This window comes from Dromaius novaehollandiae, chromosome 1 (assembly GCF_036370855.1).
Source record: "Dromaius novaehollandiae isolate bDroNov1 chromosome 1, bDroNov1.hap1, whole genome shotgun sequence".
Classification (NCBI taxonomy): domain Eukaryota; kingdom Metazoa; phylum Chordata; class Aves; order Casuariiformes; family Dromaiidae; genus Dromaius; species Dromaius novaehollandiae.
In genome coordinates this window covers 74693677-74982034 of record NC_088098.1, presented here as the reverse complement: position 1 = coordinate 74982034, position 288358 = coordinate 74693677, and the positions used below count along the sequence as shown (strand labels likewise).

Here is a 288358-nt window from a genome sequence, read left to right as displayed (position 1 = left end):
CTAAGGCAAATACTAAAACATGACATGAGCCTATTCTCTAAGTTCCAAAGCACTTTTGACAAACAATGAAAACAAACACCAAGGAAGCAGTTGAAACACCAAAAATGGTGGTGTTGGGGCATTAAGGTAAGCAATGAAGACAAAGTTACTGATAGTAGTATTTCCACACAGGCAAAAAGATAAGCAAGCAGACACAAAGTGCTAAGTTCATCAGATGATAGATATAAAACCAGAAAGAAGCTTGGGCAGCTTCTGCTCTACCCGAATTTGTACCAGAAGTCTTTGAGAGCTTGGGGAGTTCTGACTGCCTTTTAGTCAGCAAGCTAAAGTCTAGGACTGAGAATCTGGCAGAGGATAACTAGATTCTGGTAGAAGATAAAGAAGTGAACAAATCGTATTTTCTGATTACTGAAAGAAGCTTGGAACTCAGCTGCTAAGAAACCTTTCCCACATTATCATTATTCATTGCATGTTTACTCATTGTTCATCTTATTTTCTATTTTTCCTCTTTCCTTTAAAAAAAAAAAAAAAAAAAAAAATCGGAATTTACCTGGGCTCTATTAAAATCTTTAATAGCTGCACAAACAGCACGTCTTGTTTCTTCATCTGCTCTTTGTAGTTCCATAGCCTTTTGGTCAAGTTCAATCCTATTCTTGTCATAAAGATCATCTAAATCAGATTAAAATGAAATACAGTTAATATTCATGGACATGATGTGCTGTATGTACATGCCACTATTAAAAAAAAAAAAATTACTAACTGAGAAGCTACAAATACTGAACTGAATTACATAACTATTCCCACATCTTAGATTTTGGAATTCCAGATGACTCAAGAAATCAGTTTATTATGTAACCCATCTTGTTTTAACACTTGGACAAAAGACAAAAATGTATGTTAAGCATTGTAAAAAAATACTTTTTCATGATAGAAACTTAAAAAAAAGATTCATCAGAATTACTTTGTCTGCTCTAGAATACTGGAAATTGGACAACTTGGCCTGATGACATAAACCCTCTAACATGCAAAATATAGATGTTTTTTCAAGATGTCCTGACTCTTCATTTGAGCTGTATAACAAGAGTGAAGTGCAGGTAATAATACAGTCATCACATGTTATTAAATACAGGTATCTTAACTGAGATATTGACTATATTCAAGGTTATAATGTAAAAACTGCTGCAGTATTTCTAAAAGCTGCAATACTGAATATACTAAAATATTGCTATGCAGAATCTGATGCATTAGACTACACCATAGCTTTGTCAGATACACCAGAATTTCAAAACAGCAGATAAAAAATAAATCCTTGTGTCTTCTTTTGTTACCTGAAAATTTTTTATCAGCTAATGTATTCTTCCAGTCCCTCTGTTGCTGAAGAGACCATTCCCTTAATTGCTCCTTTTGAAATATCATCCTCTGAGCATAGTTTAAATCTTCACCCATAAACTTCTGCAAGCCAGATACAGTACATCGAGGATCACTGTCTGAAAGTCGAGCAGGAGTGTCCTTCTTTAGGGCTTGGGGATCAGACAAGTCAAATTCACGTCTCGTTTCTGGCTTCTGAAAATTCTTCCGAAATTCACCAATAGCCATATTTATATTTCTGATATCATTTTTTTGTCGTTCTTCTAACATACACATGATCTTGTCGTTTTGCTTCATCTCACTGGCTAGAGAAAAATTTATGGACAGAGTGAAACTACAGATCTCAGAAGTGCCCCTGTATCATGTAAGATGAAAAAAAAATAAATCAAGTTTTAAGAGAAGTAAATAGAATATAAATCTTCAAACTTGTAGACCTTAGGAAAATATTTGATCTATAAGAACAAATCTGATATACACTCTAATGTTAGTTATATTCAACTATAATTTTTTTTTGAAATCAATTATCTTGCTACAATACACTGAAATGTGCACGTGTGAAACAGAGACTGTGAATACAAATTTCTAGAATTATGAGGTTTCATTAAAAAAACTTGCTGAAATACATGAACACTACATACTGTATGTCTTTGCATCTACTCTTGACCTAAAATCGTGACTGAAATGCATGAAGTTGTCTATTAAGAAATAAAAATATAGGGCTCTCAAATGGAAGGGATATAGATAATTGTTTCATAGTTTCAATCATTTTTTTCCTTTCTAAAAATAAAAATTAGTTAACAGAGGTTTTGGAAGAGCTTAATATCTCTTCCCCATTTAATCAAAATGTTGTAATTGATTTAGTAAAGAAAGTATATAATCTAGCCATTTAAATATAACTTACAAGAAATTTTATTTTCTTTGCCAGATTACACATTGCTTCTGGCAGTTTCCTAAGAGTCAGATTCTGGCAGGTATTCTGCCAGTGTATCTGCCAGGAAAATGACAAGCAGCAGCAGGAGCTTGACATGGAAGCTGGCAGCTACATTCAAGCCGTCTTGAAACCCACAGAGAGCTTAGTCTGTGGGCCCCTTATAAATGATCCCACAGAAGAGTGTTCCAACCACAGGGGGCCTCACGGGGTTTCAAGGCCAGGGGACGTGGCTGAAATATTTGTATGGGTATGTGCTCTGACTCAGCAACAGCTCCTACTCACAGCCATGCTGTACATGACTCATGCTTCTAGCAAAAACAATCTATAGAGAAGACGTCACTGAGGAACAGCCAGCCAGAACACAGCCTAATTCAGCAAGAAAGCAATTAAACAATTTTGTCAGTATTCTAAAAAGAACAGTATTATTATTTTTTTTTAAATCCATATCTTCAGGTCTCTAAAAGAATGCTATTTATCAGCATTTATTAAGAGACAACACTGTGAAAACTCTGGCCTTTCTGTTAGGAAACATCTATCACTTTAATCATGGCAATATAAACCCAGTGATGCGAGCCTGTACCTCAGACAGGTCAGAAGAAAACAGATACCGCATCAATACAAATATATTAACATAAGTAGGACTAAATATAATAGGATTCAGCTTGTATGTCCCAATTTAGAGAAAAGCCTACAATTGTGCTATTATATATATGGCAAGATTCAAGGAGATAAACTCCATTTGGAAATAAATATGGTAGTTTGAAAGACATTGCGGGGGGGGAGAGAAAGAAACATGGTAAAAGTGTTTATATATAAACTGTAAATAGAAATTTAACATTGTTTTCAAAAATACCAAGTTTTTCATTTTTTGCTTTTTCAGTTGCTTCTTGAATTTTCCTTTCCTTGATCTGGGTATCCAAAGCATCTTTATCAACCTATTAAAACAAAAAAAAGAAGCTCTGTAAGAGATGCTATGTTCGAAGTATTAAAAACAGGCATTGCCAAACTACATTGATTTATAGTTTTGTGAGACAGATGTAAAGCCACTACCAACACAGTACATACGTATCACTGTTGAATGTAAATAACATACAAGATAAAATCCAAAAAACCCAGTATTTTTGTTTGCTCACCTCATTTTAATTATGAGTGGTATATTTCTGGGCCAAATCAGAACAAGATACATTTACATGATATATATAGAGCTACAGTACATATATTTTCAGTTACATTACACAGAATACATTTTCCCCATTATATCTGGCATTTCTGCTTAGTTTCTTGTTTTTCTGCTTCCATTTATCAAGCAGTTGAGGTTTTAGACCATCAAGATCACAGTAAGTTATAATAGTGCAAATTTGAAAAAAAAGTTGGTTCACTAAATGTGTATTGAAAAAATAGGGCAGTATAGAAAGAAATTTTCCAGCCTTATCTCTGAAAGACACAGAGCGCTTGATTCAGTTGCCAAAACACAGTGTTGGGTGCCATTTAAGGTGCATGCAGATATCTGCAACAAGCTGGCAGATATAGTACAGCATATTCACATCCTTGGAGAGGGGCAGTTCAGCAAGGCAGAATACCCTAAGGCATATCAAACGATATTATACCCCTACATGCATGCAGAAGACTTGAACCCTGTGTTTGTCAACAGAAGGAAGCAAACATAGATGCAGAAATCAGGACTTTATTTCTATTTTTTTTTTTACTGGCCAAGTCACTTAATGTCTTCAAAAAAATTTACGAAAAAGGATAATTCTTCAACAGCTTGATAAAATATTTTGATAGTCCTTGGCTAAAAATGGTTATTCCCTATTCAGATCAAGTTCTAATGCTGTAATGGACTACTGACTATACCAATCAGGTCAAGAGGTAAATCTGTAAACTGCAGGCAAGGGTAAAACCATGAAGAATCCTATAGTATACCACTGTACTGCATAAAGTCCAAAACCAATGCTATAGTGGATATTAAATATTAACTCATTTAGAGGTCCCATTCAAGAAACTAAGCTCTCAACAGAATTATGGGAAATGGTATTAAGAGAATTTTTTTTTTTTTTTTAAACATCTCCATTAGTAGATTCTGGGACTAATATAGGCAAGTAAATACACTGACTAATGTATACAAATTCAGAGTTAGATTATCAGCTCTCTCCTATTCTCATCCATCCCAGCTTTCAGTAGATGGGAATGCATCCATAAAAGGACCATTCATAGCCACACAAAGCTATACCATAGCTCGACCATACCTTGCCTAAGAATAGGTGAGACATTAGTGATTTTAAGACTGAATGAGAGATGCTAACGGCATTAAAATGATGAATTCCTTACTATGAACATTTAAAGCAGCTGACTGATTACTAATCTACTTGTCTTTATGTATAATAATTCATATATAAATGGAGAGTCATTTTTCATTTTCATTTGGACTAGCCATCTGAACTCTTCTGGGAAATCACTGATTTTTGTGAGAATAAATTCTTACGTCTGTAAATGAAGAGAGCTAAATCTTGGATTATTTTTCCATTTCTCAGATGAGGAAACACATACAGTAGTCAATGTAAACAGTCAAGAAAAGAATAAAGCCTCTCAGTTCCCAATCGGCTTTCCAGGCAGTATACTACTTCCATGTTTTTATATTATTCAGTCTCCACTGCAGAATCTGTGGTGCTTTTCTAACACATGATTTTTGAGCTGTGGCAGTGACAAGCACTCAGCTAAACTGGAAACAGAAAACTAAAACCAAAAGCAACCTCTCTCCCCCAACAAAAGCAGAAGAGAAGGCAGACTCTAAAAGCACATCTGAAATACAGATATACTATATCTTTGTATTGATTTGTTGACTCCCTGTTCTTTGGGCTTCACTTAATTTCAAAGCACGAGATAGCCCCTTCTGTCAGCAGTCACTGCTCAGTGGAAGAATACAGTATATTTAATGATTTTAATCAAAATATTTATAAAATTCCTCCAATGGACTCTCCTTCTTTTTAGATGTTTGTCTCATGTAAATGGATCCATCAAAACCTGACTGATAAGCTACTTCTACAAAAGTATTTGGGAATGATTTTCAGATGGTGTAAATCACTATTGCTCGATAAAGTACAGAGTTTATATTTTACACTTAATTTTTAAGCCTCTAGGAAAGGTACCTTACAGACAAACTGTGCTTCCTGATGATAAAGCTGAACTGCCTTACTCTACCCATCCCACACCCATTAAAAGAGGTTATTACCTCCTTCCATTTAAGTGTACTGTTAGCTATCACGTGTCAGGATGCTATATCAGGTAGATAACCTGTCCAGTTCGTTAAGCAGGAACTGATACTTTGCTATGCAACTAAGATGACTGTTGCCTAAGTCACAGGAATAAATCCAAGGCTCTGTTGCACATGAGGTTAAAGATATCCTTCCACTGGCATACTGAGATATGTTGCAATACCTACTACCAGATGGATCAAACTGACATCTGTTGCAAACCTACCAGTCCAATGAAGTCAACAGATTAGACTTATCTTCACAAATTCTAAATTTAGTCCTACTTGTAACTGTTCATGCATACAGTAACACTAATTAATACCACGTTTATACATGATGTGTACATCAGCATAGAGCACTCAAAACACTTTACAACCAAAACTTTACAACTTTACTTCATGTCACAGCCCTCCTCATTCTTAACTTGGGCCTTAAGACATCTTATAGGAAAATTAATTGAACTGTTCTAAATCCTTACACAGACTTTCACATCCAGAATTGAAATAGCTGTACTGCAACTTAGTTTCCCAACGTTCAGGTTACAAAGGTGTAGATGACTGAGGACAGTAACCACTGAACTGAAGTTATCAGCGCCACAGATCTTTGCAGACTGGATGGCATTCACATTCTGACATCTACTCTGGGCAAAATCAGACACATCAGTTCTATATTCTTAAAAGTGGCCTGATTGAGTCTGTCATGTTTTGCCTGATACAAAATAGGGAGCAGTTGCAGGACCCCTTCCAGGAACAGGTCTCTCACAGCAGTGATCCTTCCTACCTTCTAGTGAGAATCAAACAGCTGAAAGATGTTTCAGCACAAGAGAGTGATAAAAATCATTTATTGTTTTACTCTTCATTGTGTTTGCTGACTCTGCAGGCTTCTGGCTTACCGCAAAGTAAAACATACTGCACGAAGTTAACTCCTACACATATGCTGAAACACAGGGCTTGATGTTTTTCTCCTTTTAAGGAGAAATCAAATCTTACCCTTGAGCCCCACAGCAGTGAGCCTGACCAAATCCCCCTTACGCACACACACAAAGCCGCACATCCGTGATAACCACCAAAAAAACCCTCCTGATGATGCCTAGAGAATATCAACACACTTTCACCAGCGACCTTTTAAAAGTGCACCACTCCTCTCAAAACCGCGCTGGGGGGTTTCTTCGCGTCTCCCCCTCCAGCCTGGCACTATGCCTGCCAGCAGGCACTGAGGCGGCGCCAAGGGGCCGCCTGCTGACCGCGGCCCGTCGCAGGGCCCATTCTCCCCTAGAAGCCGGGCCCGGCCGCCCCCCCGGTCCCCGGCCGCTGCTCCGGGCGGCCCCCGATTTGAACTGGTCTCCTCGGGGCACGTCGGAGCAGGGCGGCGGCGGCACCACCGCCGCTGCCGCCTCCTCGCTCCGCCGCGGCCCAGAGAGGGGCTCCGACGGCGCCCTCACCCCAATGGTCCGGGCGCGGACGTTGAAAATGCGGCTCTGCCGCTGCAGCTCCCGCTGCCGCCGCCGTTCCAGGGCGGCCGCCTCCTGCAGGTCTCGCTGCAGCCCCAGCTTGCGCATGGCGCCGAGAGGAGCCGTGAGCGCAACAGCCGGAGCACAGCGCAAGCACTAACGGTCACCCAAGCGCACCACAACACACGGGTCGCTATGGGAACGGCAGCCCCGCCCCCTTCCTCCGCGCGCGCGCGCTTCCGCTGGCCAATCGCGTGAGGCCGCGTGGCTGTCGGCACGAGGCGGGCGGCTGTTGACGGCGCGCTGTTGGCGGGGTCTTGCGTCGCCTCCAGAGAGGAGAGTGGCGGGGTCGGTGTATGACTGTGCTCGGCCCAGTTTCGCACACGCCCTCTGCGAGGTTTTTCTGTTCCTTCTGCTCTGCAAGGCAAATCAGTAAAAGATACTCGTTGAGTGTTTAAATCTCGTGCAGAGTGGGAAGTTCAAAGGCTAACGGTCTCAGCTGCCCCTCCCCCACCGCTGCAGGGATGGGTTACCTGAAACTGCTGGAGATGAAGGATTTCAAATCATGGCGGGGGCTGCAGGTTATCGGCCCCTTCATGAGGTTCAACTGCATCATTGGGCCCAACGGATCAGGTAGCAGGCTGAGGAGATGGATGGGAGGGATCAGGGAGCAGCTGTGGGTGCTGGGATTGAAGCCCTGCCACTCTCTGTCTCAGTTGTGGGGTCTGCCAGGTCTTTTCTGTGAAAGCCACTGGCCTGACAAAGAGGAAGCAGTAGCTGCTCTGGTGCAGCCACCCAGGTTCAGACCCGCTAAGGCTGTGCTGAATGGGCTAAGGATGGAGACAGCTTGTCTGTTGAGTAAAGTTGCAGAGCTTGACTGAAGGAGACTAAAGACTCTCATGGGCCTGGTTAAAATCAGTTCATAGGCATCTGAGGGGGTGGCAGCACAAGCCAAGTTTTGGATGCTTCTGATCTGTCATTGCTTCTTTAACTGAAGGTATTGATTTTCTAACAGAGAAGGCTGAAGTGGTGTGGCTGCAGAAATTTTCCCCTTTATTTTCCTGCCCCTGTAGAATGAGCAATCTGAAAACAGCCCACCACTTTCTGACCACCTCAATTTGTAGCTCAGCTTGTTAAGGTTTCATAAAGATGGTTTCACTTTAATATGCTTGGTTGTAAACTGTAGCAATGGAAAGCTGCTTCTTGAGTGAATGTGTAGTCTTTGCCTTAAAAGTAAATGCCTGTGGAGGGGAGATGAAGCAGCCTGGGAATGGTAGCTACTTTGGATATTGTAGTTTAGGTCACAAGAGCCTTTACTTGTAGATGTGACTCAGCATTGACGTGCTCTGGGTGCTGAAACTTTTATTAAAAGTTGATTCACTTCTGATGAAGGTTTCATTCAGCAAATGTGATTTTTCTTTTTAGTTGCCGGAGAACAATGGGTTAGGAGTTGGGGCCTGTCCCAACAAAGAGCTTTAAGGATGAGTTTAGCATTTGGGCTTAGTTACCCAATCTGTTAATGATTTAGATCCTGTTATTTCTTCACTTTTCTAATCTAATGAGATGCATGAATGGAAATAGCTAGCTACTGTCAGGTAGCATTATGATCATTTTGTGTACCATCCTTTTCCATCCCCACTGCTCGATATTGGAAAGTCTCAGAATTATGGATATTTTCCCCAGGTACTTCTCCAGTTAAATCTGAATAAATTATATAGATGTGTCAGAAAAAAAATTGTGTGAATATTGTGTAATCTCTGAATTAAGATTTTTTTTCCCCCAGTAGTCTTCCCTTTCTGATACTTTGGAGAATGAGACAAAATATTGCAAAAGTTGCAAGGCTGAACACACAATAATTAAGCTGTTATCAGAAATGTTGAAGATTAAAAGAGGAAAAAGAATAAAGGGTTCAATAGAGAAAACTTTTATATAACAGCATTATTAGAAAACTTTATGGTGTATGGATCTGGGAAAGTACTTGTGTTCTTCAGAACACAAGAGTTCTTGTGGAAAAGTTCTAAGGATGTGATGTTTATGCAACAAACCTCACTGACTTTATACAAAGGAAACTACCAACTGAGGATTATGATGATGTCAGTTCAGTTTATGTAATAACCTCTAGAGATGCCTATGTGAAATCTGATCTACCATGCTGAATTTAATAACAAATCAGTTTTGTGATAATTTTTGTTGTAGACAAGCTAGTTAACTGCTTTACATTATATTTTAGAAATATATTTCTTTATGGTGTGAAATATTTTTTCCTGAATGGAATATGTAATGTATAAATGGAATATTAAAGACTCTCCCAGTTACATCTATGTTCTTTTAATTGTTAATCAAATTCCTTGTTTCCTTTCTGCCATGACAAAACAACTTTTTTTTAGGCAAATCTAACATAATGGATGCTGTTAGTTTTGTGATGTGTGAAAAGATATCTAACTTGCGAGTTAAAAATGTTCGAGAACTTATTCATGGAGCACATGTTGGAAAACCAGTTTCTTCTACAGCAAGTGTAAAAATAGTGTATTGTGAAGAAAATGGTGAAGAAAAAACATTTTCAAGAGTAATCCGTGGTAGGTAGTAGATTCTGTCGCACATGTTCTCTGTGGTCTGATGTAGAAAAAATGGAGACCAAGAATATTTAACTTTCAGTTTCAAATGCATAATATTTGTTGGTATTAGATGGGTTAAGCCTGTGAGTCTTGAAATACTTTTTATAGTATTATGTATTAAGTGTTATGGTAGCCAAGTGTTATAATTCAAAAATAAAGCATACTACAGGCAAAATTAAAAGTTAACCAAATGATTAATATGTGTTTTTACTCTATAGATTTTTACTGTTGAAGTTTGTGGATAGTATAGGCTCTGGAGACTGGAGCATTCCATTCTGAAACTTTGTTGCAGGCACAGGCACTTAAGCAGCTGTTGATATCTTTTGGAAATTCACAACTAGAATTTTAATACAGAAAGATGAAACTACTGAAATGATCAAGGAAATAATTACTTTTGTTGTTGTTGTTTTGAGGGAGTTGCTTTGTCGGGAGCAGAACTAGTGACTTCTTTCCCATGGATTTTGTGTTATAGCTATGCATTACCTGCATGCCCTCTAACACTTTCCCATATACTGCAGGGTCAGACCTGTGTCCTTTCATGTCCTTGTATAGACCAGAGGTATCATATGATGTGCATTGTTCTGAATTATGTGTAAGCGGCCTGACTAGCCAGCATGCCAAACTGAAAAGATAATTGTGAAGTTTATACTGAAAGCTTGTGTAGTAGGAATACTAATTGGCGTCTCTACTACCAACTGCATATTTTCACAGAAGTTGCAGAACTTATTTTTAGATTTCTTGTCAAATTTAATGGAAGCTGATCAGTTGGGTTCAAAAGTCACTGGGGAAGGAAAGAATGGATGGACCAGTGGTGCAATCTCATGAGTTAAGAAGTATATTTAAAATTCATTTATATAGTCTTTTGAAAAACGTTTGGTTTTTTTTTAAGTAATGTTGATCAGCTACTTAGTTCTTTTTTTTTTTTTCATTTTATAGTAACTACTTTTTTTCTTCTTTAGGTAGTTGTACGGAATTTATTTTTAATGATAAATCTGTCAGCCGATCTGTTTACATATCTGAGCTTGAAAAAATAGGCATACTTGTCAAAGCCAGGAACTGTCTTATTTTTCAGGTGAGCATTTAAGGTACTTGGTAAAGAACATTAAAAACTTCTGAGATTATTTCATAGAAATGCACAGTTATCTACTTGACTGACAAGGGAATACCCTTAGCTAGTTTCAAGCTAACAGGTGGAGTTTTATCCTGACCTTGGCTAAGAACTACAGACTGTGAGATGGAAATTGAAAGGTTTTGTTTGCGAGTGCACTGGTAAGAAAGAAGCTAATCAGAAGAAATTAAGCGGTTTCTCTTCTTCGGTTTATAAGATGATGTGGTTCTTTATTTTTAAATGTTTTGTGTATTAATTTCTCTGGGTGTTAAAAGTGGAAAAAGAGGGTAGTTTCATCTCAAAACACCCTTATTAGTCAAAATGCATAAAGATTTATCAAAAAAAATGTTAAAGAGCAGAGTTAGCAATTGAAATTCCTGTTAGGCTATTACTTCAGAAGTATTTAACGATACAGGTCATAAATGTCAATTGATTACAATGAAGATATTTCACAGTATCACCTTCTTTATATTTACAGAGCAATGAGCTTAAAATTCCCAAGGAAAAACTACTTTATCCCTTTTATAGTAACCCTATTTATGGATTCTTGTTGGGATAATAGTTTTTATGATGAGGGCATTGGCCACTAGAAAAACAGAGTAGGATCACAACACTTATTTCCTGCAGTCTATTGAAAATGGTAATTCCTTCAGGCCAGTCAGGGTATGAACAGGTAATGCATGGACAAAAATTGTACTCCCATTAACTGCTGTGTTGCAGAATCTTCTAGTCTGTTGATTTCAGCAGATTCACTCTTGACATACTGATTTTTGTTAGTTTTATTTCCATTGAAAACTAGTTTTATTTCCTTTAAAGTGTCTAATAAGATTTAATTTTGTCATTCTGATACTGCTTGCTGATCTGTTTAGATAGATTTCTGAGTTTGAAGATGTCTTCTATAGTCAGTATCTGAAATTTTAAAATTACTTAAAATTAATTTAAAGTGATATCAGATCATTAATTAGATGCAGTGGATAGCTGGTATTCCTTTAGTTACTGGAATTTTTCCTTGGGTTTGAACCTATTAACCTTCAATTCTGTTAACTATAAAAATAATAGGAAATAACTCTGTGTTGTATGCACTTGAGAAGAAGTTCATAATTTTACAATATGACAATCTACAGTTTTGCATTTTGACAACTTTGTTTTAGGGAACAGTAGAGTCAATTGCAATGAAGAAACCGAAGGAAAGAACTCAACTTTTTGAACGAATCAGTAATTCATGGGAACATGCTGAAGAATATGAAAGAAAAAAGAAAAAAATGCAGCAAGCAGAAGAAGATGCACAATTTAATTATAACAAGAAAAAAAATGTTGCAGCAGAACGCAAACAAGCAAAGATAGAGAAAGAGGAGGTAATTCCAGAGTTATTGCTTTCTTTGTATATTGGGATCTTGGATTTTGCATCTCTTACGAATTTTTAGATAAGGGGTTTCTAACAAATATCTTCTGCTTTCTTCATCTAATATTTTTCTATGTGGTATAATATATAACTTTTTAGAAGGATAGAGGAATACATATAACAAAAATTAAATAAATGACAGCATAGATTTCCAATATAGTTAATGTAAGGGTTGACTTGAGTTTTATGATTAGTGCACGTTACTGGAATTATAGATGCTAGTACATCAAGTTACGTCACTTTGAACTTGAAATTAGATTGCTAGTCATTAAAATCCCCTTTTTTTTAAACTACAAATAAAATTTTAATGTTGGTAGGCAGAGCATTACCAGATGCTTGTCAAGGAACTGAATGAAAACAGGATACAGCTGCAGCTTTTCCAGCTTTATCACAATGAAAAAAAAATGAACGTTCTGAAAAAAAGTTTGGATGAAAAGAATAGGGAGGCACGTCTCAAGAAAGACTCCCTATCTAGAGCTGAAGATGCATTCAGAGCCAAGAAAAAAGTGCTTGGCATACTAAACAGAGACCAACAACACATAGAAAGAGAAATGAAGTAAGTTTTCCAATAAGGTTCTCTGATAGCTGAGTTAAAACATAGTATGCATTGGGAATTAATTGCTAAGGGTGAATTTCTCGGTGAAGCAAGTGGATGAAATCCCAACACTATGGAAGTAAACTTTTAACTATTGACTTGAGTAATATCTAGACATTGATTTTTCTTTTTCAGAGGTTTCAGTAATTTCATTCTATAAGTACTTTTTAAACTAATAAGATTTCACAGTGTTTTCCTTCTTTCTATTTTTAGTTCTAATTTAAAAAATAAATCACCTGTGGGTATGTAGCCTTGCAGAAATGTGCTGAATTGACAGCTGTTTCTTTCTTTCTTTCTTTTGAGTGGTGGTATTTTTTTTTTTTTAAGGACTCTAGAAGCATCTCTGATTCAGCAGAGGCCCCTCTATATAAAAGCGAAGGAAAACACTTCCTACCAAATTAAGAAAGTAGAAATGTCTAAAAAATCTTTAAGGGACAAGGAAAAGTACTGTGATAAGGAAAAGCAAAACATAAAAGAACTGGAGATAGAATTGTCCGATATTGAAAAGGCATGGAGAGCATTTGAGAAGAAAACTGAAGAGATGTTGCTGAGAGCAGCAGATATTGAGCTGGAAGAAAGTCAGGTGAATCTGGAGGCTAAAAAACAAAGTACTGTTTATTAGTGAAGTCTGTGGAATCCCCACTGATTACTAGTCAAATAATGGTTCCTTTGTCATCCGTAATATCTAGTGTTCTCTTTACAGGTTTTTTGTTTTGTTTTGTTTTGTTTTTTACAAAAGCAAATTTGTAACTCTTATTTAGAGACTGTTTGTTTAATGGGATGAAGAGAATGGCGATGCAGCCTTTGAGGATGCGGGTTGTCCCCTTTCTAGGAGAGGAAGAAAAGTCCTAATCTCCCAGAAGTTCAAAATGTGAAACAGTTCTAGGAAATAAATTTAAGTCACATAGAGATTTGGAAATTTACTATTGTGAGATTGGAAATGGTAAGCCATCTCTTTTAGGATGAGAAGTGCATCTTTTTTCTAAGCAATATGAGAAGATGTTTTATTTAGAGGAAGCAATGAATTTCTAGTATAAAAGAAGTTAAGAAGAATTTCATGGAAACTTGAAAAGGGGCATACACAAAAATTGTGCATGCCACGATGTAGGGGCCTTTGGTCCTGTATGGACTGGTGTCACAGCTACAGGTAAACATTCATGGTTAGGTTGTTCTTTCTTCTCTTTTTTGTTTTTCATTGGTGTTCAGGTGGTACGATACAGGAAGTAGGATAGCAAAAATCCAGTAGGGTGTTGGGGGGTTTTTGGAGGATTCATTTTTGAGAAGTGGCTTGTGGGCTAAGGTAAAGAAAGAAGTAAGTCTTTCACACTTTTTAAAAAAAAAAAAAGAAGAAAAAAAAGGGGTCAACAAAGATTCAGACAAGACTTCATTTTGTACATAACATTTCTTGTGGGTCAGAATTAAAACTGAGATGGCTCAGTGATATTCTTGATCATTTTACAATAAGTTCATAAGTGAAAAAACTGTCTTTGCAACTGTTTGCCCAGAAACCGTTTTATAACCAAGTGCAAACTTCTTTTCTCCATTGTTTCCTTTAAAATACTTTCTGATCAATTAATGTAAAACCTGCAGGGCAGCTCTACTTCCTATTGCTCATTTAGTATGATATGAGACTCTTAATACTGTACATTTTGGAGGCATTTGTAAAATTAGCATAAACTTGTAGGATTGTTTAAAATGCTGTTTTATATGTTCGCATTAAAATTTTCTTTGATAATGCAGGGATGCTGTACTAAAATAAGAACGCTGTAATTATAAATACCCAAACTTGCACTGTCTTGGAGTTATGCGGCAACTAAGTGTTAACCTTAATGTTTACTGTAAAATATTGTAAATTGTAAAACTTCCTAAAAAAATAAGAGTCATTAGAAGCATGAAACAAGACTGCGGACAGTAAGTGTTAAGAATAAGTTTTTGAATGAAGTCCTTCTTTAATAAGATGTAATGGCAAATAGATTTAGTAACTAGATAGGTCTTGTGGGCGGCTGGGTGGTTTTCATAATCTCGATTTTTATAAGGAAGGTAATTACTAGTTGAAGACATAACAGCAGGAGTCTTCCTGTTTTCAGTGGAGTGTGTTGTACAGTTTTTTTCATACAATTTTGTCCAGTTGGAGCGCTACAAAGAGCTAAAGGAATTAGCAAGAAAGAAAGTAGCTACGCTGACTCAGCAGTTAGATAAACTTCGTTGGGAGCAAAAAGCAGATCAAGAAAAGATGACACTTCATCAGAGGAAGAAAAAAGAAATTGAGGTATTTGTATCAAGTTATGTTTTAAGGAGAAGAATACTGTTTTTTCCTATCCTTCCTCTGGTACAAATATAAATATAAATGTTTCGATGTAAACAAAACACAGGAGTTGCATTGCAAGTGTTTGTGCAATTTTCATATAGCAACAGGTTTAGCAAAAGGACTTCTAAATTTGTTCAGAAAATGGTTGTGTGTGCCCACATTAAGGATTTGTTTATGAAAGCTTGGCATCTAGTATTTTGCAGTTACTTGGAATATTTGCTTCTAATCAGTTCTGTTTCCATAACTGTAGTTTTTCTGTCTGAAGTTTCCTACCCCTGTGGCATATCTATATGCCTCGCAGCCCCCTCTAAGGTTCATTTTGGTCATAGCTGCCTTTTTGCTGAGATATTTTTTAGGCTAACTGTGTGTGTGAGTGTGTTGTAGCTTGAATAACTTCTTGGTGTCTTGTCTACTATTGCATGTCAGAGTGAGTATATTTTGTTTGTTCTGAATACACATCATGGCTATCATTTTTTTTTCTGGTTCCTTTTATCATTTTAGATCCAAACTTGTTATGTAACAATAAAATACCTACTTTTTTCACTGTGACTGGGTCACCAAGCCTGATGCTCTCTCTTAGAAAAAGTGTTTCCCAGTTCATTGTTCAGCTTTGTGTGATGCTTCTGACAGAAGCAGAAAGGACAAAAAGCAGAAAAGCCCAACTGAAGATTTTACTAGTCTTTTTCTAGAAACCTTGATATATTGGAAGTTCACGTATTTTCCAAACTATGCTAATCTTCCATTGTTACCACCTACTAAGAAGTTATGGGGAGATAATATGTGTTTCATTACCATTTAGATATGGAGTCAAGGTTCGGAGGAAACTGTATTCAGAAAGTTTAAAAATCATCAGATGAAATATTATCAGTTCTAGAGGTGCTAGCATCTCATTCTAAATACAGAGCTGCTTTCATGGAAAAATCTATTTTTTACTTGATAGCTATGAAGATGCAAAGTGATCCTTGTCATCGTATTTAGTTTAGTACTTGTGTATACATCTGCTATTGATATGGTACTACTTTTTCTTTTTGGAGGACCAGTTACCAGAAGAATGTATTTAGTATCTAGAAATTAAATATGTTATGTTTCTCTTCCATTATTTGTGCTTCTGAAACTCTGCAAATCCTGTGTTAGCGTTGAAAAGGAAATAAGGTTTGTGAGAGTCTGTAAAATGCACATGTTGTCTGACCCCATTATTCATATTTAACTGTTGAGGGAGAAGAGAGATCTAGTGATTGCTTCTCTCAATTCAGCATTTGTGTGGCCACATCGAGCATACTCTGTCCAGTTTTGAGCTCCCCAGTATAAGAAATGCACTGACATACTGGAGTGAAACCACCACTCTGGTTGGGGCTGGAGCACATTACTGATGAGGAGAGGCTGGATCTGCCCAGCCTGGAGAAGTAAAGGGGAAGAGGAAACCTTGTTGCTGTTTGCAGCTGCCTAATGGGAGGGTAGGAAGAAGATAGATCCAGACCCTTTCTCGAGGTGCACAGTGACAGGATGGGAGACAACAGATGCAATTCAGGATCCAGGAAATTCTGAGCAGATAATAGAAAAGCTTTTTACCTTAAGGGTAGTCAGAACACTGAAACAGGCACACAAGGAAGTTGGTGACTTTCCATCCCTGAAGCTGTTCAGAACTCGACAGGACAAGGCCGCTAACAATCTGATCTAGTTGGCCCTCTTTTGCATGGGCTGGTGGAATAGATGAGCTTTAGAGGTCCCATACAACCTATAGTATTCTGTAATTCAGTAACAGTTTAGAGCTGTAAGTATATGAAATTCCAATTAAAGTAAAAGGGAACTTAGTTAGAAGCACATTCATTCTACATATTTTTATGTTTTATCTAACAATCCTCTTACCTGCTTTAAATATAGGTATCAAAGCATCATTATTATGCATTGCTAGAAAAAGTTACAGGTCTTCAAAAGAAAAAAGTGGGCAGAAAGAGAACAGTAGATTTAAAATTTCCTTTATATAACAAATATTTTGAAATGTAGTAGGTCACAAGGATTTCAAAAGTTAAATTAAAGCTTAATAAAATGTCTAAGTAACAATATAATTTTTCCTTGTTGTAGTTTTATTTGGTTTGGATAATTGAAAATACTTGTTTCATTGCTGGCTTGTGTTTCCTAGCGCAATGCTTTTGTGTCAGTTTGTGAACTGTGTCAGCTTTTTCATGTGTCCCTCTACTTAGCAAAATCCTTCAAATAATCTTACAAAGAAAAACACCTTGTTTTAATACGCATAATTGACTAACACTGTTTGAAGATATTTCAGTTGATGATGTCATGATTCTTTATGCTGTAGAGTCTTTTTCTGAACTGTTGCTGAATATGAAAAATGTAGTGTCATTGGTAAGGCAGAATTACTTTATTATTCATGGTGCAGTTTGTTGTCCACAAATGGAAAAGAGATGCTATTGTTTCAGCATGAGATAGCTATGAAGAAGAAAAGATGTATCTCGGTACCCATTATGAATTAGGAGTTCTTAATACAGCTATCAAATTACCGTTTAAATCTGTTGGTTTTTAATGCATTCTATTTGTGATTGTATAGGAAAGTATAAAACAGACTATGGAACAGATAGAAGAGCATAAGAAACGAGCAGAGAAGTTGGAAGAGTATACCGAAACATGCATGTATGTTTAAAAAGTTAAAAGCTATTTGGAATCCTAGTGTATCATATATTTTTAAATTAATGCAGCTGATTTATGATTCTTTTGCTTTGATTTTAACATTTCAGCTACTTTAGCTGTCAAAATAAAGTGTAAAATGAAGATATACGATGACTCATCCATATGTTGTTTGAAACAGTTTTATAATTGCTTCTCATTTCTTGTAGTGTGCAAATATAAGGATTATGTCACTGCAAACTATGTTTGGGCTATTAACGTGCAAATTCTGAGTCAGAGAACACAGTAGTTGTGCTGCTCTAGAAGCCAGTTAATATCTATATTGTGTATTAGAAGCATAGCTCAATTCTTGTGCCTTGTCTCTTGTCCTCTGCCTGGCTTTCACGTGTTGTGAAGTAGGCTGCATGAGCGCTTGTTGAGCAACCTGATCTAACTTTGACATTAGCCATTTTTTGAGCAGGAGGTTGGAGAAGGTGATTTCCAGACATCTCTTCCAACTTGTGTTTTTCTTTCCATCCGTAATATGTGCTTTGGCTTAGCACTGCTGTCTGTATACAAAACAAAGCTGTGCCCTGGACAGGGACCAGGAGGCCAATTTTGACTGCTGTGATGCAAAATGATTTTAGTTGTTTGTAGTAGAGCATGGGAGAGCCTTAGTGACTTGGATAAGTGTGTAAAGTAAGGCATAATTTTGCATGAGGATTATCAATCCTTCTTAACTTTATGACAGCAGACCTTTTGTTGGTGAAGGATAAAGTAGTCCTGTTCAGTGTTACATGCAGCCCTAAGCTGTTACTTGAACTCAGTTTCGAAACCTTAAAAGCAGCATAGAATACAACTCAATAAGTAACTTGCTATAGACACAAAAGCTTTAATGATTTTTTCGTAATCTGTGACCATTGCATTACTTTAATCTTGTAAAACAAAAGGTTGTATATATAAAATATTTGCTTTCCTATTTTTGCTTTGGTTTGAAGTGAATTGTTAGCAGAGAAAAAACAGCAAGAGGAAACTCTAACTAAGGAAACTGAAAATTCAACAATACGAATGGCTGAAGTGAATGAAGAATTGAACAAAATAGTTGGTGAACTCCAGAATGCCAAAATTGATTACCATGAAGGAAGGCGTCAGCAAATGAAAGCAGAGATCCTGGAAAGTCTCAAAAGACTGTATCCGGATTCTGTGGTAATTGAATAGCCTCACTTATATGCCTTATTTTAAAATTAAAATTTGAGAGTTCTGCTTTTGATATAGTAAACAGGTAGAGTAAATTGAACTGTCTTGAATGTATTTTAAACTTTAGGCCTGCTTTAGTGATCGGGAAAAGGAAAATGAGATGTTGCTTGTGTATTACAGGCATCTCCTCTGAAGTGTAAACAAAAATTAATGTTAAATTTCAAAAGCTAAATTCTTTCATCTTTGCTGTTGATATTTGCTTTGTTGATATTCTTTGTAATTGTAAGGGGGATCAGAAAATTTGATTGCAGAGAACTTAGTTTTTGTAAACATATTGATAAATCATACATAGACTCATTATACTTTCGTATGTGCATGTTGCTGATGAAGGTTTGATGAGTTCCATTTTTATTTTGTGCAAAAGATTTCAGAATGGTCAGTCAGAATTCATAGGGAATCCCTTCTCCCCAGTAAGAAATTGGTCTCAAGTAAAATGTAACAATTGTAAAGCATGATTTTTCATTAGGCTCAGTCTGACTTACTGTGAGATTTCATTCCTGCTTCAGTGGCCTTCCTTATGTGTGTTATGGAGGAGGGCAGGCCGAATGCTGCTCATGGAGTTTGGCCTCTGAGACTGAGAAAGCATCTTGCCTTTCCTTCAATGTGAGTTCATTTACAGAACTCATACTGCAGATTTGCAAGGAGAAAGATTGTGTGTCAGTGTCTTCAATTGCAAGGAAAATCATTTCGTATAGAGTCATCATGTGAGGAATAATGCAAATTTCTGGAAAATACCTTAAAAATATTGACAGCCACATAGTTACCATTCTCCTCCTCCCAAGAGGAAAGTTGACAGATGTTAGGTGTCTTTAGGTATCCTAAGTGGGATTTCTGTGTTTGTTTTCTAGCTGTTGGGCATTGGACATGTGAATAATATGGAATATCTTAAGAGTTGTGTGATAATACTGGATTAATTTATTTAATGCCTATTGTGTATTCTGACATTTTTTTTCCCGGAGAGCATAAGAAGAATAGTGGAATGTGCTATCATTATTTTTCAGTTTCCAGAAATAGATGCAGTACTGCTTGCCTCACAAAAATAACTTTGATCTGTTCTGCGCTTTTGTGGAGTTTGATATTTTTGGGTTTGTTTTCTTCTTTCTGTTGTCAAAACATGTTCTCGACTTGTATATTTTGAACAAATGAATGAGAAGGTTAGCTGTAAGACCATTTCTTCCTGAAAGAATTTCTTGCAAAGGATGATTTCACTTAAATGCTTGAGATACTTTTATGTTACCAAATAGTCTTTGTGTTGCACTTACCACATTTTATTTAGGTTTACTCTTCAGTAATTTCATTAATTTTGCTGTGTATTGATTCTGAATTGTCAGCGGACGTCAAGATATTCACCAAGATTCATGTACTGATTGGTTTATGAGAGGCATGTTTGTACCTTTTTATAGACACTTTAAGATATTTATTCCAATGTTAGAAACCACTCCAAACAAGAACTTCTTAATAAATCTAATCAACGGAATAGTTGATCTCTGACTGTGTCTCAGTATATGTGATCCTTTATGACACGCATACTCACTTAAGGTGTACAAGCTGGGAAACTTATTTTGAAAAAATGTTTAGAAGGTGATATATCTCTGCTTCCTAGTGCTGCCATAAGAACATAAGAAATAAAATTTGTTCGATTATCCTTTGCTGCTTTTTCTCTTTTTGGCAGAATCTTGTCAGAAACTAGCAAGTGTCTGATCCTGTTGTTTTCTTGAGAGATTCTGAAATTTGTGTTTTTCAACTTTTGCCTCAGAATTTTTATATCTGTGTTCACAGGATATTCGCAAAATCAAAAAGATGATTGGTATACATCTTTTTGCTCAGTCTGTGTATCATATCGCTCTTTGACAAGAATTGAACTGTGTTGGTGATACCTTGCTGGCCCTGGGGAGAGACGTTTTTCAGCGTGTTCTGTGTCCTTTTCTTTGAAGAACTGTGTGTGCAGGAGTACTAATTGATGCCATGGCTTTTGTCACGTAAAACATAGATAAGTTAAAATAGATTATTTAAACTATCGAGGTCTTAACATTATCTGCTTCAGTTAACCTTTGTTCCTGCAATAGTTTTCCCAGCGTCAGTATGTGAGGCAACAGAGCTGCTCCTTACGCTCTGGTTGCTAATCCTGAAATAAAATTGAAATTGAACACAGCCCAAGTTAAAGGAAAATATCAGGGGGTGGAAGTGATATGAATCATTTCGTCTTCTGGTAGTCCACTGAGTCCTTAGTCAGAACTCGAGCAGGACAAGGAAGTTGTGGTGGCAGTCTTTTGGATTTCCTATGCAAAAAATGGCTTAGTGCATCTACATGCTTAGTTCTTATATCCATTTTAAAGTTTCTGTTCTGTTGAAAGATTCTTGTAACAGATTCTTAACTATCAGTGAATGTTAGTACTGGAAAAGCCATGCAGTGATGTGAGTCCTGCATTGTGAGTGACATGCTTGTCTTTTCATGGATTTGCCTGATTAACAAAGTAAATTTGCAGCTGATTACAGTTTTTGCAGCTTAATTTTCAAAACTTCATTCTGACATTGTTAGTTTTAATTGGTAAGATAACTCTTAATGCAGATTCATCTGGGCTGCCGATACTTGTATACACCTGAAATTAATTAGGGAATCTCACATAACTCAAACGTACAGTAAGTCTGCAGGCTTGTTCACAAGTAAGTTGGAACGATTTAACTGAATTTTTTTCCAAAGAAAAATGCTTGCTTAAAATCACTTCAATTTTCTTAAATTGCTACAAATCACTACTTAAATAGTGAAGCTTATTATTAAACTGAACTGAGATGCCGGCAATTTACTGTTTGGAGCAATTTAATTAAATCTGTTTGAAATTTTTTCAGTTTTTAAACTTGAGTGCTATTTTTGTATGTGTGTTTGAAGTAGTAAGCAGTTACCAATGCAGTAATTAACTTTCAGGTTTTTTTGCAAAACAGGTTTTGTCTATGACTGGTGTTAATATATGGCAAAATAGTCTTGATTATTTGTACTATGCTACCCAGGGAAAAGCAGTTTTGACTCTTTTTATGTTACTGTTATGAGTAGATACCTCTTTTTGGGTGTGAAATTGGATTTAGCAGCAATGCCTTTCTTGATGCTGTTTTCCAGTTAACTGTTTCTTTTTACTTAAGACCTTACCTTTGTTCAAAGACTTTATTTTACTGTGTGGTAGATACTTTCTTTCTCATCAGAAAAGATACTCAGCCAATATTACTATTGTCACTCTGTTGTACCTCTAAAAGTGCATGCCAGAGATTGTGGGTAAGATATTTTTACAAAGCATGCAGCTAATTTTAGGGAAAATTTGCATCTCTTCAGATTTTGAAAGTGTACTTTGCTATTTGGACTGATCACTGCTTCAGTTTCTATTTTTCTGACCTACAGCCATTGTAAGAGAGTGCAGCCGATAGATGTGCAACACATTTTACTCCTGCTACTTCAGTATCTTGTTATTATTTGATATCTAAAATAAGATTTTAATTTTTTTTGTATTTTTGTTTTCAGTTTGGAAGACTGCTTGACCTGTGCCATCCTATTCATAAAAAGTATCAGCTTGCTGTTACCAAAGTGTTCGGCAAATACATGACTGCTATTGTTGTTGCCACTGAAGAAACAGCAAGAGATTGCATTCGGTTCCTAAAACAAGAAAGAGCTGAACCTGAAACTTTCCTTGCTTTGGATTACCTTGATGTAAGTACATTTTTCTTTCTCCTGTCATCAGCAAGTTAATACAGTTGTAAATCTTGATACTGGCTAATTTAAGCTTAACTAAAATAGAAGTGAAGTCTTAAGGCGCAACTAGCATGATTTGAGAGCCATTGTATAGCTCAAAAGACTTCATACTGTTGTTAAAACTCAAACCCTTCTTCTGCCTCTATATTTAGGTGATAGAATTACTTTGTGCCTCTTTATTTGGAAACAGTAGAATAAGTTATACATATTTCAGGACTGCAGTGTACACAGAATATGGAAGACAGATCTGTTTCTAGCTTTGTAGCAGTTGAGAGAGCCATTCTGTAGATTCATACATCCTGCTGCCCAAGCTACTCAGAATTGGACATGCTTTGTTGTTGTGACATTGTATTTTACTCAGATGATTTAATTTCTGAAAGAGCTAGAACACAAAGATCAGTTTTATCTTAAGAGAACATGTGTGATCACTAAAGTTTATGGCCAGAATTTTAGACACCACATTCAGCCTGTTGAAAACAGTATTACAGATTACTGTGCAGTACTACTTAGATAACTGGTATGTTATCAGAGTAGAAAGACTGTGTTCTAAGGAATTTGGAATAATTCGATCACATTAGAGAGTAGATAGGTTGTGCTAGAATATTACAGGACAGATTCACGATTTTTTGGTGCTACTTAACCATGTGCTGTTCCAATGTGAAGGAGACCTGTGCACCTTGGGTTACTTGTACGTACTTGTATACATAATAAGAGAATACTGTGCCTCTGCATAGCCCCTTGGAGATTGGAACACCATTTGCCTCCTATGCTACATTACTGAGTTACTGGAGTATTGGAGTAATACTAGAGCATTACTGGAGTCTCATGGTCCCAGCCAATTCTAAACACTGCACATTTGTTTTACAGGTTAAACCAATCAATGAAAAGTTGAGAGAGATAAAAGGAGCAAAAATGATGGTAGATGTTGTACAAACTCCATTTCCTCCACTGAAGAAAGTGATTCAGTTTGTGAGTGGGAATGGTCTGGTCTGTGAAACAGTTAAAGAAGCAAGACAAATAGCATTTGATGGACCAGTGAGGTTGAAAGTAAGAAGCTGGATTTTGTTGCATATGCTTTGCAGTTTTCCAATTATATATTTGATGTTATTTAAATAATCCTTCCATAAGCACTCTACCAAATATGGCAGATAAACACAGAATGGTGCTGTGCTGTCCAGTCTGCTCCCACATAAATAAATCCCTGGATATTTTACATGCTTTGTGTTTTGCTGTTTATGGTACATTTAAATGATTTCCTGGGAAAAGAAGGTAAATTAGAAAAGATTGTTAGAATTACAGTGTCCAGACATGTTCCCTGACATGGCCCTCTACTGATGATAGGAAGGAGGAGGAAAGAGGAATAATCCTGTTTTTAAAACTGCCTCATTTAAAAATGCAAACATTATCTCGCTAGCTTTTCTGTGAAGAAATGCTTCCAAAAATTCTTCAAATATCTGAAAGAATCTGGGGAGTTGTAGATGTACTCTGCTTTGAGGACTCTCTCTCTTTCTGCAGTTCTTTCTGCTTAGGCTTATCTCTGTTACTGTCATAGCCCATAATGTCCTTTCATGCACTTATTGCACCTTTTAAAATCCTGATTAAAACAGCTGTAAGTTGAAAGTGTTTAAGTTGAAAGTACATTTTGCTTGGAATCCAGTTAACTTACAAAAATAAACACATTCTTTACTAAAATTTACACTTTCTGTTTACAAACGAGCTGTTCGCTTTTCCAACTTTTCTTCACTCCATTATCACCTTGCTTGATTTACTCTACCCAACCAGCCATAACCTTCTAAATTCCTAATATATACTCAAATGTCTCATAATAATTTTCTAAATACAAGGAAATAATAGAATTTCATTTTCTATTCTGATCTGTTATAATAATGCTAAAACGTGATTTGCACCAAGAAATGAAGGACTTTGTGGCTTGCTTAGTGTATCTCATGTTTGCAAGTTTGGAAAGGGAAAATATATGGAGTCCAACTAAAATGTGGATGTTGTTTGTTTAACTAGCGTATCTTGGTGCCCTAGTTCTGGGATATTATGGATATCCAATTTCTCCTGCTTTGTGTTGTTTAAGACTTCTTGTTTGTTTGTTTCAGACAGTGGCCCTTGATGGAACTTTATTTTTAAAGTCTGGAGTGATTTCTGGAGGATCAAGTGATTTAAGATTTAAAGCTAGATGTTGGGATGATAAAGAAATTAATAAAATGAAAGAAAGAAGGGATAGCTTGATTCATGAATTAAAGGTAGGTCTGTTAAAAGCACTTGACTGATAAAGGCAGAAAGGAATGAAAATTGCATATAGGAAGAAGGTGAGGAAATATTCTGTTTTGGTTAAATTCTTTCATTTTTTCTATTTAATTCAGCTGTGGGGAAGATCAGGATGATTTTCAAAACTTCTAGAAGAAGCAGGGAGGACATAGTCGCTATTTATCTTCTTTTAGTTAATGGTAAAACACTGTGGGTCTCTGTCCTTATCTGGTGGGTTGCTTTGGATATCAGAGAGGCAGAGAAGGCAGCCAGCAATGTTAATATGAATTGCATTAAACGAAAAGAGATCTGGTTCTGAATATCTGAAGGCTTTTAGCAAGAAAGTTGATGCATTCTGTCAACATGAAAATATCTGCACAGACAAAAACCTGTTAGCGTAAAATGATTTGCCATACCTCTAGTTATTTGTGGGGAGCAGTAGAGTAGGAGTTTGCGAGTGTATGCTTTCTTGATTGATAAATCTGTTTAAAACTGCTGTTGAATATGACCAGTGCCATCAGCACTTACTCTGATTGTGGCTTCTGTCAGTGAGGCTAACCTTATATAGTGTATGAATATAAAAAATGAGTAATTTCCAAATAAGGCAACTTCCGTTTAAAATACTTTCTGTCTTTTCCCATTTTAATATTTTCTAGGACTTAATGAAGATAAAACGTAAGGTGACTGATTTGAAGCAGCTGCAAGCTCAATGCCAGGGAATTCAGACACGACTTAAATATTCACAGAGTGAATTAGAGCTTATTAGAAAGAAACACCTTCCTAATTTCTACAAGGTATAATATTAAGCCTGTATAATTTTCATGCTTAATCATTGTATTTGTTGACCTAAGCTATAATTACAAGTGAAGTAATTATGACTTCCTTATGTGTTTTTTAAATTCAGTTTAGGTTTTACATACAGTGGTTATGACTGAAGAATTAATAAAATATAAAACAAGATAATAAAATAATTTAAAGTAATGAGGCTTTTTGTATTTTATTATTTAAATTAGCTTGGATTTCCAGTAAGCCTGGTCTAGCATTTATTAACCTTCAAAAGTCTGTAAGTCAAAATATACTTTAAATGATATTTATAATGCAGTTTGCCTTTCCACTCATTAAAATTGTAACCATTGCTTGCAAATCAGCAATAAATATGGATAAGTGGCATTTGAAAAGAAAATAATAAACATTTTAAATCAGAAAATACAGATAATCTGGACCAGGACTGTCTAGTAATGCCTGGAAAGGTCCATCTTGTTCAGAAAAATTACCTTCTTTTTCTTTTTTTTCTATCTAGGAAAAATCTAAACTGGAAAGTGAACTGATAAATGTTGAATCGCAGCATGATATGCTGAAAGAAAGAGTATTACAAAGAAAAGAAAAAATAGAAGAATTTCAGAAAAGAATTAATGAGGTAGTGCTTTCTCTCATAATCATGACAGCTTATGTTGTTACACATCTTATAGCAACATATTTCTGTTTTTAGCAGCTCTTGAGAGCTTGGACAACTTTGTAAGCTACTTTGTAGACAAGAGTCATAAAATTACCCCAGCAATCTTCCCACATTCTGTACCTTTCTTACCATTGGGGTAATGGTGAACAAAAATACACTCACATATATACTAAAAATACACTCACATGTATACTAACATCCAAATGTAAAAGTTTGCAAATCAAATTCCTTAAAATCAAAATGTTGTGACTTTTGTGTGCCAAGCATAACCCAGCTACCAAATTCATTTTCTTTTTAAATTTTTAATTTTAGATGAAGTTTGCCTAATATATATACTATAGTTTCATTTGAAATCGGAGAAAATTTTTGAGTTTGGGAAAGAGGGATTGTTTGCCTCTCCCCCTTCTGCTAATAAAGATGATTGCTAGTATTGAACAAGGATAAACCATGGAAGTTCACAGCTTTAGAAATCCTAGTGCAAACTAGCTGTGGCAATGGATCAAATACCAGAAGAACATTCTCCAGCTCTTTCGTGGCATGAGGGTAAAATTTCAAAGTCTCAGCTTATTCTTTCTTGGTCCCTAGTGTCTAAGTTTTCTGTAAGAAACTGTAGTCTGCTCTTTTTTGGAAAGAGAGTTACACTGCATGACTAGACCTTCTCCTTTTTTGTCATGATGTCTTCCTGGCTCAGGTGAGTCTGCGACAGCATGTACATACATGAAGCCCAGTATTAAGCTCTATATATACCCACAAGATTTGCAAATCTCTCAGTAGCTGATGCAGCCTCCAGGCAGACACTGTCTGTGTGGTTAACTGTCCTTCTGAAAATCATTCTCTTTGCAGTCATGGCAGGACCCATTCAATGTCTACACTGAGATACTCCCATCAGTGACACCCCCAACCCCCCATCCAACCAGTTGTGACAGATCCACCACTTCTGGAACCCACAGACCAAATAGGTTAGGCATGCTCACGTACAGAGCTCTGCATCAGTTTTCTAGAGCTGAGAACAATGCACAACAATTTTGAAGTGCTTTTGTTCTGAACTGCACAGGTGTCATGTCTAGGTGATGACATGTTTGCTGCTGTATACAGTAGAAAAGTAGATAAAGAGCAGCAGTGTAAAGACTCAAAACTTTCTCTTTTGGGGACAAAACTAGTTCCTGTCAGTAATTTTATTTTCTGTGCCCTCTGATTACCGTGGGTGAATGGTTCAGCAAAGTGAGATAGCTCAACCATAAATAGGTGATCACCTCTAGGATATCACTCATCCTTCAGGCCTGGGAACATCTTTCTTTTTCTTTTTTTCTTTTGGCCATCAACAGGGAATGATGACAGTTTGTCATGTTGCCCGTGAGCTGCCTGATGATTGTCAGCAAATTTGTTATTTCAGTATTTCAGAAAACAAAACAAAAAACAAAAACCTGTTGAATGCCTCTATTCTTGTGGATTCCGATTCATGTAAGACTGAATGAGAGCCTTGATGTATGTTGTGGTATGGCTGATTCATCTTTGTTTCATCATTTTGCATCTTTGCTCACTCTGGAGGGGTAGCAAAGGCAGAGCTTTGGGGCCTTGTGCTATCCCAACCTGCCTAAATTCATTACCTGTTGCAGGAACTAGACAACTTTTGTCGTTAGAGGCTGCTCCTTTCCTGTTTTTTATCATCTGCAGGAAAAGTTCTGTAAGATGTTATGTGATCCAATGGGGTTCTTGGACTGTTTTTCTGTAGACTGTTCCGCCAAGTCATGCCTCAGTTCCCTGCTATTCTCTACTCTTCAGGTGGTCACCAGAACAATTCATACAGATAGCTGATAAATCCACAGTAATGGTTATCACAAAGCGACTGAAGGAACTTCAGTGAAGTGGATAGTATTAAAGCCTAATCTGGTAGCAGAAGGGTGTTCAGATAACATCAGTGGCCTCTACAAGAAATAAATCTCATTCTCAACTTCTGCTTGGAAGCCACCTTTATCCCTGCTCTTGCCAAATATTAGCAAACCTGGTACAGACCTTGGAAGGGTGGTGCTGCAGTTTATCTGGAAAATTCGGAGGTCTGCACCTAGATGCTTGGGTAACTAGATTCTTAGAGAAAGACGGATTTCTTACTACTACCTGGAAAGTACAGTACACAAATACGAAATTTAGTTCCTGGCCTCTTTTCTCATAAGTCTTTCTGGAGTTTTAATCTATCACTGGAGTTCTGTATGTGAAGCGAAATCAAAACTTCTGCATGTTCTCTGTCTTACCTACTTGTGGTACAAGCATGAAGAAGTGCAAATGTTTGTCTTCTGCAAATACTGCAGAAGTCAGTGTTTGGGCCATAAGGATTCCAGTTACAGTTAACCTCCCTTTTGCTTGTACTGCAAAAAAAGTTGTGGAAGCTAGTCATCAATTTCCTAAGTATAGTATAACTCTACTTGATATGCTATTTGATATCTGGTTAATCAAGCCTGCATTAAAAAAAATTATAAACAGCACTGATTTTGGGCCCTGTAAAGTTCTCTAAAATTTTGTTCAGTGTGTTGGGTTTTCTTTTAAATGTTGTAGGCTATTGCTGTTTCTTCGTTCAGTCTTTCCATGTACACCATAGGTATTATTTATCTAGTTAATTTTGTTAGAATTTTAGGACTTAAGTTTTTTGCTGAAACTTTTGTTAGTATATACTATATAATTAGGAAATGGAAGATTCTGTGCTGTTTTTGTTTTGATTTGGTGCTGTTATAAATGGGATGTAGCAATTGTTATTTGTGGGTCATGTGAAATGATTAAAATGAGGAACTGAGCTACACTTAAAAACCTGGCATTGGGTGGGTTGATCTTGTATGCCATCCAGCCTTCTTTCCCCATGTGAATGGGAGCCACAGATAAAACCAGGGAAGCCAGTTACACTGTAATGGCTGTAATTGTCTTTGGAATGACCAGGTGCTGTCAAGAAGGGTCTAGATGGGAGTCACCTTCTTTTGCAGATCATATGCCTGAAATCTGGTATTTGTACTGAAGGTGTAATTTGAAAATGTCACGTCCTGATCTTTCCTTGGGAGTTGAATCACAGAATCACAGAACGGTTGAGGTTGGAAGATCCTTTGAGAGATCGTCTAGTCCAACCTCCCCTGCTCAAGCAGGGTTACCTAGAGCACTTTTCTCAGAATTGTGTCCAGACGGCTTTTGAATATCTCCAAGGAAGGAGACTCCACAGCCTCTCTAGGCAACCTGTTCCAGTGCTCAGTCACCCTCACAGTAAAATTTTTCCTCATGATTAGATGTAACTTTTTGTATTTCAGTTCGTGCCCATTGTCTCTTGAAGTTTGTTGTTTCTCTGAAATAACTTGAACTTCTAGCTTGTAGCATGAAATGATTATCTAAATGTTTGATTCTGTGAGTTGCTAAACAGTATAAACATTTTTGTTTGTCTTTTCTTTACTGCAAGGCTGAAGATGCTGTTTTCCAGGAATTCTGTGAAGAGATTGGTATAGAAAATATTCGTGTGTATGACCAAGAACGTGTGAGGCAACAAGAGGAGATTGATAGGAAAAGGTGGTATTTGTAATTTAAAAGTAAAAAAGTGGTGTGGATTGTATTTGATTGGGCACACTGGTAAATGAATAACTTTTTCACAGGAAACACCACAAAAACCTAAATGACTATAAAAGGTCATGTTAGCGTTGCAAGAATTAGGTTAACAGCTAGCAGTTGCAGTACTGTTGTTTGGATTTACATACAGTCATCACATGTCCACGGTGGCATTTTGCAACAAACTTGATAGGGTAAAATGTGTTATTTTGGTAGTACTACTGTAGAGAAATGAAACAGCAAAGAGCAGTTGTCTAAAATCCACACTGAGGAATGGCTCTATCGCAAATTGAGGATGACATGAATGAGGATGACTCATGGGCATGAGTCTTAAAGGAGAAGTGAATTTAAGATACAGTGAGTTAGCATAGGAAGATACTGTTAAAGAAAGTGGAATCTTAGTTTTCTCACAGGTAACCTCCAACTGGTATTCTACTTAGAGACAGATCTCACAGGACCACAAATTTATATCTTGAAGAACAAGAACCTTAAGATGAACTGTCTCATGTAGCACAGGAGTTCCCAGGCAGATGATAGGTCATGGATTTCCTGGCATTCTTTACAGAAAATACAGTTTTTCTACATGACCAGTTTGATTGCTATCACTGAACTCCATTTTCTTTTCAGAAGTCCCTTCAGCTACAAAGTGACTCCTTCACTGTGTTTCGGAAATTTGGGCAAATGTATATGTTGGCTAGGGCTGCAACCAAGTGGTAGTTCAATGCATTCAGTTTAAGTTTAAGCACCTGTTGGCAGAAGTGGTTTGATCATTTATTTCTGTTGGCAAGAACTGAAGTATGGTGAGGTGGAAAAATTGGTGATAAAACAATGAGAGGAGTAGCATTTTGCACATGTAGATGCTATGTTGCACATGTGGCCTGGGACTGTCCTCGTTGGCCTTAACTTGCCAACACTAGTCCTGTAAGCCTGTGCCGCGGTGTCTTCTTGCCTAGGTCTAAAGAGCTTGGAGCTGGTGCCGTGCCAGCCATTTTGTGTGGACAGCAGCTCGGATGCAGAACTCACTAATGGTAAATCATCCAGGAGAGCCAAGCTGAGAGGCAGAAAGCAACAGTTGTGAGGAAACCTTTCTGTAAACAGCCCCTGAGTTTTACTTCATTCCATTCTCACAGAATGTGAAGTAGCTTCTGTCATTGTACTGCTATAAACAAATACAGCTCTCAGCTGAGAGATAGTGAGCAAAGCTGAATGTGGCTTAAAAAGCTCTGGTCTCTTGCTTGTTAGTTGCCACCTCCCAGCTGAGATTCCTCACAGTTTTCCAATAAACATGTATGGCAGCTGATTTCGGAGGCTTACTGAGGCAGAGTAGGGATCCCAGGCATGTAATAAATACACAGCATTAGTATAGTCTTTTACTAGCTCCTATCTGCATCACTTACAAATACGTTCCATATACCGAGAAACTTGAAACTTCTGTTTTACTTTTCTTACTGGATATGACCATGTTATCTGTTTATGTGGTATTTGTTGAATTGATTATCACTGTATTTTTTTCTAATTTCCAGTATATCCGCAAGATGCTGTATAGTGGAATCAATGATCCAAATGTATACAAATTCTTGTATTCAAGTAGAAGATATTTTTGTTTATATAAATATCTCTATATTTATATACACTAAATAGTAAAAGCGAAAATGTTTATTTTAATAACTGCTAGTACTAGTCTGTAAGTGTTGGTTTGAAATACTGTACTTTGACTAGACTGGAATTTGAAAACCAGAAGACACGACTAAGCATTCAGCTTGAATATAGTCAAGGTCATCTACAAAAATTAACAGACGCAGTCAACACGTTGAGGAAGACCATCCATAAAGATGAAGCTCAGATTGACAGGCTGCAGAAGGTAACCAGAATACACAGACACACACATAGACACGTATATATATATATATGTACGTATATATATACATTCTTCTAGTCCTAAATGACTTTGTTAAAAAATTCAGTTGCATATTGTTGTTTTAACTTTGAAATAACCTCTGCTGTCATATTAAATCTTTTTTAAATGAAAAACTGTACAGAAATCAGGAAATTTGAGATTACTGTACATACAATATTATGTTGCTTTCAGTTGATATGAAAAGGCAGCATATGACTACAGATAAAACTAATAGCACGTGGCTAAGATTTTTTAGAAGGCTTTATGAGTAATAGTAAACAACTCTGGTGCTTTTCATCTTTAAGGTGCTTCACAAATATTAATAGGCTTAAAATAATTGACTATGAACAGTGATGTAGATTTTTAATTGAAGTGATACGTATGCATTTCTCCTTCATAGCATGTTCTTTCTTAAATTACTTCCACAAGATCATGTTGACTGTATGTAATAAAAATACATATTGATAATTAATTTCCATTATATTAATGTTGCTTGTTAAATAAATTGTGCTCGGGATGCACTGGAAAGCAAAGGAGAAAAGATGTATAACAGTGCTTTGGGAAAAAAAAAAAACAGAAGTGAAACGTAAAACTGCTCCAAAGCAGAGCGGAAAAAAATGCATGCATCACTTGAACTCTGCTATTGTATGTTAAAAGCATTTAAACAAACAAATATGTATTTAATATATAAGAAGATATGTTTCTCTGATACTGAGGGAAAAAAATGGCCCTGATTTACTGATGCACAGAAACGTGTGTCTGACTTGATGCACGTGCGTAAAGTTCTACTGAAATAAGACTTCGGTCAAGATCAGAAATTTTGCCCTGGAGAAGGAGTATTTGATTCTAATTCTGGAGATGCTTTATTCTGTTGCTGCAACAACAGTAAGTCCTGATTAGTTTGTAATAATATTTGTCTCTATGCGCTATGTCTTCATGCACATATTAGATTTACTGTATTCTAACAACTAATTTCTAGCAATTTAGCCAGGGTGTGGAATATATATATGTATGTATGTACATACGTACATGTATATATATGTGTATATAAATATATAAAACATAAATTGTTTATATATGTATAAGGGAAGACTTTTCTAGAGTACCTCTGCAGTTTATTTGTTCTTTGCAGATTACCTGTGGATTTATTTCCAAGGAACAATACTTTTTAAAGGATTTTACTTTTTAAAGGTGTTCCTAAATATGTTGTAGAAGTACAGCAGATGGGATCCTTCTTGCAATGCTAAGGGAATAACTGAGGAAAAAGGAGTCGTCTACAGATTGTAATAGTCCTGGTATCTCTGCCTTTAGAATTTAGATGGTACAGTCTCAAATCTGGAGCTGGCTATGCTTTTTATACAAAACATCTGGAACTTCCTATGTGTGTTTTAGATTTTGTGCTGTAACATTTCAATGTACTGTAAGAGGTTAAAACTTTAACTCTCTTTTCTGTTTAATAGAGGTTTCATATTAAGCTATTTGGTAAAAGATTAAAAATGTAAATATTTCTATGCAGGATGAGGAGAAGCTTCAAAAAAGGGTGAATGAAATTGTGGAGGAGCAGCAGCATCTGAAGGATAGATTAAATGCTCATAAATCTGAGGTTATAAAAACCCAAAATGAAGTTGAAGAGTTCAGAAAGACGTTGTTAACTCTTAATAGGTAATTACTAATTGTATGCATGGGAAAAATGATCAGTGTGATAATTTTTAGATTTTTAGTGATCACATGCTTGAATTTCTCTTCTGCTTTCCTGTGAAAGGTTTATTAGAGACATAGTAACAGAATTACTATATGCATTAGTTTAAAGGCATTTCTAATTCATTATGTGGTTCTCAAAAGTAAAAAGAACCAGATTATTTCATGAAAGCATCCCATAATAAGGTAGGTTACTCTGTATATATCTAGTGTTAGTATGCATTGTAGTTTCTGATAAATATCTGTTGATTCCTGATAAGTACATATTAACTTATCTTTTTTTTTTTTTGCCATATTAATGTGACCTAAAGTATACATTAGGTTTGCTGATAGTTTCATATTTTCATTTGAGCTATATAGCTTAGTTCAATTCATAAGAATTCTTTTTTTCTGACTTCAGTGTTCTCATTTTCTCCAGGCCTTTCAGGTGTATCTTAAAGCACTTTATGTTAATTTTAGGTCACTATTTTGTCATAAACTCTGCCTTTAAATCAGCTGCTGTGGGGATAGTTCATACTTCAGTTTTCTTATGCTTGTTTATTATTGGTGTGTTCCTGTGTTGCCTTAAGTTCTTTAAAACTTAACTGTCTTTAAAAAAAAAATGGTATATTGGCACAGTATGGCTAAGCAGATTTATAGAATTTTATATAAACTCATGAATTGGATACTTTATAACTCATTTTATAGTTAATTTATAGTGCATAATTTTAACAACATGAGAGACTGTTTTGTCTCTGCTTTATGCAGCCACTTGATGCTATCAAAGAAATTTGTTGAAAAGAATAAAGTGTATTTCAAGTAATGGGAAAAGATAATTGATGACAATTTAAACAAATCTCCATGCATAGAGGCAGACCTGAACAGAATAGAGCTGTTAGTTGTTGTATATAGGAGGGTTGGATATTTGAACATGCTATAGTATGAGCTTGCAATATATTGAAATTATGTCCATGCTGCTAGCGCTTACCTTGTGGTAAAGTTAAGAGCTTTGAACAGAGCAGCAGACTATATTTTGTATGCTAGAATAGTACATGGTTTCTATCTGTCTCTGAGTATTTTGGGGAATGAAGAGGATGGAAGAATTTAAGTACCAGTTTCCTTCATTTTTGATAGGAGTACAGAGGGAAAAGCCTTCCTTGTGCTTTGGTAAATGTTTTTTATACTGTATGGCTATGGATGCTGCTGGTAGTGATGCTGCTGCTATTTTAATAGTTTTCTGCCTTTTGCGTAGGGAAGCTGGCAAATTACAAAAGGAAGCTACAGCAATAGAAACATCTCTGGAAGAGAAAAGATTAAGAAGACATAATTTGCTCCTTGAATGCAAGGTGCAGGACTTGAAAATAAATCTTCTCTTTGGATCACTGGATGACATCAGCGAAGCAGAGGTACTTAAAATGTTTATAGAAGAGAGAGATCATGAAGGAGCAATTTTTCAGTCTTGGATTTAAAGATTTTTTTTTCCGTTTGAGGGCTGATTGTCATAGAATAGTGTTAATGTCACTGTTTTGGTGTAATTAGGCCTTATCCATTCAATCAAAGCATTTTTGTTTATTCTAGTAGACAAAAACATTTGCAAGTGTTTCTGTCTACACTTGAAATATATTCCCGCAAAATAAATAAATCTCTGGAAATCTCAAGGAAATTGGTACAGAGTGTGCCAGATATACGTATGTAAGAAGATGCTCAGCGATCAAGTCAGAACTGTAAATAAGCCATGTGTATGGGTTCAAAGGAGATTTGGTTAATTATCCATTCATAACATAAATGCTGTCTGAAAACATCTTTCTCCCTTTATTAGATGTAGAAATAGATACTCACAGAAATCAGAGAGAGGCTAGAATAGAAATATTCCTGCTAGCAGAGGAGCAGTTTTCTTAGTTCTCCCTGTTTTTCCAGCATGTGAAAGCAGTGAAGAGAGATACTTTCTCCACTGTTATGAAACTGAAGAGGTGTTGCTTTTGAAGGGCCTGTAATGGGGCTGCAAATTTGGAAGGAATCTTGTTGAACCCGTTCTTTAGGAAAATTACCTTTGTTGGAGCATGGGTGTAAAAGGGTGGGTCAGAAGGAAAAACGAAGGCAGTGAGGTAGGCAGTCTTTGAAGGGAAAGATGTACTGATAATCATCAGAGTATGTTGTTACCTCAGCTATATCATAGTTTATGAATAAGGGAGAAAGGAAACCAAGGAGGGGGCAGTAGCATTAAAAATTTCATTCCTAATTAATATCACTGAGAAGACAGTAAGATATGGTTCTGAGAAAAAAACTTGGTAGGAAAGGGGCTGATAAAGACATGCAGCAGATGTTTCATTCAAGAGTGAGTAGTTGTTTGGAATCCAAGCTTACAATGGCCAGAAGATACTGTGCTTATGAAAATGACTGAAGCCAGTCATTTCTTCTGAGGCCAGCTGAGTGGAAGAAATGCCCTGATTTACACACGTAAGAGCCTTTCCTTGAAAGGGAAATGAATTGTCAGGAGAAAGGGAGTTCTTTCGTTCAGGAGAGAATGGTGTATTTACAATGTTCATTGTTCTAAACATATTACAAATAAATTACTGATAGTTTCATCTTAACTTCAAACTAAAATTGTCAGATGCTTTAATCTTCATGTAAAAGGTGCATTTTCTATTAAACTCACAGGGTGTTAATTAACTAGGAACTCCATTTTGGTTTGGGGGGCTGGGGGGAATCAATGGAAAAAGTACCATTTCCTGCTGTCCTGTTACCACTATCTTCTTTTCTTACATCCTCTTAATGTATCGTTTTAAGAGTTAGAAGTTCACTGTTTCGTATTTCTGAACTGGAATGTCCTTTGTATCTATAGCTAAGAACTGAAATAGAAGACACTCAGACCACATCAAGTATCTATGAAAGAGAAGAGGCAATTCAGATAGACTACAGCAGCCTACCAGAAGACCTGAAGGTAATCTTTTTTTTAATTAATCTAATCTATTGTATTTAATAGGTAACTAATTTTAAATTAAGACAGACTGAAATGTTTTATTTTGTTTTATTTATTGAAATTATTTCCTTATTTTTCACCCTAGCCTTTAAACAGAACTTATTTAAACTAGTAATTCTAAGAGTGTGTGTGTGTGTTTTGTGTTTGCCATCATACATAGCGCTAATATAGCACATGGGATTTTTTGATAGGTCCCATATAAGTAAATTTAATTAAAAAATTTACCTCAGCTATAGAAATATAATGGAGAAATAGTAAATACAATTTGATTTTTTTCCTCCTCTTTTACCTTCTGCCTTTAAGTTTCAACAAACAGTACAGGTTATGACACACAATTCTGGAAATTAGTGATTGGTTGCCAAAGGGTTTGTACCACTTCATTTTCAGAGAATGGCACTTGAAATACTGTCCTCTGTAATGGTCCAGCAGGTCATGTTTTCTCAGAAGTTTTCATCTCTCTTTTCTTTTTAGTCATTGTAGGCAAAATAGCTAAATGATGAAGGTTAGGTACAGAGCAAGGTAGAAATCTGTCGTCATTGGAACTTGGCTTGAAGAACTTTTCAAGAACCTATCCTGAAAAGTTTTCTCCACAAATCGAGTAATGCAGGCAGCTCCTTCTAGGGTGTATTTTAACCCAGACTTCTAGGCTGAAGGGAACTCAGTTTTTAAAGGTTTTGTGGAACAGTGCTTAAGACCTAGTACAGTAAATTGATTCTGAGAACTAAGAACCCTAGGTGGAGTTTCTTGTTTTGTTGTCTTTCCAAATAAAGCTAATTGAGGAGAGGGGTACATCTCTCAGAAGCCATGACCATTTGTTGTATATGTTGAAATGTCTTGGCCCAAAAGCAAATTGTATGACTTCAGTATTTTCCTTTAGGAGCTAGAGACCGATAAAGAGATTGAGATTCATCTAAACCAGCTTCAGCAGGAAATAAAAGCTAAAGAAAATACTTTAATGAAGACAGCTGCCCCAAACCTAAGAGCAGTAGAGAAACTGCAGATTGTTCGGGACAAGTTCCAAGAATCAATAGATGGTAACACTGAATCTTTCTTACTAATCTTTTTTGTGACTGTCAGAGTTCTCACCCTAATTAAAAAATCTTCTTTCTGGGGCTGGCACTGCTATTTTTCCTTCTTTCATGTATTAAGGTATTTTTTGTGCCTAAGTCCTTATCCTCAGTCATCTTTTAATAATATGTAAACAAGTTTATTAATAAATACTTTACTCTGCAATATTTTCTTGAAGTACAATTTCAGCTATAACATATTTATCTTTCGCAAAGATGCTTTCTTGATCAAATGACATGGTAAAGGATTTTTACTTATTTTCTGAAAACTACTGCTGACTTTAATTATAAAAATGTTTATTTTTTCTTAATTGAAGAAACATGTACATGTTGTCAATAACTCGGACATAAGCATTACTGCAGAATTACTGGGTGTCCTCAAAGAGCATTTTAGATGTTAACATACTACCAAAAAGGAGTTCTGAAGCTATAGCCATGGATAAATGCTGGTGCTGTTTAAAGACACCCAGATTACAGAAACAACTGGAAGGACCATTATTTTTTCATTGCACCAGATGGATGTGGCATTGAGGAGATTGAATACATGCTAACTTCATGCTTTTGGGGCCCCCCAGTTGAAATCTGGAAGGAAACTCATTGGTATGCTGATTGTATGTGCATTAGAGCCTTTTCCTGTAATAAATATATTCCTTGATACTTGTTATGGTACACAATACATATGTGTTCTGTGTATTTGCTTAGGGGCTTATTATGGAGTAATTTCAGTAATTTCTTTCATAGCTTTTGAGACCAGCAGAAAGGAGGCCAGAATATGCAAGCAAGAATTTGAACAGGTGAAAAAAAGGAGATACGAACTTTTTAGCCAGTGTTTTGAGCATGCCTCCATAGCTATTGATCAGATCTACAAGAAACTTTGCAGAAACAGTAGTGCTCAGGTGTGTCATATTCTCAGGTACTTGGCTTAAAAAGCCTACTCCAAGCTTTATTATCTAGGATAAGAAAAACTTAGTAGTACTTTTAGTTTCCAAAGACAGTTTCAATCCTGAGGAAGAAATTTATACAAGTAATAGAGACTTAGGAATTTTAGAAGTCAGATGATGAATAGATAATATGCCAGACCATGTTTGACATGAGACAGAGTAATGCCATCTGAACTATTAACCAAATGGGAAACCTGATAGTTTGGGTTAGTTTTACTTTTCATATTTAGCAGACTTGCAAATTATCATTACAGAAGTGTGAAATATATTTCAGTACTTCATTTAAAAACAACAGTGGTTTAAAGATCTAGTGATAGCAATAGCAAGTAATAAAAAACAATCAGTATGAATAAATCTAAAAATCATAATGAAATTATTATTTCAGTATTTCAGTGCTATTTTATGTGAGGTTTTAGAGGTTCTTATAACTCTGTTAAGTAAATAAAAACAATGACTTAATATTTCAGTAACTTTATTGTGTCACAATGGTATTAATCTCTATTAATGCCTAAAATAAAAAGAGAACTCCCAAACACTTTGGTCACATCAAATTCAGTAGCTAATTAAATGTTTAAATAGTTCAGGCTTGAACTCTCATCCTTTTAATCTTTAAATTTTATGTTTTACCTCAGAGTCAGATATTCAATGAACACCTTAAGTATCTTTAAATGTACATTTTTGGCTTCTAGGTTGGACTGCATAATAAAACATTTCTGTCTTCAAAATTACTGGGAACATACCTCCTCCCCTAGACTAAACATTAGGCAGATCTTGACTTTGCATCACTCTAGAAGCTGATCAGTATTTTCCAGATGCATTTCAGAAAACGAGTAGTTTGGTACTTTCTTTCTGAGATCTGTGATACAATGCCTTGACTTGAGCTATAGTGGTAAACTGGCCGAGAGATTAGCCTGCAATTAGCTAAGAGGATAAAACTAATAGGTACTGACATAGTAACTGAAGCAGTCTGACTGCACTGGAAGCTAATTGAATGCTCTGTGTGTGGTGGGAGTGTTTGTGCTTTGGTCAGCTAAGGAAGGGGTTAGCTTGGGCTAGGTTGTGACTTGAACAGATACTCTTTAAATGACTAACATTTTTAACATGAAAATAGGGAAGTTCTCATAGCTTGAGTTAGTTTCATTTCCAGAGATTCTTAACGCAGAGGACTGTGCACTGAATACCTTGCTCAGTTAAATTTATTTCATCAGCACATTGTGTTTTAGAAGTACTTTAAAAAAATTACTGCCCAAAAATGTTGGACAGACACAGATGCACTGGTGAAGTCTGCACCAGTTCTTTTCCATTATTCCTCTATAGGAAAGAGAAATGTGGTTCCTTTCATATCTTGAAGAGCAAGGAATGTATGTACCCTAGTAATCTGGAACATAATTTTTCTAAGTGATCTGCTACAGTGTCCATACATCTGAAAACTTCCTCTTAGATAGGTATATGCAGTGACACAGAACTGGGAGTTGTGCCACATACTTGATATGTTTACAGTTTGAAGAACATTGCAATAGTAATGAAAGGCATGCTTAGCAGAGAAAAAGAGGAGAATATGCATCCCTCTAACAAAACAATGTTGCAAGCACTACATTTTGCCTCCAGAACTAGTTACCACAGAGGCTTCTTTAAATTTTTTTCTTTCACTGTATCTATGACATGACAGGACCCATATGAAATAGACAGTAAACTATAGAAATTTTTCTTTTATCTGTAGCAACTTGTGCAGAGGGGAGGAGATTGTATTAGACTGTTCTGTTTAATAGGAAAAATAAACCATGTACCGCCTAGTTTATCCATACTACTTTAACAGATTGCTAAATACCCATTCCTCAAAAATAATACTTCCAATGTGGGGGCATGGGAATCACTATACAAAGTATACAGAAAGCCTACGTATGTTAAAATCATCTCCAGCTAGTATGAAATGCAGTAGCAACTTAAAGCTAGATTCTGTAAAATTAACCTTCCACAAAAAAAGATAAATTTTTAAATGTATTTACTTAGAAAAGTGAAAACTACTTTTTAAATCTAGGGTTTAAAATATTAAAAGTAATTACATAAAAGGTGATAAAATCAGGTTTATTTGTTAATTAAAAGTATGTTAATAACAGATATGTGAAGCTATTTCTAAAACGATTTTTTGCTAATTAGCCTCCTGGGTCATATTTCATTAGCAAGGACAGATTTACTGGGAATTTTTATAGTGCTACTCTTCAGTATGGATGAACAAGTGTTTCCTACAAATGAAGCTAATTTACCAGTTTCAACACTACCTCCTAACTTAAATCTAAAAACATCCATCTTAATGATTTTAGAAATATCACTATTAATAATGAAATGTATGCATTTCCAGGCATTCCTTAGTCCTGAAAATCCTGAGGAGCCTTATCTGGAAGGCATTGACTTTAACTGTGTGGCTCCTGGAAAACGCTTTATGCCAATGGATAGTTTATCAGGAGGTGAAAAATCTGTGGCAGCTCTGGCTCTTGTATTTGCTATACACAGGTAAAAGATACTATGGGTTAAAAGAGATGTTACAGTATCTAAATGTATTGCTGCATAAGTGGCAGAAAGACAAACAGTGTTGTATTTACAAACATGTTGAAAATATGCTAATACGGTATCCAAACACTGACTAAAAATCCTTTATTCTTTCCCTGTCATTACTACTTTTCTTCTTAACAGATAAAGTGAATCTCAAAGTATTTAGAATGTTTATTAACATTAACATTTTTGCATCTACATGCAAAATAATGCATTTTCTTTTACAGTTTTCGTCCAGCACCTTTTTTTATTTTAGATGAGATAGATGCTGCCCTGGATAACACAAACATTGATAAAGTAAGTTTATCGCTTTTACTTTATTGTTAATCTGCAACAATGTAATGGTATCTTTTTGCAGAAGGATGGTTACTTTTCACTACACATTGCTGGGATAAAGAGAAAAGAGACTGATTACACTCTTTAACCTATTTCAAAATATACTAGATTTGTGACAGTAACTATTTTGAGGTATTTGACCAAGGCTAGGTTTAAATTCTTAATTCTAACTGTGTATTTTAATCAGTCCCCAAATTGCAAAGTTGAGAAAATGTCAGGAGTGTGAAAGTACGCAACATGAATGTACATGTTGCAATCTGACATGAGGGTCCATCTGTGAATTTCTGATTCTGTTTGTTTGGTGGGTTTTTTGTTTGTTTGTTTTTGTTTTTTAGCACCCTAAGTTCCTGTACCTCTAAGAAGTAGAAAAGAACGTGTCTGGATGTTGAAAATCAAGTCATTCTATCACTGGAATTATTTGATTTGGCCTACTAAATAATTTTATCTCAATGAACACCAGCTAAGGGCTATCATTCATTCCCATTTTTGTTGCATTAATTCTTGCCTGATGAAAAGAACTCTTTCCCCCCTCCCCCAATTTCTTTTTCCGTCTTTGGTAGTAACTGTTCACTATAATGATAAAATTATGATAGAATGGAATACAAACAATAAAGATTGGCAACTGTTGATATGAGTCTCTTAGAAGAGTTTCCAAAGGAGGTCATATTTAGGAGAGGAATCAAAAAGATCTCCACGTGCTATCTGGATTCTTTTCTGTGGAAACATTCCTCTCTCTTCATAAAGTAAGACCAAGCTATGCTTCCAGCAAACTTAATAGTAAGGTGAGTCTTGGTAGATCTTAACTCATTAAAGCAGTTTTATGAACAACAAACGATGTTTTTTTCTAACAGTTCACTGTGTGAAACACCAAGCTTTGCTGGAGGGTACTTCTACGGTAGAGAGCTGAGGAAGATGCATTGTGCCTACCAGATAGAATTCCTTCTCAGAGATTGCTGACCCCCAGTAGCTTTGTGAGAAGTTGCGGGCTCTGCTGCCACATATGACTTAAGAGATGTCCACTTTACACCTGGGAATATACTAAGCAGCATTCCTCTTCAGAATGCTATAAACCAAAAGGCTCAAATTTTTTATGCAACTTCATTTCTTAATTAAAACCTATCATAATTCTGATCAATTTACTTCAGGTACAAATCACATTCATACCACACGAAGTGTTTTCAAAAGATACTTATAGCAGCTCTTCCATCATTCAGTTTCTAGGCTTGTAACTTTCAATTTGTAATATTTTTACAGTTTGAAAGTATCATTTTATTTGAAGCATCAGCAACAACAATGCATGTTTGTAAGTTGTATATTCAAGAGAATACAGAACATTAATGTAGAGAGTATAAATGTTTTAAGTGCTGGTCTAATGTGTACTTACAAAAATCCAGAAATACTCTCTTATGCCAAAGAGTTATCAAACTCCAATTATATTACTCAGCAGGGTTAACCCTGAAATTGCCTTAGTAGTCTACATTGAACTTTTAGTTCAGTTCTTGCCACCAATCCAATCTGGCATTCCTGTTGAGCTTATCGCTATGAAGTTGAATTGGGCTTCTGCCTGTTTTTGTAACCTTCTGCTGAAGATGCCTGTATTTATTACAGATTAAGCATAACAGGTGCATAGCCACTGCCCAAAATTTCCTATTTGATTTAGTGCCCCTTTCACAGTTCTCTTCCTATCTTCTGCTCCCATAATAAAACATATACAATACTACATATATGTTATATAGCTCTCTGTATTATAGATCATATGTATTTTACAGTAATAAAATATAATAAAATACTTCCAGTGTGGGGTTGGGGCAGGGGAGGGGACTTAATTGCTAAAAAGGCTGCCTTTTTCATATGAGCAGCAAGGAGCATGAAGCTTGTGATATGGCCTGTTACTTCTAATATAGCTAGAGAATCAGCTTACACGACTTGGGGACAAATCAGTGATAGCCTAAGAAAATCTTTAATTAGCTTGAACACTTATCTAGGTCTTCTTGGAAGGACAATCAGACTATTCTTTAAGCATGTATGACAAATGTCTTAAATTTTAGCATGAGCAAAATCAAAATGGCAATGCTCTGCAAGAAGAATTAACTTAATGTTTCCCTGCACTTTCACATCTTTTTCCTTATCTGTAAGATGACCTATTATTGGAAAGTATCAAAATCTTCAGACAGAGGAATTAAATACTGCAACTGAGGAAAATGATATACTCGGTATAATTTACCATTTGGAAATATATGTTGCTAGTACTTACTGGTATCCAGAGAATTTGCTTAGAACTAAATAGTATTCTTCTTTCCATTTTTTCTGTTTAAGAATTCACTAAAGCAGTTTCCAACAATTTAATTACACCTTCAAATTAACAACTTAAATGAAAGTTAATTTTGTAACTGGTTAATTCCAGTTACCTTCCATCATATGTACCAGATAAAACTGTACAGACAAAACTCTTAACTTAAAAAATACAGTTCTTTCTTTATTCAGCATTTAATTTCCATTGTGGGATGTTGTCTTATTTAGCTTCCACTTATTAGCTTAATTTCTATGCCTTTCACTTTGCAGCTCAATGAAAAAAATACTGCTCTCTGCTTGCAGCAAAACGTGTATTTCAAATCTTAGCATACAACCAGTAACAGCCATTTCACTTTTTTTTTCCTTCTTACTCAAGAATTTTCACCTACCCTGCAAATTATATTAAGTAAAATATTTTTCATTGGCACTGATATTTTTCTGTAACCTTATTCACTGGAGTGAATGATTGTTTTCATACACATTTTTAAAAAGGGGCAAATCTGAGGGGTTGTGTTAAGAACATGTGAAGTAGCTGTCTTAGACTGTTTCATTCCTCATTTTATCCTGCTCATTTCATAATAGAATTACTGAATTCTGCTGTTAACGTAATTCAGTTCCTTCTGTATCATTCCCTAATTATAGTAATTATGGTGTGGTTTAAGTCTGCCAGAACTAACTTACTGAAATATTTGGTTTCTCTCCAAAGGTATCAAGTTTCATTAGAGACCAGGCACATGAACAGATTCAAATGATAGTTATTTCTTTAAAGGAAGAGTTTTATTCCAAAGCGGATGCATTGATTGGAGTGTGTCCAGAGGTAACAATTAATTACTACTCAGAATTTTGTTAGATAATACAAACTGTTTTTTGTTAAAAGTATTGATTTGCACCTTAAGAATTACTACAGTTAATCATTATGTACATAACTGCTGTTGGTTTTGAACCACTTTATTTGCTTTCTGAAGTAATCATAGATAATGACTTGGCTAGCAGATCACTTTGGCTGACTCAAGCTTATTATTGTATTTCGTGGTGAGTTATGAAATGCTTATTTCAAGTAACAGAAATGTTCTAAATTGTGTGATCCTTCTTCTCAGCATGATGACTATATGTTCAGTCGAGTGCTGACTTTGGATCTTACTGAATATCCAGACATGGATGACCATGAAAGAAGAGAGTACACACACAGTTCTGGATTGGAACAAAACATGGATGATTTCAGGGCCACATGAAAATAACAAGAACTGTTTTATAGTTGACTTTGTGACAAGTCTGAGTTTGAATGCGGTGTTAAAGGTTGACAGAGAAATGTCTCTCTTTCAAACAAAGCAGTTTTGTAAAATTTGAAAGAATCAACTAGTGTTCATTGATACAGTTTTGTTACAAATGAGAGCGTGCCAAAGCTTTTTATTGAAGCACATATATTCTGATAAGCAAAGCCTTCTCTTCAACTGTTTATTTGCCTTAAGATAAAGGACAACAGGTTCACATAAAACAGATTTTTTTTTTTTGGGGAAGAAAAAATTCTTTAGCTATAGTTGCAGTGTTGCCAACACCTTTCAAAATTTCTCTTAGGTGGCACCTGCATAAATTTGCCTTCAGATAAGGTATTTCCTGTTCTGCAAAACAAGGTACTGCAATCTAGCTGTTGTCCTCCATGGCTTTGTGATGCCTAGTGAGATTTTAGTAGTCCACTGTAACCTTAGGAAAATACTAATTAATTTTACCAAAGCTCATGCTACATCTCCATAGGAGTGATATAACCTGGAAGAATTCCACCTTTAAGGTATTCTATCCCACACAAAATTGGGAAGAGCAAAACAAGTGGGAGTCACATGCCATACAGGTGGCAACCTCAAAGAAAAGTATCTTATATCAGTCTGTAGTTAAGATTGTTATACCACAGCTGTCCTAGTACAGTGACATTTTTTGATAGCTGTGCTCCCTCTAAGAAGCAAAGATAATGAGGTTGGCTAAGTGATTCTAGCTCTCTCAAACATCATTCTTAATCTGGCCTGTGTTTCACTTTGGTATATGTTAAAGAGGGTTTTTTTTTTTGGGGGGGGGGGGGGGGGGGAGTTGCTTATTTTGTTTGTTTAAAGAATTACATTATATGTTCACATACTAGCTTCCTTTAGGCCACCAGACTTCTGTGCTTATACCTTGTAATGTGTTCCTTGTACTGTGCTTGTTGTGCACAACTGAATAACATTGGACATCATCTGGTGCTACTGCGTAAGTAAGGACATATGTGAACAATAGATGAAGTATTCCTATAGGAACATGTTAACAACATAAATGTCTCCACTTACTTAACAATAGATGAATGTTTGTTAAATACTAATGTTGCTGCCACACTTCCTTAAATAAAATTATTTACTCTGAATGTGCATCATGACTTAGTATCAGTCCCTGACCTCAGAATCCACTGGCAGAGGTGAAAATTTGTGTATTAGTGTGAAGGATGAATAGAAGGGCAGCCTCTCCTGCTTTCCACAGAGATCTTGATTCATGCTAGCCTGTGTATTGTGAGTATAGTTCTTCTTTTGTTTTGTTTTTAAGCCATTTACTAAGAATACCCCCTTGAAATATAGAAATACTGTAAAGAACAGTCTGTAAAGAAAAGTATTAACTGCATGTTTTATGTGGTATACAAGAATGGCCCACTTTTGGATTTAAATATTTTATTAAAATAGCATATATTATCAGAGACACCCTACCAACTTCATTTCACAGCTTGAGCAAAATATGATAGTGGTCAAAAGGACTGTGTGTTCAGTAGGTATCTTACTCCCATTTAAAAATAATAATGAATTAAAATACAAAAAGAAATTTACAGTAGAACCAGTAAACGTCACTTATATACCTCTAGTTATATGGTTAATTCTTTCACCTTATTCAGGTAATAATTTGAACAGAGCCTTAAAACAAGTTACTTTTAACATGAATCAAATGGAACAGCCAAGTTTCAGATTCTGTCCCTTTTGATTCTATTTTAATCCCTGAGGTAGCTGCAAGGCAATGCTGTTCGTAAGATGGCTGAAATGTATGTAGATGATAGCAGTTCCTTGATTGTAGAGTGGGCGGGGACACTGAAGAATTTCTGTAGACTCCTTCTTAATGCATGTTATGAATTAAAACAAATTGATTACTCATCTGCTTTTCAGAGTGCAAATACATGGCACTTCAGTTAGGAAAGGCTGTTGTACAAGTTCCAGTTCAGCAGTGTTTACAAAACTGAAGAACCTCCAGTGCTTGGTATAAGCTGATCATAAGGACCAAAGGGCAGGGATGAGATTTCCTAATGGAAATCTGATTCCAAGCACAAGATAAAGTGCTATGTGACTTTAGGAATGGGCTCAAATAATTGCAATAATCAGGGTTATAAAAAAGAACAATGTAATAGCAAAATCCATCAGGCGAATGGAGCTGCAGTTTATGTCAGCTTACATTTTCTAAGTGGATACATCAGCATTGAAAACAGCAGCTTAACTTAGCACTTTTTAAAATACCCAGTTTATGCTGACTAGAGAAGCAGATTTTACAGGCTAGAATCTTGCAGATAATGCTGTACTCAATGCTAAGAGACTTAATCTTTAACAGGGACCTATGGCATAAATACAGTTTCTCAAAGGGAGAATATGAGTATGCCAATATTCAGTCTCATTTTGCTTTTGCTTTTTAACTTCATAAAACACAGCCTAGCCTTCAAGACCTGACACTGAGCTCCTTAGAAGCTTTATCATACACTAAAGCCCAAGTACAGACTGTTGATCCTGAAAGACAACTGGAGTATTTTCTTCGGAGATAGAGGAGTCAGTGCACATGCACCGTTTAGATTGCTTAGCTAGGCAAAGTATCTTCAGAACTTTGCCTACTTCAGAACAGGGACAAAGATTTCCCACACTACAAAGAAATCTAACCATCTCTGTAGTAATCAGTCTGGAAAGAAACCTTCACTTCATCTTTAAGCATTTCGTTTTGCATACATGCATGCATGCATACTAGAGAACAAGCAGAAATTCCTTCTGTGACATGGGAGTGAAGAGTTCACATACCTGCTGCAACTCTGACAGAAAGGTCATCTGACAGCTCTAGCTCCTCCGCTGCATGCAAAACCTCATTTAATCAGTGTGACCTCAGAAGGCATACCAACCAGATCAAGTCCACTGCAGATGGAATTAGAGAAACCTGACTTGGGCAGCCTCCAGGATCTTCAGGTATGAACATGCCAGTATCAGAACACGAAGGGCCCTGGACATGCTCTCCTGCAGACACTATGGTGAAAGTTGGTAAGATTTCAGAGGATATCAGGTGTTGGTGTTAACAACTGGAGCGGTAAGTCTGTCGGGGTAGTGCTGAGATAACTCAGTACAATAACTCAATGCTAGGTGAAGTAACTACCTTGGAGAAATGCTTAACAGGGTGCCTAACTTTAACTGTTTAAATAATTCCATTGAAGTCAAAGTTACACACTAGAAATCATCTACAGGTACATAATGAGACACTAACCAATTTTAATTCTGCTGCATTAAAGCTATTCCATACCTCTTCTCCGGGATTTTGTCAGCATGTTCTACAGTTCAAACACTAGGATATTTCCATACAAATATACAGCAAATAGGTCAGTAAGTCCCAATGCACATACTGTATGTCTTTGTTGGTATTCTTCCATTACATCCTTTTCTCCCCATGTGATCTCATGTTTAAAAACAAACTGACAGATGAAAATGAATACTCTTGCTACAAGCATAAATACAAGCATGTTATTGTGATAAGGTTTCTATAAACATAGAAAAGCAATTCCTAACAGCTTACAGTTCTAGATCTGAATCTTGCAAACAGCTTGTGCTGACAGACCCCTGAAGATTTCAACTTCCAGTGGCCTAAATGCAGTGCAGCAGAGGTTCAGCTGATGAACTAAGAAAAAATTCTATCATTTTAAAGGCTACTAACAGATAACTTCAGGTATGCCAACAGTCATTTTTAAGCAGATTCAAGCATCTGTGTTGTGACTTCAGAGCACCTGACCCAAACTAAAACCTTGATACAAGCTCAGTACTATTTTAACAGTCTCAAGACTTCCAATGGGCTTGAAGCACAGCCAGGTAAAACTTGCATCTGCTTCTAAATGACCCAGCACATACAGCTTTAGTGGTATGGAACTGCCTGGAAAACAACTAGTATGCCTCTCAAACTTGACATACATTCCCCATTTACATCCCTAGAAAAGAAAATGCTAAGATACGCAATTTTTAATCCACTTAAAAACATGGAAATAGCTCAAAACTTTCCATGCTCATGTAAAACATCTGCTTTCAAAAAGTTTTTGTTTTTTCATTAAATAGTGGATATACCATTATCTGATTGCTTGATTCTCTTAGGAGGATCAATGCCATTTTCTCTTAACTTCCTTTTAGCACAGTCCACACATGAAGTTCCTGTGGAGAGAGAGGGAAAAAGTTGTATGTAGCAACATTAAAGTATTTCTTTCACATGTGCTTTGTGTACTTTTTATTACAAGCATCCAGTACTAAAATAAACATGATACTGATGCACTGAGGTTCTTCTATTTGGATTCTGAATTATTACACTAACCCCTACTGGAAGTCTGTACCCTCAGTTCAGTGACCTCAAACTCTTTCTAACACTGAGCTCTAGGACTAATATATAAAACAGGAAATAGTTAGTTATACAGCTGCCTTTTGAAGAAAACTAGAAGGAAATTATTTTTATTTTTGTGTGATGCTGCCTGTCAAGTTCAAAAGTGAGATGTTTCTTTAAAAAGTCTGGGTCAGACTTATTCAGAGGAACAGAATTCCTGCTATGAGCTACTATTGATATAGAAACAATAAACATAGACAGTAAAAAATAATGGAAAGGAAATGCCTTTAAAATCAGCATGTCCATCACCTAAAAAAATCTAGATTTGGGGGCAGGGGAGTATTATGTAAATCTGTGCTAAGGAATCTTTTCTTTTCTTTTTTTTTGTTTTTGTTTTTACTTATTCCAAAATACAAGTAAAATAGGTGCTAAGCCTACTTTTAAGGAATGCGTTATTGGATAAGGTAGTAAAGGAGTTTTAAGTGGAATTGTACCAAGTTGTGCATAAGTTTTTGATTTCTTGTTCATCACTGATACCCAACTGTACTTTACTGAAAAAGGGGTTACAAACTCATCTGAAACAGAGGAGCTTAAAATCTAACTGGAAGTACAAAAGTGTTTTCTGAATTTACACCTGCCTGTAAGTCTCAGCCCTTTCATATTTTTTCATTTTTTTTTAAAGTATCTCCTGCAATAATGAAAGAAGGTTGTTTTACACAATTTTTCTCCATAATAATCTTGATATTAGCTGTAGCAACAGCACAAACATCTTAGCAGTACATTTTTTGAAGCGTTTCTTCCAAGTCAAATTTTGCTACTTCAGCAAGTATCACAAAGACAACTGAGCAATGCTTTACAAAAAATTCATCCTTGGTACTATGTGCTTAAGTTTGGCATTCATTGTTCTACACTTTCTTAAGGAAAAACATTCAGAATAGCCACATATGTTTGGAAATTTAAGATAATATAAGTGTTCATGAATTCTTAGTTTTGATTAACCCGATCAACATAAATCATTTTTCATACACATTTGCTGGAGCTTTTCCATTATGTCATTTATTATTCTACTGACAGGTGAAAGTCCCCAGTTATCTGTTAATATGTAGAAAGAAATGAGAAAGTAAATAAAGAATCTGATAAGCATATTTTCACAGCCAAATCAGGGCTCTGCATAATAATCATTTAATTACTCTGTAAATAAAAAACTATATCCCTGCTAGAGATTATGAAGCTGTTCTAAGAAAATAAGAATGTGGTTTACCCAACAGTGTTGTGCTCTCTACTCGATCAGCATCTAGAGAGGGTGAGACAGGAACAGCAGTGTTAGCATCCAAAAGTTGGATTATACGTTTTGTTAACTCCCAGATTGGCAAGGTTGCATTTCTTTCAAATAACCCTTCTGACAAACTTCTTCATGTTTGTTTCTTTAAAGAGAGTTTTTTCTAATATTAAGCCTAGTAAAGTGAACTACTCTGTGCAAGAAAGCAAGCAAACTAATGCAAAGCGCTATCCAGAAATTCAGTGTTCAGCTTACTTTCAAGAACAGCCAGGCAATATACTCTGGTACTGTATTTAACAGAAAAGGCAGAGTGGCATTGCAGACTAACACCATTTACAGGAATCTGGAAACAGGTAAAATTTTCTGATATTGAGAAGGATTGAGACAAATGAAGTTTAAATTCATAATGCTACCTTATACCTCATTAGTTTGTAAATAAGCTCTAGCTTGAAAAAAAGAATTACTGAAGAAGTGTTTTTACAGACAGTAGGAAATCACCAAAAGTTTGACAGTAGGAAAAAAAAAACCAAGGATTAAAAAACATTCTTCACAGGAAAGTCCAGAGACACTTGCTTTTACAAAACAATAATGAAACACGAAAAAGTGAAACCAGCAGCTGGGTAACCTAAAGAGCCACTGTCCAGTTTTGTTGGGCTCTTGACTTTCGAATGAGATCAAAATTTTGAATTCAGAGTAAGGTCCCTATTTTTGCAAGTATTATGCCAGCGAGTAATCTCACTGAATGAAAGAGGGTGACTCTGTGACTCTGTACTTTGGCAGCACTACAGCACAATCTTGCAGTCATTTCCAGTAATAATACTCCTTTTTATTTTGTATTTAGAGGTTAATTAAATACATCTTCCATGCTGTTTTGAGATCAGTGGCTGTTCTTCAGTAAAATGGATACTCCAGTAGGTTCTTGACAGTGTTTCAATAAACAGTAGTATATCAAAGGCAAAACTAGTAGGCTGAGGTTGACTGTATCAATGTCTGGTATTGCACCCCAACTTATTTTTAGGTGTCTGTGCAGCAGACAAACTTTCTCCAACCTAAACACTGCATTAATTTTTCTAGCCTTCATGAATGAAAAACTCTTAATCTGGTCTAAATGTAGTTTTAATCCACTTACAGAAATCATTACATAATTTGGGCAGTCACCTGCAATCTTCTTTTGTGGGAGGGCAAGGAGAAGGTTCCACTTATGCACCACTTTGGAAGAATTTTAGTCAAAACAATTCCACTGACTTTGTAGATCAAAAAGTGCTGTGAAGTAATATTCTTCCTAAGGTAATTTTCTCTTTATTTTCCTCAACTCTCTGGACAGCCCACAGTAGAACTGTCCTTGCTGGGAGAGCATTAAAGAAATCTCCCTCCCTTTTTTCAACACAGTTGTCATTTTTCCCTATTTTTTGTATAAAAACTCTATTGTTACTCCTAAGAGGTTTTATGAGTTGAGAGACCTCAGGATGCAAGAAGACAAATTGAGTGAAGAAATCTGGTTGGTACAATTTAGTTCCCTCTCAGGGCAGAACTGTTACATACAGCATAGATACTGAGTTACTTCCCATTCTAGTATGAACTGCCCTGTACAGAATGGCATTCACTCTCACAAATGAAAGATTACTTCACAGTCTCTTCTATTTTATCCACTCAGTTTTTAACTCCGTTAGTCTGTGTAAAGCTGAATGCCACTGGGTGTACTATTTACATCCTTCAAGATTTTCAGATTTCATTCTCCCACTCTATGCTTAATCATATTATAAATATTTTGGTTCACTCAGATGATCCCATGAGTTAATTCTTTTGGTTCTTCCAGCCTCTTACTGACATCTCACATTTCACATAATGTGATACTGGATACTGAATGGATTAGTCCAGACAAAAAAAAATATACGTAAATAAAAGTAAACATAAATAAAAGTAACCAAATACTATCAATAAAAAGACAAATTCAGAATTAAAGGTTAAATTTACAAGAATTCAAAACTTTAAAGAAAGATATCCAGTTGAAGTTTTGTCATATGTTCCAACTCTGCATGCCATTCATAAGCAGAGATCTTGCATAGGCCTACCACTAGCTACATATAGGGTGAACACCTCAGGCCAACTGCTGATTATTCAAATACAGAATCCTGCTACATACATAATCAAAGTTTTCTAATTAAAGAGAATACATTACCTGGACTTCTCTGCTTGCAGATTTGAGCAGTCAGATCTTGTACATACTCTGGAAATTGTTTAAAGCTGTCCCCATAAGACACTACTTTTATTCCATGCAGAAGCATATCTGCCTGGAGCTTAAAAAAGAGGTCTTCATTTTCTTTAAGCACCAACATATAATGTTCTAAATCCACCTTATTCTTTACAGTATAAAGAAAAAGAGCTTGAAATATCTGATCACGCAGAGTCTCTCCACAGCCCAAAAACAAAAAAGACTTGGTTCTATACAGATTTTGAAGAACCTCCTGTTAAGAAATTTAAACACACAAGAGAATAACATAAACTATTTGCTTCAGTAAACAAAAGGCAAAAATGGTAACTTTTGAAATATGTCTGGCTTTTTTAAAAACAAGAACAGAGCAACCATCAATATTAAACTGAATTAAGGATTTGTTAGAATCAGGACAAACTGATGTGCCTTGAGTAATGATTCCACAAAAACGCGTATACTGAAAAATCAAAGTCACAGTCCAAAATTATATAAATACGTAAATTTTCCCAGTAAGGGCATTTTACATGGAAACAGTAATAATGATGGAATAGTACGCTCCTGTTAGGTTGATCTGTAAATAAGGAAAATTAATATTCTTGACCAAATGTTTGACTTTTCAAAATACCTAAGACATGACATTAAGTCCAGGATCCAGAGTTCGTAACAACTTAAGCCTTTGAAAAAATGCATCCAAGCAACCAGGTGGTGAAAAATCCTTGTACTAGCATCAGTTAACTAACACAGTGAACTGCTGACAGAATTTGGATACACATTTGTAATCCACACAGAACTTGAAATGCAATGTTGTGGCCAATATTCTTGAGATAAATACAAAGAACTTCAGAACTATAAGATACAACTGGGGATTTTGATTGTGATTTAGCAAGAAGCAGTTTACAAGGGGGCACACTGCCCCAGCAACATAGATGGCTTCCTGAATAATACTACCATTTTATCTGGGTCCCAATTATTTAATCTGCATGATCTGACAAGACCCTAGCCTGAAGTAATACATATGCAGTGACTAAAAGAAAACAGTTTGGCAAAGCACAGTAAAAATTTTCAAGGTAACACTAACCATTACTTCAGGATCTTGAGTAACATCTTTGTATCCTGAAGGATCTAGGACCATTCCACAGGGATCCGTATACAAGCCATGAATATGCAGAACTCCATATTTTATATGGCCTCTCGCCCACTGAAGAACCTAAGGAAAATCATGCATATTGCATTATACTATACTATTGAGATATTGCAAAAACATATAGCTGCCCTAACATACAAAACCACCTAAAGCAAAAGTGACTTCTCTTAAACTTTTCTGCAGCAAGAGATTATTATAATTACTACTTGCATAACTTATTTTAAATTATTATAATAAAGAAGTGATTGTAGATACTGAAGATCTTTTGGGATTTTTGGTCTAAACAGGTTTTCAAGCAAGAAGCAAGTTCTAGCAAAGCTGACAGAAAAGGTACAAACAGGCAAATTAATTACCTGCTAGGTGAAATCATATTTGTGATTGTAACAGTTACTTCATTTAAGTGGATGAAATTGTTTTTCTTTTTCCAGGGAGGCAAGGGGGAGTGGAGTGGTTAATAAATGTGTTACTGAAATCTTTATTCTGAATTATCTGATACAGTTTATCAAACAGACACTGAGATACCATCTACTTGGTGTTAGTTTATAGACATGCTTTACAAATTAAGAAGTGTTGACAGTTTTCTTTAAACAGAGAAAAATTTTCCAATGAAGTATAAGAACTGCCTTCTCTTATGAGAAGTGTGAACATTTTTACTGCTCTCATCATACCTTATCCTTATCTTTCAAGTCTAAAGATTCCATAGGTTTACCCTGTTGCTGACCAAATATTTCAAGTAAATTATCATAGTTTGTAGTCAGGACCATTGTGCCTCTCTCCATTAGTCTTAGGATTGACTGCAGAACAATAGGATTCTGAATATGTTGTTCTAAATTATCAAACACCTCCATTAAGCAGTCCTGGAAGAAGCTGGGCTTGGTATCACCAGTACGCTGAAAAAAGAAAACAGATGAACACTTCATAAGGATCATGTGCACCGTTATAGTTGGCTTCAATGGAAAACCCACAGCATTTGCCTATTTAATGCCAAAGCTTTGCTTTTAAAGGGAAACTGTGTAACAGTTTTTGAGAGCTCATATAGTATATAAAACACAAAAGTCTGAATACATAGAAACGTCAGCAATAATTTCAAATTATTCACGTGTTCTTGCTTACAATTTATATAGCTCAAAATAATAGTCTAGTTTTCTGAAAAAAAGCTTGTAGAACAAGTACAATCAAGCAAATCTCTGCAGTATTTTGCTACACTAAAATCTCCCCACCCTATCACTTCTATACAAACATTAGGGTGCACTTTCCTAAAAGCACAGGCTGCATTTACCCAGCATATCTGCTGAAACAGACAGGAACACATAACAATTCTGTAAAATGTACAAGCTTCCTATTCATCCAATTGTTTTACACATACAAGAAATCTGTTTACAAGCCCAATATGGTTACTGGCATAACTGCATGGAAACATCACTTTTCTCAATATGCTTCTTTTGTTTTTAAAGTAGTTAGCATGCTAACATTATCATTCCCTAGTTTCAGAGACTGGAATATTACTACTAGAGATTTTTTTTCTTCTTTTGCTCTCTGATGGATAAAAAAGTGTCTTCGTCTTTTTATCTGCTGCAAAACTTAACTATACACATGCAGACTCCTCCCAAAAGGAACCAGTTATTATACTTTTTTCTGTACAAAAAACTCTTACCATGTATTTTGAAATGCTGAACACATCCTACAACTTAGCAGTATGTACATCACTATAATTATTTCAACTAGAAGACCTGGCAAAACTGTTAATACAATCTGAACATCTCTGGAACCTAAAAATCACTGGTTCAGAAACTGAGCATGTATGGACTTCAGTGAAGTATGAGTTGCAGCAGCGATAAGCTTATGGGATCTAAGGCTATCAGTAGGGTCATGGTCTACCACTATTTTCAGGATATCTCTAGTTTGAGCCAGCAGAGCTATAAATTCCTCTTTCAGTTCAGGGCAACATTGCTGAGAATCTTTTAACAGTCTAAGACTCTTACTTGCATTAATTATGACAGAAGTGTGATCTTTTCCAACAGTTTTCAGCCAGACCAGAAATCATATATTGAGTAAATAATAATCATCACTTTTACAGCAGGAATAGAGACAGTACTTCTACTTTGGCAATATACTAAAAGGTAAAATGTATCTTTTACCTATATTTATATAGGCATATATACCCTTTATCTGTATTTTACCCTGAAGTTGCAAAACCTTACCTACAAAGGTCATCTCAATCACCCTACATTTTATTCCTGACAAAATTCAGTTGAGTCCTGATGTCACTTGTAAACAGTGCCAGATCAGATTGCTAGAGTAAGTAAAGTAAAACTTGCTGTTTTAAATGTTTAATAAAATAACAGTTCTTTTTAAAGATAATGTACCTTATAAATTAACATCCTGATTTCTCTACCTTCTAAAGGGCCATTCTGTCCTACAATAATAACCATCCCACTGATGAAAGCATTGACTGTAAGTCACCATTTAAAAATCAATTAAAAACAAGTACTTTTCTGCCTCTCCAAAATGTACAGTGATTAGATCACCCTCCCAGCAAAAATTCCAGCTTTAGAAAGCTGATGAGAATTTTAGTTGATAACACTAAAAACATGCAATAATTTTAGAAGTTGATATAAGTTACAAATATACTCACTGGTGACATTTTCCTGATGAGATCATGCGCAACTACAAGCAGGTCTCTATCTTTGATCACTTTTTTACGAAATTCAGCAACATCTCCTGGATGAAGCACCTCCAGCTGTTCAGCTGCTTCAATGACAGCCTCGATGCAGCTCCTCCAGGAGCACAGCGCTGGGATTCCTGGTGCTACTGCAGCACTTACTCCAGTTCCAATTACCAGAAGAAGGTCTCGAGGCTGCCTTCTTACTAGACTTTTTAAGAATTTTCTTAAAAACAAAACAAAAATCTTTATTTTCTACAGTGCTTCTATCTTGTCTGAAGATCTCATGCCTGACGCAAGAAGTCTGTATGAACTATTAATGCTTGTTCAAAACTAAAGAGCCAAAGGAATTGGGTCCTCCATTTCTATACAGAAGAATTATGGCATTAGCAGCAGTTCACAACATTCCCCAAACTGGAAAAAAAAAAAAAAACAGTGCACTTTTAACTTGTCTAAAATGGCCAACAGATTTACGTGCAAACAACTAATTTAACTAGCTATAAGATGGCAACAACTTTAAATCATTAATACCCCTAAGGAGAACCAAATTGACAATCACTAATTATCAGTCCACTCAGCTATCCAACAACCATTTCAATTGAACTTTTTTAAAAAAAGCAGTATATTCTTGTAATAAGGACTGCCCAATGATTTAGTAAATATGCATGTGCTAGAAATTAAGAACTATTTCAAAGGGAAAATCTGCAATATTTCAAAGAAGCAAACTTTTGTTTATTTAGAAAAAAACCCCATCTTTTATTCCCATTTATTCTTGCTATAGGATAGGAAGTGAAAAATACATTCAAACCATATATACAAATAACTGTACATAAACAAGGTATTACTATACAGAACCTTAGAATTCACTTGACTTTAAAAATTACTTATTGTTAACGCCTGTTAATCCAGCAATATGGATGTTTTAAATCTCTTATTTCACAGTATCTTGAAACTATTTAGCAAAAGTTGAAATGTTTAACTTGAAATGGCTTCAGACACAGCAATTAAGAAACATGTAGATAAGTTTGCTAATATCTACAAAAAAATTGTTGCAGATAATCCCCCAAGTCTTCCTGTTACACTCAGCACAAGTTGTTTCCTCTAGGCAAGCATGTTATTTATTCCTCACAAACAGTTCAACTGAGTATGAAGCACATGGTCACTGGAGAAACTCGTTTCAGAGGACCCTTTCAAGTTTTCAAGCATGATGCCATTCTCATATCCAATGTTCAATAATGTATTTCAATTATCTTTTCAAACTTCCATCAACAGTTTTATAAAATAACCTTCACAACACTTAGTTACCTGGATTTTTGTTCACTTCTAATTGTTGATCTTTCTGATGAATCCATCTCTGAGCCCTAAGCAAAATAAAGATGGTCAATAATTCTTAATGCATCTACCTTAAAAAAGGCCAAAATTAAAAACAGATGTATTTATTGCCATCAGCATTTTCAATTTATTCTTACAGAATATTTTAAAAACAAGAATTTCTATCTCATACCTCAAGCAACATACTAACAGAAATGAAGCAGATAAATTATGAGTGTAAACAAGCACAGCTCCATTTAGTTCAGCCAACTGCCATTTTGAAGCTAGTGGAGATATGGCTATTCACACAGCTGAAAAACATCTGTGTCTAAATTCAAAACAAAGTTTACCATACTCACAGAAACATTAATTCATTTTAGTTAAATGAATTTGTTTCCTGAAAATTGTTTACAGCAGGTAACTCTTCCATTATCAGAAAACCATTACATCCCTTAAAGGTCAATGATGAAATATTCATGTCTTCATATCAAAAATTCCTACTGAACATTTCTACTCCTATTAAGACCACTGAACCCACATAGCTGTATAATTGGTTTGTTCAACCAAGTTTGAGGAAACCAGACTTCTGCAGCCATGAGGCCACGAGAGCCCCCTGCCAGCTAGCTAGTTATTTCACCGGCCCATATAAATATAAAAGATGATTTGTCAGAAAGTATTTTAAATAAAACCTTATTTATCATCTCTATTGTCACTTGAAATGACACCTAGTCCGGTTGAGATGTGTCCTAGAATTGTCAGGCATTTTTTCTAAGTTTATATTTTTTTGAAATATTACTTCCATCACATTTATACATTATTATGGTTTGCAAACAGCTAGCCCTGTAAATTTCCAAAATTGAAACAAAAGAATGCCATGAATTCATTCATCTTTCCCACAATTTCAGCAGATTCTGACATATGAAGCAGAAAGCTGCACTTTTTAGACAGTACCCACTAAAGAAAGAACAAAAAGTGATTACGAACTGAAAAATCATAGAGATCTTACAAATTTTTGTAGAAGAGTACTACGGGACCCCGCTGTACCAGTAAGTTTGCATGACTATAGCTGGCTTGAAAGAGAATAATATCTGTTCTTCCCCCAAAATACACTGACATATAAAATGCTATGTTTAACATTTCATTAAAGAAAAAAATTTCCCCCTACAAAAGCAATTCTACACATGATTCTAAACCAAACCAACTTTGTGATATCAGACACTTTTAGAACAGTTCCTATACATACAGATTTTAGAGCATTTTGTGTTCTGAAGGACAACTCTGTTTAGCCTAAACAACTACTCTGTTTTTGCTACAATAAATTATATTAAAAAATCCAAATGCTCTTAACATTATAGACATGATGTGAACAGAAAAAAAACCCCTCTACTTCTTTCCAAAAGATAAGCAGGTATCATTTAGTGTTTATGTAGAAGAAGACTATTACAACTATAAAGCTAATTAACAACTCCCATTTCTATAGTACAGCTAGTTTACACATGTGCTAAAAACATTAAGACAAAAGGCTAAGATTCTCTCTGCAAAACCCTGTAAGTTATCATCATCTTATCATCAGCATTACAATTGTGTCTGTTACTTCATCAGGTCCATCAAACCACAGAAACATTTGCCTGGGGCTTCACATTGAAAAAATGATATATTAAATATATAAAAACAGAAAGATGGTACCTAAATAATCAGAATCGGATCTCATTCATTTCACAATTTAACAGAAAGTATGCAGGTAATCCTAGATTTTCATCTCACCATCCTGAAATCCATACAGTACAGATCTTTTATTGGCTTTATTTTGTCTCTGTTCTGTTTCTATGCTGCATTAGTGAGCTGCTATAAAACTCCTCCTTCTTGCAAGAAGCTCCTTCACCGGGATAAGATCCAAAATACCATCTTGCTATAACAACCTCAAAGCGTAAGAAGCCTTCTTTTAGGTCTTGTCTCCCTCCAACAACTTTCTCAAGCCATTTTAAATTTAAAACATTCAAAGTACTGCATCTTGGCAAGAGAATTTGGCTACCATATCAATAAGAAATCCCCAAGTTTCATTACGTTAATTCTTGGTTTTGTTTCTTTATAAGGATGTATTTTCTGTTTGGCTTTGAAGTATATCTTAGTTTGCAGTTGTGGAGATTGCAGACTGCAGACCCTAATCCTCCAAACAAGCATTCTGCCAGACCCTGTGGCTCATACAGCTTCTTACCAGCTCTCACGTTCACACGTTGAAATCTAATTTGGAAGCAGCAGTTGACAAAAAAAACATATGTTAGAGGGACGTTTGAGAAAATGCACAAAGATCTGATCTGCAAATGCACCCAAAACGTCTTTTCAAGTGTAAAAAAACTGGGGGTTTTGTAATGTTTATTTTGTTCATGCTCCCTTACTTCTTTGACCATATCCTATAAAAATACTATCATCCAAAGAATGTTAGCATATTCAAAATTCAGAACAATAACTTATTAAGAGCAAAACATTCAAAAATCTAGAGAACAAGATTTCTTTACATATGGGAAAACTGAGAGTTCACAATGCAAAAGTAACACGTGAAGTGTAACTTGTTTACTCTGAAAAATACTGTATTACATCATAACCTCATCCTGTGATATATTTGGGAAACAATCCTCAAGAAAGCCAGCCACTTCAGTAATGGCTTAATACATCAGTAACTTGCTAAAATTAATAAAGTAAGCATCTCACCACAGGATGCTGTCAGTACCAACATTTTAGACCTTATTATCTCTATAATGCTTGAAGTGACTTTCCGGGAAGCCAAAGCTGAGTGAGTAAGTGGCAGCAATTACCACCATATTGTATTAGCTAAATGGATGCAAATGGCAAACTTAAGATTTCTCCATGCATATGATGGCTCTGGATATTAACTGTAAATAGTCTTGCACATTATCTAATCAGATGTAATAAATGCTTCTTTCAGTGAGCATACCCTACCAAGGCAGAGGACCCAGGCATTAGGACTCAGCAGTGGTTTCCTTAAAAAATATACTGGCCTAATATATTTTAATAAAAGGTTGGCACATTTACTTTTAAACAACCTTCCCTCATGGCAGTCAGATCAGATCCCACTCAAGTCCAGATACGCCTGAAAGCACTGAATTGGAACTTGGTCTGTGTTCCAAACACTGGGAGGTTTTATCAGAACACCCTCTCATTTCGTCCTTTCTTCCTGTTCAGGAAGATAACTTTTATTTAAGCATCTATTCATGAAATAAACATTCTTTTCACAGCTTGAAACTTCGGGTCAAAAGTTTGATTGGCTTGTGCCAAGAGGTTTTTCAAGGAGTTTAATATATGAAATAAGACTCAACATTTTCAAAAGAAATGAAATCTCTTGAAAAATAGTTTTTTTCTTCCCCGATGCTAATTTTCTGTGGAATGAAAACAAGAGCATCAGGCTGGGCAGGACACAGATTTCTACTAAGTGACATTTCCTTTTTCTGTCCACTAAGTGGATCTGCGGTTATTTAGCGCAACAAGCAGGCACGGCATTAACCTTTACGGGAACACCAACCTCCACTTCTGCGGCATTCCTCTTCACTCAGCCATGAGCAAAACGGAGCCGCTCTCCCGGGCAAAGCTACCTCCGGCCAGCTCCGGCAGCACCGAGACCTCGCTCCCAACGGCACAGGGCGCTCGGGGAGGCCCTGCGGCTGTCTGCTCTGCTCGGGACGCGCGCAGTTAGCGGTAACGCGGCAACGACGGCCGGATCTGCGGTCTGAAAGCACAAGTCATGAAGGAGAAGGCTGGGACTAACGACACCTGGAGCGGCAGTTGAGCGTAGCGGCTCCCCCCCTCCCCCCGGGGACGAGCCCCGAGGCAGCACAGGGGACCCCCCGTGCTGTCCCCCCCACGCAGACCACCACCACCCCAGTGCCCGGCGCCCCGACCTGGCGGGGCCGGGCCGGTATCCAGCGCCGTCACCGCCCGGCATCGGCCTCGCTCCGCCGGGGCGGGGCCAGGGCCACGCGGCTCCCCCCAAGCGACCGTTGCTGGCGGTGCGTCCCCTGCCCAAAGCCTTCCCGCGCCGGCTGGGAAACAGCCGCCATGAGACCAAGGTTCCGCCGGAGGACAGTCCCGCCCCCCCGCCGCCCGCTCTCCCGCGGCGGCGCGCAGCGTGAGGGAGCCCGGCAGCGGCGTGCCGGAGGCCGCGGGCGAGCCCCGGCCCCGGCGGTGAGGGGCGGCCTCCACCCGCCGCGGGCCGCAGCCGCAGGGACGGGTGGGGGCGCCCGGCCTGGCAGGCAGGCAGGCAGGCAGGCAGGCAGGCCGGGAGGGAGGGAGGGAGGGTACGCAGCCAACTTTGAAAACGTTTCCCTTCCCAGACGGTTCCCCCCACGAAAACGACTTTTTCCTTCGCAAAAGCTTTATTCCATGTTTCTTTGGGTCCCTCCCCTCACCCAGTTTGTGTGTAAACGCTTCCAGGCGCTAGTTTCCGCCATGGAAAACATTATTTTCCTCAAGGCAGACCTGGACTAACAGCTGCCCTCCTTGAGTGTGCGCCCTGGGGTGGCAAAAGGGCGGGAAACCCCAAAAGGGGGTTGCGAGGGCAGGTGGGCACAGCCTGAGCAAAGCCTGCTGCCGACAGCGACTTCATATGTCCCTACCGCCCTTTCTTTCAAAGACAAAGCAACGAGCAGTGACTTCGGCAGTGCTGCGCAGTACGTTATTAGCACTGTTAAACCCCCGGACAGCTACAGCAGGACCAAGTCCTCCAGCAAGAAGCAGCCCTGCGCTCAGGGCAAGCACCAAACCAGCCTCCCCACCCTTTGGTAAAGAGTTCACACACTAGTGTTGCCACAGAGGCTTCGACAAGGTCCTCAGTGGCCAGTGTGAAAGCGTATGGCAAAGTTCACCAGATAGTATTATTTACCCTGAAGTAAATTAAAATTTACTTGAAATACATGCAGGTAAATATGTAGTATTACAGGAAGAAAGAGAAGTTACACACTTCTAAAGGAAGCAGAAGACCTAGAAATTACAGAAAGCTCAATTCTTAATTTTCAAGATAAAACTTAGTATGATTCTACAAATCATTTGATTAGATTTCTGAAAGTCGCTTGAGAGGCTAAAGAAGAAGTTATCGTGCTGCTGTGTAATCATTCCTGTAAAATCTGGAGATAAACCACTGTTTTACAGAAGTACAAGGTTCTTTCCTGTGAATGAGTTGGACCAGTATTGCAATTCGTTCGAGGGAAGAAACTTTTCTTGACTACTTGTCAGCCTTTTTTCTGCTCCTCATTACTATATTGTACCTTGGGTACTGCCAGAGCAAGAGAACAGATTTTCAGTTAAACAAGAATACTAACCATTTTGGTCAAACTGGTCCAATGACTGAAAGGCAACTGAGTTTAGCAGATCTGTATTCTGTGCAAGCTGGGTGATATAGGCAAGAAGTTAAACATACCTATGCCTTGATTTATAAAATGGAGATGAGTAATTGCACACCTCTAAAAATACTTGAAATTCTCTATAGGCAAAAGTATAAACTAGCAATCAATAAGATTGTATGAAAAAGAAGATCAATTAATCATCAGTTAAGGAAGAAAAGAACTGGTACAACTGAAGATTAATGGGGTTAATATGAAAAGTATTAGGGTGATGAGAAAGGAAAAGAGCAATAAAACTAACAGCAAAAAGACATTGTAGAATTACCTTCAATTAATCCATTCAAGGATAGGCTGATTGTCTGTGTTAACTTAGGCATAATTAAATAATACTGTGAAGTGTTAACATCAGGTAGCATATGTCATATGCAGCGATAGCAAAAACAACTTGGTGTGATTCAACTGGTCAGTTAGTAGGTTGCTTTATTTAAAGTCACATTTGAAAGGCAAGAGCCAAAGTTCTCTTCAGGTTCTTTTTTAGTTTTATGTTTCTTAAAGCTACCGCCTGAAAACTCAAAGTTCCTTCACCATGGCTTATTCTGGCACAATTAACAATATGTAGCTCAGTTCCACTGTATTTTCTAACAGCAGTGCCCAGCTTTATTTGCAGCTCTGTGGATTTAATTAGATCACCTCATGGAAAGACCCAGCTGTGCATGAAAATGAGGTAGTCAGATGTGTAATGACTGCAAATTGTGCCTAGAGGTAGTAACCAGTGCAGAACTGTGCCCACAAATACCAGTAGCTAAACCGTACTGAAAATATGTCATTTTCCATTTTAACTGGAGTTTTCAAAATTACTCATGGTATCAGTTTACAGACTCTTGAAGGCTGGAAGTACTTACTGGCACTTCCCAGTTATAGGACTTAAAAGATCTTGCTTTTTCCTATAGTCAGTCACTCTTCTAGTGTTTTGAGGTACAACCAGAATTCAGAGGTCTTTTTATGCATATATGATACTATTTGAATATTCTCCTTTGTTTGCAACAAATCAATGTAATCAATGTCAGAGTTGCATTGACATTCTGGGATAGTTTTAGAAAGATTTTGTTAGGGATGGCCAGTTTTACTGATGAAACATAAAACCACTGTTTTTATTCCATATCCTGAGATACTTTGGGAAAGAATAGTTGTTTAGCCCACTTTACTAACTTTTGATTTGCATAAGGACATTGTGTCCTGGTGAACTGTACATGTAATATTTCCTAGACATCACTTCTCACTTTTGTTATCTTTTAAATGACTGCATTGCTGTGTCCCTAGAAAGACCCTTCAATCAACTGGAGTATGATATTCATAGTGCTAAGGAAGACTGAGGATAGAATCAGAGAAAACAGGAAGGGAGATGAAAAAAAGTAACTAAGTCTCACCTGAGAACTGAAGTTTGGTTTAGAGAGGTTCTGCGGTGCTTTTAGTTAGCTGTTTTGCCTTTCACCATCCACTACTGTCAGTCAGTCAGGAAGGTATTTTAACATGCTGATATTACAGGATTCAGTAAACCAGGTCAAGGGTCTGTGTTTCATCGTATAGAACCAGGTGATACTCTGCTCTGAAACCCCGCTAATTATGTGTGAGATCCAGCAACCCCCTGCTTGAAATGTCATTTGACACTGCACTGTAATAAAGTTGGAATGTATTACTAAATAACTTGCTGAATATCTTAGAATATTTTGTCAGCTGTAGATAAGAGTCACTTGACTTGCTAAATATTTGCCTGAGCTTGAGACTCAAGGTCAGAGCCATCCTGTAGATTTACAATACCTACTATTCTTCTTTGTTTCCCATTAATTTAAAAAGTAATATGAGAGAAAGTATTTGTGAAGAAAGGCCTTTGAAAGCTTTTCCATATTTCAGTCTGTATCAATTCATATGATAAATGTTATTACCTCTGCCCATAAATCTTGCCCCTTTATATCCTTAGACTACCATTACTCTATTATTTAAAAACAATAATAGTAATAACAGCAATAATAAATTACATAAGCTCTGGGTTCCCATGTAAAAGGGTTAGAAAAGTCACTAAAGACAATCAAATATGTCCCAAAAGTAGCCATATAAAATATTATCTACAGGAGTCTTTTAGTTTACCAAATCTAGAGCAAGAGCCTGTATTATTTTTCATTATATTTCCTTAGTATTTATGCAACTTCATATATTGCAGAAACAACTACAACAGTGTTGCAAGAAAATTGGTATAAGATGCAGCTGCAAAGGTCACAATGAGAAGAAAAGGAAATGTGTTGAAATGTGTAATCTTTGAAATACAAAAAAGGTTTCTTTCAAGAAGGAACAAAGGTGATTACTGTTGCTACAACTCAGGAACTCAGTGAGAAGTAGGACATGTATTTTAAATTAAATAACTGCAGAAGTTTACCACTTGATTCAACCTAGGATTTTTCTCTCATTTTATAGTAAATTCATATGTTTATCTAAGTGTACTAAACAAGATCTCAATTTGATTGCTTGTGTTGGGATTTCTTGCTGACTTTGGAAATATTGCCCAAAGTGATGTAATCAGGATAAGCAATGCAGCTGGTTATTTTTGGCTAGAGGAAGCCATGGGTCTGATTATTCAGCTGTATTTTTGTGCACTGAGATGTAATGTTGATTTACTTTTGTCATCTTGCTGTTTAATAAGTAATAACAAAGTGAGTCCTAGTTTACATTATGACAGAACGTGTTGGTTTGAAAGAACACGAGTAAAAATCTTAATGAAAATTTACTGAGCTTGTTGAAAAGGATCTTTAAGACACCAACTAACTTGCATTTTAAGTTCTTTCATAACAGGAAGCCAGTTTGCCCTTGTTGCTTGAGATAAAATTCCTTCTACATGCACAATGGAGCTGTTGGTTATTCCCCGATAGCTGATTTCTTTTTCTGCCTTGGAGCTAACTGGATCTTAATAGTGTGTCATCTTTGTAAACAGAACAGTTTATAAAATGTTTTGAATAACTAAGATACTGTCAGAAATTCAAAGTATGTTTTCAAAAGCCAGTGTCAGTTCACTTACAGTTCAACCATAATTGAATATAGAGATGAATTTTCAAAAACAGCCTTTGAATTTGTACTTCCAGGACTGTATGCATATAAGCATAATGCATAATGACATGATTTGTAAAATAATTCAGTGTGTAACTGCCAGTGCGCATTAGCGTTTATTTCTAAAGTTGCCTAGCGATAAGCACATCTTCAGTGGCAGATACGTCTCTCTACAGTCAAGTTCTACTTAAAGCGTAACTATATGCAAGTTCTGTGTTACCTTGCAGCTGCCTTTCTCAAACTGTCTGAATCACAGTCAGTAGACTTCAGTGTGCACAGTTTGCTGCTGCTGTCCTATACTTTCCATGAGATGGGGAGAGATGATAGGCTACAGCTTCTTGGGAAAGTTTTTGGAGGCCTGTTTCCAGTAGCTATACAAGCTGTAACATTAATTAGCTTTAAAAACAGATACATCTTTTCACTGAATACAGGACAAAATGCCAGAATATAATTGCATAACTATGCTCCCTTTTAGCTTCAAAAACAACTTACTCTCTTCGATTTACCTTGGTTTTTTTCCCCCAATAATCAGTTAATAAAGAGAATCTATTTTGAGTAGCATTAACATCACTAAGAGTGTAATCATTTCAGTATAGTCATATGTGGAAATATTTATATATAAAAGTGTAAACTGTGGGGGAAATTAGAGTCAAATATGACTTTAGCTGTGTTAGCTGCAGTCTGATTGACCTTGAATTTATTTGGAACTGTTTATAACAGAGGCTGTATATATGAGCTTGCCTTGAAAAATTAAGGCGTGCAACTGACTGGAATGCCCTTTGATTAAATAGAAGGTCTTTTGCACCTTTCTGACAAAAAACAAAGGAGCTCTATCACAAGGCCCTTATCTGTTCTGAATAGCATCAACCTGTGAAACAGGGTGAAAGGAAGAAAAACTATTTCTAAGGAAAGGCAGAGGCAGAAAGGTAAGGGAAAAAATTAAGGCGAACAGAGAAGCCTGAAAGCACTAGAAGAGAGAGAAGAGAAAAAAGGTAATAGGAAATAAAAAATGAGTGAGACTGGAAAGAATGGATTTAAATCAAGCTTGTTACTATGAACAGTGATCAGAGAGAAAGGTAGACAGGAAGTTGCAGATACTCAGATTTTGCTCAAATAATAAGCTGCTGCTTGGTGCAAAAGAGAATTAGCCCTAGGTCAGAGAAATGAACCACAGGAATATTATTTTAAGAACTTGCTGGCCAAACTGGCATAAAGGTCTTTCTTGTCCGTCAGATATCTGGTGTTGAAAATGTTTGTGAAAATATTTGCAGAAATCAGGTGTATATAAAATGGGAAGGAGGTAGAGGTGTTACTTTGGTCTGTTAGAACATAACAGAGAAAGTATTAAGGAATGAGTTTTTCTTTTCCTTAGCTTGGGTTTTGTAATTCCATGGCTGCTTATTACCTAGGCATATATTTAACAATCTTAACATAATCAATAGATCAGCAAGCAGAGAGCAGCAGGAAGGAGCCCTGACGATGGGAACCCTGTGACCCTGCTCACTGGTAGCCAGACTGGCTGTACTGATCAAATGGGGAATTTTCTGAATAATAATAGTGCTGGTTGCCCAGATTTCATATATATTCTAGTAAATAAACCTTTGCTTTGAGATGCTTGGTAATGTGGTTTCTCTTGAAACTTAAATAGTTGTGCCTACTTATCGCTGAGGTTATCAATATCCATAATTCCTGTGGAGTCAGGACTGAGTCTACAGGGGGAAAAAACACCAATGGAGCACTTTAGTCCAGGCATGCAAGCCAAATGCCACATCTTGTACTATGCCTGAAGAAAAATGAGATGTGACACTACTTTTATGTTACACTTACTTGGATTACCATCATTAACAGACGAGAACCATGCTGTGTGTCATATCTGACTGTTACTTGGATGTAAGATATTTCAGTTACAAATCTCATTCAAGCCCATGTTGTAACAAAGTGCTTTGCTATAATGTATGATATCATTCAAATAAAGATTACAGATCCAGGCCTAGGTTTTAGAGATATCTGGACACTTATCTCCCATTCTTGCATTTGCAAGTCTGGGCCTTCATGCAGAAACTGATAGATACTGTATCACACAAACAAGATATTCAGGCAGGATTACCCTAGCAATGTCTTCAGGCCTCAGTTTTAACCTGACAATATTGGTTAATAAATCCTTGAAAAGCTATAATGTGAAGGTCCTGCATTCTACAGAAGAAAATTGTTTTTAAGCTAGTTTTAACATCTTATTTGAGTACTACAGTACAAAATTTCTGCCTAGGCTCAGGCTATTCTTTCAATAACTGGCTCTAAGTCTCTTTAACTAAATGAGGCATAAAAAGCTCCCTAATCTACATTTTTGCCAGCAAAAATGATGGTATGATCAACTCAGTCTTCTAATAAGAATCAATACAAGTAGGATTAGGTTTATTGTATTAATGTAATCTTGATTATAAAAAATGCTAGCTGGTTTGTAGGTATTTCTTTTACAGAGCCAGCTTTCTAATAAATGGCTACCTTCTCCTGCTACATGCCTTACAGTGGCTGTTAGCAGTATAGATGAAAAAATAATAAAATTATAGCAAAAACAGTTTACCCATACAATGTGTCCCAGACTGAAAAGGCTTCCTAATGAGAAAATCCAGGTAGTTTCACCTAGTTGTTATTCCTCGTTTTCATTTGTTTGTTTGTTTGTTTTTCAGAAAGATAAGAGAGTTAAAAGGTTAGGGTGACAGGAATTTCACAAGATTTAAATCTTGTTCAGGCTCGTTGTTCATTTTCACTCTGTATCTCCTCACCTAGTAGATAGAACAAATAACTTGCACTGCACGCCCTGAGATACCAGAGCAAGAGGAAATCCTGTGCAATGGCATTGTATTACTCCTACATAAAAGGCTAAGATTTGACTTGGTGTCTTGATGTGAATCATCACTGTGATAAAAAGCTTTTTATGAGTTTCAGTACACAAACCCATTGCTCTTTATATTTCACCGTTTAACTTCTTAGCAAACTAAAAGGCCAGTCTTTTGATTTTTCTACAACAAAAGATCTGTAGAAACAAAAAGAAAATCTTCACGGTCACTACACTAGACAGCATAAGATATACATACCACAAATATTTGTCTGGTTAACATTTATAAAGAATATTTCCCAAGACAAGCATCCCAGCTGTATTTCCTGGAAAGGCATATCTGATGAGTATGCTGTACTAGTGCAAAGCTGTTAACAATCACAGAAAGATCAAATTTGGTAAGCAGCTGTCCTGTTGTGAGTTGTGTTCTTGTCACACTGCACAAGCTATAGAAATTGGTATTTGGGCAGAGGACTGCAAAGGAGCAGTTAGTATACACAGGATTTGGTGCCCATAATTAAGTAGATAAGATCCTTTCTTTTGCCTGTGCTGAGTTAAATTCCAGGAAGGCAACAAAAAACTGTGCTATTCTTCTCATGAAATTTAGCTGACAAATTATGTGAGTGTTAATGCTTGGGGTTTGATCAAGTCACCAGCTGAATAGTTAACTTCTGTTTAACTTTCTCTAGTAGTTTTAATTAGATACTTTGTCTGTGTGCTTAAACTGTTTCATGGTTTTATTCAGGAATATAGTGAATAGATTTTGAAAGGGTCCCTTGGGTTTACAAGTCCAGTTCCATATTTTAGTTGTGTTATTAAACAGCAGTTATATTCCATACTACAGGAAGCTGAGTTTCACTGGTGGGGATAGCAATTACCTAAAATTTGGAATGAAATGCTTTGGAATGAAAGCATTATATAAATATACTAATGATTATTATAAACAGGTTAATTTCTTTTAAGTGACTGAAAGTAAGCGAAATAAGAGATTTAACTAGAAACTGAACAAAATTGCAGAATAATTTGGAGAAACCTACTGCAAGGTTTCTATGTTAATATATGCAAATTAAAATAACTCCCATGCAAAGCTGCTAAAAGAACATTACAGTAAGTTTCAAGCTCAAACACTCGGAAGTCAGGAAATGCAAAAGTAAATGTTGCCTATACATCCCTGATTTGCTTCACTGTGGGTTCACATTGTTATGCTACATTATAGGAATGCATACTTCCTTCCCCCACCTCATCTCTACAGTTTTTAGTATATAGGATGGATGGTGCTTCCTATACTTTTTTTCCTCTTGCTTGTCAAATGTCCACCTTTTGTGCTTAGAGCGCAGAATACTGCACATTCTCTGAGCGGTCTCTGAAGATGAGTCTACTTATTTCTTTGCAATGAAATGTTCTCTTCAGTACAATGCCTTGTAATTTATTTCTAAACATCCTGTGAGTTGAAGAGGAGGTATTATCCGTATTTGACTGATGAGGGAAAAAAACTCGATACGTGTCAAGATTGAAGTAAAACAGTATTTACTAATTTGGGTGCCTAGTTTGTGATGTCTAGAATCTGTTTTCTCCTAGTATTTTGTATTTAACAGTACCTAAATATTCAAAGCACAGTTCTCACTGTTCAGTGGTAGCTGGGAGTGTTAAACATTTCTGTAAATCAGATCTGGATCCTCAGACTTTGTACCCAGATAATGAAGTACTATTATCACACTAAAAGATTTTGTCAAAGGGGTTTGTCCAGATTATGGTGGGAACTCAGTTACAGTGGAAAAGGCTGAATCTATATTATGATTAGGGCTGGACTGCCTTAAATTTGAGATTGTCATTTTCTTTTAATCCTTTGTTTGATGCAAAGCAGCAGTGTTATCTAGCATACAGGCCTGATTCATCCACACAGACAAGAAGCCTGTGGAAAAAATAACCTCTAGTTGTGTGATTCAAGACTGTACCATAACACCTATACATAGATGATGGAATTAATATTGCAGAAGTATCTATGATACCGATTTCCACTCTTTCAACTAGCTTGACTTTGCAGCCATACTTTTAACACTGTTAGGAACCTAAGTTTAGTGAAAGACAGAGGGGCAAAATCACATTGTGTGACTTTACACAGACAGCCTGTCAGTAGGACTGGAGACTTTAGAAGTAATTCACAGACCTTTGTCACTTGAGTGAACAAAGCAACTGATAATGGGAGGAAAGTTAACATGCTCTAAACACATAGATACTTGAGATGGGTGGGAGTCTTCTGCTGTGAGTTTTGCAGAGACCAGGGGACAGCAGAGAAACGAGGAGATCCAGGAGTCCTGGGCTCCCGCTCAGGTTTGTGGGGAAGCGTGTTATATTGTGTACTGCCTATCTCATCTGTGTGACAACTCCGTGTTTCTATTCCTGCCCATCTGTTCGAGCTCCATTCTCTATCCCAAGTTGATCCTTTGTCCCCAGTTCCTTCATCCTTCATTCTTCTTATTCCAGTCTCAAGTTCTTTACCTAGCCGACCCTGCTGTTTCATTTTGAGAAATTCCAAGTCATTGTTTCTGTCTCTTTTCCTCCCATTCAGGGTATTTTCTTTGCCAAGTCATTTTTAGTTTCCTCTTTCCTAATCCCTCGGCAAGTAATCCGCTCTCTTCCTTCCTTTGCACAGTGAGTACTAGTCCTAATTTTTCCATTTTTGGGCTCCCTGTGACAAACAAATTCCTTTTCCTTGAGCATCTCAGCTCCCTGTCAGATCTGTCTTTCCTTCCCCAGGCTCATTTCCCACCAGGGACATCCATTTCCCTCAGCCACAGTGCCTCTCCTTCTATTTTATATACCAGCAACTAGATCTAGCTATTTCCCCTTCTTTTTTGTCTGCCTTCCTGCCAGTTCATGTTGCTCCCCATCTTAGCAACCCTGCACAACACAAATCTAGTCTGCTTGCTCAGTAAATCCCACTCACAATCACTCTCTGCCCTCATCCCTTCAGCATACACTACAATCCCAGGTTTACCAGACTATTTGCCCATATCTCTTCCTTCCTCTCCCATTATGCCTTTTTCGCTCAAGACATTTAAGCCAAGTGACTGCAGAGGGAGGAACCATTTAGCTCCTGAGGGAGACAAGATCACTGCTTACAAACCCCATCCAGTGTAAGCTCAGTGCTTGAGCAACCATGACAGGGAAAAGCAGTCTCCAGGTCATAATCCGGAGTGGAGGCACACTCGGCGACCCTGGGCAAGCAGCTCGCTCACAGCACGTTCAGCACAGCAAATAGGTGTAGCTGACCAGCAAAGGTGGTAGCTGACCTTTCACAGATGGTAAACATCTTCCTCACTGCCTGTGCTGTAGCTGAGGAGACCAAAGCCCTGCTGCCTCAGCTAGCAGTTCATGTAGCCCCTTTTGGAAACATCTCATGAGCCTCATTCGCCCACCCAACATGCACTTGAAGCTTCTCCAGCAGGGACACCTCCAGCCGTAACAAACCATCTCAATCCCATGCATAGCACAGAGAGACACTGCGGATGAAAGCAGCTACCATCTCTGCCTCCCTTGGGTCACAGGCTTTGTGTAGGCAACAAGTTGCCATGACTGCATGACGCAAAATACTCGGGAAAGCTTTTTAGATTCGTAGAATGAAAACATGAAAAATAAGTCCTTAGATACTTTGCAATAAATTCCATCTCAACCAGCAGAACTGATGAAATCTGATCTCCTATGGATTAGCATCTTTCCAGTGATTAGCTATAGCTGGTTTAAAGCCGGATTCATGTTGCTCTGCCAGTCCCCTGTTTCCAAAGGGAAGAAAAAAGTTTCTGCCTGCCTTCTCAATAGCAGGGTGCTTACCTGGGGAGAGGGGGTCTCCCTGCCCAGCTGCTGGCATTGCCAGTAATTAAGTGGGAACATAATTATTTTTGAGCTCTCTGCACTTCGCTCAAATTTGGCTGTAAGTGCCCAGGAAGTTCAAGAGCCATTGGGGGAGATGGCATGATTGCATTCGCCTTGTTTCCTCAGCTGACCCAGCTGAAAAATGAAGGCTAGACCAAGCTAAAAATAAAGGTGCACCTGAGCTCCCAGCCCAGATATTACCATAGACCATTCATCCTGGGGGGGGGATTGGTTGTTTTTCACAGCGTTTTAATTTGCAGTGCAGGGCCTGGAGAAGGCTGGTGCCACTGGCTGCCGTCCAGAGGCAGCGGCCAGGTGCGCGAGGCTGGGCAGGGGGGCACCACCGAGGGGTAGGCATGGAGCTGGGCCCCGTGGGACCCCCACATACTGTGCCTGCCCAAGCTGCCTCGCGGCTGCCAGGAACTGCATCCTGGGGGCTGGGGCAACTCCACGCTTCTCTCCCATTTACGTTCAGGAAATATCATCACTCGTTTCTCCCGTGATGGTGCATGGACAGGAGGAAAGAAAGGAGTTCGGCCCCCTCTGCAAGCTAGAGAGTAATAAGTAGTTTGGGGTGCTTTTTCTCAGTAGAGATAACTGCATTTTGTGGGATTAGTCCTCTCTTTATTCCTGTATTGGTCTGCTGGGGAACCGGTGCCCACCTCCGTGCTGTTGCCTGGGCAGTGGTGACCCAGAGGAGCCATTTTCTGCTGCATGCTGCAGCCTCACTGCCTTGCCACTGTGGCTCCCTCCTCCCCAGAAACATGGGGTCCCTGCGGCCTCGCTGACCTCCTCTGGGACCCCCGGGGTCTATTTCACCCCCACTTCTCCAAGAGGTATCTATATGTTTGGTCTGATTTTATCCCAAACAGCAGAAGAAGACGCTTCCCATCCTGCCCCTGCCATGAGCAGCCATTTTGCTAAGCAGTGTCTGCTCTATGCCCGTGTTGGAGAGCAGGCGTTGGGGAGGTGAGAGCGAGGGCGAGGGGTGGGAGCAGGGATTGCTAGCATGGGAGGACTTGGTTAGCCTGCCCCACACAGGAATTTAAATGTATTTTATTTTGTTATGGAGTGCTTTTATGAGGAGAAGGTGAGGCCTCACAGGCAGTTTCCACACTGCCCATGTGCTACATCTTTTCCCTTCCCCCTCTTTCATGTGAAATTTCAGCCTCCTGACAGAAAATGACTGAGTGCTAGAGGTATTTGAATATTTTTTTTTTTCCAGGGGCAAAACAAACTATTTTCCTTAGCCCTCTCTTAGAAAGTGCTGAATTGTTGAAGCCTCTTTTCTGGGATGTTTTTATCCTATTGCAAAGTGTCAGCCAGTGTGGTTAGATTCTGTCAAAAACATAAAGCAGGTAAAAAATGGGTTCTTTAATGGAAAGTGATGGAAAAACTGAACTATGTGTGTTGTTATTGGTGCTATTATAAAAAGATAGCCCACAGAATAGAGTATGATAGAAATTCCAGAAATCTGTGAAGAATGTTCTGCCAGAAAGAAACCGTGCGATAGATGTTTTACCTGATGTATATTTTCAGATGAACTAATATACAATATGTACTGAAAATACACATCTTTCTGTTCTACATGAGGAAGCTCAGGACAGGTAATGTATAAAGCTGTTGCAGGATATAGCTTACCAAATTGAACTAGATTACTGCTAGCAAGTAGATTTAAGTTTTAAAACTCCCAGAGTTTTATCTTGTTCAGCTAAATGTATTTTAAAACTTTTTATTTAAAATGATGCTGTCTGTCTCTTGCTCAACAGTTCGAAAGTGGTTTAGAAATTCTCCCAGAATCCACTGCTTCCAGGAATGAATCCAGGACATGTGGGATGCATGCCCAGGCAGCATTCTGAGCGTAGATAAGCCATTGGAAATAATGACTTGAATATTCCGCTTAGAGAATGGTACATAACTCTGGGAGCATGCCAGGCACATGCAATGCCCCAGATTTCCAAAAAATATTGGAGGAATTAAAAAGGAACGTATGGGCTTCAGGAAGCAAGTGTATAATACAAATGTTTACCTTCAAGCAAATATTTCTTCATCCTGAGGTGAATCCTCAGGTATCCTGAATGTGTTTTTCTCATGCACTAATTCAGTAGTAATAACCTGAGGTATAAAAGTACGGTAGTTTGCCAAAATCACATTCATCTCCAGGTATGCAATCTGAAGGTTTTCAGTTATGGGGAACAGTTTTTCTGGTACCCCATGAAGGAGCATTAGACTATCCTACATGCCAGGCCAGGTTTGCCTTCTGTTTGTAGAACATATAGCACAATGAGGTTTTGTACAAGACAGGATCTCCTAGAAGTTGCACAGTGCAAATAAGAGCAAAAGTATGTGCACAAGTAGTTCAGCTCTCAGTGCCCTGTGTGTCTTAATAGTTCCATGGACTCATAACTGCATAATCGGGCAGAAAAAAACTCTCTTCAGTGAAGAACTCTATGCAAAGTGCTTTGTAAATTTAAGCACTGTTTGGCAGAATGCCCTGCAGCTGAGGCTTGTCAGATGGTCTTAAGAGAAGAGTAACATGCCATGTGTTGTGACAACAATCGTTTGGATACCCTTTGCTTTACAGTTTGTGTGTGACAACTCTACTGTATTATTAGCTTATGTACTCTGTACCATATTTAGTTTTAGCTGCATAATTGTGCACTCATAAACAGAAGTTTATTTCTGTATTACAAAAAAAAAAAAAAAAAGGTACTTGGTTCCTGATGTATATAAATGAGCATGTAAAAAAGGCAAATAGAATAATTTAGTTTGCAAGGGACCTCTGGAGGTCATCTAGTCCATACCCCCTTCAAAGCAAGACCAACTATGTGGGGTTGCTCGCGGGCTTGTCCCAGCGAAGTTTTGAATATTTCCAAGGATGGAGAGTCCACAACTTCTCTGGGCACCTGTGCCAGTGTTTGACCCACCTCACAGAGAAAAAGCTTTTCCTTATATTGAGTCAGAATTTCCTCTGTTCCAACTTGTGTCTGTTGCTTCATGTCCTATCACTATGCACCTCCAAGAAGAGTCTGACTCTGCCTTTGCAATACTCTCCCATTAGGTAGCTGAAGACAGCGACAGGATTTCCACTCAGCCTTCTTGTCTCGAGGTTGAAAAGACCTCAGTTCTCTGAATACACCTTGTACGTCACGTGCTGCAGCCCCTGACCATCTTGGTGGGCCTCTGTTGGACTTGCTTCTGTACTTTCCCATAGTGGGGAGTCCAAAACCTGACATAGGACTCCAGATGTGTTCCCACAGATGCCAAACATAGGGGGAGAAATGCTTCATTTGACCTGCTGGCTGCATCCTACTAACACAGCCCAGGATGTGGTTGGCCGCCCTTGTCACAAAGGCATCCTACTGACTCTTGTTCAATATGTTGTCCACGGGCAGTCCTTTTTCTGCCAAATTGCATTCTAGTCAGTTGGTGTCAGGCTGTGGGGTAGCATGGGATTATTCCATCTCAGGCACAAGACTTGGCATTTGTCTTTCCTGAACTTTATGAGGTTCCTGTCAGCTATTTTTTCCAGTCTATTGAGGTCCTGCTGAATAGCAGCCCTGCCCTCCCAGAACATCAATAGCATATCCCAGTTTGGTATTGTCCACAAACTTGCTGAAAGTGCATTGCATCCTATCATCCAGGTTATTAATAAATATTTAGGGTGTGATGCTCTCTCATGCAATTTATTAGCAGTTTATTCTGCTAATGCTCCCGAAATAAGCCCTGGATTGAGATACTGAGCAATATGAAGGATAGCTGCTCCTCTCTCACCTTGTATAGTGGATAAACTTTCTAATCATTAACAAAGATAAAATTTCCCATGACTTTTCACAACCAGAAAAGAAAGTTTGGAGGAAAAGAAGGGTGAAATCTTAATTATATGGGAGCTAATGGGCATTTTTGCCACTACTTATACACATAAGATTTTATACCTTTAAACATATCAGGTGGCTCTTATTAAAAATACCTGTGTGAAATTCAAATAATTATCTGTCTTGTAGTAGGGTTTTCTGTGTACTGCACAGATTCTTCTATGCAATTTAGTCCTGTTGAATTTAACCTTGAAAGGATCTACTTAGATATCTGCAGATTTCCTTATTGAGAACCTTCTACACTTCTCTGGAGAAATTACTATCCCGGATTCGAGCCTAATTAACAGTGCACATATGAACTTGATGTATGATTTATTTTAAAATGCTTTGAGTAAGTAATTAGCATCTTAAAATGCTAAAGGAGCAAGCTAACAAGACTGCAGGTATAAAGTTCCAGAGCACTACTCAAAAGTATCAAAGTTTGTTGAAGCCTAAGAATTGCTACAGTGCCTTCTTTCTCTCACCTTTTCTGGATCTAAAATCAGTTCACCTGCTTGAAATAAAATATATGAGCTTCTGTTATCCTGTAGGGCGCATAGAAACTTACACTAGCATGCTGTTAGGATATGTCTACGTGAAAAAGTGTAGTCAGATTTTTCTGTGCAAACATACTCTAAGCTGGTCTGCTACCAGCCAGATCCAGTTCTGAAGCTGTGAATTAGCTGGGAATTAGCTGGGAAATAGGACATATTATTACAGGTTCAGAAATGTGCTCACTAATGTGACCGAATTCCTGTGCAACCAGCTTCCAGTGCAGGAGATCTGTACATATGCATGGGAATGTATTTTCGACCTACAATGATGAGATAACAGTATATGTTCACTTTGAGCATGTGGCGTATCACACAAGGTTGGAGGGTGTGGGAAGGAATGACATAGGACTATACCAGAATGACATTGACTATACTAGAAAGTTAGATTGCTTTAATCCTCCCAGCAAGTCATAGACTACAATTTAGATTATTTTAATCCTTCTATAAAATTACAGAATATAACTTTCCTCACATTAGGGCTCAGAAAACTGTTAAAGGTGCTTATAAAGTTATAATTAACTGCATGCGAGGGAAAAGTTAAGCTCTATCAGTAAAATACATGACTTTTTCCTTCGAGTGATGGTCCTGTTCAGTCACACTCTGGGTCTCTTGACTATTCAAAAGATTGTTCTCGGAAATTCTAATGGCACCAAATAAGGGGTATGAGTGTTCCTTATTTCCCCTTGATATCAAATTCACCTTCACCACCTCAGTCATCCTTACCCATTGTCTTGCGAAAGGTCTTTCTTTTAGGTCTCAGTAATGTTATCACGTATACATTCCTTATCTATAATAATTGTGTTGGTTTACCTTAGGTTATTTTTGTTTTGCTGTACCCTATGTTTATTTACCTTCTGTGGGAAAGCCTCCTTTCATCATTTTTACAGTTTTCTCAGCTAGACACATGTTCTAGTTGTGATCATTTCTAAGTGCCTAAGAACAGCTCTTGCCTTTTGTGGTGGACAGTAGAGCTCCAGTGCAGGTTATAAGCAGAGGGAGAAACACAAAGATGGCTCCTGCCCTGCTGTATTCAGCACTAGTACTGTAAAGTCTCTGCTTCGTAGCAGCAGTCCAGCCCCCATGGTAGGTGTCCAGGCTTCCAGTGCACAAAGTGGGGCTTATAGCAGGCAATATGCTGGCTCCACCTGTCAGCATGGGCACCATGGTCCTTACGTGGCTCCGTCTGCCCAAATCACAGTTCCAGCATCTCCCAAACTTCAGTGCTGGATGATCTTGGAATTAGAAAATGCAGGTTCCGCCCCACAGACTCTACACTTATACTCCTGAGTGGACTGTTATAATTAGCTGCATGCAAGGGAGAAGTTAAGTTTGTAACAGTAAAATTCGAATTTACTGAATCAGTAAAATGTGACATGCAACTAAGTCTTTGCTGTCCATAAGTACCGCTGTTGTTCTGATTCTAGATCAGCGCTACAGATGTCAGCTGTACCTTTATCTTTGGATGGGACTCCTTGCCTCCTGCTACCAAGGATATAAATTATCTAGGTGCTTCAGGGTTAACCTGAAGTTGGTTTTTACTGGATAGGAGACAGTATCAAGAATTGTCAAAGGTGGCTGAAACTGACCCATTACTTGAGTTTAGACTGACTGATTAGGATTGTTCAGGTGATCCCTATACTGTGTTTTAAGAATGTTTCTAAGATTTGTAAGATAGCTAACTTCAGCTTTACCCATGCCTTTGCCAAGGTTTATGCTTTAGCAGATGCTACCAGCCAGGATACAGTGCTTGTCAAGGCCTCCTTTCAGTCACTGTTATCCTAAATACTCTCAGACTCTCTTACACATAACAAGTACACTTCGTAGGTAGTAAGTAACTGAAGTCAGCCACGGTGTGACTGCACAGTTATGTCCAAACGAAGGCTTGTGCTTGTAAATATGCTTTCATAGGATTTAAAAAGTCATTGCCCAGTCTAATGTAGGTGGACAAGTGTAACCTTCAAGTATTGAGCAGGTCTAAGCCTCAGAATACGACAGGTGTATTTGAAAAGCATCTAGAAAGTACTAAAAATGTTTTGTAAAATGTTTTATGATGTAGTCCTGGCTTCTTTAACAATTCACCCTTACAAGGAAGTAATTTGTATCTCAATTTTTTTAAGAATAATCTTCCTTTCAACTGAGATTCAGGGTTGTTGCAGTTTGAATCAGGACATATTTGTGGTTATCATTAGTTTATTTACATCACTCATTTTTATTTGACACTCGAAGTAGTGGTCAGAATAGAGGGAAAAAAACCCTGAACTCTATTATGTGACAGAGGTAGGAAAGAATTCACATTTGCTGAGAATCCGAACATAATAATTTATCAAGGCCACAACATATAGATTATTTTGCATGTTTTTCAGCTAAAAATGTGAATCTCTTTAGTGAAAATGTCATAGTAGTGAAATTTTAAATTATTATATCAATAGATACAAGGTACCATTGCTAACAGATCATTGTTCATATCATATTTTCATGTGTATAGCCTGTGGGTTTTTTTCATTTCAGCGACAACGCAAGTTAAATTTATATTGTATTTATTGCATTTAAATCAGTCATCACATTCCATGGAATGAAGCAGAGCTCTTTCTCTGCTGGCATAGGCTAGAAAAGCATCCTTTTTCCTCAGTAGGAGGTATCTGAGAACTGTAGCTATATTTCTGTTATCATCATTCATTTTTATTATTCATTGTGGGTTGTCATGCACTTTGCTTTGATATACCATTGTCATTTTATGAAAGTAATCACCAATGACTACCTTTAGTTTATTCTTAGGTATTGAAGAAGTTCATCTGCTTAATGATAAAAAAGAGAAGGAGATTAATTATAAGTCCACTGCATGCATATGGAATGTTTTCTGTATGAATTCAGTGAGATTTCATCCAGTCCAAAGAAACAAAGTCTGTTTGTGCTTAAACATGTGAATTTCTATTGAATTCAATGGAGCTTTCATGGGCTGGATTCAGAGTAGAACTCAGTTGTGAGTGATCAACTGAGATTGGGAGTGATTTCTATAGTTTTCTGCTTTATTATAAGCAATACTGTCACGGCCCGAAAGGAGTCGTTTAGGACAACCTCCCTCCCCTTGGGACAAACGACCAAGTTCATGATGCTCTTGGGCTGAATTAAGGTGAAATGACACCAGCCAACCAGTTTTATGATTTATTAACACAAAAGACAAGGCATGTGGTTAGGAACAATAACTCAATGGCGATTACAACTAGATAAATAAGTCCCGTGCCACACGTTTTGAACAGATCTTATCAACATGCATCAAAAGAGAGGGGGGAGAGAGAGAGAGAGAGAGAGAAAGAGATATCACCACCCATGGATCCAGCGGCGTCCTGTTGGTCCTCTTCACCCTGGGTGTCATGGCAGTGGGGGGGTCCCCTTTTTATACAGTCCAAGTCCCAAAGTCTCCGCCCAATTTCAAGAAACTTCATGCATATGCATGGTGGGTGTGATGAGGGGTGGTCTAGTTTGGCGCAGGCTCGGTGTGTCCCGGGTGGTCACAGGGAGACCATTTCGGGGGTCGCAGCAGACGAGACCTTCCCTTTGGTAGCACCCTGCACATGACAAAACCATAATGGAAAAACAGCATCTCAGTCCTGTTTCCGCCTGGAAACAGATGGCTTCCTCGTGGTTATGGTTTCCTGCAAAATCTGCAACGTGCGCAGCAAGGCTCGCATCTTATCTACCAAGAAATGTTTAAGGCAAAAGTTCACTCATCTGTCCGCCACAAATACATTACTTGAAAGTTACTGCATGGTTTTGTAGGGGGTAGCCATGTTACTATAGCTCACTAAATATAGCTTACTAGCCAGTCAAGCATCAGCTTCTTCACATTTTTCAACATTGTTCTCTTTTGCAAAGATGCTCTAGAATGTGTCCTTTTTGAGATCATAGCAGAAGCTTTTTAGACACAAGTGCAACTGTTACAAGTTCAAAATAAATTCTGACCACTGAGATCCGATCTGTAAGCAGCAAAAACTGTCAGCTCTCTGATAATTAAGATTTTCTTCTCATAGAAGCTGAAAAGTGGAAGAGTGGATGGGATAATGGATGTCCCAGTATCACGTCAATGTTGAGCAGGATGTGGCTGGGCCTTACAATTTAGACATAGAGGCTATTGCCCATGAACAAAGGTGGCCAGAACAGAGAAGGCTGACTCCCAAAAGGCATCTGCATTTCATCTCAGCTGCAGCAGCAGCTGTGGTGTGGGTTGTAAGGTATTCATTTAGCTTGTGCTGGCTTGGGTGGGCAGGAATCTACACTGAATATCAACGCAGCCATAACCACCAGCTATGACCTTACTAATAAACAGGATCAGGTTATGGACCTGAGCTCTGACATGTGGTTATCGCTGCTGTTTAATCATTCAGCTGGTTCCTGGCAGAGTTGTGGCTCTGAAACTGGCACTCTCCGAATCAGTCTCCAGACCCAGCCTGGGGGACAGCGGCACCACGTGTCATTCCCAGCAGCAGTATGGTCAGGGCCTTTCTGCTCTGAGAGTAAAGCATTCAGTCATGTGGATGTGAGCCCTGCTGTGCCACTTGCCCTCAAGGCCAGAGAAAGGGCCATGATCTGTTTTATTTACTAGTATACATGTACCCAGGTAGCCAGGGATCTGAATCTCCCAGACCTTCCCTTTCTGTTAGTTCTTATGCCTGTGTAAAATAAGCAATTAACTGCAAAGTAAATGCCACTATTTGGATTTAGTATGTGTTTAAACAGTTATGCATGAGTTATGCAAAGTGAAGCGTAATAGGGTAATAGAAAATTTCCAGTGTTACTATTTAGAGAAAGGTTTCAGTTCTGTGTGTCTGTTTAGTGCAGCAAATCTAGTACAAGGTGAGAGCAAATGAAGAGAATCGATGAGTGCAGCTGAAAGATTTCATTATCATCTTAAAGGCTCACCAGTCTGTGTGAGCTCTTATCCCAGTTTCTTCATCTAAAATAAAGAAATTAGTCTTGTGAAGGATGAAAAAAGGTATATCAAACAGTTACTTTAGTAGAGTCCTATGAAATAGCATACAGTATTTATTTTATTCATTAGCTCTGGTTGATGTCTGTTAATATAATATAATGTCACTCCAATCCAAACAATAATAAACATTGTTTTAGTAAAGCAAGACTGAAAGAGATAGGACTATGATCTCTGTCATTATTTGAGGAATCCACATCAAAGCCCTCCTCAGTATTCAATTTGCTCTTGTTTAGAGGAAGGAGTTTTGGAAATAAAATTTGGGTTAGATTCATCAGTATTTCTTATCGTGTTAGGAAACATTTATTTTGACTTTCAAATTTACCCTGAATCAGTACCTGTGCTTCTGAGTTTATCCTAGATAAATTCACTCACTTCGTGTCTCGATTATCCATTTAAATGCAGCTCTTCTGACACTTTACCATCAAGTAATTTTAAGAATCTGGTTTAAAGTCATTTATCATAAGAAAGACTCATATGGACTATGTTTGGAATTAAGCTGTGAACCTCTCATCGAGTTTCTTTTTGTGTTAGCTTGAAGTTGGAAACTGTTATTCATAACATTGGGCAATAAGGGAGCTTTACAAAGACAGTGCATTGAATCCTAGATAGCATTTTGATTTACTTGAGATGGTGCAACATGAAAAACAAGTCATATACTAATCACACATTAACACATGAGTATTGAGTGTTCAGATGCCTATTTGTGATTGTAGAGCAAGAAAATGTCTCCTTTATTTAAGAAAGAACTGGGTCTGTTTCCATCAGTTCTGCTGTAATTTCCAAAAGTTACTGCCTGTGCACTAGCAAAATTCCTGTAGTTCTCCAGAGCATCTCCTACTCTACAAAAGAATTGAATACAATCAGGAAAATATTTTTTAGCTTAGGCAAATAGATATAGCTCACCACCCAGAACTGGAACTGGGCAGAAACATTCTTCCCATCCCATACAAAGTTAGGAGATGTTAGAGGAAAAAAAGCCATCATAAACTTATATATGAATTAAGATCTAAAGGAAAAACATTTTTAATCACTGAAACCTTTTTTTTTTTTTTTTTTTTTTTTTTTTGGTAATATTTAAGGTCTTGTTTCAGTTTCAATTATATACATGCTTGATGCATCCATCCTGGGTGTTTTCTTGCTAGCAAGGTAGTCACCGCAGCTCTCCTAACTGTAGAGGCTGGCTTGGTGTGTGGTATGATCAGAAAAACAGGTTTAGTTTATTGTCCTGCTCCAAGCACATTGCTCTCTGGGAACTGCACCCACATAGTACCAGTTACAGTATTTGCATACCTTACTGAACCTTTTCGTGTTTCTTGACTGTCCCTTTCTCCACCCCAGTGCCCTCCTAATAAACAACCAGCCTCTAATTATTTTTTCCCTAGTGGTCCCACTTTTTATAACTTTGTAGAGAACCAGTACTAAATGCGGTTTTGTCTTGACACTGCCGCCGCACCGCCATTTCCTGTCATTGAACATCCTGCCTCAAAAAAAAACCCCATCTTCTCCACAGTTTAGAGATAAACAACCTCACGCGCCTGCGCAGGGACCAAAGGCGCAAAAAAGAGCAGAAGGCGGCTTCTAGGGGGACAGCAGCACGTCTGGCACAAACCGCACGTGCACATTTGCGATCTGCGCGTGAGCGGGAGACCCCTATAAAAGAAGCACGCACTCTCTGACGGGGGCGGGCGGGCGGCCTTGACGAAGCTTGCGACAATTGCTAATCTCGAACGGAGTCAGCGGAACATCATCGGACTCGGAGTGGTGGTAGCTAGTTTCTTCTCTTCTTTTCCAACTTTCTCTATCTTTTCCCCTTACCCCTCTTTCCCCTCTCCCCTTCGCCTCCCCTTTGCCTTTCCCCACCTTTTCTCCCCACTTCATGGAAAATAAAGTTAAAAGATTGTACGTTATTTGACCGGTTTTAGCGTCTTAATCTCGTCCTTGGGATCGTAACGAAACCCTCCCAATATTGGATCGGGACAAACTTCTGTCCCCAAATTTGTTACTTCTGATATTGTTTTCTAGGAAATCTTGGCCTTATATGATATTACTGAAATGGCTACATGGGCATTGTTGGCCTTGCAAGATTCTTCTCGCCAAAAGGTCCCCAACACTGCCTTCCCAATTGCCATGAAGTTCGGCTGTTTATCATATAACTCCCTCTTTAACCACATATGAAATGTAGCCATTCCTCACAGCATTATTTGTAATTTTTGTCAGTTTCTCACATTGTTACCTGTCATGTTCAGGCTCTCATGTCCTGTTCAGTGAGCTTAACCTCAGGCCAACCCAATTAACACTCTAGTCATCTGCTTGCAGCTCCAACAGACTTTAAGACATATAGTCACTGTTCCTATGATAGCATCCATCTGTACCTTTCTTAGAAAAGACTGCAGAGTGCTAACTTAGTTTAACTATGCAATTTAATAATAAAAAGAAAGAACCAACACACACAGACAGGTATATCTGTTCTCGGGATACAGGATGACTATTGATCAATGTGTTAGAAAGGACTGAATTAAAAAACAGGAGGACCACTTCCGTTGCACTAATAAATGATTAGCATTGCCTTTGGCATGATCCCACAGTCTTCCTCTACACAGTGATGATTTTGGCAATAAAACACCTTAGAATAGTACACTGAAGACAGATATGTTAAAGGTGACTTTATCTGAAGACATTTATGGGTGTGTTCTTAGTTAAAATTTGCCTTGGAATACCACTGGTAACAAGTGGAAGCCATTCATGTCTGAAATGGTCAAAATAGTTTTCGTTCACTTCCTGGTAGACTGGAGGCTATGTGAAAGAAAGCTGTCTAATTATAACTAGCTCTTTTAAATCCTTCAAAGGAGCAAGGTGTGATGGACATAGACATAGAACTAACCTGTTCTAACTAACCTGAACTAACTAGAAGTCATAGATGAAGAAGACACTTTCATTGCCTGGACATTCAGTGAAGATCAGAAACAGTTCAGATTTGTAAGGATGGCAATCCTTTCCCACCTTTATGATTGATAATGCTCCAGTAAGTTGAAAAACACCTACAGATCTAAATATAAAAGGGAAAAGATGACATACTTGGTGCAGCAATTGAATTAAGAAGTGATTTCTGTAATTCCTGGGTTACAGCTTTTGGATGGGAGGAAACTTGAACTGAGTTTGTAGAATCTGTAAGGAACAAGTATAACATTCTACTAGAAGTGCTACATCCATTTTCTGTTTTCCAAATACTGTGTACCATTTATAAAAGTAGGGATTGGGAATCTTATCCCAGAAGGAGTCAGGCTTATTGCAAGAAGACTAATATGATGAGGTCCTTATGAATTAGATATGAGAAAACAATATATTACCCTCTGATCAGAGTAGTATCCCTCCAGTTTTCTTCAACTCATGTGGAGGATCATTATAAATCAGGGATCAGTGGATCAGCCAAAGATGGGGAAAAATCCATCTAATATTCACAACATTTTTTCTAGATGTCATAGACCAAAGATTCTAAGGCGAATTTCTATGTTAGCCTTACATCCAGCCTTGGGGTTATAGCAGTGATGCAGATAATGTTAAATGCATCAACTTTGTTCAGAGAAAATGAGCTATCCTCTGGAATCTTTGAATGCTGCTGTATGGTAGAAGGCTTGAGGAAGAATAGGTATCAGATAACTTCAGACTTTTTAGGCACTGCAAGAAATAATATAGATTTCTACAATAGATTTATAAGGGAGCAATCCAGAAAATAGAAATCAGACATTCCAGTCCTCCCATTTATCAACATTACTAAACTTGGCTAGGACTAGAGACGTGCAGACAAAGAATTATATGAAAATATAAAATTAGCTGATGTGATGTTTATCAAACATGAAAATTATCCAAGTGTTACCTTGCATTCTTCTATGGGTTTGTTGTCTTATCTCACATCAGGTTGTAAATTCTTCGGAACAAAGACTGTCTTTTTGTAGCATATTAGCACAGCATATTGCTGTTCCCCAATTGGGCATACTGTGATGCATCACATCAGCTAATTTAAGCTTGGTGGTCCATTGTAAAATGTTTTGTAGACTTCACTGCGTAGGTCTTTCGTGCCTGAGAAACTGCTGTCCAGTGCATTATAATGGTACTAACAAGGAACATCTACCACATGGCTCACCAGTGCTGGCAGCACTCCAATCTGTAATACCCTTTGAAGTGCCCGGGGAAGAAAAGTTGACATTTTTTGCTGTTTTCTAAAGCAAAGCCTTCCGCTCAGTGCCTCTGAGTGTACAAACACAGTGAGCCAGCAACTGCTCTGATTCAGTTCCAGATGGTCAGAGTTTATTACGAGCATTCCCCTTTACCAACTAGGTTGCCTTCCTCCCAAAATCAGAGCAATTTTTTAATTGCCATACGTCACAGCAGAAAAGCATGTGTAAACGTAACAGCTGGAATACCTGTGATATTAGCAAACTGTGTTCTTACATTTTAACTTCATGACATGAGACCATGGCTTAAAATTGACCTTATGACATCAGACCATAGGACATTTACAATAATTGTGATTTCAAATTGTTGTTGATAGTGTCATCCTTTTTCTGTCATTAAATCCTATTTGGCTTCTTTAGAGGCGCTTGCTACAAACTTCCATTCAAAACAGGGAATCGAAATAGGGTCAGTTTAATCTTTTAGGGGCCTATCCCTGAATTTACATAATAAAGGAAGGGAGACAACTCTGCCTAGCATTCTGCATACACCAAACTATTATATCTTAATCCATACAATTTCAAATGCTCTTTTTCCTTTGACTCCCCTAATTTGAAGGTTGAATCACCTTGTTCACTTTTTTTCTAAGCTCAAATAAAACTGAAATGATCACTATTTGGTTCTGTCATTTTGCAGAGTTAGACATGTAGCCTCTGCAGGCAACTATGGAAAAGCTCAGAGCATTTCCTCAAGGAAAACCATCAATACTAGCATTGAAAGCTGTCATATTGACTTTGTCAGGGTCAGACCTTGCAATAGATCTGGAAGAAGTGTGGTTTACCAAGCATAGCCAAAGAAAGTTTAAATGCCATTAAAAACCATTTAAAAGTTGGTCATTCTGCTGAGATTTTTGCCAAGAAAAGTGAAAGATGGTACTGATTAAAGTAGATGAATTGCAGTTTATGTACACTTGTTCATATGGGAATGGCTTGAACTCACAAATTTGTCTCCCAAAAAAGCAGCTAGCACATTATAACAACTTTCGGTCACAGCGTCAGCTATAATGAAATAATTGCCAGCCTATTACTATTTTTAACAGCCAGATAATATCCAGCATGCTTTTCTCTTCATGAGGGCTAAATGTTAAGCTTTACCAGGCAGATGTTATAAGAAATTACAAGGTGCAAGAAGGGAGGGAAGAGAAAAGAAAGTTGCTTATTTAAGGCCAAGACTTCATATCTACAGTTTATTAAGATTTAGGTTTGTGTTGGTACCTTGTTATTACAATTTCTCTGTGGTTGCTAGGTGTCTGTCACTTGATGTCTCATCAGATTCTGACCTCGCAAAGAGACAATAAGCACCTAACCATAATTCAATAGAAAAACTAGTGCCAGCAGTTCAGTAGCAGACTGTTATAATGCAATAGCATTCTTAGATTTTCTTCCCCACAAAGTAGGCCCACAATGGTAAGTAGAATAAAAATACACCAGGGTCTCTCTGAAACAACAGGCAATATATACAGTTATAGTTAGAATTCCAAAATGATTTCCAAAATTTGAAAAACAATAAAAATACTTAAAATAAATTCACAACAGAAGTTTAATAATAAGGCCGTATACATTGTTGAGACCAGTGTCATCTTAGTCTTATTTCTAAGTTTTAGAAAGTAGGTCAGGCCAAAATGGGAGTTCACCAGTGAGTGATGGACCTTAACATTGTGCACACATTACTGCACCAGCTGGTGTAAGGACATAGGTGTGGAGAAAGCAGTAGAAGCAGGAAAACAAATGCAAAGAGCAGTTTGAGCCATGAAGGCAATGCAGTGACCAAATAGGTTGGCAGAGCTATAGCTAGCATGCTTCCTTCTGTTGTGTGATTCCTATATTGACCTCCCACTTAAAAAAAAGTGAACGTAATTTGTTTCCAGATTTGAGACTTTTCTGAAAAAGTGCCCTACACAAAATTTTTTCAAAGAGATGATTATGTTTCATTGATAAGACCATAAAGAACTAAGAGTTCCTGTGTGCTCAGTCTGTTTGAAAAATCAGGCCACTGACTTTTGAATGCATGTTTTCCAGAGGAAGCTTTCCTCCTACAGGCAAACTACTGCGTTGTTTGATTGTTTTTTCTTTCCCTGAACAAGTCTGTAAACTCCTTTTGGCAGGAAATGTGAGGGCATTTTGTTCATTAGTAAAGCATACAGCACTTTACTGATGCTCAGTACCACTGGGCATTGATCAGCCTCCTCTTTTGCAATTTGGTCCTGATTTTGGGATAGGTTTCTTGAGCACAGACAAGGAGGCATGTCACAAATACAGGTTAAAAAAAAACTGCCTCAACTCCTTCACAGCATGGCTTTCATATAGTCTGTCCCAAAACAGCACCTGTTACAATCAAGCAAGCTGTTTCATCCTTTATCTAAGAAGGAATAAAGAAGGGGAAAAAAAGGAAAAAAAGTCTCTAATATTCCTGATAACTGTCAGTTAAAAATATGCAAAATTTATTACTGAATAAAAAATAAGTAGGTCTGAAGACAATGACCTCTTCCCTGACCCTGCCCATATATTAATTCTGATTAGTTATACATTTGCCTGGTGGGAGTAAAGCAGAACAGACTTCTTGTTTGAAGATGTAGAGGGCATTGCCTTCATGGGCACATCAAGTTTAAGGAATGCAACATACTATCTCTCTGCTTATTCATGTCTTTAGCCACCTTTGGTTCATTTATCTCCCATTAATTTTTTTTTTATTTGGTATCCTTCCAGGATTACCTGTGCTGTAGTTTAATAAAAGGCTTATAGATGTATCATAATGGTCCTTATAGCTGGCACACAGGAATGTCTTAATCAACCCAAGACTCACATGATTCACTACTACAGCCACGTTTGAGCAGCTAACAGCCCCAGGACAAACCAGTCATTGCCTGTCACAGGTGTGCTCGAAACCACATAAATCTCATCTAGCTCTTACCTTTTCCCACTTTCCTCCCACACCCAAATTCAGCCAGTTCCATAGACAAGCTGGATCACATAGCTGCTAGTGGATAACTTGAAGTTTTCTCTTTTCTTCTTTTTTTCAGTGCAGTCAGTCCACCAACTGAACTGCTAATGCAGCATTCCAGCCAGCACCTGAACCAAGAACATGTTGGAGCGAGTGACGCAAAGGGAGTTTAATGCGCTTGTCTTGGTCCTGGAGGCTGGCATTTGAATCTCAACTGAGAGCACAATAACCTCATCCTAGCACTAATTTTTCCTAAGTACAGTTTGCAGGATTCAGTACTTTCTGCCTGTCAGTATTTCTCCATAGCAAAATGCCAGGACGCAAAAAAAAGAGACATTGAAGATCAGAAAAGGTGTACATAACTATACTCTGGGAAACTTAGCTCCATAAGGGTTGTATTCATCTGTGTGCAGACTGGAAGACATCGAAGCCTTTGTAGAGCTTCTCATGAAATAAGAACTCAAGTTCAACTTGTATATGACCACTGTGTAATATATGGATAAAACCTGAGCACAGTCCAGAAGTGTTCATGTAAGCAGAACTTCAGTGGTGCTTTCTGGACTGTTTTTTCCATCACAGAGTAACATTTGCAATCAACATTTTCAATCCATTTTGCAGGGCCACTGAGGAGATGAAAACTGTCATTCGGTGCCCAAAAGGATGGCTGGGAATAGATGTACTACACCTAGAAACATCTAGTGTATATCACGGTTCAGTTTTGTCTTGTTTCTGTTGATGCTTTTAATGCAAATATGTAAGGGTCAAGAACTATCTTTGTTTTGTCCATACACATTCCTTCCTTCAGTCTGGCAGACTGGCTGTGAAAGGCACATCTGCACAAAAATATAGACAAGTTTGGGCAAGAACTCTTGAAAAAGCTTGATGTAGTCTTTTTGCACCCCTATTCCTTCAAAAAGTAAACAAAAATGTTGGAGGAGATTGTTTAAGTCTGTGTATTAAAGAAAGTTATCTTTCATATCTTATATTTCTTCTAGGTGACCAGGGTAAGAGTCAGGACATACCTTTTATACGCTCTGAACAGGAATTTCTATACCTTTTCTTTAGTAAGGAGTCAGAAGCAGAGTAGAAAGAAATGAGTATTTAAATCAATAGAAATATCATACAGAGAGGCAAAAGTAGCTGTGACCCTGTGCTGGGATTTATCAGGACTGTTGCTTTGTCTGGGCACAATCCTGAAATACAGTTGCAACATAACATATGGGTACTGACACGCAAGATTTTGCAAGAAGTACTGATATCTTATAGCTAGAGCTGCTTGAAGCTGTTTTCCCTGTCCAAAGAGAGGGATGCATGGAAAAACAGATTTAAAACTGTTGTTTTCAACAAAATATTTCAACAGGAAATATTAAAAAGGTCATTTTCAGTATATTAGCATTTTTCTTCCTTTCCGTTTTCTTTGATGAGGAAGAAATGTCCCAAGATCCGAAGTTGAGGAAAGGCACAAATTTTTTGCCACACTGTTTGAACACCAACAAGTTTTGTAAAAACGAACAAAGCTTATATGCATTGCAATGTAGGAGAGACTGAGACAGAGTTAATTCTACTTAATTCAGTGAAAAAAACCCTAAAAACAATCCATTTTGAAATTTTCTGTAAAGAAATAAAGGTGAAGATCTTGCAAATGCAACATAAGAGAAAATGCAAGAACAAAGGCAAACCGTTCAAAAGCAGGACCATTAGCAGGATTAAACTGACTAAAAGCCAGTCTGTTGGATAGGAGACTAGCTGCTTGGTGTGAATGTCTGTAAACAGATGCTGGCAGAATGGAGCGGGGCGGGGGGGATTATTCTAGCACTCTATTTTAAATGATAACTAAGTCCTGAGATACAGTCTCTCAAGCCACCCCTCCAAACAGGAAAAAAAAACCTTATTCCAATAATAGAATGAATTGATACGGTATCCAATATAATGTATTTACTGTCTGCAGTTGAAAGGAAACTCATTTGTCTTTATTAATTACTAAGCCAACTGTTAGATGGCCTGTTTTTCCAGTTGGTCTGGAGCAAGGAGTAACAGCCCTCTATTACACTGAAGTACTATTTTGGTTTTATAAAGGAGGCAAGAAGTACAAGGATCTCTTGTACTATAATGTTAGCACTGTTACACCTACAGTTCCTACTCACTGTTGCTAGAAATTGCTTCCACATTTTTTTCCAGTACATGAAATAGGAAAGCAAGGCACTTCAGAGTGATGTTTCGAGCAGCCTGTATACCAAGCAGGGAAGTGCACCAACAGCAAAAAAACAAAGGAAAAGTACCATTTCAGGCACATCAACATCCATTTCTAGTCAGAATGCACAGCACAGCTCTCCGTTAAAGTGCTTCCCCCTCTCCCCCCCACCGACACCCTACACACACTCTTCACATAGCAGAAACCAAGAAGGTGAACAGGCAAGCTTTAACGTGCTGCAGTTTAGTTAGCCATGGCAGTTCCTGTGCAGATCCCTTAGGCCTAAACCCTGAAGTTTAAAACCCACAAGTTTCACAGTCATCAAGCTATAGTGTCAGGTATAGGTACTCCATCCTGCCAATGTTTGACTTAAAGTTTTTTAGTTTTAGTAATCCTGAAGAGAGTAAGTCTCACTCCCTAAAATAAGTATCAGTGCAAGATCACCCAGGCCTGCCAGTGACAGTAAATGACCTGTACAGAGAGTCCTAACTCATTCTTAATCTGAAACAGTTTGACTAATTTAATGACAGTCTAGGAGAACAACAGTAGTAATCAGTGACAGCTTGTGCTTATCACAAGTAAGTATTTGTTACAATAGGATAATTGCTTTTACACACTCAAGAGGTAGGGCTTTGAAATTCAGTCTTCCTCATAAGATTTTTGGGCAGACAAATCAGTGTAGGTGAAAGGCTACATCAATGGAAAAAAACACAGTACATAACTCATATGTTGGGCAAAGATTTATTTCTAATCATCAACTGAGATCCTGAAATGAAGGAAGAAAATTAGCTCAAAAAGACCCCACAGCCCAGATACCAAGACATGAAGAGTGCTGGTTTGCAGCTGCTTAGCACAGTGATCAGGAATGTGGCCAAGCCTGACAGCAGTGAATATACTCATGTTTTTCCCCACTAAAGCACTATCTCCCCCTTATTATACAGGGCTCTGAAAGAGCATGCCTTCTTTGAGGCACTTTTGTTAGCTATCATCTCCACAAAGCTATTTGAGGGTATATTTAAGTGTTTCAGATCAGAATTGCTGTGCTACAGAGCAATTGGAACTTGTTTTGTTTCTTTTAGGAGAAGGGAGGGAAAAAAAAGGAGTTTTATGATGCAAATAGTCAGTAAAATCCTGATGCAGCTGCAACTCCCTGTTGCCCACCTTTTAGTCCCTGGCTTTCTCAAAGAACGTCTTTCTAAAGCAGCCTGCTTTTCTTTAACTCCTTGTCAGTTACTAAGAGAAAGGTTGAGGCACAAATGGCTATGAGGAATGGTCATGAGGAACTGATCAGAGGTCTGCACCAAAGCCTAAGCCAGATGACAGTATGTATTAGACAACCTCTGATCACACCAGTGAAATTTAAAAGGTCTCATGAAGCTTCTTTCTTTAGTCCGGGCATTTCATATGTGCCATACAAGGCAATTAACAAAATGAAGTTTCATTAGGCTATCGTGTACTGCAAAACTTCAAAAAAGTGTTCCATATGTTATCTGTGCCTTTTGGTTCCAGTTGCCCATACTGTAGTTTGTTTTGAACCAGCGTTGAGTAGACAAGATGATCCTTTGGGTCTAGCACATGTAGCGATTCAGTTCCGTTTCCAACCTTGACTTGAACCAGGCTGTTTGTTCACTCAGAGCTCACCTGTGGTCTTAGTTCACTTTGTTGAATAGTCTGAGACACGTGCCTTGTCTCTGCAGAAGAATCTTCTAATCCCCTAGTTGAGCAGTGAAAGGTTTTATTTAGTTCCAGTAGAGACTGAGTGGAGCCTATTTTCACAATGTTCTGCAAAGACTGATTGCTACTTGAATCAGAGAATCTTAGTATCAGAGAATATCATAGATTTTTAAATAATCATTTGCTGTGCAGTTTTTACTTTCCACACCTTTAATCCAGCACCCTGGCAGAGCTGAGTAAACACAGAGCACTTGCATTGTTTTCAAGCAAAAGAATTTGGTTTCTGCAGCCCTGATACCCACTATTTCTGAAATTTAGTTGATTCCCACCAGAAGTTCATCTTCGGAATCAGTGAGGCCTCATTGATCTTCTGGGTCAGCAGGCATAGAAGACTAGAGACAGTGTGTAAACTAGTTCAGTTACACAGCACCAGCAAGACCTCACTTACTTGTTTAAACAAGTAACTTATTTCTCCAGGGGAGGTAGCAAATCCATTGTACTCAAGCAGTCATTAATTAGTACAGTATGTGATCTCTGTGAATGTCTGCACTACTTAAGACAGTTTCCAGTCTCTTGAGCTAGATGGATAGCTGTAATATATATGGAAGAATACATAGACTTTAAGCGTGTTCAACTCCATTGGTTTTTGAAATAGTACTTACTGAAATCTGACAGCTAGTAGGTTTAAGATTGTGCAATAATTACAAGATGCATTGATCTTGGCCTTGGTAAGGAAGATCATGACACAAAAATCTCTATTATCAAGTTCAAAATTAGGACATCTGGTCTGTTATCTCATACAACATTAGCAACAGTGGCTTGAGATGGCTGGTGACAACAGGGTTAGGGGACCCTCTGTTACTAGAAGTTGAAAGATGTAGTAGTACTTACCTGACAGTAGAGGACACAGAAGCAAGAAAGCCAGAAAGCAGAAGGAACACAAAAACACTCAGGATTGATGTAATGACAATCATGCCTCCACTCCTTCGACCAGGCCCGGTATCAATTTTCATGGGAAGTTTAACTAGAAAAGCATGAAAAGAATGTTCCTATTGTCTATTTTTGACCAGTACACCCTCACCCTCCCAAAAGCGGGAATGCTAGTGATTTAGGAGAGACAAAATGATTCTGTGTCTACCTGAAGTCTTAGGTGAGCTACAGGAAACAGGTTTAATGCTCATTGTCAGCTGTTAGAGGGGATAAGATTGTCTCAGCAGGATAGCCAGTATGACTAGTACCTGTATTACACAGAAGTTTCAGAAGAGCCAGATACCATGGCATGAATCAAGTCTCAAGTAAAATGCACAAACCTCATCTTTACTAAAAGAATTATTTTGTTTTGAAGGTCACAGAAGAAGCAGAACATTATTCCACATTTAAGTCTGCTATTCCCATACTGAAAGGCTGACAAAATTGTTTAAATTGTGGGAAAGGACTAGGCGTTGCTCCCTAGGAGAGTAATAGGTATTCTAAAGCAAGTGCAGCTTCTCAGAGTACCTGAATAAAGCCACAGACTTACCTCGTCTGGTTTTGATTGGATCAGACCAGAGAGTTTGGTCTTTCATGATGCAGTCAGTGTTATCTACCAACATGTATTTAAATCTGTGAGGGGAAAAAAATTAAATAATTATTTCAAATTTGAGCTTCCTTACTAGGATTTTGTAAGCTACTGCATTAGCTAGTTGGTCTTCAGTTTTTGTTGAAGAATTAGAGATAGTCAAAGATAACTGGCTATTTCCAAAGACCTTATAAAGAACATAATATAATTAATCGTAGAAAAAGCTTTCTGTGCTATGTCGTGTACAGTTTGCACTTCATTCTTGAGCCTGGGCAGACGACAGCTTTCCAAAAATATTTTTTCCCAGCTTGCTATTCCCTGTTGTGAAGAGCTTCATTATTTAGGACAGCAAGTGCTTTTAATTTCTATACGGAAGTCAAAGATTTTGTCCAGCAATAAAGATCTTTGGCACTTTCTCTGCTAGAGGAAAGCATTGAAGAGACAGACCAACATCAGATTTGGCAAAGAAAGTAAGTTTCCATTCTCTAATAGGCTGACTTTTCAGAAATGTCCTGAAGAGACAGAGAAGCCAAGACAGCTTCTGCAAAATTAAGCTGATAGTATTCTGTTTCAGAAGCATACTAGGTCTCCCCAACAGACATAGCTCTGTGACTGCCATTTTTACTGGGGCTTTTAAATGGAGAATACCAGCATAACAAGTGTTTCAGGTAACAGCGGGCAGCGTCCCCAGCTTCCCCAGACAACAGGGCTCAGACAAATTGGCAAGCCACCTGGCCCTCAATGTAAAGCCTCCAGCCACATTAGGGGCTTCCTGGAGCTGGGGACCACAGAGGACTTTGGGCCCCCAGAATCCCACCAAAATAAAGCAAGCAGTGCCAGAGCTGTGTCTGCATTTTGTCAGAATCACTTAACCCAAAATACATGATGAATAATGTCAGCATCATTTCCTAAGCAAACTTTTTCCTTCATCAGTTTCTGATCAGATGCTATCACTGGATCACCAGCTGCAACAGAAATATAGATTCAGCAGTTCACACATGAATTTTCCTAGTGATCTGTGGATTTAACCTGATAGAGCTTACCATTGCAAGATAAGCCCTATGGACCAAAAGCCAAGCTAGACCAAAGCCAAGCCACTTTCATTATTACTTTTGTGATGGAACACTTCAGTTCTGGACTGGTGATTTGAATCATACTGTTGCAGGGGAACATCACAGACTAAGTTTTACTTCCTACTGCATTTTAAGAGGAGTAATCACCTTGGGAGAAATAAGAATTGTACCTGTATGTTGTATCTGGAGTGAGAGGTGGGTTACAGACATCTAGGAAGTTTGGATCATACAAACAAGTCTCATCATTCCCAACTCTGAAGAGGTATTGTTTCAGGACATCAGAAACTTTGTTAATGTCTCCTACATCAGCAAGGTTTGGGGGCGATGCGCAGTTGGGTACATTGAACAAGGCAGCCTTGTAAGGTCCAAGCCGTCCCCCACTTGTTTGCTGGAACGTGCTGTCAAGTGGTTTGCTTCTATTGTCAGTCACTAGTGAGCTTATTGCAATTGCTGTGGGAGAGACACTTTTAAACAAGGCTGTTAGAACTAATTCATTCCTTTCCATTCACCCAGTACTTACTTGGTGACTTCTCTTCTACCCCAAAAGCATCCAAGTGAGAAATGAAAAATCTGCTACCAGTTTGGCTGCGTAGGAATCCCACTGTCCTTCTCCATTTGCTGATGAAGCCTCATACTTATCCCTTAAACTGTGAAGGCTCCACAGCATATCTCAAAGCAATACTTTTCAGTAGCCACCCTCCTAAAATTCCTGTTTTCCAAGAAGAATCTGATAGAGTGGGGAGGGGGGTGGCAAAAGGTAAATGAGCTCGTAAAGGCACAAGGCAGAAAGAAATGAACACAGCTTTTACCTTTCTACATAGGGTGGTTAAAAATATACATATATAGAAAGCTTGAAGAAGCCAGCTCCTTTCCTCAAATTCAGAATGCCTTCCTAAGGAAACAGCAGCACTTCTGTACTTCAGAATAGGGTTAAGGAATCTGCTGCTCACAGAGCAGTTGGCTCAGAGGGAGATATTGATCCGACGTCAGAAGAAGCAGATAAACTTTAATTTTGGCTGCTTATCTGACAGCACAAAATATTGAGCCAGCTCTGCTAAGGCTGCCACACTTCTAGAAAGGCCACAGAAATGATTTTTCACCCATTTACAGTCCCTTGCCAGAAGGCCAGCATGAAAGCTTAGGCTGTTTACATAACTGACCACACACAGACATCTGCCTCGCTCTCTGTGGCTGAGGAGGGAGTGAACGTGGACAGGGAAGACCTGTCAGATTCTTTGCAGTGAAGTGGCCCTCCCAGTCAGGTGTTCTTGTATGTGGCCCAGCCACACACAGTGTGCTTCCCCCGTAACATACATGACTCCAGTAAGCCTCCAGCATGTTCTGCCATTTCAGGTGAGACGCTATAGCCAAGGCAGAGTTCCTACAGGACCACAACCGTACTATCTCCTGGAGCAGAAATCCTACGATCTCTGCCGATACAAGAGCCATACCTCCCAGCACAGCAGGGTAGGCAATCCACCATGCAGAGGCTTCATGGACAGATACAGTATCTACATTTCTGAATGTAGGTCAGAAAAGTAGCCATGCCAGCACTTCCAGACAGTGTGCCACAGAACAAAGTCTGAAAGTCTTCACCGCCTCAAGCAAACTGTGGATCTGTGCCCAGCCCTAGAGCATAGGGTGTGGAAGCTCAGTTCCAACTCTCAAAGCTTTCTTGCTGCAAAGCCAAGGCACAAGTCCCAAGAAATGCTCTCAAGTTCTGCGGCTGTAGTTTAATTTATTTTGAGAGTCCCCTCCAGCTGTTCAGTGCTGTTAACAGTGAAGGAACACCAGTTTTTCCAAAGCTGCGGTATGTAAAGAACTACCTCAGTTTGGAAGCATTTTTTTGTGCTCCCAGAGCAGAGTTCATGCAATTGCCTGGTCATGAGAAGTTTTAGTTACAGTCCAATGCAAACTGAAAACTGTTTTGCAAGAGAAAGGTTTCTTGCACAGGTTAGAAACCCAATTTCAGAATCAGCGCTCAAGTTAGTTGAGCCCTTCCACTCAAAAGGAGCCAATAATAAGAAAGCGAATACTAGCTAAGACCTATTTTAATCATAGCCTTGTAACCCCAAATTATACTCTTTCTCACCTAAGTCTATTCCCTCTCACAGTCTCCAGTAATTCTAGCTATGGGAGAGTCAGCCTGGCTGTGGTGAGCAAGCGTTAGTGTCTAAGCAAGGTTTTTTGTTTTTTTGGTTTTTTTTTTTTTTAAAAACCTGAGCAGATTGAATCTGACAGTGGCACTAACAAGAATAGACATAAAGGTTATACTGCTCTTTCATACATTCATTAGACCCTCAGCTTGATACTACGCTGAGGCATTTTCCTTCCAGCAGAGCTGAACACAATGTGTTAAGAAAATTAGGTTTCCCGTCTCCCTGCTCCAAGAGGCATTCAAGGGGGAGCCAATATGCTGCTTTCCAGACCAGAGACAAATCCAAACAAAATTCCTTCCAGTTTGCCAAATAACAAGTTTGCATCTGCTTGTTTTAAAAGTAGCAGCATAGATTTCTCCACATACAACCCTTTAGAAGAGATTTATCCATCAGTGTAAGAAGCTTTTGTCACAGAAAATGGGGTGGTTGATGTGGTTTCCAACACAGAACATCAAACAACAAAGTTGCATATTTGCAGTTACAACTAGTATCAGGTCAGTATAGCCTTTTAAGTAGTTGTAATGCACTTGCTGTAGCCTGCTTCAGATGTTCAAAGGTGCACACGCCACTTGCAGGAAGTGTCTCAAAAAGCAGTACATTCACATTTGTTTGTGTTAGCTGTATCTAACAGCATATCTGGTTACGGTCTCTACCACTACGATCAAGAAGCGTCTTCCTTCCACCTTTTCCAAAAGGGCAACAACCCAGTGGTGGAAGTTTTAGACACTTTCTGTGCTATTAACTTACTGTTGTTGGCCAACTCTCCCTCCTCCTCCTGCTGTGAATTCCCTTCTCTATGCCTCTCAGAAAAGGAGGCTGCATATCATAACTTTTTCCCTAAACGGTGGTATGTCATTTATATCTGTCAGGTTAAGGAGTAGCTCTAGCTGGCATTCAAAACAGTCTGCCAGAACAGCAGGTGGTCACTGCCAACAATATTTCATGGCCCAGCAGTTATGAAATTCATTTTATGAACGAAGCCATGGGCCAGGCATCTTTGACCTCAAGTCTACCATGACTTTTCTTCGCCTACAAAGAGTTCTGTCCTTGCAAGTGTTGGCTATCCTTGAAGTCTGCACACTTAACTATGAAGCAGATAGCAGTAGTTACCCAGCTTCTCTTACCAGCTTTACCTAGGGGTATTCAGACTTCTATGCAAGGCATTCATATTCAGATAAAGATAAGGTATCAGACTGTGGACCACTTGGCTTCATTAGCAAGATTTTGCTAGGCTGTTTATAGCTGATGGTGTTCTTCCACATCTACAGGGTGTCAGCTAACACAGCACTCATGCTTGTACTTGTTAGTCAGCCCCACTGAAATACTACCCTTATTTTATAATAAGAGTTTAGAGAAAGCTGAGACCAGAGGCTCAGCTTGTATGCAGTTTGCAGCTATGTATTTGCTCCTCTCCCCCATTCAGACACAGTCCCATCAAATTTTGAAGAATTACATTAGAGGCCACATAGTGTAGTTATGCACCAGAGAAGAAGTAATGCTGGATACTTACCCAATTCCATCATTGCATACAAGTAGACAGTGTAAGACTTATTTGGATGTAGTGAGCTGTCAAACATACAGAAAGGTTTCTCTAGAGCAATTGTAGTAAGGGTGGGATTGTTTGTAGCAAGCTGAGCGGCTGCAGTCTGAGGTTTCAGGCTCTGATCTGGAAGAGAAAGTTACCAAAAGAGTACATGAAAGTCTTTCACCTCTCCCTCTGCAAGCTCTGACTCAAAAGGGAGGGTAGGCATTGCTAGCAAACAACATTAAAGCATAAGAGTGGGATATGAAATACGACTGCCCATGAAGCAGCATACTTGTCCTGTGAAAGTTTGAGAGTTGGTGGGGTTGTTGTAATGCAAAACGGGGAACTCAAGAATTTGGAGATGGAGCTAAGAGACATTGCTGTTCCTCAGGAAGGTAACATGCACATTAGTCACCTCACCAGAGGTGGGCAATGGCAAAGCCTCATTAGATGAGAGGCTTGAACCTCTGTCATTACAGTCTCGCATACACGACCACCCCCTAAACTGCCCAACAGCAGCACCAGAAGCAGTGCAATTATTTTTCAAATCCTTAAGCTACAAGAAGTCTTAATAAGGTTTTCAAGACATACAGAGCAGGAATAACAGATCTAGCAGAGCCTTACAGAAAGGAAAGCTGCCTGGGAGAGGTACTGGAGAGAGAAAGCAGTACTGGAAGAGGGTTTTCTGTCAGACATTTCTCCCCTCCCTCACCCTCGCCTCATCCCCAGTCTCCTGGGAAAGTTTAACTAACAAAAGAGAAAGAGATTAAGTAATTCCTCCTGCTTCCTGACCTAGATGCAGCAGAGACACTTTAACAGGCTTCCAACAAGATTCAGTACACATTTGCAGCCCTAAATGCCTTTCTCAGCACAGGTCCTAGAACAGAGCTGACACCCAAAAAGAAACAAAAGAAACAGAAAGAGAAGTGCAAGGAGAAGAATAACAAAAAAGGAGGAGAAAACAACCTCAGACAGATACCACTTACCTGCATATAGCTGCCCTAGAGAGCAAAAGGCTAATACAATCCAATTGCCCCTCATGCTTGAGCCCAACCAAAACCTATCACAGGGAAGGAAAAAGAAAAAAAAAAAAAAACAGGGGTGAGAGGCAGTCCCTGCTAAAGAGCTCCCACACGCACTCCTGCCCTGAAGTCAAGCACACCTGCACCTTTCCACAAGCTCCCTGTGGTTAGGAGCTACCCACCCCCTCAGCACCTCCCTATATGCTTATCCTCCCTCCTGCTCAGGTGGCACCAACCCCCAAGCTTTATCAGCTCCCTGGTGGTAGAGGAGGGTGTTGGAGCTTTCATTTCCACTCAATATTAGACACCAGTCTAGCTCTCAGCAGTGCTATGGGTGTAAAAAGGATTTTTCTTCCAGGTGTAGCTTCTTCTGTCTAAAAACACTTTTGAAATCTCACGTGTAGGGAAAATTTGGGACTGAATATCTGAATCCTGCAACCAACCTACATCAGGGAAGGACCTGATTCTGATCTGCTTCAGAGCTCTAAATTTGGGCAGCCTTAAATCAGAGGTCACACTGCCTTCTGAGGTGTGTTTCTTGGGTTACACCTTGTTAAATATAAACCTTCTGATTCTGCTTCTGGTTATGCTGGTGTGAAAAGGCAACTACATGGATGGCAAACCACTGGGAGAGCTGAATCACACCTGTTGCAGTGAATTGTTCATCTGAGAATACTCTTGATATGTATTGCTGTTACAAATGGTTTATTACATATGATCTCAGATTACAGAACTACTAATCACCTGCTTAGGCTGAGGGGGGGAAAAAAAGGTGTCAGAAAGATCTGATGGGGCAAACTTTATGCCACTGCTGCATCTCCAGATTTAGACTAATATCACTACAGTTACATTACCAAATACATCTCCATTGTGGATATGCCATGGGCCCCTGAAATCTGTCTGAAATATGTAATCAAATGATTATAATGTAATTTCCTCCCCATATGTATCTCATTTTGTTTCAACTTCCGTGTGTTTGGTTTGACTTTTTTCTCACACTACTTTCATGGGAGAATAACTCTATTGAATGCAGGAGTTATCCCAGATTTGCACTGGTATAGAATAAGGATGAGTTTTATTATCCCTTCTCACTCTACAATGCACTATAAGCTTGTGCTGGAATAAATACTTGTGTGTATCAGGTTAAGGCAGAAAAGAACTCACCCCTCTGTCATTTATTCCTATAAATCTGATTTTTAACAATTGCGGTAGGGGGGTTATTTGTACAAACTTGGTACTGATTCACTCAAGAATTTTTTTTCCTTTAAAGCAATACAAATGATACACAAAATCTGGAAGGTTCTCAGTAACAGCACAGCTTAAGAACAGCAGGATCCCTCTCCCCATGAGCCAAGTCATTACTTTCTCCATACAGCGATTCCTGTAAAATCAGATCCTGAATTCTTTAGACAGGTAACCCTTCCAGAGCAATCAACAAGAGGGTTTTTTTTCCCCTTTAAACATAGAATAGACACATTATTTGCCTAATTTTTGAAAAAAGACACTAGGGCATCTTGGATATCAGAGAAAAAGAAATATTCTATTTCATGGCATGCAAGCCATTTGCTTGTGTTAGAGAATACTCTTCCAAGTTTGGCAAAGCATCACATACATAGCAACAGAAAAGAATACCCATTTTAAAAATCAACAAATTAAAACCCAGACTCATCATATAAATTGCAACTTAAAGATAGCAATTCTTTGTTTTAGATTCATAACCATCAAGTAATACATTCAGTAGTTATTACTCAGGCAAAACTCTGCATGACCTTGGAGTTTTGCCTGGATGAACACGGTGGTAAACTGCTCCTTGGGCTGCAGTCATGCAAACTGTTACTCATGTGATCAGTTTTACTACTGTGAGAAGCATGTCAACAGAGTTGCTCATCACAGAAAGGTTAATCACATTTTTAGGTAGTTACAGGACAGCAATTTCAGCCATTATTTTTCATGAGGCTATTTATTTTTAGCCAGCATGATTTAGTTGACTGCAAGGCCATCTTGTGCTCTAGTAGAATTCACCAGCCACAAATGAGGGAGAAAATGTTGCCTGCGCCGTGAGATTTTAAAATTGTTGGGTTTGTTCCATGTTCAAAAGAATCTCTAACAAAGGTAGGAAAATAACATGACAATAGGCGCTCTCAGCTCCATCTGTGCTGACAGATGTGTCCTAAATTAGGACCAGATTCCATTCTTGCTTACACTAGTGTAAATCTATATTAACCCCACTGAAGTCAGGAGAGCTAGTCTGGATTTAAAGGATGTTACTATGAACAAACTTAACCTCCAGTCAGCATAGTCATAGCATTCCCAAAAGCAAGCGCAGAAGAAATTAATGTAAAGTCCTAGGAGAACCCATGTGTCCGTTTAAGCAATAATGCCAATTTTCTTGCTCTGTGTTACACCAGGGGCAATTCTGGAGTAATTCATAGAAGCCTCCAGCGTCAGTTTGGACTGATGGCTCTGTGAGAGCAAAATTTGCCTGTAGCCCTGGCATGCCACTGTGTGGTGAATAGGACCTCGAGTCCCAGAAGGCCGTGAAGAATATGGGGTCCTCTAGGATCCGAAGTCCAAACCGTTATATGCTCAGCTGTGGGTAGCGTGGAGATAATCCTCTGTGCTTTGCTGTGCTCCATCTCTCCAGTCAGCTGCGCTTGTTAAAACTGATAAGCAACTTGCAAGCACAGCTCCATGTAGAGAACATTATGGTTTTCACTAAAGAGATTAAGGAACATAGATAATGGTGGTGATATGTATCAGCCAAGACATACTCTAATTCAAAGGGTGAAAAAGACTAATAAAACATAGAATCCATTTTAAAATACTTTGGTGATGCTCTTTAGTTTTCTACATAGCTATTAATAGCTCGCAATTTCCTGCAGACATCCTGGTGGATGTAGACCTTGAGGAAGGAGCTGAAAGAGGAGAGGAATAGTGGCTTTGGGAATCCATTTTTAAAAAGCATTCCATGAATATGGGTGATCTGGAAGAGATCTGCAGAGATGGTTACAAAAAAGGTTGATAAAGCTGGAGATCAAGGCATGGGGTAGCGGTACAGAGCTGACACTGATATAAAATGGAGAGGGACAGAGATGCAGCACTGTGAAAAATCTTGAAAGCGAGAAGTTGGAATGTGAAACAATAGAAAAGTTTTTTCCCCTCTGCCCAATCGCTGTGCTCCAGGCATGATCTGGCAGGCTCATGCCACCTCTGCTGCTTGGTCTTCAGCATCTGGTCTGCAGCAGTTACTCACAAGGAGAGCAGCTGTAGTAATGCTGTTACTATAAGGGTATTTGTCCATTTGAGAGTCACACTGAAACCAAAAAAATCAATGCGAAGAGGTTACTGGTCAGATACTACAGACTTCAGAAGTGATTGTTGTGAGGGCTAGTATTAGTTACAAATTATTACAAACAGTGGAAGATCCAAGCTAGTCTGGCAAGGGAAACTTCTGTCTAATGTTAAATAAAGTTCAGTCACTGCTGCACTGTATTCATATCATACATATCATATATATCATATCATATCATACATATTCATAAGGCTATAGATAAAAGGGAAAAATTTCCCTTTTACCCAGGGAGAAAATTTCCCACTGAAGCAGGAGGTGAAATACCCTTTTATAATGTTTCCTTCTCAAAATCTTTGCAGATTACTTTAAGAGAGTAGGAGATTCACATCTTACAAGCTCTGTTGCACCGAAGGCAACATGGATGCCTGGAACCTCTGAGTCATTCTGGAATTTCTTGCAAGTGTCTTTGGCTTCCTAGAAAAGCATTTCTGTCCTTTGTTGCCTCCTTAGGGGGCATTCACTTCTGATCTGAAAAGCTGCCTATTAACACAGCCTCAGGATTCATTTTTTGGGGCTCTCTTCCTTTTTTCCTAATCATTTTCTGGAGCTGTCTTCCTTTTTTTCCTATTAAAATCCCTTAGCCTGTACAGATTATGAATCTCGGAAAGAGCTCTGCAAACCACTTTGTTAAAAAGGGACTGATGTGATGGAGATAAGCCCGATCCTACATTCTTTCAGCACAAGAACAGACTTATGTGCTGAGCGGGGGTCCCATCTGTGCACAGATCTGAGCAGCATGACTCACTGAGCCATTGATATCCTTAATTTAGAAATCTTTCATGTGTCCATAAAGAAATATGAAGGCTCAGTTATTAAGATGGGATCTTGGAATTTATTTTATCATCTGGTGACAATTAAGTTTGTGCAAACCTGAAAGCGCAAGCAACAGCAACATCAGGAAGGGAGAGGGAGCTTTATACATAAGAAATCAGAGTTGCACCATTCTCTAATATAAACTGGCGCAGCTCCATTGAAGTAAATTTCTTACAAACAGAGGAACTGGTCCTGCTTGCGTTCCACTCAGAAGTCACGTCCGAGATCTTAGCATTGCAGTAAACCCCAAACAATCTCACAATACTGAAACAGCTGTGGCTTGGAGTAGCCAAAGGTTAAAATGAAAGGTCCTTTTGTTATGCTGAAGTTACTGTTTTCTTTGCTGAGGAAATGTCTTACAATCTACAATTATCTGCTTGAACTTTCCTTTCATACTGCTAAGAACCACCAAGAAATACTTTTATTTATGAGTGTCCTGGGCTTACGTGACTGTATAGATGTCCCTAATAAAGCAGAAGCACCTTTACGTGACTGTATAGATGTCCCTAATAAAGCAGAAGCACCTTTTTTTTTTTGCTGCACTCTTCTCAGACTGCCCCTTGTGACAGATTATTTGTACCAGGCAGGTCAAAAGATCAGTCCTCCATTTCTTCACTTACAAAATGACAATAATAGTTTCCTACTTCAGTGAATCCATTATTGATTGAGGAGCTTGTTCTAAACATCAGTTGCAACTAGGAGTCACACTGGTGTAAAAGATGGGAAGAAAGAAGTCATCTTTGGTAATCCAAAGTGCTTTGATAATTGCATATTATATCTATGACCAAAGTAATATGGGTTTTGATGAAGACCTAAGCAAAGGTGATGAGGGATGGAGTTCATCTTCCTGACCTATGAACTGGCTGCATTCCCTAGGCTGCAGTTTCTTTTGCTGGCTTCATGCAAGAATGGATCCTAACTTGCTCCCCAAAGTAACTTTGCTGTGTTGGCATGACATGGGTCAATGCAACGACCCTCTCCGTGGCTGATGTGAGAAAGCGGGTCTCTCAGTAGCAGAAGGAATGTAATCCCCTCCCCCTTGCTCTTCATACAAATATTCAGGTGCATTGTGGAGCCTTTTACATTTAATTTTACCAGGTAAATAAAATCAGTTTAGCTTTCTGGTTTTACAAGCAAGACTGAATTTTAATGGTATAACTTTATTAATATCTGAAGTTCACTTGAGGGGAATCTCTCTATAAAGGCTAAAGAGTAGGCTCTTTACTCCTGAAGGTTTTTTATTATTAGGGCTAGGGACCTTTCTAAGGCTAAAGTCCTAAGCTATCACTTCATGGAGCCAGTTTAATACTTCTGAGACCCAGCTGAAATTTGGTGCAATGCCTGTGGCTTTATACGAATGTGAAGTACACCGCAACCAGGCTTTTGTACTGATCAGCATGCCAAATTCAACTGCAATCAGACCAGTATAAAAGTTCTTTAACAAAATGGCCCATAATATGGTAATTAAAATGAAAAACGCTTTTCTTAGGACTTCCTTTACCCACTAAACTGTAATCCCACTTGCTTATTCATTGATTGAAGAAGGAAAAAACAGAAGAAAACCTGTTACTGACTACAGTCTTTAGCTTGCAGCTTAGATAGTCAGCTAAATTCTGATAAAATACTGTTTGAAAGTGCTGTTCGAATTTGCTGTTGAACAAACAGGAAAAAAACCCGAAAACCGAACCACTCCCTAGAGAATAATCTGGATCAGACATTGCTTACTTGGGATGCTCATTTTTCAGACTGTATGACAGAAATTCCCCATCCATTGGCCTTCCAACAGCTGTAACAGGGTTTTGTCAAAGAGTTCTGATACATAGGTCCTTGCTCTTCATAGCCATGGTGCCAGTGTGGACTGCGCAGAAAGATGGAGTAATCTACAATGTTAGGTACTGAATGCCCATCTGCTGCTAGTCAAAATTTATATTCTATACGGCGCCCATATTCCTGGTTACTTATGCTCTTGTTGTTTGAGAATGTTGCCCTCTGCCAGATTGATATATAGATTCCTGCTGATGAAGTTTAAACTGCTCAATTTCATCTCAGTATTTTTTCCTCTCCGGTATTCAATATGCTTCTGGTTTGTTCAGCTTTTAATATGAATGAGAGCCATGAGAACATGTCAGGCTGGAATGCTGCCAGCCCCGCACGGAGTTTTATCTTATTTAGTCAACAAGCAGCATCAAAATGTTGCTTTTTTAAAACAGTTAATTCTCATGGCATGGCAACAATATACAGCATCTTCTCACAGACATCCTCTTTTTGAGAATTGCCCAATATGTATTTTGATACACAAATACAGCTGGAACATGAATAGGAAAAAAAAAAGACTTTGAAGGAAAAGGATCCTGGTATTATGTAGACTACTGTGATTCATAATTGCACTAGGGAAGGGAGAGAAACACTTGACCTACTTGTGTTTGTATGATTTGCAGTTTAACACTGCATTTGTGGTTTCACCTTATAGTAGTAGGCCGAGATTCAGTGCATTTCTACAGCTCCTTTGAGATTATGTGCATGGGGCATATACATGGGAATAAATAGCTTTGGTCAGAGATTCAAGGCTGAAGGAAAGCCAGGCTGATGCTATAGAAGGCATCTGCAAAAATATATTTATCGTTTCTGCAACACTAAAGAGTGAAACAATCATTCAAGAAACAATGTAAAAAAGGGAAAGCAGTGTTCCTCTCCACTCATATACTTCTGCTATTCTGAGCTATCAGGTGAAGTTAATGGCAAGTCTCAGTTAATAATTGATCACAGGCAGGATTCAGTGTAAACAGCTGCGGTGGAAGTGATGTGATAGATAAAATATTGGAATTTCAGTTATGCTGGTGTAAGTTCCTTTACAGTCAATAGATTTAACCCTAGACCCCTGTAAATTAGGATAAAAATGAATGAGTAGTTCTATTTTATCTTAAGAAGTTTATATAAAGAAAGTAAGTATGGCTGTGACCAATGTCTAAATGGGGAAACTGAGACATGGTAAAGTGCACTGACTGACCTGGGGTACTGCAATAGGAAAGAATGCCCAAATCTCAGGTTTCATGGCTCCCAGGCCAGCATCAAATAGACTGGGCTGATTCCATTGTAAATTTATTTCAGAGAGCTTTTTGATAAGGTGTTTTTACTTCACTTGATAGGCAGAAACTTGTTTTTCATATATAAAGCTATTTAAAACTTCTTTCTCCTCTTAATGCACTGTTTAAATGGGACTCAGTAAGAGGCATCTTGTTGGTACCTCCTGCTTTCTAAACAGTTTTGGTTCCCATCCCATACCTTATCCTTGTCTCTAGCCTGCCCGCCACTGCAATCCATTTGTCTCAGCTCTCAGTTGTTAATTACTCCCTCAAGGAAGAGTTGCTTTGTAATTAAATCAGGAATGAGGATCCAAAATATGACACCTAGTTAGTGACCCCCTCCAGAATTGAGCTACTTCTATTTTTCAGCTGGCCACCTATAAAATAGGTATAAAAATCTTCTCTCTCAGCTCTTGTGTATTCAAATTACAGATGTTTGGGGGAAAGACTATCTTTTATATGTAGATGTAATAGTACTAGCCTTTAAAAGAAGAATTAGACTTCAGTGTAACAATTCACTGGTCAAGTTTGCACAGTGTACAGCGCTCAAACTCACTTTCAATTTCCAAGCCTTTGTGCATGGAACCTCTGAAAAGAAAGTCCTCACTATACAGCTTGTCATCTCTTTCCTTTTCTTTAGTGCCAAATAAAAGCTAGCTCTAAGCTATAGAGACTCATAAAATCATCAGTGCCTGGGCAGAGAGGCAATCTATTTTTATATTCTGCTCTATATATTTCTTAATGTCTGAACAAGCAAGCTAATTTGCCACAGGACTGTTCATCTGAATTTACACGAGAAGCAAATTTTAGTAGGACCAGGGTATTGGGAGCCAGGTGTTTCTCCAGGGCAGAAGTGCTAACTAGTGCACAGCACCTTGACTCAAACTGCCTGAATCAACCAGTGTTACCAGAAAACAATTTTCCGCACACCCCCCAGATTATGCGTGTGCTCTATATCAAAATGGTATCAGAGGCTGCCATGGCCTGTCCCCACAGAGGTGCCCAATGCCTGGGTATGGAGCTGCCCCCGACTCTGTCAAATGTATATAAGCTTTCCACTCCTCTTTTAGTCTGCCTGTAATTCTTGTTCTACTAGATAGACCAGACGGGTTCACTGTTAGCTTTCTCATTTTTCATTCTTACAGTATTTTCTCTTACCTTTGTTAAATATTCAAGAGAAAAGCACAGCTCCAGGCCATCTCCATTTGGTGGAATTATTCAATTTCAGCAGAGGTAATTCTAAAAGTTCAGCATCCCAGATCATTTTAAGCATTAAGGAACAGTGTGCTATTCTAACCTCAAATACTTTTTAAAGTGGGAGTGAAATAAACCCGATTCCTTCATTCACAGTGCCTAGTATGACGAATGTGGCACTGGTGACTGCATAAGGATAATCGCAGGTGGTCAGTAAGTTGCTGCGATTTACCAAGTTCCAGCTTGTCAGCTGAGGCATGTGAACTGAATGTATGTCATCTCCTAGATCTCTGCGGTTGGGGAGTAAAATGAGTTAAACCTGAACCCACATAACCTGACATGTTTCATTGCATATCAGCAACAGAGTAAAAGCACATTACACTGCCAGTTAATGCAACTCATTTGATGAATAGTAGCACATTAAAATGAGGAAACTTGGTCTTTTGCGACTATCTGTACATGTGGATTACACATCAATCACAATGGTAACTTCAAGAGGGAAAAAAACCTATTTCAATTTCTAGTTCTACTTTAAAAAAGGATTATGTTTAGCTTAGCACTCAACTAGCCTGACAACTTCATGCCCCTTCCAGCTTCCTCTTCCTGCAACTATGTCCCGATAATCCCACATTTCAGTCAGACCCTCAGAATATGTATGTGACTTCTCTTTCTAAGATTTGCAAGGGGCTGTTCACTGCTGGGAAATTTTCTTCCAACTCCACAGCATACCTTCTGCAGGGGAAGGAGGTAGAGCAGAAAGAAGTGGCCAAAGACTTCTTCCACCAGTTAAGCATCATAGAACAACCCCATTATCCGCCTTGGAAGGCTTTATGCCCCCACTGTTGCCAGAGATGCACAAGATTTAGCAGGCTTAAGGAGCAATTCCTTAAATTTCAGAAATGAGACAGAAAGAAAGAATAAGCAAGCAAAAATATAGAGCATAATATGTAGAAATGATTTTTTTAGGTGAATGAGTCCTTTAAACAAAAACGGAAACAGAGCTGGCAAATTCAAACTTAAGAGCTGTGACACTACATCCTACCAATAGTTCTGCTATTCCATTATCCTGTCTGCTAGTGATGACTCAGGCATCTACAAAAACGACAAAGAAAAGCTCCAAACCTCTACTCAGAAGAGCTCCATCAGGCAAAGCTTGATTTATGCCCTGAAGCACATCTCACATGGTGGTTATTCATCTGCCTTTTAAAGGGTTACATTTCATCTCCTGTTATTTATGCATTTCTGTTCCACTTTCCATTATTCTCAACTCTTCTACTAACAAAGAATCCCACATCCCAAGCAAGGTTGATATCAGAGATCTTTATTACATCAGGTTTTCTGTGAGTGGACCTATAGCCTGAATAGACCTGGACTATCCTCCTTAGAGTCAGCTCTCCTTAATTCTGTGGATATATGGGACACAACAGATTTTTTTAAATAAGAACTATCCAGCAGCTCAGGCATTTTCAGCTGTATTGCAGACATACAGTCCTGCTTGGTCAAGACAATTTTTCTACTAAAGCTGGCTAGTGATACTCACATTGACATGCAGGAATTTGGACAACTTTTGTATTACAGGCCTAATGTTATCATGCATAGCTTTCTATGTTAAATACTAAAGTACCTTGCTAATCAGAGGAGCAAAAATACATTTTAAATTATATCATCTATCTAGTTTTATAACAGGTCATTGCAACCATTCCAGGTGTATTAACACATAGCAGCATATATGTATCATCAGCAATGACAGCATATATCCAACATCAACATTAATAGCACTTGCAAAGTTAAATCTAATAGAGCTACACAGATTTGTATCAAGCGCTCTATCTGTAGTCTCCTCCAAACAATGTTCCCTCTTAATTGACAGCAGTCTCTTAGATGTCCTGCAAACAATGAGAGGGGAAGAGGCAGGGAAGGGGAAGGCAGAGCCGTATTTCCTCCGAAGAGAAAGGTTTGATGAAAGATGTTATGCAGCACATGAGGGAGACAGACTTCTCAGCCTGTATAATGAACTTCCACAGAAAATAGCAACTGTCAGAAAATGAACCACCTTCCATCCAAGAACGCAGCATATGTAGCACTATACATATAAAAAGAAATGCAAACAAAGCCTTACTGAAATAAAGTGTTACTCTGCATTCACACTTTCTCACTGTTCCCTTGGGAAAACAGTGAGAAAGTGACTGAACCACACACGCCAGATGTTCACTGCATTCTTTGATGCTGCCAATAACTCTTTAATAAGGCCTGTTGAATAGGATAGGATAAAGCAGAACTCGCAAAAGAGATCTGGGGAGAGAAAGTGCTGGTGAAAGAAAGTTTTTGAAAGCAGAGATGGGGCCAAAAAGAGGTCCATCATGTCAAAAACAGAAAAAAGACAAAGTTCTCCACAATCAATGGCAAGGGAAGGCCAGCATATGCCAAGTCAAACCATTTTTCTCCACCTGTCAGTTGTATTTGTCGAAGTACCTTACACATCCCAAACATAAAGTCTTGTTCCTGAGGCAAGAAGTAGAAAGCAAAGGAGCAGCAAGAACTTCTCAAATGCATGTCTGTGACTGACACCGAGGCTGCCTCCATATCCCTTCCCACTGTCAGGGAGCAGAGTGAGTAGCACTAAAGTGGTGCTGAGTCTTCAGCCAGGCTGTGGAAACGTGACACATCTCATGCAGTGATGAATAAAACCAGTGTTGCCTGAAGAAGTGTTTCAAACTTGTAAACAAGGCAGTCAAGTGACAGTAAAAGAGAAATGGCTTTTGCAAAAAAGAATGGAGGAAGTTGCAAAGGTAATAAAGTAGTAAAAATCCAAACAGAAGCATACTGAGTTGTAGAGAATTTTCCATCTCAAAGTAAAGCAGGTTGCAAGTATATTCATAAATAGGACAAAAGTTTGGAATTATATCACATTTTAGCTTAAAATCATAATAGAATAGAAAAATATCTTTTACATTATTGGAAATTTAATTATCTATGTAGTATTCCCAAATGCTACATATAATAATATAAAATAAATGCTACATATAATAATATAAAATAAATCCCATCCTGTTTCTGGGTCTCAGCTATCTCCCTAATTTACTGGGCTCTCCAGAGACATTTCCTGCCCCCTCCATCTGCCACGTATTTCAGAAATGACTTCTAGGTGCTCCAAAACCATGCTCTCTGCTGTTCACCCCTGCTCCTGCCCACTGTCTCCCAGGACTTACTGGCCAGCTGGCAGTGCGCTGGCCTGGGACTTCCCTAGCAGAGGCTGGGGCTCAAGTGTATCCAAAGGGTACCGGCAGAAATGTCCTGGAGACAGAGCAACCACAATGCCAGTGGCCCCTTCCAAGTCTTCGGCTTTGAGATTGGCTTTACCTAACTTTAAGTACACAGTCATTTGTGAAAGGGTTAATCAAAAAAATGGTTACTGATGAAGATCCAGGGAGGATGAAGTTGGTTAGAAGAGCTCTGATCTCAGCCATAAGTTAAAATGGCGACAAAGTGTAAGAACATTGATAAGTAGGATAAAGAACAGTATTTCTACTGGCTTCAAATGAAGATCAAATGAATAACAACAGAGAATTCAAACTATACTGTCAATGGTTGAGAAATGATACTACACAATTTTTTAATAGAAAAATTAAATTTACTAATGATGAATAAGTGCTTTGTGTGTGCTATTATTAATATAGATCCAGAAATTTTTTTTTAACTTAATCTTACCACAAGCTAAATTACAATTAACTTCAGTTGGACATTTATTTAAGCAAAAGCTAAGGAAGAATCAAGGGCTCTGTTGCATTATTCATCCTTTAAAAAGAGCTTCCCCTTACTCTGCAGATAAAGATATGTAGAGACATTAAGACATGTTAATAAAACATATTGAAAAATATTACTAAATACTAAAGCACTGTAATAACTAATATTATTATTCCAATGTCTAAATGTCATGGAATAATGAATACTATACTAATCATTTAATTAGATTAGAGGATCACTATAAAATGTCAAGACAAAGTTACTGTCAGTATTTCTCTAATGAGTTGCACAATATTATCTGTAAGTAGAATTGAATTGTTTTTCTAAAGCCTACTTACGATATTGTTTCCTTCTTCTCCACCCCTACCTTCTTATAACTGTCTTTGGGAATGCTGGATTAGATGCCTGTGTTTAAGAAGAAATGCAAGATCTCTGAAATAGGGTGTTAGTTCATAGCTCTGAAGTTCATCACCTTTTGAAATGAATCCACAGAGTTCCACAGCTCACCAGAATCTCCTTTGAAGTCTAATTTGTACGTATAGCCTAATGATTGTCTAAAGAGCCTTGCTTTTTACATGTGTGACTTTGTACGAGTGCTATTCACTGACATCCGTACACAGACATACTGTTCTCTGCTTCAGTGATATAAGCAGCAGTCTCAAAGCCAGGATTTGGGAAGAATGTGCTTGACATTAGTTAGCTGATAACCTAAGAAAATCATTTAAAGGTAGTTTCTACTTCCAGGCTGACCAGCATAAGGGTGAATCAACATTGTCAGGAGTATAAATGCAGATAAATATTTGTGAAGCTCAGATCAGAATTTCACCTTTTGTGGATGTGTCACCTTTTTGTAAATCAGAATTTCACCTGTTGTTTCTCTCAGCTGTTACCAAATGCCCATTGCTTGATACTCTTCTGTCTTATAGGTTTCTGGGGATACCATACTAATGGAGTGTTCCATGCTGGAATTCACTTTATACTGTAACTGCAGAACAGGATTATATCTCCCAGGAAAATCCCATATTTTCATTTTGAAAACATTTTCCTTTGATTGAAGCAATGAGCACCTGATTGAAAGTCCACTGAAATGCAAAAATGTATCTTTAAAAAAAAAAAAAAGATCAGAGAAGATCTTTAGAGATCATAGTCTATAAAGATGCATTTGAAAGAATTACACATGCACTGTAACTATAAAACATACTGTAATTCATCTTACCAGCATTATGAAACCACTTATCTAAAGGAAAAAAAAGTCTGAGAAAGCATAAGTATATTTGTTTTTATAGAGCATATTAGCTACACTGATGCCTCTTAAAGGAGTTTCTCATCCAAAGTTAGCGCTCCCATTAACATTTAATATTCTCTTTTCCTCCTTTGTACCAAAGTATCAGATGATGGACAAAGATAGCCTGAGCACTGAAGATGCAGGGCTTAGTTATAACAGTCTTACCTTTATACAGCACGTTCTCATCCAGATGAAACTGGGCCATAGCCAAATTGCTTTATAAGCAAGTTCAGAGCTCATAAAAGTGGTTAAGGTTACAACGACTTGAATTATTCCTGCTTCTATCAGCCTTAATTTAGAACATATATGTGTGTAATCAGGTATGTACATGCTTATTTGCTTTTACACTTCAACCTGACCTGCAAGAATAGGGTCCTACCAGCTCTCTATATGGCTCCATTCAGTCATATGGCTGTTATACTGAGATCTAAAGTCACTGAAACCTGGACTTCTAAATCTACATTAGACTATTTTAGTTAAATATAACAATTACATTTGTAATGCAGGTTAAATGGGTAAAAAAAAAGTCTCATTTCACATACAAGGCTTAGTTATTCAAACTAGAGATTTTTTTTAATCTTTACTAGAATTCTAAGCTGGACAATAGGAGTTACAGCATTTGGGCAAGCCTTGAATTTTAGGTTGAAAAGGCTTCCTGGAATGAAATACAGTGTTTGTGATAGACTTATGGCACAGAGTACAAATACCCTCCGAATAACATGAAAAAAGAGTAAAGCACAGTGAGTAAAAGAAACTGGATGCACTTCTCTTCATTGCGTACATCTTACGTTGCTGCAATTAATATTTATCTTTGTATTGTATTGCAGCTGGACATAGAAATCCCATGAGAGACACTGTCTTCACTGTGAAAGACTCTAAACAAATACCAGATAATAGCCTCCATCCCGAAAAACCTGCAGTATGAATAGGTAAGTGAGGAAGGATAGAGATATGCACAGAGAGTGGATGTTTCTAACTGGAAGAACACCTTTTAGATTACCATTGTCCCACTGGAGACATTACCTGAAAAGCCTTGAATGTCAAAGATTTGTTTTCCAAATGATCCTTTGGTTTTAAAGTTTGTTTTATACACTGATTTCTGAACAGTTTGATCCACACTTCTTCCTCCACTGATGCACACCCTACCACGGGGAAAAATCTGTGCAGCCAGTATACCTCTCCCTTCATGCAGTCCAACTCCATTACACCCTACAGGAAGATAAAGTCTTTTTTCCCTTTCCCCGGGACTGCCTTCACTTCAGCTCAAGCTTAAGAGTACTCAGAACAGAATGGTTTTCCACCATGCATGGAGAGAAACAGCCAGGGCTCATTGTCATCTTTGTGCCATGGCAGAAGAGTTATTTTTTTGATCCAACCCCAGATCTCAGACCTGACCTCATTAACTTCTCCCTTCCCGAGGACCCATGTCTTCCATTCTTCTGAATAAATCCTGCAACTAGCAGTGATCTAGTTTGGATGGCCATACTTGCAGCTGCTGCTATTGCTAAGATGCTTTGGACTAAAATCTGTTTTCGCTCTCCTCCTCCCCTTTCTGCTCTTGCAGAAGTCACTGAAGATATTTTAAAACAAATAAACAACTGAGATGAATTATGGAGCAGAGATTCTAAAAACAAGAGTTTCTAAAAAGCCATTTTCCACTGGCAGTGTCCTTTAGTCTGCAGATGCATGCTTAAAGCAATACATGGTGACCATGCGGTCACAGCTAATGAAAGGCCTGTTTGTTAAAGTTGCACTTGTTGGCACAAAGGATTGCAAACTCTTTGGGGAACGCTGAGAAGCTTGTAAACATAACGCATTTAAAGGATGTGGAGCAAAAACTTGAAAGGGGAATTGTTTTCAGATAATGAATGACTAGGTAAGAACTAGGAAAAGGAGCATTAAAAAAGTTAGATTATAAGAACGAGGGCTGTTTCAGCATTGCCTGATCATTTCCACTGAACTTAAGTGACTTCTATTTCTGTCTTGATTAAACATGAACCATGATATAGTACTACATTGTTAATTGATATTTTACTGTATTAACTATTATTGTACTTGTGCAACATTTTATGATATAATTTATGCCCACTGAAGTCAGTGTGTAAATGCTGCCATGGCTAATGGATCAGAACTATGATGTGGAAAATAATTCAAGATATTCTACAGAAAAAAAAAAATCATTATGCTCATTCATGGTTGAAGGGGAGTGGGAGACCTCTCACTAGGTCAGTGAGAGAGCTTGGAGTGAAACCAGTAAAATGTTTACTGAAATTACAAGCACTTTGTGGATAGGATGCCCATAACATTAATAGCACTAGTAATTCTAGAAAGGGAGGACTAAAAATGTATCTAGTGAAGATAAAGAAGAAACATAGATAAAGAGCACTGTTACTACCCAAGAATGAACCTGTTTCTCTGACTTAGATTTAATCTAGCTTCAGCCGATCTGTACTCTGTTCACTTTTAAATTACAATGCCATTACTGAGTCCCTCATAAAAGAAGATGACATTTTACAGTGGGGTTAGGCAATGACTGCCTAAATAAATATTGTGTTCAGATCTACATGTGATAAAAACATTTTAGTGCAGTTTTCAGTATCACTCAGCATTTGGGCCCAGTTGTTAATGCACCCAGCTACACAGTACATGTAATGTGGTCTGGAAATCCCAGAGTCATGATGGATTTGTATCTCAGCTGTCTGAAGTTGAGAAGTGCTATTCCCATTTTACAGCTGCAGATGCAAAGCACAGAGTAAATTGACAGATTTGTGGAAGAACTGAAGAGATAGAAAGGGAATGACGCAGGAACTGCATCTCTTTTCCATCCTTTATCAGAGGTTGACAGCTTAGTGTGGGTTACGTGCCAGAGCCTATTTTTCTGCCTTAAATGACTGGTTCAGCACACTGCTAGAAGCCCAGAGAGCTTGGAGATGCTCCCAAGCTGTTCGGCTGAGAGATGACAGCCTGGCCTGCCACTGTAGGATGCAACAACTTGAGATGAGCTGGGAACTCAGAGGGAGCCCAGAGGAGCTCAGAGCCACTAAATCTCACTGATACCGCTTTCACAATATTGCGGTTACCTGTTCCTAGGCCTGCAGTGGCCCTGCTGTGACATCCAAAATTCAGCCATGTGCCAAGTTCGGCATTGAAGCAAAGCGTTTTCAAAGCCTTTACTAGAAAGGTGGTACCATTTTCCACTTTGAATCCATATAACGATGGTGGGTGGAGAGAAGGCTGCAAGGTCCATGCAAGACCTGATACTTGGAGGAGACCAGCAGCAGCAGCAGACTTCAAGTGGACAACAGCCCTGGCCTCTTCTGGCTCACAAGCAGCAGGCAGCAGGCTGGAGGAGCTGTACAGGCTGTGCAGCTATGTGGGCTGTGAGTAGTTACACTCAGCTGCCTTTTCCATTCTTGTTTGCTTTCTCATTAAGAGATTTCACACTGTCACTAACTCCACTCTGTCAGGACACTGTTAGAGCCAGCTGCCCCCTCAGGGCTGGTATCAGCAGAGGCTTCCTGTGACAGCAGGGCAGGGCCTCACCAGCCAGGGCCTGTCCTACCACCCCACAAGGAAGCAGGGCAGCCTCAGATCACCATGCAAGTTCGTGGCGATGAGGCAGGCCCAAGATCAAGCTAGGAAGTCAATCTACAGGTCAGGATCAGGTCCAGTGACAGCAACCAGGGTCAGACACAGTCTGGTGATCAGGAGGCAGGTCCAAAGTCAAACAAAAGGGGCCTAGGGCCAGGTGCCAGGGTGGGGGGGGGGGGGTAGCAGAGCTGAAGATCAGCCTCCACAGCATGGCTCAGGCAGGAGCTGAGAGCCTGGGGCTGGGCTTAAATGGAGCTCCATGGGCAGGGTGTGGGGGGGAGGCTCCAGGTGAGGCTTGTCAGGTCCATTAAGGCCTGTTGGTGCAATCAGGGCCTTGACATGTCAGTGGAGTTGCCTCCATTCACAAGGACAGTGAAAGAGCATTAAGTCTGAAAGATGTGATGCTGGTACCATTTCTTTTTATAAATGGCTTCCTTTAGAGGTTTGCATAGCAGAAGACAAAAACTGTACATTTTAGCTGAAAGAGAAATACACATTTTAATCACCTGCTACTTGTTTGCTGACTTAAAGCTGCCATTACCCTAGGAGAATAAGGGAAGAGAAAGCCTGTGTCTTCCTTGGAAATCCATATTCAGTAAAGTGGGAACATTTCAACACATGTAATTAATTTACGCTCCAAGAAAATGAATAATTTTTTTCCTCCCAACTCCTAAGATGCTTGATTGGAAAGCAATTGCTCTGCTTTCAGGAGGCAAAGAGGGTTACATATCCAAGGCTTACGTCAAAGCTGGTAGCCCCAATGCCACATCAAAGCTACACAAAGGTGGTTGTGAGTGAAACCAGACAAGTGTGGTGATAGTCAGTCAGCATGAGAACTGGCCAACTGAGACAATATTTATACATCTGCAGGGAGTATATTTTATTTAGTGTTTAGAAGATTGTCATTTGATTTACCAGAACTTGAGTTTGTTTGGTGGGGATGAAGGGGGGCTGTGAATGTCCAACCAGATGTTCTGGCTGAAGACTCCCATGCTGGTTTCTTACTCCCCGTTGCCACCTAGTGAATTCAGAAGCGATTTCGTGCCTGCTTTGGGTTTGTTTTTTCTTTTTCCCGTTCGAGCTTTTTGCTTGTCAGTTTGTTTTCTGAGATAAAAATAAAATAAAAGGAAAGCCTGAAAAGTATAACCATTGTAGGGAAGGAATTAGAAGTGGAAAGAGGCTTTTCTGGCAGAGATTTTCAGGTCTGATATTCTGCTATCTGCCCAAACACCCACAAACCCAGGGAAACTCTTATACCTTCCCAGGCTGAGAGATTTTTTTTATGTTCCTCCAAGTGCACATTGTGTGCCTTGTACCTCGCCATTACAGTAGGATGTGCTGTTGCTTCCTGTCCTCCCACTGCCACAACAGGCTTCTTCCTCTTCAGCCCCTGCCCTTAGCTATTCCGGCGTCTTTGTCCTTCCTCTCGGCTTCTGTTCTCTCTGCGCTTGCAAATCTTGGTCTTCATGGTACCTTCTCCCTTACTGTGAGCAAGATACCCTTCTCCATGTTCTGTATGGGAAGTAAATATCCTCTTCAGTAGCCCTGATATGTTTTGGCAGTAGGAATGAAACTCCCTTCTGATCAGTCCTAATTCTGACCCCTGTCATGGCCCCCAAATCGTCAGAATGGAGGTATGATACAAGGAGAGCTTCCGGCTAAGGTACTAGATTGAGCCTTGGGGACTCCAGTGCGGTTCCTGAATCTCTTCCAGCCTTTTTGTGTGACTTTGGCAAGTCACTTAATTGTCCTGTGCCTCTATTGCCCTATCCTGGGAATGTTCCTTGTCTTTATGATTTGTGCTATGAGTCTGCCTTTATCATAAAAAATGTGGCAACATGAAATGGGCAACACGGAACTTGTCAGCAGATACAGTATCGCAGTATCTGATATATAACATTTACCTCTCTGCACTAAAGCAAAGCCTGGTTGAATTCTCCATGCCTTCGTTGCCATCTGGCTCTCTTTTCCTAGTTTGTTCCGTTATTTTCCTTATGCTTTGAAGTTCTCAAGGACAATATGGAGTATAGGGTAAGTAAAACACCCTGCACTTCTGGTCCTTAGCAAAATAAGAGCTTATTGACTCATTATAGTCTGACAACACTTAGGTTGCAAATAGCAACCTTATTGATTTGCATTGGTACCTAAGAGATTGTTTGGGAAACATTGCACTTTACATGTTAGTAATTTGATCAACGAAAGAAAGCTCTCAACCAGATAATGCCTCAAATAAACGTGCCTTGTTCAATTTAATAATAAATGAAGCAATAAATTACAGGACTGAAACACTTGCAAATCTCAGAAGCAAAAATAATCACCCCTTGCAAACTGCAAACATTGATTTAATTGTACCTTTGGAGGGGAAAGGCTTGACTGCAGAGGTGCTTCATTTATAAATTGCAGAATATCTGCTGACTACAAAAGCTGGTGGAATTAAAAGATCATTTTCCTCAAAGAAAGCACACATTTATTTTAGGAGAATAATCCTTCTGGAGTGGTATCTCAGACTAAGAGAATATAGTAGCTGAAGTCAGAAGATTAATAGGTGTTTTCATACTTTGTAGTTCCAAGGCATTTTACAGCTAAAGATTTCAAAACACAGTACTTACATATGGATGTGTCACTGCTATATATGAAAAGATCCTGGCACACATTCAACTTGCAAAAAAAAGGCTCTAAGGTAATGACTTCTGTATATTTGAGGTGCACCAAGGACATCTGGTATATATGCACGTTCCAGTTATCTGTAGGCAGTATTTGTCAAGAAGTGTATAATAGGTCACTAATTTCACTTGCCCATAAGTTTTTTTTCCCCCAGTGCCAGCTAACTACTGTTGGCAGGAGCATAAAAGTAGCAGAAAACTGTCCTTTATGTCAGAGAATGGACACTGCTGATAAAATTGCAAGTAAGCTAAGACTGGCAGAATGGTGTATGATGATAGTGCTAAGGCAACACACAAACTGACCTTGGCAGTCTAGTAAAATGCACAGCCAAATACAGCCCTGAAGAAGGAATGTAAACCTTGCCTATGGATAGGGGATCACCAAGATGAGATCAGTGACTCCGAGAAGGCTCGAAAAAACACAGTGAAGAAGCAACTGACCCAGAGTGAGAGGGCTGCTGTCGGGGTGCTGAGATAGGTAGAAATCCTTTCTGAGTGCAAACTGGGAGCGAAACTTTTAGTGAGTGCAAACTTTTTTCTTAAAAAATAAAACAATGTAAGGAGCCCTGGAAGTAACATGATGGTCTGGAGAAAATTTCATAAATCTCTTCTGAAAAAGGTTTCAGTTTGTCAAAAAAAAGAAACATCAAGAAGAACTTGGTAACTGCATGTGAGTGCCTCTGTGGGAAGAACAGACTAGGTACTTTTAATCTGTTGCTTTCATCTAAGAGAAAGGCAGGAAGAAGTGCGGAAGCAAAATGAAGCCTGACAAACACAAATGAAAAACCGGTTGTGACTTTTTCAGCATAATCCTGAACTAATTGAACAAACTATGACAAATGATGCAGTAATGAATTACTGATGGATTCAAATCTTTATTGGATAACTGTAAGATACAAAACTGAAGTCACTTCGGTAGTGGGTCAGTAGTACAAATAATCACGTCCTGTAACACACAGGAGTGAGACTGAATCATGTAATGCTTCCTTCTGGCCTCAGACTTCATGAATCTGAGTTTAAAGTGCACATTTTTAACATGAATAATTTTCAGCTTCCCTGAGAACATTAGCATTACACCCCTGTCATCCCTTTTCCAGACATTTTACTGTGCTGCAAAAGAGTTACAACACTAGAATTTATAGTGGTATAGATGTTATTCTTCCAAATTTAAACTTTCATATTCAGAATGTATTTCCTCATAATATAGGATATGATTCTATTCTCACTTAGTGGATTTATCTCACTTTATTTCACATGCATTATTATAACTGAGTTACTTTTGAATTAGCCAGTAGTTTAATTGCAGTCATTTTTTCCCATTAATTAAGAATTTTTGGAGGTTTGGATATTTCCTAACAAAATAAATTACTATTTAACTCTTCAAGAGATTCTGTCTTTCATTGTAGGGGAGTTCTAGTTAAGGTTGTAATGTATTTTTTTATGGGAAGAAAGGGAATATTCTGCATCTTGAACATATTACATAAAAATTGGCTTAAATTAGATGGAAAGAGAACAGAAGAGTAGAAGTCTCAAATGAGAGTGAGGAGAGCAATAGTAAGTATGCAGAAACATAGCTTTTACTACCCTGTCGTGATTCTTACATGCAGTATTCAACCTGATTGCCAGCCTCCGAGAAAAATCTTTTTGCCCCTTATTCTACCCCTCTTTACAAAGCAGAGGAACTTGTCTATGTTGTATAAAAGGAAATTCTTAGCTGAGGGGACGTCAGAAGAAGAGTACTGCCTTGTACCGGCAATTTTCTTTCGCCTGTGGAGATTCCTCGGTTTTGGTGAAGTAGCCGCTAACCGAAATGAAATGGCAATAGCTCCCTCTAGTGAATTCAGCTCCCACACGCATGCAGGTGTGCAGTCCCTGGGGCTCTCCCGGTTTTTTTTGGTTTTTTTTTTTTTTTTGCTGGAACATCCCCAAACCTGTTTTTCAAATTCAGTGCTCTCACATACTCATTGTAAAACAAAACATGCAAATATAAATCCCTAAGACTTCTGGAAAGCATGAAATTACATCTGTATCCAACTATGTGACCCTGTAGTCCGTTTTCTGCACTGGCTTGGCTTTGGGCCCGTCAACAACCAAACCATTCCCCAACTGCCATCAGGCTTCCCTGCTTTACGCTGATAAGAACTGGCTTGAGAAGGAGTCTGCAGGTGCCCCTGTTAAGGTCATATTTTGTCCTCCTTCACAAGCAATAGAGAGTGAGGCCCAAGGGAGCTGTTTCCCTGTTTCCTTCTCTGAAAAGGGACTAACAAGGATGCTAAGAGGTATGAAGGAAGAGATTTTTAAGAAAGGCTGTCATATTCTGTCATGCCTAACCATCAGCATCTTAAATGCTCCCCTGCCATTCAGACTGTGCATTTTAAGCTCACAACCTGTTCCCTTCTCTCATGCCAGCTAACATTGCCTCTCTTGTTTCTCTCTTTCCAGCCACTGATCCTCACCTCTCTCCTTTCACTCCTTTTCTGCAAATGACAGGTACAACAGCAACAAAACAGAACTAGTGTTTCTGTTTGTCCGTCAAGATAAAATAAACTCGAGAAAGGAAGCACCAGTTATCCTGAACACTGAGATATGAACCGTGTCTCCATGGTTATTAGTATTTGTGGTGCATATACCTCTTGGGGAATCTTCTAATGTTGCTATAAATACAGCAATGTTTCATTGCCACCTAGTTATTTTATTGCTTTTCCCTTCTTCGCTATTAAACCGATTTGATATTTTGCACTGATATTAATTAATCAAGGTTGCATCCTGCAAGGTGCTGAATAACACACTTCAGGTAAAGCAGTCATGGAGAGCTAATTTCCCCTGTCTCTGAGAACAGAATGAGGCAGTAGCTAAAGTGGAAATAATATTCCCCAAACTTAACTCCTGTGATCTCTTAAACTCACAGCGTAATTCTAAGCTTCCTCCCAGAGAGAGGTATAAATGTCTCTACTGCTGACAAGCACTGCTCAACAAACAATTTTATGGCCATCTTTCATAACCAATGTGCAGTTCAGGATGTGAATGTGGCTATAGGCATACAGCAAGATTCACGTGTTCTTCTTGTGTGGCATTGGATTGATTTAAGCAGATTGAAACTTAAAGTTTCCTGGGCTGCCATATTCACTGCGGGGTGGAGAAGACATCTGAGAGAGGTGGAAGAGAATCTGACAGCTGAGACTCCAGAAAGTGTTGGGCTAAATTATGTAGCTAATGTTAAACTAGGACTAAATTAAATGCACCATGATGTTGGTCTTATTCTTAGTGCATGTGTGCAGTAGCATCTCTTACCTTGAATTAAGTAGTAAGCTAACATATATTAAAGCTGGTGAGGAAGGAAGGAAGCTTTGATTTTGATTTTGAATTAAGAAGGCATTATCTGGTGAAATTATTTTGGATAGGACAGATTAGAGATGATAGCATTTGGGAAAAAAACTCTACTTGTTCATCTAGGTTCAGATTCAAACTCATTTTGAGGAGCTTTGGATCAAAGTCAGTTCATTCTCTGATAAATTTAGCTCAGTTCTTCTTTGGTGGAAATCAAAATCAATGTAAAAATTCTCCAGGCAATTTGCATTCACAGTTTGCATATGAGTCAGGGTGCCTTCTATGTATTCAGAAGCACCAATCTGAGAAATACCCTTCATTACATTTTAGAAAAACTGTGTACCACATGCTTATTTCTGTCAGTCTTCTCTGGTAAGCATACCTAAATAGTCCTTAGAGGGATTACAAAGTCAGCTGTCTGCTCTCTCCCCTGACTGCGAGGTGCTACTCCCCTTTTATTCAGAATATCCTGGTTTACTCCATACATCTTTAACTCTTTGTTATACTTGGTATATATACCATGTTTCCAGTCTCTAGATTTTTGTAGCTTTCTTAAACTACTTGCTGCAGAAGAAAATACTGCTATCCATTGAAACTGCCATAGACTCCTGAAAGGCTGCAGGTCTCTGCCGCCTTTGCAAGATCATTCTCTGTATATCCATGTCCCTAGGGCAGAGAGCAAAATGGAAATTTCTCAGAAATTGTGAAAGAAACAGGCATGTGTGCCTGTTTCTTGGGACTCCTGTCCCACTTAGCTGATTATCACTTGGCTCTTAGCAACTATTCCCATTCATTGCTACTGCAAGAATAACATGAATTCACATACTGGAGATATTCCACCACTTACTGTGCTCCCTTCTGAGTGTGTCAGTACCTCAGTTGATGCCAGAAGTGCTCGTGGGCAGAAGCTAATCATGAAGATATATAAAAATGTCAGAACAGAGTCTTATCTGTCAGGAAGACTTGGGATTCCATGGAGTTGTTCCAAGGCCTGCAGAAATCAGAAAAAATATTCCACTGACTTTAGTCTAGAAGAAGACTGTATCTCACGTGCTAGTATTATATTCTCTGGTATTAGAAATACATTCCAAGGTCCTCAGATAGTAAGATATATATATTTCTTTTTTCCTGACGTACAACAGCACTCAGGTCATGATCTAGAACATTAGTTAGCTAGGTGCTATACAATCACAAAATTAAAAACCTAGCCTTTCAACAAAAAACTTATCATTTTTTTCTTATTGATTCTTTAGACTTCACTGCCATGTAGACTCTCTTGATTATCAATTTAGTATTACACTACCAAATATATAGATGAGAGCCTCCCACCTATCCTTAACTCAAGCAGCGAATTTCTGAAAAGTGAGTTTATGGAAATCAAGAGCAACACTGAGTTTTACACCAAATGATAGCATGCCTAACAACAGGAGGGCCCTCATGCCATTGAGGGACATCAGTTCAGTAGTCACTCAGGCTGAATGCTTTCTCTGCAACTTCCCATACTACTCCATCCGGCCTCCAGCAGTATATTGAACCATTTCTGCAAACAGTCTAACTTCTGCCATTAAGAAGTCTTTTAATAACAAAACAGAGAAGCAACTAACTGAGGTGAATACACTGGGGTCCAGATTTCCCAAAGGACAAGTTAAATTTATTACTGCTAGTCAAACTCTGTTGGTTTGGGAAATGTAATTAGACCATCCATTTCTGTGTGCCACAGGAAGAAACAGAATAGTCAAAAATAATTTCATGAGCACTAAATAATGCCAAGGCAGGTTTTACATAGTGATGCTGTATAGTATTGGTTGTGTTCTCTTGTCTTCCCATGCATGGAAAGCATGCAAGGTCTTTTTGTGCTCATCTGTTCTTGAGAAACTCTTTTTTATTACTGTGTTTGCACAGGCTAAGAGTAAGTTTTAACATGCAGTCTGAATTGAGATCTTGGAGAGAAAGTGGGAAGAGAGAGTGACCCAGTGAAATATGAAAAAGAAAAAATTCCCAATAGACACAAAGGACGTCAATTGAACAGTCCGACACTGGATTCAGGTCTGCAGGTCTTCTAGCAGTATTCTCTGCTCTGCACTGCACTGTCTGTCTCTTTAAAACGATACTTTTTATGCTTAATAGAAAAAGCCAATGTAATTAAATTAATAAGTAGGAAATGGCTTTTGCTAAGGGATGTGCCCTAGGGAACTGCTCTGATAGACACAGAAGCTTCATCTGCCGTGTACGTAGCAGTAAATGAAAAATGTCAGTGACTGTTTCTGTTGTACCTGGCACTTTCTAGTTTAAAGAGAATTTACAAAGATGTATTGGAGAACTACTAGATAATGTAGAATGAAAGGTACTTTATCTATATTTGATAGCATTGTTCAATACCATAGGGATATCACTCATGGATTTGAAGCCTCAGAATGAATAAGTAAATGAAACTATCAGTGGAAACATAATAGCTAGCGCTTTTCATATTTCAAAAAAAATAACATTTATACCTCTTAAACAGCTTTCACAGCCTCTAGAGCAGTAGGCATGCTGTGGCACATGCGTGATTTCAGATGAGTGAAGAGTAGTTGTTGAGGAATAGAACAATAAGCTAACACATGGCACCTCTAATCATTGCTCAAAGCTTAACTGGGATGTATACCAGTAAGCATGAAATATTTCGCAATGGTAATGGCACATTCAAAAGATTCAGTGCATTTCTATAAAACACCAATTGGCTCAAAAAGTAAACACAGATGCTAACCGCAGGAAGCTGTCAGAGATATTACTGAGAGAGTGATACACATTTTCTTAATGTACAAATCATCTGTAGTAAGAAGCTAAGGGATGTTTTGAAGAGACAGATTTCTATTATTTTAGCTACAAAGAGACTCTTTTGCCTGTCTGCAAACATCATGCTTTTTTTCCCTCTGGCAGCTATAAACTGAACAATGAAACATCAGCAACTGAATTGAGAGATGAAAGACACAAACCAATTACTAACCACTTGATTTAGAGATAAAGTCTTCTGATGAACAAATTATTTTGTAAATTTTCTCAATGGCACTTTTCACACTTTCTTCCAACCGGTCTGGGAAAGCCAGGATGGCAGACTAAGGAGACTGAGAGGACAATCCCTAGTGTGTGTGCTGTCTGTCCGAGGTGCTCCAAGTGCCTCACAGACAAATACGAAGAAGGCAAAATGTTCCTAGTTTGTGTTCAGAACAAGGATATTGCCTGTGTTCAACAGGTAACTAATACCAAAGAAGTTCCCATTAATGCAATGCTGGGTGAGGTTCTGCGGAGAGCCAGGCAGATTAGCTCAGGCACTGTGTCAAGCTAATGCTACAAATCAGGTGCCAGACTGGAGCTGTCTTATGTTCTGGATGATTAGGAGAGCACGTTAAAAAAACACACAGCTGTATGTATTCATAGCCACAGTGAGTTGGCTGCAAAAACTGAAGTAGAAACCACATGCCTAGATTCTTAGTGCCCTGCTCCTACAACCAAAATGAAAATAAAAAGGAGTGGCTTTTGGTATTGGATGTAAGAGAGTTAGAGGTCTTCATATGTGTTAATGATAGTACAGTACATTTACGGGTGCATCACTAGATTTGCAACACAAAAATGATTGACTCGAAAGAGAGGAGCCAAAACAGAAATTGAATGGTATGTGTTGACCAACTCTTGATAAGCTTCACTGGATGAATCTTCTGAATCAGCTTAGTTCTGCTCATCCTCAGGCTGTCATGATCCCATGGCTGAGAACATGCTTGAAGTGATTACTATTCTGGCTTTTAAATTTAAAGATGGCTTATTGAATCAGCTTAAGTATTAACCAATTTTAGCCCATTTTATCTAATTGGAATCTCAGTAATGGAACATCCCAGCCCTTTCACAACTTGTTATAGAGACGTGTATTTCTGGCACAGCTGCATGACTGAACTGTTGCTCAAAACAGCCTTTATGCTATTTCTGTCAGCTTCTCCTAAAACGTATTTCACATCATCTTTTTATTATAAAGAATTTATTTCTCTTCTCTTCATATTTAAACAATAATTAGGTAATTTGGGTTCTGAGATGAGAATTCAGAGAGGTTTTTTGTTTGCCTTGTTCTCATGCCTGATTTGGAATGTGTTATTACTTCTGTGTATCTGCCATGCCAAACTGTTCTCGTCCACTAATCCCTTGCATTGCAGAGAGGCAAATCTGCCAGGAAGGCTGCCTGCCTTCTTCACTTACTTCATATACCAGTGTCAACTGTAACAGCTAAGTTCAGTCTGTAAGGAGGTTACACCCAATCCTGCTACTACTACACACCTTTTCCTAACTTGTGTTTTCCAGGACAGACTCCTATTTCAGACTTTGCCCTTAGCTATTTGCCAACAAATTCTTCTGAAAAGGCCCGAGGGAGGACACCCATGAGCAGGTTGCTCTTTGGGGATATTCTCATGTCGAGCAGTTAAAAAACTGAAAAGCTGCTTAGTGCTTTATGCAGCATATAAAGGTTCACTCTGGAAGTCAAAGAGTTTCCGTTTCAACGGCTTTCGTAAACTGCTGTCTCTTAAAAGTTTTGCGGTGTAATGAAACTCCAGACTAAAAGCTTCTGCTATGTTTCTGCATTTTGTGTGTGAGATCAGCCTCTTTAATCCCAGGAAAAGGAGGGACAGCCTAAGCCTCATTGCCTCCTTTCTGCTTTCTTAAACAACATGATTGTCAAGGTGAAGGAAGAGCTCTTCTAAGGAGCAAGACTGCTGTGTTTTCCCCCTTAGCTGCCTTGCCCTTGTGTTCTGTGCTCTGAACAACGTAGGAGCAGGCTCACGTGAGAGCAGGCAGCAGATGAGCCAGTGGGTAGGAGGTGGGAGTCGTAACGAGAGTCAATTGCCTACACAAAGGCTGCTGAAAATTTCCTGTCAAAATTGTTTTTGATGGAAAAGTATTTGTTTGGTGTATTTTTTTTAAGATTAGTTACACTTTTGTTGACAACTGTCTGTTTTCAGCTGAAAACTTTTTGGTGTGTGTTTGCAGGGTCCATTTTCTCCAAAAGACTTCCTAAGTTATTTTTCTGAGCAGTTCTAGTTTTCATATTTGATGTAGAGTTTGAGCTTGCTGTATGGGTTAAATGTATAAATTTTCTAGAAAGAAAATGTGGAAAAGTTTGCATCATGTTGGAAGTTAGAAACTGTAGAATACATGACTGACTCTGAGAAGGGAGAGTGGGACAAGGCTGGGGGTTGGCTAACCCACACAAATATGTTTAATACTGCCAGTGTATCTCAACTGATCGGAGTCTGACTTGTCAAGCCTAACAAGTGTTTTTCATGTTTGCTGGAATTGTCGCTGTTAATTAAAAAAAAATGAAAAAGATAAGAATTTAGATTTTGCCACTTTGAAAAGATGGGATAAAGTGCTAGAAAAGGGCTATAACCTTCCCATTTCTTTCTAGGAGAGGAGTCCTGCTGCTCAAGCCACAATATCCCTTTTCTGGGGAATGCACTGTCATGCTGAAAATGCTTATTGGCTTCTATGCTAGCAGGACTTTTACCTCGGATAGCCATACAAACTGGATGATTTAAGATAAGGGACCAGAAATGCACTGGCTGTCAAGGTCATAAGCTCAATCATAAGCTAACAGACTATCCCTGTAGAAACAAAATAAGATGCAGGAAGACAGTAAGATGCCCATTCTAGCAATGGAACCAAAGAATGAGATACCAAGATGCTTAGACCAGAAGAAATCAGAACGGTACCTTTGCTGTGACAATACTGAGGAAACCTTAATAACTACAGCTGTTTTCTAGTCAAGCAGACCTGGAGTTTGATAAGTGAAGGTACATAAAGCTGTGTGAAAGAACAGCTGCAAGCGGAAGCAAACATCTATATCTCAGAAATGCCTGTAGAAAAAGAAGCAGCAAAAAAAAACCCTGTATAAACAAACAGAGTAGTAAAAAGCAGCACTAGGAGAAACAGGAGAAAATATGTGAATTAATATCATTGCAGATGCTGAAACAGCTTCTGAAAAACTGTGAAAGCAGTTAGTTGATGAAAGCAGAGTTCTGTCTGGCAAGTTTATATCAACTGGAAGATGTGTCACAAATAAACAGGGAAAATCTTAGAAAAAGAAAAAAACTCAAGCCTATGGACAAATCACACTTAAGATGTAGAACATTGGCAAACATCACAGAAAACCACTGATTCTGAGAAGAAATTGAACATCCAGAGCCAAATAATGAATCATGTCACATCATAAACAAAGCTGTGAAAGAAGCTATATAAAATGTAAAACCAGTACAGTTTCAGGTAAAGATAAAAAATTAATGGAGAAATCAGACATGAAAAGCTAGAGATGACAAGATTATCTGTAAAATCACCAAACTTAAAAAAAGGAAAGAAAATATGAAAATAGCATTTTATTCAATATGCCAAAAATGACCTAAGTGTCTGCAACAACTATGCAGGCTCCAGGGTCTCGTCAGTCTTCTGCAGGCAAAGACAGTACTGCCTTAAACAGAATTAAAGAACGGAAGCAAAACTAAAGAAAGAGCAAGACAGATTTCTTTCCAGAACACCATGTGCCCACCAGGTTTTTACCCTAAGAATAGTCATTGAAGAGATAATTGAATAGCAAAAGCCTCTCACAGACTTCACATATTTTAAGAAAGCTTTTGACAGCCTTCAATATCAAAGTAATTCTGGAAAATCCAGAAACGTTATGGTATCCAATGAAAATAATAGTCATCAAAATTTTATGTCAAGGCTTACCTTTATATATTAAGTAAACATAACTCCAGACTTTGATGTCAAATGAAGATGTCTTCTCTTGTTTCCTCTTTATGGAATTGTTGCCTTCACTATGAGAATGAGTAACTTTGAGAAAGATTTTAACATTTATTTAATACAGTGTCAGATAGCTGAACAGCCAGCAGTAAACTTGAAGATTTAGACTTTGCCAATGATACTATGACAGCCCAAACAACATCATTATGAGAGTTTGTCCAACATCACAAAAAGATAGCCTTAATAACTAGCAATGGAAAAAGCTTTGTGAGAACTCACCAACTCTCAGGGCAAATTTTGTGAAAGACGTCACCAATGGTGATAAAGATGATATCCAGAAGAGATTTAAGTGTAAATAGGCAAGAGAACAGCAGCTCTCCCCAGTTTAAAAACTTATAAATTGTTCAGGCCCACAGGCTTATCAAAAATAGTGTTTATTTAGAGCTCTGTCTGCTCAACAAGATCTATTAATCCTTTGGCAGCACCTATGATGTCTACATGCCCAGTGCATAATGCCCGATTTGCAGAGATTCGAAGCAGCACATGTGTGCATTTCTTATTCCTTACAGTGAGATAATATATTTACAGGCTTGAGAAGCAGTCCTCCTGAAGAGAGCACTGACTTCCTAAGTAACCTGAGCTAAATGAAGCTGAAAAAAGCAAGAGACCTGGGAGGTAAGATACTCTTGCATCTGAGTATTTTAGAAATGTCTCTTCATTTAGCAAGCAAACAGTTAATTTCTTTGTTTCATAATGTATTATACACACATTGCCATAGCTAGGTCTACAATATACTTTAAAAACAAAATGTCAAAAAATGTTCTTTATTTAAGCAGCTGTTTCCTTAGTATTTACATGAACATATGAACAGAGCTCTGCAAAATGCAGGGCTAATGAGTTTCAGAGCATTTCTCTGTATACTGCTAGCAGGCTCTGATCCTGCTGGTACTTATGCATAGGTTTAACTTAGTGACAACACTATACAGCACTTGTGTATATCAGACTATTCATTGATCTGAAATAAGAAAAGAAAGAAAGAAAGAAAAGATTTATCCTAAGGGTTGTTGGAATCCTTTTCTAGAGGAGGTTCACCAATAAACAGACTGACTATGACCAATTATGGAAATGAAAACAGTGCGGCATAAATACTGTAAAAGTGCAGGACTGCTTACAGCCTGGCGTCGTCTTGCCCGAAGTGCTAAATACATGGAGTTTAATGTGGGTTTATGACCCACACTCTTTTCAAACTTGTTATCGATTGTTAGCCCAGCCATGGCTTATGTTTAAAACAGTCGCACTGTGCTTTGCCCAGGAGGAGCCGACCTGAGGGGCACTCAATACATGGTGAAGGAAAGGCATGGGACTAAAGCAGAGGCTTGATAAATGTTTGTTATGTGTTATTTCGCTGTGAAGCAAGGATGGCTATTATTGCCCATCAAACTTAAAGCTGAGTAGGATGTGTCATCTTCCTCACTTGCTCAGGGCAGAATAATGCTGAGAAAAGCAATGCAGGTATGGTTGTACTACATAAGGGACACGCCCGGCAGGTACAAAAGAGGTACTAGGGAGAGCATCTGTGCAAGCGGAGCGGTCCAGGGGAAACTCCAAGGCAGACATTTCAAAGTTCCCTATCAAACAGGTATTTTCCAGGCATTGCACAGGCTGACTACAGCTCTTTAAAATCTGGCTCACATTTATGTACATAATAAACGTACAAGTTTGTGTAAGAGGAATAGATTATGGGAATTGTTTTGTATTTCAGAACACTGTTTTCAGGATTGCATTTGTGTACAGGTAGTACAGCTTCACTTGACATCAAACCTCCCTGGTTCTTTGATATGGCAAACTGTGGGTAGTGAGTGAGTCTGGAATAACAACAGCTTTGGACGCCATGCTTAACTGCAAGCCTAGGGTACTCACTGCACTCCTCACTGCCTCTGAATTTCACAAAAGAGTAAGCTGGCCTTAAATGTGAAGTGATAATGAACTAATGTTTTTCCTAAGTCAGTGTCACTATATGATCAGTGTGGATTTCCCTTGTTTTGCAATGGTACAAATAAGCAAAAGATATGATCTCGTCTTTCAAGGAATGGTTGCCCCATAATTTCTCCCTAGAAAGCAAACTCAGAATGGCCTCCTATGAGTCTGCTGGCTGCCCAGGGTGCAGTGAGAACGCCTGCAGAAGACCTGGCCAGGAGTTGCCGACTGGCAGAGTACGTGGTAGCAGGTCCAGTGTGTGAAACTACACGCTGACCAAATTCCCATCAGGGCCAGGCATGCACACTCTGTTTTGTCAACAACGTCTAGCTGCTTCCCAGGCAGTAGCTACTCAAGGTTAGCACAGCTGAGATAAGGAAACAGCTCTAGCAGATTTCAGGGGCCCTTATGAACAACGGGTTGAGTCCTGCCTGTGAGTCCCACCTGGGTGTCCAGCCAGTGCATCTGACCCGTGCCTCCAGCAGCCTCCCATCAGCGACCCCTCCGCACGGTTCCCGGGGCTCCCTGGGCAGTTTGTAGTGTAAGTCCTTTATTAAATCTATCCTGCGTAACCCCTTATGAGCCTTGAGTCTCTCTCTCCGCCGGTATCCGACCCTGTCTTGCTCACCTTGCGGTCACACAGGGTGAGCTCAGCCAGCCTGTGAACAGGGTGTCAGTGCTGGGGGACTCACAGGATTAATCACTGCTGGAGAGGAGGCTCGAAATGTGAAAGTGGTACATTAAAACTTTCCCCAATGTTATGGAGGGGTGCTAGACTTATTGCTATACTAAATGTACTCTTATCAATCAAATTTCTCAGGACAGTCCTCCTTTGTGAACTCAAAACCAAGCTTAGCAAATATTATTTTTGTAATGAATTATTTTTGATCACCTTTTATCAGAAGTAGTTGATTAAGAGCTAATTCTGAAGCTGTGTGGGGTATATGGATTTCCAATTTGTTTAAGTGACAGCTCATGACTACTTATAACAAGGCTTCTCATGGATCTGAGGAATTCTTCCTCTTTAAAACTCAGGTGTATTTTATGCTGCCTTTCATGCTGTCTGTTCAATTGGCAATAGAATAGACTCATTACATACTCATATTTTTACAGTGTGACTCACAGTTACTAAAAAATCATTATTCAGGTAATGTAACATAATGTATTCTAGAGATTCTGCAATTAGAGAAATCTGCTATGACTAAAATGTCACTTGAAGAGCTCTGTGTTAGTCTCTCTCATTTCAGTTCATTGATCCTTGGGCTGTGTACTTCCAGCAGTCCCATCTGGGAATTCTAACTCACGTGGTAAGAATGAGTTTCAGAAATCCATCATTGATGTCATTCTTCTTGGTGATAAAGGAGAAAGAGCTGAAAAAAGAGGGGGGGAAAAAAAACCCTTTTTTTCCTTTTGTTCACGGTAAATAGATATTGCTGATAATAAGGCAGATAAAGCTGATTCAAATCCAGCTAACATAACACCAACACAGTACTGAGATAAACTCAAACTGTGGACTGCATTAAATAATCTGGGATATTTCTGAAGCTGTTGGCTGTCTTTCTCCTAGTTGCAAGGGATAACTTCTCCCCTTCTAGCCCTTGGCACTATCTGCCTCACATTGGTATTTCCGCTTTGGGGAAGATACACCCCAGTACCTAGAACGCCCAGATGGTTTGTCTGCAGCACCGCTCCGTTTGGGTATGGTACCGCCAGAGAAACAGCAAGTATCCCCAATTTGTCAGAATCACTGGAGCTCATCCTCAGTGGCAAAGAATCTCAAAATGAAAATGGCAAGGTTTATTCAAACTAGACAAAGAGTTGAATTTGCATTTAAAAATTGAAAAGAAAAGCATAAAAGCAAGAAATGCATACTTTGAGTATGCCTCATCTTAGTCCTGTGCCTGGGGTCATCTGAGGTATCTCGTAGCTGCAGTCACCAGGGCTTGATTCACAGCTCAGCCTCGAGGATGCTGCCTAGGCTTACATTCCTCTCTCCCATCTGTACTCCAGGTTTTGTGATTGCTCTTGAATGTCAATGATACTTCAAAGTCCATCACAGAAATCCCCTGTTTTCAGAGGACCTCCCGGAGGAGCAGCTGTAGGTTAGCTGCTTGGCACTTATGCGATTGCAAATAGAATGCGCTTAAGCTTACCCGAGAGCGGCTGCCTTTGAAGGGCAAAGGGATTGTTCAGGAAACTGATTCTCCTCCGTATCTTTACCTTTTCTTTCAGGCAGCCTTTTGAGTAATAGTTATAGACTTACTCTAATACATTTTGCAGATCACGTCATACAAGTATTTTTTCAGCACATAGCAGTCATCACCTGGTTTACTAACACTTTAGGGGGACTACTTCTGCACAGTAACATGCGGTACTAGTTTTAAGGGGCATCATGTCTCAAGGTGTATGCATCCAGATTTGTAGCAGTCCATAAATGGAAAGTGCTCTGAAGAGAGAATTTGGCTTTAGTACATAATAAAAAGAGAAGATCTGTTTGCAAATGAAGTCCCAGTTCTTTACAGATCCAAGCATCTCTTGAGGAAGCGCCATTCAGAAAGTGATATTTAAATAATATGTCATTCTAATTTGGACAGTTTACTGCAAATTCAACTTCTGAATAGTCATTTCCTTTGGTTTTTTACTTATTTTTGTCCTTTTTCAGACTTGAACCAATTTTCTGCTTGGAAGTATATTACTTAGTAAACTTTTCCCCAGCTACCCCCAAAGCAAACTTCCTAGAATGTATGTGGGTGAAGAATCGATACACTTTCAGCTTGGATTTTGCTGTTTGTAGTAAAAGTCACATAAAAATCCAAATTTCCAGGCTTCAAACCCCAAAGTAGGGTCAAAGGATGGGTTTATTCTCCATGAACATACTACTTTGTCATGATTGGAAATATTTAGCTGTATTTTAATAAAGCATCTGTTCTCTCCTGGTGATAGTACTGTGGGCAGAAAGGGCTCAGTAGCATCCCTTTACTCAGAATCTGAAAGGATCTATTTTTTTAGTGTTAGCAATGTCCCCGTTAGGCTGTATCACAGAAGAAGAATCCTGCCTGCTTACTGTCAGCAGTCATTAAAGACTTTTCACAGAACTGTAATTGCTGGAGTTCTGGCCAACTTTCAGCTGAGATCATTCCATATTTTACTCATATTAATTAACCCTTTCTTTTCAGTTGCCTAAACCTTATGCCTCCCTTTAACTGTATTGTTATGGTAAGTTATTACATAGCTGTTTTGTTGCACCCTGAAAGCAGATGTACTTTACCGGTAAAACAAGTACTGGCAATATAGCTTTCATCTTCCTCTAAGAGGTGTTTGAGACTTCATTAATGTTAGAAAAGGTTTTCTGAAATGTCTTGATGAAAGGCATTATACAAATGCAAAGTATTTTTATTTGTAATTGTTATTATTTGAGTCCCTTTCCATTGCTCTGTGTATTTCACTAGTATGTTGAATTTGATCATTTACAGAGCACTTGGCAAGCTTCTGTACTGTGTTTGTGACAGAACTGAGGAATTCGTAAGGAGAAAATTAAAGGAAAACAGGCTTTGTGTAAGAACAACCCACAGCTTCTCCTCTCCCTTCCCCTCCAAACAAAATCTATGGGCATCATAAAATCAGCTCTGCTACCGCTCACAGTATTAAATTATTTCTTTCAAAATCACTCTTCTCTACAGTGCTTCCGTGCGAGCTGTCTCTTCTGTCACAGTAGCGGATTAACTCCTGGCTTAGAAGTGCTGCACATGGCAGTGAGATCTGAGCCTGGGCTTGAAGGCAGTAGAAAATGAATTCTGATATACAGCAGTCTCTCTGTGCGTGGTGCTGGCTGAGGGAAATTGAGATGACTAAACTGTATTGATTAGAATTAGTCTGGAGGCTTCATGTTTCTCAGAAAAAAAAAGGAGGGGGGAATAGAAAAGCATTTTGAGATGTTAGAATCCTTCTTTCCTGTTAATACACTCATTGTGTTCAGGGCAATTTTTGGCCCATTTTAAAAGAACTAAGTGAAGTTATTATGGAGTTTCTTGAAGGAGCAGTGCAATAGAAGAACACTGGGCTGGACTACAATCGGAGGTGTGTGCTATCAGCTGTAGCCTGGAACAAAGTAGTGATAAAGTACAGAGATGTGAATAGTTAGCTGGGAAATGCAATGAGTACAGTGCCATTGACAACTTCTGCATTAAAGTCCACCTCCTCTTGTGGCTTGTCTTCATGGGAAGCTATTGTGGAATACACAAGGGTCTGCACATAGGATGCAATGCGTACTTTGCACACATTTTTCTTCACAATACACTTATATGGAAATACAGAGTATCTTTCATCTGTGAAGCTACCAGTACTCTTACAGTCCATCTGAGGAATATGTGGGATGTCCTGTCCCGATCCTTCTTTCTGGAGTTCGGCACCCCACATGCTCTCTGGACCCAGGCATCGCCACAGGGCATTGCCACTGGAGCTCAAAGGGGGAGGCTGTCCACAACAGAGTCCCTGCGGCCCCCTGCGCAAGCCTCACAGTGACCTCGATTCCCGGCTGCTTTACGTGTCTGTTCATCCTGCCAGAATACAGGTACATACAGGCTGCAAGTGGGGAAGGGGTTAAAACTAATAGCTTTCTGTTGTTCAGGTCAGTCCTTTCACAGTTATGCCAGGCTTTGGGCTTCATAAATTCCAATTCCCCTTCATTCTGGGCAAGCGGAAAAGATAGGGTGATACATCTTTAAGTCCTGAAGATGAGATCATCTTCTTTTTATAGAAACTGAAGTCATCTGAAAGCTGCACAGTGGCAGACTGAGTGCGTTTCTCAAACTGCATGGAAAGAACACTATCTGAGAATTTCTTTCCAAATGAAAAGGGAGCACATACCTAGCCAGATCTTATTGTGAAACATGACTCCTAGACACTGTTTTTATTTCTTAGAGGCAACTGAGGGTTTGGCTATTTTTATGTTATGTTACGTATTTTATGTTATGTATTTTTATGTTTTTATGTTCTACAGGCATTTAATTCCATCCTTCCAGATGTGGAAGTGACAACCAGACCTTTCTTTTTCTGTTGGGTATGATGGAGAAATCATTGTAACACTTTGAATCTCATCTCAGAAAGGAAAAAATTGTTATGGAGCTATTATTAGTCACCAAGATAAAGCAATAAAGCCCGCACAGGAAAGCACCCCGCCCTAATACCATTCCTCATGAGATGGGCACGTAATGTCAAAGCAAGATTTCTTTAATTTTGTATGACATGTGGGGGGAAGAGTGAGTGCTGTTCATAAAAGTGATCTTCTCCCACATCCATAAACTCACATGCAGCCACAAACACAGCCATACTCGTATAGTCTGAGTCATTAGCATGACTAGCATGGTCGGGAGGAGGCCAGAGCTGGGGTTCTTGCAATAGTGATGGTAATGAAACAAGTCATGTTTTCGGTCATGGCTTGTCCCATATAAAAACTCTAAGACTGTTTTCTTAAATTAGAGTAGCACAGGTGTATCCATAAATCGAAGTAATACCTATATTTAGCCACCCATGTTTTGAAAGCTGAGCAATGTCACTTCTTTCAGGCTGTTCTGTACCTTGCATTGCCTAGCATAGATGACACTAGCATCAGCTTTTGTTGTGCTTTCTAATTTTAGCAAAGGTCTAGCACTGTGTTTCACGCAAGAACTGAACATGCTGTGAGATTTATCTTTCACTGGTTGTATACATTGTGGCTTTGCCTAGCAGAGGAGAAACAGTCCCCAAAGCTTAGCGAAAACTTGCAAAGTGAAGTCATCTGACCACCAACAAATGTCGCGTCAGCACCGGTCCCGGCCAGGCCGAGCTTCCGGGATTGTCAGTCTGCTATCTTTCTCCCTAGGCCTTCCCGTGGCCACTTCCCAGGGCAGGCTTCAAGCAGGCTTTTAGCACTTGGCATAAATGGGACTGTAGTGGAGTGAAATGTGTTGAAGGTCTGTGAAGGGCGTTCCTTGCATCAAAGGGGCAATGAGGCAAAGCGCTGCTCTGGTGCTTAGTGACTTGGGTCTGGATCCCACCTTTCTTGCATCAGAGGTTCCCCGAAGCACAGAGGAAATAAGGTGGCCATGTAGGGCAACATCACAATACCAGGATATATGCTAAGCTGCTGAATCCTGCTATAGGGTGGAAGGTAATTTGTGCAGCTCCCTAGCCCCACGCATTTCAAGGGATCTCAGGCTGCTTTACAATATAGAAGCCCAGTTCTGCCATGACCTGTGGGAACTGGTAACCAGTGGGACAAACTGTGCTGGGAAGCATGACTGTCATTAGCTCTCCAGCAGTGCTGCAGTGCAGCCGGCTGCCAGCCAGCGAAGGGTGGGGGCTTCCCGCATTGACTGCAACAGTGTGTGGGAAGGGGGAATTACTCAAATGACGTTAATTAGAAAGCACATTGAAAGCAGAGTCCTGCATGATCTTTCCTGGCAAGTGTAAAGCAAAGGCCAGGCTGAGAGAAATGAGCTCACTTACCTTTCAAAACCTGCGTGTTTGCATGTCTGTGGGGGGGGGTATGTGCAAACACACTCCTGGATAGAGGTTGCTTTGATTTATGAGTGTGTTCGCTGGATTTTACTGCGGTACAGGCAGACCACTGCAGTATAGTATTACTGTGCAGCTGGTCCTATTAGAAATGACATAGATCAGAAAACCACAGAAATAAAAAGGCAATTACAGTGGAATGTGAGCTTCATTTCTGAAACACGGTGTTGCTTTATAGCTGTCCTTTCAGTTCTGACTTTCCTAAGCCTCTTGGAAAATCAGCTGTGAAATTTCACTCCACCTTCATTAACAACCAAAACCCAAGTATGCTGTGTGCTATAAAAAGCAGATAGTCTATCCAAGATAGTTATATTAAAGATTTATGATATTTACTAACACATGGCCATATCCTTAGTGCCTGTAGACTGGCACAGCTCCATTGGTACCTAGCCAATACATCCCAGCTGAGATGCTGACCTTCAAAATCTTGTCCCAAGGACAGTCATAGAACAGTCACTATCAATTTAAATAAGGTTTTGTTTCATCATTCTGTCAGTTTTATGTATAATTTTTATCCAACAGAAATCCCTAATTTTAAGTGGTTTTGTACGAATTGGCATTTAGACTAATTTATTATAGAAACACTCTGAAAGCTTACATATAGCAGGAGAATGTATTTGATTTGCAAAAAAATACAGAAAATGTTCAGATTGCAAAGTCAAAGTCTTTCATTGTATATCACATGTTCATTTTTCCCTGGGCCCTAAGTTCATTCATGGAACAAAATGGACTGTGACCAGGAAAAGGCATGATTACTGATATGTTGTTATAACTTCAAGAATCATTGTCTGACCCTGCATCTTACTATGGTGAATTCAAACTCATTCTAACATGGAATAATCAATATTCTTATGGATATTTTTACAGTCTTCATCATAACTGTATCTGATTGTTTCAAAAACACTAATGACTGCATTTTCATACCTTATTATTTGAGACGGTGATAAATATCCATTTTACCCTTGGAAGGCTGAGGCACAGAAAGAATTAGGTAAAAAATACACTAATCTGGGAAACCCAGTGTGAGAAAGCAAGAACTAGATATTTTTTCACCTGTAGGCATTAGGTGACATTTTGTACGGTGCAGGCACAAACAGCATGGACTTTAGTTTCAGATGAGTCCTGGAAACTTCTGCAAATTAAATATGAGGTCTACAAATTAAACATTACATCTCAAGTCATGCATCTACAACCTCTGTGAAATATGTAGCCTAAGGGCTTCTGTAGGCTTCAGTGGAAACATAGTAAGTCCGTGGCACAGGCAAGTAAGAGATTAGCTCTTCAGAACAGCGTATGACAGCCTCAACTGAGAATTTGTCTTACCTCGCCCTATAGCTTCCCTGCTTCATTTACTAGTTGCATTGCTAGCTTCTGCAATGTATGAAGCAGAGATACTATAGACAACAAGCTAGTTCTCTACACAATCCCAGCTCAACCCAAGAGCAGCTCCAGGTTGGGGTTCAATTGCTAAAAATGGATGCATAAAGTGAAGAGGGCTGCTTTCAAGTTGCACAAACCATGTTAATGCTGGCATCACATACCTTAAGAGCACTTGACTGTGCTACTTTGTTTGTTCCTCACACTTTTTATATGTAATTCCCTAGAGTTTAAAAAGGGACCAAATGACCAAAACCCATCAATATGCCTATGCAGTATTTATGCTCCTGTGAGTCATCATCAGGTTTAAAACATCTAGATATGCTGCAAAGATTGCTGAAAGAAGGAACACCACTGCAGTTGGTGGCCACCCTTTATACCGCACTGCAGTTGCCAGGATAATACTGATGTTTTGCAGTAGATTCAGCAGTATTTGTGAGCACACAGTGGCATGAACGGGCTGAAAGAAGGAGTGGGACCCACTTCAGGGTCTGGAGGACAGTATTTCACTGTGATCACAGACAGCCCTTTTGCTTTTGTTCATCCAGCAATCCTGATATATCTCATTTTATTCCTCCAGCCTATCCTTGTCACCCAGTTCCAGCAGGGAAATACTCTTTATAATTTGCTAATTTGCTGAGATAATGATAATCACTACATGTGTGTGATTCCTGTACCTTCCAGTCCATTTTGGTAGCTGCATAGGACCCTGGTCAGCCTAAGGTCTGCCAGTCCTCATCAAACTGCAGCCCACTTTCCAAAGCCTAAAAAAATTGGTGTAGCCTTTAAAAAATAAAAGCATCATCCTGCCTTTGGGTTACTTACCCCAACCAAACAGCTACGACGTTTTAGAGTTATTCATTACTAGCAAAAAGCATGTATAACTAGGGACAGCAAGCAGAGGTAGGAGAAAATCCTAAAGTCAGATAACAGCACAGAGAACGATGAATGAGTATGTATGTGTGTGGGTGTACATGTATATGTGTGTAAGCTTATGTTTAAAAGAGATCTCTATCTTTTTGAAGACTTTTACTAAAAATCAGTCATTCTATACAGTACATTAAAACTTTAAAATAATCATTTCAAAGGAATTGTAGTATTACTTTAAATAATTCATCTTTTTTTCTGCTGTCTAACTAAAATATTGACTGTTCTAAAATTAAAACCAGCATCGATAAAGAGATGGTGCAGAAATACATGTGGCATCTTGCCATTAAACGGTTTTATTACCTCGTAAATGAAAAGCTCTGGCTTTTTTGTCAAGGTTCATTGTGCTGCATGGGCAGAAATAAAAAAAAAGAAAAACAAAACCCAGCATGACTAATTCTCTGCCTTAATTATGACAGGCTAGTAATAGCTGAACTGCCGCAGAACGATGTACTGCAACTCTTTTAAAGCCACGTTTAGAATGCAGCGTGTATGCCATTAGGTAATTATACACTGCTTTGGGCTGCTTATCATACCAGTAATATCAGAGCAGGAGGAAAGCCCTTCCTGTGCTGCCCACCAGCCAGGCTTACAATATCCTGTGCAGATGTGAGACAAATGCTGGAATATCACTGAAAGGAGGCCACAGCTTGAAGATGGCTACAGATAGCAGTGGAAGAGTTAAAGTTCTTACTTCGTTCACATGCCAGGCGAGCACATTAACTTCTGTTTTCTTTGACTGATACAGAGTGGAAAAAGATGGAAGTTATCCCTCAGAAATGTACTTATCTAGGGAATATGTTTGGTCAAGTCCTGTTCTCATTTCTCAGTTATCTTCAACGTTCTGATTTTATAAGCAGCTAATATAATGGGAAAACACACAGAGCCATTGTCCTTTTTAGCAAACTAAATGCTGTCTGAATTTGAACTGTTCTCAGTGAGTTGTACAGGTCTGGCTACATTATTCGGTGAAATGCATGGTGGAACAATTTCCAGCCTAGCATAAAGTTTGGGTAAACTTGCCCAGGCAGAGTTTCCTACTAGTTCAGTCAAGACTGAACTAGCTTATGTCAAACTACTTCTGGTATTTCTACATGCCATTATACACTGTAGATATACCATGAAATTCGGGGAGCTAGAATTATAAACCAGATTCACTGTTGTCCTTGCATAGTAATTTAACCACTGCAGAATAAATCTATAACAGCCATTTTGATTTGTTGCTGTTTTCTGTCTACTTTAAATAATGAAAAAATGCATGCAGATATGATAAGCGATGTCTCGATTTGTCTCAGTTGTTTGTAAACCACAAACCATCACACACTTGCCTCTCAACATGCAGGAAATTATCCTTTCCCAATGAGACAAAATTCAGATTTCCAGGTTTATTTCCATTTGAATCAAATGTTGATGACATAAGTAATACATATTTTTCGAGGAATTTTGTTTATTCACAAAAACTCATCTAAAAGTCTGCGAAAGGAAACAATAGCTAACCATTTCTTTGGTCAGAAAGAACCTCAAATGTGCTTCTCTCTGTTTTCTTATGAATTTATCTGTACTTTCCCAAGGTTTCTGCTGACTTTCTTAGCATCTTGCATATCCACTCTGCAAGAAAATATCCTAACAGTTTCTACAGTCCACATAATGTGACACTGTCTTCAGCAGATCTTCAAATGTTTGCGGCTGTCTCTACCATGGGGAGGGAAATAATTTTTCTTTCTCTTTGCCTCTTGGAACATCCATTTACCTTAATTATTAGGTTTGCTATAATCTTTGCATCAGACTCACCTAATGGCAGCTATTAGCACCTGTCTAATTTATTTCATTACAGTAATGAAATACATGAGTATATCATGGCATAGAGACTAAGGAAATATATATCTCTACTGTACCATTTAGCTGAAGAACAGAAAACCCATTATTCCATTTTTCTGCACACAGAATCTGCAGAAACATTCTTGTTATGTCTATGAATCTAAAAAGTCCTAGTAAGCCCTTTCAGAATTGAACTAGATTTTCTAAAGGCTGGGCATCAGAGCTTTATAAGTCCAACACAGGCAACTGCCCTTACATTTTTTGAAGGAGATCAGCACTCACAACTGATATTTAGGATGTATTTCACCAGATTTTCCAAAGAAACAGTGCCAGATGTATGGAATGCTTTTAAAAATTCTGCTCAGCTGTGGGCATTGAGTTACTTCAAAAATTCTGGCTGAATCATGGTCTAAGCAGCGTGCTGTATGCCGGCTCTCTGTACTGGTGTGCACTGCATGCGCTAATCACAACCAGTCAGAAACTTGATTTCTTCCCAAGTTTAGGATGTTGATAGTCCTACTTGATTCTCACTTCTCCTTCCACACCTCATACTTCTACAGGAACATACTTAACAGGCAAAGAAACCCATAGCCTGGATTAGCCAGGAACAAAAGTAGCAATGTTTGTAGGGACAATAACTATATACAATGAAGACTTAGCCCTGAGCACTCGCACACGATTGTCCAGACTGTTAAATTGTTAGCACAATCCTTTACACATTTTTGGCCCAGGCCAACAGCACTCTCGGACAATGCTCAGACATTACTGGCTAATTACTAGCTAACGCAGTTCAGAGACCATTCCCAGTTGGGGAATTTGGATGTACCTATATTTGGATGGCGAGAGTGTTTAGCTTTATGAGCACAGGTTGTGTCAAAACATTTATCCTCAGTGCCAAAAAGTAGTCCCTGGCCCATACTATTTACTAGGATAGATGTATCCAGTAATCCGCAGAATCAGTAAGACTTTGCATATGAAAAACTTAAGAGAATAAACTCTAAAATGTCAGAGTCCAGGTTCAAAATTTTGGGTGTTTCTCTTGGCTGTTGAACCATCTTGACCTATCATGTTTGCTTTTTTTTCTTATGTCAGTACCTTTGGGCAACCTTTTTTTGTCATATCTAAAATCAGATAATAAAACAAGGAAGCATTGGCAAATCTTCCAGAATTTCATGTTGAACTTCAGCTTCACATATCCACCCACATTCAATTTCATTCAGTTGGATATTGATGAGTATTTCATGGTATGTCTTTATTTTTCTTGTTTGATACAAAACAAACTAAATGTTTGAAGCTAGAACCACAGGAGGATTTTTGTTCACTTTCAGATGTCACTGTGGTATTGCATGTAATCTCTGGCCCTTTTCATGAGGAACATGGTCCTTGAACGTGGGTATACTCACAGGTGTTTGAATGGTAATTTTGAGTGATTGCTCGTTAGAGTCTCTATTCAGACTTTGTCACCACCACTAACAAGGGACTTTGGGTTGGATCTAGGAAGGATCCAAAGAAAGTTCTGAAGAGAGCCCCTTTCACTTGTCTTTGGTCCAAGCTAGGTTAACTCTAGTCCTCACTGCTTGCTAAAAGAACAGGTTAGATATTTTGTAGTGTGTGGAGTCAGTGTTGTAGCTGGGTCATTACATGCACACACTGTAGGAGATGTACATCAGGATTTATAAAGCATATAAGAATATTTAGCATCCAGTGGTGGTTTGCTTAAAAAGAAGGTATGACATACCTGCTGCAATATGAGGGAAAATGAATGACTGCTCTTTGGTGTTTTTTCTGCCATCTTGTTCAAATAATTGCTGTCATCCTCTTCATGGATCTCTGCCACTCAGCTTTTCTGATTTCATATCCATACAGCCAATGAGCTCACCTGTTCTTAGCCTCTTTTTGTTCCTTGAACTTTCAGGATATGCGACAGGATCAAACCTCATTTAACACACTGTAGCATGTCATTGAAAACACTGCAATGTCACTGTTAAAAGATCTATGTCTAGTGTCATTTGATGTAGGCCCAATTGATTATAGCTATGTGCATTTGACAAAGTAAGGGCAGAGGACCATTTCTCCTAACTATAGGACTTCAAAAAGCGAAAACCTACTCAGGCTCCATATGAAATTCTCATTTTTTTTCCAGTCTGTAGTCTTACCTTTAAAATATAGTTCTATGACTGACTAAATTTCTTAAATATAGTAGATACCGTGGGTTAAAGAAGCCGTATCTTCATAGGCCTGTTAGGACAATCTAATCCAGTACCTCAGTGTTTCCTGAACACAGCCATGCTAGAATTACCAGTGCTCTCTTTCCTCTCAAATATTAAGAGTTAGGTAGTGGGCCAGCATGGGAAATCTGAATAGCCGTGCATCATGGAGTGCCCCTGGATACCTGTCTATGACAGCGGAATAAAATTAGCATCGCAGATGCTGTGCTTATTTCTCCTGTTTCTAAACGCTTCCTCATTACCCGAGCAGACGCTAATGAATGGCAAATGACTCCGAAGACTTCTACCTCCCCTTTTCTGTCAACTGGTGTTTTGGTATTTTTCCACTGCTATTCATGGACTGAGAAGCTAGATTATTTTCTTGTCAGTAGATTTGTCCTTTCAGACTGAGTTACAGACATATTGGTAGCACAAGTATGGGAAAGCTTGAAGTTCCCCCATATATAAAGTGCCTAAATAGGGAACTTTCTACTTAAAACAGGGAGCTTTCTACTTATTAGTATTACTATTGTGGCACTGCCTAAAGGATCTATCATGCTAAAGGATCCATTATGCTAGGCCCCATACACATATGTGCCTCCTGAGAGAAAATCACTACTTACGGTCTGTTAGACACAGAAGAGGTTGAACAGGAAACAGGCACAGTGGTGTAGATTGACTCATTCAGGACTGACCAACACGTCGGTGACACAGCCAGGAATGGATTCCAGATTTTCTGCAATCCTAGCTTGAGATGGCTTTGATCTCTCTCATGTATGAACAGTAGAGCCTCTTTACTTTGCCATAATGACTCGTAACAATCATAAAACACCTAGTAGAGCAGTGAATGCTGCAGGGCAGCCAGTAATACCTTGTGAGGACTAGAAAATCCTCTATTTCTGCAACAAGTGCCAGCATCAGGTATAGTTGTGTGGAAGGTGAAATTTCTGCAGATTTAATGAGGAACAGTCTGTGAATATCTGTCCAAATGTTTGTGTTTCAGCCTTTGCTAATTACCGGACGCTACCTGACAGCAGCTCTGAAGTCTGGTGTAGACAGTTGTGGATGCATTGTTTGGATAAACATTTTTGTAGTGTCCATGCTACTGTTTTGTGTTTTGTTGCATTCTCTTTGTCTGTATCTGTTCCTTTTCTCATGTTTTATGGCAAGATTGTACATTCCTTGAGGAAGAGACTTTCTGTTCTGTTTTCCTTTCCTTCATCACCTCACTGTTTTTACATAGTCACCCATTTTAGTTGTTTATAGGAGAACTCAGGTTATTTCTCATCCAATTATTTCAGGAATTATCTCAATCTGTGAGGTGAGGACCCCAAAGACAAGTTTTCAGAGTGTTCAATCCCTAGAGCAGTTTAAGGATGTGTCAAATGCCACATTATGGAGCTATCACCATGACAGAAAATGTTGAAATGGTTCTCTGATAGAAAGTTGATTTGTTGATTCTCCCTCCTCAAGGTGGGAGGCAGGAGGGAGAGGAGAAATAAGGGAATTTCTGTGAAAAATGTCAGCTGTCCAGAACAGTCCTGGGCAGCTGTATATTTTTAAGCAAAATTCTTGACAACTGAAATTGAATATATTTAATTTGAAAGCAAAACCTTTTGGGGAAAGGATGACAAATATTTCAATTAGCCCACCCTTATATGGTGCCCCTTCGCTGTTGCACTTTGGTTATTTTGTGTCCTTGTTCTCTATTGCCTTCCTTCATATCTGTAACCCAGCTGAGCTTTATCTCAAATGATGCAATTTCCCCATCAAACTCTCATGATTCACAAAGTTCCAGTGATAAGAAATGAATCATGATGAAGGTGAGACAGAAATGTAGCCTAATTAATGAAGGAACTTAGGAGCATTTGACCAGCAGACTCAGCATTCGCTCCGGTGTTCCAAACCAAAGTATGCTACTTTGGGGCTGATTTGTCAAATGGGCATTTTAGTGTCAAAAAATCAACATTTACTGTGGAAACCCTTGGTGGTTTTCCAACCAGCAATATCAGATTGTTACAAATTACTGCCACAATGCAATAACAGCAATTATAATGCAAGATGATGACATCTATTGCAACATCAGACCCTTGTGCTCCTGAGGGCCCTCAGGGAGCACTCCAGCATTGCATCAAAACTTCTTTATGTTAGCACATGATCCTCATGATTGTAAACCTCACAAGAGCCACATTGAGGCTAATGAAGGACGCTGCAAAAGTAACTGTTGTCAGAGCACTGTGAGGGCAGGTGACTCCCTGGGGCCATGAGTGCTTCCGGTGCCAGCAGGGCAGGGCCTCACCAGCCAGGGTCCATCCCACTGGCCCGTGAGGGAGCAGGGCAGCCGGGGCAGCTGGGGCAGCCCCCAGCCTAGATTGCTTGGCAAAGCAGTGGTGATGAGGATGGCCCAAGATCAAGCCAGGAAGTGAAGACCACAGGTCTGGGGCAGAGTACATGGCCAAGCATGAGCAGGGCTGCAACACAGCTGCAGCGTAGCTCAGTTACTGAAGGAAAGCCTCAATCTAAAAGCAGCTCCCAAGAGAAGTGAGGGGAGCCCTTGCTTAGGCTTTGTAGCAGAGAAGTTTAGGGGGACCCTCTGCTGAGGCTCCTTCTACGTCTTTCTTTCAAGGCCACCAGCTACATTATCTCTAAGGTGGCCTTGAGACCAGCCACTCAACCAGCCATGCCCTGAGAGCTCTCTCTGGAGAAGCTTTTCAACATTTTTATGCCTTGCCAGCTTTCTCTCTTTTCAAGGCTCTGCTGAGTTGTATTTTGGTCCTTCATGTGATGTTAAGTCTGTCTACACTTTTTGATTACAGAAGCCTAGTTACCTCTTTAATGTTTTCAGATATGTGGTGCACGTTGCTTCAATTCAACTGCAGCAAGTTCCCCAGCCTGAAGATGTGATCCTTTGATATTTTACTGATTGAGTCTCTCATTGTTCAATGTCCTTCTCTGAAGCAGAGCCTTGGAAAATGTGTTTTAGGAGGTCTCATATTGCTCACTAGTTTAAACTTCCCCTACTGAAGTTGTTCTTTTTATTCCTAATCCTTTCTGAACTCTTCTGCAGCTTCAGAGAGGCTAGTATATAAAATAGGCCAGAGAGAGGGAATTGAGAATTTGAGACAAACTGGCATAACTTGCATCCACACAAGTTATTCCCTAAGACAAAGTGTCACCATCATTAGTCGCTGGCTCATGCAATCTCCCAAACCATGCCTGGGAATTATGGGGGAAACTAATAATTTCCCCAGGCCAAAACTGTGTGGGGACTATGCTACCAATATGGGTCAGCTGAGGGCCATGGTTCAGGATCAGGCTGCATGCGTGTTTAGGTTGTTAGTATGGATGTGGTGAAATTTTCCACGAGTGAATAGACAGAATTGTAAATGGGTTTACTTTCTTTTGGGGGTTGCTGGATTTGGCTAGGTTTGACAAAAAGGTTGGAAAATGTGAGTGAAAACCAAAAGAGAAATGGGAATGAGGCCTGTAGCCAGCTGTAGGGAAGGCAGATATTGGTGGATGAAATGTTGGGTCACATTCACGTTTATAATAAAGATCTGACTCTTTGGGATACTTTTGCTATGATAATTTCTTTATCTTGATTGCTGTCAAACCTAACAGTTCTTTGAAAAACACTTTCCCTAAAGGTTTAAGCATAAGAAATATCACTAGTCTATCTAATCTCTTCAGGACAGGGACTATCTCTTCCTTTGTGCATATATAAAAATTAGACACCAGACTCATTTAGAGCCTCTAGGTCTTGCATGTGAGACTGGAGCATTCACACCTATATGCATGGCATGTTTGCATTAGTTTAATTTGGAAAAAATAAACATTCACCTTTACCATTTTTTTATACTGCCCAACAAATACAATCTTCCAAAGTGGAATTGTCTCTCTACCCATTGCAAGCATTTACAGCTGAGTTTACACCTCTGAACATGTGGGCCTTACAATGGAAGTCCTAAAATAAGCTTATCTGCAAAAGTGCAAGCAAGCCACTGTAATAATAAAGCATGACATCAATTCATTAAGAGAAACTCTGGCAGTTATCAATTACACTGTTGAATGAAAGCATTTTTTTCAGAGCTAATATACATGAACAGGCATCCACGGACAGACAATGAAGCATGAGCTAATTACCTACCAAGCCTTTCCATCCACTTGATTGAGCTTGGCAAGAAGATGCAGCATGTGAATTCACCATTCTGCAGGGACTTACAGCTTGCATTTAGAAACATTAGCTCTTCCTGACAGGAAATTGCTTTTCTCTCTTAATGTTTCCACAACGAGATAGTAAGATGCAGGAAATATTTCTGTGGATGTCGCATCTGACATTCATAAAACTCCGGCAGTCTCTGTGAGTGGCTAGGACTAGACAAAAGAGTTGGCATACATAGCGAAATCTTCCGCTCAGAACAACCATAGCAGCACCCCTTGGCACTCCTGACTTGCAACACTGCATGACTGGGTCAGAGATTTTCCAGAAGAGAAGCTGACAGCCAGATTATTTGCTGGATGGATTGAAAAGACATCTGCAGAGGAGGATGAGGAGGAGACATTTGCAATACACTACTGCTTTTGGCCTTAGGAGTCAATTCACCAGTCAAAAGCTTCCACCTGAATTCATGACATCAAGTGCATAATGCTCTACGAACAATTGTGACCGTGAAATTCAAACTGATGTTCTTCAGCTTGTTTATGTTAAATGTGCTAAGAAAAGCATTTTTTCCAGAGAAAAGAGGCATCTCACCTCCTGAAGCTACCTAACTGCTTGTTTTTCTGTTACACAGCATTAGGAAAAGAAATCCCATAGCCCTTCTGCCCAAGAGAAGCACATAATATGCTCCCTAAATCTAACAGCTGTCTCTGCCTTTTAAGCTGGTCTGGGGAGCACTTTTCTTTGTCTAAAATATTTTGCTAAGGAAGGACAACACTGCATGCAGGAGTGCTATGCTGAGAGGAAACCCCGCAACCACGAAAGGCCTTAGACATCTGACTTCTGAAAATCTATACCCTCTCTTCGTGCTCTGAGTGCCTGAGCCTGGCATCAGTCTGGCTTCTCAGTGCTAGCAAGCAGCAGGCCGAGGTGGACGCAAGCTGTCAAACTTTCACAACAGTCAGGACTGCAGAGAAGCAGGGCATCTCATCTCTGACAGCTTAATCTGTAATCATTTTGCTTTTGCCATTAATCCTGGCAAAAATCTTGACATAAAATTCATAGGATAGGATAATTCCTTCAAGCCCAGCATTCCCTTGGGCAGTGTGGAAACATACGACTGGCCAGAGAACAATGTGCAACTCACATCAAAGGGGAGCCCTGGACACCTCATTTCTTCACCTTTTAGCTCTTTACTCCTGATGTGAGCCAGATCCCTTACAGCTGAGAGTAATCTTGTCTATAAACAATAAAAAAAACCCTTTTTTTCTGTAAGCCACACAATCCCTCCAAAATGCCCTTTGGAGCATTCTTTATACATTATGACAGTGGAATGAGGCCACGAGCCCAGTAAAGATTTTCTTTGTGTATATAAATTGCCTTTAACAGGAGACCATTTCTAAACAGTGGAGGAAGAAACTGTATAGACCCTTCAGAAGTGATACCATAATGCTCAACCACAGAAAGAAGCTCTACTGTGTTTTAAATAACTTTTTGGTTGTATAAACTACCAATATGCCTAAAGAAAAAAGAAAAACTGAACTAATTTCACTACAGTTCATACTGGTGGACCCTTGGATAAGAGGTTGCATGTTCAGATCTTACGCTTATATCCACATGCTTTTTCTAAAATAAAGATCCTATTGAAATGGCACACTTCCTTCTCTGGTGTTACTGAACTTAATGCAGGGTTTACTGCATGAAGCATTATGGCCTGTGATGTACAGACAATTAAACAAGATGAGCTATTGGCCCTTTCGGTCCTAAACCTCTGTGTATCTTTAAGTCTATGACTATGGAATAGGAAGGTGAACAAATAAAGGAGCAGCAAACTCTCTGCTTGATCAGCAAATGTCATTAATTACGGATCCTTCCAATTTCAGCCTTCATCCCTCCCTATCAAAGCCTCCTAGTAGTGAACATGAAGTTTACCAACCAACTGAGCATGGTGATTCACACCACAAGTAAATGAAATAACATGATATTATTCAGGACTTGTCACTTCAGCTTCGTCATTGTTTAAATCCTCATGATTAAAGTTAAGGATCTGTGTAAGCATATGCAGAACTGGGGCCTAAGGGCAAAGGGACCTGAGACAACTGAGTTCAAGAAGGGGGAGTGAGAAGAGAACAAGTGGCATGGAGAGCAAAAAACTATGCAGGATATGGGTTTTGAGGAGTTCGAAGCATGTGGCTTTCAAAAGAGGGAGCAATATTACCATAGGGTAAAAGGAAATGACAGGGCGAAAGGAGTAAAATGGAGATCATAAGAATGATTGATTGCAACGAGAGCTTGAGAGAAGCACAGGGAGTGAGAGGAGGAAGGGGAAGAAACAAGACTGAAGATGCTATCTTGATATTTAAAGGCACTTTCCTATAGGTTTCCCCTTCGAATATCAGTAGACAAAGAAAGGTGACAAAGATAAAAGCCAGCCATGAATTTCATTATTCCATAATTTTCATGATTTATAATGACATTTTTATAGCAGTCTAGACATTTATTGAATATGAAAATGTTGAAAAGCAGATGTTCTAATAGATCCTGAAAGCATTAGTTCCACTCTTCTATTGACTCCACTGAGAAGTTTGGCTGTGTATGTAGCATACCTAAAGAAGACCTGTTTCAGAAAATTTGAGCTTAGTGTTGTCCCAGCATTAAATATTAGAATGATGGGAAATCCTTGGGAACTTAGCTTAGATCTGTTCCTATCAATAGGCTGTGAAAAGAGCAAAGTTAACAAATAGATGAGAACAGATCACTCATATCTAGTTCAAGTGAGTTTCTGATTGTGCTTGTGCCAAGTGCAGAAACATTTGTTTTAATGTCTCTGTTCTCTTGATAGCCTGCTTTTGCTGAGAATTTTAAAACGCCAGGGACTATTAATGAAGTATTCAATTAGTAGCACTACACACTTCTCTGGCTCGTACATGGATGAGGAATCCAGAGCTCCCAAAAAAAGGTAGGTAGCACTGAACACCTTTTTCACTATGATGAGCAGACACATGGCAGAATCTAGGAGTCCTTATGCTTTGTTTGCCACCCAATCTGCTGTGTTCTAGCTCTTTCAAGAAACTTGTGTCCTTCATTGTCACTGATTTCATTATAAATTGCATGTCTAAGTAACTTAGGTCTGGGCTTAAGTATGTGTGCTATTCTTCAGATTCCTATCACTATGCAGGATGTCTTCATAAAGGCTAATTTTAGTTTAGCCTAGGTTTCTTCTGTAGTCATTACTTGAATTTCAAAATAATATAATTTTTACAACAAAATAAATTATCTCTCTGCCTCAGAGAACAAGGTAATCACAAACTGATGGGCAATTTGTGCCATCAAGAATCCAATATAAGGCTGCCTGTATTTTCATCTGAAGGATTTGGTGCTGACCACTGAGGCAAGATATTAGACTAAAGTAACCTAGACTAATGTAATAGTTTAAGTGGCATACCATTTTTTGTGTTCTTATAAAAAATGGAATTACATCACTTAGAGGTTTGACTAGGTAAGAATTTAAAGACTAAAGCATGATATCAGTAAAGAGAAACATGTTCAGGAAAGTATTGGTCTGAGAGGTCCTGGCCTTCTGGAGAAGTGGGTTCTTGGATCTGGATTTTCCCTGACCTTGAAAGTCACTGTCCTTCCCTGTGCCTCTGTTTCCTGTCTCACCCTTTACCAGTTTTGTCTATTTTTAACACATACTCTTTATAGTAAGGACTGTTTTTTCCATGTGTGTACTCTGCTTGAATTAATTAAGTCCTAAGCCTACCTGAAGCATCCAGGCATTACCAGGATTTAAGTCTTAATTGTTTATCTGTTTTCTTATGTTTAATCTCTTGAGGCTGGACTTGCTTTAGTGTATTAAAATATACATTCAGTTTGATGGAGGTACAGATGAATAAATTAAATAATACAAAGCACAATTTGTCAGGCATTACTGCACATAAAATACACTACCATATTATACACTAGAAGCACAATATGTGACTTTCATGTTACAGAAAAAATACATAGTCTAAAACTTAGGAGGTAGTTGTTTATAATTAAACTGGATGAAATAAAATTAGGATGATTTAAAATGATCATAAATTTTGTGTTATTGCAAACTGTCTAGATGGATACCAGTTCAAGAAATACGTACAGGTATAATTTCTAATACTAGTAAGTATCTCCAGGGATAGCAGATCCCATGATTTATAAAAACATTTATTAAAAGGAGTGCTGCTAAGAGGTCTCAGAAGTGATCATCACTGTAGGTGCTAATAGTAAATGCTGTACAGGCCAGCATGAATAACAATGATTGAGACCATCTTCATAGCCTAAGGCTAGAGCTACGTTGGCTAATTTCATTGTCACAGTTCACAGCCGGTGGATTGGTGGCACTGGTGGGAAGGGAAGATCGCGTGTAGACAACTGAGTGGGCTTAATATCTTGGTATCTAAATTTAAGTGCTAATTTGGACAAAATGCACCATGTCATCTTGAATAAAATATTCAAAAACACCCAACTGCCATAACAGTTGAAGTCCTATTTTCAAAAGAAAATTCCTAATGACTTTTTCCACAAGTTTCCTCCCTGTTCCTTTTGGCCAAAATTAAGAGCACTGTTCTGATTTTTGAGAGAAAAGGCACCATTCCATAAGCTTTTCATTGAGGCATAAATAATACCTTGAGCCTTCATATTTTGCTTTATTTATGAACTTGAACACAAACTCTCCATCACAAAATTATCAGAGATTTTGAGCTCACTGAACACATAAATGACTTAATGCCTTTGTAAAAGACATGCTAACTATCCATGTTCCACAGAGGGATACAGAAATTAAAATATTAAATGACTTTAAAATCACAGGATGAAGTCCTGACTTCATTGACACCTATCGGCATCTTGCTTCTTCAAACTTGACTTAATAAGGCCAAATTTCACCCAAGATCTTTTGGGTCACATGCAGTCTCCTGGCAATAAGACATTCCTTATTCTCTAAGCAGGAGAGAATTTCTCTAGCTTGAAACTTGATTGCCCCAATACATGTATTCTTTGAGTATGAGAATGTTTTGTGAAGGTGAGGAAGTGCCCTGACTAGATGTTAATGAAAGAAGAGAGTTTGAGCAGAATCCAGCTGAGGGATCTGGAGAAAAAAACTTTGCCCTGAAGGTAGGATGTAGAAAATTACCTGAATGATCTTGAATGTAATTGAATGATTCTGAATGTTTACTTAAATATGAACCCAGGGAGGATCCACTGTACTGAATGCATTCTTTGCCTAGAGCTGCTGCTTAGGACACTTTTAAGAGCAGCCCAGGTTGTAAAAGAAGATCTCCTTTTCTAGAGCATGATTGCTTTTGCTCTCCATTTGCAAGTTGTCTTTCTTACTTTGTCTCAGTTATTTAAATTAAAATACTAGAAATAATATTTCTTTAAATTAATATTGAAGTGTTAACGCTATATAAAATACAGTATAATCAAAATAAAAATAGTAAAATTAACATACTGTTTTATTACCTAATAGTAAGCTTTTAAAAATTCCTGTTAAGGATGTGCAAAAACAAAATTAAAGACCCAATCATTTTACTAGTTGCACGTATTACTCATTTTTCTCTGTTACTCATTCTAAAACTTAATTTTCCTCCTACTTTTCCAAAAATGTACACAAATAAATTCCAAAGTTTTTTAAATGCTTTTTCCAAATTTCAGTATCATCATAATTTAGATGATAGATAATTTAGATAATTTACATTCTCTATAAAGCCGTCTGTGCATAATTTGATCACTTTTCTAAACATGGCATTTCTTTTATATCATCTGCTAATGGCTGTTAGGATTTAACTAACTTTCTCCTTGAGGGAGACTTGAAACAGAATTGCAGAATAGTTGGGACTGGAATCATTCAATTATGTTGGACCTCTGGAGAGCATCTAGTTGAACCCCCCTGCTCAAGCAGGGTCACCTAGAGCACATTGCACAGAACCCTGTCTAGATGGCTTTTGAATATCTCCAAGGATGGAGACTATGCAGCCTCTCCGGGCTACCTCTTCCAGTGTTCAACCACCCTCACAGTAAAAAAGTTTTTCCTTATGTTCCGATGGAACGTCCTGTGTTTCAGTTTGTGCCTGTTGCCTCTCGTCCTGTCACTGGGCACCACTGAGAAGGGTCTGGCTCTGTCTTCTTTACACACTCCCATCAGGTGTTTATACACACTGATAAGATCCCCCCTGAGCTTTCTCTCCTCCAGGCTAAACAGTTCCAGCTTCTCAGCCTCACCTCATATGACAGATGCTCTGGTCCCTTGATCATCTTTGTGGCCCTTCGCTGGACTCACGCCAGTATGTCCATGCCATTCTTCTACTGCTGTGCTCAATGCTGGACACAACACTCCAGGTATGGCCTCACCAGGGCTGAGTCGAGGGGGAGGATCACCTCCTTCTACCTGCTGGTAACATTCAGCCTAATGCAGCCCAGGATACCACTGGCCTTCTTGGCCACAAGGGCACATTGCTGGCTCATGGTTAACGTGTCCATCGGGACCCCCAGGCCCTTCTCTGCAAAGCTGCTCTCCAGCAGGTCAGCCCTCAGCTTGTACTGATGCCTGAGGTCATTCCTTTCCCGGTGCAGGACTTTGCACTTCCTTTAGTTGAACATCATGAGGTTCTTTTCTGCCCATTTCTCCAGCCTGTCGAGGTCTCTCTGAATAGCAGAGCAACCCTCTGGTGTATCAGCCACTCCTCCAAGTTTTGTACTGTCTGTGAACTTACGGAGGGTGCATTCCCTCACCTGTTCTCTGTAGTTACAAATACAGATCTTGCATAGCCCTTCAATATCCTTAGATGTGGATAGCTAGCACATAAAGCCCAGCATCAGTAACTGGTAAGTATGGCATGGTGTTACACTAGATCAGTTCACAGCTCTGGCTCATCTTGCTTAACCATCGCAGACCACCAATTGTCTTTAACCAGACTTGGTGTCCCCAAGAGGCAGACAGCATCGCTTCTGTCTCTATCACAGCCTATGCACTCAAAGCCTGCAGAAAATAAGCATATAGGCTAAGAGAAAAGACAGCACAGATTCATAGAGACGAGACAGAAATAACAGAAGGTAAACATTTCAGGGAGCTTGGCAATACACTAACATCAAGTAACACTCAGGTAAAAAGCAATGCTGAATTTGTCACAGCTTTGGACAGACCTCTCAGCAGATCCCTGGCCTGTGCAAGCTCCATGTTGCCCTAGCTAGGCCACCTCTGCTGTCCAAGCCAACTGCCCAGCTAGTTCAGCTTTCTCAGCAAAGTTCTGGCGTATGAATACAAAACTACCTTCAGGCTGGCAGACGCTGCCTTCCCACATTTTGCTTTTACCAAGAGATTGCCCTGTTTCCTCTTAGGCAAGAGCTCAGCCATGTAAACCAAAAATGTAATGAATTCCTACTGAGACTAGAAACTTACAGAGCTGATGGCGGGTTTGGGGAGGGTTCATAAGTAGTGAGATGTACCTGGATACATGGAATCACTGCTTCATTTGAGCTGTATTCATATTGTAAGTGGCTTATAAAGCCCAGGAGGCTGTTACCACAAAGGCTACGGTTAGCATCTCTATCCTGTTAAGATAATGGCACTCTCAGGAACAGCACAGGAACAACCTACAGGAAAAGACTCAGGTGCAGATGGCTCAGTGGCTTTAGCTGTAGAAGAGAGGGATCAAACCGGACTAAAAACGATTCATAATGAGATCAGGATGCATGTTTCTACTCACACAACACAAAAGTGAGCATCTCCATCTTCCATTCAGCAAATGGGCAGGGGGGAGAGGGACAGGAGAAAAAGAAAGCTAAATGGGTGGAGCACCTCAGACTTTGGAAATACATGGCCTTAAGTACTCTGTTGTGCATTCAGGAGGGTAATCATAAAGGCTAGCTTTAGCTGAAGAAAAAAAAAATCTAACAACATCCTACAAGGTAGCATTTTCAGAAACCTTAACTGTAGGCTTAATTTTGGGAGCAGAATTAGTCCTGCATTGAACACACTGGAAAATTCTACCAAATAACTTTGAATTATCTTTCAAGCTGACCAGCTTAACACATTTTATAATGGAAGGACAAAAATTGCTGTTTCCTAAATCAAAATGACATCAGGTAATTAAGAAGGAAGGCGATCATGTTAAAACTGCAGAGTTAATCTCTGAATATAAACTCACCTGGCAGCCCACTGACCCATGAATATGCTTTCAGTATAGAAGAGCAAACTGTTGAGGATGAAGATATTTTGATTTATGATTAACATATGTAAATTATACTGCCTAATCTCTCATGAATGAAACTGCATTTAATTGCCTCTATCTGTAAAACAGATACAGCATTCATTTGCCTCATATGGCTGTTGTAAATCTGAATTCTTTATTATTGGTAAAGAAAGACATTACAAGCATGCATAGTACCTTTATTGTTTTTCAGTGTGTGGAAAAGGACTTCCAAAACTTTAGAATTAGAAAGGAAAGTTCTATTTCTGCAATGTGTGTACATGCGTAGCTTGAAGCACATAAGTAATTCAGGTCTCTGACAGGCTATAAATAGGTGCACAAGCCTTTATAGGGTCAGCACTGTAAGACATTTATTACTGGGGCTGATCCACTGGAAGTACATTTGGATGCATTAAATAAATGCATATCTGCTAGCTTGCAAATCTGTTAGGTATTCACACACCATGTGGCCTTATTAACATGCATTGCAGACTTGCTCTACTGGCGGCTACTAAAATAAATGTAGTAAGAAAAATACAACACTGCACAAAACTGGAACAAGTTATTTATAGAAATATAGCAAAACTTGACCTTTACTAACTAATTCCACATACTTCACAATAATTCAGCTAGTTATCTAAAGAGAACTTGGGCTTTTTGTCACTCATTTGCTTTAGATTTCTGCTGTACAAAACATACAGTCTAAGCTGAAGTGACACATCCAGCCTATCCATTGACCCGCAGTTTTGGGCCTGTCCATCTTGATGATCAATATCCATCTCTTCTCACACAAGGACACAAAGTGCTTTCTACAGAAGAGTACAGGGATGCACTGTCGGAATGCGCTATGGGCCAGCTGCTCCCTAAGGGCTGAGGGCCAGTAGCAGCTGGGGCTCCCTGAGCGCAGCAGGGCCTCTCCCACTGCCCCAAAAGGGAGCAGGGCAGCTGGGGGCAGCTCCAAGTCCAGATCATCAGGCAAGTTTGTGGTGACAAAGCAGGTCCAAGGTAAAGCTATGAAGTCAACCTGCAGGTCAGGGTCAAGTCCAGGGCCAGCAGGGTCAGGTGCAGCCCCATAATTGCCAGGCAGGTCCACAGTGCTGAGGCAGGGCTAGGATCAAGCTGGGAAGTCAGCCTGCAGGTTGGGTTCTGGATAAATAAGGCCCACAGCCAGGCAGAGCTATAGCTGAACTGGAAACCAGCCCCCTTATAGCATGGCTCAGACAGGGACTGAGGCCCCAGGCCAAGTTTAAATACGGCTCCAGGGTCCCTGGGCAGTGGGGTGTGGGGGAGGCCTCAGGTGAGGCTGGTCAAGGACATTAAGACCTATTAGTGCCCTCTGGGCCCTGACATCCATCCCCCTTTGCACAGTAGAGAATTTATTATTTTGTGTATGATTGAGTTCAGTGAGAGTATGCATGCTAGGACAGGACTCCTGATAGCCATTATAACGATAGCATGGTGCTAAGCAGCAGTGAAGAAGAATGGCCTTTAGGAGCAATATGTAAAGAGAGAATACAATTCCCCTCTCCCCCAATCAGAGTTTGGCTAGACAGATGGCTTCCTTGTTTTAAAATGTATCATGGGATCTTTAATGACCAAAATCAATTAGCATTTCAGGGTTCCGACTGATCCTAAGGATACTTAGTCAATGGCCTCTTTTAGAAAACAGACTTCATCCTTGCACTTTCTGATCAAAACATAGCATGGTACCTAATGGTGATTGATGGACACAGGAAATAACAAGGTGGTTAGACAGCTGATAGTTATGAAGGAGATAATTACCTGTGATCTGCTAGGAGGTATTGTTGGGTAGGGAGGCCCATGAGATGAAAAACAACATAGGAGTTGTCTGTGGGCCTGCTTTGGTAGAAGCGAGAGGAAGTTGAAGCTAGGGATAGGAATATCATTTCATTATACAGAAGGCATGGATGGGACAGCAGAAGGATTTGCTTAATTGCCTCCTTTTAAGCTGAATTGTTGGAACTGTAGGGTGAAGTGTTAAGGGGTCACAAGAGGGGCTTAACTACTGGAGGGTCAGGAGAAAGGACTGGAAGGTTGTCCACTGAGCAGTGCCAGGTGGGGAGGCTCTCTGCTGAGAAGAGTAAGGCAGGAGGACAAGGAGGATGTGTAGGTGGGAAGGTAATCTGAGAAAATGTCTGAGGAGAATTAGAGCTGTCAATGGCAGGGATATCTGCATTCATATGTTGCATCTAGGATTTCTAAGACTGAAGCATGGAAGGTGACAACAAATTGTAAGTATTTCCATGTACCTCTAACTTGATACTGAGATAGCAATCAAGTAGTAATCTATTGTGGAAAACGCCTGAGCCTTAGCTAGTACAGCATGGCATGAGGTAAATGAGACCACTAACTCCTCTGGCAGCAGAGATTCCTTCCTCCTGTCTGAAGTGTCATATCTTGACAATGCCAGGAACAACCTGAAGGTAGTACAGGACAGTCTTCTGCTGTTCTTCCCTTCTGTAAACCCATGGGATTCAAAAAAAGATAGCTCTAAAGCATGCATTTGCATGTGACTGCAAAGCATTATTCTTGCAAATCCAAGAAACAGAACTAACAGATTTAACAACATAAGTGATACTTAAGTCTGTCAATTTTACATCCACACTTCCCATTGCTTTGTAAAATTAGTTATTTTACCAGCAAAATGTTGTGTTGACTTCAGGTTTCTATCATACTTCAAATTCAGCATATGGGACTTCCATATAGAGTGTTCTTGTCTATACTCCCCATAATTGGGAAATCAATATATAACTGTAAGTAGTATTCGGCAAGTATCTCATTGTTAACATATTTGTGTCAGAAGTTGACATGAAACTGCGGTTGGAAACACGGAGTACATGTGTGCTTATTTTGGAGAACAATCAGCATTTGGAAGCTTTTCTTTCTTATTAAGCCCTTTGCTTAGTGTGAAGTTAATTTTTATAAGGAACTAGCAAAAAGTCCAAGTCTCAACTGATGCCCAGCTCAAGTCTTTAGTCCTTTGCCCACTTTTCTCTTCTCTTTCCATCCCCCCTTCAAGGCTTGCCAAGTTGCAAACAGAATTCATTGAAGAAAAAACAGGCTTTTGATACGTTTAAGAACTGAGGAGGGAATAAAATAAGATTATACACAAAAAATATTGAGCAAATTGTTTGCAAAAGGTGATTTGGTCTTCAGAAGAAGTGAGCAAATAGTTATATTGCTCTTGATCTGTGGCTTAGCAAATGTTTAAATTGTGAGCTGTCTGAGGAAGGAATGGCTACTGTGCACAACCAGAAGCAAGTGGGGTTGGGGCCCAATCTCTGCAGCAAAAGCTGCCTTATCGCCACCAGCTAGCTCACCAGTTCCCCGTTCACCTCACTAGCAGGACACACTAATGCTGAGAGAGAGGTCACCCTGTTGGGCGTTTCGTGAGGTCAGGCTCTTAGTATTGCCTCTGCACGGTTTCAGCCAGCAGAGGAGAGACAAGGAGGAAGGCAGTGGCAGCTGGGTTAGAGGATTTGGTGTGAGGGTGCAGCACCAGCCAGTGGGGCAGAGAGGAGAGCTCCAGGTGGGTTGGCATGAGTCCAGAGCAAGTCTGTGGGTCACAGAGGAAGCTGTGGGAGGAAGGGAAAGGAAGAAAGTGGCCATCAAGCCTTACTGTGAACAAAAGACCCTAGATCAAAGGCCAGCAGGACTCTGTGGGCTGTTGTGAATGATGGCCAAGCACTTGGCTATGTTATCCTTGCAGAGCCACCTGCAGCTGGATTTTCTGACCTTTTGGCTTGACCTCATGGGGTTATAGACTAGAGAGCTTTGCCTAGGTCTTCTGAGAGCCTAACCTGGACCCACCGCTGCTAAGAGCCAGAGGCTGTGGGCTTTACCCACCTGAAACGCTTTTTTGCATTTTCTGCTTTAACTTGCTTGGTTTCCACAGGAAAAGAATATTTCTGACCAAGCCAAGTAGCAGGTGAAAAGCAGTATGTGTGAGCAGGAGGGAACAAGCAAGGCTTTTTATTCTGGGTGAGTGCTGTGGGTTCTTGCGGATGCGCTTGGCAGAGCAAGCTGTTGATGTGGCAACTCTGTTTTTTCTTGCTCTGTTTATAGCTTCCAGAGTCTGTAAGAAGTTTTTCTTTTCTATCCCATACGCCTAAGGTGTGTTTGTGGAGCAAGGAGTGAGGCCTCAAGCATGTTCAAATCACAAAAGGCCTGTGTAAGTATTTTCAATTTATATCCAACTATTGCCAAGAAAACCCAGCTGTTCCTGCCTGGAAGATCTTCCAGGTTTATGGAACGTGCTGCCTCAATTTAAACTGGGATTATTCACAGATACCAGCTTACTCACAGGTTTAAACTTCAACATGTCTAACAAATGCAAAACTAGCTGAGGCCTGAATTGCTAGCTGAGGCCTGAATTGCAACATCATGAACGGAAGCACAGAGAGGTGAACGCTACAGCCCTTTGTTCAGACTCAGAAAAGAGAACGTGGCCTGGCACTAGGTGCTGGTGCTACCAGGTGTGCTGCCCCAGCAGCCGCACCTGCTGCAGGTTTAATCAAGAGCCTGTAATCTTGAGCATTTGGTTGTGGTTTAACCCATCCTGCTAAACATGTGGGTGTAAGCTGGAATATAGACTAAACATCTAGCTGTCTGTGCTACTGGCAGACATTCAGGTGCTCTGTCTGCCTTTTGCCTGTAGTTTTTCACCTGTCCTGAAAGGTTTGGGCAGGGGGGATTACCCCTTGCCCACGCTGGCACAGCACTAGCCCTGCGCAATCCGGATTTGTAGCTAGGCTCTGACACGTTATGGGTAATAACCCCCCAGTTTAACGCGGCAGAGCGTAACCAAAACGCCGAGCCGAAGCAGCGAGGAGGGCCCAGCGCGGGGGCGGCTCCCGGGGGCCGGGTGCCCGGGGCCCGCGAGCCCGGGGCCCGCGGCCGGTGCTGCAGGAAGCGGCGAGCGCGGCGCGCTTGAGGGCGGGCGCGGGCGCGGGGCCGGGCCGGCCCCGCCCAGCGCGCTGTGCAGCGCGGCGGCGTCCGCGGCGCCGGGGAAACTTTGCGGGGCGGATTTAAGCGGGGCCCCGCCTCGGCAGGCGCCGCGGCCGCCCGCTGCCGGCAGGGCCGCGCTGGTGGCGGGGCGGCAGCGCCGGGTGCCGCGGCCGCCTCCCCGGGGCGGGCTGACATGAGATCATTGTCGGCGGCGCCAGCATGGCCTCTGTCAAGAGTTGCGGCCGGGCTGGGCCGCGGGACGAGGAGGCGGACGGCGACCTGGACCGCTCCTTGCAGCAGATGCTGCGGGCGATAGCGGAGGAGCGGAGCCGCGCCGGGCTCCGCCAGGAGATCAGCGGCCTCGGTGAGTCGGCGGCGGCGGGGCGGCGGGAGGCTGGAAGCGGCGCCGCAGAGCGGGGGGGCGGCGGCGGCGGCGGGGAGCGGCTGCGCCGCGGCTGCCCCCGGCTGTCCCCGGCCCCGCCGCCGTGGGCAGCCCCCGGGGGCAGCGCCCCGGCAGTCGGGACCCCCTGCACACCCACACCCCCCTCCCCGGGTGGGTCGGGAGGGGGCTCTGAGCTACACTGGGGTCTCCTGGCTTGCCGTGCGCTGCAGCCGCCAGCCCTCATCGTGCTGGAAACCTGTTGTGTGCCCCGGGTCTGCGCTGCGCTGCGAGGGAAGGCCGCATTTCGCTGCCCGGAGCCCGGGGACGGGCGCGACCAGCTGTTGGCTCCATTGTCTGAAATGCCCTTGGAGGAAAAGGGGCAGAAGGCACCACACGCACGGGCTGGTTTTTAACGAGAAAGTATGCATCGTGTGTTCTGGAATACAAACAAAATATTCCTTTTTTTTCCCCTTCTTTTTTTTTTTCCACTTTTGCCAGCCCATGGGATCATACGGCTCTCAAATGATCTTTGTATGTAGCTTTTTTTCCCCTCTTATGAGTCAGACACCTCCCTTCTCTGAGTAAATGACTTCATGCTGCTTGCCATGGTCTAGTAGGTGTGCAGTGTTGTGCTTCTTGGTGGTCAGTTATTTTCTTAATCGTGGAGAGTTGTTTTTTTTCTTCATGCTTTTCAGCTTTAACTTGCTTATTTGCATCTTAATGCAAATTTTACATGACACATCTTTATTTACTTTTTTGGAAAAGCATACATGTTGCAAAATAGAAGTTTGAAGTTGAAATTAATTGATGTTAGGCAACAGAGTGCTACAGTAGCTTCCTGAACCAAAAGCCTTCGCATCAGGAAATCCTTCTACTCTAACTAGGCTAATGAATAGAGATGGCTCAATATTATGAGCAACAATAGAGATCATTTGACAGAAGTTCTTGATATGAAAACTTCTTTTACGTTATTCAAGTTTGTGTATAACCTGGACTGGATCTTGTACTATTCAGCAAGCAGATGAATGCCCCAAAGTCCTTGCGGGGTAAGGGTTTTAAATTATGAACACTTAAATGAAATACTTCTGTTATTTCTTCCACATGGCCTTTAGTAATGGCTTTACTTTCCTCAGCTCATTTATAAGGGCCTAACCTTCATTTTTGAGTCTTTCTTAAAAACTCAGAATGAGGTTAGAGTTTTAATGTCTTTTGCAAATATTGGCCAGGAAAATCCCACTGGTTCTCCTTCCAAACTTTGTGTACCTGCCTGTCTGCCAGTGCTTATTGTGGCCTTTACAGCAAATGGGCTCTCCTCCTTTTTTGCCTCATATATAATGAAAGTCCACGCAAACAGAGTGGGATTGAGTCTTTCCTGCTTATTTGTGTTTTACGTAATGGAATTGGATCTCCAGGTTATACTGTAATGTAAATATGTTACTGGACCAAATAAAGTGTTATGGCAAAGAAACTGCAAAAAGAAAACCCAAGGAAAAAAATCCAAATGCCTGTGAGAATTGTTAAAGAGCTGTTGTCAGCTCATGTTTGGCCATATAATACTTGAATGAAAATAAAGGCTCATAGGAATAGAAATGTTACCATTGCTGCTTTATATATTTTATATTATATATACCCACACATGTGTATGTGTGTATATATACATACATATCATATGCACATAATGAAATTGGAGTATGGGAAAACTGTACTGGCTGGTGAGATCATAGAAAGACTTCCTCGCTCCTTTTGTTGAACATATATCTATGATAACTAATCATGAGAAGGGTCTTACTGTGTAACTTTGGGCTAATCATACAAGTAATGAGACAGGATTTCACCCTTATTTTACCAGATAAGAATTACTAAGAAAAACGTCAGTGAGAAATGCTTAGTTGATTGCACTGAGAAACTAATACTGGTCGTGGAGAGTGTCCTGTGAATGTATAAATCGGTGTGAAAGTAAAGAACATGGTTATATGTCACTACAGGAGTGTCTTGGATGCTGAGTTTTATATCAAGGAGATGAAACCGAGCTTCTAGCTGAAAAACTGGAATTTGACAAGCTGTTATGTCTTGCCCGAGAGTGTGGTGTCCTGCAGGCAGAAAAACACCGAACATCCTCCTGCTCTGATAGATAGCATGGTAGCTGATAGGATGGACCTTCTTGTGTGGTGGTGATGAGACAGTGTAGCAATTTTAATGCATGTATGAGGGGAGAAGTTGGTCTATGGTGACTGTTTTTGAGCAGTTACTGAATATCAGTTCCCAGTCGGTGCTTTCCTTGCTAATCCGTGGGTATTGCAGACCCACAAAATGGGACTCCTCTCAGGATTGAAGGCTGCAGACTCAGGTTGCCAGATATGCCAGTTTTAATTGTCACAAACTCTGAACAGCTCTCTTATTTATACAGATTGCCACTTCAAGTTTGAGAGGAACTTACTGGCAAGCCTTCTGAAGTTCTAGCAGAGAAGCTCTCTGTACTATAACTCTCTACGTTTTGTATTGGAAAAACTTTCCAGATCTCCATTTCGTGGTGTGCACCATGTTACCTAATGTATAACCCGTGAATTGCTGCTCTTATTCTCCATTCCATTATTTGTTTCTGGGGAAGTAAATACTTTAAATACTTCTCTTGGGAGAAGTCCTGGGCTTTTGGAGTTGTGCTCCATAGAAATTGTACTTGGACATAGGGCTATCAGGTGTGATCTTGTAACTGAAGTTTATGGTATGTCTGGTCTGCAGTGGAAAGTGCTGTTGCAGGACCTACACTAGCAGCAGTGCAGGTGTAAGGGCCATAGGCTTTCACTGGAGTTCAGTGCTCACAAAAGCATTTGTGGTCCCATATGTGGCCTTCAGAAGCTTTGCCTGCTGTGTACGCCTTAATGGTGCTATTCAAAACAGCTAGAATTATCATAATGCCTGAAAGTCGCACTTTTGACTGTGGGGCAGATATACCCATGGCTTGTTTTAGGAAGTGTTTTTTTTCCCCTCTCTTTTTGTACTGGCCAAATCCTTCAGCTGTGTCGGAAATCCTAACAGGCTAAAGCCGTTGTGAACTTCTTGTGTTCTCTTGAAATCACCTCATAAAGACTCTCGCCCTGTAAATCTTTGAGTTTTCCTCAGTGTTTTCAACTCATCTGTACTCAAATGGGACTCACTGGGTCATCATTTGGGGGGCCTCTCTCCTCTTGTGCATTACTCCTTTGCTTTTAAGAAGGAAATTGCTACTTTTGCTGGCAATGGGTTTTGGTGGGAGGGTTTGTTTCATTTCAGGCGTGCCAAATGAGCGTTTACATAAGTATTGTCCTAAAATGTAAATCCCACAGCGTGGGATCTTCCTGATTTTCCTGTTTGAGTAATGTGGAAAATACAACAAATCTTTTGATATTACACTTCAAAATAATAACTCATATGACTCCTCATCAGGCTACTTAGAAGGAAGGATGATGTCACTCCGAGAGGTCGGCATATTAGTGTCATCCAGTTGTGCAGAATGTTACGCTAGTGTTGCTCTCTATTTGCTCTGAAATACAGTTTGCTAGAGCATTCCTTTAGCAAAACAGTTCTTGTTCTGGGGGAATGACAGACTGCTGTAGCTTTTTAATAAAGCTTTAGATGCTGACCAATTCCATATAATTTTCTTTAAGTAAAAGTTTGTTGGGTGGCTGTGAATCCTGTGCCCTTTCTTTTAGGATCTAGTTAATGTGAACATAAATAATGTGAACCACAGACCTTTTCAACTGCTGCTTTTCTGTTTGGAGTCTCTTCCCTTGCTGTATTTACTTTCTTCAACCAGGCTGCACATACATCTCTGAAGGCTAAAGCCCTGCACTGGGAGGGTGGGTATTTTGTTTGCTTGTTTGGGTTTTTTTGGTTGTGCCTGAAACTACTATGTAATGTTTTAAGATGCTTAATTTCTCTGTGTCCTTCTGTCCTCCAGTGATAAACTGCCCTGTCTTTAGTCTAGCGAAGTGCGCTTGGATGGAGGTATGACTTAGTACATATTGTGATGTATAATTAACAAAGAAAAACAAATAGGTAGATCTGAGTCGTGTCCTGAACTATGACCAACCAACGATGGAGATTTAGCCAGGTAAAAGGTGGAAAAGTCGTAAGGGTTCTAAAAAGCAGCTAACTTCTCCATAAGCTGTAGTGTGCAGGCTTGAATCATCTCGGGAGCTCTGGGAGATCAGCAGTAAATAAGCAGCCTAAAATTGCTGTCACCAAGCACTGAAGACCTTTAGTTGTAGTGATTACAAGAGCTGGTGGAGAGGCCAGGTCCTGGAGAAGGCCTGCTAGTCTTACCTGTAATGAAGAAGTTATTTTTTCTTTCCGCTTTCCTGTTGGTAGCGGAGATCTTCTAGTATTTCTCTGAAGGACTTGTGGTGGAGGGCAGACAGAAGAGTGCATCCTTGGCATCGGGGCAGGAGAAGGAGGAGCAGGTATCCTCGAAGTCTGAGGATCGCTTGGACTTGTTTGTTGCAGGTATCTACCTCAGCACTTGTCATGTGAATAAAGACAGGGAGATGATTCACGTGCTAAAGTATCTTGGTGAATAGAGCCTGGTCTCTAGTGTTCCTGAGGGAGAAGGAAAGGTGAGGTGGCATATACTAAGTGCTTGTGCGTGTGGGTGTTGTGAAACATGGACACGCAAAGGCCAAAGTGGGAAAACATGGGCAGAAGGGTGAGGGGGAGAGGGAGAAATTTTTGGAAAGCTTAAGCCAAAATAGGTTAAAATTGAGAGTTAAGAACAAGTATGGGTTGTTTGCATCTGAAAGTACTAAATGCAGGCCTTAACTTTATCATGATCTAAAAACTATTTTAATTAAATTATAATATTCAAGAAGAATGTATTTGCTTCCAAGACTTAAAGCCAAGCTGCTGAGTAGGTGGAAGTATCTTCTGAGAATCTGGTGAAGTGCAGAGCTATTTTGACAGGAGTATATTCTTCATTCTTGTTTATTCCTAGAGCTAGTTCAGTGACTTGTCCAGTCAAAGACAAGAAACTACAAAAGCAGGAAAACTTTGTTTTTCTTTTGATCTGTGAATAATCAGGTATGAAAATTACATCTGTTCTTGCCGAGACTTGAGGGGCGTTTGCAGCCAAACTCGCCAAATACAGATAATGTCTCCCTGTAATGTGTTAGTTTAAGATACTAATATGTTGATAAATTTACTTTTTTTCATTCCACACATTTAAAAGGATTTTATTTAATGAGTTTGTAAATACTGCTTTTTTTAGTTTTACTTAATATTTGTCCAGATTATTTTGTCCTATTTATAAAACATTTTGTAGCTAATGAATATGAAATTTCATAAAAGATGAATATTCAAAATTTAATTGTAAGTAATAATAAAGTAAAAATAATAAATGCTTATAGAGTAACTTCCTAATGAGCAAAAAATACCACAGTCTTCCAGCCAGGAAGGATATATATATCTTTTGGAAAAGTTCTAGAAAGTACAAATGCAAAACAGGATTAAAATAGGTTATTTAAATCGGAGTGAAAGCAAGTTCTTTGAAGTCAAAGTGATTTAACCAGCTCACCCTGGCTATGGAACCTCAGACTTATGTTGGAGAAAGATGGGAAAACAGCATAGAAAATTCAGGGAGAAAATTGGTACAATGCAATTTTTTAGAGGTAGAAAGGGAAGGTAACTTTGAAGTTGCTTTTTTTTCTTCTTTTCTTTTTTTTTGTGGGGAAGAAGACTAGCTGGGAGAAACTCTTCAAATGAAGCATGTGCGTTGATGTTTGTCCCGTACGAGAGTATGTGGGTACTGTGGTGTCAGGAAAACCAAAGGTGATTTGGGAATCCAGTTATGCGACCCTGGCAATTTGGTCATGGGAACAGGCTTGTGGTCGCCTGCTTGCCCTGTGCATGGGGTCGATGAGGTGGCCGATTTGCTCGCAAGCGCGGTGGCCGCAGTGGCCTTGCTCGCTTTTAATCCCAGTGCGGCGTGGGCGCAAGGAGCAGGGCTAGCGGCGGTGAGGGGAGAGAGGAGCCCGTAGCACCAACCTGGGATGGGCCTCAGCGAACACCACTCGCGCTAGGAGTGCAAATTTGAGGGAGGGTAGTTTGGGCTCGTATGAGGCCCAGAGTGGGCAATCTTAAAACCAGGGCATGGTGCCAGTTTTTAAGGTAGCGTCTCTTGTTATTACGCATCAGTGAGAACAAAGTGATTGAAGGCTTCTGCTGGGAAACTTCATTTCTGGCAGGGCTCTGCTAGGTGGCATACTTTTTCTTGATGAGATTTCTTTCTGATAGTGTCAGAGAATAAAAGAGAGGCTGTGATTTTTGCAGTGATGGGTTTCCAGTGCTGTGGCGGTGGGGCTATAAATGAGAGAATCTCACATTTGGAGCATGAGACTTTGATGTTTGGCTAAGATTGTGTAAGATTACACACAGAAGAAAGTAATACTCCTTAATATTGCAGAAGAAAATAAAGTAAATGATTTTAGAAGTAATGTTGGGGTCTTGTGCCCTAGGACCTGATTCTACCACTTACGAAGCCCAGCAAAGGATATTTAGGAATATCAACATAGGGTCAAGTCCTTAATGTTGGTTTCCTTCTCACCTAATTTTTACTGTGCTGCCTTCTGACAATCGCATAAACAAACTCTTGGGCTCTTAAGAAGCTGATTGTTTCTGTTTGTAGTTATTGGCTACTGCACTGTGGAGAACAGCTATCAGGGGTGCAACTCCAGGGCTGCAATCCTCCAAGGTAAATAACTTTTTTTACAGTGGTTCATTTAAAATCCTATTTTGGTTGTTAGAACCCTGTTCCCACTGTCATAGCTGATGGCCTGTCAGTCTTTCCATTACGCACCAGTGTTTTCGGGGGATTTGTAATTTGTGTATAAAAGTTGTCTGTCAAGCTCCCACCAGAAGCTATCATTTCAGATCAATAATAAAATGTGGTCTCTTTTTAATACAGCTTTTGCATATTTTTGAGCAGTTAGGTTATTAGTTTATTCTTGCTTTTAAATGGAGATGTGGGCTTACAGGGTTTCCAAGTCCTGCTTAAGGATATACAAGTTCCAATTACAGGAGTCAGGCTGGAGATGCTGAAATAAGGGGTTGTGTTTTTTTTTAAAAAAACAAAAAACAAAAAAACCCCACTCCCTTAAACTGCGTGCTCTGTGTGAAGGTCCCCCTCTAGATTGGTATTGCTGTTATTAAATGAGCAGTCTGTCTTTTTAAAGCAACAAGCCGTGCTGCTGTTCAGCTTGGATACCAGCAGAAGTTGCTGGATGCCCAGTTTTTTGAAAATGAGTCCTTCGCAGCTGAGTTATGAATCTGTAAGACTGACAATGGATTATTTTTAAAAGACACATCTCCTATGGATGTAGTAATGTAGTACTACTTCACGCTGTAATAGTTTGGAATGGTTGTTCTAGCCCTGTACCTTATAAATCTTTAATGGAGGTGCAGGTTGCAGCTGAGTTGTGTTTTGTACTTTAAGATGGATGGGCCTCTCTTATGGATTAAAAACGCAGCTTGTCATTATACGTTCAGGATGGAGTCATTTAGGCTGAATTTGAGGAAAAAAAAATTACTGCTATTAAGTAAAGTTAGCAATGATTGCTGCATCTAATTATACTTGTGAATGGCATAAGCAGGATCAAGATATCAGCTCATTGATATTGAAAGTAATACCATGAAGTGATAATGATAAAGTGTAAGGAGAAAGTCTATGCAAAATCAATTCATGGTCTCAGGAGTGATGCTACAATCAGTATTCAAAAGATGTAAAACAAGCTTCATTTGTGCTGTTTGCAGCTCCTTAGGCTGAACAGGCCAAATGTCAGAGCATCCGGGTTGCACGTGTTTTTTTGCATGATTCCAAAGAACAACTTGTTTTGCTCTATGCAGGAAGTCAAATACAGTCAAGATATAGAAACATCAGATACAGTGTCAAACCCCTCTAGAGGAGTCATGGCAAATTGGGCACACTTGAACAAAAGTCCCGTTGCATGAATTTAATGGAATACAAGATACAACAGCAGTCCTAAGTAAATGCTGTTTTTCAGATTCTTACTGTTGAAGGTGTGAATGTTCTACGTAAGGGTTTATAGGGCTTGCTGCAATCCCATTTTGGAAACAAGGCTTTAAAACTGAAGTTCTTGTCAGTGTGTTTTGCCTGGCCTCCCTGTGTGCTTGTATTACACAAAAATTGAATCCTGAAAACTAGAATATTCTTAACCTTCCTTTCAAAGGTGGAATGAAGATGAAGTGAGGGTAATAAAATTGGAATTCCTCTAGGGGTTTCTTAAACATATTTCATTAGGGCTCTTGAAATTAAATCTCTTTAAGGTGAATGTGTTGCTTTGAGAACAGGTAGTGCGTTCTGGCGTTAAGAGAAATGCTTTTGCGAGGAGGTGCCCTTTCTACCACTACAGGTTGGGGCAACAGCTAACGGTGCTTCTATTTACGCTGTATCTGGTGTTTCAAAATACTGTTTGCGTTACTGTTTTCTTTCTTACAACTGGATCTGTCAGAAAGCATAGTGCTTGGCAGGCAATAGATACCGTCCTTCATGCTAGGATCAATTTAAAAGCACGACAGGATGTTTGCTAGTACAACAGCGTGCTCTACATTCAGAGGCGAGTTTGAGGCCACCTGATCTATCGTGCTGTGCCTGGTACCCTGTGCTAAGCTACATCGTTGGACTCCGCCTCTCCCCTTTTAACCAGGGTGTGCTCAGTGACCCAGGCTGAGACCGCCTCAGGTTTTGATGTTAGTGTTTGGGTGATGAAAATCTTTATGGCTCAATAATGACCTAGCTTTCTGTAAGCTAGCCGCATAGTGAAGAGGGGCCCTGTATTGGTAGTTGCCAGGGTCCTCCTCCGCGCCTGGATTCCTAATTTCAGGACACTTGCATTAGGCATTGCTGAGGCTGTCTCAGTCCCTCCTGGCTGCGGGGTGTACGGGCTTCCAGAGGAAGGCAGGCAGCACTTCATCTTTGACTGCTGGGGTGGAGTTTCCCTTGATCAACAGGATGTGGAATGTAATTATATTTGGGAGTAACATAGATCATTTTAGCTCCAATCTCACTGTTAGTTTGCATGTCTAGATACACTTCTCCTTTTTATCCAAGCTTGGTATCTGGATTTCTTGGTTCTGTCTTGCAGGACTGCATTTGATCACTAGGAACTTGTGAGAGGGGGATTAAAGTGACAGTGAAGTGTGAGCTGTCTTTGCACTGTGTGGTGTTTGATTTAACTGCCTGGAGATACTGAAACATCGTCAAAGTGAGGGAAACGTTTTGAAATGGATTTACAGTATTCTGCTAAGAAACATAAAAAGTTTCACCAAACCTTTATTCTGTTTTTTGTGCGCTTATTCAGTGAAGAAATACAGGAGTTCTTGAATGTCTAGCAGTGTTATACATTCAAATAAAGAGTACATTTACTTAGCTGCCTTAAAAGACTTTGAGGGGTGGGTTTTAGTTTCAGTGAAACTCAGAGCTCCCTACTACACAAGGAAGGCTGTTCAGTGTGATTTAAGTAATCCATTTTAAGCAGATGTGCCTGTTGTCTTACAGGGGTCACTCCTGCTTATTCCTACCTGAGCTAATCTTTCCTGAGCCAAGGCAGAGTCCTACAAGACAGTGAGCTCATTGCAGTATGTCTTAGAGGTGAAGCTCTGTGCAAACCTAGGTGAGTCACTAAATAGTTGTGGCCCAACTTTATACGTTTTGTAGGAATGTGTGTGTGTGTGTGTGTGTGTATACACACACACATACACATTTTTTTTTTGGTTGGTTTTAGTGAGAAGTTTAATTCTGCCTAAACAATGACAATCTGAATGAGTGGCCCACCTTTCTAATCAGGATGACCAAACCTTCTGTAGCCAAAGCATCATGGGAATGTGACAAGGCCCTGTTTTTTATGTTTGTAATAGGGAACTAGTTTAATCCTCTTTGATACATTTTTAATTAAAAGGAAAAAAAACTGCTGGTGAAAAACAGAGTCTAGCATGAACCCAAAGAACACAACATAAGGTAATCTATGCCTGGAATATCAAAGATGCAAAGGTGTATTTGAGGTGCTCAGATGATATGGGACTGCTTTGGATGCTTTCAAAATGTTCCAAAATTGGAATGATTACTATGAAATTTTTCACTTTTTGTTCAACAACTCATTTGTTGGGATTTTTGTATATCTCATCATGTGTATTTAATTCAAAGCATTGATTCTATGACAAGATAAAACTAATTTGTTATGAAAGAATGATGATCTCAGTACTTATTCCATGTTTGATTGCTCCTAGTTCCTAAAATCAGCCTATTTTATTGAGGAATCCTGTCATCACTATTCTAGCTGACATGATCAGTGACACTAGCATGAAGCCAATGGAAAAAGAAAAGTGGTTGGAAGCCTGACATCAAAAATGGAAAAAGTAAACTAAGAGTAAGATCCAAAGTATGTTCGTTGCTACTTTTTAATTAGTTTTGCATTTATTTTAGAAATAACATCTCTAGGTATCTTCATCATAAAGCAATTGAGAAGTTTGGAACTGTGTTTGCCCTGGAATCTTGTCTTGAGTCCTACTCTAGTATTTCACTCCACGTAGAGTGAGATATATGAGACCTTTTGTTTTGGCTTCTGTAGATGGTACTAGAATATAGATGTGACGCTGAGCAGAGCTACATCTCTTCTCCGAAAGCTGTGCTCTCCTCTGCATGAGAGGCAGCCTGCCTTACTTGGCAGCACAGCTAGGAGCAATGGCTTCATCTAGTTGTATTTTACTGGCATGAAACTTTTTTGAGTACTGCCAGAGAATAGAAGATTGGCATCCATCTGATGCTTACTTGAGACTTTGTGGGTCCTTAGTGAATTTGAGGTTTTATCGTTCATCTTAGTTTGTTTTTACTGGATATTTTTGGCCCTACAGAAGGAGGGAAAGGAATGAGTCCATCTCTGAAGTGGAACCCAGATGAAGTCGGTAACTGGCATGCATGCATGCGTGGAGCAAGGATATACCAGTGATTAACCTAGGACTTCAGTGATCTGGATTTAGTGTCCAGTCTTCTATGAATTTCCTCTGTGATTTTGGGCACTCTTTGCTCCTGTGTTCCCCATCTGTAATTGGGAAATAATAATTAATTTCCTCAGAGGAAAAAAACTCTTAAGGTTGACAACTTTGCAGTTACGTTAGGGACAGAGGTGAGTGGGAGATGAGGGCTGTCCATAAGCAACACCCCAGAGGCGTAGCAACAGCAATAGCACAGCAACCGCAGAGTGAAGCAGTGGAAGTGTGGGCTCATCCCAGCATGGACTGGCCTTTTAGCTTCTGAATTGGTTTGTTTTGCAGAAGGTTTGAGGAAATGAGAATAACAAGGAAAACGGAAGGCTGACACGTCACAGTAGCAATGCTTAGTAATTTAAGGGCTTTGTTCCCCATTTGAACAAAACCAATGGCTGTAAATAATGTTATTTTGCTTTATTAACAAAACCCATGAGCACAGATTTGTCCTTTTTTGTTTGTTTGTTTGGGGTCTTTTTTGGATCAGAAGTTGAATTCTGAGTTCTCTTCAACCTGAATTATCCTATGACCTGTACACTGGCCTGGGAGGTGAAGAAAACTCTGGGTTCAAATTTTTCATCCCGGCTTGTTCTGAATCGGGGCAAAAGGGAGAATCACACATAGGCCTGTCCTTCCCCTTTCTAATTTCATGGCAGAAAACATCAAAATGATTACAAATGTTCATCTTCGGCAAAATGCTGTGAAAAATGCAGCAATGAAAATGTTCTGTCTAGCTGCATCACAAAAGGGAGCTTGCACGTCAGCTTAATGCTTACCAGGTACTTGGTTGTCACTGTCTCTTAATCCCCAGGCTGAGGGCATTTTCTGAAAATCGAGGATCAAAAATTGGCTGGGGCAAGTCTGCATTTCAGTGACTGTATCAAAAGCCTTTATTTATCTCGTTGAATGTAGGATTTGTGTTGCAGTGCTGTGTTAGTTGATCGCTGATTGAGGTGGAAGAATGTTAAGACTTACCTTCGTTGCTACAAAGCTCAGGTGGTAGCATCCAAAGGTAGTAAAGTATGCAGTCAAAACTGGGGAGGGTGTCATTATGTAACCACTGTCCAATGGTGCGGGGGAGAAAACAAAGACAGATATTGCCTTCTTGTGCTTTTTGCTGAGGAATTTTCTAAATAAGATCTTTCTTCCTCAACTCACGTGTTCCTATTTGAGACCTGCTAACTGTCATGAGATAAGAGTTAGTGATTTCTCAACAGCTGAAAGCTGCAACTGTTTTCTGGTTTTATAAGCCAAATTTCTTAACCGTTTTTTAGCCCACAGAGAGTGTCTGTTTGGACAGCCGCGGTGTGTGTGTGTGTTGTGGAGGTTGGAAGAGAGACCTGGGGAGAAAGAGAGGGCAGTTGAAATGTCTAATCATAGTCACGTTACAGTTCAGAGGCAAAGCTAGGGAGTCTTAAACATTTAAGCCAGTATTGTATCCTCTGGACTACTTTGCTTTTGTACACCTGTGTGCAGGTCTTTGAGATGCATTGGAATTTGTAGTTGTGCAAAAATCTTTTTGGGGGGGATTGTGATGGGGGGGAGGAGAAATTAGATTAGTGATACTGGTTTACAGATGAAAAGGGGTGATGTGTTTTCAGCAGCTAACAAATACTGATGGTGGGTTAACCTCCATTAACTAAACCTAATAATAGCTTTGCAATAGTTGCTCTCTGTCCAGTGAAGTATGGTGACTGGTTTCAGGGTGATTAATGTTTTGTGTTCTTTCTGATTGAAGTCAGCATATCATAGATGCTACTAAAATTCCTCTTTTTTTCTGTTTACTTCTCTCTTTCAACCAACAAGAACCACTTCTCCAGACAGCCAGATTTTCTTGGTCAACACCACGAGGATAAAAAATAAGTTAAAATCTTGTGCTACTGTTGGGGTTTTCAAGGAACTATTGCTTTCCTTGCATGTGAGTTGACTGCAGTGCAGAAGGGTTGTGCTGGGGCACTGTCCAGAGGGGTGTTTGCTCTCCATATCTGCAATCCCACAAGCTACATGTGGTGTCTACAGGCCAACCACAGGCTGATTTCTTATCCCTTCAGTAGTTTCCCAGTAAAGTGATAAGCTGTTAGAGGAAACATTTTTCTTCTTTGTACACATGAGACTTGTTTAAAGAGAGGGGCCTGCTACAATACTTTTGCAGTAAGAGGAAGCTTCTTAGGATGTATGGGCAGGCTCTTGCTTTTATTTAGCTTAACATTATTTTTGCTATCTTAGACTTTGTTAACAAAAGTTGAAAAGCTAATGGTAGCTGTACCTAATTAACTGAAATATTTAGGCACTGACAAAGACATTCAATTTGTTAGACAAACGCTAAATACCACTTTATTATAGCCTGACGACTCTAGAAAGCAATCCAAAGTGGGATTTTCAAAGGGCCTTTTTTTTCCCTCCAGAATTAGTCTCCACCTTCTGTAAATTAGGTTTTTATGCATGTGTCAAGTTGGACATACAACTGAGACCCCCATTGTCAAACTGGTTTTGGAAATCTTGGCCAGAAGATGGATGAAATCATTGGTCGTCAGCTTCTGAATGAGAATGGGCTTGTGGTTCTGGGAGGCAAGCGGGAACTGTGGCTTCCAGTGTGAAATTGCCAATGGCTCACTCAGAAAGCTACGGCCGATGTTTCTGCTACAACAACAACAGAAAAATGAACTTGAGTAATTCCAGTGTATGATTTTAGGCACTGAACCGACTGATTGACCTCTGCTTACCTACAAACTGCTGTCGTAATTGTTACTTTTTCCTTCTGCCTTGATAGCATGATGTTTGTTAATCAGTAGCATGCAGCAAAGAGCAGGGTGCTAGAGGAGCTCTGTCCATGAAAACATAGGTAACCTTATCACGCTCTAGAAAGTTGGATTTGAGTCTTGGAAAGTTAGACTGTTGCTGGCAGATGCTGCAAGTAGCAGTAGGAAATGTGTAGCTGCTTGTCCCTTTTCTGCAGGATTTTAAAGGGAGATAAGTGAATGCATCCAGTGCATTCAAGGTTGCCTCCGTTAAAGGTGGACAACTATACCTATGCTAAACTCCCAGTTATGTCACTTAAATGCAGAAGCTCTCTGAATTAGTTTATTATGGAAAGGCATAACTAGCAGAATCCTCTGGGATTTTCCTAGTAAGCAAGCTAAATGAAAACAGTCTAGGGAAACAATACTTCAGTCCCTCATGAGATTGCTGGAAGCTTGTACATTGCTTAGGGCAGGATTTGGATGCAGCTTCTGGGGAAGATCCACAAGAATTTTCCAGTTACTCTAAGAAACTGATAGTTGCAGGTTGGGGTAGATGATACGCATACCTGGGAGTCAGATATTCAGTGGCTAAAAATGAAGTCTTAACTGCACACTGGAGATTAAACTACCACATGCTGAGAGAGGCTGAAGTGCAGCAAAAGACTAGCAGATTGACTTTTGGATGAAAATGCATTTTTTCTGTCTTGTTAAAATTCAGTAGTAGGTAACTGTCCTATCAGTTGTGTTGACACTTGCTCTGATTAGGTATTTAAAGTGAATCGGCAGATGCCTGTAAGAGGATTACTCAGTCTGATGTTTCCTACTGACATATGATATTTAATTATTTATCTTTCCAAACTTAACATCTAGGATTGCTCTGTCTTGATAAATATTTTTGGATTATTTACTGTTCAGTCTGAATTCTGTTTTTTCAAAGTGGATATTTGTAAATTTGGCACAGTAGTTTATGCTTTTAAATCCAAGGGGCTTTGATTCAATATTAAGTGTTAACTAAAATGATAGCTTCTACAGTGTGCGTAGTAATAGAAAAGAGAAGACTGACAGGGAAAGGAGTGAACATAAAGAATACATTCTACCATTTCTTTTTTAGAGAGTTTATATTTGTTTTCTCTGCCAGCTGGAGAGAAATAGTAAATGGAAATAGAAAACTGAGAAAGTAAGGGCTTCCCTCACCTTCCCGTTTGGAGTAATAGATAAACCATTCTGAGGAAAATAAGGAGAAAAACACAGTGCCAAGGATCCAGGTACTGAGACTACTGTCTTTCAACACTTTGTGTGAGTGAACAGTTTTATTCTGGTATTCTTTATATCTGCAGGAAATGAAGTAACAAATGAGCATGAATTTTTTGCAGGCTGGAAGGGATCAAAAGAAGATCCTGATAAGAGGAAGCTCTAAAAGCCCAACCAAACTTGGTAGCTAGTACTTAAACTGATGCGTGTTTAGCTTAAAGGGTAAGTTTCTGTAGCTCTGAGTTTCAGCACTCTTTCGAAGTATTGTGCAAAGATTGGTGTGTCCATTGCATTTTTGTAGCCAGCATCAAAGTTGTTATAATAGAAATTTCTTGTAATATCAAATGTTTCATGGCTGGGTCATGTAAAAATAAGTATTCGCCTCAAAGTGTTCATGTTATTAAGTAGCCAGTATGCACATGCTTAGAATACACTTCAGCATGAATTGTAGGACCAGCTGGAGTTGTGTAGTCTTCAGAAGTCTTCCACAAAACTTGTCTTGAAGTTGGATTTAAATGATACACTAACTTATGTTAGACCTCTGCAAGGGCCATTCAGTGCTACTGAAGGAAAGAGAAAATGACGTACAAATAAATGTAATAAAGAAGTTCAAAGGGGCAGGTCAAAGTCTCCAAAGTTTAGAAAGCAGGAATAGAAGTGTTTCAGAAATAAAGATTTTTCTGAGGTGAACAGAAGTACTTCCTAAGGAGGCAAGGACGTAGGTAAGATGAGTTATTGATGTATAGAATGGTGAGGTCAGAATTGGGCAGAAAAATCTTAGTTTGGGAAGAAAATGGTGGGGGGGGGACTACAAGAGGACACTTGGGGGCGGGGGGAAGGTATTTGAACACCGCTGTCCTCACACCAGGTAACAGCTCTTCATAGGAACTGCTCTACTGTTTTGTGTGTATGTGTTTTTTGTTTTTGTTTTTTACTGTTGCCATATAGGGAGGTGCTAGAAATAGCAATTCAGTCCATGAAGGAATTTGTGTTATTGTGGACATTATTCTCTTTCCATTGTACTTTAGGAACATCTGTAATGCATACTCGGATAAGTTCTGTGAATCACTTCTCTCTTGTGTAAAATTCAGTACAATATAAAGTAGTAAAAAAAGAAGAGTCTGAGTTCAGAAGGAAGTGTATAAGATCATAAGAATAAGGAGGCAACCAAAGAACATGTAGTGTTTGACGGCTCTTCAGCACCAAGTGTGTTGTCATGTAGTAGTCAAGCGGATGGAATGCTAATGTAGGGGGCTTTTATGAATTTAACCTTAGAAAATGAAAACATATCAATTATTGTTTTTGCTTTTTGTTAGGGCTCTTATTCCTCCCTGTGTAACATTATTGATAAGACCTGTTCAAATGGAAGAGTTCTGGGCTGAATTTCCTTAATACAAAACCATACAGTTTCAGTATAGTTTCATACTGTGGCTGTATTTTAGGTGTTGCCTCTGAGGGCTGTATTACACCCTCTTCTGAGCCAATTAATGTTTCTTCTGTGCAAGAGCAAATTTGAAATCTTGATCATTGTTCCAGGCTGAGTGGAGTATGCGTGGGGGCAGACTTTCTTCTAGTTGTGCTAGACCTCTGCTATGGGAAGATTTGAGGAGCAGGGAAGAGGAGATCTGATCTCATAGCTTTGTGGAAGGGCATGTCGATGTCCAAAAACTGGTTGCGTGGAAACTCTCCTGTTGAGTCTAGCTAGTTACAAGCGTTGTGTTCACAGAGCAAGCTAGCGTTAACCAATTTTGGAGCTATAATAGTTCCATGAAAACTTCCCTTCAATACAGTCAAAAGAGCAGCTCAGATGGTAGGAATTATGAGGGAAGGGATAGAAATTGGTGTTTTGCCACAGAATGACTCTATGGCGCATGCTCATCTTCAATGCTATAGACTGGAAAAGGTTCAAAGAAGGGCAGCAGGAATGATCAAAGGTATGGGAATGGCTTCCGTACAAAGGATGGTTAACTGGTAGTCTTGGACTTCTCAGCTTGGAAAAGGGTTGCTTGAGGTCTTGTGTGATTTGTAAAAGGTGTCGTGAAGAAGGCCTATAGACTGCAATTGCTCACCATCTCTTCCTGCGCAAGATGTGGGGCCATTGCATAAAGCTACATGCAGGTAGGTTCAAAAAAAGAAAACACGACGTATTGTAAAGCTGTGCGGTTCCTGATTGCATGAAGCTGTAGCTTGTAAAAGTTTACGGGATTCCGAAGAGGGCATGAACAGAAATGCAATGGGAGCTGCCAAACATGTGACTTTATCTCTGGCAGAGGAGGTCTCAGAGCCACAAATTAATGGGCACTGTAAGTGCACTGAGGAGAAAGAAGGTACGCACCTGCCTTGCTTTTCTGCTCTTGCCTGTGCATCCACACTGGCTACTGTTTGAGGCATGATATTTTGATAAGCAACCTTTGACCTTGACTCAGTGTTCCTATGTCCTTGTTTTATATTCCTTGGAACTGAAAGGAAAAAGCTCTTCAGGGGGTTCCCTCACCGGAAGTGCCCTGTTGTAGCGTTTTGCTAAGTAATGGCTCAATGCAAAAAGAATTGGAAAACTTTCTCCTTTGATTTCCTACTTCGTAGTTCTCAGTTATCTGAACTTTGCTTGTCTGTGCTATTTCTAAACTCTCCTGCTTCTACAGTAAGGACACTGTAGAGTTATTGGGTATGTAACTTTGGATCATTAAACCCTATGTAAGAAATTGTGCCACCAAAAAAAAAAAAAAAAATCCCAGCGTTAGTCCTAAGCAACTAATAAGAGAGATGAGAAAGAAACTTTTATATGTCACCATTTTATTAACCAAGTTAGATCCAGCCAGTGGCATGACTCTGGTTCGGGAAAAGATTAAACTCTCAAAGTGATAATTCTAGACTGTTGATGACAATTATGTTAATAAGTGGTGTTTAAACAGATCTCCAGTATGTTCCCTATGTAACTGTTGATGCTTCTTAGGCTCATCTATGCTTATGTTATTATGGAGAGACTTTTGAGAGTGTTTTTGACTAAGAACAGTTTTTCTTCAACTACATACTAAACATTTGGAGGACTTATTTTATTTATTTTTTTTCTTTGTATGAGCTTTGTATGAGCTGATCTGTCCCAGTGACAAGATGAGAGTGTTGCCTCATCCTGACAGCTGGAGTAGAGTGAAGCAGGACTGCTAAGTGACTTACTCAAACCACAGAGTTGCGGACAGGGGTGGAGACAACTCTTCTCGAAGTTTTGGACTTCAGCTTTTTTCCTGACTGCTACCTGTTTCAATAACATTTCTAATTCCTATCAAGGGCAGTGTACTGTAGTCAATCTGTTACCATGTTTGTGAGGTTTGTGTTAAGTGAAGCCTAAAGCCTGCGACGCAGTCTCCCTGGATTGATTTTTATGAGGTTACTTGCCCTTCTCCCCAGACATTATTGCTCCAAAGTTAACGCCCAGCAGCAAAGACAGCAGAGTGGGTGGTGTGGAAAAACAGATGGTGCGAGGCTAAGAGGTGATCTAATATCAGCCTGCAAATATTTGAAAGACAAGATGTTTGAATATGTGAAGTTACCAAGGCGACAGAGCCAAGCTACTTCACATAGGTGATGCTAGAAGGGGCGATGATGGCGTATGGCAGCGCTGGGAAGGCAGAGCTGCGCTGGAGCAGGTTACCTGAGAGAGCGGTGGTAGAAGCTCCATCCTCAGAGGTTTTCAAGACTTGGTGAGCCAAAACCATGGTGGCCTGATCTGATGTTGGCCGCTATCCAGCTGTGAGCAGGAGGTAGGAATAGGACTCCAGAGGTTCGATATGATTCAGTGAAATTAATGGTGGCTTGTTAATTAGAAGGCAGTGAACTGTGGTGGTTGGTGAGCCTGAGGCCTGTTCTGCTACCTCTGTTGGAGCTTTGATTGAAAGTCTTTGTGTGCAGGAAGTGATATGGTGATTGCCTGGGGACTGTCCAAAATGCTGGCGCTCAGAGTTGTGAACAGGCAGTTCTCCTGTCCTGCCAGAAGATAGAGCTAACAGTTTGGGAGACACTAGTGCTTTCCTCCAGTTTCAGGTATCCATGAATTATTTTTGTCCAACCCTCATTTTCTTTGCAGAAGATGGATCTTCAGAAGAGTTCTGCAGGCAACTCTGCAGATGAGGATATCTAAGATTTCATGCCTTCTATACAAAATGGTATCACTTGGGGCCTCTTTTTTTTTTCTTTGAGCTTGATATCTACATGTACAAAAGAGTTCCTCCAAGATAGCCAGATGCTTAGGTTGTAGCTGTTTTTTTCTAATCCCCATTATTTAATCTCCATCTTTTATTTGGAGGGTTGAAGTTTTTCTTCTGTGATTCAAAAGATCGTGCCTTTCCTTTCCCTTTTGCTTTGTTGGATGTACTTAGCTAGCTTTTGGGCCCTAAAATAAATGTTGAAAGAGACCCTTCAGTTCCTAAGAGTCATTAAACCTTGCTCTCTACTTTGCCTGTACTTTGCGTTCTGTCCCTGCAGAAGTCTTCACAGCCAGAAGCTCTTTCAGGCGCTCTTTTTTTCTTCCCTGTGGTCTTTCCCAGGTGAGCTTGAGTCTTTGTTCACTTTCTGTCCCAAAATATTGTAATTTTCCTTGTTGAAAACTTGCTGAGACCTTCCCTTTACCAAACTGACTGCTGCAAATGGGAGGATTTGTACTTGTGTGTGAGGATTTTTCTTTTCACTGCTCCCTCTCCTTTCACTTCCAAGTCTGTGAGCCTTGGAGTAACAGTGGGGCTGAATGAAGTCTTTAAATGCATTAGGAGACTTGCATAAACTGTCTGCCTCTTTGACTACAATTGCTATCATCATGTTCTTTTGTGCACAGTATTAATGTACAGTGCCCAGAAAGGCTGTACAGTGTTCTGTTAAGGTATTTGGAAGCTGTGGGGTGGTATCCTTTCTGCCTTGATGCACTGAAGGGAACTGATTGCTGTTAGGAGGAACAGAAGAGGTTAAAACAGTAGGCACTGCCAGGAAAAGGTGGGTGAACAGATTATTATTTTTAAAAATGGTTGTAGGATAGCAAGGCCAACTTCTTTAACTTCAGTGAAAATGGGGCTTAAAAATGAAGAAGCACAGTAATCTGAAAGGCACGTAGCACCTAAGGCATGGAATTAATGCAGTCATTTACTTTCTAACAGTAAGCTTTTAAAGGGACAATTAAGACAACCTTTAGAAAGACCTGCTTTGGTAAGTTGGGCGAATGCTGCTGGTAGGCATGACTAGGTGCCTGGGTTATGTTTAAGCACTTTTAGATGAGATCAGCAGACACTGGGCAGTGGGGAGGGAATGGAATAAAGTACACTACCATTCTCTATTGTTTGGGCAAAGTATTTTGCTAAAATTTGCAATTGGAAAGAGATTAGTGCTTGTTCCGTGTTTGGTAGAACACTAGCGGTACTGTTAATACATGAAAAATAACTGACAACAACCTAAATTTCTCCTTTTTGCTAGAGTTGGATGAAAGCAATTCCACAGAGGAGCCATATTCAGATCTCTAGGCACCGATTCTGTGTGTGTCGCTCTTTGTGTTTGCCAGTGGCTAATTAAGAGGTGGAATGGAAGACACAAAATGCATTACAGAAATACTCTAATTACATGTATTGGGAATTCTGTGTATATATTGTTACATTTGCACTAGCTATCCTTGTCTTTAATTATTAGATTCTGGTAATTCAGTTCTGCAGCCAAGCTTCTTGGTAATCAAGTCAGATTTACACAAAACACTCGCATAATGATTGAATATTGGAAAGCAACCTGGTTTCTGTGTTCCTCTTCGTTGCTTTTAACTGTTTCGGAAAGAGGATGGGGATAATAAACATTGAGTGATTATATGATTCTCAGGGAATCATGTATTGATAGTTAATCTGCAGAGCTTGCACAGTCATTTGTTGTGTTTTGTTAGCTGACTAGTTCTAATAATCACCCAGTAACTTCAGAGGGGTTTTCCAAAGGCTTAGTGAAAAATAAAAAAAGTCTATGAAATTCAATAAGGTGTTTGATAAAGGATCACAGCACAGAGACACTACCGTAATAGGACTCAGTGTGAGATCTTATGGAGGGGGAAGATGATACTCGCTTGCTTAAAAGATCCTGTAAGTTAACTGTATACATTCATGTCACACCTCCCACTTACATACTCAGTAGCACCAGGATCACTTGTTTGTGACCCAGGACAAGCGATGCCAGCTGTCAGGTCCTCACCTCATCTCTTGACTGGTGGTGACACACTAGTTTTTGGACAGATCTTTTATTCTTTTACCTTCAAGGTTATCTGTTAGCATCAATAGCTGATGACTCCTATGTATAGCATCAGCTATGGGGGAGTCTCTTGCCTCAGGTTCTTGCTGACTTCAGCCTCCTTAGGTCTTGGGCCATGTTACTGCCCATTGTCCATTTTTCCTCGTTTGAAATACATGCCCGTAGTATGTTTTTCTGCTGGGCTAACAGGAAAAGGAACAGTATGACGTATGCTGCAAGTTACTTGCCATCCTCCTGGTATTAGGGTGCAGGATCTTCTGCAAAGGAGCACTTAGTACTGTGCTCTTACCAATGCAGATCTTCTAGGCTTGACATAAAAACACATTCAGCAATTTTACTGCTGGGAACAGGGTCCTTAGTTATCAATACAGGCCATTCTTTTAACCCCGAGTTCTGCTTTTCTTCTGGTGCTTATGTACACATATTTCTATTCATACTTCATTCATACCAATCTTAATATTTCTATTGCAGATTTCTACAATAGCTGAAAAAGGAAATTCGTTGATAGGTGCCAAGCATCTTTTTTCAAAAGCCACTGAATGATTTAGTTTCCATGAAGGTTAGTGGGGATATACAATAAAAGAGTTAACTTGGGATGCTTTAAAAAAAAAAAAAAAGTTTTGGAAAGCAGATGGGGCCAGATCTCAGTGCTGATGCAAGTCCATTGCAACTCTGCCAGCTTCAGCAGAATTGTACTCCTCTGTCTGTGGAAGGTGCAATCTTTAATTCTGATAGCCTCCAGACTGCAGTGAAAAGTACTTTCCAGTACATTGGTAAGAATTTCCCTTAGGAAGAAGCTGCTGCTGGGAGACCTAGTAAATACCATCACAAGAAGAAACACCATCATATTTGCAATAGTTTTCAGTAGAATAGTTGGGTGTTTTCTTTTCCCCTCTTTCTCTGGAGATTTGTCATGATTTGTACTTAAATCAAAAGAAAGTGATGGAATTTGCTGTGATTGCATATTAAATGATAGCTCTAGTTTTAAGTTGTTGAATAATGGAAACATCCCATTTTCAGATTGTAGCTTTGAGCATGTTTGTTTTTTCAGTCAGCTGTGGAATTATTCTAGTCCACCATCTTAAGGGAAAAAAGAGGGCATTTTGATCAATAGAACTAACGAAATGCAGTTTTCTGTGGATTTGTCTCACGAATTGCCTGGTGGTTAGGCATTGGCAATTTGTTGTTGTTGTTGGGTTTTTTTTTTTTTTTTCTTTCTAGTGGATTCCATGGTATCTAGAGGTGAGTTCAGGCTTCTGCACTGAAGACATTTAGTAGGGTATACCTGTGTTACACATCTATTTTTGAAGAGCTTCTAAGCATGCATTATACCTGAGACCTCCTTTACTCTGCCAGACTTGGTTGAAATTGGTCAAGGCGTTCAAAAGCTATTTGGGAGGGTTGATATATTGGTGACAGGAGTTTAACCTTCAGTGCATGGATATATAAAAATTTTTGTACTCTTGGAGGAAAATATTCTAATTTACTACCCAGCTGTTACATGGTGCTTCTGGTCTTTAGATAAGCTAGTTGCCATAGTGCTAGTGGCTGGTTTTGTCAGTCACTTTGTTTTGTTTTAATAAAAAGTTGCCACTGACTGCAGCCTTTATTGATAGTCTTGGGCTCTTTAGAGAAGGCTTAAATATCTTCTGCTACTAGTTCATATGTGTTGGTTGCTATCTTGTACTGAGGATGGTATCAAGAAATGCGGGAACACTGATAAGTGTTTTTTATTTCCCTCGAGAGAGGGAAGGGATAACCTGGGAACTAGAGGGGCAAATATCTCTTCCACCATTGAAAACTGGTATAAAGGGTTAGGTTGGGAGTGGAAATGATTTGGGTTGTTTTTATGCCCCTTTCGTAATGGATGTTGACATGTAGCATAAAAGTGACGCTGTGGCATAGCAGTGGTGACCCAGTAGGACCCAGGGCGGGTGTTACAGTGAGAATGAGGGTGCTTGGACAGATCTGTGTAACACAGGGTGGGAACCAGGCTGGGAAGCAGGGATGGATGAACTCTGCATGTATCCTTCGCCATCATGCAGATTTGCTGCTGGCACAATGGGATTTGCACAGTCCGTTAACAGTAGCTTTATTTTTTTTCTTCTTGTCTAGTTTTCCAGTTTATCTAATTTCACCTTAAAATCTTTCTAAGAATGACTCAAACAGCTCTGCGTTTTATTATGTGACGTGAACAGTGAAACTCTTCTTTGTCTGCTCCTTAAGGTGCCTCTTGTAGGTGTTGTTGTCTTTTTTCTTTTTCTTTTTAATAACTAATCAAAAAAACCCCTCCCAAAAAAGTCAAGCCAAAACAAAGCTTTAAAATCGGTGTGGAAAGGAAGGAGAAAAAAGGTGATGGCCAGCTCATCTAATGAGAGAGCAGAGCAGAAATGGCTGGTATCAGGTGATAAGATCACTTGGGGGAAGTGATCTAAGATTTTATTTACAAATGGGTTAAGTATTTTAGTCTGCTTTAAATACAGCTAATATTTGCAAGTACTTAAATTCCTGTGACCCGCAAATGAATTCTGAAGAGCTCAGCCAACTTGGAAACTGAGGATTTTGACCTTTAGTGTTTATTAGCTAGGTTTATTGCCTTTAAGGAATGTTTGTTTTTTTTCTTTTAATTGCACTCTCTACTTTGGAAAGTACTGTCATGTTTGAATACGTTAATGAAGAGTCAAATGCCTTCTACAAGAAATGGAAGTAGTAGTAAAACATGCTTTTGTATGTGAACATGCGAATATGCCACGGTGGACTGACCTGCTGTGTTGTGTTGATATCAATTAATGCGTCTCTTTTAAAAATATGTTGAAATATGTTATCTGCTTAGCCAAAACCCTCTCTATCACCAGCATTTCCAAAATGCAATTGCAGCAGCCAATTGCTTGTGTCTTTGCACTCCATGGTTTGAGCATTTTAGCTTTGTGCATGACTTCTAAGTCATATGTTGTGGTGATCATAAGGTAATATTGCCACTGAGGTTTAGCGAGATGCTGACAGAATTGCTGTTTGATTACACTTGAAGAAATGTATCTTTGCATCAAAATCAAAAATTCAGTATTTGGGGGATCTATGAACTAATTGCTTTTAACAAAATCAGAAGCTGGTCAGGTTTTGGCTCAATTGGAAAACTAGAATGATTCAGGTAGTAAATGGGTGCATTGTGGATCTATACCATTTTTCTACTTCAAATAAAACAGGTCTTTGCAGTTATGTGGAGAATTAGTATTTTTCATCTACCCATTAACATAATTTTAAGTGAAAAGCAAAGTTGCAAAAAGACAGATTTTACTTGCGGCCTGGTTTCTGTTTTGGAAGGTGAATAGGAGTGTCTGTTTTGTTTAGCAGAAGGACTTGCTTGTTTCGGTCTTGGTTTTCTTTGCCATTTATTTATTTATTTATTTATTTTTCCTCCTTTCTGAAGTATTTACATATTGTATGATATGGTTTCATTTAGAATGGTATAAAGGTAGTGGTATTCTCTTCCATAAGGAAATAAGTTATGCCAGTATATGTACTCCTAAATGGATTTAGTAGCGTGAACACTGGAAAATTTTATGCAGCTTTGTTTCTGTTGCTCTTTACTCTTGCATGTTGACAAGCTATAATCTGTACTTTTAAATACCGAATGCTTCCAAGAAAAGAAAAAATATATTCTTTAAAACAGTTACACCGAAGTTTTAGCTTATTTCCCAGAGGCGTTTCCTTTGCAGCCTCTTCAGTATATAAGTTGAATAAGTAAAATGTCGTATTTTAGCATCTGAAGCTTCTTGTGGTCAAGAGGCTATGAGCTCTTAATTTAAAACCTTGCCTAAGAATCCAAGCTGCTTTGCTTGACTGTAGAGGCAGTAGATGAGAAACAATCCATTCTGGTATGGTACCTTTATGCCAAAGTGGTGGTGTTTGCAGTAGGTTATATCTACTTTCAGCAGTAAAAACAGCATGTCTAGCTGACAGCTATGCTAGCATATATTCTGTATCTAAATCTTGCCTACGCCTTGAAGAAAGTAAAAATGTGGCAGAAACAGGCTTTGGGAAGACTTGTGAGTGCTGAAACAGAGCCTAGAGTACTTGACTCCTAGGCTTGTGGATGAACTGCAAGTACTTACTTTTCTTTGTATGTCTGAAACTTGCATGTGTTCAGGCTCTGACAAACATCACATAAATTTTAAAAGGGATGTGAATGATCAGGCATCAATAGAATCAAAACTATGTGAATCCATTGTCTCCCATTTATTCCTTGCTCTTTTAAGATGATCTTCTGTATCTTAACATTCACTGACAGTTGGACAGTTTGCATTAGTGATTGAAAGGGTGAGTTTTGTACAAAATGGTCCACAGGAATTAATAAGGCGTTAGCATGATTCATATGAGCTATCAAGCTGAAAAAGGTGTGAAGAGGTCTTTAATTAGCCTGACCTGAAAATACATGGTGAAGTATCCTAGAAAGATGCCATAAGCCATACTGGGGAGGGAAAGACTCCTACATTTTCCAGTACACAGAAACTGATTCTTAGAGGGATTTAAAAAGGCTCTGTGACAGCATAGCAGTTTCTTTCCTGAACTTCTAAGATGCTTTTGTGGGCTGCTTAGAGAAGACGTGTCTGGATGAGTCTCTGAAGTTGCTGGACACAAACATAACAATCTTTTCAGTGCTCCAGGAAGAGAGTAGGCTTGAGGATCTATCTTGCAAATGCAGAAAACCCATATAGTTACACATGTTTAGTAGCAGAAATAGTAGAAATAAACAAAATCCTGAATCTATGTAATGTTTAGCATAGGTCTGAGGTCTTCCACATCCAATCTGTCACTGACAGTATGCACAGATGGTTTTGGACATTGTCACTGCTGTCGCTTTCCTCTGAGTCTAGCCCTGGCCTCTCTTTTGATGGAAGCAGGAGTGAGCATGATCACGTGCCTTGAGGCTGGAAGGCCTGTGTGTGTGTTCTCTAGGTAGCTGCCCCTGAAGGCTATAAAAGGCTGCAAGATATGTTTCTTTTTAGGACAGTATGAATTGATTTGCTTCAGCAGCTATCCCTGAAAGTCTCATCGCTTGTGGCCGAGAGATGCTCAGATGCGCTTTATAGGGTGTATCTCTCATTCTCAGCTTAGAGCTGCTCACTGCTACATGTGATGGAGACCTGAACTATGTAGGTCTTTGATGTATTCTGGTTCCTTCTTCATCATTAAGGGATACTGAAGGTCTTCAAGGATTCTTGGTCCAGGAAAATAAGATTACTTGGATGCAGACTGAATCACCAGCAGAAAGGGTTGCTGAGCACCCCCTGAGGATGCTAGAAATGAGGACCGCACAGAGAGGGTGCAGGCACCTGGAACTGGGGTAGGAATGAGCTGAGCAGGGAAAGAAGTTTCCTGTGGCAACCCAATCACTTGTTTACAGCTGCTGCCTAGTTGTGAAGACACACAGCCTTGTGGGAGTTTGATCTCTGAACCAGCCAGGCATGTTGTGTTAGACTGAGGCGGTACTGCTGCTGTATATGGCACACCTGCTTGGCGCTAGTTGCCCCAACACATACATATTTTACAATACAGCTGAACTATTTTAACTGTAAGCTATTTCTGAAAGGAAGATCTTTCTCCCCTTTATGCATCCAGCTGTGTGACTCCACTGCTGCTTTTGTGTCAGCACTGGCACTCATCTGACCCACAGAGAACTGATTTAGCTCACTAAGCCAGCAGAAAGCTGGTTTATTCAACAGCAGTAATTAAGCAGATAGTTCCCTCCTAACTAGCTCCGTAGACTGACTGACTGAGCAGTCTCATGAGCACTTACGTAGCGCAGAGGAGGAGCTGCGGTCTAGACTGGGTGAACAGGGCGAGAATGTGCCTTTGGGCAGCTGGTCAGCTCAGCTGTATCACAGAACTGCACCCTAGAGCTTGAGGTCTGATCAGTTTACTTGGACATCAGTTTGGCCTGGTTCTCATGCTCCTTTGCAGTCACAGGGCTGCTCAGGTTGGCACAAAGTAAGCTGATCAGTGAAAAGATCCATCAGAAAACATTTTGTTAGTTCAGCTGGAGTACTTTTCAGTCTTACTACTTTGCCAGTGTGGCTTACTGAAATGGGAAGAGTGACAGGAGAGTTGGGACATCTCTTTGGTGTCAGCTAACGTGGCCAGGGACCGCAGAACTTACCTTTATCCTTGTGTGTTGCGCTGGATTAACTTAATGAGGTTTCCTGCATGGCTTGGGCAGAAATCTCGGGTGATATAAGCCCAAGTCAGTGAGGCCAGAGCTGTATCAGTTTACATTAGTGAGGGGTCTTGATTACTTGTGAATGGTATCCTGAAGTAATGTGTTCTGTCTTGTGTATGAGTCGGCTTGTGTTGCAATGTGATGCCGACAGTCATGTGCTGGTTCTCTCCTTGGAAGACATCATCCAGTAGAAACACAGCCCATTTGAACTTGCACTGTTAGGCAACAAAAGGGTGAAGAAATTCAACTTCAGCACAGAAAAAGCATTATCTCCTCCTAAGACAAGCTGAAGTGCATGTGCTGCTGTGGTGTATACTGGGCAGTATTACGTGTTCATTAAAGTTCAGTCTGTGACCAGTGGTTAAGTAAGCAGAGTGCTTGAGAGACAGCCTATGCCAAGGAATAAAACCTACTAGCTCTGTTTCAGGAAACAAATCCATAACAAAATTACTTCTTCCCACCTCTCCTTTGGCATAATGCCACAATTCATGCTGAGTGGAACTGTGAGCAAGGAGATGATAGTGAAGAGGATCCCGGAAAGCTTTGATCGAGGAGCAGCTGTCACTCCGAGTCATCTCGAAGGAATGGACTTGCCATCCTTGTCCTCACTGCCTTGTGGCGTTTAATGAAAGAGGAGAAAGATCTGGAGTGAGATCGTGGAGGTTTTTTTCAGTTCCTTTGTACTTTGGAGATGGATGAGGGTCAGGTTTGTGCTAAGGAGTAAAAAAGGAGTACTGGATACCTGTAAAAGGTTAAGCTGAGGGAGTGGTAGGAGCAGCGTGCACTGGCTGCACTGTTCAGATTGGCAAATCTCCCTTCGCAGTAGATGTAGAACTGCTAGTTTCTGCTTTTTATGTCTAGAGGCGAATTAAACTTGGCATGCAATTCCTGGTGGTGAGGAGGAACAAGGTAAACTACCCATCTGCTCTGTAATTGCTTGAGACTGTACTCATCCTCATCCATTTGATGCAAGCTGTCTAGCACATCTGCAGCCTCTGCTTACAGTTTCCCTTCTGATGGGAATCTGAGAAAGGCAATAAGATGATGTGCCTGTGTGTATGTGAGTTTATAACCATGGTTTCTTGGGTGTTATGTGCCTTACCAACCTTCTCCCAAATTCCCGGTTGATACATGCACTTTATAACACCTGTACCTTCAGCTCTGAAAATACTGGGTTCATACTTTGCTGACAGATTTAGCAGAGTCAGTTGTGGTCATTCAACGGGGGAATTTATGGAAATATAGTATACAAATGGAAATGAAAGACTTCAAATGTCAGTCAGAAAATGTCTGTGTGTGGAATGTAATTAATTTAAGAGATGGTTTGTGCCAATTCTGTTTCACCTTAGGAATTTTAAAATACAGAATCTTTTCTTTTATGAGCTGATTTGTGAATAATGCATTAAAATAGCTGTTGATCTCTGCAGGCTTTCCTTACTGTAGTGTTTCTTTATTTATTATTTATCTTAAGTATTTAACTAGCTCCACCACTGCTGTATTGAAGCTTATGACTGTCTTCACCAGTTTATTCTTACAGTGTAAATGACAGTTTTGCTTTTCTTGGCCAGAAAATCTCTGAATTTGGCTGGGTGCAGAAGCTTACCCCTTTGTGTGTGTTACTTCTGTGTGTACTTGATTGGTGCTGAAATTGTTAAATGAATGTGAAAGAGGAGCTTTCTCTTCCCTTTAAAATTTCTACGTTTTCCAAGCTGCTTAAAATCCTTAGTATGGCTTTGTTCCAAACATTTTGACTTGGCTGAGGACAGTGAAGAATTTCAAGGTGTTGACCCTGTCTTATGCCTTAGTAATGTGGGACAATAAAAAGATCTGCTCTGGTCAGCAGAAAAGGCCTGTAAGATTTATAAGCGCTAATCCTTTATATGCTTTGTTTCCTATAATCCCTATATTCCTAATATGCTTTATATTGACATGGTGAGTCTACCTGCTCTGGATTTATTTCTAGAAAAGATGGAACAGGAACAGGTTCTCAGCCTTTCCCTTCCCAGTCAAAAACATTGATTTAGCATTACCTTCATCACTCAGGTTCTTTTAAGCATCATATGCTGTGCCAGTAATCATTGCATGCTGTGGGCTATAGCAGCCAGAGTCAGGTTGGGCAGCAGGGAGTGAGAGAGAAATAAGATGGGTTTACAGGATTGGGTATATGGAAGCTTATGATATTGGTAAAAGAGATGAATTTGGTCACTGATAAATTTGGTCAATGGTAACTTGGTAAATTTGGTCAATGGTAAAATAGGAGTTGCTTTTTAACTATGTTGTATATCCCACTTAAAAAAAAGACTATAGTAGACCTGTGCTAATCTGAATAATTCAGCCAGAGGCTAATGTGATCTCACTCTTGCTTCTGTTGCCTCTTCAATAAATGTTAATAACGCTCTTTAAAGCTACTGCTTTTGTATTGTCGTAAGTCAATATACTCACTTCTTTAGGAAGGACTTGACATTGCATTCGAAAAATATGTACTTGCTTAAACTGTCATCACGCTTCAATAGTGCAGACCTTCACTAATCTAGATAGGTTTACACTTACAAAGTGTTCAGATTTTTATAGAAAAATAATGAGGCCTCACTGCCTTTTGAAGAAGTCCTTTCCTCTTTTGAAAAAGTCCTTTGACATTTAGAAGTTAGTACTGCTTGTGCTACAAACACATGCAGTTTTTCTTGGCTGCTTTGTTGAATGGTGGCTTACCTGTTGTTTAATTTCCTTGTTCCCTACTTGCGTTCCCAAGAAACACTTGCACCCCATGCAATCCAACATGCTCAAAATGAGGACTTCAAAATTCTCTTTACAGTGATACTGGGCCCTGTTGCATGAGTTGAAGTCTTCTGTGGCTTGTAAAAGTAGTTGCATTCTTTTTTTGCTCTTTTTTTTTTTCCCTTTGAATATTGGATATCCTTCTTAATGGTAGTATTTCATGTTAAATTAGTGCTGGCTTCCTAAGAAATGCTACAGTGTGAGTTGGTAATCTTGATGTTTCGAGTTTAATATATTATGATAGTGTTGTTGTATATACAAGGATGAGATTGAAAGAGAAAGACAAGATTTGTGCAAGATAAGTGGTGTTAAGCACCAGTGACCAGTTTTGAGCATGAGTAGTCTAACATTAGTGGAATTACTTGTATGTTTGAAGTTATACCTGTGCTTAAATGCCTTGTTGAATTGTGATATCTTACTTTCCATTTGCCTTCAAGAACATGGAGGATATCTGCTCATGTTGGGTTCTCTCTCATTCCTCTCTTGTAAATTAATAGGCCTGTTGTGAATCCTCCTTTTCTTTTCCATTAATCTCACTGTTTTGCATCTTAAAGCAAACCTTAGCTACTGACAGTTTGTAAGTATGTATGTACTGCAGCTTTTTTTAACCTTTCTTTCTGAGATGGTTTGGTTAGACAATCTTGTGCTGAAATCCAGTTTTCATTCGTGTTTCACTTGATGTTCAGAAGGCAGCTTAAAGAAAGCAACCGAAGACCAAAACGTGGTTTTGACAAAAAAAAGACGGGGGGAGAGGGGCGAGAAAGGATGGATTTAACTGCATCCATTCTTGGAAAGATGAGTTTTAGGTGCCAAGACAAATTTGACCTTCAGGTATTTGTTCTGCAGTTGTAACGCAGCAGACTAGAGCTGCCTTTCCTGCAGTGAGTGATGGTGTAGTGACTGCAGTGTAATGATGCTTTTCGGTTATGGTATCAAGAAGGAGCTGGGAAGCCATGCTGTAATAACAGAGCAGTGAAAATAACCGTAGCTTCTTTTTCAAGGCACAAGCTGTATAAAAACCACTCTTCGAGAAAGTGTTATCTTATTTGTTGTAAATCTGTTACTGTCATATTAAGAGCAAGAGTTTTAAAACTCCAGTTGTGTGTGTATTTTTTTTTAATAATTTACAGGTTTACCACTTGCATATTACTTCGGGTTTTTTTTGGTAAGAAAACTAGATTATTGCCACTCGTATTCACTTTAGATTCTTATGGATTAACGTAATGGTGCAATCTTTAGAGAATGCCTATTTACTCTCACAGTTTCTGCTATCAAAAAGCAGATTATGCATCTTAAGTGTTAGCACCTTCTGTAAATATGAAGATATTTATCCTGTATATGGGATAAGATGTTTTTGTTGCTTTCTTAATGCCTAGGAGAAATTGCAATAAGTATCTCCAGCTTAGTGTTATTAAGTTGTGTAGTGGAATGAGTAGATAATAATGTAGCTGGTGTCATCCTGTTATGGTTAGACTTGACAGAATATGGGAAAATACTGTGGGGGGGGGGGGGGAAGTCAGATGATATTAAGGGTGTGGAGTGGTGGTGGTGGTGCTTTTCTTCTCCTCTGGCTTTTTGGGCTGAGGGAGCAATTGTGCCATCAGCAGTAAAGACTGAGATCCTCTTCGTAAATCTGCAGATTTCCTTGGATGTTTCAGAGACACCGTAGGAACACGGTTGAATTTTCCTTTAGCTGCAAACCAAGACTGTGCTTCAGTCACTTGCCTGTGTACATAGCAATGGTAGATAGATTTGACTTAGTTAAAACTATAAAAGCCGTGAGCCTCTAGATTAAGCTTTAAGGAGGTTACATGCAGATACAGTATCACGTTTCCAATGGATGTAGTCCTCCAGTTCTGTAGCTGCTATGTCATCTGCTATTGCTGTGACATGGTACTGCCACCTCCCTCTGTCTCCAAAAGTTCCGCTTTCGATAGCATCTTTCTTTTCTCCTCTTCTACCACTTCCCCTTCCCAAAGCGGAAACTGGATTTTCTGTATTATCCGAGAATGTTCAAGGACTCCGAACCTGCTCTGGAGTGTGACTTACGTTTGGAGTTGGTTGAGTCTCATTATGAATTTTTTTCTGGTACCCAAAAATAAAATGAAATAAATGACTTTCAGAGACAAGGATTAGCTACTCTATGAAATAAAGTGTGAGCCCCATTTTGGTGTTGATGAAGTCATTTCATGAGGAGTTTCAAAGCAGAATAAACTTGTAAATGGATGATGGCACATATTCCAATGCTGGAATTGGTATCCTTGAGGTGGCTTTTGCGTCCTTACAGAAGACTGAGGTTGTATGCTGCAAATTTGTATGAGGCAGCCAGAGGTAGGAAGTGATTCTGCTTATGAAGTAATACATATGGTGAGAAGTCACTTGTAGTATTATTCTCTGCTGATTTTGTGGTTTGTAAGCTTCAAAGTTCAAAGCTGGATCAGAAGAGAACTTTTTCAGAGGTTTTGACCAGACTCGAGATTTAATGGTCTCTGTAAAGTATTTCTGCCCAATATGTTTTGGCCATATACAAGACAAATTGAAAAGAATAGTGTGTTTTTAAAAGTATGTTTTAGTATGTTTGTTATTATCTCCCAATTTTGCTGAAGTAGCAGCGTCAGGCTTCTGCGAATTGTGCAAGACATTTGAACAGGTACTTAACGGTCTTTGTCCTCCAGTTTAAAGTCTACAGCAGGGCACAATGTGCAAGAAAAGGCAGAGCAACATCAAGTCCTTTACTTATCATTGCAATCTATAACTAGGTGCTCACCCTTGAAGAAAAAGTATGGTTTCATAAGACTACTCATAAAGATGAAGCATTTGCTTTCACCAGTTTATACCAAAAGTACTAATAGTTTTCAGTTGTTCTGCCTTGGTGGAACTGAGAAACGGTTGTGGGAAAAGAAATGTTTTTAAGGTTACTTAGGAATAAACAAATGAGGAAACAGTAGGATGATACATAAGGAACTTCCTCTCTGCTTTTTTTTTTAAGAGCAGTCCAGCTTTCTCCTAATTTTCAGCAGTGGTCTTCTGCAGAAATTCAGAAATCAACACATTTGTGGGGATCTTTGCCCAGAAATGGCTTTATACTATTGTGCAAGTTCACGTCAGATCAAAAATTGACTGCAGAATTCAAAATTCTCTGCTACTTATCTTGGCTGAACATATTTAACTAGTGGTTACACTAGAGATATGCTGTCTGTATTGCACTGGATGTACCAAAATTGTTTAACAGGAAGGTAGGAAATCTTCACAGTACTTTCCAGGCTAGAGCAGTTCAGCGTTTGCTTAAAATAAAATCTTCTGCACGTCTCTAACCAGATGCAGTGCTTCCATGTGTTTCATCACCAACTTGCAGCTTCAAATCAAGTCATGGACGGCTTTGCTGGACTTGTTTCTTGCTAGTGTGTTTCTTCTGTTCACCTGGCTGTGGTATTTAAAGCATAAGTCTACACTAGAAAGTTGAAGCAGATCAACTCCTGGGCTGGAGCACTTAGCAAAGCTTGAATACTAGGCAGCAAAGCCTTCCTGCTGTTGAGCCCCAGCTGTTTCTGGACTTGCCTCTCTTTCTTTCTGTGTCTGAAGAAAGACGTGTCCCAGATGCCTTGTAGCTACAGGCTTTTTTGCAGTCCCCTGTGCCAGTTGTAGAATTGCTCAGCCAGAGAGACTGGAAGGCTTTTGGAGGAAAGCTAGATTCAAAGACTCAGGCAGAAGTGGCATCTCAGGGCAAACACATACTGAAGGGTGAGTGAGGGTAGTGGGGTGCTTGGATGCAGGTTCTTAATGACTTCAAGCAAGCTAGTCACTCTTTTTTCAACAATACGTCCTGAAATTGTTTTTCATTACTTCCTCATGATCTCAAATTCAGATTTTTTTTGTTTATTTTTGAAGTCTTAGGTCCATTTAAGGCATTTTTATTGGAGTTATGCGTTGTTTGATACTTGTACTCCAAGCAAAAATTGAAGCGCGGACCAGTAAGAAAATCTAAAGCAGTAAATATGGATCCTCTGGGAAATATTTTGAGGAATTGGTACCCTTGTTCTGATTTTAAGGTGCATAAAGTTTAGTTTGCATGACACAGCATTAATAACCCTGTTTCTACTTGCTGCTGTGTTTTACTCAGCCCTGCATACCTTGGAGTTGGTGTCTTACAGAACCACTGCAGCTGTGGTTCATGGAGCATTGTGGTGTGTTCTTGGAGGAAATGATGGTGGTTCAATTGTGCTTCTAATGGTGATCATTTTTATTACCCTACCCCTTTGTTGACCTTTGCACTTACTTAGTATCATGTGGGTTTTTTGCCTTCTCCAGGTTATAACGAGTGTCTGTCTATAAAAGTTCTGTTGAATCTTTACATATGCACCTTCACCACTCCCCATCCCAAACACATTAAGGCAGCCTTAATGAGATTATATTGTTTGGCCTGAAAAGCTGAATTCATATTCCTGGGGAAAAGGAGGTTGAATTAGAAATTTTTCAGATCATGTTTTCATTTTTATTCAACTTGTGCATAGAGATGGGTTTTTTTTTCCTATTTTGACTCTCAGTAGCATTTTATAAGTAACAAGTAAAATTATACTATTTTAGATCTTCGAGGCCCTGATATGGTTTGGATTTGTGTCTGGTGCTAAGGCAGTACCTTCACTGAACATATGGAATCCATTCATGTGGTAGCTAGCCAAGAACATGTCTCCAGTAAAGTAGAACCTTACTTCACTAATACTGATTTTATGTCTACATCTCATAGATTTTAATCCTTGTTCGTAAAATACATAAGGAAAACAAAATTCAATTAACTTTGAGCTAAAATAGTTGCTCACTTTTTCCAAGTGGTTAATCCTAGTGTAATTAGTACAGGAAGGATGGAACTGGGAAAGAGTTTCTAACTGTAACTTCTTAATTTAATCCTATCTCCATCTCGGTTCCCTTGCCTTAACCCATTGTTTTTCTAACTCTGACTTGCTGTTCTATAGTGTGCTTTTTTTTACACAGCAAGTTCTTTGGACTGTGCAGTTATGACTTGTTTCTGGAGTTAATTTAATTTGTAAACCCATTTACTGGGACAAAGATTACATGTCACTGAGGTGCAGTGGATGCTTTGGGAGACTAATAAGGTTTTAAAATACTGATTCAAATACAACCCAGACTTATAGGGAATGAATTCTTGTCAGCGCCTGATTTTTTTTTTTTTTTTTAATATATGTGTATGTGTGTATATATATATATATATATATATGATTTTTTTTTAATCATGAGAAATGTTGCATTTGTTGGTTTCTGTCTTAAAAACCAACTGCTGGAATATAGTGGTGCTAAGTGTTGTCCCTTTAGTCTATGAACAATTTTGCTTCCTTCTTTACGTTATCTGAGATGATTCAGTCATTGTCTTTCTCCTGCTCCCTGAGGCAACTGCTCACTATTTCTATGGGACAGGATGATACTGTCCTTGGGAGCAGGCTTAATAGGGGATCAGTCTGAATTATTCAGTCTTTTAGAAATAATGCTTCTAGATATAACTGAAGCATTTCTGTGGCATAACAAGCTTGCATCACTACTAATGCTTGTCCTCTATATTTGCTTTCTTGACCAGTACGTGGATACTTTACTTGAGGGGGGAAAAAACATAATGACTGAATTATCTTGTTGGGATGAACTAATGTTTTAGCATATATCCTTTCTACAAAGGTTTTTGTAAAGCAAAATTCAATTAACATTTGCAAAATTGAATTAGAAACCTCACTACAACTAACAAACACTTCAGGCAAAGGATCAATTTAAATGATGGCTCTGAGTTAAGACATACTGTCACAGTAGTGGAGAAACAGCTATTTCATGATTAGATAGTCAAAACAATTAATGATTATTTGCTTATGCTGTGCAAAAGAGAAAAGTCATAGGAAAAATAGTGATCGGTGCAATGTTAGATATGCTGGAGTGCTTGGGCATGGCCTGTGCTGTAGTTGCAGGAATAAGGAGGGGACTGCTCCCTTGCTCAGGCCCACTGGTGACGAGAGAAGTTATCCACAGTGACAGAGGTGAGCAGCAGTCACTGCCATGGGGGGGGGACCTTCTTGCTGATCTGGACCAGGGTCCTCACATGTAGCTTCTCTGTCTTGGGCACACAGCAAGGCGGGTACCTCTTCTTCTCCCCAGTCAGCGTTCAGGTACATCAGTGGGTCTTCTCTGGCATCTTTGGAAGAACTTCCCCATACCTGACCTGCTGTGGCTTGTGCTTATGTGGGTGGTCTCTGGTCTAGGCATCACATGGGTCATGCAACTGGATAGAGCCTTCTTTGTCTTGTGATGATTTTGTCCAGTCATCATTAGTCTCCAGCAAACCATGCCTTTCTACTGATGGTTTTGACTAATTACCTTAAAGGTCAGCAGTTAACTTCCTTTCTTCCTGTGCCCATCACCTTAAAGCTACAGCTGCATTTATGTCTGGTAGACTTCATACATCAAAGGAAGGCCATGTGGATATCTTCACAGTCTAAAGTGGTGGGTTTGAGTGTAGCTGTTGTGTAGGTTATGCTCTTCCAAAAGAGAATACTACTTGAGTAGCTTTTCTTTGTGCATAATTGTGTGTCTACCTTACCTGTGGGGGAAAATATTATTGAAGTAATATATGCAAGGAATTTGACTGCTTGCATATGGTGATTGTGTATTTTTTTTTTTCAAGTGCGTAAGTGAACTTAACTGATGTAGTGTTGCATCCTATTGCATGTTAGAGCTCTGGGTTTGTTCAGTTCTGAGAAGAGAAGGCTAAAGGGAGATCTTATTGCTGTCTTGAACTACATAAAGGGAGACTGCGGAGCAGATGGAGCCAGGCTTCTTGGAGGCATAATGAAAGAAAATAAGGAATAGATGCAAGTTGCAAAAAGGGAAATTCTGATGAGAAATCAAGAAAACTGGGATTTGCGGTAAGGCTGATCAGATGTTGGAGTGGTTGGAACAATTGTGTAATCTCCATCCTTGGAGACGATCAGAGCTCAACTGGATATGATGCTGAATGTGATTTTGAAGTTGGTCAGAGTTGGCCCTACTTTGAATGATGGGGAAGGTTGGATTAGATGACTGTCAGAGGTCCCTTGCAACCTAAACTATTTTGTGATTCAGTAGATGTTCCAGAAGGCAGAGCCTGGCAGTTCTATTTTAAAAAGTTTGTAAAAAGTATTTATTCAGTTAAGTGCAGTTTCCAAGCTAATGTAATTTACTTATACAGCTCTTAGTTATTCAATACAATTAACATGCATGGATTAAAATTGTTGTTTTTTATTTTTAAAAAGTCTTTGTTCTTGATAGATAGGTCACAATATGTTTACAAAACTCTCTCTGGTGTAAGGAGAAATGACCCAGCAACATCGCAGCCAGTAAGAGTGAGTTTCTAGAGATTAAGTTCCCAGGGAAAGTTCTTATTGGTGCAGAAAATGACCTCTCAAGTTAATCGGTCACGTAATCAGCATCCCGAATGGTTGCATACAACTCAACACATTTCATATGATTAGTTTTATATTAAGCCCCTCACGCACTTAAGTATCCCTAAGTATGTGAATGTTGCAGACATTGGAATAAATCTGAACAGTTGTTGAGGCAGTGTCCAAGGAGCCCAGACAGTGAGTTCTTCTTTGCTGAGGTGGGGCGGGAGACAGGGACAAACTGCGCTGCTGAGTCAGCCAGGGGCACTGGGGACCTGTCCGAGGTCCTGATGCGTCCGAGCGTCGCGGTCACACTCCAAAGGTCTGTCAATGTGTTTCCAGCTCTGCCAGACTTTTTCCTGCTCTGCTTTCCTAGCTTATCTTTTATTTGAGGATGAATTTGGCATTGAGAGTTGGGTGGCAAAGGGGAGCTGATGCATTTTATAAGCTGTTCTGTTCAATACAGATGGTGATGGTAAATTCACCCTAAGTTCTTTTACAGAACTCTCCTCATTGCTGTGTCCTGTGTTTTCATTCAGTTGTTTCTGAGGCCTGTAATGCAACTTATCTCAGGTTCTGAATGAATTTGGCTTCTGCTGAGAATCTAAGTGCCTGTGATGCCTTGAGCACAGGGATAGAGAGGACTGGCAGCCTGAGCTGGAGGAGATGTGTGAGAGATCATATGAAACTCTATTATTCCTGTCTGGTGGGACAGAACACTGGAAAATCTTCAGTGACAGATGAATGCAAGAGGACTGTGTGTCCTCAAACATGCCAGTCAATGGCTATTTTTTGTGGAGTTTCCAGAGGTTGGAGGGAACAGGCAGGGCATCTGATGCTATGTCTGGTGGATGAGTAATAGAAGAATCTGATCTTACAGAGAAGGAGACAGAAGGATATGTTGAAAATCACATGAAGGATGGAAGAAAAGACCATTGGTGTACTTTTTCTGATTAGGCAAATTCTACTCTTGCAAGCACTCAGCCTTCCCACCACTGGGTGGAACAGCTGAAGAAAACTCTGTCAGTACTTCACTATCTGCATCTCTTTAATTTCTCTTCCTATGATCTTTTTGCTGTGTTTACTACCATGAGGTTCTTTAGCTTCTGAAGCTAATGACAGGAGAGAAGCTGGCCTTCCCAGACTCAAGTGGAGGAGGAGGGGCTGGTTACTTTTTCACTTTTAATAGGAGAGAGGGAACAACCTCTTCCCATTCTAATTCGCTCCAGATTGAACTCAAGCTGCAAAGCTGATAAGAGGTCACCGACACTGTGGGATGACTTCTGGACTTTGTAACTCCACAGCTTTATAACACCATGCCTGGGCATGGATTTCCTTGAAATCAATCCTTGCTTGGCTGCAGCTGTGGTACACACCCTTTTATAGCAGTCTTGGCTCATCTCCAGCTGTTTTCTGGATGAGCATTAAGCTAGAGGTCTCAAGTATGCTTGCTGGGATAAGGTTCCGTCTAAATAATTTTTTAGTTTAGTGCCTTTAATTTCTTTTTTCTTCTGTGAGCTCTAGAATGGATTTCTCTCCTATAAGCCTTGTGTATCTGAGATTACTGCTTGGGGATTTTGGAGAACAAATGTCTGGAATTAACGTGAAAAGACATGTAGTAGATGATCAGCAGATTCATGCTGAGAGGATTTGAGAGGCTGCCATCCCCAGCTGTGTCCACCCTGCTGGCTGCTGGAGATGATGGTCTCCATAGCAAAGGTTGCAGAATGGTCACTGGGTCTGTCAGGTGTTCACAGCCTGGCATATTAACAGAAAGGAATCAATGGCAGTTCACGCTAATACTCGGACTTACAGCTGTTTGGGTACAAACTCTTCATCCTCTGCTGTCTCCAACTACAAGGGCAGTAATTTGATGGAAGAAGGAACCATCAGCCACAGTCAAAGACCTTTGGGGTTTTTTTTGTTTGTTTTGTTCCAACAAATTGAATTTTTTCCAACAGAAATTGTCCTAATGTATTTGGGGTCACCCTGTGCACATCCACGGTAAAAAGGTGATTCTTTTTTGCATGTTTCCTCCTATCTCCAGGCTTCTTGTGCTACTGGTCAAGGTGTGAACTTTAGTGCCATCCCAGATGAAAATTTGTGGTTCAAATACTACATTAGGCTATTTTTATTTAAGTACTGTGGTAGAGTAAGGCTGTGTGGTTTTTTCTTTTCCTCTTAAGTTTTCTTCACTACTCATTTTAGTCAAGAGATTAATCTAGCTGTGAAGTAGTCACATAAGGAAATCTCTTCCTCATGGCAATTTATCATCCTGACACATCAGGTTTAGGAATAAATTTGTATATTCCAAGTATTATAATTACCCATGCTAATGTTTAGAGGAGAGACTTTCTTATCTAGCCCTTGATTTATTTTTCTTTCTCTGGCAATGAATTTTCTCTCATAATGATTACTGGTATTTTCTTTTCTGCATTTTAATGTGACAGATTTCTGACAAATTTTTTCAGTGCTTAAACAGGGCAATAATAGTGATGTGGCAGTGATGTGAATGCTAGTCCTCCTGACAGTTTGACAACTGATACACTGTGAAGAGAGCTCAGCTTTTTCCTAGAGAAAGAAATGCATATGTCAAAGGTATCAAGACGTCAGCTTCCCTTCACAAAAAGCTGGATGGGAGAGCAGATCTGAACTGAGGTCCTTAATTTGTGAAGCAGAAGTACTAGGTCTTAGTGGTAACTCTTTTTTCCCCTTCTCCCCTTTAGCAAATTAAAACCTGTTTATCCTTACTCTGATGTACTTTCTTCCAACTGCCCTACATGCACAAAACACAAGCCAGTTAGTTATATTTGCTTAGGTGCTTCTCTAATGGAATGAAGCGGTACTGAAGTTCCTGTTTCACCAGAGCCAAGAAAGGGTAGGTTCCTTCTTCTGGTTAGTAAGAACAGAAATATTGAATTTCTTCTGTCCTCTCAGCTCATGATTTTCAGTGGAATGTCTGGTATTTTTAAGGTGTGTCAAAAGGCTGTAGAATAATTATTGGTGTGTGTATGTGTGTGTATATATATTCTTATATATATTTTATGTGTATATATAATGTATATACACACATGTGCTACATATAAAAAATGTTGTATTTAGTATATTATACAGTAATTGTTATTTAATAATATTATATTTTCCTGCCTTATTTTTCATACTCTAATCTTTCAAGTGTTTTGAATCATAGTGTTATCTGGCTAAGAACAGTTATCTCAAGAAATGTGTTTGTTCCATGTATCCAGAAGTATTTGTGTGAAAACAGCATTCAAAGCCTGATGATTATAGTCGGTCTCCTCAAAAGAAGCAGGGAACATCAGTAACTACATCTGTGGTCTCAGGAGATGCAAATACCTGAGGAAGTTGGTGATTGGTATGCATTGTGGGTAAATGGGTGCAGTTTTCACTTTCAGGTAGTGCCATAAACTTCAGCTTTATGGCATGAAAATAACAACAACAACAAAAAGTTAGAAGATGTGACATAAATAATGTTCCCCTTCCTTTATATTATCTCTCTGTTGGACACCTATCTTGCTGCTTTCAGACGGGGTAGGTTACACTTGCTGTAGTACGGCTCATCAGCAAAATTAGTTTTATTGTGAACTGCATAATCTGTAGTCCAGCTACTTGGCAAACTGGCTTGTGGTACAGGCTCTTGCCTGTGTCTGCACCCTGTTCGCTGGTGATGTCTCCACAGTCTGGGTTTTATTCACACTCTGCTTTGCCTTTGCTTAGTTGAAGTGTGCCCAGGTAATGTTCAAGCAGTGTTCAGTAAAATTTCTGCAGGGCTCGAATGTCAGAGTGGTTGCATGTACTGAGGTTGTAAAGGAAGTTTGGCTCTGGCTCAGTCTCACAGCTGTGTGGGGGAGTGGAAAAGGAACCTGGAAAGGATATCGTATGCTTTGCAGCCTGAGCACAGGGAATTTTAGACATTCAGACTGTGAAGACCTAGCATGTAGTTCTTGTATCGCTGTTTTGAGGTGAATGGGAAACTGTATTGGGAGTCTGCCAGCACCCAGTGGCACAGCACAGAGGTGTCTCGCCCCGCATGCGCACCCCTTGCCTTGGCAGGTTGCTCAGCTATGGACACCACTCCAAGCTTCCTGTGGGCTAAAAGGGCTGAATAAAGCCTGAAAGCAGTACCTTAGCACTCACAGAATGGGGTTAAAGTTAGGAGGGGTTGCATTTCCGTTTCTTCTTGGGTTATTTCAGCCAGCACAGCTTTCGTTGTGCACAGTTTATACTCATGGACAGTACAGAGACCATCAGAGAAGTGCAAAGCCTTGAAAAGAAAGAACAAAATCAAAAAAAGGCCTAGATTTGTTTTTGCAAGGTAAATAAACAAGAAAGACTGCAAGAGAAATTATTCCTTACCCCATTTTCCTGAGAGGGGAGTGGGGCACAGAATGACCAGGCAGCTCCCCTGGGTTGTCCCAAATATCCTGGGACAGAGCCCGAACCAGAAGCGAAGCAGCCACGAGCCCGTGACAGCGAGCCCCCTTGGTGCCCCACGTTGCTTCAAAATGCTCCTGCACCCGTCCTTCCGCGTGGTTGGGTTTAATGGGAAAATAAGATGTGAATGTTAGCGTCTGAAAGCAGGTCAGTGCAGTCTTTCGTTAGAACTGGAGAGCAAAATTGTAATTGCTATCTTCAGTTAATGTAGCCTTTTTTGTTCTCTCAAAGCACATAAAATAAGGATTTGTAAGACACAAGCCTTTTCTGCCAGAGTGTTTATATATTTCTTCTCACTGCTTGCTGCTACTTAGTGGCCTTTTTTATTATTAATTTATTTAATTTAAGAAATATTCCTGTTTACTGAAAGACTATTTCATGCATTTTGTTTGCATTACATCTTATAAAATATTCAAGAGTGCTGAACACTAGTTTAGCCTTGTGGAGCAGATATTTCCTGTTCAGAGTCATCACTCCCAATCTCCCTGTGCACTCCAACATAACACAGTCCATTTGAGATGCCTGTGTTGTAGCCAGGAAAAGTAGTATGTTAAATGTAATACGTTGGTTTTTGCACATGGATAGTAATTTCCTATTACTATTTCGTGTTTTTAAGTGCCATATATTATAAACATGTAGATACTAGAATAGGGCTTGAATTCAGAGCAGTTCTGGTGACGGCAGCTTGCAAAATCTGATTCCATTTGTGATAGCATTTGTCTTGGCTCAGTAGATGTGTTAACATTTCCAGTAACCTTTCCTGTATCTTGATTTAGTCCTTCATTTTCATCCCAGATGCTGTTGTTGTCATTTTAAAAAATTCTGTTCATTTCTTTTTTTGGAAAAAGCTTAAAATAAATCGTATTTAATAGAGAAACTTGGGGCTCTGAAAGGGGAGAAAGTATTAACATATTCAAAGATGGAATTCTGAAAACTCAGTTTTTTTAAAAAATTCTATACATATATCTGACTCTGTCCTTTAGCTAGCTGTTTTGGTATCCTGATTTTATTCTATTTGTTGTGTTTCTTCTTGGGAGAAAGGAGCAGCATAATGGGAATTCTGAAATAAAGCCAAAGGATAGAGCAGAGAGAAATAAGATGTGTCCAATAATCATAATTTCTGAATTCTGTTTTTAAAGTGACACTTAGAAGCCTAAGTCCCTCTGGTTTTCAGTGAAACTTGTACTTAAAATGCTAGCAGTTGCTTGGAAATGGGATCTGGACTTCTAAGTTAGATGCTTTTTAAAATTCTACTGTTTCCAGTGATTATAATGCATTTTGTTGTTTTTGAGAAGTCTAGCGTATGCTTGGATTGTGCGTGTTTGTATTAATATGCAAGCGGCTATCTTCAGCAAAACTGTCTGGAGAATTTTTTTGGCTCTACTCTAAAGTTGGTTGTGTTTGTCTGCAACCATCCCCCTGGAAGTTATAAATTTACCAGCTATTACCAGTATCCAGGGCCTGGTACTGCTAATCCTTTTGTGTGACCATATGCTTGTTTCCTGTAAATTGCAAGGGGAATTTTATCTTTCTTTAGGAACATATCTTTGCTCTAACTAGTTGTTTTGCAATGTGTTTTTCCAGTACTGGCAAGGTTAGAGTTTTGAAGTGAACAATATATATATATTTTTTCCTAGTATTCCCTCATCCAAAATAGCTGTGTGTATTAGGAACTATAAAGCTACACAGCTCTTTTGTGTCAAAAGTTGTTAGCTGAGGCTAAGAACCTAACAAATACCAAATTTCACAGGGAAGTTTTTACAAGATTTTTCCAGGATTATTGAGGGAAATTAGGGTATTTCCAGGGTTCTGGAAAGGACAACAATCTTCCGGGTTTGGGATGCATTGTAAGGCTCCAGCTCCTAAGCAGTAGGGTGAAGTCTGTGTGTGCAGTGCGTTGTTCCACACCTGTGTACTGGGAGACTGGTGTCTCTTCTGCTGAGGTGTCTCGTTCTGGTCTCCGTTGGAAATAGCATGTGGTGGTCAGTGGGCCACGGGTGGGTAGCTGGAAGGCCAGTTCTCATGTAAGGACCTGTATGTCCTTAACAATTAAATAATTAAACTCTTCGCCGTGTAGCTTCTGCATCCCAGCTTCAAAATTATCTTTGCTGTGCTGCTAAGTTCAATGCAACATTTGATCTGAAAAGCTCAAAGTACTGCTTTGAAGCCAAAGTTCAGTATGCTGCTTTCTTGCCAGAAAGTGTTGAACATTGCTGATTGCTAGTACGTATGGTGTTAATTGTTGCTTGCCACAACTATTGGTACCATCGGAGCACTAAGAACTGATCCTGCACCATGCAGAATTTCCTCATTATCACACCAAGGTGTGTAAGAGCCAAGGCAACAGATGACGCAGTGGTATGAAGCTTGCACCCTTACAGGCATTGGGAGCTTACTGGCTGACTTCGGTAAATTCAGGATTTGGCCTTCAATTTATAGCTATTGAAAAACAGGTTTCTCTAGGTCCATTCTAGAAACAGTTACTGTTGGTAGAATTACTCTCCTCTCCTTGTTTAAAAAAAAAAAGGGGGGGGGGGGGGAAGCAAAGAAGCAGAGAGTCACCTCACTGAATATTTGTTTTTGTTTTATGGGGGGGTTGCTGTAAATTTTAGACTGAGATCCATGTCACTTGTGATATAGATTATTTCTTTGAGAATTGTTATCCCTATCTTTTGTTACTGTTGGAATGTAAGCAAACAGTCCTATGTTCGAAACTTCTTCTGCATAATATACCTTGTAATCCATTTTGCAGACGTTTCATAAAGGAAGAAACATTTTACTAAATGACAGATGTAAATTTTGTTCTCTGACTTCTGTCTGCCTTTATTTCACTGGCTGTTCTGATAAGGAGCTTTTTGTGGCAACAAAGTCATTCATGGATGATTCTTAGCTGGGAAGAATCTACACTCCTAAAACCTTGAGATATACTGGAAAAGTTTAGTTTCCATGGATTATTTCCTTTCCTAGACAGAAAGGAAGAGCTTGTTCATGATACCCAAAATGATACTGTAATACAAATAAGCTATTTCATATTTTCCGGGGAGATAGGAAGCTAGTTGTTGTTGACATGTGTGTAATGTTAAAGGTGCTTGTAAATCACTGGAATGAAGATAAACTATCTCTGAAGTTTCTACTGTTTATATGTTTAGAAATAGTGCTATGTTGAAATCAGTCATTAACCTTAGCATTTGTGGCACAAATGTACCCTACGCAATGAACCAGTAGCTGGGTGATGGTCTCGATGTGGTCTCCTGGTGCAGGGAAGCCATACCTCCGAAAAACCCTCTTTGTAGCAGACCTCCCTTGGGCTAGCGAGGCATTATCCTTATTGCATCGCTTCTGTGGATAAAAGGGAAGACGTCAGTATTTAGGCTAAGTCTAGGTGTAATTATATGAATAAAAATGTGTTTTATTAGAGTTAGGGCAGAGACTAAGCGGTTCAGAGGAACACCAGGCAGTGGAGGACCATCTCTAGTGAATGTCAAATATACTTTAATCTTATACTTGTGTCCTTGGAATCAAAGTTTCACGTTGTTGAGTTTTCCTCCCTTTTTCTAGAGTGATAGCAGTTCTGTCACTTTGCAAGTGGTGGATAGGCACGCGAGGTTATAGGCGTTTTACAAGTACGGACCATGTTACTGCATTGCTACATGGCTGGACTTCATAGGGTTTCGAAGTTAAGCTCTGTGGCATAAGAGGGAAACTATCACAGGTAAGGTAACCTGTGCTTGATTTTTAGAACAGAAATTTGTTTGTCTGCTACCATTTATTTTGGCTTAAGGATTAAGCCTAACTTATAGTTAATCAGCCCTGAGTCACTTCCATGTTTGGAGAAATTGAAATTATCAGTTGAAAACAGCTGCGTTTCTTCGAACATCAGTGTTTTGGAGCATGGATTTATTCACAGAGCTTAATGGAAGACTTCATAGTCTACTCCTGAGCATAGTAATATGTGTATCTTTCCCTTGCTGCACAAAGGAGCACATTTGTGTTTGATTTGAGTGGCAGCTAATGGCTCATATTATTTTAAGTCTTTGAGGCAGTTATCTGGTGAGGAAAGGCTTTAAATTTAAGGTGTGTGCTGAAACTGCATACTGATTTTGGAGATGATAGCAATAGCTACTATTTAGTTATGTTTAGAAAAGGTGATAAATATGAAAAATACGATATCATCTATTGGCAAATGAATAAATATGGTGCAGCAGCTGTAATTTGCCTAAGTAATTGGCCTAATTTTTCTTGACTTTTTAAGATTAGCGACCATATGCTTGAAGTTTAAATTTTTTGTCAACTGTCTTGCAGATACACTATGAAGCCAAGGTTTAAAGTGATATATATATATATATATCACTGTAAGAAGCCTGTAGTATGTGTGCGCAATTTCAGCAGGGTGATACAGAATATATTCTTAAAAGGCACTTGGTAGGAAAGGAAAGACACTTTGATTTAGACTGTTCTTCTTCATTCAGCTTTGAACTAGCTTCCATCTACCCCTCCACCTCCCTTATGAGATATTGTGATCTGTTGATAAGGAAGCATGTGGTATATTTGTCATAAGATTATTCTCCCATCTTTAATGATGTTCTGTTCATCTTCGTATTATCTTAGTGGATTTGTGCATGCAGCACTCGATGGGGTAGGGAAACTATTATCTCTGTTTTAGAGTCAAGAATAGTGAAGGGTTATGTCTGTGGCTGAGTAGGGTGTCTATGTTAAGCATGTATTATGTTCTCCTTGCAGGATGCTTTGCTAAACTCGAAACAAAAACTAGTTGCAGTTTGAAAAGTCCAGAACTCTTGCTTGTTTTCCATTCTGGGCTGATAAAGATCTTCATAATCCTTTAACCCCCTAGACATCTAAGTAGGATGGGACGCTTATTTTACAGATGATAGTACTGTGGCAGAATTAGATGAAATGAGTTTTACAGTGTTTGACAGCTGAGTAGTTCATGGCAGACTAGAGGAATAAAACATTGGAAACCCTGTCTAGCTGAAATTACTGTTCCTCTGAGCTCGGAGTTGTTAATGCTGAAAAAAATTATCCACCAAGTGGGAAATCTTTTCTTCTATTCCTTTGAAGCAAAATAATACACTGACACTTCTTTTCATTGACCAATTTTTTGGAAAGTATTAATTATTGGAAAAAACCTAACTCCAGGTTCTTATGTGGATCTTATTATGTGGAGCCAGTCTCTGAAATGAATGCTTAATGTAAAATCTAATAGGTAAAATGAAAGATATATTTATTGCATAGCAGCTGTCGTAAATCTTGTTTCTAATGAGGATAAAATCCATGTAAATGAATCATTGCAGTAAATTGTTGTAATTAGGATTTATTCATTACAAAGGTCTCAATTATATAATGGGCTTCTAGTATATTAAGATTTATAGTCTGAATTCTTGATTTCATTTTATTCATTTAGAAGCAAAATTTGTTAGGGGAGGAGTGTTTGTAGGAAGCCATCATGCTGCATGCCCTGGACTGTAGATGGAGTTTGATTCCTTTGCAGTATGATGCTGCTCTAGCATTGCAGAAGGCTCAAGTTCTCCTCTGTCAAAAATAAAAATGTCCTCAAAGTTTTAGAAGTACTCCCCCAAATCCTGAAGTTGAAGCCTCCAGTGCTTTTAAGAGCCAGATGTTTTATTAGATGTCTTTCAGCTTAACAGTAATGTACATGTATGCATCCATGCACATCATCTTCTGAGAGCTGTGCAAACCATTGATGGACCAACATGGTAGAAAGTTGCTGCCAACTCATGATTGTCTGGCCTTTAAAAGAAAAATGGTCGCTGTTTTTGAGCTCGGCCCTTGCTAGTGGGCAGAAGTAGTATCAAGAAAGACAGTAGAGGGTTAAGGCCAGTAGACCAGCTGGGGGCTGGCCCTGTCCACGTCTTGGGTTGCTGTCACGTAATGCTGACAGAGCTACTCTGAGCCCTGCTGCCTCCGCTGCAGCTGAGGCTCCACAGCAGGGTAACAAAGCCTGAAAAACTAAGGCCTCTGTGTTGTTCTGTATATTGAAAAGAAGAATTTTGTCTGCCAGGCTGTTAGCAGGACCCTTTCAAAACCATTACCTAAAAGGTAATTTAAAAAGCGGTTTCCAAGAAATAGGTTTTGACTTGGCAAAGCTGGAAGGCTTTCAGTGATAAGCAGTGAACTACCAAAATAACTGTGAAGGTTTGCCTTGCTTTTGGGGATCTAATAGTTGAAGGCAAACTTGAATGGGTCTATTGGATCTGGCAGTTTCTGGCTTACAGTGAAATGGAAATTGATTTTTCTCTTTAAGCGGTCTGGATTAGAATTACAAATTTTCTTGCCTCCTTTCCGAGCTAATGCCATTTAATAATAGATTTTAAAGACTATGTGCTGTTTCCCTTCCTTCCTCCAGCTACCAAAATTTACCGAAAGCAGTTGGGTTGCTGTGATTTGGCCCTTGCCTTCAAGAAAAGCCCTTTAGCCATTGCACTTGGAACAACCTCAGGCTGTTGTTAGTTACACCACTGAGTGAAAATGCCTCTGAAGTTGGGAATACAATTTTACATTCGTTCTGTTTGACAGGTGGGGTTTTGAATTGACTGCCCTTCAACGTTGCTGTAAGGGTTTGGGGTTGTTGAAGCATTCTGTTACGGTGCAGTGTTTAAACAGCTTTGTTGCAGCAGCATTTCTGCCCTGGTTTTCTGTTTGGACTAATGTCGAATACTTTGAATCAGTTTGTCCTTTGCTACCCAGTAATTGTAGGAGTACATAAAAACTCCTGGTGTCTTACTCTGTTCTTCAGTTCTCCTACAAGCATTAATTGTCTAACCACCCATAAATCACTCTGAGCGTACTCACTCCTTTACATTATTGTGTAAAACATATCTGATGGTATAAACAGCTCATATGACAACTTCTCTGAATTTTGCAGGTATAACAAGGATTACTCTCCCATCTGAAATTGATTCTAACCTTCATTTATAATGCTGGATTTAGATAACTTGCTGGCTTTTCTTTCATAAGGGAAAAGTAAGTGTCTCCCACTGATAGAAAAAGATTTTCATATAAATTTAAGAATGGCTTGACTAGGCCTATTTTATATGCTTATTCATGAAGCAAAGCTAAGTTTGAAGAAAGTGTTGCACTTCTGAACACTAGAAGTTTTTCTGAGATGATTCTTAGTGTATGGATTTTTTTTCTTTCCTTTTGATCCTCCCCGCCCCCCCCCCCCCCCCCCCCCCCCAAAAAAAGAAAAACTCTGGAGAAATTCAGGGCAAATCTCTTATGCCCTTCCCCTCCCCCTCCTCCCCTTCACTCCTCCCCCATTTAACTCAGTGTTAAGGCCATGAATTCAGGTACTCAAAAGCCAGCAGATTTAATAAGTTTCTCTGACACCATTAATGAATCACAATGAACGTGTGCCCTGTTTTCTAGTCTTTGCTAAATATAGAGCCAGGACTGGGTCATACCATTCTCTGATGTCACTGGTACCACATCAACCTTCATAAACAAGCTGAGCTCAATCTTTAAAGCTGTTGGGATTTTTGCCTTCAGTATTCCTTCTCAGGAGGCTGTTCCTGAACCTTGAATGCTTTGGAAGCTGCTTCTAATTTCCATCCGAAACATGTGTTGGGGGGAAGCTCACAGCTGTTTGACCTTGTGTCAGCAGTATATCCTTAAGCCTGAATAGTTCTTCTGTTGTCTTAATGTTTATCTATGAATATACTGACAGATGATAATCCTGTCTTTTCCCAGCCTGGCCTTGGGAGTCTGAACACATCTGAATCTCCCCTTGCGTGCTAGGTTTCCTGACATACCTGTTTGTTATACAGTCCTGTGTACAAGAGAGGTGTTTAGATGGAGCAGGTGCACAGTAATCCGGTTCTCATCTCTCCAGTGCTTGTATCCCTATCCTTGCTGGTAAAACTAGTTACTTTTGAAAGTCGTTGCCGATTCTTATTTACGATTGCACGTTATGTACCATGTGGGCTTGAGTGGTCACAGTGATTTTACTACAGCTATTCAGTTAAAGCAATTGCAGCTTGCCCCAAAATTAACCTGCGCGCTGGAAACCTTAACCATCTTTTGGCCTTTTCCTGTTTTCTCTCATCCTTTTCATTAATGATTGCGTTTTGTTTTGTTTTTTCCAGATATAATCAACTATAGACATGTTTTCAAATGCCGTCCTTCTTGATGTTGTTTAGAACATTCTGTGCATGGTCCTACAGTGGAATTTCATTTTGTTTTCAATATTGCTTTTGTATTTAGTTGCAAAGACAGAAGATTTTTATTTCAATCACCCATTTGTCCACTAAAAGATTTGAAAGTCTAATCTCCTGCCCACCACAGTAATGAAAGATTGGTAGAAAGATTTGGCTTGCAAATATTGCATGCATAATGAGGTAGGAAAATGTGCTGTACTTGTGGATTGAAAGATTGATTGCTTTGTGAAGCCCTGAAATTAGCCACCAGCATGCAAGGAAAATCACTGTCATTGTTGCAATATGTGTCAACTTTCTTTGCAATTGGCTAGAAAATCTTCTAAAGTTTAATTCAGATGGCACTGTAAATAGTCATTGCTTCTGTCTTATGCAAGATTCTTCTCTCTCTGCAATGTACTGCAGGGAGGGAGATGCACCAACTTGAATGGTAGATGAGGGGTGGGGAGTGATGTGCATGTACAAATCTGGCAGCCAGTATACAACTTTTAGGGAAATATGCCACTGGAAAAGATAGCTGTTGTGGAGGCTGTGTTATCAGCTGCATGCATGCACACATGCACCCCTGTCTGATATGTAACACTCATCAAGAAGATCTATCATCCACTTCAGGTTTTTGCCATTTCTCAGCAATGGGTTTTTTTATGGTATCTCTCTCTTCCAAGGCTTCGAAATAGCTGACCATGGCTTACAGCCGCAGTTATCTCTCTGTAGGGCTTCAGGGTGAGGGGATGCAACTCCTCCATCTCAGAGAGCCTCCAGGAGGGCAGAGGAGCCCTGGAGAAACTCAGCTCCCATGTTACCAATCACAACCCTGGCCCCTCTCGCTGCTTAGCTAGATCCTTGTCTTTACCAGTGCGCAGGCGTTATGGCACTGAAGAGATGCAGCATCTTTGGTCTCTTATTATAGTTAACTGCACTGAAGAATTTCACTAAATGTGGTGTCACCTATACTGTGGTTCCTTTTCCAGGCAAGAGGCTAGCTGTCATGCTATTGCTGCTGCTGTGCAAGTTGTTCTTTGAACAAGACTTGGTTGCCACCTCCTCTTCCCATTTCCCCATTCTCCTCCTGCTTTCTGCTGTTTAATTGGGATTTGTGATTTCAAAACTCCTCTTACCTTTGAGGAAGTGCTGGCCACTTCTGTTCCTTGTCAAAGAAGAGGGTGAATTACAGTAAGCCCTGCATGGGTACATTCTTGCTCCTAGGTACTGACTTAAAGGAGGTCACAGCTGCATGTTTCAGGAGGATTGGCTGCACTCCTGTGAGCACGTAATGAACCTGTGGCAGCTGATGGATTTATGTCATTAACTGGAGCATATACAGCAATATATTGATATTACTTGATATTACTCCCTAAGCCTTTTTCTGATCTACTGTAGCTCAATGTGCTGGTCCTGTTCTTGTGAGTCACACAGTCGTAACAGTGCTCACACAGGGTGTATTCTGTTTTCTAAGGTATATTCCTGATTGATATTTGATGTGAAGAAGGGCAAATTGGTCGGTAGAAGGCTGTGCTGGTTGACAATGGCCAAAGACTGGCTGTAAACTGAATGGCACCTGTGCCAAACCACTTTGAACGTCTTCCTTTGAACTGTACAACAGCATTTCTCCTAGGGTTGGGCCTGACTGTACCACACACAGCAGAGACTTCGAGTGTTAAGGACAATCAAATGTGACGTAGTAGTTCCACAACTCTTATTTCTCCTTTCTTTCATGCCTTTTAGGGTGTTTCAAAGATGACCGCATTGTGTTCTGGACTTGGATGTTTTCAACGTATTTTATGGAGAAATGGGCCCCCCGGCAAGATGATATGCTCTTTTACGTCCGTCGAAAACTGTCCTATGCCAGTGGTGATAGCACAGAGGGGAAAAAGGTGAGTGCGTAATGATGTATTTTAACCTGGGAAGTTTAAGAAAACATGGGATTTGGTGTTCTGGAGTGCGTGCCATGTGTGAAGAACTGCAGACCAATTATGAGGATGTCGGGGCAGGACGGACGAGGGAAGCAAGAGACGACCCAATATGGGTGATAAACAAGCTTCAACTTTATTGGTAGCAAGCACAGCTTATATAGCTCATTCTACTCTCGATTACATACTTGGCGCACATCCATTGGATAAGAATTGTACACGCCCTCCGGACAAGTCTCTTGGCCGACTGCCAGGGACTTCTCGTGTCCGTTAGTGGTGTGCTGTCTGTTACCTACACTGTGCTGTAACTAAAGGTCAAGTAAAGTTCAAAACCTCTGTAATTTTCCTCAAGCTAGCACCTATACAAGCATCTCCATAGAACTGTGTCCCTGTTCCTCAAGCCATTCCCCAACAAGAGGAGCCTCCAGCTCTGCCTGCCACAGCAAGTTGCATGAAGTTGGCCCAGAGGGAAACATTGTGGTTAACATTACAGACATCAGCAGCAATGTAAGTGAGCTTCACTGTCACAGATTCAGGAGTATCAGTGACATTGCATGCTTTTTGGAGAGTTACGTTGGTCAGCCTGCATTTAGGGGAAAGAAGGGGCATCCATACTGATTTTTGTTTTGCATTTATAATACTTTTTAAATTGCAAGTTTAAATCTTTAGAAAGGAAGGAGGAGGATGGCTGAAGTAATTCTGAAAGGATTCATCCTAATACACTAGAGCATCTGGGATCTGTTGGGTACTCAGTAGCAGAATACATGCAGACTCCTGGAACTTGGACAAACAGTGAAGCAACTGCTGCAATTTCAGGCATATAATCTACATTTAAGACAGCATACACTCCTTCAGGAGTATCATTTCTTAAAACAAGTAGTCAGGTAGCCTAATGCTGCTGCACAGATATTTCTTGTTACAGATGTCAAACTTCTCAGCCTTTCATGGCAAATTCCTCCTTTGTCGGGGGAAACTTCCTCTGCTTGCCTACAAAAGTAAATAACCTATAATGTTGTTGAATCACAGACATGTGCATTGTATGTGTGTTCGTTTTGTTTTTAAACCAGGTATACCCAAGTTCTCTGCGTGAAAATGTGGCAGCATTAAGAAGCATAGTTGTCGATTCCTTTGTTATTAAAGGGAACCTGAAACGTTTTCCCAAGTTTTTATTGGAGATGCAGGAAATAGGCTGAAGTATCTTCCCCTCCACCCCCACCCCAAGTTCCATCATGGCAACTAAGGAGAAGACAAGGAGTAATATATTGCTTTTTCTCTGTCAGATTAGTAGGCTAATGGTCTCTGGTGAAGAATTCCGGGTAGTGTATTTAGAACAATTGCAGAGGAAACGTTGATCCTAATCATCTTTTAAATGACTACAGCTTCATTCCTGTTCCACATCAAACAATACGGTGGCTTTGTCTAGCCTAGTAAAAGCATGGGTTGTTTAACCTCTTGTTCTGCCTGGCAAGGAAGGCGAATTTCTGAAGAAGCTTGGTCACTTAAACCGATTTGTTCACAGACACCTGACCAATTTCTGATGCTTAAAGCGTTTGAACCTACTCATCCTCCCCAAGGAGAGGAAACAGCAAAATAAATCCTTGCATTTCCTCTCACAGCTTTATTTAAGCCTTGCAAAAGGGTCATAAATATTTTTGATTTGTGAGAGTTTTTTCAGGAGTGGAAGCTATTAAAAAGTCAGTGTTAGTGAATTGCTCCCTGTAACAACTGACATGGGGGCTGTGTACTGTAGCACATTTTGTAAATCCACCTTGGCCACTTGTACTTTGCCTAAGCTCTGAGAAATGGATCTTTCCTGTAACTACTGAAATACTTCGGGTGCTTTATAAAACTTTGTAAATTTGCAGTTCTTTGGTATATGTGTAGCTATCCTTCTGTTTGATATTAACTGACTGATTTGTAGTTCCTGCTGCTTCTTATATCTAATTTCTGGGCCTGTCCTGTGCAGTGAGACACTGAATAACCACCCCGATCTTTGAATTATGGTTAGACAGGCTTTGATTTTTAGTTTGTAGTTTTGTCAGTACTTTAATGAAGGATGGGCATCAAAATATCAAAGTCATACCATTAAAAGGGAAAAAGCTAGATACTGATTTTTAAAAGCTCGGAACGGCCTCAAGTATCCCTGCCAGCCATCAAACTGGCTCAGAGGTAGACTGGAAAGGTGGGGGCAATGGGAGAGGTAGCAAGCTTTTGGGAATCGTGAAGAGCTGGAACCAGAGCTTTTGTGCTCGAATTGGGTCAAGTAGATGTCTCCACGACCTACGCAAAGGGCTGACAATAAGGTAAGTGTAGCAGTGGGTCTGTTTGTAGCTTGGGCACCCAGTAACATGAAGTTTTTATAGTTCTGCTGTAAAACACCTTGTGTTTGTTGGTCTGTCTTTTGCGTTTGCTGTTGTCGGTTTTGATTGAGGAGCACTGGCAAGGGGATGTGTGAGGTGAATTGTTATCTTGTGATATGTCTGAATATTAGTTGGTATTCATGAAATAAAATCTGTGTAGCTTTGAGCGCAGTCATCTGCTGTAGGACTGATGTCAATGATGGCAAGAACGGGTTGGGAAGGGAGGGGCTGTTCATCTGAAGGCATACAATAGTGATGGTTGTTTTCTGAGATGAGGCGCTCGCATGGCATGGTAATATTATATGCCATGGTGTGATGGTTCCCTGTCAACAAGAAACAAGTGGCAATTTATCAGCCAGTTCTCAGGTTTTGATGGCTGTGTTATGTGATTAAATGCTGTTGGTGCTTGTTTTTTGTTTTCTTTTCTTTTTCTTGTGCCTACAAGAGCTGAAGAGCTTCAGCAATAACATTTCACTTTAAAATCAAAGTGTAATAGACCAAAGATGAGCAGAAAAAAACCCTGCTAGGACCTTGGTTGGTTAGTTTCTGTTTAAGGTTGAATGAGAGGGGTTGGATTCAGCTTTAGTAGTGACAGCAGCTTGAAACAAGAATCTCAGTTTTGTGTCAATACCAGTATATGATGAGGACAGACTGAAATTTCAGATGGTCTGCTTTTAGACAACCTAGTCTCCAGAGCTTTCCATCTTGCATCTCTTTTCTACTACACTGGTTTCTCAACTGTGTATGCACATGTGTAACAGCAGTTAAGCTCTTAATACAGTCTGTGCCAGGGCAGAACAAGGAGATGTAATTCTGAGTTATATCCATTACACAGACTCCTGGATTCCAGAGAAGAAGCACGTTCAATGCTGGTTTTCCTTGGCATTTCACAATAACACTTCTGCAGGTTTTGTTGCCAAGTTTTGAAGATACTTGTTCTCTCAGTCTTTTCAAGCAAAATCACAGAACCCAGCTGTGGGGTTAAGTGAAGGCAGGGTGCTGTGGAACATGCCTCTTTCAAAGTTCAGAGATCTAGTAGTATTTTTTAAGGTGGACTCCCTCTGGCTTTTAATGCATCATTATGTCAAGATTAGAAAAATCCCTTGACTGCTACCTCGCACACCAGCTAGTATGACCTTGTGAAAATGTAAGCCCTGATTCTCGCTTCCAAAGTCTTATACATTGCCAAAAGCTGTAAAGAGGTTAAAGTGGTTGGACTTGGGATTCTGATTTTAAAATGGCATTAGATCAAGACTTAATATCTTTGCCTCTTTCCAATGCAATAGGCATTTATAAAGGATTACACTTTGTTACAGTTGCAAGCTTTTGATCCCTTCTGTAGAAAAGAGCTTTACTTTCTCATGGGATTAAAGAAGATACTAGTATGGTGTTGAGGGAGACTGCTAAAGAAGGAAGCTAAGATAAAACCTCAGAGTAGTATACCAGCAGAGCTAGGCTGCATTAACCCCTTCAGTCTTGCATTGTGCTTTGTCACCTGGAAAGTGTACTGTATCTATAGGGCAAAGGTATAACAGAGATAAGTGCAAGAAGTGAGAAAGGAAGCATCGCTTTCAGTGTATGTTCTGAGCTTGCCCTGTTTTGTTTCACATCCTGTAAACGTGGAAGAGGAGAGTTTCTGCCAAATGCGTGTGAAGTAGTCATTCAGATTTAAATCTTCCAGAAGCTGAAGCTACTACTGTTGTGGCTGCAGCTTCAGAAGCAGAACTGAACATGAGTCATGGTTTGTACAGTTATGTACATCTGGACCTGTGGCATAACAAACATTGGCTGCGTTAGGGGACCAGTTAGTTTCTTAAGCCAGATGACTTTACGCCCATGACTCCCATCGAAATTTGTAGCATTTATGTAGCTGAATCTTCATCTGGCTGGCTAGAAGATCCAACAACCTGAACTCGGCATGCAGCAGAAATGCAAGGTTTTTTGAATTCTACATTGTTGTCCCTGTTGTACCTTTCAGACTAGTGCTTTTTTCTTTTCCTTAACATTACTGGAGACAGCCTGCTTGTTTACAGAGCTTAGTTTGATATAACCTGTGGCAGTTCCATGTTGCTGTCTGCATACAGCAGAGAAACAAATGGCCAAATTCTGCATCATCATTTGCCCATTCAGTTTCATTGTTGTGCATGGATAGTATGTGGGAACAAACAATAATCACTCTCCATGCAAATCACTGTAGCGGGACAACTGTCCTATCTCAGCACCTCTGTTTGGCAAAGTTCGTGGAGCTGCGTTGCAGTTACAGTGAGTAGGAGCAGTGGCTTCAATAGAAGAGGAGAACAAAAACTTAACACACGTTGCTCTCATTCTGAAACCTGCCTGTGAAGAAGGAACAGGCTATATTGGTGTCATCAGATCTATATTACAATTTTCTGGAAGGAACCCAGCATCTTAAATGCAAAGATTTGGCTTTTATTCAACAGTTAGCCTTTTCATTAATTCCTGTGTTTCCCATGCTATTTTGCTTATGTTTAGTTGGTTCTCTAAATAGATGAACATAAAAAAGCAGCTGCTTGATACCTTCTGCTCTTGTTTCATTTTTCTTAAGACCATCTCAATTTCCTGTGTGTGCTGACAGACTGCTTGGCAAAAACAGAGAGAGGAATACCTTGACTCTCTCGTTGAGACCTTATTTTCCCACACAGAGCTGGATCCAGCTGCCTGTGACCGGGAGTGTGCTTGCGATGCATCTGGCAGGCTAATGACCATTAGTTTTGGAGATGCTTTCATATTCTCTTATTTGCAGGGTAAATTTGTGTCTGAGGCAAAGTGAGCATGCAGCTAAAATATCTTCGTGGTGCTGTAGTCAGTAAACTGCCATCTCAGAAAGGGGGTGTGTGTTACAGGGCTGTTTTTAAAGAATTGCTTGTTATTGCTTGTAATCATAGGCTTTGGGTATTTGCAGAACTTTTCTTAAGAAAGAAAACACAGTGTCAAGAAAGCAAGAATATCAGAAGTGGATTTAATATGAATTACACCAACATATGGCAGCCCTGAGTCCAGTGACTGAAAAGGGGCTCTCTTCTCTGTGGCAGAGAGAAATTTCATGTGGGAGAAGAGAAACCCAAGCCCAGTTCCCCAACTGATAAAATCGTAATGAATAATTCAGTACCACAAATGCAGCGTTTCTGAGTCACCAGAGGCTTGAAGGACGGAAGAGCACCGCGAGGCCGGGCTTCACACTGAAGAAGGTAGCTGTGTCTGCTTAGAGCTTCCCGAAAGCCTCATCAGGCTGCTGCTTCAGCAGTGCACTTAGGGTGTTTGGTCTGTGGGTTACCCAGGCAGTGTCAGTTTGCTTGCTGGAGATGTGAAATGTCTGTTTTCAGTGCTGGACCTTGCAGTTGAATCAAAACTCTGGAGTATCTTGATCACGTCTCTAATGTTTTCTGTTCAGGAACCCTATTTATATGTTTCCACATCCAACGGAGATGATTACAAAAGCAAAGATTTAACATTCTGTAATCTTACTTCTCCTGTGTCTTTGCTGCCTTAGTTAACGAGGTAACCTGCCTTCCCCTCTTTTATTGATTGTGCTGTGTGGTAGGTGTGCTGCTTGCTGCTTCAGGCACTCAGGCTCTCCTGTGAAGGAATTCAGAAAGCTGGGAAATACTAATGCAGAATGAAGTAACGGTGAACAACGTGTCACGTCTGAAAATAGTGGTTACTCTGTGGTCTGGGATGGCATTCTGATCATGCTTAAATAGTCACGTGAATCTACCCTTTCAGAATATGAATATTGATTTAGCAGGTTTACAGAGGTTGAAACTCTGTGTAGTGTCTCAATCAATGTGAATTGATGCAATTCAGAGTACAAGTGTCAGGTAGCAGCTAAGATTTCTTTTTCAGCATGTCAAGCATAGTGATTTGTTGCCTCAAAGCAACAATCTTAAGGCAGTGAAGAGTCTTGAAAGTGAGTGTGTTTGTGTGCCCTCAATGAGGGGGGCAAACAGCTTTTTGTGTTTTTGTTGTTGTGTTTTGGGGATTTTCTTGTTTTTGCTGTAGAGTGGTGAGGTAGGAAGGCTGCAGGAGACTGTTTTCTGGCTTTGAAGAGGGAAAGAAGCTGATGTTTCTGGCTGTCGACTGATGTGATAGATTGGCCTTGATGCATTTTACTCTTGTCTCATTAGAGATAAACGGGGTCTGCTTTTAAAGCTTACAGTTCAGTTCAGAATTGATAATAGAACAAAGTCTGGGTTTTCCGCCCAGAAGTGCCGCTGCTTAGGAGGCTAGGATGCCTGCGGATCGAAGTCAGTGCACTGTTTGCGATGATCCCTCACCCTTTCTGAAAGGGGTGGGAATGATAAGCAGCGTAATTACCCTTGAATTTCAGGGGCTCCACAAATCAGAGCACCTCGCACTCTAAGGTAAGCTGAAATCTTGACTTGAGAGCAGCCACATGCCATTAAGCTGTCGTCTGCCGACAGATCGATAAGTGACGGGAGAAAGATTGGGTTATAAGGAGTTCTAGCAGCACTGCAGCCCGTGAGAGCAGCTTTGCAGAACTGAATATCAAAAAGAAAGGAAATAAGAGAGAACATAGGCCGTGTGTAGGTTGACTTTGCTGTTTTCAAACTTCAATTGCAGCTGAGCTTGTTCAGTAATCAGTGACTGCAGCAAGTCAGCAGATCTGTGGGTACAGCTACCTTTCTTATCCTCTGTCCTCTGCCTTGCAGCATTACTTCACTTTTCTTGATCACTGAAAGGCCAAAAGGGACTTACATGGCTGTTGTATAGTTCAACTAGAGGTTATGTAAAAAAAGGTATACGATTAGGATTTTAGCATCCCCTGCTCAGAGCTGTATTCATGGAATGGTTTTGAGCAGAAATACTGGAAATCTCATTGTTTAGATTATTTAAAAGGGGACAGAGCACAGAAAAATATGCTGCAGGAGAAGCTTTCTTCTCTGCAGGAATGATGATAAATGAGCTACCATGTTTTTCTACTTTCCCTTTCGTTTATGGAGTGTCTAGCAAAGCACTTCAGCACTACAGTCAAAACACTTGTGTAGCCTGGTTATGTGCGGAGCCCTGCATTGCTGCTGCTCATGGATCTATGAAGCTTTCTCCCTAAAAATCTCTTGACTAGCACAAGGAAAAATTGTCAAGCCATCTATTTCATAGTGATAGTATTCTCCGAAGGATTTAAATCCTGTTTGTTTTTTTCTTCCCTTCTAACAATCATTCTGACTGTCTTGCTCTCCAAAATCCCAAATTAACTTTCAGCTCTTTTCCTGATGCAAGCTAAACTTCGGTGCCCGAGAGCTGTGCTGAACGTTATCAGATATGGTGATACCACTGTGTTTTAATCTCCTTAACTGATACCAGTTCTCAGGAATGAAAGATAATAATGCTGTTAATCATATAAATGATTCTCCTTGTAAATGTGTTTCCCAAACATATCTATCCAGTTTCATCACTGCATGTGGAGCCTTTAAATAAAAACAAAATGTAAAATTAAATTTTCACAATGCAGCCTTCTATTGCCCTGTGGATTTTTGTGCCAAGTAGAAACGTTTCATACTATCAGATGGTTTTTTTAGCTTCCCCAGCACTCACCATCTTATTTGTAATTGTCACTGTCACTTTATATGTGTGTTTTTTGTTTTTCTTTTTTTATATAAAGACCAGTAAACTTTAGGAGGTGTGTGGCTTTTAGTGAAATGACTACAAATGGGGTTATAACCCTAGCAAATTTCTTTTCTCCTACATAGAGAATCTTCATAGCTATGTGTGTTATATGTAACTATTGCTCCTTGCAATCTGGTCGTAGTTATAGTGGTTTGCCTTGTTTTTAAGCATTTCAGTCTAAACCACCATAGATGCACCAACATCAAATTTACCTTAAGGAATGTAGGTAGGAGATGTAAATAGCTGGCAAATTTTGAGGTGAAATCCCAGATCCTTTGAAGTTGTTGAGGATTTTGCTGTTGGTTTCAATGGGCAGGAATTTCACTCCTATGAAATACAAGGGACAAAAGCTAAAATAAACTGTTCAGTGAGTTGCAGAATAATAAAGCCAGGTCTCTGTGGATATGACTCATCTCTCTCTCTCTTTTTCTTTTTCTTTTTTTTTTTTAACTACTAATTTTGACTCTCTTCTTGTCCGCCCTGACTCCATTCGTGCAATATTCCAAGGTCCCCTCCAGTCTCCAGAGTACAGCTGATCTCCCTTCTCTGTCCCCAGTGTCCCTGCTGCAATAGCCTGTGTTTCTTACCTTGCATATACCTTTTCTGCTTTTTTCGGTTGTTGCCTGGGCAAAAGATAGCAGATGTCATGGTTGGATCACAGTAAAGAGCTGTGGAGAAGTTAGGAAAAAATCGAGTTTCCCTGGCCTTTCTTCAGCTGTAGTAATAAGTTGGATGTCTCTCCTCTAATTAGCAGTTGTCACAACAATACGATCTGCAAGACCTCTGTCAAATTTGTCTGAAGAGGGCCAGTATATTAGAAAGAAAGCTGGGTGGGTGTAGGAAGGAACTCGCAGTGGGCTGTGCAAGTCCCTTTCCCCTTAAACCAGATGTTGGATTTTTTTTTCCCCTGTTATATATATTACATCAGTAACCTTGCTCCTTCTCGCACATAGAGCCAGATTTTTCTGAGATCAGATCCATCCAGCAATCCCACAGTCATATGAGGTGACTGCTGTTATTTTGAGGTCCTAAATACTTGCATGAGAGGTGAGAAAGAGGACAGGAGCAGAGAAGACATTTGACAACAAGTTCAGCTGCTTATTTAAACAAACACAGCATCTTCAGGATAGGAATATAGAGACTGAATTGATTTCCCATTTACAGATAGATGGGACAAAGCAGAGCGAATTGTTTGTTTACTTCTCAATTTAAGAAGCATGTTTGCTGGTAGCCTTCTTGAACATAGTGCTCCTGATTAGTACGGGATGAAGGAGGAACTGTAGCTATTACAGAAATGGTTTTCATGTGTCATCAGCCATCCTGAAGCCTGGAGAGGATAATCCACTGCTACATGAAGGCTCTGATTCCACCTGCAAACACCCTCACATGTTCTTGCCTACAAACTCATGTAGTGTTTGCAGTAAATCCACCAAGTTGAATGTTAAAGCTAAATGTCAAGGTGACATTTGCAGAAGCAGGGCATAAATACTGCCTGTTGGGATGATCTGCCCTGCAGAGTTTCTCACCTGTAGGTCATGGATGAGCAGCAGAAGTTACAAACGCTCAGCGTTTTTCTTGTCAACAGATGGAAGAGGGAGTCCAAAACTATGAACAGATTCTTCTGAGTAATTACATTATGGAAAAGATGAGCTACTGGTTTTGGGCATGCAAGTTATTCCATTTGGACCTTTGAAGGAGCCTCCACAAGATGCTGGAGACTGAAATATCTTTTTGCTGTTGCGATTTATCTGGAGACTCTGGAAAGTAAAGTCAGCTTTTTAGATCCTTTATGACTATTCCTGTTGATATGGCTTTTGATTGTACCCAGGTGGCTGTGGGGAGAGAACTCTAAGTAATTAATATTTAAGCAAATAACAAAATGGGTGTTCTGTTTGTAGCTGAACTTTACCACTTGCGGAAACTAGTTCACAATTGCTTTATTGCAGTGGGCTTTGTTTCGGCTTTATAGCTAAGGTGGGTGTCTAGTTGCCATAGCTACTGAGAATTATGCTGCCTCTTATGTGGGCTCCAGACTGTGTTCCAGGAGCACCAGGTGCAAATTCTAAATAATTAATAGCATCCAGGAAAAGGGAGTTGGAATTTTATTTTGGAGGGTTTTCTTGTCATTGTCCTCTAGAGCTATTGCCAATAAAAATCACAGTAGCCAATAATTCTAAGATGAAAACTCCATAAGACATGTGAAAGACTTTTTTTTCCTTCTTTTAGTGCATTGTTGCATTTCTAAATACAGTTGTTCTCCTTTAAATATTATCTTGGATAAATATTCTAGGCAAGCCTGAGAGTGTGATCTGTTGTTATTGTCAGTGGCCCCTCTGCAGCTTTTCCATGTGGCAGGACTGGTGATGCATCCTTTCCATGGCGCTTCTCTACATGCTTCAGAAAATGCCAAGCTTCTCTGGTTTTCTTCCCGTTTAAGAGAGACAGGTCTGTCAATGCTGAGGGAATGAGCAAGCAGATGGATTTTCATGGGTGCCTTGGTGCGATCAGTTCACGTTGTCTCATTGGGCGTGTATTTGACAATGATGCTTGGAAGCTTCCGTTATGAAACACAAAAACACAGCTTCATATACATGTCTGCATGACTCCTCCCAAACACATACGAAGCCAAAGTCTTGGAGATTGGAGCTGTGACCTCCAGACCAGGCTCAGTGATTTCTTTTTTTTTGCAAAAATCCCTTATTTCTGCACCAAAGTGTCTTGGGGGCTCCTGGGATAGTATCTTTACCTTCTGAATTGTGTCGGGTTGGTGGTAAGTTTCAGAAATGTTTCAGAGCTACAGTGAAATGGCATTTTAGTTGCTTATCACAACTTGATTGCTGCCTACAAAGTATCAGTGATAACCTTGGTGACATTAGTCATAGAGATGGTGCAGATCGATGCAAGTCCAAAAATATCTTGGTTTTTGAGAATACATTGGAATGGTATATTTCCGGTTACTTGAGAGCTGATGTTTGGGAGTGAGAACTGATGTCTTTGCACTGGTTGGGGAAAAACAGATTAGTGTTTTGTGACAGGAGGAGCAGAAGATGGCTGCTTATGCCCAAAAGTTTGTTCTTTCTGTCTAACCAATTAGTTCTAATAGGATTTGTTAGAATGATAGCTTTTTATCTCCCTCTCTCCATGAACTGTCCTGATACAGTAGCCCAACTAGTACTACATTAAATATTTCAAGTTATTTGTAATGTATGTGTTCATAGGATCCAGAAAGAAAAGATATTTTAATGTTCTGCCCAGCCTGGGAATCCAGTTATGGTTATATGAGATTTTTCTTCTGACATTGTTTGATAGCTGGTTTCTAGCATTTAGCAGCACTTCTTTTTTGTACTTTAAATACTTTCCTCTGATTTTTGTTTTGAGATCATTCTTTCCTTTCCCTAAGAGAAAAGTTTCCATTGTAATAGGTTATACTGATAAAATGTTATCTTCTTTCACAGTCCAAACTTACAACCAAATGCCTCGTGTTGCGCGAAGCATCGTTATGTATCAGCTATGTATGAATCCAGTAGCAAAGCAGCTAAGTATTGCAACGGCATGGAATGGCTCTTCCAATGAAGGCATGGACACGGATGGTGGCTGATGTGTCCTGGGGAGCAACTACCTCCATTTGGAGTGCATGTGTGCGCGTTGCCTGCTGACTGTGAAACGGCTCATTACTTTCCAAGTGGCTGCTGATTCATGCCGCGGAGTTGGTGCTGCATGTGAAGCTGCTTAATGGAATAAGGGTGCTTAAATGCTCGAGTTGCTAAGCTGTGCCAAGCTTGTGCCGTTGCACCTACATAGATACTGCTATCCAAGCTATGAAATTACCTCGAGTTGTAGGTTTAGCCCCTGGGGCAAGGAGACGGGACACACAAAACAGCAGTTGTATAGTTAAGTGCTTAAATAGGCATCTGTGGAAGTATAAAACATTAAGTATCCAGGAGTGAAGTATTGTGTCCAGGAAACAGCGTAGAAAACATGCTGTCCTGCCGGTGAGATGAACTTGCTATGTTGCATCTATGGGGAGTGATCTAGCACCTACCATTTACTTAAAGGTACCTCACTGGTGAAAAGAGATGGGTAAAATGGGAGGTAATAACGAGGAGAGCAAAACAAGTGGCTGGAAGATAACACACCAGAAAAGAGCAGAACAAGCTAGGACTGTTGGACAGGGGAGGATAACTGAAACATGGAAGAGAAGGGCATTAGTTGCTTTGGTCAGTGAGTTTAGAAAGACAATTTAATTCAGATGGGATTTAAGATGGTAATGTTTTGGAGTTATAGGGAAACACTTGGATAAATGTGGGAAGGCTGCTTCTAAAGTTGTAAGCCACTAGGCTTCAGAATAGTTGGAAGCACTGTGTGATGGGGTCTTCTAAAAATGTGCTCTAGTGAACACACCTTAGGGAATAATTCTGCACTGGTGGAAGATGGACCAGTTATTGAAATAAACTTTTTCTTTGGCTGGTTTTCCTTGTTGTCTTTGAACCCCAAACCTAGCAATGTAAAAGCCTAGAAATCAAATTTCGGTCTCAATACTGCAGCTGGCTCTGGAGAGAGTAGCAGTATTTCCTAGTTGAGCTTTTAAGTTACTTTGTGGAAAAGTCTTGAATGCTGTCCCTTCCTCCTCTCTTTTTCATGCTTGCCACCTCATCACTGTTTACGGTTTCTTATCAGATGTGGTCTAGGAGACTGAAAAGCGATGCTATGGCTAGATAGGCCTGTATCCCACTATACTTTTTCAAAAAAAAAAAAAAAAAAAAAAGCAGAATCTGCTTTGTTGGATGGCTTCTGAATGCCAGCAAAATACTGCTCCTTGTAAACCATGTCCTTATTATCCCATTATTTCCATGCTTCCCAAGTGACAGCCTGTATTGATTTTGGTTATAGATTTCTTTTCGAGAGCGTTTTAAAGACTTGTGAGCTAAGCTGTGCAAACAAGGTGATTTTCAATTCATGCAGGTGTTATCAAATAGCACTAATGTATTGGGAACTATATAGAATTAGTGGTCTCCTAAGTAAGGTTATTGAGGGGGAGGTTAGCTTAGGAAGCTAAATTCCCTAGAGTTCATATTATCAATATGAATTTAAAAAAAAAAAATTCTTTTTCGAAAGTTTTGGGGAGCAAACAGGCATGCTGGTAAAAATACCAAATTTCTCACATAAAGATTTAAAACCTGGACTGTGGTCTCATATGTGGTTTTCTAGGTTTTGTGACAAAAACTTTTTGTCTGTCTGTAAGTGTATAACTAAAGGATACGTTCTATTGGTTTCCAATATGGAAAATATCTGTGCTTTTTCCATCACTTGAGTTCTTTTTTAAAGATAACCATCTCATAATCTGCACAAAGGCCTATTTCTGGGAATAAAATACTTTGGTGTCTTTCTGCAATAGATACTCTGTGCCTTCGCACTTAGGAGGTTATTTTCAAGCAGATGGTAACTCCTGACACCAGTTTCAGTGATAATGCATATTCCCTGCTGGCGTAACTGGTGTTCGGTGCTGTGGTGGTGCCAGAGTCCATCCTAGAGATGGACTATAGCTTGCCTAGTGCAGGAGAGCTGGGCCATGAGGATAGGTAGAATATTTGCCGAGTGTTGAAGAGAAGCAGGGTGAGGAAAAGCAGGATGATAAGGGGGGGAGTCCTGGCAACCTGGAATGGCAAAATGGAGCGTGCAGAGGGGGAATCAACATCAGGTGGAGGTGTTTCAAGGGGGTTCTGCAGAGATCGGTGACTGGTGTTAAGAAATCACAGCCGATCCAGCTTTGTGGATAGCACAAATTGATGATGTGGTAATTGCAATTAGGGCATGAGTGTCAGAGCAATCTAATCCTGGGGAACTGGGGATCTGACAGAGCAATCTGATCCCAGGGAAATATGGGTTTCTTCCTGTAGTTCTGTATGTCAGTGCCAGGAATGCATGCAAGCTCCAGAGGGGGATATGCAGCTTGCAGAGTACAAGTTATTTAGCATAAGCTTCTTGTGTGGTGGTGTCCAGAAAAAGTGCAATCCTGAGATGCGTAAACAGGGGAGCAGTGAGAGTACGTACAGCCGTGCTGCGCCACTGCCGGAAAACTATGTCAAGGTCTGGTGTTTCTTTTCTGAAATGACTGTGAAATATCGAGAGTACAGAGAAGGCAAGCAAGACCTGCAGAGCTGCCCTGCTAATGAGAGGCGCAAACAGCTCTTAAAGAGATGTTGTCCAGTTTATCTGAAAGAATATTGACAAATAACTGATTTATAGTATGTAAGGTTTTTTAATGCAAAAAAACAGCCAAGCAGCCAACCAGAGGATTAAAGAACTACTTGATACAGCAGAAATAGGCATGCAAGAGGCAGAGTCTGGGAAAAGGGAAGCAGATGAATTAAATGAAGATGATGCACACTTTGGCTGCCAAAGAGGGTGATTAATCATTGAAACAAGTTCTGAAAATAGGATATTTTCCTAGGCACTGTGTAGTCAAATGTGATTAACTGGGCTTTGTACAGAAGTAACAGGGTAAAATGTATGTGGCACGTAGGTCAGCCCAGCTGATATAATGCTCCTTTCTAACCTTAAACTCAGTAACTCTGTGAAGGCTTTATAAAGGCCACATAATAGTTTTCAACTTGCTGAAACTGTACAAAGGCAATCTGCTTGACTTGAACAAGGAAATCTAGGTTGGCTTTTGAATTTTTGCTGAGAATAAATAATTAGCACTTTTTCTGTTAATAAGTTTTCACACAGGCAGGAAAGCACATCTAATCTAAAGCCAGATAAATAGGCTAGGGGTGAGACATGGCCAAGTGAATCAGCAGTAGATCTGGAAAAAGACCCAGTGTGTCTCCTAGACCCCAGACTGAGACGGACTGATTTGCTTGGGAGAGATCAGCTATCTGTGAAAAAGGAGCATGTTCTCCTGTCCATATCATATTTAACTCTGAAAGTCTACACATGACAATGCGTATTAGGCCTGGAAAATCACAACACTATGTTCTGAAAAGCATGTGATTTTTTTAAGAAAACATTAAAAAAAAAAAAAAACATTTTAGGTTCCTCCTTACAGCATGGTTTCTATCTAAACATCTGTAGGGTAGATGTTTCTCCTTAGTCAGGAAGGACTGCCCTCAGCTCTGTCAACACTGACTTACCTAAACTCAGGTGATGGCTTCTATTACATTGGGAGCCTACTGAGATGTTGATAGCTTTGCTGTTTGCTGACACCGCAATGCTTAGAGGTCGGAACCATGAATACGTCAGTCTCCCATTTCCCATTCTGTCAGTCCCAAATGCCACCTTGCAGTGCTAAATTCACTTGAAATGATTCACTTAAAATTTAAATGCTAGTACTTACCTCTTCATTTTTGAATTTGGTGTTAAATTAAGAAAATCCCTTGATGCTAACCGAAAGGTAGCTATGATTTCTACAGTGTTTACTTGATTTCATTATTGCAGTTGTTTTGCACAATAAGTAACCTGAGAAAGAAATGAGGCTTTCATCTCCAGGTTTCGATTTTTCTGTTCTTGGCTTATATGCTGTTTGTGTATAAGGCCAGGAAGGTGAGCCTGTAGCTCTTGGGCAGGCTCCCTAAGGAGGGGGTTATTCTTGCATCCTTGCCCCACCTGAGGCTGTGCACAGTGTGCTGCTTGGCAGGGGGGTTTCCTTGCTCCTGGCTGGACTGAGCCTGTTGATCTGTTTGGTCTAGTATGAAATGCCCATCTCGGCCCTTCCCGCAGCATGGTGGTTAAGGGAGCTGGGATTGATTTGCGAGCCGCAGTGCTTGCGGGGGAACTCGAGCCCTGGGAAGCTGCTGTTTGGTTAGGCCAGTCCTGACCCCGGGCTTCGCTTTGCTCAGAGGGGTCTTGGGGATTCCTGTTTGCTGTTTCTCAAGGGCGGTTGTTCAGGAACAAAGGAGAGATGGACGTTGCAGATCAAAGCTGTTTATGAGATAACGGGTGAGAGTGTTCAAAAGCGACTTGTACTTTGGGTGCCTGCGCTGTGAAGTGTTAACAGGTAGGTGGGGAGTGGTGGTGCTGTCTGGTGGTGGCACCCTCAGGAGGGTGCGAGGGCTCATCGTGTTTTTTAAAGCGGGTCCCTTTTAAGGTGGCGCAGAAAGTAAGGCACCTGAAACCATTAGCTGCCCCAGCAGAGGCAGGCCTCTTGGATGTAATTGCCACTATAGTGCTTTTAGGGTTAGTTAATTCTCCTGACCCTTCCCGCGAGTGTTTAAGTGGGCATGAGCATAAACTGTAAAACACGTCAGGTAGATACCGGTCAGCTCTGCCTAGTGGAAAGTATTAGGAAGTCAATTTGGTGTCTTTGCTGAGTGGGGTTTGTGGTGCTCCGGTAGCTTCTGCCTGCTGATGGCCCCTTTCTTCCTGGGAAGAGATGGGCTGTCCCCCGGATGGCTTGCCCTGTCAGGCCGAGAGCCGTGCTCTACGTGCCTTATTGCCCAGCAAAAATTGAACCGACTTCCCTAGATACGCTTCCTTTTGAATATAGCTGGGACTTCAGGGCTTGTCGTGTGAAGTAAACAACCATGGCAGTAATTCCCCGTGACACGTGATGCCCTTACCCTTAAGTTGATGCTGTCCACAGAATCTTACCATAAATTAGTTCCTAGGAAAAAGTGTCACAGCAGATTAAAAAAGAAAGAGAAGCCCTTTTCTGCCATTATTTATAATAGAGTGGGAGGGGCATTATATGGAAGAAATCTGGTGCAATGACTTTCTAATTGCTGCAGAGAAATAGTTCAACGTGTGAATTAATTTCACAAGCACCTTATAACACTTGATCAGAAAGCATTACTCACTGCGGTCTGTGAGGTGGGATTTGGACTTTATTGCTAAGAAACAATTAAACTCTGCCTGGCTTAAAATAAAGGCTTTGTGGATACGAAGGCAGGATCACCAGAGATATCAGATATTTGCTATGAACTTGGTAACTTTTACCTAGGAATTAGTTAGACCTGGAGTTTTACCCTGGAATTAGTCAGTTAGGCCTGCCTTCAGCCAGTCCTCTTGGTATTACCTTCCTTCGGTGACATGACAACTTTTGTCTCACAGGATGTTTCTGGAATCTTGTGAGCATGAGATTTCTATGCTTATAGGTACAAAAGGGCAAATATCACCTTAGTGTATTTGGCGATGAATTAAAGTTAGAATATTGCCTTCAGCTGCTCACATCTCAGCCTGTTTTTTTACAGCAACTCTCACTTTTTGGAATTATATTGCCAGTAGAAAAATGCTTGGTCAGGAGCTTTAAAAGAAAAAAAGAAAAAAAAAAAAAGTGAATGATGATGTATGCATCTATAGACATTTTAGAAAATATATTTGTAAGTGGAAAAAAATAATAATAGAAAACAGTGCATTCAACTTCTGTGGTACCTGATGATGGTGTCAACTCTGAAATATTACACTGTTTCATTGTGCTTCATTATATTTTAGTCTCATAACTTTGTTCTTCCCAAAGGAATTGAAATATATATATAAAGTTACTGTACTCTTTTGATTGCGTATTCTGGCTTTTCAATAATCTGTTTTCTAATGAACCCTTCTTTCTCTGCCCAGAACAAAACAATGCGACAAACCACTGTCTAGCTCCGTACATTACATCAAGTCAAGTTTTGTATTTGTTGTCTTGGTCAGTTCAGCTCATTACCATTTGTAGGGCTGTTTTTGTTTTCTGGGGTAATTTGGGTCGTTTTTTTTTTTTTGTTCGCTTGATTTTTAGTCCCATTGAAAATTCCCTGTTTAAGTAGTTGGGTCTGATCAATACTGTCGGGTGTGAAACATTGAGAGCAGTGGCTAGCAAACTGTGGCCTGCGAGGCATTAATTAGTGAACTTAGTCTCCCCAAAGTCTCCCATTGCACTTGGAATAAGTTCATTTCCTTGCTCCTGCTTCTAAAACGATGGGCAGGCTCTCTGCACTCTTTCTTTTTATCCCGGAGCTAGCTACATTTTGCTGGTGAGAAAGGCAACCTTCACCAGCCTTCTCAGACTTTTTGGAATGAAGGTTTCTCTGTTGCCGTAAGATAATTTTCAGTTCTCATTTGTGCCCCACTGTGGTTTTCTCCAAACAGCTAACAGCTGCATGAGCTCAGCATCAATCTGGGGTCACGTTTGATTTTTGAGGGGTTAGTTTAAGAGAGATATGTATGTGTATGGAGGCCAGGTTTTATTTATTTCATTTTCGTTAAAACACACCAGTCAGAAGGAGTAAATGAGGCTGCTGTCCAGAACTGATTCCTCTGCACAGAGCTGACTTTCCCACCCACCCTCCTTCACAGCCTCTGACCCCCAGCTTCAGTTCTGTGCAAAGCCTTCCACAAGGGCTCACCTTGCATGGTGAGCTAAAGGTCACCAAAACCTGATCCTGACCGGGGGGGAAGGAAGAAAAAAAAAAAAAAATCATAGCAGGAAATGCCGTAATACGGGTGCAGCTTCTGGTGTTCATACCATGTATGCATATAGGTGCTTGTAGACTGTATTTTATTAGAGAGGTGTTGTGTTTTCTCAGCAGGTTGAAGTTGAGGTTTACCGCAGAGATTCCAAGAAGCTTCCTGGCTTGGGAGACCCCGACATTGACTGGGAAGAGAGCGTCTACTTGAACCTCATTCTGCAAAAGGTTACACTGAAGCTTACTCAATTTTCACAGGCTAATTATGGTGCGGAGGTTTTGGGCAGGCTTTGATCTCTTCCCACTCCTCCCCTGCTTGGAAGGTTTGAATGCTTCTGGAGGATAGAAACAAAACCTGTTTTTCACTTTCAGAGTCTAAATGAACTGAGAAATGCATTATTTTTCAGTGGAGTCCTAATGTTTTTTCTCAAAAAAAACCTTTAAATATACCCAGTGAAGCTGGGCTGAATTTTATGCTCAGTAACAAAAAGTTTTGGAAAATGGAGAGCTTCAGCAAGTTTCACTGGTTTTGAGAATGAATGGGACTGTTACACAAGCAGCATTTTCATTAAAGTGCACAATACTGGTGCCGCTAAAAGAGAAACTGCTGAGTGGAAATGCAGTAAAAGTATTATGTACTGCACTGGGAGCTTGCTGCTCCTGACATAAGAACTTTAATGAGCCTTTTTGGTTGGTGGAAACATGAAACTAGCACAAATTGTTTTTAATTAATTCACGGATTGTTCAGTTATTTCACATTACATTGGTGCTTTGGGAAGCTGGTTATTACTGCAGTCATTCCAGATCTCTTGTAAGTTTTGTTGATTATGATCTCAAAATATGAGACCATTGGCTTAACGCACACATCCTGGAGAAGAAACCGTTCTTTCTTCTTTCCTCCCTCCCAAAACTAGAACTTCTCTGCAGAGAGCAGTTTCCACCAGTATCCGATGCTGAATAAAAACAGAATTATTTTGCTGCAGTCAGGATTTGGAGATGCTGTTACAGCTGGGTATTGCTGTCCAGAATGATTACATTTGCTCCATATGAGTTTTCTCTGGTTATTTGGTAGGCTATTCTGATGGCTTCTGATTGGCCTAATGTGTTGCTTGTGTTCGTTAGAGTTTCCCTTTTTCCCTTTTCCAAGGCAGGTGACGTTTTCCATTTATCCATTTAAAAGTCTGTGTGTGTCATGCTCATTCCCCCAGCTGACCAGTAAACTAGTGTTAAACAATACTGACAGGAGTTTCTTTACCTGTAGGTTGTGCACCCCAGCAAGCATCCTTTTTGCAGAAGAGTTCAGTATTGCTGCACTAATAAACAAATACAGCCCTTTTGGCTATTAAGAAAACAGTAGGAGTTTCAGTATAGTCAATAGAAGAAAGGAAATAGCAATACCTACACACTTTACTTTTTAGCTAGAGAGATGAAAAGAATGAAGGCAGGATGTGTTCTGGTTTGTGCACCTGAGTGTTTTTTAACTCTAAACCTTCATTTCTCTGTCTGGTGCTCTGTTTCAGCTGGATTATGTGGTGACTTGTGCTGTGTGCACACGATCGGATGGAGGAGATATTCACATTCACAAAAAGAAATCTCAGGTGAGGTTACCTTGTTATTTCTGTGGACTAGAGGTTAGCATCCAGTATTATCTAATCCTAAAAACTGTGTCAAAATCAGGGCAGCAGTTCTTAGGCTGCTCTCTGTGACAGATGCATCCTTGTGAAGCAGCTCAGGTTTTTGTCTGGTGCTGGTCATTTAAATGCTGACATCTAAATATGCTTGATAGCCTCTTTCAGAAAACTGTAAGTGCTTTTCAGCATTCCAGGCGTATATCTTTTTTTACTGGATTTGGGCGTAGTGTGTTGGGGGCATCTGAAGGTAAACCTGAAATTGTAGGGGTGGCAAACCCACAAACACTTTTTATGAGAAACCTTCAGGGTAAATCTCTAGTGCGTACTCTTAGGGCTATTAAATGGCAGTCAATTTGCTGATTATCAATTTATCTTTCAGTGCCCAGTGAGAGGATGAGGGGCAAGGGGCACAAACTGAGACATAAGCAGTTCCATCTGAACATAAGGGAAAAACTCTTTTACTGTGAGGGTGCCTGAGCTCTGGAACAGGTTGCCCCAAGAAGTTGTGGAGCCTCCATCTTTGGGAGTTATTCAAAAGCCATCTGGACAGGGTGCTGGGCAGCCTGCTCTAGGTGATTCTGCTTGAGCAGAGGGTTGGACTAGATGATCTCCAGAGGTCGTTTCCAACCTCAACTGTTGTGTGATTCTGCGATTGAGATTCTTGCCTTTTCTGCCTTAAACTGCTCATACCTTCCATATCCACACCAAAGGCTTTTATCGCTTACTCATGTGTGGAATACAATTGATACAGAGTTTAGCATAGTGGAGGAGACTGAAAAATGAACATGGATGGGATAGGAATGGGAAACTTCAGATTTCTTCCATCAGTTGCCAACAGATCTTCCAACACCTTTTTCCAGTTGGCAGAAATTCTGTTTTAAAAGGCTCCTGTTGCACAAACTGTTTCTCCCAGACATTTTCATTCCTTTAGCTCATTCAGCTACTTGTGTGGCTTTACCTAAATAAGCCACAGGGTTTTTTATCCTTTAATTTTGTTTTACTGTTTTGAAATCAATTGTTGCTTTGCCTACAAGGAAAGCTAGCAACACTGATTATTGTATTTGTAATTTGCATTAATTGGGTGAACAAGTCCCCTCCTTTTGTCGTTGCTAAGACACCACATTTACTCAACTGACATAAGCCTTTTATTTCTCATTGTTGTTTCCTGTTTCCCCTGTGTACAAGAAATTCATATTTCTCCCTGAGTTAATTCTTGCAAAATTCCTTTGAGAAAGAGTAATCTGTAAATATTGTGTGCAGATTTGAAAAGCGGGAAGAAAAGAGACCTGCTGAAAGTGTATGGGCAACATTGAAAATACAGAGGTGTTTTGTTCCTAATTCCTAGAGGCTCGAACTGTGAGACTGCTTTAAAATTTTTCTTTGCGTCTCTTTTTCTAGGAGAAACCCAAACACATTGAAATTCATCAGCACGTACCAATAACATTTCAACATTATGAAGTTGTTCTGTGGAGGGAGACAAAGCAATTCTGTATACTATGGAAGGCATATTTGCCTTAGAACACTTTCATTGTAATGTGCACCGTGGAGGCTGTTCATTTTAACTGAACAAAAGCCAACTTTTTTTTTTTTTTTTTTTTTTTTAAAAGATCTATATTACTACTCTGTTCTCGCTTTAGAAAGTGTATATTATCCCGTCAGTGTGTAGCCAGATATTGAATAGGTAGAAACACTGTTCAGGAATCTGATGTGCCATACTACTCCAGAGCTATGACAGAGCTACTGTGTTCATACCAGTAGAGTCCCTAAGACACAAAACCAGGGGAAAAAAAGGCTGACTCTTGCCTAAATTATTTTGCAGACTATGTTGAGTCTTTCCTAGCTTAACAATAAGATGTCTACAAACTGTCTTTTCCTCAGGTATGTCTAACAGGATCAGTTTGGTTTCTTTGGCATTTGATGACATGGGAATAAGGATGACTAGAAGACATCCTTGTTTCATACACTGGTGACAGTGTAATCTTTGAGGAGTCTCGTTAGACTTACTAATGCTACTTCTTGTCCTGAAGCAACCTTTCCTTTTTTAACAATCTATATTTAAATTTTCACGTAGGTTTCATATGTGCAAATAAGGAAAAGAGACCCTATCATGAACATTTAGTGTCCTACCCTTAGTCATGTTTTGTGCTGAATGCTTTGTAGCAAGCATACCACAAACCTGACAGTCTGGGCAGATTCCGATATTTTGATACATTCACAGTGAGCTAAGATTCTGCACGTTTCTGATGATGCAAGTGTTCAAAATGTGGCCGCAATTTAATCCAAAGTTCTGTTGTAAACAGAGAGTTAGAAGGAAAGCTACTTGGTATGACTTCTTCTCCTCCTTTACCTGTTAAGATTGCTGGAAAGAAAAAAAAAATCCAAAATTTTTTGGCTATTTGAGTGTTGGTCAGTTTCAAGACTGAGATGAACAGAGGGAATCGGGAATTGCTTCAGAGGGAAGGGAGTGTAACAGGAAGCACAGTGGACAGAAAAAGAAACAGAAGTGGAAGATGGAAACGAAAAATTAAGTGCTGGTCCACACATCCCATGACTTAGCAATGTTGATCTTAATTTGATACTAAGCAAACAATAACAATGGACTTGATGTACAAACAAATAGTGTTAGGTTAGCTGCTCCACAGTAACTTTACTGCTGGGTGAGCTTTTACTCTGCAGCACACTGTAGTAACTTAGAGGCAACTCAGTATTGTTTTCTGTGTTAATGAGAAGGAGACCTTAGCTTTAACATGGAGTGGTAAGAGGTGGGGCACGTATGTGGACATTTATTGTGGAGCAGCTGATATTTGGTAGCTTGCATGTCAAAACTCAATGATTTCAGCACTGTCTGCCCTTGATGTCTTTGTAGGCCATTGCTGGTACAAGTGGGAGGTTCTCTCATTATTGCAATGCAGGCTCGAGTTGGAAACCAGCTCAGCCTTGCCTGCAGGATGTCCAGCATCTCTAGCATAAGGCAAAATAGTGCCTGACTGAGCAGTGTTGGACTGTGGACTTCTGGTATTGCTTGTCTTGTATTCAATGCTCCTGACTACCTCTAACTGAGAAGATGTAACCTTTTTCAAAATCTTTCTCAGCAAGTGTTCGCATCTCCTAGCAAGCACCCAATGGACAGCAAAGGAGAGGAGTCAAAAATAAGCTACCCCAACATATTCTTTATGATTGACAGTTTTGAAGAGGTGAGTTTCTTGCTGCAGCAGAGCTTTGTCTTATTCTAGTCTTCTGCCCTGAGTGGTTGTTTCCTAGGTATCTTTTGGACGAATGTTTTTGGCCAGTTGAGATTTTCCTTCCATGAGTTTTTATGAGGCCAGGTCTATAATGGTTTTCTTTGAGCTTCCTCTTACCTTAATGGGTTTGAAATCTGAAATTAGAGCTCAATTTTGGCATTTGTCTTTATGATGGGCTGAAGCAGGACAGGCTAGCTGTGAGCGCTGCTTAACCCAAGATGTAATCTGCAGTGAGCAGTGCTTGAAGGCCATGTTTTTTGGAAGGTCTGGGGTGGAGCATACAGCTCCCTTGCTTTCTCTCATTTACATTGAACCTACCCTGAGCATAAGGAGAATTGTGGGAAACTTAATATGTTTAAGTATTTCCTTCAAGTTTTTCATCTGTTTTCCTGCAGTTTTCCTTCAAGTATTTCATCTTGTATCCATGGCAGGTTTTCAGTGACATGACTGTGGGAGAAGGAGAAATGGTCTGTGTGGAGCTGGTGGCCAGTGACAAAAGCAATACCTTCCAAGGGGTGATTTTTCAGGGGTCCATCCGCTATGAAGCACTCAAGAAAGTCTATGACAACAGGGTAAGGCACTTCAGAAAGACAATGTGCTTTGCAACAACAGTATACTGAACATGTTTTGTTTGGTCGGGTTTTTTTGTGCTACTGAAGCTATTAGCTTTTTGTCCTGTTAGATCATCTGCATCGTAGCCTATCATTTTGGCTTTGAAAGTTGCTCGAAAGCTTGTGCTTTTGGCTCAGACAGCTGAGGTTGCTCAGATCAGGGTGTAATAATTTGGTGTTTACCAGAAGGAATGAAGGTGAAAAGAACCCAAGAGCATGGCACAGGGATGGATCTGAATAAAAGAAGTTCTGGGAGCCCCTTTTATTTTCCTGAAAGATAATGGATATTTTTAATTATCTTCAGAAGAAGAAGATTTTACAGGCAGATTTGAACTCTGATAACTTATACATAAATGGTTTTGGGTTTTTTTGTTTTTTTGTTTTTTTTTTTGTTTTTTTTTTGGTGCATTCTATACTGCCAGTTATTTTCAAAATGCCACTAGTTTTACTGCCCCAGGTGGAAACTTTCTTTGCTTACCTATAGAAATGTGAAATGCCAGCACTTGCAGTTTAGGATTCTGTACTTAATGCTGAAGCTGAGAGTGCAAGAAACAAGTTACCTGAACAGTTTGCTCTGAAAACAATCCTGAGGGATTAAAACAAAACAAAATTTGGTATCTACTGTGACTGTGAACTTCTTCATCTCCCTTTGTTCCTTCCCCTTTCAGGAGAGGTCCTGAGTAATTTCTCCTTCTCCCTGTTTTAAATGCAAGTAGTTCATACTCTTCTAGGAGTTTTTCCAGAGAACATGAAACTGAAATTGTTTCTCTACCTAGCCATCACCTTACAGCATCACCAAATCAGCAGGCGGGTTATTAATGTACACAGGAATGCCGAATCACTAAAAATGAAATAAGGAGAAAGCCTTGCAGTGGAGAGGTTTAGTTTGTTAATGTCTCCTCATTGCTGAGGAACGTGCTGTTTGACCACACTGCTATTCCACTTTGGTTTCTTAGATGAAATAAAATTGTTAGATCTTTAAATTCTCAGTCACAGCCAAAGGCAAAACTTGAGATCTGATCTGCTTTATTTTCATTCTCGACAGAACAGAGTCAAGCTCTCTCTACTTTTGAAGGTTGCTTGATTTCAGAAGTCTGTGTTAATTCTTAGTACAGTAACATAGTGTGAATTGTCTTATGTTATGAACAAACTTGGCCCACTCAGGTGATAAACTGCTGAAATTTATGGGTAAGTCCTACTCATTTCGTTAGGCAAAACCTTGATTGTTCTCATATTGCTATGTTCCTTTTCTCAGTTCTCGTTTGAGTTCTCAGTTCAGTTATGTTAATTGGAAATTGAGTCCTTTTATCTGTGGAGATGGTTCAAAGGCTATCAGTGTTTTGTGAGGAGCGATGTGATGGAGTTGAGCTGTATGTTGGGACTGGTTCTTTATGCTTTGGGCATGACAGTATGGACACAAAAATGTCTGAATTGACTTACCGCAAATTAGTGCCAGAATTGTGCAGTGTGCTTTGCTAGTTTGGGGGAGGTTCTGTGATTGTCTGTTGCTTTTAGACTCAAACTAGTGTCCTTCCACGGGCTGTGAGTTGTGCACGTGTGTGCCTGTATTCCAGCGTGCCATGCTGTGTGGAAGTCAGGACACTGCTGTTTTATCTTAGCTTGCCACTGGAAATACTGCTTTTTGGGTAGCTGAAGGAGCTGATTCTTCTCTCAGCCTCCATTTTTTTCAATCTGTAAAATTGCCTCCGTCTTGGAAATCACTTCAAAGATTGTGGCTTAAAATGCTATGTAAGAATCAATATATTGATCGTTATCTACAGTGTTCTTGACTTAGACTACTTCTTTAGGAGACTTGCTTTTCACTTACTTTTTGAAGCTTGGAGATATCACCTGTGTTTCTCTCTTATGCTGGTGCATTGTAGGTGAGTGTTGCAGCTAAGATGGCTCAAAGGATGTCTTTTGGCTTTTATAAGTATAACAACATGGAGTTCGTCCGAATGAAAGGACCACAAGGGAAAGGACACGCAGAGATGGCAGTGAGTAGAGTTTCTACTGGTGACACTTCGCCGTATGGGACAGAGGAGGATTCAAATCCAGAATCCCCAGTGCATGAGAGAGTAAGTAGTAGACAGAAATATTGACTTGAAGTTAAGCATGAAGATATCTTGCTTCAAAGGCAATGGATAGACTGTTGGGATTAAATCACATCAAGGTTCTAAAGTTAATTTTGTCTATGTGTTTTGAATATATTCAATGTGTGTAGATGGATTTTTATTGCAGTTTCCCTTGAGCAAATACCGAATGCAGAGATGACTGGATGATTCATATTTCTGGAGGAGTGTTTTATTGAAACAACAGTGATGTTGATGCCAGGGAAAACGATGATTCTGCCTATTTTCTATGAAAATGAGTAGATTCCATTTCTATACAAGATAGGATTTACCCAGAAATGTAGAATTAGTATATGATGAAGGTTGTTTACTAAACCTCACAGGAAATGTTATGTAGAAGAGATTTTGCCAGCCACCAGTGGCTTCCATATGAAGCCTGTATAATGCTAAAACAAAAAGTTGGAGATCTGGATGCAGTATTTAAGCACGTGTTTAATTTTAAGCACAGGTACCAAAGATGCCAATTTGACCCCTCTTCAATTCTGAGCATTGTTTCAATGACTGCGTTTTGCCTAGTTAATGGGGATTAGGCAACATTGCTTTAAAATACCTGTATGGATGTGTCCTGACCCAGGCAGGATAGTTACTGATGGATTTTAGTCTGACTTCCTGCATAATATAGGTAATCCATGTAATTCAAAGGAGGCCACCAGGACTGCTTTCAAAGGTGTCTGTGCAAGCTGCATGGTTTTTGCTTCTGGCTTCCTAAAAGGCAAACTGAGCTGCCAGCACAGAGCTCATTAACTAGATGTAGATGCTGTCTACCATATAGTTACAACCTGGAGAAGTCAGGCCTAGAGGAACTTTCTGCTCTTCTGGCTTTAGGACTTCCAGTGCTTTTATTTGAAAATGTATTATCATTGCTTTTCTGGCAATGATTTTAATGGTGATTTATCTGTTACTGATTTCTCCATCCATGGGTGATATGAAATGGCTACAGAATTAAAAATAAATTGAGGCAATGATGAATTAGAGATCAAATGCGCTAAAGAGAAGATCATTTGACTGGTAAAATGCTTCTTTTTTTTTTTTTTTTTTTTTTTTTTTTTTTTTTTTTTTTTTTTTTTTTTTTTTTTTTTTTTTTTTTTTTAGCAATGACAGAAATGACATGGAGAGATTCTTCAATGCAACACTAGCTTGACAGGCTTGGCTGTCATTCTCACTCACGTGTCACCTCCCTCCTTATTTGTATGGACAGATATGAGCAATATGAGATCTCAGACCAGGAAGAATCACAGAATTGTTAAATTAACTGTGTGAAGAAAGAGCGATGAGATGGGAGTTGCTCATCTCCATTAGCAGAGTAGTTTTGGGGTGTTGTTATCGGGTTTCTTTCCTCATTTGAAAAGAAATTATTAAAATATTACTAGCAAAAACGGCCCATAACTGCTTCATTTGAAATTCTTCCTGAAGTAGATCTGGTCAACCATAATTGTAGTTTACCCAAGAGCAACTGCTATTCTGAAGGAAGGGTCTGTCTGTAGCTTGGTGCCTAACTTGTGTTTCACCATGGGCAATTATATCCTTGTATTTGTCATAACTTAGGCTAACCAAATCATCAGTGGCCTTTCACCTTGTTTTTCTCTAACCTATAGAGAAATATAGTGTAACCGTACATTGACTTCACTTTTGCATCAGCGTTGCAGGTTAAGTAATTGCCTTTTGATCCTGCTTCACAGAAACCTCATGAGCTGCTACAGTGATCCCATGTAGCATCTTCTCAAGCAGGGAAACAACTACTGTGCGTTTACCAAAGGAATGAAGATGGACAATTTTAGTGTGTCTAGTACTCATGTTAAATCAATCTTTTGAATTTTAATGTTCAAAAGTAAGATAAGATTGACTTTCTTGGTGCCTGAACAAGCAATTAATCTGTATTTTTTTTCCGTTGTGAATATAAATCCCTGTGCACCATGATCACATGACAGCTCTGAAAAGAGAGGTATTCACAACATAGCTGAGGGTGCTGATCTATCAAAATATCTTCATTTTGATGAACCTCTTGAAGTTGAGATGCCTGCTCAGCTGGCATTCTTTCATTGACTGCTCTGGTAAAACTTCTGGCTAGATGCCGGTCACAATTCTGACTTTTGCACACGTGACTGCCTCATGCCACATATCAGGACTGATTATTTGTTATTGGAAGCATACAACTTTTTTAGACAAAGCAGTCTTCAACATTTCTTTAATTTCCCTTTCAGGTCACTTCTTTCAGCACGCCACCAACCCCAGAACGGAACAATCGCCCATCCTTTTTCTCCCCATCCCTCAAGAGAAAAGTGCCCCGAAATCGAATTGCCGAAATGAAAAAATCTCACTCGGCAAATGACAGTGAGGAATTCTTCAGAGATGATGATGGTGGAGGTGAGAAAAATAACATTGGCTAAACCAACTTCTCTGGAGAGGGGACAGAGCTATGGAAAGGGATCCCGATGCTGGATTCTCCAAGGGAGTTGCAGTGTGAAAAACCCAGATCCGCAGAAAGTCAAATGCCTCTGCCAATCTGAAAGTGGAGTTAGTTGCGGGTGTAACATCCTTTTCAAGGCTGGAGACCAACGATTCCTACATATGTTTAAAAATAATCTCATCCTTTTAGATGGGAGAAGTATTTGAGAGAAACTTTAGAAGGATAAGTAGGAAAGAGCCCGTTCTTCCAAGTGAGCTCTCCCAGAAATCACAAGGCATTGGTGTACAGCACAGTTATGGATAAGTCCTCTGAATTCCCTGAGTGGATGCAGAGTTGATTAAAGTCAGTGAAGAGGCATTCACTTCAACTGGCTTTGGATCTTAATTCTCTAAAAAGAAAATCCGATGAATTAATTTGTTCATGTAATGGTTTAATGCACTGTGCAACTTTCCCTTCACATTCTACTCAGTGTGAAACAACCAACAATACAAAAATTGAGGCTGGTTCAGAATACAGTTTATAAATCCAACTGTATTATAGTTTTGTAAGGCAAGAAACACTCAATTGGCAAAGTCCAAACAGCTTTTCATATTTAAAAAAAATACAGTAGAAAAGCCAGCAAATCTAGCTATCCGTTGGCATGCCAATAGGTAAACACAAAGGTAATTTCCCAGATCACAAATTGTATTTGCAGTAGCAAAGGTATCATCCATTGCTGTTTTTAGAAATCAGTCATACTGGACCAGCTTAACTAAAAATGAATTGCACATTAAAAATCTCAAATGAAAACATTTCATTTAAATTCTGTTGTAACTTAAATTGATTGTAACTTATTCAGAATTCTGTCAATGGAAACTATTCCTCATGTCTCCTTTAATTTGCCCAGTCAAAACATCTGTTATTTCAGATGAGATGTATTTTAGCACGTTTAACTAGACAAAGGCTAGTTAAAATCAATTACTAGATAGTATTGGGAGGATGGCTGCCCTCCCACGTGGATTCCTGTTGTCTTTGATATATTTCTCCTCATTGTTGCATGATTAGAGGATGGATTTTAAAGCATTTATCCAGCAGCCCTCATTAAGGATGGCAGTGTTTGCTTAGTATTGTTTTGCAGGGTCTGAGCTTAATGCCCTTAATTGTAATGATGAACATTCTTACTATCTTCACTCTTTTCCTTCTAAGGTATTTACAAAAGTAAGCAAATAAAAATATAAAAATACTGAGAAATGTGGTTTCACTTAAAGCTGTAAATGTTTTCACCTTATCTTTCCTGGTTCTAAAAAGATACAAATAGTGATCTGATGTTACTGTTGTTGTTACTGTACTATTGCTGTTGTTGAGTGGGAGGCTGGATGAGATGACCTCAAAAATTCCCTTTAACCTAATTCGGTCTATAATTATGAAAAATCTATGGTTATTTAAAATTTGAGCAATGGAGTCAAGCAGAATTGCCAAAGCTGAAGCTTTGATAGAAATAGAGGAATATTTTAACGTCTTATGTCAGGAAGTTACATTTGTTTAAGAATATAACCTTTCTAGAAGGAGAAGTAGCTAAACAGGATTCTGAATTTGTAAAGAAATACAGAGTTTGCTCAGGAATCCTGAGTTTGCACTGGTGAGATTTGTTGTTCCAAGAGGGGAAAAGCCGAATTCAGTCCCCAGCTGGTGATGGGCTTTCTGTAGAAGCCGCGATACTCTGGGGCATCCCGGCCTCATGGGTGGAGGATAGCTTGCTTGCCTGAAGGCCAGAAGTGTCCTGGGCTGGCCAGTGCTGCTGCAGACCTGCCCCTGTTCCAGACAGATGTGCTGCGGGCAGGAACAGCCTGTTATGGCCCTCCTAGTTTGTTTTTGCCATGTACAAATGTGACAGAGCAGGAGAATTGCTCTTGTTCTAGGTACAAAAGTCAGGTTCTTCTGACCTGATAACAGTAGGCCAAGAGCATGGTGATGATACATGGGGAGAGGGCATAGACTAGTTGGCCTTTAATGCCTTTAATGCACTAGCACAGAAGTAGGAAAAATGAGACTTTCTTCTTGCACTGTTCTGCGTGCTGCCAGAGTAGCTTCTGCTACTTTTTAAAACTTTGCTAGGGCCTCTTTGGTTCGGTCAGACTCTGCTTTTGAACAAATGGATCCCAGAGCTTGGATCGTTCTGGTCCAGAATTATGTTATTTCAGTATCAGCTTTTAGCACTGTGGATCAGGGCTCAGTTTTCAAAAGTTATGTTTGTGGACCAGTGAAGTAATTATGACAAGAATGGCACTGCTGAGGGATCGTAGGTTTGGTTTGGGGAATGCTTGGAGATCTGCAGTGAACTGGCTCGTTACTGCTGACTCTGGCCTTGTCTTGCAGACATCAATTTTCTTGGTAAAAGAAGCAAATAATTTTTCTTCTGTTGCATTTGTGCATTTCTGTATGAGTAACTAATTATAGGGATGTTCTATTTTGTACATGAAAGAAGGCTGGGTGAGGATTCTGTTTGTGCAGTGTGGTAGCAAATGCTTTATTCCCTCTCTTGGCTGGTGGTCAGAGGGTGACTGTTTACTATCACTGCCAGCTGCCGATATAATAACTTCAGTGTAAATGGTAGATGCTGTGTTGGACAAGACTTGCCCAATTTAAAAAAATAATAATAGTGACCTGCATGCAGTTTATTCCTAGAAAATAAGTGGGAGACTCTCCTTTTTCAGAATTTTGAAGCTTTCACTGCACATTCCAATAAAACACGGAAGTACAATCACTTTAAACTTGCTGTCTTCTGCCTTGACAGATCTGCACAATGCAACAAATCTGAGGTCACGGTCCTTATCTGGAACAGGACGGTCTCTGGTTGGCTCATGGCTGAAGTTGAACAGAACAGATGAAAATTTTCTACTCTATGCACACTTAACTTACATCACTTTGCCATTGCATCGAATTTTAACAGGTGAATTTTAACATTTATTACCTATAAATGGAGAAAGCCATTAGGCTCCCAGGCAGCCTTAGTACTGGAAGATAAAGTTCCTCTTTCTCAGGATTGCAAGATAACCAAATTAAGAACCAATCTACTGACAGCAACAGATGGAGCTGAGACCTTTGATTAAGGGAGTTATGGAAAGGCAACTGTGGAATTCGGAGTGGTCTCCTTTGGTAATTTCGACTTTTAAATTTGGGCTCTGCATGAAGAGTCACTTGGATTGGTCAGAGTGCCCATACTGATGCTTATAAATCTGTCAGGTATCCAGTGTCATTGATTACAACACAAACATTGCCATGTCTGACATGCAGAATTAGAATTCCTCATGTCGGTGGTCTAGCTCAGTAGTCTGCGTTCACTCAGGAGCAGCAGTACTATGTGACACCAATTGCTATGCTGGTGATGGCCAACTCTGCATTTGTTCTGGTAGGATAGCATGGTAAACTGGCTTTTACAATCTGCAGGCAGTACTGAAGTTTTGATTTTCATCCAGATAACTTTAGTCTGTCTGCAAATACAGGTGGCTGAGGGAAAACAACTGATCTGTGTGAACTTCGTCAGTCAACAGGCTGTGCTACCCTTTCAGAGATACAGGTTGCAGTATGTGGGTCCCTGTGGGACTCTGAGTTACTCCTGGAACCTGAGAAAGCAGCAGTGGTTAAGGATTCTCTCCTCTGTCTAAAAGCAGTGGCAATTCATTTCAGATAGGTATTACTAGTGTTAGTACGCTATCTTTATGCTCCCTAAGTGAAGCCCTGAAATCCCTTCTCTCTGAAAATACTCACTGGCCATCTCAGGCAGAAAGAAAAAGTTTGATCTTCAGCTGCTCAGCAATACCTGGACAAAACCATTGCTGAATGCCAAAATCTAGACTGGAATACCCTAGAATGGAGTTATGATCCCAGAACTACTTAACGTCCTAGCTCTGACCTTGGAAGATCGTTATAAGTGTTACTTTCTCTAAGAACTTAGCCTCTTTCCTTCTGTTCCCATCCAGCAGGTAAGATGACTTCTAAACAGGTTTGCCTGGACCACAGGCTTTGGCTCAGTGCATTCTTTTTCTTTTCTGGGTCTAAAAAAAAGAATTCACCTGAAAATGAAACCAGTCAATTGTGAAGTGGTTATTACCAGGCTGCTTCTGAAAGATAACAAAGAGGAAAAAAGTTCTTGGGAAATCTGTTGTTATTTAATGAGGTTAGTGTGCTGCTGAAAGTGTTAGGAAGATAGTGTGGGTGTGCCATTAATATAGTAAGTTGTACTATGCTAGTATAATAGTTTGCAGTCTTGTCTTCATTTGCAGTCTGAGATCTTAAAGCCTATTGCAAAAGTAGATTTGTTCCTACTCTGCAGAAAAGGAAGCTGTAGCTGGTGAGGTAGAAGTAGAAATTACATATAGCAGAGACGTTTCTACATCATTTGCCCTTTCACTGTATGTGGGGTTGATTTCAAATTAGAAGAAATTAGATTCCAGTAAAAGTTGGTACTCTGTAATTAAGGGTTGACTTTGAACAATGTTTCAGCAAAATACATAATTATTCCTTAATATAGTTCTGTCGATATTCTTTCAGCTGCGGAGCTAGAGTTATCAAGCGTGCTCGCTCGCTCTCTCACCACAGGCATTTTGGAGGTCACAGAAGATGTATTGTTCCTGCTGGCATTTAATACTTGCTCAAGTGGGTGGCATAAATGCTTCCACTCTCAAATATTTGCTTTTTGCTTGAACGCCCTTTCTGAGACTTGATTTGTTTAACACATGGTTGCAGGTGTCTGTGTATATCAAGACATACAAAAAAAGGACATAAAATGTCTGGGCTCTAAGGCAGACTTTTAATCTGCAGTTTTTCCACTACCAGCATTTGCTTTAGTTTGGCACACTGGGTGGAACCTATTTTCAAAGCCTTTTTGCAATTAACACATTTGTGCCAGGGACAGCTTTTTAGAAGGGGGAGCATTTGCTTGGGGCAGGGTGAGTGGGAAAGATGTTCATCTCTCCGGGTGGTACTAAGAAATTAAAATCCTAGGGATAGTGATTGCAGTATGTTTAAAAATGTCTGGAATATGTGCCTGTTGATAAGAGTTCCCAGGTGCTCCAAACCCTTAATCATCTTTGTGGCCTTTTGCTGGGCTCGCTCCAGCATGTCCGTGTTTCATTCTTTACAAATGTGGCTAGAGCTCTCTAGGACTGTGGATCAATTTTTATTCCTGTCATCCTCCTCTTTGTGCAGGTATATGCGATTTGCCCCTTAAGACATAAGTCATTAACCTTCCTCTATCGCATGTGCTTCCTTTCATGTTCCTCTTTCTCTGTGCAGCCCAGTTTCCAGATATTTTTACATATGGCAGTGCCAGCAAGCTGGTTTTACTATCCACATTTGAAAAAGATACCCATGATTATGACAGGTGTTTTACAGGTTCATCTTGTATCATATTTAGACAACAGAGAGCTGAAGGCTTACTGTAGCCAGAATCAACAGAAAAATATTTTCATGGCAACCTTTTGAGCACAGAAATGTAGGCTTCAGGCTAAAAAAGGCGTGGAACAGTTGAATTGCTTTTGTCCAGATCTTCAGAGAGAAAATCTCTTTAAGGATCTTGGGGATTGGTGTGTTTCTCCCCTCAAGAAGAGGGAAAAATCCATGGTTTTTCCTGTGATGCAGCTTCTACTCATTTCTCTGAAAGATCCCTGCACTGTCCACATCTGACACATGCTGTTTCATCCCAGTATAAATAATACCTAGTAGATCAGGCATCATCTCTACATGATGGCATGTATTTGTGGTTTACCATCTCAGCTAGGATGCAGCTTGGGAGGAATTAGAATGGGCTCTATTAATACGCCCAGTCCCATGCTAGTTATGTTTTAAATTCCTTTAGTGGTGTAACAAGGGGAGTAGCTCACAGTGCGGAACTGCATCTCCGATTACTGTCTTACTTTCTCATTCTGTGGATACTTCCAGAGGCCCCCTGAATTTTCTCTCTTGTTTTGTCTTTCCCTCTCTCTTGCCTAGATATCCTGGAAGTGCGGCAGAAACCAATCCTGATGACATAGCAGAGAGCGGGGCACTGCCTTGGAGCCTTGTTGCCAAGTGCCTAACCACAGCGGTTTTCTGTGATAGCACTACCATCTAGTGTCAGGAACGCAAACCTCCACAGGAAAAAGGGAAGTCAAAGAATACCAGCCAAACAAAAGTGCCTCTTTCTTCCTTCCTCTGCTGTCATACACCGTCTGCACACTTGCAGTACATCACTTCAGTGTTTCTGACTGGAAGAGGACTCTCAGCAAAACAAAACGAGAAGGGGCTGTGTTTAAAACAAATCGATGCTTTATGAACAGTTTGTTACTGTGTTTACTTTATAACTAAGAAACCAACAACATGTACAGAATGTGTTGAACTTTATATTCTTTGAGAGAAACAACTTGAGAATTTCTTAATGATGTACTAATGAACGTCGTTCCACAGACTCCTGCCTATACTCTCCTTGTCGGTTTGGCTTAATGTGCGTGTAAGCGCACATGTGCGTGAGTGTTGGGATTCAAGGGATGAGAGAATAGTTTACTACTGTGGAAGGTAAAGGAAAAAGATGCTACAAAGATACTTTGCCATTTTGGTATGTGCAGTGGGTCAGGTTGGAGCTTAAAATATGCTTAAAATGTTCCCATTTGTTTGTATGTCAATGTTAGTAGGACAGGTGAACTCTGCTGACAGATTTCTGTATCTACCAAAGAACAGCAACATTTTCATCCTCAAGAACTGTGTAAAAATGAGCCAGTGGGGAAAAGGCTAAAATGTGCTGCTATAGTAAAGCTGAGGTTCATATGCCGTACTACTGCTGCTTATCTCTGTTAGCTGAGTCGATCTGAGCTCAAGTCTAAAGTGGAAAAGTAGGAGGCTCTTACCGGACTCCAAAACTAAAAATCTTACCAACATCCTCCTGCATGCACAGGACTTCAGAGTAAGTAAAGATGTCCTTACAGTAGTGGTTGTAACTAAGGAGGGCACGAGAGCTGATTAACATTTGGGCAGCTTTCCCAGATTCTTCATTTCCTGGTGATGCTTCTCTGTACTGTTATGTGCTGAAGCACAAAGGGTTTTCTTTAAAGACAAAAGATATAAATGTGATTCTGCTCTGAAAAGTGACTAAAAATAGCATAATGGGAGGTTGGAATTGTGTGTCAGGAGCTCTCAGACCAAAAAGCCTTATGTTTACAGGTAAAATGCAGCTTTCTCTAAATAGTGGGACTACTGCGATCTGATCAACAGTGGTGATATGGGAGCTGGTCAGTACTTCAGTTTATTTACAACTGCTTAAGTGGCACAGCAATGGGTAGAGTAGCATGTCACCACGAGCATGTGAGGCACTAATATACGCACAAAGGGAGACCTGTGGAGAGAGCAAAGATGCCATTTTTGTCACTCTTCAGATTCTCAGCCTCTAAGCTCTGCCCTGGCACCACAGTTACCAAGATGGCATGTGCTCTGAGCCTGGATCTTTTTTGTCTCCCTCATACCCAACCATTCCCAAAGTGCTTTGTTGTAATTCTCTTAGAAGCGTCTCATGACTTAACCTCTCAAATAGGACTTTCTGCTTTTTTCTTCTGGCCAGGTTCCAAGAAATAGCTCCACTTCAGCATAAAGGTAGACTAACTTTATCGTTCAGCCCGACATGATGAATCCAGCATGGTAAGGAGGTCTTTTTTTGTTTGAGGCTAGGCCTGGAAGCAGTCACCATTGTGCAGAGTGATGGCATTTCTAACACGGGCAGCATGAGTGCATGGCAGGGACGGCAGACCAGTTTTTAGCTTGCTTCAGACGTGTTGCAGCAGCATTAGAAAAGCATTCACTTTGGCATTACCAGCACAGCGGCTGTTCACGTTGCAGACTTTGAACTTTGCTCCTTGGGGAGTGTGTGTGTGTTGAACTGTCTAACTTGAGGCATGTAATCTGGGTGCCTAGGCTTCCTACCAAATCCAGGGAGAGAGAAATGGAATACTAAATCAGAGCTGAATTACCCTCTCCAGAAACCGTATAGGCAGTCTAGGGGTTTTCCTGAGATCCTAGGTAATGTGTTTAATGTCAGACAGTACAAATATTCTCCCTATGTACTCCCCTCTTTCTCCCCCCACAATGTCCATGCCAAGGATTAAACCACGGTTAAGCTGGAAGACCCTTTTCCAGTCCTGCTCTTAGCCTGTCACTTTCTGCACTTTGATACTGCTGGGCTGAGCAAAACATTGCAGCTTTCCTTTAAATATTCATGGGGGAGGGAATGGAGAGAGGTTAATATTTTCACTGCTACTGGCAATTGATGCCTTATAGTCAAAGAGCCAGAGGAATAACAAACTGGAAATATATCCAAATCAGAACGTGAGTTGTAGGATCGTGAATACTGCTAAGTCTACAGCAGTCATTTTTAATGCTTTCTTGGTGTCTGTGTAGTAAGATTCAGTAGCTTAATTTTTCTGTGGTCTGAAATCCTGAACAGGTTTTGCTGCATAAGACTGCAGAATAAATGGCAAATGAAGAAAGATTCTAAAATAGTACATTAGTGTAAAGGTAATGTTACAAAAAATACAGTGCAAATCCCACATCCATTATGCAACGTGTTAGTGCTTTGTTACATCTACAGGGATGAATTTTGGTGATGTCTAGTTTTTGAAGGGCTGTGATATAAAAGTCCTGAAGAGAGTTGGTCGATTTATTTTATCTGCTATGGGTACCTTGAAGCCTCACCTCATTTGGTAGAAATGGGCTACACATATGCCCAGATGGACATCCATAGGAAACAGAGATCAAAAAGTCTATTGAATGTCAGTAGGGCTTTTAAGAAGTAAGTAGATGTACTGGACTCCCAGATATCTCCTTTCTAAACAGCTGAAATAAAATTTTTAGGTATAGCACCTGTTGATCACTTTCTGTTATCGAGTGAAAAAAAAATACAATGTTTTGCTTTTAAACAAACCCTTAATTGTAATTGATTGTCCTCATACAGACAGATCCGCAGGGAAGATGGTAGAAGTTTTGCCTGTTTGAAGATGGCACAGCTGGACCCTTAGCATGCCATTGCACTATACCAAAAAAGAAAGGGAATGTTAGAAACTTCTGACCTTTTTAATTTGGAGGGTTTTCTCATTCTGTAGTTCCTAAGCAGGAAGCCAACAGATCTGAGCCTCTAAAGGCCACTTAAATAATTGCTGAGAAATAAACTGGCGTGTTCTGCATGCCATAAAGACTTCAACAAAGTATAGTGGTTGATGTCTTGACTTTTGGAGCAGCAGCAAGTTTCATTAGGTATATTGATGCTTGACAACAGTTTCTCATGAGAAAGCACCACACTTAACAAATCTGGGAAGCTTTACAGAGCTGCTTTATTTGTCTAAAGAATCCCACGGCATCTCATGCTCAGTTAATTTCTTCCATCTTTCTGCCCATTCACTTTTGCTGGAGATCTGAGGCTTACTGCTTGAACTAGCCACAGATGATGTCTATTGACAGATGTCAAATGCAAGGTTGTAAATCTTCTCAACCTTAACAGATTTTTCACTGCTATCAGTTTAACAAGTAAAAAGCCTTTTTTGTTTCTTTTCCTGTTCTTTTTTTTTTAAAAAAGAAACTCTTAAATCAGTTTTTTTTGTATTAGCAGATTATTGCTCTGCTTTTGAGACCACAGTGTATGTGAAGTTGCGTTCTCTTGTTGCCAGCCAGCACAGGATGGGTTCCAAGTCTCCTCTTAAAAGAAGCCATTTTTAGAAATGTAACAAATCTTTCAGCTGTCTTGGCTAATCCAGTTTGTGTGGGTTTGTGTTCCTTCTCTTTTTATTCCCTTGGTCTTCATTGTTTACAAGGTTTGAACATGTTGGGATGTGGATCACTGTTACTCAGTTTTCCATTTCTGGGCACGGTACGCTTTGCTGAGAAGCGAGTAGTTTTTGAGGGTAACTCTTCATAGTAAAAGGGTTTTCCCAAAGTATATTCTTATATCAAGTTTTTATTTAAAAAAAAAATAAAGTCAAGTCCTTGGCTCTGCAAACAGATTTCTGCTGGCAGGCCCTCATGTATAGAATCCCATTCTAGTCACTGAAGTTCTGTGTGGATGTGAAGTCCACTTAAAATACACTTTTAAACTATTAAACAGTTTCTTGCCGATCACTAATTTTTCACTTTCCAGATGACTGTTTGTCCTGTGTTTTATAGCCTAAAGCTTCCCCTTGTTAAAGATGGATAAGATTTTCAGAAGTGCCTAAGCCCCGTTGTTATCTAGCGGGGCTTAAGAACAAATTTTTATTTAGGAAATAACTCAAGTATTCTTAAACTCTATCTGTAGTGGGTGTAGCAGCATCGAGAAATGACAAGGTTAGAGTTCTTGGAAGAACTGGACTCACCCTTCACACTAGAAGGATTCTCATGGTCTCCAAAGGTCACTAAAAGCTCTGGAAAATGGGTTTCTTGTGATCACAGCAGTCAGATATCTGCGAATGCCTTATCTTGTTTTGTGAGCTATGCCTGGAAGAAGTGTGTGGTATTGGTATACGGAAGTTCTCTGTCAAAAACAGGTGCAGTAGAATCCAGATAAAAGTATTGTTCAGTAAGTAGCTTTTACACCAAACCTTAAGCGAAACAGTGTTTTACACCAGAATGTAGCTGTATGGATGCTTGGTCAAGATAATACAAGGCTGCAAGCAGTTTACAATGTTTAATGTTCTCTGTGTAAATATATAAATATTTATGCACATGTTGCATGGTTTGTTTGGGTTTTTTGGCCTCATTGATCATCAGTGTTGATTAAAAGATGATCACTTGAAAAATCATGCTGACACTGTCCTAAGCCCTCTGAACAAGGAGCAAGGAGAACCTTTGTGCACCAAAAATGGAATTGACTTTACGTGTGGCAGCAGCAAAGAAAGTGTTGGACCCTGCAGCCAATAAACAGACCTCTTAAATGATCATGAGTTTTGTTAATAATATATTATTATTATTGTTGCCATTTTACTAGTAGTTTCTTTCCTTTTGTGCCTAGTGGTGGTTGAGTTTGAATGTATTCTTGGCTGGTGGCAAGCCTGAGCATTGGAATAACACTCTGTGGCACTTTGAGCAAAGCCCAGCTTTTTGATGATACTTGTTGAGTCTTTTAATGATCAGCCTCTGACAACTACACATTGTATAAGGGGGAAGAAGTAAAAGGTCAATGTACTCCTGAATTGGTTTTAAAAGGCTTTTTTGTTTTTTTTTCCATTAAATGCTGGCATTAAAAAAAAAAAAAAGTCCTTCTAAACTGATATGTGTTTTCTTTTAAACTTAAATATACAGCCATTAATATCCAGGTTAATGCTGAGTACAGTATTGCGGCTGATAGCTGTAATGATTTCTTCCTGAAAAATTTAGGAAAAACTTTGATATGGGCTTGTGTAACATTGTTAAAATGAGATTACTGCTTAGCTAACTGTTTATACATTAAATTTTATTTAGCAACTTCGTATTAGTTTTGGTTTAAAGACTTGCAAGGTGCTGCATCCCCTCTCCCATTGATTTTTGTGACTGTCATTTTACAGTAGGATTGTTCAGGGGATTGTTTGCTTTAAGTAAAGAATAGTCAAAATGTAGCCCTTGTTAAACATCACCAGCTGGGTATCAGGTGACGTGCTGCCTTGCTGTCAGTTCCATTTCGAAAAACTGCGGACCAGGACTGTTTCACAAACCGCAGTGTGGTGTCACATCTGCGCTAAGCAACGTATGATAGCTTGGGGAACAGTGATACGCTAGGCAAAATGGAAAGTCAGAACTTGGAAGGAAAAATAGGGCATTTTAGCTCTTCATGTGGATATTTGCACATGCATGTGCAAATGGAAAGGTATCTCAGCTGGTCAGAAAGTACTAAATGCCAGTTAGAAACTAACAGTGTGATTTTACTTGAATGCTTTAAAATGAAAGGTTTTGAGGGCAGCCAGAGTGGAGAAAGCATTATTTGAAACAGTAGAAAAGACAGAGCAGCGGAAGCTTGCAAATCATGGTAATAAAGCTCACTAGTTTATAATGGTCTTTCAATGTAAGTTAAAGTGAAATAGAAAAAGGTGTGGGGGTTTTTGTTTTGTTCTTTAATCCAAATGTGGGTGGGACAGAGGACTGCCACGTACATCTTTGCGATGCATTCACCACATCATTTTAATTAACGAACCTCAGGAATATACTAAAATGGTTGTTTTGACAAATAATCTTGTTCAAAAGAGCCCCTGCTTTGGGGAGACAAGTTAACTTCAATGTCCTTGCATCCTGCAGTATGTGCATCTTGCCTGTCCTCATCTAGAGAGATGCTCTCAAGAAAGACTGTAATATTGCTTTGGAGGTGAGTTTATTGTCTTGGTCTGATGTCATTTAATAGCCAAAGTTAAATACAAGGTAAAATTGCACTTTGCAGATTGAAGAAAAAATGTATCTTTGGTAGCAGATAGTAATTGTGCTTGTATACTCCTGTCAGAAATGTTGTTCCCGAAACTTGTAATTAAGAGTTTGCAGAAAGCAAAGGAGTAAAACGCAGGAAGACTGTGGGTCTGAGTCTCATTTTTCATAACAGTATAAATGAGAATCTGGGAATAGCAGATGCTGCTTGGCAATGAAAATGTATTAAAGTACATCAAAGAAAATATAGGTTAATTTAAATCTCATTCCCAGCTCAGTTCCTCGCGGTGGTGCATAGATCACATCTAGCACTCCCACCTCAGGAAGTAAGTCACGCGTGATTGGTTAAACCAGAAAACAACTCCATGAGTCCAGCTAGTTGGCTTTCCCTACAAGGGTTAATGTCAGTTGAGAGAGTGGTGTGAAAACAAAGGTAGATGATCCATTTTGTTGTTTGGACAAGACAGAAGTGTTTGTGCGTACCATGTGGATTTACGCATGTGGGATGAGTGAGGAATTCTCCCCTCCTCTGCTGCAGCAACACTGCAGATCAAATCGGCCAGCCCCAGAGCTGTCCTTGTACAGGATACATTGCAATAGTGCACGGCGTCTAAGCAAAAAGAGCAATTGTTTGACAAAGCATCCTTGTCAGAGCACTACAGGAACGAGGGCTGCAGGAGGGAAGGAGGTGCCCTGTATAAACAAAGCAGACTGGGTTGGCAGCTTTCTGTGGAGGGAGGATAGCACTGCAGAGGGATGCTGTTCATCTGGATGAACTTCAGGTGATAGTGTGGATTTGTGAGCAATAAGTATATGAGTAGTTAACTCATCTGGTGGTGAGTTCCCTTCAAGTAAATGTCCCAGTTAAAGGAAGATGAGAATAAACACTTCTAAAACCTCACTGCAATGGATAGAGCAGCTGATGGTTTTCAAAAGGACAGTTACCCTACACCCATCAGAGTAGAGCTTTTGTATTTAAAAGCTTTGTCTTGAAGTGTTAATTCCGATTGCTTTAGTGTTTTCCTTGTTATCTATTTATTCCAACATTTACTTAATTCTGGTGATTCATAACTTGGTACTTCACGATATATAATTATTCAATCCACGTTCTCCCCTCTCTCCCCAACATGAAAAGGCATTTATGGCCATGGCTCTTTTTTATGCTGGAGCAATATTGCTGGGGAAATCCAGTAAAAGCATTTTACCAAACGGTCTGCAGCCCTCTTCTTCAAAGTCTCATACTGAAACTCTAATTCAGGTACAACTACTGTGTTCATCAAAACTTAATGTCACTTAGCAATAGAGAATGCCTTAAGCCTGCACTAAGTCTAGAGGCATCCCTTGCTCTTGAAAAACAAGAAGGTTGGCAGAACCACTTCTCCATCCCTGTCCTTACCTTCAAACTTCACAGTGGATTTTGCTTTGAAGATGGTTGGGTGAAGGATGTGGCATCAAGGAATGAGAAGGGCTGTTAGTATCATTATTCAAGTTTCCTTCTTGGCAAGAATAATTCTGAATTACATGCCTCCTGATAAGTACATCTATAGTTAACCTGCCTAACCTGTTAGGAGGAGGTTAGCCTAGGTAATTGTTCATAGCAGTCATTTTTTACTTCATTTTAAAGGTAAGGAAATTGTTTAGAACTGATTTCATAAACTGCCCAACCTATTAAAATTGGTGTATGATTTATGTTTTTCCCTCTGTTGTTAGGGAAGTGCTTTTTAGAATGGAGAAACCATCCACAAGTTTTCCTGGGAACTGCAGTTAACAGAGTTACTGTTTACAGGTAAGAATGTCCTGACTGCCCATCAGTTCAGGTGGCGCTCCAAAACTAGCACTGACCATAATTTAGACAAAACTTTGTACTGTGTTGTGTCATCTATGATATAAGATAGCGTTCTGCTTTGTCTATTATAATTAATAAACCAAAGTCAAACCTTTATGCACTGGTATTGCCTGAAGAGGCAAATTGTAATCATGTCTTTGAAGCCTATGTCTATCTGTGCAGACTTCCAGCAATGATTCATTTCTGTGCTACAAGTCAGGAAAGGTTATTATGTTCCTGATAGTAATACCCACTAAACTGATGATCAGTGCTTATTTTTGTACTACTTACTAATATTCAGGATGTTATGATGCAAATAATAATTAAAAAAATGGTTATGAGACCTTAAAACAACAACAACAACAACCAAAAACCCCCACAACATACTACTGTAACAGAAGCCTGCTAGAAACTTGGAAAAGCCTGCCAATAATTACCTGAAGCGATACTATTTTCTTCTAGTTCTTTACTCTTCTTGTACTGCACATTCCCTCTTTCAGTTGGTAATTGTGTAGCCTTCCTGTATTTCATGCAGTAAAGTCTGTTATGGGTGTCCACATAGTCCCCTACTGTAAGTTCTGGAGTAGTGCAGGGGTCTTATCCAAACAAGTTTGTTGCTCTTCTCTGTCTCAACTTTGGCTTTCTTTCTTATGACCATTGAATGAAGCAAGTACTTTTACCAAAAGCAAACTGTTTGCCAAACCTTGACTCTGAATGCATTCACAGCTTCAAATGTCATGTCATCTGTAAAGCTGCTTTACTCAAAACTCCTTGGCTGGCTGTTGCTCTTGACTAGACTTTCTTTAGCACTAGATTGTAGTAGGCAGGTAGTTTGTCTGTCAGTGCATTAGTTGGGTCACGATGAAGTGTACTTGTCGTCTTCACTAGTGTTTATAGCCTGTGGCATGTACATAGCCTTTAGGTTATAGTTGAAGTGCTTCTCAGATTAACCTGTTCTGACCTCTGTATGACTCCATTGCTGTGACTAGTCTGCTATGGGGATCATTTTTGCACTGGATTAGTAAAAAGACTGTGATTAATGCAGACTGTCCTTGGACATTGCATTTTCTGTCTGGATGTTCAGGACTTAGCATCTTGAGCACTGTTATTTTTGTCCTTTTCTGTTGTGCAAATGGTAAAAATCTTTGGTGATTAGTGTTTCTGGAGCCATAGGTTCTCTGAAAGATGTGAGGATTCTGTCATTGCTTATCATTAGGTTTTGTTACACTTGTGCATCTACATATAGCAATATTAATCTCTGTTCTCATGCAACTGTTTTCTTCTGATAGGATATGCTTTCTACTAATACGTTGTCTATCCATTTAGATCTAATCATTTCCCCCTCAGCGGTTATTACTGCCTTTGCTTTCTTGTCACCAAGTCACCTAGAAGTCTTTTTTCATTGTGGGCATATTGTAGTATTTCTGATTATATTCAGTCTAATATATAATCTAGATTCAAGTTACTGGTAATGTCCAGGGCTGGAGTATGATTGAAGATTTAGGAGGCTTTCTGTATTCTCTGAATTTGTCCAAAAGTGACATTAGGTAACTTGTATGAATGAGCATGAGGTTCTGTGCTGGTTTGGGGAAAATACAACTCATTTAGTCCTAAAGATGCAGTAATGTTCCCTAGTACTTGAACGTTGCTTTCCTTGAAGCAATGTTTTCAAGCCTTTAGATTCTGAACTGTGAACTGAAAGAGAAACCACTGATTCTCTGCCTTATTTTACAGATGGTTTAGTACATGACTTTGAGGGCTGTAGTGATTCCACAACCTTCTAAGATGCCAGCTGTGACAGAAAAAACATTGAGACCGGAATCCCACTATACCGCAAGCTTGCTTTTTTATAGCTGGAGTTTTTCTAGTTGTGTGGTGTAAAATTTATATTCTGCTGTGAATGCAAATGTTTGAGCATTAGTGTAATACACGTGCCCCTGCTGCTCCTTGTGCTTTGCTCCTGTGCTATAAGAAAAGCGGTATACTTGCCTCAGTTATAGGGCATATTTAGGTTTCCTCTTACCTGTGGAATTGCAGCTATGCTGGGCTTAGGAAGCAGAGATGAAGGGATGCAGTTAAAGAGTATGAGGCATTCTAGACTGGACTTGCTCATGGTCTCAAAGCCTATGTTACATTGGAAAGATCATCTTGTCTACTTAAGTCTGTCCCTCTTTTTGCTATTGACTAAATTGTCACAAACGAGGAAGAGAGAAGAATCTCTTTCTGGTCTGGCTTCTGGATAGTGTTTTAGGCTGGATCTAAAAATCCAATGGATTTTGCATGTTAAGAGTTAAGAACAAGAGCACAAATTTGCCTAGTGAGGGTGATGCACACAGAACATCTAAGAACCAGAAGTGCTTGCGCTTTGCTAGGGCCATCCAAACTGTCTCTTCCTCCGTGCCTGTGCTCTGAGTTTGTCTCCTGGAATATGCAGTTTCAACAGGGTGGGAGGAGGCAGCCAGTAAAATCAAGGGTGGCACCAGCCTGGCCTCACCAGTAGCCCTCAGGCCAAGAGCATACCAGGGATGCATGGAGACCACTAGTGTCCCCTCAGTCCTTAGTAGGAGAACTTGTAATTTGCCTTGTGACTTGGCCTCTGGGTGTAGGAGCTGGCCTATGACCTGCTCTCAAGATGAAGCATGCTTTAATAACTCTAAACCAAAATAATAATGTCCATTGCTACAGTGATTCTGCTTCACATGTATGAACCAATTTTTCTCTTCCAAGAAAAGACAGCCCTAGCTGTTCCCTTTTGCTGATTCAGCTCACTAACCTTGCAACGAGGAAGCATTTCACTGAATTGGCTCTTAGAGATGTGACACGTTTCAAAGCTGCCTTGAGGAAGGGACAGGATAGGACATTCCCTTAACAACAGTAAAGCTGGGTGTGGGATTTTCCAGGCAAGAGCTCGAGCTGTGAGGGCTGGACTTCACGTGCAAGCAACTGACTGTAAAATTCATTTCACTAATAGTTCTTTTTAGTCAAAGCAAAAGGGACACACACAGACTATGTTATCTCCCATTCATTTATTCACATTTTCCATGGACTTTTTTGTACACTTCCTCAATGTATTAAAACTAATGAAAACATTGTTACATTACAAGTTATGTGCAACATAAGTATCCGCTGAAAAATTCAGGGCAGTTGAAATCTACTAACAATAATTAACAAATTGTCACATTCAGCAGTTTCATTGAATTCATACTAGCTCATGCCACTTTAAATTGCTTAATGTCAGTTAATTTTTGCACACAGGCAGCAGCTACAAAATTTTAGCAAATGCAATTAAGTTATTTAAGGCATCAAAAAAAGTCTTTAAGGACATTTAAAATGTTACAGTGCTGTAAAGAGAGCTAAACTAGAGTTCTTAAAATTAAAGCATACATCTTAATTGGTTTACATACTACATGTTCACTTGAAAGATTCTTCATTGTAAACTTAACTTGAATTTTCATGTCAGTCAACCAAAGGGAACTATAGGAACACTTACTCTTGTGCTCCCCAACAGACCTGAAGTACATTTTAGGAAACTGCAAATAGCAAATTTATTTGCTATTTATTTGCTAAATAGCAAATAAATTTTTTTTTTAAGAATAAAATTCAAACCAACTATAATCTCCTTTATGGATGATTCTAGGAATTAAAAGAAGTAGAGCTCTTGATTTTTTTTTTTCTTTTGAGGGGAGTGGGAGATGGGAGGGAAAGGGAAGAATTCTAAGAAGCAGAAACTTCAAAATTACAGCAAAAGCAAGAATGTGTATGACCCATAAGATACTCCAACACTTATGTACAGCTGTAACAGTGAAATCATTAACTCAAATTAGGGAGAAAACTTGCATCTTTAACATCAGGTATCAGCTATTAAATATTGTGTATGTACCAAGATACAGGAATGCCTCATCGAAGCCAAATTCTGATCAAAATTCCTTGTGTAGCACACCACTTCATCATGCAAAGCTTCAGTCATTTTTTCTATGTTCTCCACTTAACTTTTGCTTTTAATTGATTTTAGGCTTTAATTTCTATATAATAATCTGTGACTTTTCACAATAATTATATATTTTAATATTTATAAAGGCATCTTAACTAGAAACTGAAGCATTATCAAAAATGTATTTTTATAACAATATTGGAGAGCGGTTGTGCTTTATAACTGAATACAAAGTGAGAAACACATGCCTTATTTTTCCTGCTTTGAAATCCAGATAATTGCAGGGTCACTAGGAATGATATTGATTAAAATCTCTAGTTCTCAGTGAAATTCTTTTCTCCTCTATTTTTAGCATTAATTTTCCATACCAGGATGAGGAATGTAAAGACTTGGTAACATCAGCTGTTTATGCATATATTTTTCTCTAACAGTCTAATTGATATATAGTATTTTTAACACAAGATTCCCACTACATCCCCTCCCCTGGCTTTACTGATACACACCATTGCTGAAGAATTAAGATGTCTCATCTTAATTATTTCCTACAGACAACAGAAAATATTAGTTGCTACCATGGATACTGTAAGGTTCAATTTTTCCTGGCACAACTTATTTAATTATTCTATTTTTTTCTTATGCTCTATGCTCACCCTCAAAATGCCCAAACACAACAAAGATACATTAGCAATTACTCAGTTTGCAAGTTTTAGAATTTGGACAAATAGGTATGTGCAAAACCCCAAAACTGCCTCATTTCAGAGGCAATTCATTAAGGATACTTGGAAAGGTCTGTTTGTGTCTCAACAGTGTAAGTTAATTGGTCCGCATTTCAATGGATAAAGAAACAGACTGCTCCATCTGTGAGCTTTTGGAAATAAAGACAAAACTGAAACCCCTGAAACAATCTATACACAATTGCTCTGAAGGTGAGATGCATAATAAGTCTGCTTACTGTAACAGTGACCTGTAGTCTATGGAACTTGCTTCACCAAGACCTGTTTTAAGACACTATAGTCAAAAGACAAATGCAAAGTTAATTGAGCCCTTGGACACTCAACCTGAGCCTATAATAAATTCTCAAGCAATATTCTGCTTTTCATTCATACACACACAATTAACATGCAAGCCTTCAGATTTTGGCCTCCAATTTAGGTATCAGCAAGACTTTAAAACAAAAAAACCACACTGTTTTGAGGAAACCAATACCACTTACTTTGAGTGGTTAAATACCAAACCAGATGCAAAAGAAGGCACCAGTTTATATTTCAAAAAGTACGTGAAAACAGTATCTGTGCTCCCCTTACACTTGAGTTTTAAAATGCAATGCCTGTGATCTCAGTGTAGCTGAAACATGAACAAGGCAGTCAACTTTGGTCAAGAGGGCTGTAGATCCTCTAAAGACTGTCCTCTTTTTGGTTAAGAGGAGAAAAAGGCCATAACCTGAATTGTGCAGCTAATTAGGACTGAATTAAGCCATTTGTCCCCCATACAGACCAGTGGGAAGAAAGATAAGATATGCTACATCTAATGAAATGGTACCACTTTTTTTTTTCCCCTTACTCACAGGATGCCACTATGATCAAATTCATAGTGTCCTGGGAGAACTGCATCATGCTGCTTTTTTTCCCCAAAATGGGTATTTTCTCTGTGTTGATTAGACAGAGACAGGTTGGCATGTTTCTTCCATCTCTGAAGAGCTGGTCAGTGTGACAAATCAGAAAGCAGTTCAAGTTTAACATTAGCATCTAGTTTTTCACAGTTTCCAGAGCTGGAAGTGAAGCTGGAAGAAAACCATTGGGGGAAAGAATTTCCAGCAAACTGGGACAAGACTTCAAAAAAAAAAAAAAAAAAAAAAAAAGACAAGGAATAACCAACCATGGTCTAGTGGAGTTTGCAAGAATTGGGGAACAGAGTGATGTTCTGATCTGTGAATTACCACCACATGGTTAATTTTAACCCAGCTGGAATCTACATTAGCCATTAACCCAGCAATTCCTGCTTGCATAAGAAAGCTTGTTGCAAAAACTGCAAGCCAGGCCCCAATGCTTAATGTAATGCACTGTAGTTTTAGCACATGGAAAAACAGTTACTAACAGACCCATTTATGCAGGTACTCTTGGTAATGTTCAGAGACCATATAAAGACTTATAAAAATCCTGAAACTTACATTTGTGAAAAGAGACAACTTCAGAAAAGTACTAGTAGCAAGACAAGTATAAGATTTACAACTCTGCCTCTGCTGTGTTTCAGTTTTAGCCTGAGGGAATAGGGAAGAATACCTCTGAGAGTGCCCATAATGGAAGCGCAACCCTTTGCCTCTGACTTGACAGAAGTCAGTAAATGCCAACTGTGTTTGTGGTCAAAAATAAACAGTCTTCCAGTTGTCTGCTTATACTATTGCACATCATTAGCTTGTTGCTACAGTGAAAACAGAACTGATAGTTCTTCGCTAAGAAACACTACTGTCAACAAGACTATACAAGCAATTTTTCTTTTAAAGAGCTGGAGATGCAGTCTCTGAGTCCCAAACACACACACATCTGCAGGCATTGAAACACAGTATGCTATAGAGTAGCTTTGTTGTTCCGGTACATTGTCATTGACAATTTGAAAGAGTTAGTTGCATAAGAATCTGACAGACCAATTAATATTAAAAATCTGGAATCTAGAAACCGTTTCAACAGTTAAATTTCAATGTCCTGCTTCTCAAAACATGAGGTTTGTTGCATTGCACCACAGTCCATGAGGAATATCTGGTACCACATTTTGTACTCTGATTTCACTCCATTCAGTCAAAATGACCAGTGTTTAAAAACATATGCTTTGATTTAAATCAATATGCTTTATCCAGAAGAGGTCCTGCATTTAGCTATTGAAAATGACGGAGCACAGTCCAACACTTGTGTTCTATTAAAGCTTTTATTAGCTATTTTAGCTTTTCCTCTCAGAATTCCTGTAATAGTTCTTAATATCAGAGTAAAGAGTTAAGTGTTCAAGTGAAGTTATGGAAGAGGGAGGGGGGGAAAAAAAAAAACAGCAGCAGTTTGGCAATAATTCCTCAAATCACTGACTGCAATATTTTTAAGCCTCCTTTTTCTCCAGTAAGATTTTGTGCAACTCATCTGCATCCTCACTTGTTTTCACTCGTATTAACATAGTGACAGGAACAGTTGGATTCTTCTCATCAATGGGTGGATTAGGAACACAAACTATAAGAACATTGTTTTTTCCAGTTCTTGTGCATGGCATCTTGGGTGGAATTAGCACATTCAACAGTATGTTTCCTGTATTTGAGCGGAAAAAAAAATTTTTTTTTAATTAGCAAATTTTCAGCTTTTATTGCAATGAAGATGTTAGTATATTTACTAAGTAGGGATATAAATTTGTGTACTGAAGGAAGGCAATTCACAAGTGTCATATACATTTGTCTTATTCTTACTGCTCCCTAAGCATCTGCTCGTGGTCACTGTTCTTATGTAATTTCTTTCCTCATTAGGAATGAGGAATCTGTAAAAATACTATGATGTACTCCTTTTAGAAAAGGGAGGAGCCTAAAGAATATCAAATGATAGCAGGGACAAGCAAGGAAGAGGGAACAGGACAAAGGAGAAGTAGCAAATAAGGATTCAACTCACAGTGCTTAGTTTATGCTTATGTAGGTTACTCATTTTGAACATCAAGTGTAGTCCATAAGCAGAAGCAAAAAGTTAGCTTTAACACACATACAGACATGTTAATCTGAAACTGGATGAACTATAGTAGAATATGAATAAGTATATTGTATCCTTAAATCATACAAGTGTGTCTGGTGTGGTCTATCACTGAGTTACTATTAACAGCTGTATTTCAACTTAGTAAGTTATCTAGTAAGTTTGAGATATTCAGTATTAGTGGTCTATTAAAACAGTTGCAAACAAACTCAAATCTGCTTCAACAGAAGATGCACGCATTTTGTAAACCTGGTAAATAGTTCAGAACACGGTAGTAGTATTTAGGAAAAAGTCAGTCTTCGCCTTCCTTTCCAGTTCAGTTTTTCAACACAGTGAGATTTAGGAAAGCATTACAGCACTGTGTGAAGATAGCAAAAAGGAGAGTGTGCATCACTATGACAGTAGCAGCTTGTAGAAACCAAGGCTTGGAAACACCAAGCTGTAAGAAGCATTTAAGTTGAAAATGTTTTAGAAAGCATATGAACTGAAGAAAAAGGAAAGATTTCCTAATACATCAGCTCAGATGAAGGCAGAGGGAATGTAAATCCACACAATGGAAAGTAGCATCAGCTGAGTGAAAATCCTGAGACTTTTGTTACAGGGTAGTCAACTTTGAGAAAGCAAGCTTTCATCTGCTCTATTCAACACATTGAAACCCATAAAGCAATGCTGAAAGCAATGACAACACTGCTATATGTCAGCCTCCAGTTTAGTTGCTTAACAAGAATTTCCCTTTATCTGGCAAACCTTGTCTCAGTTGAAAGTAGTTAACAGTTTAAAAGTGACACAGGTATCCTAGTCTCAGACATTTGAAAACCTTCATCTAATGTGCATGTAATGGCTTCCTTTTTAGACTTGCCAGAGAGCTTTATAAGCCAAAACTGAGGTAAGCTTTATAGATAACCTACAGCACAGCATGCCTGTAGCTCTCATCTTTTATAAGCCTAATATTTGTTCTAATTTATGGAAGTTGTGAAGTGCATATGAACTACAAATGCACATTTGTTGAAAGGAGGTATTGAAGTTGTACTGAAGTTTGTGAAGAGCGAGTATCAAAACACTGATTTCTACAGTTTTAGAGTTATAAACTGTTCTGACATTGAATCAGAATGATTCATTTCAAAAATCATCTTTGAATACATCAAGTTCTCCTAATATCTAAAAAGCAGAAAACTAGTCTTTGTCATCCCTCCCCCTCCATCAGCATGTGTGTCATAAAGTTCATCTCATGAAATATACTGGGGAATTATCACACTAGAGGCTACTTTAATTCCGTAGTCAATCTACCATTTGTGATCCACCGAAAATTAGCTAGAAGACTTTGGCACTTGGACCTCAGCGTGCACATTAAAAGCAATGCATTTATCAAAATCCTGCATGCCTGTTTTATATAACTCCCTCTTACCTCCCACCACGTACAATGGATGTCTGCCCACGTGGTCAACTGTTTATATATTCAGAGTGAATTGCAAACAAGTGACAGTTGGCCTGCCTCTTAGCACAAAACTTGTTCATCTTTTAAATAGCATACAGAAGTCATTTATCCCCAATAAATTTTTTTGAGAAGTTTTGCAGAAGAAATTTCTTGAATTTTTTTTTTTTTAATACTGAAACCCTGCATTATATTATACAAAACAGCAACATCTTTATTCACCACACCTCCAATACATATACATATATACTTTATTGTGGAGCCTTAAGTCAAGCTTCAAAAGCCATTCAAGCTAGGGATGGAGAATAACTGTGAAAAGAACAGGGGTGGGGAGGAATTCACACAACCCTCCTTCCCCCCCCCCCCCCCCCCCCCGGCCACACACACACTCCAGGGGAAAAAAAAATCCCAAACACCATAACCTTCTAGGGTTCTTCAAGCAGTGCAAGGAAGTATTTCAGAATACTTGTTAGAGCAATCCAAGTGCTTAGCAGCAAATATTACATAAAGACTTACTAGAAAAAAAATTACTTACCTAAATTGGTATCTGCTCGGACTAGAAGTTGAGTTTTTTCATTTCCTGCTGGTTTTAAGTGTAATGTTCCTACACCTTTTTCTTTGAATTCATTATCCTTTTTGTAGAACAGTTTGCACCTGTGCCAAAAAAAAGTCATTTGTGCAGATATGCAGAAGTCAAAGATAAACATGCTGTGGGCTGCATCGGTCTTTATTCTTCTTGACCTGGGTTGTACATTATGTATATAGAGTATTGTTTGTCACTGTAGTACTGAAAGGAATGATTAACTTTCTCTTTCTCAACTGGTAAGTGCTATCTGTTAGCAAATGAAACAGCCACATGAATCAGGGTCTAAGAAGAGTAAGGAATAATAAGTTTTAATTATCATAAGCTTCTTTTTAAGAACACTGACTTCAAAACTGTAAGAACTTGCTGCATCATTATGAAGTAGTAACAAGACTACTTTAAAAATTTGAAATCATTGTTTTAAGTGACAGTCCAGCAGACCTAACCTCATTCTTCAAAAAATCAGTACATAACTTCTCTCAGATAAAGTAATTTTTTTTCTTTTTTAAAGGACAAGTTCTGTGCTCAGTATCAAGCATAACTACAATTATTTGCACTATTAAACATGTTTTTAGAAAACTGCTTCTGGTAACATCTCACTTTGAATTGAAGAGGACAACTTGCACACTGCTTCACACAAAGATCAGCATTTTCCAAATGAAGAGTCTTATTTTAGACTATGCAAATAGCTGAGCATCTGACTGAATTTTCAGTACAGTACGTTACTTCTGTGAATTGAAATTGTGAGGATTATACTACAAAACCTGATGAAGGCAAGAATTTCTTCATTTGTGAAACTGATCACAAGTAGGACACAAACTAGCTCTCAGTGCTGAGTCCAAGTGAGACAAGGATTTTAATAAGCACCTACACATATCTTTGTCTTTAATTGAACTTTATACAAGTGGAAATTCAGATTCTACATAGCTTCATAGGAATTCTTAATAACAAGTTAGTCAAGAACATATACCATACATCATTAATTTCAAACTGCAGTGGTAAAGAACTAGCAATGCGAAAATATAAATTTTATTCTGTAAATTATGATTCTATTCACTGTTCCAAGTTAAAGTCACTTACTTCTTTGAGTAGAAAGCATCATCTTCTTTTATTTCATTAACAATGACTTTTGGTGGCTCTTCTTCCTCCTCTTCTCCCCCTTTAAAAAAAAGTTTTAATACAGCTGATATATTAATGCTGTAAGCACGTAATTTAGAAGGTATTTTTGCTGTTGTATTAAAACTAGTTTATGCATGCTATATTTAACATATACATGTATAGCCTCTCAAGAGATCACAAAGACACATTTAAGTGAACTTGGATTCTGAAGGTGAAGTAGCTTCACCTATGGAAGAAGTCTTCTATATGCTTTTCATTCATTCATGCTCATCTTCAGTTTAAACTGGATCAGAGTATCAACCCCCAATAATTGCTCAAAAACAAATTAAAAATATAAAGCCTAACAAATCAAACTTCAGCCAAAACGTTTTGTTAAGGGGAAAACAGCTGTAACATTTCGAAGAACAGTCTCCACAAATAGGTCTAGGAAAAGCATAATAAATACCTCTAACAGACAAGGGGAATTTGGGAGGGAATGGAAATCAGTTGCAGGAATGATAGCAAGAGATAGTAGCAGGATTATGTCTTTCCAATCCCTCAGCTGCTAGGATTTCTATTGGCTAACTGTACCCAACTTAGTTAACTAACAGATAAACACTGCCAGATGGCATGCAACTTACTAACAAGTCTATAAGGGGCAATAAAGATCTATGAAATTGTTCCCTGTCTTACACACTTTATGGAGGGCTCTCTTAATAAACCTACTGTGAAAAGCAGCAGGACTGAAACATCCTTCAGGCTCAAGGGTAAGCATACCAGTTGCTCCACAAAGAGTGAAGCATGCAATTGTCCAACATTAGCAGTTCTACCATAAAATTCAGTCTGTGTTCATAATCCATTTATCTAAAAATTTAAAACTTGATCAAGTTTGAAGTCTGGTATTCAACTAAAGAATTACATTCTGCTATTATAGAAAGTATTAATCCAATTGAAATGCAGAACTTTTGATAACTATATATTCTTAGCATTACATAAGCAGTATTTAAGACCAAGAATTCTGGACCAGTGGTACAGTTTTGCAGCTTTCGAATTCAAGAGCAGTTATGATCTAGTTCAAAATAAGAATACTGCAAAGGTGAAATAATACTAAATCCCGTACATTCCAAGCTTTTCATTAAACTGATTTATGGAATAAAATTTACCTTTATCATCACTACTGCCACTTTCTGTCTGAGCTTCCAGTATACTGGTAGACACTGCAGTGACAGGCTTAGCCTGGTTTGCATCTTTTCCAAACAAACCTGAGTTTCCAGGAGAAAACGAGAAACTACTTAGTGTTCCAGAACCAAGGGAACCCAAAACAGAACTGTCGACACTTTTTCCAAAATTAAACGAGACATTTGAGGCAACTCCTACTGATGGGTCTCTCTTTTCTGAGGCACCTTCAGTATTTTTGTCCAAAGTATCCTCATTTTTCTTGCTGTCAAACAAAAATGTTGATCCTTGCTGTGGTTTTGAATTCCCAAATGTAGAAACAGACTGAGTGCTAGGTGTCTTGTTGCCTTCATTTTCAGAGCCACTATCACTACTGCTTCCATGTTGTTGTTCAATATTTGCTAAATACTTCTCATAGTCTCTAAAAATTGGTGTCAGATCACATAGTGGGTTTGTGTTCACATGCTTAACTATCCAGTCACGCACAGAACAGTTTAAAGCTGCTAACTGTTTGTGATAAACACTAGAGCTACACATTTTACTCTGAGAATAGCCAGATGATGATGGTTGACTGCCACCGTTAGCTTTGGGGCTTGCAGCCTTCTTCTCAGTGAATGCAGTAGCAGTAGGACCATTTGACATTGTGGATCCTATTAAAAGAAAAACATGGTTTAGAACATTTCCTTCCAAAAGCACATTATTCAAAAGAAACTTGCACTTACTTCCTCAATATTTCTGTATCAAATTATTCAGCCTTGCTCAGTTATGACCCCTGAATTGCATCACAACAATCTGTACCCTGCAGAGCAGTACAAGCGAACAAAACAATGCTATGAAACAAACTTTTGCTGTTTAGAGGTTCAAAAGCATATGGGCACTGAGTACATCAAGGGCGGGGGGGGAACAAAACCCTGAACTTCAAATAATACAAGCAAATTAAGTTCAAGGGCAGGTAAAGCAGATGGAATATGCAGTTGTAGAAAAAGCCAAAGAAATCACATAGAATAATGTTAAGAAATAGAGTTTAGTATGTTACCAGAAAACCCTAAAATGTTAATCAGACATGTTTTACTAAGTTGCAAGACTTATTAAAGCAAAGTATTCAGTTATCTTTTGCCACTTGTATTAAAACTCTGAACATACTAGCCAAAGTTTTTGCATGGTTGGAGTGGTTTTTATATAAAAACATAATAAATAAGCACCTTGAGAAAGTCTTCATTAAGTACTTAAGTTTCCCTCTTTTATTTAAACTTACTGAAAGCTAAGTAACTAAGTTTCGAACCATCATTTCTACTCTATGGCATGCTGACTTTAAAACCCTGTAGCATGGTTAACTTTTCTACATCTCCAACACAAAGTATCCTTTGTACTATCTGAGTAGCAGTATTCTTCAGGGAGTATCAAAGCATGAAACTAGAACTAGATTTGCCAGAATATGAAAAGTGTCTTAAAAATATAGACATAAGCGTAACAGATGAAATTCTAATAAGACTGGTTTGCAATATAAGAAGTACAGTGAACAAAGGTTAAGATTTCAGTGATACATTAGCATTTATCAAAAACTGGGGAAAAAATACTGAAATAAGACCTTGTAAAAATACCAATACCAAATAGATATTTTCATTAGCATTTTTTTAAGTTAAATTTGGAGAAATGGGGTGATTGTTGCATTTAACTGGAATGTGTTACCAGTTGTTATATTATTCATATTTTGTTATTTATAATTCCTACTTCCATCCCCATGTGTTTGTCTTTTAGAAATCCTTTATCTCCAGTGTTAGATCAAATATGAATATAATTTCCAACCCCCAAACTGCATGTATTGGATAGTATGCCCCTCTACCAGTCTAAAGTCTTTTTAAGAGATATTATAAAGAGGAATAAAGTCTCAAAACTTTAAACAGAACTAGAGGATTGTTTCAGTTTGTTTCTTCACCACTCAATTAACCACATGGATTCTATGGCTGAATTTGTTGCTCAATACATATATTTAAAACTTACCAAATGCCATTTCTGTTTCAGGGGTTGTCTTTAAACTGCTGAAAGAAGGAGTACTAGAGACACTACTGCTTCCATTAGACAGCCCTTCTAAAGGCTTTATTCCTGCACCATTACCAAATCCACTGAAGCCACTTCCTGCTTTTCCAGAAGGTAATATGAAGCCTTTAAACCCTTTAAAAGCTCCTCCACTTTCAGACTGGGGGAGGAAAAAGAAAGGCAACCAGTTACTTACATCTACCCCACAAAAATCCTCCCATCCCCACCTTGATGTTCCATTTATTTTACCCTTGTTCAGTGTGTCACTTCATGCCTTATTTTGCATGCATTATTTTAAGCCAGCTATGTAAACAGAGTTACTAGTTTCCTCCTAAGCTTTCTTGTGACACACATCGCTACTATTTTTAAAGGACTCAGATGTCTGGTATGCAAACAAACTAGATATAGGAAGTAGATACATAACTTGTTGAAAGTAGTGGATGTGTTTGACTACCTATTTAGACATTCATAGCATTTTGTCTTCTTCAAATAATTACAAAGCAATACATAATTGCAGACTTATTTTCAGAAACTTTTAGCATTTACAGCGACAACTAGAGTCCAGCATTTCAAACTGATCATCAAAACAGCACACTCTGTAGTATGCTATAAAAACTTTGCTTTAGGCAACTTGCCAGAAAATCCCAGTGTGATTTAGGAAAGAAGGAGAGATAAAGTGTATTGATAATTAATACATATAGTTTATGTAACCTCTTCATTATCTAGTTTTGATAGCTTTAACCTAACAACCATATTACAGGACAGTTTCTTAGGTGTTTTAAAAGGTAATCATCTAGCATGATTAACACTGGCACTTTTAGAAACTACATATAATATCTTGCCAGTTAATGAGCAGATTACTGAAGTGAACTCTCACTGTCACTGGAGAGCCAGAGGAAAAGGAGAGTTGCTTCTGAGTTTCATCTGTTTTCAGACACTGAAGAAATTGCAAAACTTGACAATTCTGGGTTCTATTCTAGCATCTGCAAGGGAAATGGCTGTGTAGGTATGGGCTCTTTGTTTCTCTTCATGCTTTAGCTTTTCCAGTGTCAGTCCTCTGTTTTTCATTTTTAGCTAGGTATTCTAACATGCTCTCGCTAGCTCTTCCTCCAGCTTTGATCTCACACAGCAGCCTCCCAGCCTTCTGACTTTATTTTTTCCTCACATGACCTAGCCACTTTTTTCTGCCAATTCCATTTTTCCCATTCCATTTGCCCCTGAATCCCTCCCATTCAGTTTGTGGTTTGTTTTTTGCATGATCAAGTCAGTTTCACCAGAGTCTTCTTTCCAATACAGTCCTTTCATGAACTGCATCCTCTACCACATCTGTGGCTAGAACTACTATGGGCAAAAGTTTGATGGGACAGCTTTCTCCTTTCTATTGCTTGGACAGCAGTAGGAAAAGCCAGAGCACAGGAGAAAGCTATCCTGCCCTGAATTGTGCTTAGTCCCATCCTATCCAAAAGCAACGTGGATGACTGGTAAAATTTTCTGTCCTGTTTCTAACATGGGGCATGCACTGTTGCTCTGCAAGAGTGTTTCATATAAAGACAGCTATGACAAAGCAGCTGTCAGGAATTTTTCAAAGGACTACAATTTGATTAGACTTAGTTAATGCTTTCACATGGGCAAACAGCAAACCTGTAACAAAGGCCATCTTCCTCTCAATTTTCAGTTTGTTATTGCAAAGAACACATAGCAGTAAAACTCTTCAACGGAAAAAAAAAAGCAGCAGAAATCTTAACAAAAGACAACGCCTTTTTTCATTCTCAGAGCAACTTAGTATTTTAGCTTTTCTTTAACATCGGCCTGGGAAATCCACACAGTCCCCATCCCTTCAGTATGGATAACTTCATTAACTTTTGATTTCCAAGCTTCTGTCTGCACAAAGACTGAAGCCAGAGCAACTCAAATGCTACCTTCCCCATCTGCAGAAGAGATTATATTTAAAACATTCTGCATTTATACTTTAAAGAACACAAGTCTCCTTTGGCCCCAAAAGCACTAGTATTATTGTCATTCTTGTTCAAGCCTTATTCTTGCTATAGGAACAGTAACTGAAAATTAATTTGCTGTATATAAGAGCTGGCTAATAGCATATACCTTATAAATGGTAGATCTATACAATATTAAGTTACGAGCATAAATAAGTAAAAACCTGAACACAGGTCGTATTTTACAACTAAGTCAGGCTACAACATTGTTCAGTGATTAATTACCTCTGATCCAACATTTCGGCGCTTTGCTTTTTTAATAGCTCTGTTCTTCAGGACTTCTTCGCTAGCTACTGAGAAAGTTCCCACCTTTGAAAACAAGTTATAGAATCGTTAGTGAGATTCTCAGAATACATAAAGTTAGCACAGTCTGAAGAGATGGCACAGATCAGGTTTTGAACACAACTGTAACACTTCTCTGTAACAAAGAGGGTAAGAGGGGGGAGAAAAAAAAAAAAAAAAAAAAAAAAAAAAGGCACCTATACTGTGTTCCAGTACTGCGATTGGCTGGTCAGGTATTTGGATGATAAGTTGAAACTTTACAGCTTTCACAGCTGTCTCCCGTTTTGCATTAAATTTGCCTTCACACAGGCTGCAATCTCAATTTTATCAAAACAAATTAATCAAAAAATTCTGCTTTTTCAAAACAAAGGTGTAAAACATCTTTACTGAAGGTAATCTGTTGATAATGCACTGTTACAATTAAGCTTCAGTTTGGAGAAGATGGATTTTGACCATACATTTCAGTGCATCTCCCACAGGCTGCTGCAGTTAAATATTAGCAAAGGCAGCTAAAGACTGCTACTCCACAATAAATGGAGAAATTAGGTTTTCTTATATTCACATTTCTAGAAGAGTATGGACAGATTTGTTTCCCACATTCTACAGGCCTAAACATACAACATTTTTACTAGCAGAGAAGCTAACATAGTTTGTTTAGAGATGAAACACAAGCCATAAATACATATGGGACACTAAACGTGAAAAATCTGTTTTTACAACCAAAAAACCCGTATTATTTCACTGTTTGCTTAATTCCTCTGGCAGTGTGAGGACATTCAACTAAGCACTCCAAATTAACATATTTTTGAAATTAACTATTACTGACCTATTAGAGAAGGCCATGAGACCTGAAGCAATTTATCTAGACTGTATGCCAGTGAACCTTAGAGTTAACTACCTCAAGGAATCAAAACCACTTTTCTTTTAAATTCAATAAATACTATTTTAAAAAAAATTTCAAATCACACATTTGAAGAGTTCAAAAGTGCTGTGCATTCAAATGAGTCTGGGTTTCCCTTTAAAAATATAAACTTCCTCTCCTCTAAGCTGTTGATGTAATTTTAAATAGTTAAGAGCTGCTTTGCTGTATACTTTGCATATACCGGAAGCTTTTTAAAAAAACGCACTGATTTATGTAAAACCATCTTTAATTGACACACTTGTAACCAGTTTTACTATAGATTTCATCCACAAGATAAACAGCACATAAATAACTACCCTATTTCCTTGGGGGGGGGGGGGGGGGGGGGAGCATCTAAGTATATTTTACCTCCTCAGCTTCATCTTCCTGATCCCAGTTTCTGTCAGTCAGTTCTTTTTCTGCAATTCTCTTTGCCATTTTTCCCACACCTGTGTGGAAAAATAATCAAAAGAGCACAGAATCAATTGTACAGCAGTGAAATTCAAAGCTACAGTGATCTTCAACTTGTATTATCCCAGCATAAGTAATGGAAATCAGAGTTCATATGGAAGTAGGTCAAAATTGGAATGACAACTGAAAACCAAGTGTTTTTAACATTAACAACATATGTTGCAACAACAATCAACAGCATGTGAAACTGGGGAAGCTGTGCTGTTTAGCCATATTTGACACTAAATTTAAGCAACAATAGAAGCATGCAGTTCAATTACAGGAAAAGTTTTCTTCAGCAGCAAAGCTGGCTAGAGAAATTCCTTTCAGTCCCACAGCCCATACCTTATCACCACTTACTGGGAAGGGCTGCAAGAAAAATCAGGTAAGGTGATCTGGCTAGAAGATTCCATACCCCACCTCATCTTGCTTCAGTATACCTACGTAAGTAGTAATAGTTTTACAAGAGAAACTTAATCTGCTTTATAGCATCAAAAATGATGATGGGGACCCACTGAAGCAACTGGACAGCAAAGTTACTTTGACTAAGAATGAAAACAAGGCTGTAATTCAAAAAACAAGACTGCTAGAATATTACTAATTAAAAAGCCGAAAGATTCCAATACAAATAAATGACTTTTTTGCAAGGGACACCCAAAGTTTATCATGGATTTTAGAGCAATTAGTTCAAGCAGCTAATGGCTTTTTTTGCTGGTTATCTCTGCAACATAGAGAAAAAACAACTTTAGAGAAATAATGCCTGTAGTACTTTTACCTTCTGACTTCCAATTTAGTAAAGTATAACTCATCAGCTCTATACAAAACCAAACATTGAATCCAGCTAGATTACTGTGTGTCTGAAAAACCAGGCAAGTAATCACACTGCTCTCCAATTCTATGTGGGAAGAAGCGTCTGGCTAACAACAACTACATCATCTGACATAACCACGAAAAGTTTTCAGGGAAAAGATGTAGTTTTTGTAGCAATTGAAATCTTAAGTTACACAAGTGCAAGAATTAAAATTCCTAAAAACAAACAAACAAAACAAACAAAAAAAATCTGCACACTGCAATGATTCAGACCTGGTCAGGAAAAAAAAAAAAACAAAAACAAAAACAACAAAAAAACCCAAACATTCCACAAGTATTAATTCACAGTCAGAGCTGAAAATGATAATAGTTGATTTCAGAACTCATCCTGTTTAGCAGATGGAATATTTTTAAACAGAACACTAAATATAACTACACAACAGTCTCACAGATATCACAAGTCAAATACAAGGATTTTGGTCTGACACATTTAAAGGCAAATTATTAAGATCTTTTAGAAGTACAGTCCATTTCATTATTTGACAAAAGACTGTTCTGTGCAAACTCTTTAAAATGGCATAAAGCATGCCACCCTGAAAGCAGAGGTCCTGCCATGCCTCTGCATGATTTTCTGCAGATTGAGGACTAATTAAACCTAACCCAGTGAAAAAGGAAAAATATTTATTTTCAAGCCAGGCTGATTCCCCAATTCAGCTTTCCACACAGCTACCCAAACACTTGCAAGCAGAATAAGACGGGATTGCTTCTATTTGGCAGTAAACACAGCTCAAAGGCTTCTGAGACTGTAACCTAGAATTACTCCATTGGATTCCAGGGAAGATCAAATTACCACTCTAAGGGCAGCCACTGAAGCATTACAAGCACTACATTAACTAGAAAGCCTGTTCTCCACTTGTAGAAAAGAGGGATAAACCATTTGGCCTGGGCTTCAGAGCTGCTTGTATTTACATGATTTTTGCACATCAGTACTAGAAATAGGAGCTGACAATAGAATCTAACATACATGAAGACAGTAGCAAGAGAGTTCTAGACAGGTTTCTAACCTATGAAACAAGAAGTAACACAAAAACATCTCTATCCGATATTTTTTAGACACAGCATAACCCTCAAGAAGTTCTCATACAGATGTTATGAATAGGTTGAGATGGGAGTATTTTAAGAAGCAAATCTTTTTGTTTAACAAACAAAATAAAGATGAATTACCACAATCCACCTAGTAAATACAGACTTATTTTAATGCAACTTTATGAGGAAAAAGATTTATTTCTAGTATTTGCTTTCCACAACATAACTTACCTACCATAAAGTTACAAAGTTTGCACTACTGGAACGTAACACCGAGAAACTAAGCAATAAAAGTCAGTAATCTCTCAGTACTTCAAGCTTTAAGACATGCAGAGAGAAGACACATATTTAATACTGTACAGACTCTTTTTCACCCTTACTTTTGCTATAAAGCAGGAAGTGTTGGCTATTACACTTCATGACACATAAAAGCACCGGAAGTCATACTGGTGCATGGTAGTAAACCCATGTGTCTCATTTCCTGAGAAACTGTCCTATTTCAATGTAGGTTCTTTCTGGTTTAATATACAAAGCCCCCCCTTACTTCCTTTTCAAAAGGCTAATAGTTTAACACAGTTTAAGTTCCTCTCTCGCCCTCCACATATGGCACATATAAACAGCAGAATATGTTCCCATCTTTCCCAGTGCAGCTTGTCAAAATGCAGCCACTCACACTTAAAAATCGCGAACCAGGCCCTGTGCAACCGTGAGAAATAAAGGGTAACAACACGGCATTATTCCCGTTTGCGATCCAAATGTTGTTTTCATGCCGTCGGCGACATTTCCAACGGGATCATCCCTTCCCCCCCGTTTGAAATCCACGCGTTAAGGGAAAGCCCACAGCGCCGACCCGCCCGGTGAGAGGCGGAGCGGCCTGGAAAGCCCCTCCCGGAGCCTGGAGAGGACGGCCAGGAGCCCCGGGGAGACCCCGGGGCCCAGCACGTGCGGCCTCGTGCCGTCCACCTCAATACCCCACAAGCGCGGACCTCACCCTCTCCCCCGCCCCGAATCGCAGCGAGAGGCCAGTCAGGAAGAGCAGCTCCCCCCTCCCCATCCCCGCACATATAAAAGGCAACGCGGGGCGGGGGGGAAGCAAGCAGCCGCCGTGGCAAAAGCCGGGATGGCAGGCGGGGAGGAGACCGGCGCGGCGAGCGAAGAGGAGCCGAGGCAGGGCGGCAAGGAGGCGCGTACCTCTGCGGGGCAGCCCCTCACTCCCCTCGCGGACAGGCGGCAGCGGCCGGGCCCGGCTGACGGCTCTCCCCGCGACGCGGCGCGGCGGGGCCGAGGCGGCTGCTGCGGCGGCGGCGGGAGGCGGGGTCTCGTCGCAGGTTGCGCGGGGCCGGGCCCGCTCACCATCCCCCGGCCGGGCCTCCGGCGACCCACCCAAGGGCCCGCGTCGCCTCACCCTGAGTCAGAGCGCGGCAAGCGCCATCTTATTCCCCCTCCTCAAAAAAAAAAAAAAAAAAAAAAAGAGAGACGAAGAAAATTTTTTTTCAAAAAGGACAGAAACCGTCAGTAACCGTCGCTACGGCCAGGCTCAACGCGCATGCGCCCAACCCCTCCCCACGGCCGGCGCTCAGGGCTGGCCAGAAGAAACAAAAAAGGGGAGGGAGGGGCGGGGCGCAGACCCACGGCCGGCCGTTGAAGCGCGCGTCACGTGGCGGCGGCAGCCCAATGCGCGGGCTCGCTCCCGCTTGGCCGGCCGTTGGCCGGCCGGGCCGCGCATGCTCCCTGCGGAGGTCGCCTGCGTCTCGCGCCGGCCGTTCGAATGGGGAGTCACGTGGCCGCAGCGGCCCGTCCCTCTCCCCCCCCCAGCGCGGTGCGTGTGTGGGGCCGTCCGGCGCGGGGCGGAGGGGGGAGGGGCGTGCTCTGAGGAAAAGCCGTATATAACGCTGTAATGTCGGGGTGGCTTCCACGCCGCTGGCGGCTGAGTGCAGGGCGTCTTCTTCTTGTCAGGCCGGGCACAGCTGCCGCTGACTCACGGAGCAGGGCCTACGTCGGCCTCGTTTAGGGCCGCGGAAGCGGTTGTGGCAAAGCCCTGTGCCTGGCGGGCCTGCACAGCCTGGGCTTCCTCCCGCCTTCTCTACCTCCCTCCTGCCTTGCCTTGCTTTTCTCCCCGTGGTATAGTAGTACGTGGGGTTAACGCTCGTGTGAAGGGACTGTAGAGAAAGCAGCCTCTGCTATGGTTATGTGTTGAAAATAGCCATCCCAGACATTGCTGCAATGTTTATGGCCAAGGTAATATTTTAAAATAGTGACAGTCAAAATGAAAGCAATCCAAACTAACCTTAAAGCCGCAGCTTTTAAGTTCTGACTGCAAGACTTTCAGTGCTAAGCTTGCAGCCAGAAACACCTTGACCTAGTGTTAAAAAAGGAGGTAAGACGTGCCCTTTTGCTCATCCAAAGCATATAAATTCATCAAATGGAGGGAAAAATGCAGAAAGACCAGTAGCAGAAATAGAGGCACTGATTGTTACCATATTTGGGACCTTAAGATCCCTGTAGCAGAGACTTACTTGCCAGTTATGTTACCCATTTTTAGCTTTCAAATTATGTATTTTCTGCACGTTAATGCTTTTCTTCTTTACAAAACCTAAAAATATTGAGCAGTTTTCAGGGAAGAATTTGTAAAACTCTTACTTTCCTGTCCTCCTGGGATTTCAGATACACCACTTTAAAATGTGGCTCACTGCATGATGTTGACATAAACCTGTGTTAATACCCATAAACCAGTGTTAATACCTTGAATTTAAAATTAAATGTTTCCTGAAGTATCTTGCCCTTTCAAAAACAGGACGGTCACAAACCCATTAAAATTTTCTTTAACTGGATACTTCACTGGTTGCTGCTTAGATCCCATCAGCGGTTCCGTATGTTTTTAATATTCGCTTAAATCTGGGAATACTCAAAACATTAGCCTTTGATCACATTCTCTCTGGTAGTCCTTTCCAAAATTCCCACCTTTACTTAAAAAATGGAATCTCTGAAATATCCTTATTACTGTGCCAAACATCCCACCTTTACTTGTTCTGCTACAGGCTTCTAGTAGTTTAAGGATATCCTTTCCGAGAGTTTGGGGGCAGCCTGGCTTGCCCCTTTGTAGTTGCAAAAACAGAGGTGCAGTCTTTAGACTGCAGAGAATGTCTGCAGAGAATTTCTAAAACAATTTCTCTTTGCTTTCGGTAGCACAATAAATATGCAAGTCTCTATTAATAACGAATACTGTGATCCTATCCTCTGATCACACTAGAAGACTTAGATTTTCAGATCTGTGCTGCTGAACTTTTCTAAGTCTTGGAGGTTGCTCCTGGACTCTGCATTGCTTCTTTGGCTTGTTTAGCCCAAGAGTGTCAAAGCTACTTCCTTCTGCAGGCAAGCGCCTCGAGTTCCCCTTTGGTGAGCTGCTTTTCCTCTGTGGTTTCTACAAGCTGACCTGGTGCTACTGTTTCCTGTTTGCTTACCACTCTTTCCCTTTGAGATGTGGGAAGGACTCACTTCATTCTGATTGTAGTTACTGTTTTATTCAGCTGTCATTTGGCCTCTTCACTTGCTTGGAGCCATTAATGGCTGCGTTATTTGTCCCCCTCCCAGTATCCTTAAAACTCTGAACAGAAGTTAGTTCTTCAAGGCCAAGTAGATAGGAGTACAACAGTGAGTAGATAACCTTAATCAAACGATATTTACGTAAAAATGGAGAAATATTCCGTGTTGTCCCCAAAGATTCTGGATCAGATGGGCTGTTCTCTCTCAAAGAATTTGTACTTTTTTTTTTGTCCAAAACCTATTTAAAACTAAAATGCATTTTCTAGTAACTACGTTGATGCACAGTGTAATACAGAACAAAAGGGCAACTGTTAAATGGGGGTGGGCTCTCTACTGTTTACCACCTACTGGTAGATTACTTGTGTTGAAAAATGCAAAGATGAGAATGAAACTGTGTAGAGAGAGACAGTAAAGTGGTCAGTGTAGCAAACTTCTATGCCTTCAGACCCCTGCAGGCAGAAACAGCCACAGAAATAATGAAGGTGAAGGTCTTTAGGCATTCAGAGAGTTCTACAGTTTTGACTAGACTTTATCTTCTCTGTCTTGGCTTGGTCAGATTTTTTTCCCATTCCTTCCTTCACATTCTCTTCATCCCAGTTTCCTTCTACAGCTGTCCTTTTATCTTTTCCTGTGCCATGCCCTCAATTTATTTGCTACTGATTTCTTTTTCTTTTGTCTTGTTCTCTCCTTCCACATAAAACCATTATGCTGTTTGATATTCCTTTGTTTTATACCCCTTTTCTCTACCAAATGTCCATCTGAAAGACACAGCTTGCTAAACTCTCTGGGGTTAGTATTCTGTGTTTGAGCAGTGTCTGTCACACAGCTGAGCCCCACTTTTGGTTGAGTTTCAAAGATGAACGTAAAAGTGACTCAAATGAAGATGCTGAAAAGGACAGTTTAAACTGTTTTAGGAAAAAAGGAAGTTTTAGAAGGTATTCTGTGGAGGTCGCTAAAGAATACAATGGTTATGGTAGAAATAGAATAATCTCACCTTTATTTTATCACCTAATTAAAAAAACAGAGGTTCAACTCAGTGAAATAGTACAGTCAGTACATGTTGAACACTTAGAAATAATTTTTCAAATGAAGTTTACTGGTCAGTGGAATCCTCTTCTGGTGGAAGGCAGTGAGTTAAATGATGTAGGTGAAAAGGTTTTAAGAATGAGCAGATAACACCATAATTTCCACACAGAAAATGAAGTGTATCACTTCAGATATAAAACAAACAGTGCAAATTTTATGCAAACATGGAACAACTGGCTTTCTAACTGATAGTACAGAAAAAGGTTAGGGGAGAGGGCGGGGGATTTATAGTAGACCACAAGCATTTTTTCACAATATTTTAGCAGGAAAGATAAACTTAAGACTTGGAAATTTACTGTTTGATAAAAAGAGCCACATAATTATGAGCCCTCTGCTGAAATACTTTGCCCAGGTTTGGGCTCCAAGCTTTCAGGTGGATGTAAAATTTCCAGATAAGATCAGAAAAAAATGATAAAAAGTGAAGAACAGATGACCAGTGCAGCAAAATCAAAATTACTATCTGTTTGGTGTAGAAAAGTGAAGAACTAGGGAGGAAAGGATGATAAATCTTCCAATATGCAAAAGGTTGTTAGGAAGACAGTAAAACCTCCTGCATATCCACCGAGAGATGGATGCATAGTAATAGGCTTTTTTACAGCCAGGCAAAGTAGAAGTTGGCATTAGAAATTCTATGAGAGAATTAAATATTGTAACAGACTACCAAGGAAGAGTCAGTAGATACTCATCATTTGAAATTTTGATTACAGGTTAGATAAACATCTTTTAGTTATGTTTTAGGCCGGGTTTTGTACTTTGTAATTTCTGGAGATCTTGTCTAGCAATGTCCTTCTATGGTGTTTAGTTAAGATATTCTTTGGGCACTTTCAGGGTACTGTGAATGATGCACAGATGTAGCTCCAGTCCAGTCTGGCTGCAAAGCAAAACAAAGCAATGCAGATGATAGTGCAGTAACTGGCAGAAGCAAAATGCCCATGCAGATCTTAAAATGAACAAACTTAACCCAAAATACATTTTCTGATCCAGAAGGATGGTTAAGAAATGGTTAAGAAATGCATGGGAACAGCATTTTCATATAAAGTAACAATTTCTAAGGACAGCCCCCATATGATTTATGCAAACATGATCAGCTTTACTGCTGTTTTGTCTCCCAACTTGCTCCTGTTTTTCTGTTAATTTTCTTCAGGTATGCTGTCAAAATCCTGGACTCAGTGTTCTCTTAAACAGAGATCTGTATAGTTTATTTACATGTACAGTTTCATAGTGAAGCTCACAGAGCTTCTTAAATAGATAAAAATGTTATTATCAGTTTAGATGATAAAGCTTTATAGGGTAGGCACTGTTTTTCTTACAGATTTGTACAACACCCAGCACATTGGAATCCAGACCCTGTAAGTGTTCAGGTATTCATAATAAATACACATAAGAATATTCACATTAAATACTAATACTCGTTCCCTGCCACACATACTCTTTAGAGCAGATATTTAATACAGTTAATATGGAGCCATACAGGATCCCGTTTTTCTCTTAACTAGTTATGCTGTAGGTTGAAGTTAGCTTTACTGAACTTGTATGACTTAGAGATTGGAGAATAAATTTGAATTGAAGTAAACTGGGGGGAAAAAAGCCGATATTTTGCCACAGTTGTATAAACACATATTTTTCTGTTCCTGCAAGTTTCTGACTAAGTTTTCAAGGTTGGTTTTGGGTGGTCTGTTGCTGGGTCCCAACTGCAGATACCCTGGACACTTAACAACTGACAGAGGTAGTGGCCTGATACCTCTAGTAGCTTTTAAACCTTCGTTTATAAATACCTTGTGCTTGGTTTAGATACTCACTTTGTAGTACAGTGTGAGCATAAAAATACGAAGCTACCTATTTCTCACTAACTTTTGATGTAAATTGAGTCATCTTTGCTTTATATAACTTTTCTGTTGTTACAGTACCTGAAAGTTATATCCTGTTTTCTTCCCAGAGTGCTTTCTTGTATGAGGTCTTGAAATATTACAGCCTAATGTGTAGTGCAATTCTCACTGAATGTAATAGCACTAAATTTAAGTCTTGATTCTGCAGTACTAACACACTTGAGCAGTCTTAAATGCAGTAGGCCTGCTTAAAGGCATGGTCTTACTTTCAGAGACGCAGAACTGAAATGTGTTTGTATTGTAGTATTGTATTTGTACAATACTACTAATCTGTACTACTGTATTTGTAGTCCACCATGTCCAGACGACTGTCTGCTAAAATAACTGCTGCAGTTAAACCTTGTTGTAAACCACATATACATGTGTGTAGTGTTTTAAGTAAAAGCTTTTAAGTAAAAGTTAAAAAGTAAACATAAAAGCTTAATTGCTTAAGCCTTTTTTTAAACCACTGATATTGATGGTATCCCTTTTAGGATCTAGAATTAATTTGTTTATGCACTTCCTTTGGGAAGTAAAGAACAAAACTAAATAAGCTTATAAAGTCTGATTGCAGCTTTTATGTAGTCTTACAAGTGTGCACTATAATCCTTTTAAAACTTAGTATGAGTAGACTGGATTCAAGAAAAAATATACCTTTGGCAAAGAGATAAGTATCTCAGAGACCTTGCAAACTTTGATGTAATAAATAGAGCCTCCTTGATTTTATTGGGAACACAAATCTGTTTATCAGTTTGTAGAACTGACCCAAGATTTGTAGCAGTACAGTAAAAGATATCAGTATCATCCTGGTTGGATATAAGCCATAGGTTACTCCTGTTTTATAGTTTTGTAATGATTCTGATTACTTTCCAATGCGGGAAACCAGAATACACTAAATGAAAATACTTTTCCCCTGGCTTAGGGAGCTGGATGAACATCAGGGAACACTGACATTTGCAATCCATAAAATCTATACAGTTCTCCTGAAATCAGGATATCCTGTTAGAAAAACTACAAAAATCTTTCCTTTTCATTACTGCAACAGTTTAAACTCAGACTCAACCTCCAGCATAGCCCCCCTGGGGTAACCCAGCGTATTCAGGCAGAGATTGCATTTGGCCACTTGATCACACTCTGGCAGGTAGGAGTTGGCACCAGCCTCCCAGGAGCTAAAAAGCAGGAGAGGGCCTGCCCTGAAGCCAGCTGTAGCTGACAGCTGGCCCACTGGGGCCCTCTGCCAGCTGGTGCAAGCGAGAGCAACACCATGACTGGCGTGCACGCGGCAGAGACTCGGGGAACCATAACCAGCCCTTTCCAGATTTCGGCACAGGAGAAGATCTGTCCTGCAAGATGTTTAAACTACATAATCAAAAGGCATGAATGGGTAAATACAGTCTTAGTGATACAGGAAACCTTCACCAGAGAGTTAGTTTTGGGGAAATATTCAGGCTGGATCCAATTAAAACACCAACACCAAACATACTCAGGAGAAATGTGGGTTCATGCCAAGGTTTGCAGTTGAGCTCTTTGTTGACCCAGATTGAATCCAAGACTCTGGATGGCAGCTACTCTAGAGCTTTATGAAAGTGTGAGCTAGTTTTCAGTAGAAATGATCATGGTTCAAGTCCCATTCTGGAAAATGCTAAATAGTATCTTGTTCCAAAGCAAAAATAGTGCCCTTCAGAAATACCTTTATGAGACAAGAAAAAAGTCATCCAGACATAGCAGTTTGCCTCCAACTCCCTCTTCAGCCTGAACGCTGGAAATAAAGATTGTAATTTTGTCTCAGCAGGGGGCAGAGAACACATAAAGAGGAACTGAAAGACTAATCCAGCGCTGCCCTTGCAAGACACATTCTATTTAAGCTGAAAAGGTCACTGCCCACATGATTGCATCAGCCGCCACGCCAGGTCAGTTGAAGGCATGAGGCTTTGATAGGTCGTCTGTTTTTACAGAGGGCGAGACATTTCGGTGCAGTTTACTCACAGAAGCCAAGAAGTCCAATACAGCTATCATGCTGAAATTTAATAAATGGGAAAAGAAAAAAAATCTTGATTTATTTTTTTAAATAACTTTTTAGTATAACAGATACATGTTTTCTCTACTGCTTACACCTATTATTCCAGAAGCTTGGTTGTTTAAAGTGCGTTACCTGTCAACTCTCATTCATTGTGACTAAAGCAGACATAGTGCTTAAGAAAAAGTCCATGTATAAAATACTCTTTCAATAAGGAGTTTTCCAGAGACACTCAATAAGATTTTAGGCATTTTCTCATTCTGTTTTTTGTGCTTGTATGGTTGGACGTTGCTGCCTGGAAGGTTTCCTGAAGAATTCTTTGCAAGTATTTTAATTGGAAATGCATCTGTTATGCTGTATAAGGACTCCTAAACCACAGTATACAGAAGACTGATTGTTAGAAAATATGCAGTGCTGTCTAAAGACTACAGGCATCAGGTCCCTACTGTGCTGATGGCAGGCAAACATGCTCATTGTTGAGCCAGGATTAGGGTGTCATTACAGGTTTTCTCCTTGTCATTGTCTCTGTTTTGCTGTGTTTACTTGATCAACTGTTTAACCTCTGAGTACCTCAATATAGCTGTGTATAAAATAGCTCTGTTTTCTTGGCTGTTTCTTTCTAGTGCAAAAATGATAAAGGAGGAATTTAAGGAATATCTCCCAGAAGTGAAGTGGATTTGCTAAAATGTCAACACTGATCTCTTAATTAGCCTCTCAGGATACCACGTTGTCTCTTGGTCCTCAGTGAGGAAGAGTATGTATAGTAACATAATGGAGTCCATACTACTCCTGAATAATCACAATTGCAAAGTCAGGGGGCTTGTGCGAGTTCTGTTACAAAAGTGGCATTTTAAAATATTGTCTTATTTAGATAATTAAAAGGTGATAAAAAGAGTAAGAATGAAATACAACTATTACTAAAATGTTTATGTTTAAAATAAAGTGTATTTATACATATATATCCAAGCCTTTTTTATCAGTATGAGTAAGACACTGGAAAATTTCTTCCAGTGGTCTATGTGTTGACTCCAGTTTTTGATCTTGGTTACCCATTAATTTATGTAAATTTAGGCCTTCTTTTCTGGTGTTTTCAAATACACTTTTTCATTGCAGTTCTGCTAAAACCAGCCTTTGTACAAAACAGAGCTGCAGGGAACAGCATGTGTGAGGACTTACCTTTTGCAATACTCTTCAAGGGAAAAAGCACAACTGTCCTTCCTGCAGTCTCCTAATAGGATTGTCCCTGCTATAAACTATCTCTGTTGTGTTGTGTCCATCTGCAGTGCTACCGTAAGTATCAAAGATGGCTGTGTAGGCTAGCTAGCACATGACATAGGTTTCTAAAGGGTAATGCCTCAGGCGTGTTCCTCACTGTGCATCAAAGCGCTCTGGAAGACACACCACCTATTTCCCTAGGGAGGAAAAACTCTGTAGCATCTTAAAGAGGGTCAGTAGTTAATAGTGGAGCTGTGTGAATTACTGGTAGTTTTGTTTAGCTGTTACATTTCCTTCCCTGAAATATTCTAAAAGTTAAAATTTCATATTAACTGAAAACATTTTTGTGTTTTTTTTGAAAACAAAGACAAAAAAGTAGAAACAACCATGGACCAGTTGCTATAATTTGTCCAAAGTGAAATTAATTTTTCCATTCATTTTTGTGTGTGTTTTAGCTATTATTTTAAAAATTGGGGATTTTTCAAAAGGAGAAAGTTAGATTTCTCTGCACTCTTATCTGTTTGAGTGGGGAGGACAATTTCACTAAAATATTCATCAAATAATACACAATCTCTTAATTATATAGAATGGATTTGTCTAAAGAAGACACAATTGACCAGTTAAAAGTTAACATTCAAAGTCAGGGGCATATCTGTTCAGTTTGGCTTGTGCTACCTCAGAAAAATGCCTATGGAAATGCCATCTTTGCTCTCAAAGAGATTTCTTTGATGCCATTTTCAGGATTCTTCTGTACACTATTAGAACTTTACCATCATTGTCATAGTAATCACTTACTTCAAAGTTGGGTCATTAGCCGTAATTAATATTTACAAACACACCAGTATTAAGGTGAAACATTTCATGAAAGAGTGGAGTATTTTGCTAGAGTAATGTATCTTAGCAATCTGAGAGTGCTTACATCACTCTTCTGTTCAGCCTCAGCTGCAAAATAGGTCAAGACTGTCAATTTTTCTCATTCTATGACTCACATGTAAATTCTGCTCTACTAGGCTTCAAACAAAAGATTAGTTTGTACCAGGTTTGCAGATCTTTGCAGCAGTAACTGTCTTAATTTAAAAAATACTAATTACTTGAGCTATTTTTTTCACA

The 288358-nt window shown here is 39.5% G+C and overlaps 6 protein-coding genes across 12 annotated transcripts in view; 2 read left to right on the top strand and 4 right to left on the bottom strand.

Moving 5' to 3' along the window:
• Positions 1-7214, bottom strand: part of RIBC2 (RIB43A domain with coiled-coils 2) — a 16218-nt gene extending 9004 nt beyond the window's left edge. The window contains exons 1-4 of one of the 2 annotated variants that reach the window (XM_026113989.2): positions 6992-7214; positions 3153-3234; positions 1329-1673; positions 551-669 (exon numbers count right to left, since the gene is read on the bottom strand). In XM_026113989.2, the coding sequence (XP_025969774.2) occupies positions 551-669; positions 1329-1673; positions 3153-3234; positions 6992-7108 (663 nt within the window). In that variant the 5' untranslated portion in view covers positions 7109-7214. Of the gene's footprint in view, positions 1-550; positions 670-1328; positions 1724-3152; positions 3235-6991 lie in introns of those variants that run through there. The other variant, XM_026113990.2, reaches the window with a different exon arrangement.
• Positions 7215-7512: 298 nt separating this feature from the next.
• SMC1B (structural maintenance of chromosomes 1B) lies at positions 7513-46055 on the top strand. Its single transcript, XM_026114001.2, has 25 exons — positions 7513-7633; positions 9388-9576; positions 10575-10687; positions 11875-12078; positions 12443-12681; positions 13048-13303; positions 14849-14989; positions 17592-17674; positions 18646-18853; positions 22413-22598; positions 23508-23687; positions 24746-24892; positions 25553-25690; positions 26197-26313; positions 29783-29889; positions 31645-31786; positions 33339-33484; positions 34752-34905; positions 36342-36440; positions 37357-37513; positions 38288-38442; positions 40847-40998; positions 41265-41334; positions 44372-44482; positions 44763-46055. The coding sequence occupies exons 1-25, from the start codon at positions 7525-7527 to the stop codon at positions 44895-44897; spliced, it is 3738 nt and encodes a 1245-aa protein (XP_025969786.1). The 5' UTR covers positions 7513-7524; the 3' UTR covers positions 44898-46055.
• Positions 46056-46332: 277 nt separating this feature from the next.
• On the bottom strand, positions 46333-61941 carry FAM118A (family with sequence similarity 118 member A). 2 transcript variants are annotated; one of them, XM_026114083.2, is made up of 9 exons: positions 61792-61940; positions 61416-61619; positions 57872-57927; positions 56540-56792; positions 54573-54794; positions 53839-53967; positions 52728-53013; positions 50531-50563; positions 46333-49106 (listed from the first exon to the last, which is right to left on the bottom strand). In XM_026114083.2, exons 3-9 carry the CDS (start codon positions 57916-57918, stop codon positions 49006-49008), a joined length of 1071 nt encoding a protein of 356 aa, XP_025969868.2. In that variant the 5' UTR covers positions 57919-57927; positions 61416-61619; positions 61792-61940; the 3' UTR covers positions 46333-49005. The 2 variants fall into 2 exon arrangements, with proteins under 2 accessions (XP_025969868.2, XP_025969869.2); XM_026114084.2 differs by lacking the exon at positions 50531-50563 and having other exon boundaries at positions 61792-61941.
• Positions 61942-80590: 18649 nt separating this feature from the next.
• UPK3A (uroplakin 3A) lies at positions 80591-100924 on the bottom strand. Of its 2 annotated transcripts, none has more exons than XM_026114138.2 (6): positions 100765-100924; positions 99764-99919; positions 96265-96544; positions 94983-95065; positions 94355-94487; positions 80591-81007 (listed from the first exon to the last, which is right to left on the bottom strand). In XM_026114138.2, exons 1-6 carry the CDS (start codon positions 100817-100819, stop codon positions 80917-80919), a joined length of 798 nt encoding a protein of 265 aa, XP_025969923.1. In that variant the 5' UTR covers positions 100820-100924; the 3' UTR covers positions 80591-80916. The 2 variants fall into 2 exon arrangements, with proteins under 2 accessions (XP_025969923.1, XP_025969924.2); XM_026114139.2 differs by lacking the exon at positions 80591-81007 and adding an exon at positions 92515-93503 and having other exon boundaries at positions 100765-100921.
• A 61883-nt stretch (positions 100925-162807) lies between these two features.
• Positions 162808-255086, top strand: KIAA0930 (KIAA0930 ortholog). Of its 3 annotated transcripts, XR_003261318.2 has the most exons (11): positions 162808-163185; positions 215258-215406; positions 233951-234058; positions 235351-235428; positions 238554-238655; positions 239135-239275; positions 241198-241392; positions 243648-243810; positions 246627-246782; positions 249824-250769; positions 251421-255086. XR_003261318.2 is itself a non-coding variant. In XM_026114096.2 (10 exons), exons 1-10 carry the CDS (start codon positions 163041-163043, stop codon positions 249862-249864), a joined length of 1275 nt encoding a protein of 424 aa, XP_025969881.1. In that variant the 5' UTR covers positions 162808-163040; the 3' UTR covers positions 249865-255086. The 3 variants fall into 3 exon arrangements, 2 of the variants coding, with proteins under 2 accessions (XP_025969881.1, XP_025969880.1); XM_026114096.2 differs by having other exon boundaries at positions 233954-234058; positions 249824-255086; XM_026114095.2 differs by having other exon boundaries at positions 249824-255086.
• Positions 255087-261039: 5953 nt separating this feature from the next.
• On the bottom strand, positions 261040-279118 carry NUP50 (nucleoporin 50). Of its 2 annotated transcripts, none has more exons than XM_026114071.2 (8): positions 278714-279118; positions 275546-275625; positions 274219-274302; positions 271964-272159; positions 269950-270612; positions 268769-268847; positions 267641-267759; positions 261040-265247 (listed from the first exon to the last, which is right to left on the bottom strand). In XM_026114071.2, exons 2-8 carry the CDS (start codon positions 275612-275614, stop codon positions 265045-265047), a joined length of 1413 nt encoding a protein of 470 aa, XP_025969856.2. In that variant the 5' UTR covers positions 275615-275625; positions 278714-279118; the 3' UTR covers positions 261040-265044. The 2 variants fall into 2 exon arrangements, with proteins under 2 accessions (XP_025969856.2, XP_025969857.2); XM_026114072.2 differs by lacking the exon at positions 278714-279118 and adding an exon at positions 278196-278341.
• Between the last annotated feature and the right edge of the window lie 9240 nt (positions 279119-288358).

Bases quoted from the DNA above. Each gene is read 5' to 3' on its own strand.
- NUP50 (XM_026114071.2), bottom strand. From the start codon at position 275,614: ATGGCAAAGAGAATTGCAGAAAAAGAACTGACTGACAGAAACTGGGAT. The intron at 270,613-271,963 runs GTAAGTTTTAAA...TTCTTTTAATAG, and splicing joins TGAAACAGAAATGGCATTTG to GATCCACAATGTCAAATGGT. The intron at 268,848-269,949 runs GTAAATTTTATT...TTTTTTTTAAAG, and splicing joins TGGCAGTAGTGATGATAAAG to GGGGAGAAGAGGAGGAAGAA.
- SMC1B (XM_026114001.2), top strand. From the start codon at position 7,525: ATGGGTTACCTGAAACTGCTGGAGATGAAGGATTTCAAATCATGGCGG. The intron at 14,990-17,591 runs GTATTTGTATCA...GTGATTGTATAG, and splicing joins GGAAGAAAAAAGAAATTGAG to GAAAGTATAAAACAGACTAT. The intron at 18,854-22,412 runs GTAATTGAATAG...TTTTGTTTTCAG, and splicing joins GACTGTATCCGGATTCTGTG to TTTGGAAGACTGCTTGACCT.
- FAM118A (XM_026114083.2), bottom strand. From the start codon at position 57,918: ATGGATTCATCAGAAAGATCAACAATTAGAAGTGAACAAAAATCCAG. The intron at 54,795-56,539 runs GTGAGTATATTT...TTCTTTTTTCAG, and splicing joins TCATCAGGAAAATGTCACCA to CGTACTGGTGATACCAAGCC. The intron at 49,107-50,530 runs GTAAACCACATT...CTCTCTCCACAG, and splicing joins AGAGAGCACAACACTGTTGG to GAACTTCATGTGTGGACTGT.
- KIAA0930 (XM_026114095.2), top strand. From the start codon at position 163,041: ATGGCCTCTGTCAAGAGTTGCGGCCGGGCTGGGCCGCGGGACGAGGAG. The intron at 234,059-235,350 runs GTTACACTGAAG...GCTCTGTTTCAG, and splicing joins TGAACCTCATTCTGCAAAAG to CTGGATTATGTGGTGACTTG. The intron at 241,393-243,647 runs GTAAGTAGTAGA...TTTCCCTTTCAG, and splicing joins AATCCCCAGTGCATGAGAGA to GTCACTTCTTTCAGCACGCC.
- UPK3A (XM_026114138.2), bottom strand. From the start codon at position 100,819: ATGAGGGGCAATTGGATTGTATTAGCCTTTTGCTCTCTAGGGCAGCTA. The intron at 99,920-100,764 runs GTAAGTGGTATC...TTTCTCTTCCAG, and splicing joins TCTAGGGCAGCTATATGCAG to ATCAGAGCCTGAAACCTCAG. The intron at 96,545-99,763 runs GTAAGTATCCAG...TCTCTCCCACAG, and splicing joins GTATGCAATGATGGAATTGG to CAATTGCAATAAGCTCACTA.